General features: G+C 43.6%; 2 protein-coding genes and 3 pseudogenes across 4 annotated transcripts; 2 read left to right on the top strand and 3 right to left on the bottom strand.

Annotated features, from left to right (window-relative positions):
• The first annotated feature begins 39,687 nt into the window (after window positions 1-39,687).
• EMILIN2 (elastin microfibril interfacer 2) lies at window positions 39,688-105,656 on the top strand. Of its 2 annotated transcripts, none has more exons than XM_063597306.1 (8): window positions 39,688-40,304; window positions 40,791-40,913; window positions 76,454-76,629; window positions 82,053-83,978; window positions 98,271-98,672; window positions 100,525-100,557; window positions 101,273-101,401; window positions 104,643-105,656. In XM_063597306.1, the coding sequence occupies exons 1-8, from the start codon at window positions 40,171-40,173 to the stop codon at window positions 104,978-104,980; spliced, it is 3,261 nt and encodes a 1,086-aa protein (XP_063453376.1). In that variant the 5' UTR covers window positions 39,688-40,170; the 3' UTR covers window positions 104,981-105,656. The 2 variants fall into 2 exon arrangements, with proteins under 2 accessions (XP_063453376.1, XP_034799656.2); XM_034943765.3 differs by having other exon boundaries at window positions 39,872-40,304; window positions 98,274-98,672.
• A 2,929-nt stretch (window positions 105,657-108,585) lies between these two features.
• On the bottom strand, window positions 108,586-204,783 carry LPIN2 (lipin 2). Of its 2 annotated transcripts, none has more exons than XM_034943766.3 (20): window positions 204,725-204,783; window positions 152,220-152,420; window positions 146,091-146,186; window positions 142,639-142,940; window positions 132,226-132,333; window positions 131,102-131,225; window positions 129,318-129,663; window positions 125,982-126,081; window positions 122,883-123,070; window positions 120,671-120,764; window positions 120,196-120,265; window positions 119,315-119,404; window positions 118,316-118,398; window positions 116,816-116,960; window positions 115,987-116,135; window positions 115,363-115,449; window positions 113,636-113,788; window positions 113,126-113,240; window positions 112,367-112,470; window positions 108,586-112,025 (listed from the first exon to the last, which is right to left on the bottom strand). In XM_034943766.3, exons 2-20 carry the CDS (start codon window positions 152,409-152,411, stop codon window positions 111,881-111,883), a joined length of 2,691 nt encoding a protein of 896 aa, XP_034799657.1. In that variant the 5' UTR covers window positions 152,412-152,420; window positions 204,725-204,783; the 3' UTR covers window positions 108,586-111,880. The 2 variants fall into 2 exon arrangements, with proteins under 2 accessions (XP_034799657.1, XP_063453377.1); XM_063597307.1 differs by lacking the exon at window positions 204,725-204,783 and adding an exon at window positions 194,949-195,003.
• Window positions 136,414-142,623, bottom strand: LOC134729246 (cysteine and histidine-rich domain-containing protein 1-like; annotated as a pseudogene).
• LOC103786004 (U1 small nuclear ribonucleoprotein C-like) lies at window positions 170,407-182,742 on the top strand (annotated as a pseudogene).
• Window positions 204,784-217,122: 12,339 nt separating the features above from the next.
• Window positions 217,123-217,244, bottom strand: LOC112437801 (small nucleolar RNA SNORA70; annotated as a pseudogene).
• Between the last annotated feature and the right edge of the window lie 1,945 nt (window positions 217,245-219,189).

Raw genomic sequence — 219,189 nt, 5'->3', positions numbered from 1 at the left:
ACAACTATCAATAATTCCATCCCCAGCAAAGCTATTGTCGAAATGAAGGAAAAATACTTTCCTAGATAAACACAATTCATTGCAAGATAAACAATTCATTGCAACTCCAAAGTTGCAAGCAGGCCCACGTCAGAAGAAACACTAAAGGAAATTCTTCAGGTTGAAAACGAAATGACCAGGCTGGGCACGGTGGCTCACGCCTGTAATCCCAGCACTTTGGGAGGTCGAGGCAGGTGGATCACGAGGTCAGGAGTTCAAGACCAGCCTGACCAACATGGTGAAACTCTGTCTGTACTAAAGATACAAAAAATTAGCTGGGCGTGGTGGCGGGCACCTGTAATCCCACCTACTTGGGAGGCTGAGGCAGGAGAATCGCTTGAACCCAGGAGGCAGAGGTTGCAGTGAGCCGAGATCACACCATTGCACTCTATCCTGGGTGACAGGGCAAGACTCTGTCTCAGGAAAAAAAAAAAAAAAAAAGAACAAAATGACCTGAAATGGTCATTTAAATCCACACAAAGGGCACCAGAAAAGGTAGTTATGTAATTGACACTATTAATGCATATTTGTTCTCCTTTTTTTCTTAGTTGATTTGAAATGCAGTTGTATAAAATAATATGTATAAAATATATTGTTGGGCCTATAATATATAAAATGTAATCTGTGCATAATATTTTTGCCAATAACATCACTCAAGTGGGTGGGAGCAAAGCTATAATAGGCTATGAATATGAAGACATGGTTAAGTAAAATGTATTGCTGGGTTTGTAGCATTAATTTGTGTGTATATAACATACCACAAAAAGAGGCAAAAGTAAAGAAAGCTATATAAAAGAAACATTTCTATATATTATTGGAATGAAGCTAGTGTAGTAGTCCATTTTCACACTGCTGATAAAGACATACCCAAGACTGGGCAATTTACAGAAGAAAGGTTTAATTGGACTTACAGTTCCACATGGCTGGGGATGCCTCACAATCATGGCAGAAGACAAGGAGGAGCAAGTCCCATCTTACACCGATGGCAGCAGGCAAAGAGAGAATGAGGAAGACACAAGAGTGAAAACCCCTGATAAAACCATCAGATCTCATGAGACTTATTCACTACCACGAGAACAGTATGGGGGAAACTATGCTCATGATTCAATTATCTCCCACCAGGTCCCTCCCACAACATGTGGGAATTATGGGAGTACAATTCAAGATGAGATATGGGTGGGGTCACAAAGTCAAACCATATCATTCCACCCCTGGCTCCTGCCAAGTCTCATGTCCTCACATTTCAAAACCAATTATGCCTTCCCAACAGTCCCCCAAAGTCTTAATTCATGTAAGCATTAACTCAAAGTCCACAGTCCAAAGTCTCATCTGAGACAAGTCAAGTCCCTTCCACCTATGAGCCTGTAAAATCAAAAGCAAGCTAGTTATTTCCTAAATACAATGGGGATACAGACATTGGGTAAATACAACCATTCCAAATGGAAAAAAAAAAAGCTAAAACAAAAGGGCTGGCTGGGCATGGTGGCTCATGCATGTAATCCCAGCACTTTGGGAGGCCGAGATGGGCAGATCATGAGGTCAGGAGTTCAAGACCAGCCTGGCCAATATGGTGAAACCCCGTCTCTACTAAAAAATACAAAAATTAGCCAGGCATGGTGGCGTGCACCTGTAGTCCCAGCTATTTGGGAGGCTGAGGCAGGAGAATCACTTGAACCCAGGAGGCAGAGGTTGTAGTGAGCCAAGATCATGCCACTGCACTCCAGCCTGGTCAACAGAGTGAGACTCCATCTCAAAAAAAAAAAAAAAGTGGGGGTGGGGGTAGGGGCTTATAGGGTGCATGCAAGTCTGAAATCCAGCAAGGCAGTCAAATCTTAAAGCTCCAAAATGATCTGCTTTGACTCCATGTCTCACATGCAGGTCACACTGATACAAAAGGTGGGTTCCCATGGTCTTGGGTAGCTCTGCCCTTGTGGCTTTGCAGGGTACAGCCTCCTTCCCAGCTGCTTTCACAGGCTGACATTGACTATCTGTAGCTTTTCCAGGAGCATGGATCTACCGTTCTGGGGTCTGAAGGATGGCAGCCCTCTTCTCACAGGTCCACTAGGCAGGGCCCCAGTAGGGACTCTTGCAGGGGCTCCAACCCCACATTTCCATTCTGCACTGCCCTAGCAGAGGTTCTGCATGAGAGCCCTGCCCCTGCAGCAAACTTTTGCCTGGGTATCCAGGCGTTTCCATACATCTTCTGAAATCTAGGCAGAGGTTCCCAAACCTCCATTCTTGACTTCTGTGCATGCACAAGTGCAACACCATGTAGAAACTGCCAAGGTTTGGGGCTTGTACCATCTGAAGCCACAGCCCAAGCTCTATGTTGTTTCCATTCAGCCATGGCTGGAATGACTGGGACACAGGGCACCAAGTCCCTAGGCTGCACACAGCTTGGGGACCCTTGGCCCGGCCCATGAAACCACTTTTTCCTCCTAGGCCTCTGGGCCTGTTATGGGATGGGCTGCCATGAAGACTTCTGACATGCCCTGGAGACATTTTCCCCATTGTCTTGGAGATTAACATTGGGATCCTCATTACTTATGCAAATTTCTAGAGCCAGCTTGAATTTCTCCTCAGAAAATGGAATTTTCTTTTCTATCGCATTGTCAGGCTGCAAGTTTTTCAAACTTTTATGCTGTTTACCTTTTAAAACTGAATGCTTTTAACAGCATCAAAGTCACCTCTTGAATGCTTTGCTGCTTAGAAATTTCTTCCGCCAGATACCCTACATCATCTCTCTCAAGTTCAAAATTCCACAAATCTCTAGGGCAGGGGCAAAATGCTGCCAGTCTCTTTGCTAAAACATAACAAGAGTCATCTTTGCTCCAGTTCCCAATAAGTTCATCTCCATCTGAGACCATCTCGGCCTGGACCTAATTGTCCATACTGCTATCAGCATTTTGGGCAAAGCCATTCAACAAGTTTCTAGGAAGTTCCAAAGTTTTCCACATTTTCCTGTGTCTTCTTCTGAGCCCTCCAAACTGTTCCAACCTCTGCCTGTTTGGAACCCAGTTCCAAAGTCACTTCCACATCTTCGGGTATCTTTTCAGCAATGCCCCACTTCCAGTATCAATTTACCATATTAGTCCGTTTTCACACTGCTGATAAAGACATATCCGAGACTGGGCAATTTACAAAAGAAAGAGGTTTAATTGGACTTACAGTTCCATGTGGCTGGGGAAGCCTCACAATCATAGCAGAAGGCAAGGAGGAGCAAGTCTCGTCTTACACAGATGGCAGCAGGCAAAGAGAGAATGAGGAAGAAGCAAAAGCAGAAGCCCCTGATAAAACCATCAGATGTCATGAGACTTATTCACTACCACGAGAACAGTATGGGGGAAAACACCCCCATGATTCACTTATCTCCCACCAGGTCCCTCCCACAACACATGGGAATTATGGGAGTACAATTCAAGATGAGATATGGGTGGCAACACAGAGACAAACCATATCAGCTAGTATAAATTGAAGCTGATTCTAAGTCAAGATGTATATGATAAACCCAAAGGTAGCCATTAAAAAAAAAAACAAAAAATATAGTGAAATGATTGTTGTAAAATTAATATACTACATGCTATGGACTGAATTGTGTTTCCCTTCCAAGACATTTATATGTTGAAGCCCTAACCTCCAGTGTGACTGTATGTGGGGATAGAATCTTTAGGAGGGAATTAACGTTAAATGAAGTCACAATGCCAAGGCCCTAATTTGGTAGAACTATGGCCTTATAAGAAGAAATGATTTCTCTTCCTGTCTCTCTTTGGACACAGTGATAAGGCACCTATCTTCAAGCCACAAAGAGAACCCTCAACAGAACCTAACCATGCTGGCACCATGATTTCGGACTTCCTATCTCCAGAACTGTGAGAAAATAAATTTGTTGTTTAAGCCACCTAGTCTATGCTATTTTGTAATGGCAGCTGAGCTGGCTAATATGCCTGCAAAAGAAAGCCGTAAAGGGCCGGGCGCGGTGGCTCACGCTTGTAATCCCAGCACTTTGGGAGGCCGAGGCGGGCAGATCACGAGGTCAGGAGATCGAGACCATCCTGGCTAACACGGTGAAACCCCGTCTCTACTAAAAATACAAAAAAATTAGCCAGGCGTGATGGTGGGCGCCTGTAGTCCTAGCTACTCGGGAGGCTGAGGCAGGAGAATGGCGTGAACCCGGGAGGCGGAGCTTGCAGTGAGCCGAGATTGCGCCACTGCACTCCCGCCTGGGCCACAGAGCGAGACTCCGTCTCAAAAAAAAAAAAAAAAGAAAAAGAAAGCCGTAAAGGAGGAATAGAAGATGAAAAGAAGCATGAGATAGATGGAAAACAAAAAGATGGCAAACGTATATCCAATTTATCAATAATATTAAATGTGAATGGTTTAAATAATCCAATCAAAAGACAGAGGTTTGTCATGCTTGATTTTTAAAAAACAAATCCAAGTATATGTTGTCTATAGAAGAGACACTTTAAATTCAAAGACACAAATAGATTAGGAGTAAAAGAATGGAAAAGGATACATTATGCAAATAGCAACCACAGGAAATCAGATGCTAATATGAGACATAATAGACTTTAAAACAAGTGTTATTAAAGAGGAAACTTTTTGGCTTCAGGAAGATATAACAATTAGAAACAAATGCACCTAAAAATGGAAAATCAAAATACAAAAGCAAAAACTGACAGAAACGAAGAGAGAAATAGACAATTCAACAATAATAGGTGGAGATGTCAATACCTCCTTTTCAATAATGAAGAGAACAACTAGGCATAAGATGAAAACATAATAGAAGACTCAAGCAGCACTGCAAACCAACTAGATTTAACAGACATGTGTAGAACACTCCATCTAACAACAATAATATACATTCTTAAACACACATGGAATATTTTTCAGGATATGTAAGGCTATAACACTTCAACACATTTACAAGGACGGAAATAATACAAACAAAATATGTTCTCTGCTTACAATACAATAAAATGTGAAAGTAATGAGAAAATTTGGGAAACTCACAAATATGTGGAAATTGAACTATACACTCCTAGATAACCAATGGGCTATAGAAGGAATCAAAAGAAATTCAGAAAGTACTTTGAGACGAGTAAAAGTCAAGGTACAATATACCAAAACTTATGGGATCCAGTTGAAGCAGTGCTTAGAGGCAAATTTGTAGCTACAAATGACTACATTAAGAAAGCTAAAAGATCTAAAATCAATAACTTAATATTTCACCTTAAGACACTGGAAAGGAGGAAAACACTAAACCTAAAGTAAGCAGGAGGAAGAAAATAATAAAGATTACAGTGGAAATGAATAGAATGAAATCAAGAACAGAACTGCAATAGAAAAAAAGCAATATAACACAAAGTTGGTTTTTTGAAGCAATAAATCACATTGACAAATCACTAGCTGGTTTGACTAAGGAAAAGAAGAAAATATACTAGAATGGAGAATATACTAAAATCATAAAAGAAAGGGGGAACATTATTACTGACCTTCCAGAAATAAAATGGATTATAAAGGAATACTATGAACAATTATATATTAACAAATTAGAAAATAGATGAAATGGAAAAATTTCTAGAAAGACAAACTACTGGAATCGACTCAAGAGAAATAGACAATCTGAATTTATCTATAACAAGTGAAGAGATTGAATCAGTAATCAAAAAACTACCCGCAAGGAAAAGCCCAGGCCTAAATGGCTTCGCCACTCAATTCTACCAAACATTTGAGGAATTAATACCAGTTCTTCACAAACTCTCCCCAAAAATAGAAAGGAAAACTTTCCACCTCATTCTTTGAGTTCGGTAATACCCTGATAACCAAAACCAGATGAAGATATCACAAGAAAATTACAGACCAATATTTCTTATGAATATGGATGCAAAAATCCTCAATAAAATCCCAGCAAGGCCAGGCGCGGTGGCTCAGGCCTGTAATCCCAGCACTTTGGAAGGCCAAGGCAGGCAGATCACAAGGTCAGGAGATCGAGACCATCCTGGCTAACATGGTGAAACCCCGTCTCTACTAAAAATACAAAAAAATTAGTCCCAACTACTCGGGAGGCTGAGGCAGGAGAATGGCATGAACCTGGGAGGCGGAGCTTGCAGTGAGCCCAGATCGTGCCACTGCACTCCAGCCTGGGCGACAGAGCGAGACTCTGTTTCAAAAAAAAAAAAAAAACCCCAGCAAAATAAATCCAGCAACATATAAAAGGAACTCAGAGCTCAGAATGGGAAGGTAACAGGCATTGCTCAGAAACATGAAAAAACAAGCTACATTAATAACCCATAGATGTCTGGGGAAAAGATTATGATAAAAATATACAATAGACTGCTTAAGGCCTAGGAGGAAAAGCTGGGGAGAGTTTCCTTGGAAAATTAAAATTATTCAAAAGTATCATGGAGGCCAGGGTTGGTGGCTCACGCCTATAACCCCAATACTTTGGGAGGCCAAGGCCGGGGGATTGCTTGAGTTCAGAAGTTTGAGACTGGCCTGGGCAATGTAGCAAGAACTCATCTGTACCAAAAATTTTTAAAACTTAGCCAGACATGGTGATGCACACCTATAGTCCCAGTACCTGGGAAGCTACGGTGGGAGGATCACTTGAGCCCAGGAGATCAATGCTGCAGGGAGCTAGAGACAGATCCTGTCTCAAAAAAAAAAAAAAAGTATCATGTATACATATATATATGGCTATTTAAAAAGCCACATATTTGCCCAGGCAAGATGAATGCTCAGGAAAGACTTGAGAAGACCATAAGTTTTCACCTCAGGCTAATCCCTAGGCTTAGGACAAGCCTAGTTAAGTGTTGAAGGAGGGCCCTAACACAGAGTCAACCTGCGAAGACTGGGAGAGGGCTGTTGATTTTTTAGTTCCTGGTACTCCAGGAAACTTGTCAAAACATCAGCTGAACACTAGTTAAGGAAGAGACTTCAGTGACCATATACAAGGAATAGTCTTTGCAAAAATAGTTTGGGAAATCACTAACTGAGTAGACTACTACAGCCTTAACACATACACATACACACACACACACACACACACAGAGCAAACTTTAAGGAGGAGATTCTCAGAGCTGTCACATTGTAGTATTATACTATTCAAATGTTCAGTTAACAACAACAACAATCACAAAGCATACAAAGAAACAGGAAACTGTCGTTCATTTAATGGAATAATAAATGGACAAAAACTGTCCCTGGGAAAGTCCAGATCAGACTTATTATACAAAGACTTTAGCCGGGTGCAGTGGCTCATGCCTGTAATCCCAGCACTTTGGGAGGCCAAGGCGGGCAGATCACAAGGTCAGGAGATCAAGACCATCCTGGCTAACCGGTGAAACCCCGTCTCTACTAAAAATACAAAAAAAAAATTAGCCAGGCGTGGTGGCAGGCGCCTGTAGTCCCAGCTACTCAGGAGGCTGAGGCAGGAGAATGGCGTGAACCCAGGAGGCAGAGCTTGCAGTGAGCAGAGATTTCACCACTGCACTCCAGCCTGGGTGACAGAGCAAGACTCCGTCTCAAAAAAAAAAAAAAGACTTTAAACCAATTATCTTAAATATGCTCAAAGAGTTAAAGGAAAACATGGACAAAGAACTAAAGGAAATCAGAAAACAATGTATGAACAAAATGAGAATATCAGTGAAGATAAACTGTAAAAAGGAACCAAAGAGAAGTTCTTGAGATTAAAAAGTATAATAACTGAAATAAAAAACTCACTAAGAGAGTACAACAGCAGTCATAAGCATAAAAATGAAAAAAATCAGTGATCATGAAGGACACTTGAAATTATTGCATCTGAGGAGCAGATAGAAACACAAACAATGAAGAATATTTTAAGAAATAATGGCCCAAAGTTCCCAGATTAGATGAAATACATGAATCCACAAATCCAAAATGCTCAATGAACTCTAAGTAGGATAAACTTTAACAGACCCACACCATGACACATTATAATCACACTGTTGAAAAACAAAGGAGAAGAATTTTGAAAGATACAAGAGAGAAGTGGCTCATTACATATAAGTAATCCTCAATAGAATTGACAGCGAATTTCTCATCAGAAACCATTGATGCCATGGGTTGAGATGGCATATATAAAGTGATAAAAGGAAAAAAAATCAATCAGGAATTATATATACAGCAAACTTTTCTTTAAAAAAGGGAGAAATTAAGACATTCCAGTTAAACAAAGGCTGACGGAGTTCTTTACTACTAATCTTGCTCTACAACAAATGATAAAGGGAGTCCTTCAGGTTGCAATAAAATAACGCTAGACAGTTAAAACCATATAAAGAAATAGATCTCAAGTAGAGGTAAATGCATGGACAAATATGAAAGCCAGTGTTCTACTTTTTGTTTGTAACTATAATTTTTATTTCCTACAGGATTTAAGTACAAATGCATGAAAAATAATTATGAATTGGCTGGATATGGTGGCTCATGCCTCTTATCTCAGCTCTTGGGGAGGCAGATCACTTGAGGCCAGTAGTTGAGACCAGACTGGGCAACATGGCAAAACCCCCTCTCTACTAAAAATACAAAAATTAGCCAGGCATGGTGGAGCATGCCTGTAATCCCAGCTACTTGGGAGGCTGAGGCAGGAGAATCGTTTGAGCCCAGGAAGTGGAGGCTGCAGTGAGCTGAGATTGAGCCACTGCACTCCAGCCTGGGCAACAGAGCAAGACTCTGTCTCAAAATAATAATAATAATAATAATAACTATTATTATAACTCTGTTATTGGGCACACATGTATGAAGATGTAACATGTGACAATGTAAGGGTTGGGGGAGGCAAAGTTGATAGGAACAGTGTTTTTGTATACTATTGAGGTTAAGTTGGTAACTATTGTGATACTGTGATTTAGAGTAAGAAATACATATATGAAGATGTAACGTGTAACAATGTAAGAGTTGGGTGAGGTAGGGCCAGGCACGGTGGCTCACACCTGTAATCCCAGCACTTTGGGAGGCTGAGGCAGGTGGATCACAAGGTGAGGAGATCGAGACCATCCTGGCTAAAACGGTGAAACCCTGTCTCTACTAAAAATGCAAAAAATTAGCCGGGTGTGGTGGCGGGTGCCTGTAGTCCCAGCTACTCGGGAGGCTGAGGCAGAATGGCGTGAACCCAGGAGGCGGAGTTTTCAGTGAGCTGAGATGGCACCACTGCACTCCAGCCTGGGCGACAGAGCGAGACTGTCTCAAAAAAATAAAATAAAAAAAAAGAGTTGGGGGAGGCAAAGTTGATAGGAGCAATGTTTTTGTATACTATTGAGGTTAAGTTGGTAACTACTGTGATACTGTGATTTAGAGTAAGAAATACATAGTTGGTCTTCCCTCCCTCCCCATTTTCTGGTACACAGTTCCTAAAATCCTCGGAATGTCTTAAGTGATAAATGTCTTTTTGTATGCTAATGAGATGACTGGTGGCTGGGTGCACCTGGAAAGCCTCAGGATGGGGGCTGATTGCCAAAAGAACCAATCCTGTGTTTAGAGGGTTGGAATTTTCAACTCCACTCTCCCAACATCTGGGGAAGACAGAGCAACTGAAGTTTGAGATAATTGCCAGTGGCCAATATTATCAGTTGTGCCTATCTAATGAAGCCTCCATTAAAAAAAAAGAAGAAGAAAGAAAGAAAAAAAGAAAAGGACAGAGTTTAAAGAGTTTCTGGATTGCTGAACACTTGGAGGTGCCTGGAAGGTAGTGTGCCTGGAGAGGGCATGGGAGGTCCATGCCTCTTCCCACATACCTTGCCCTATGTATTTCTTCATCTGTATCCTTTGTAATATATTTATAACAAACCAGTAAATACAAGTTTCCTGAGTCGTGTGAGCCTTCTTAGAAAATTAACTGAAACTAAGGATGTGGTCATTGGAACTCCAATTTATAGCCACTTGGACAGAAAAATAGGTGACAAGCTACTACTTGTACTTGGCATATGAAAGGGCAGGCTATCCCGTGCAATTGAGCCCATAACCTGTGGGCTCTGACTCTAACTCCAAGTAAATAGTGTCACTGTTGAATTGACTTGTAGGACACCCAGTTGGTGTCTACTGGAGAATTGCGTGGTGTGTGGGGAAAAACTTCCACATATTTTGGTGACCAGAAGTGAAGTATTCTGTGATGAGTGTGTGATGGCAGGAAAGCTACTTCATTTTTTTCTATCTCAAATGCTATTCAAATTATATTGTCATATATTTAGAAAGTTAAATGCAAACTTCATGTGAACAACAAAGAAAATATCTTTTAAAAAACCTACATAGATAAATGAGGAGGGAATCAAAATCGTTCCCCACAAATGAAAAAAAAAACAAAAAACAAACAAAAAAAACAACAACCAAACAAACAAAAAAAAACTCAACTAAACACAAGGAAGTATTGGAGGAAATGAGGGACAAATGTATAAGACTACAGAACATAGCAAAATGGCAAAAGTAATCCTCAGAAATTACCTTAAATGTAAATGTAAATGGATTAAACTCCTCAATTAAATAGGAGCAGTGGCTCAAACCTGTAATCCCAGCACTTTGGGAAGCCAAGGTGAGAGGATTGCTTGAGCCCAGGAGTTCAAGACTAGCCTGGGCAACACGGCGCAACCTTGTCTCTAAAAAAACAAAAAAAAATTAGCTGGGTGTGGTGGTGCACACCTGTGCTCCTAGCTGTTTGGGAGGCTGAGGCAGGAGGATTTCTTGAGCCCAGAAGGTTGAGGCTGCAGTGAGCCATGATTGTACCACTGTACTCAAGCCTGGGCTACAGAGACAGAGAGATCCTGTCTTAAAATTTAAAAAACTAATCACAGTACTTTGGGAGGACAAGATGGGTGAATTGCTTGAGGTCAGGAGTTCGAGACCAGCCTGGGCAATATAGTGAGACCCAGTCCCTACAAAAAACACAAAAATTAGCCAGATGTGGTGGTGCATGCCTGTAATTCCAGCTACTCAGGAGGCCGAGCTGGGAAGATTGCTAGAGCCTGAGAGGTTGAGGCTACAGTCAGCCTTGATTGCATAACTGCACTCCAGCCTAGGCAACAAAGTGAGACTCTGTCTCAAAAAAACAAAGAAAAGAAAAGAAAAACCAACAGATATATCACATTAATAGAATGAATGAAAAAAAAATCACATGATCATCTTAATGTAGTAAAGGAATTTAACAAAACCCAACATTCTTTCATGATAAAAACACTCAGAAAACTAGACATGGAAGGGAATGTTCTCAAGATAATGAAAGGGCCTTTATGAAAAACCCACAGCTAACATTATATTCAATGATGAAAGACTGAAATTCTTCCCCTAAGATCAGGAACAAGACAAGAATGCTGCCTTCACAAGTGGTATTCAACATGGTACTGGAAGCACTAGCCAGAGCAATTAGACAAGTAAAAGAAAAAAAAGGCACTCAAATTAAAAAGGAATAAGCAAAACCATCGATTCTAAGTTATGATCCTATATATGAAAATCCCAAGGAATCCACAAGAAAGCTATTAGACCTAATAAAGGAATTCAGCAGAGTTGTAGAGTACAAGATAAACATGCAAACATCAGTTGAATTTCTAAACACTGGCAATAAATCAGAAAAGGAATTATGAAAGTGATTAATTATAATAGTATCTTCAAGAAGACAATACATAGAAATAAATTTAAACAATGAGCAGAAAGACTTGTACACTGAAAACTACAAATATTGCTGAAAGAAATTAAGGATCTAAATAAATGGACAAACACCCCATATTCTTAGGTAGGAAGACTGAATACTAAGACATCAAAACTACCCAAGGTGATCTACAAAGTAAACACAATTCTTACCACAATAACAACAGCTTTTTTTCTTTTTTGCAAAAAAGGAAAATAGATCCCTATATTCATATGGAATTGCAAGGGGCACAGAAAAAAAATCATCCTGAAAAAGAACAAAGTCAGAAGACTCACACTTCCTCATTTCAAACTTAATACAAACCTACTGTAATCAAAACAATGCAGTACTGGCATTAAGATAGATATACCAATGCAATGGAATTGAGAGTCCAGAAATAAACCCATACATCTATTACCAATTTTTTTTTTTTTTTTGAGACAGAGTCTTGCTCTGTGGCCCAGGCTGGAGTGCAGTGGTGCAATCTCGGCTCACAGCAACCTCTGCCTCCTGGGTTCAAGGTGCCTGCTGAGATTACAGGTGCCTGCCACCATGCCTGGCAAATTTTTGTATTTGTAGTAGAAACGGGGTTTTGCCATGTAGGCCAGGCTGGTCTCAAACTCCTGACCTCAGGTGATCCACCTGCCTTGGCCTCCCAAAGTTCTGGGATTACAGGCATAAGCCACCACGCTCAGCCTATAACCAATTTTTGACAATGGTACCAAGTCCCTTTGATGGGGGAAGAATAGACTCTTCAAAAAATAGTACCGGGAAAACTAGATTTCCACATGGGAAAGAATGAAGTTGGATGCCTACCTCATACTGTAAGTAAAAATTAACTCAAAATGATCAACAGCCTACATACAAGAGCTAAAATGATAAAACTCTTAGAATAAAATATGGGGGTAAATCATAATGGCCTTGGAATCAGCAATAAATTCTTATATGTGACAACAAAAACACCAACACCAAAATTAAAAATAAATAAATTGGACTTCATCAAAACTCAAAACTTCTCTGCACCAAAGGACATTATCAAAAAAGTGAAAAAGCCAAGCTACAGAATAAGAGACATCATATATGATTCTCATATGTAAATCATATATCTCATAGGGATTTAATATCCCAAATAGTTGAAGAGCTCCTAAAACTCAAAAACAAAAAGAAAATCCAATTGTTAAATGGGCAAAGGATTTGAACTGACATTACTCCAAAGAAAATATATAGCCAATAAACACATAAAAAGATGCTCAACATTCTTAGTTATTAGGAAGATGTAAATCAAAACCACAAAGAAATACCACTTCACATCTACTAGGATGTCTATAATTTAAAAAACAAAACACCTACAGAAAATAACAAGTACAAATGATCTCCAACTTATAATGGTTTGACAGGATTTTTTTTTACTTTATGACAGTGCAAAAGCAAGATGCATTCACTAGAAAACCGTATCTTTTTCTGGGCTGGTTGTAGGTGTATTAAATGCATTTTTGGCTAGGTGTGGTGGCTCATGCCTGTAATCCTAGTACTTTGGGAGGCCGAGGCGGGCAGATCATTTGAGCCCGGAAGTTCAAGACCAGCCTGGGCAACATGGTCAAACCCTGTCTCTACAAAAAAAAAAAAAATTAGCCAGGTATGGTGGCATGTGCCTGTAGTCCCAGATACTTGGGAGGCTGAGGTGGGAAGATTGCTTGAGCCTGGGAGGTTGAGGATGCAGTGAGCCAAGATCGTGCCACTGCACTCCAGTCTGGGCAACAGAGCGAGACACGGTCTCAAAAAAAAAAAAAAAGCATTTTCAACTTACAATATTTTCAGTGTATGATGGGTTTATTGGGGCATAACAATTTCATTGTAAGTTGAGGAGCATCTGAATTGGCAAGGGCATGGAGACATTGGAACCCTCATACATTGCTGATGGGAATAAAAAAATGGTGCCGTTGCGATTCTTCAAAAAGATAAATATAGTATAATTACCATATGATCTAGCATTTACACTCCTAGGAGTATACCTGAAGAACTGAAAACAGGGACAGAAATGGATACTTGTATGGCAACAATATTAGTCACAGTTCTCCAGAGAAACAGAACCAATACAATATAAATATATAGTTATACAAAAAGGGGGTTTATTATGGGAATTGGCTCATGCAATTATGAAGGCTGAAAAGTCCCACAAGATGCCACCTACAGTCTGGAAACACAGGAAAGCCAGTGGTATCATTTATTCCAAGTCTGAAGTCCTGAGAACCAGGGGAGACAATGGTGTCACTCCCACTCCATACACAAGACCTGAGAACCAGGGAGGCTGCTGATGTATGTCCTGGGGGCGTCCAAAGTCCCAAGACTCAAGAGCTCCCATCTCCAAGGGTGAGAGAAGATGGATGTCCCAGCTCAAGGAGAAAAAGAGAGAGAAAAGAAAGAGAGAGAGACAGACAGAGACAGAGAGAGAGAGTGAGAGAAAAAAAGAGAGAGAGTTTGCCTATTTTTTTCTATTTGTTCCTTCAAGAGACCAGATGACGCCCATCCAGCACATAGTTCTTTACCAGGTGGGCTGACCCCCCAGGGGGGTCATTCCTGAAGGGTCCGTGTCATTAGTCATGCCTGGATTGGGCTGTTGTTTTTCCATTGGTTTAATCACTGAGCACGGTAGTACTAACAGATGCCCTAATGGATCTCCTGTATTCTAGACATACTCTTCCCCACCTCCATGGTGGAGTAGTGTCCAATTTCCCCTTTGTACCCTGGATCAATCACCCCAGCCAGCACCGTAACTCCTTTCTGGACCTGTTGACTCAGAGGCATGAGGAGTCCAACGTGGCCAGATGGCAGTCTTAACTTCCAGCTCAATGAAAGCATTGTTGTGTCTCCTGGTGGAAACATTACTCCCTTTGGAACCAAGGCTTCTGGGCCAGCAGAGGAAAAAGTTGTAGGAACAGGAAACAAAAATTGTGCTAGTGGATCACTAGGAGTAATCCCAGCCACCAGAGAAACAGCACTGTATATTGGATGCTGATTCGGAGCATATACAGCCTTCTGGAGAAACTTGCCCCAGGCCTGCAAGGTACTGCCACCTAGCTGGCCCTGTAACTGAGTTTTCCACAGAATATTTCACCATTCTGTCAAGCCAGCTGCTTCAGGACAGTGGGTAATAGGGTAAGACCAGTGAATTTAATGAGCATGAGCCCACTGCCACACATCTTTGGTGAGTTCTTTGGTCAGAAGCAATGCTGTGTGGCATGCCGTGATGGAAGATAAGGCATTCTGTAAGTCCTCAGATGGTAGTTTTGGCAGGAGCATTGCATGTGGGGGAGGCAAATCCATATTCGGAGTAAGTGTCTATCCTAGTAAGGAGAAAACATTCCCCTTTTCATGATGAAGCGGTCCAATGTAATCAATCTGCCACCAAGTCGCTGGCTGACCATCTTGGAGAAGAGTGCTGTATCAGGGGTTCAGTGTTGACTTCTGGCAGGTTGGGCAGTAGCAGTGGCTATAGCCAGGATGGCCTTGGTGAGTGGAAGTCCATGTTGCTAATGTATAACCTGCCTTTATGGCATTATGGCATTATTCCATTATATGCCATTATACATTATGCCATGTATAACCTGCCACTATGGGCTGGGTGTGGTGGCTCACACCTATAATCCCACCACTTTGGGAGGCTGAGGCAGGAGGATCACTTGAACCCAAGAATTCAAGACCAGCCTGGGCAATATGGTGAGATCTTCTCTCTACAAAAATAAAAAAAAAATAAATAGCCAGGTGTGGTGGCACATGCCTGGGGTTCCAGGTACTCAGGAGACGGAGGCAGGAGGATTGCATGAGCTCAGGAGTTGGAGGCTGTAGTGAGTCATGGTCACACCGCTACACTCCAGCATGGGTGACAGAGTAAGACCTTGTCCAAAAAAAAAAAAAAGAAAAAAGAAAAACAATCCAATATAAAAATGGACAGAATGGCGAGGCGAGGTGGCTCACGCCTGTAATCCCAGCACTTTGGGAGGCTGAGGCAGATGGATCACCTGAGATCAGGAGTTCAAGACCAGCCTGACCAACATGGTGAAACCCCATCTCTACTAAAAATACAAAAATTAGCCTAGTGTTGTACGTGCACCTATAGTCCCAGTTACTTGGGAGGCTGAGGCAAGAGAATTGCTTGGACCCAGGAGGCGGAGGGTGCAGTGAGCTGAGATCATGCCATTGCACTCCAGCTGGGGCAACAACAGCAAAACTCTGTCTCAAAGGAAAAAAAAAAAAAGACAGAAGGCTGGAATCTGCACTGCAAAAGAGGAAACTCAAGTGGCCAATAAGCGAAGATATGCTCAACCTCATTATTAGGAATAATTAGGAATAAAGAAACAAGACCAGATGTATTTCAGGATACAAAATAAATATATAAAAATCAATTGTATTTCTATATGCCAGCATTAGTTAGAAAATTAAAAACTTTAAAATTGCAATCTACATAGAATTAAAGAAAAATATTACAAAAATATTATTTATAAAATAATCATAATCTTAACTAATAGCAATAGTTTTTTGAAGGGGAATATGAGAAAGGATTTTTTACAACCTGAGTTTAAAATGTGTATGGATATGCCAACCAATTGGATAAGCTAGATGAAATGGACACATTCCTAGAAATACACAACTTACTAAAACTCAATCATGAAGAAATTAGAAAATCTGAATACTCCTTGTCCTAGTCAGCTTGGGCTACTATAACAAAATGCCACGAACTGTCCTGATTAGCAATTTCTCTCCCTCTCTCCTTTCTTTCCTTTCTTTTCTTTCTTTCCTTCCTTCCTTTCCTTCTCTTTCTTTCTTTTTCTTGCTTTCTTGCTCTTCCTTTCTTTTCCTTTCTCTTTTCTCTCCTTTCTCTCTTTCTCTTTTTTTCTTTGTTTCTTTGTCTTTCTTTTTTCAGGGTCTTGCTCTGTCACCCAGGCTGCAGTGCAGTAATACCATAACAGATCACTGCAGCCTCTACCTCCTGGGCTCAAGCAAACCGCCCACCTCAGCCACCTGAGTAGTTGGGACTACAGGTGGGCATCACCACACCCCACTGATTTTTGTATTTTTTGTAGAGATGGAGTTTTACCATGTTGCCCAGGCTGGTTTTGAACTCCATGGCTCAAGCAATCCACCCACCTTGGCCTCCCAAAGTGCTGGGATTACAGGCGTGAGCCACGGCACCTAGCCAACAATTTCTTTCTTACAGTTCTGCAGATTGGAAGTCAGATCAGGATGCCAGCAGGGTTGGGTTCTTGCTGAGGGTCATTTTTCCAGTTTCAGAGAGCTGACCTCTCCCTGTATCCTTACATAACAGAAAGAGAGCTAGTTCTCTTCCTCTTCTTATAAGAGAACTGATCCCTCATGGGGGCTCCTGAGGACCTAATTACCTGCCAAAGGCTCCCACTAGTTAGTTTTGACATTTTTGAACTTCATAGAAATAAAAAATATATACTTTAATGGAAGAGTCTTCTCTAACTTGTTTCTTTCACTTAACATGCTTGTGAGATTCATTCATATTGATGTGCACATCAGTAGTCATCCATGTTCACTGCTGTATAGTACTCCATAGTGTGGATGTACCACAATTTATCTATATTACTTTTTCTGTTTTGTTTTGTTGTTTTGTTTTTGAGACAGAGTCTCACTCTGTCTCCCAGGCTGGAGTTCAGTGGTGTGAATTTAGCTCACTGTAACCTCTGCCTCCCAGGTTCAAATGATTCTCATGCCTCGGCCTCCTGAGTAGCTGGGATTACAGGTGCATGCCACCACGCCTGGCTAATTTTTGTATTTTTAGTAGAGATGGGGTTTCATCATGTTGGCCACGCTGGTCTTGAACTCCTGACCTCAAGTGATCTGCCCACCTTGGCCTCCCAAAGTGCTGGGGTTACACCCATGAGCCACTGCACCCGGCCTTATCCATTTTACTTTTAATAAAGATTTCAGTTGTTTCTCATTTTGGCTATTGTAAACATCACTGGAACTTTTTTGATTTTTTTTGAGACAAGGTCTCACTCTGTCACCCAGGCTGGAATGCAGTGGTGTGATTGCAGCTCACTGCAGCCTCAACCTCCTGGGCTCAAACGATCCTTCTACCTCAGCCTCCCAAGCAGTTGGAACCATAGGTGCATGCCACCATGCCCAGCTAATTTTTAATTTTTTTTTGTTGAGATGGGGTCTCACTATGTTGCCCAGGCTGAGTAACATTTTAATATAAGTCTCCTGGTGCACTTGTCCAAGATTTCCTTAAGGGTATATATATCTAGGGGTGCAATTGCTGGGTTTTAGAGTACACACCTGTTCAAATATACATAGTAATGCAGACTGTTTTCCAAAGTAGTTGAACCAGTTCAGACCCTATCTTCGTCTGTTTTGTGTTGCTTTAAAGGAATACCTGAGGCTGGGTAATTTATAAAGAAAAGAGGTTTATTGGGCTCATGGTTCTACAGGCTATACAAGAGGCGTGGCCCCAGCACTTACTTCTGATGAGGGCCTCAGGCTACTTCTACTCATGGCAGAAGGCAAAGGGACACCAACATGTGCAGAGGTCACAAGGCAAGACAGGAAGCAGGAGAGTCGGCGAGTGCCAGGCTCCTTTTTAACAACCAGCAATCATGAGAACTAATAGAGTGAGAACTGACCCCCTTCCCCAGAGAGGGCAATAATCTATTCATGAGGGACCTGCCCCATGAACCAAACACCTCCCATTAGGCCCTTCTTCCAACCTTGGGGATCACATTTCAACATAAGATTTGGAGGGATAGAGGCCCAAATGATAGTGTACCCCTACCAGGAGCACATGACCGTTTCTCTCCATATTCTCACTGACACTGGGCATTGTCAGACTTGTAAATTTTTTTCCATCTGTCAGGCATGTAGCATGATCCGACTGTATTAGATATTAACTCATGAAGTAGGTATTAACTTGTACTTTCATGATTATTAATGAGGTTGAGCATATTGGCATTTATTGGCCATTTGAGTTTCGTATTTCTTTGAAGTGCAGATTCCAGTTTTTGTCTATTTTTCGATTGGATTGTTTGTCTTTTTCTTGTTGATTTGTCATTGTCGCTGATTTGCTAAGTTCCACCATAAATTCTTTCTCAGTTATTTGTTGTAACATCTGAGAGGGCCTGGAGGCACCGGAGAAGCTTCAAAGAAGGGCTAAGGACCGGGGTCTTGTAGGTGGAGCTGAAGTTCTCCAGGCAGCGAGGTTAGCCCTGCCATCCCACACAGAGGAGCAGCTTGGGCAAAGATTACACTGGCTGAAGGGCCTCCAATCACACGTAACTGGAAAGAGGTAGAAAGGAGAAAGAATTGCTTTCTCCACTCAGCTTTCTCAGGCAAATTCAATGTGTTTCTGGCTTGAACATTCCTGTTTTTGAAGACTGCTTACAATGTGGATAAAATGGATTTGTGTATCTCCAGTTGGGGCTTTAGCTCTGCCTGGAGTCTTTGAAGGCTTATCTGTGAGAAATTACCACAGATCTCTGGGGAGGAGAGTGGGGCAGATTGAAGGACAGCAACCCCTAAATGAAGTCATTTTCATGGTCAAGACTTGCTCCCTTTACCTTTTTTTTTTTTTTTTTTTTTTTTTGAGACAGAGTCTCACTCTGTTGCCCAGGCTGGAGTGCAGTGGCATGATTTCAGCTCACTGCACCCTCAGTCTCTCGAGGTCAAGCAATTCTCTTGCCTCAGCCTCCTGAGAAGGTGCCTGCCACCATGCCCAGCTAATTTTTGTATTTTTAGTAGAGATGGGGTTTCACCATGTTGGCCAGGCTGGTCTCGAACTCCTGACCTCAAGTGATCTGCCTGCCTCAGCCTCCCAAAGTGCTCCTTTAAAATTTTGAAGTATCTTGAATAAGTATTTGGAACCCCAATCTAACAAGATCATTCATCATGAATCTGCCCTTCAAAAGATATAATTTATTTGTATTTCTCTGGGAATCATTTAGGAACAGCAGTTCAAAGCTTGAAATGGGTTTTCTTCTGTTGTTATCTCTCACAGTTGACAGATCTCTCTTGCTAAGCTGCGATTTGGCAGTGCTTGGCTCTTAATCCCAGCTATTTAAAAGTACAGTTAAGGAAAACTGTAATTCTGAGGCAATGCGTGTTTTGAAACCTTATTTGGCCTCTCATTATCTCATTCATTGGGGCGGGAAGCACTCAGGCTGGGGTCACATGCTTGGCCTAGGGAGAGGGTGACTATTCTGTCCTCGGACTGACCGGGCCCTGGAGTGGGGCAGGGAAGGCTGAAAATAGTCATTTCTTGGCTGCATTGGTCAGGCAGGAGGGTCTCTGTAACACAGGGTCGCTGACAAGTGAGACGGAGACACAAGGTCCCCGGAGGTCGGCCTCAGCAGGGACAGTGCATGTGTTTGTAGGACAGTTGAGGAAGTCCTAAGCAAAGCTTTACAGAGCTTTAGATTGATTACAGTTGTTTACAATTGTTACAAGAGAAAACTAAAGTGTAGTCTTCTGTTCAAAGTTTGAATTTTCAACTCATTTCTGAGTTAGCATTCCTGGATCTTAGTTCTCACCGAAATCAAGCATCACTTTCCCCCTGTATATTATTATGTTAATTTGGTCAACTGTCTTGTAAAAGTCAGATGCCTGTCTGCTTGTTCTCACTCATTTGACCTATGTGATTAAACAAGTATTATGCACCAGGAACTGTGCCAGGCATAGGGATAAAATATGAATAAGACAAATAAGAAACAAGCTTTTCCTCTGATGAGTCTTTGTTCAAAGCTAATAGCTGGGGCTCGGTTCGGTGGCTCACTCCTGTAATGTCAGCACTTTGGGAGGCCAAGGCGGGCGGATCACATGAGGCCAGGAGTTCGAGACCAGCCTGGTCAACATGGTGAAAACCTGTCTCTACTAAAAATACAAAAATTAGCTGGGTGTGGTGGCACACACCTGTAGCCCCAGATACTCAGGAGACTGAGGCAGGAGAATCGTTTGAACCCAGGAGGCGGAGATTGCAGTGAACTGAGATTGCATCACTGCACTCCAGCCTAAACGAAAGAGCAAGATTCTGCTTAAAAAAAAAAAAAAAGTAACAGGAGGGCACAGTGGTTCACACCTATAATCCCGGCCCTTTGGGAGGCTGAGGCAGGAGGATCACTCGAGGCCAGGAGTTGGAAGCCAGCCTGGGCACTATAGCAAGACACCATCTTTATTTAAAAAAAAAAAAAAAAAGGAAAAACTGGTGTTGGGGGTCAGAACGGATGTGACTTTGGGGTACTGTTGATAACTGGAAGGAGCCACAAGGGGCTTTCCAGGGGTGGTCGTGTTTTGCTTCATGATCCTGATGCTGGTTCCATGGCTATGTTCACTTTGTGAAAATTCACTGGGCTGATTATCTATGATGTTGCCCAGGCTGGGTACCATTTTAATATAAGTCTCCTGGTGCACTTGTCCAAGATTTCCTTAAGGGTGTATATATCTAGGGGTGCAATTGCTAGGTTTTAAAGTACGCACCTGTTCAAATATAAATAGTAATGCAGACTGTTTTCCAAAGTAGTTGAACCAGTTCAGACCCTATCTTAGTCTGTTTTGTGTTGCTTTAAAGGAATACCTGAGGCTGGGTAATTTGTAAAGAAAAGGGGTTTATTGGGCTCATGGTTCTACAGGCTGTACAAGAGGCAGCTGAGGTGAGAGGGTCACTTGAGCACAGGCATTCGAGGCTGCAATGAGCTGCGGTTGTGCCACTGCACTCCAGCCTGGGTGACAAAGCAAGACACAATCTCTTTTATTTTATTTTATTTTATTTTTTGAGGCGGAGTCTTGCTCTGTCACCCAGGCTGGAGTGCAGTGGCACGATCTCATCTGACTGCAAGCTCCGCCTCCCGGCTTCACGCCATTCTCCTGCCCCAGCCTCCCAAGTAGCTGGGACTACAGGCACCCGCCACCACGCCCGGCTAATTTTTTTGTATTTTTTTTAGTAGAGACGGGGTTTCACCATGTTAGCCAGGATGGTCTCAATCTCCTGACCTTGTGATCCGCCCGCCTCGGCCTCCCAAAGTGCTGGGATTACAGGCATGAGCCACCGCGCCTGGCCCAACACCATCTCTTAAAACGAAAAAAATCATCACATGATTTGAACTTGGAACTTTCTGACCTCAAAACTGTTTAAAAACCCTAAAAACATTTCTCAAGCAGGGAAAATGAAAAAACTAAAACAACATAAACATGCTATGGACAGATCAAAGCTGCTACTATCTTTTGACTAATGGAAAAAGCAAGGTGAAATGAGCGTTTCCTGTTTAGAGAGTGTCGAGGGGTCAAGGAGGAACCTGCCTTCATTTTCTATTGCACTCTTACAAGTTTTTCCCTAACTTTAAAAAACACAAAAACAAAGTATTTGATTTCTTGAATATTCTGAGGTTTTGCTTTCTAAAGGGTTTTTGGGGGGCAAAGTGATGCCAGGATTTCTGGGAAAAATAGAAAGAACATTAGAAAAAAAGATAATTTAGTTCCAATGTGTTGCAATCTTAAAAGAAACTTTCACTGCACTGCTGGGGATTCCAGTTTAATAAGGCTGTTTTTAAAATAAATGTCTGTGGGCCAGGAGTGGTGGCATGCACCTATAATCCTAGTTACTTGGGAGGCTAAGGCTGGGGGGATCATTTGAGCTTAGGAATTCAAGGCTGTAAGAAGCTATGATCATGCCACTGCACTCCAGCCTGGGTGACATAGCGAGACCCTGTCTCAATAAATATATTTGTGGATCATAGTTTTCTAATGTAAATATTATCAAAGTATAACATTCTTACCAAAAACCTAAGAGCCTGAGTAGCTGGGACTACAGGCACATGCCACCATGCCTGTCTATGTTGTTTTAGTCTTTTTTTGTTTTTGAGATGGAGTCTCGCTCTGACGCCTAGGCTGGAGTGTGGTGGCGTGATCTCGGCTCACTGTAACCTCCACCTCCCAGGTTCAAGTGATTCTCCCTCCTCAGCCTCCCAAGTAGTAGAGATTACAGGCACCCACCACCAAGCCTGGCTATTTTTTGTATTTTTTAGTAAAGATGGCATTTCACCATCTTGGCCAGGCTGATCTTGAACTCCTGACCTCATGGCGTGTGCCACTGCGCCTGGCTATGTTTTACTCTTTTTAAATAAAAATTGTTCTGGCTGGATGCAGTGGCTCACGCCTGTAATCCCGGCACTTGGGGACGCTGAGGTGGGCAGATCATGAGGTCAGGAGATCGAGACCATCCTGGCTAACATGGTGAAACCCCATCTCTACTAAAAATACAAAAAATTAGCCGGGTGTGGTGGCACATGCCTGTAGTCCCAGCTACTCGGGAGGCTGAGGCAGGAGAATCCCTTGAACCTGGGAGGCGGAGGTTGCCGTGAGCTAAGACTGCGCCACTGCACTCCAGCCTGGGCGACAGAGTGAGACTCCATCTAAAAAAAAAAAAATTGTTCTAAGGTGTCAACGTGGCTTAGGTTGTGGACGGCACATGCGCAGAACCTGCTCTGTGATATTTAACTTTGCTATAACCAGTCCAGCACATTTAAATAGACTATAGCACCACACGTCTGTGTTCTTCTTACTTAGCTCCTGAGGATGAGTTGACAACTGTGTCTCTGATGATTAACTTTTAAGTAATGAAGTCTGCAAAGATAAAGCCAAGGAAAGCACATGCAAATATCCTGCTTCATCCACAACCAACTAAACCACCAAGTGTCAAGTGTTTATTCAACTTAAAAAACATATATAAACTTCAAAAGTTACCAAAATCCATAAGGTAATAAGAGAAGAACCTGTCCTGGAAAGAGTGATGACTGACAGTCCAGCTCTGTCTCCTTTCCTGACTTTACTAGTGCATTGATACTTGCTGATGTAGCCTTTATCAAGATTTGTTAAACAAACATCGTGTGGCTTTCAGTTCATTCTGGGTCCTTTAGAATCACCGAATAATTTATTACCCAAAACTAGGCACTTTTGAAGACGAAAAGAGACACTAAAGATAATTAACAGTGTTACCGACCTACAACACAAGCAAACTGAGACTGACCGGGCAAATCAGGACATGTGGTCACCCTACTTTTCTTTGGGAGAAAACAAACTAGAGTTTTTGGGTTTTTTTCCCCACTAGACTTTACTGTGTCTTTTTTTCTTTTCTTTTCTTTTCTTTTTTTTTTTTTTTTTTGAGCTAGCCGCCTCCCAGGTTCAAGCAATTCTTGTGCCTCAGCCTCCTGAGTAGCTGGGATTACAGGTGCACCCCACCACACCTGGCTAATTTTTGTATTTTTTAGTAGTGACAGGGTTTCACCATGTTGGTAAGGCTGGTCTTGAATGCCTGACCTCAAATGATCTGCCCACCTCAGCCTCCCAAAGTGCTGGGATTACAGGCGTGAACCACCGCGCCTGGCCCACTGCATCTTTTCACAGTGGCATGTCCTGCACCCTTTCCTCAAGTCCACTGCTCCTCAATCTTACCTGGTTCCCTGCCCTCTCTCCCTCCTCGCTACTGCAGGGCCGTGTATCTTGGTCTAGCTAATCTACCAGCCAGCCCTGCCTTTCCTTATGTATTAAAAACATCCAGTGTACAAGGTCACATTAACTATTCCCTCCTCTCTTGCAAATCACATTCATTTTGGATATCATGGCTGATTTAAAGCAAAACCAAACCAAACAAGAAAGAGAACACTCAGCTCAAACCCACACCACTCCGCAGTCTTTCCTAATTAATGTTCAACTTTTCTGATTGCCTCAAGGTCTATTTCTTCATCATCACCCAGGTACACAGGTTTTCACTATGCTGTCTTCTATTTGTTGATTGTAATTTACAGTGTTCCGAAGTCATTGCATATTTTCATATGTCTGTGTCTTACTCATCCATTAAGATGAGACAGGACTAGAACTGCTTTTCTCTGGCACCCAGATTGCCTGGTACACTGTTCAATATGCAACACGTCCTCAATATTCTTTTTATGTTTTTAAGACTGAGTCTCACTCTGTCACCCAGGCTGGAGTGCAGTGGCACTATCTCGGGTCGCTGCAACCTCCGCCTCCCAGGTTCAAGTGATTCTGCCACCTCAGCCTCCTGAGTAGCTGGGATTACAGGCGCACGTCACTACGCCCAGGTAATTTTTGTATTTTTAGTAGAGACAGGTTTTCGCCATGTTGGCCAGGCTGGTCTCGAACTCCTGACCTCAGGTGATCTGCCCGCCTCAGTCTCCCAAAGTGCTGGGATTACAGGCATGAGCCACTGCACCCAGCCCTCAATATTCTCACTGAATAAAGAAATCTTTTGATGGCCAAAAATTCCAAGAACTTTTCTTCACCTCGCCCACCCCCACGTGGCATTTACTTATTATTCTCTGACAGTTGAAATATAATTAATTCTCATTATTCATGGATTCCCTATTTGTGAATTCACTTTCTAAAATTTGTAGCCTCAAGAGTGACATTTATGGCACTTTCATGGTCATTTGTGGATATGCACACAGCGGTGAAAAATGTGTGTAGCCTGATGTGTGTGTTTGCCAGCAACGTACAAGAAAGCCAAACCCTGCCTTCTTATTTCAGCTCACACTGTAGATAAGTATCCTTTTCATGGTAAATTCAGTACTATATTTTTTGCATTTTTGTGCTTTTTGTTGGTGATTTTGTTATAGTAGTTAGTCAGGCATGAGCAGGTCAGGAGAGAGCTCCCCTGCGCGCCCCCCAACACAGACCAGGAATGTCAGGCGACCATCAGGTGATGGTTCTGCAGTTGTTAACTGTCTCTCTAAAATAATAATTGGTCTCAGCCAGAGCCAGGGAAGGGCAGGCTCCCAATAGATAGAAAACACCTGAAGGTGGTGATCAGCAGCTTCCGGATAAGATCTCAGGAGTTGGGTGAGTGTGCTCAAGCATGCGCACAAGACAAGATGGCAGAGTTTAACTGGTATATGACCTTCTGTATTAGTAACGTTTCCCTAGAGGGACAGAACTAATAGGATATATATCTATATCTATCTATCTGTCTGTCTGTCTGTCTATCTATCTATCTATCTATCTATCTATCTATGCAGTTAATTAAGTATTAACTTACATGATCACAAGGTCCCACAGTAGGCTGTCTGCAAGCTGAGGAGCAAGGAGAGCCAGTCTGAGTCTCAAAACTGAAGGACTTGGAGTCCGATGTTCGAGGCCAGGAAGCATCCAGGACAGGAGGAAGATGTAGGCTGGGAGGCTGGGCCTGTCTCTCCTTTTCACGTTCTTCTGCTTTAATTGCCAGCAGCTGATTAGATTGTGCCCACCAGATTAAGGGTGGATCTGCCTTCCCCAGCCCACTGACTCGAATGTTAATCTTGGCCGGGCGCTGTGGCTCACGCCTGTAATCCCAGCACTTTGGGAGGCCGAGGCAGCGGATCACGAGGTCAGGAGATCAAGACCATCCTGGCTAACACGGTGAAACCCCGTCTCTACTAAAAATATAAAAAAATTAGCTGGGCGTGGTGGCAGGTGCCTGTAGTCCCAGCTACTCGGAAGGCTGACGCAGGAGAATGGCGTGAACCCGGGAGGCGGAGCTTGCAGTGAGCATAGATTGTGCCGCTGCTCTCCAGCTGGGCAACAGAGCGAGACTCTGTCTCAAAAAAAAAAAAAAAAAAGTTAATCTCTTTTGGCAACACCCTCACAGACACACCCAGGATCAATATTTTGCATCCTTCAATCCAATCAAGTTGACACTCCGTGTTAACCATCACAAGTCCACCCCTTGTCAACTTGAACCCATATATATCTCCTGAGATCATACATAATATTCAAATAAAGACAATAATGAGGTCATAATTATGCCTAACATAATACAGCTATCCTTCGTACGACTGGAAACGCATCAATTCCCAACCCAAATACAATTACATAAAGTTAACAATACTTAAATGCTGAGATAAAGGCAATAAATCTTATGTCACACGATAAAGGAAAAGGAAATAAAATGAAGATATTTTCTTAGTACAAGTATATACATGCACAAACATGTTTTTAGCAAAAGAAGGAGGAAATACTCATGACAATGACAGTCCCCATTTTTGCAGCTGGTCGCATGGTCATACTGGTATTGATGACTACCTTTTTCTACTACCCATCTGTATTCCCTTTGCCGTCAGCAAGCACCTCGGCAGGTCATGTTTTCTTTCCTGGTGGAGTGACCCAAACCTTCATTCCTGAGGGGCCTAAGCCATTTGTAGTCCCACCTGGCTTGAGATGTTGTAGTTTCCCATTGACCTTAATCATAGGGCATGGTAATACTAAGAGATGCCCTAATGGATCTCCTGTATTCCATGCATACTCTTCCTTACCTCCATTATGGAGTAGGAGAGTGATTTCATCTTTATAGTCCAGGTCAGTCACCCCAGCCAACACTGTAAGTCCCTTCTTAGCCTGTTGACTTAAAGGTAGGAGGAGCCCAAAGTGTCTGGGTGGCAATCTTAACTTCCAGTTTAATGGAATCATTGTGTCTCCTGGTGGCAGCGTTCCTTCCTCTGGAACTAAGACCTCTAGGCCAGCAGACTGTAATGTTGCAGGAAAAGGAAGCAAAAATTTTGCTAGTGGATCCCTAGGGGTGATGGTGAGTGGTGCCACTTCCAGCCCTTGATTCCTGGACCTGTGAATCTTGGCTATGGGAGAAACAGTACCATATATTGGATGCTGATTCAGAGCATACACGACCTTCTGGAGAACTTTGCCCCAGCCCTGCCAAGTATTGTCACCTAGTTGACACTGTAATTGTGACTTCAAAAGGCCATTCCACCATTCTATCAATCCAGCTGCTTCAGGATGACGGGAAACATGGTAAGACCAGTGAATTCCATGATCATGAGCCCACTGCCACACTTCTTTATCCATAAAGTGAGTGCCTTGGTCAGAGGCAATGCTGTGTGGAATATCATGATGGTGGATAAGGCATTCCATGAGTCCACAAATGGCAGTCTTGGCAGAAGCATTGCATGCAGGATAGGCAAACCCACATCCAGAGTAAGTATCTATTCCAGTGAGGACAAACCTCTGCCCTTTCCATGATGGAAGAGATCCAATATAATCAACCCACCACCAGGTAGCTGGTTGATCACCCCAAGGAATGGTGCCATATTGAGGGCTCAGTGTTGGTCTCTACTGTTGGCAAATTGGGCGCTTAGTGGTGGCTGTATTCAGGTCAGCCTTAGTGAGTGGAAGTCTACATTGCTGAGCCCATGCATAACCTCCATCCCTGCCACCATGGCCACATTGTTCATGGGGCCATTTGGAAATGACAGGGGTGGCTGGGGAAAGAGGCTGAGTGGTGTCCACAGAATGGGTCATCCTATCCACTTGATTATTAAAATAATCCTCTGCTGAGGTCACCCATTGGTGAGCACTCACATGGGATACAAATATCTTCACAGTTTTTGACCACTCAGAGAGGTCCATCCACATACCTCTTCCCCAAATTCCTTTGTCACCAGTTTTCCACTCATGCTTCTTGCAAGTCCCTGATCATCCAGCCAAACCATTGGCTACAGCCCATGAATCAGTATATAATCACACATCTGGCCATTTCTCCTTGCATGGAAAGGGTACAACCAGGTGCACTACTCAAAGTTCTGCCCACTGGGAAGATTTTCCTTCACTGTTGTCCTTCAGGGATGTCCTAGAAAGGGGCTGTAGTGCTGCAGCTGTCCACTTTCAGGTGGTGCCCGCATATCATGCAGAACCATCTGTGAACCAGGCCCTAGTCTTCTCTTCCTCTGTCAACTGATCATAGGGAACTCCCCATGAGGCCACTGGTGCAGGATGGGGGAGAAAAAGCAGGGTGGGAGGAGTGGAGACCATGGGCATTTGAGCCACTTCCTCATGTAACTTACTTGTGCCTTCAGGACCTGCTCGAGCCCAATCATGTACATACCACTTCCATTTGATGACGGAATGCTGGTGTGCACAACCCACTTTATGGCTAGATGGGTCAAAAAGCACCCAGTTCATGATAGGCAGTTCAGGTCGCATGGTGACTTGGTGACTCATAGTCAAATGTTCAGTTTCCACCAAAGCCAGTAACAGGCCAAGAGCTGTCTCTCAAAAAGAGAGTAGTTATCTGCAGAAGATGGCAGGGCCTTGCTCCAAAATCCTAGAGGCCTCCACTGTGGTTCACCTATGGGGGCCTACCAAAGGCTCCAAACAGCATCCCTATCTGCCACTGACACCTCAAGCACCATTGGATCTGCTGGGTCCTATGGCCCAAGTGGCAGAGCAGCTTGTACAGCAGCCTGGACCTGTTGCAGAGCCTTCTCCTGTTCTGGACACCACTCAAAACTAGCAGCCTTTCAGGTTACTCAATAAATGGGTTGGAGTAACACACCCAAGTAAAAAATGTGTTATCTCCAAAACCCAAATAGGCCCACTAGACGTTGTGCCTCTTCTTGGTTGTAGGAGGGGCTAAATGCAGCAACTTATCCCTCATCTTAGAAGGAATAGCTTGACAGGCCCCACACCACTGGAACCCTAGAAATTTTACTGAGGTAGAAGGTCCCTGAATTTTAGTTGGATTTATTTCCCATCCTCTGGCATGCAAATGTCTCACGAATAAGTCCAGTGTGTTTGCTACTTCTTGCTCACTGGATCCAATCAGCATAATGTCATCAATGTAATGGACCAGTGTGATATCTAGTGGAAGCGAAAAGCGATCAAGGTCTCTCCGAATAAGATTATGACACAAAGGTGGAGAGCTGATATACCACTGAGGTAGGACAGTAAAGGTATATTGCTGGCCTTGCCAGCTGAAGGCAAATTGCTTCTGGTGGGCCTTATGGACAGGAATGGAGAAAAAGGCATTTGCCAAGTCAATGGCTGCATACCAGGTACCAGGAGATGTGTTAATTTGCTCAAGCAATGAAACCACATCTGATACAGCAGCTGCAATTGGAATCACCACTTGGTTAAGCTTACAATAGTCCACTGTCATTCTCCAAGATCCATCTGTCTTCTGCACAAGCCAAATAAGAGAGCTGAATGGGGATGTGGTGGGAATCACCACCCCTGCGTCTTTCAAGTCCTTGATGGTGGCACTAATCTCTGCAGTCCCTCCAGGGATGTGATATTGTTTTTGATTTACTATTTTTCTAGGTAGAGGCAGCTCTAATGGCCTCCATTTGGTCTTTCCCACCACAATGGTCTTCACACTACCAGTCAGGGAGCCAATGGGGGATTCTGCCAGCTGCTAAGTATGTCTATGGCAATTATGCATTCTGGCACCGGGGAAATGACCACAGGATGAGTCCAGGGACCCACTGAACCCACTGTAAGTCGGACCTGAGCTAAAACTCCATTAATTACTTGGCCTCCATAAGCTCCTACTTTAACTGGGGGACCACAATGATGTTTTGGGTCCCCTGGAATCAATGTCAGCTCAGAGCCAGTGTCCAGTGGTCCCCCAAATGTCTGGTCATTTCCCTTTCTGCAATGCACAGTCACACTGGTAAAAGGCTGGAGGTCTCTCTGGGGAAGGATGGGAGAAAGATCCACTGCATAAATTGTTGGTAATGTAGTGGGGTCCTCCCTCAAGGAGACCCGACCTCCCCTTTATTCAAGGGATTCTGGGTCTGTAAACTGGCTCAAGTCTGGAAATTGAGGGGCCGTGATTCTCTGTTTTTATAATTCAAATTAGCCTTTTGTCTATTCGACCTAGAAGTTTTCCACTTGTATAAATTAAGTAGGAATGCAGTAGGCTCCCTATCAATTTCACTTCTAGGAATACCATGATTAATTAGCCAATGCCAGAACTCTACACCAGACTATTCTGATTGCCACTTTGCCTCTGCTGTCCATTACAGTAGATATTCCCACCTTGCCTTTGATGGTTGAGTGCCACTACTTGGTCCCTGCCACCTCAGGATCCAATTATTCCCATTGTATTTAAATTTTGTAGTTGAGTGACTGCAGTTCCCACCATTAGCTCTGACATACAGAGAAGAGCAATTATAGGGCTCTTCAAAGATGCAGGTGCTGCCCTCACAAATCTATTTCTAAATTCATTGGTCAAGGGTATTTGGACCCTCCCAGCTGGGATGAGTAGGTCTAAAGTGACTAATCCACTCCACCATCCCAATCTCCCTAAGTCTTTGGATCCCTTCCTCTACATTAAACCAAGGGAGATTAGGCATTTCCAGCTCGTTCACAGTGGGCCATCTTTTAATCCATATTTCAGCTAACTAAGCAATTACACTTTTAGAACCTTTTTTAACTCCCCAAGCTGCCACATTAAAAGCAGAGTCCCTACTCAGTGGGCCCAAATCAATAAATTCAGTGTGATCTAACTCTATGTTCCTTCTACCATTATCCCATACCCGTAATATCCATTCCTATGCCTGTTCTCCAGATTTCTGTTTACATAAATTAGAGAACTCAAACAGTTCTTTTCGAGTGTAGCATACCTCCTCATGGGTCACACTCTCAACCTCACCTCTAGGGACCGACTGGGACTTTAGTCTAGTTATAGGTCTAGAAGCAAACAGGTGTTGGGGGTGGCTCCTGAGGAGAATCAACATTACCTTGCCTGGCAACAGCCTCAGGGGAGGCCATCACTGTTGCCTCAGGCAGCGCAGGGTTTATCTCCTCAGACAAAGGTGGAAAGACTGATGGCAGCATGGGTCTGGGAGGGCATGTTGCCACTACTGGGGATGGGGAAGCTGTTCCTTCTCACAAAAAAGTTTCATCAGAGTTTACAAACTCAGTGTCCCCACCTTCATCAGGGTCCTCCCACACATCCCCATTCCAAGTCGCAGGGTCCCATTCTTTTCCAATCAATGCCCTCACTTTAACAGTAGACACCTGGCGAGACTGTGCATGCACCTTTCATTGCAGGTCAGCCCCTTGCATGATACGAGCTTGTGTCTGTTTTTCCACAATTTCAACTCTTTCTCTACAGGAGATAAGACTCTCACTCAGGGCAATCTTAGCATATTTGAGGGTCAGTATCTGCTTCTGAAGCTGGGAGACAGAATCCCTGAGTTCATCATTTTCTTTCATCACTTTGTCCGCTGAACTTAGGAGCAACCAACCAGCTTCATTATGTTCCTTGGTTCTCCACACATGATCAAAGGTATTATATATAGAGTCACTAAACTCCTCGCCTCTCAGGAGTGATGAATCAGGAGGGTCAAATGCATTTATTTTGCATAACTCTTTGAACAGTTCATGCCAAGGACTATCAGTGTTCTCCATACTGTTAGAAGTAGAGTCCTTAGCATTTTGGGGTCTAATCATATTAAGCAGCCAACTCCAGAAACCCCAAAACCAACAAAATAACTCCATTCTTAATATTATGTTCCTCTAGAACTACACTTGGTACCAAAATCTGTATTAGTCAGGGTTCCCTAGAGGGACAGAACTAAAGGAGAGTTTATTAAGTATTAACTTACACGATCCACAAGGTCCCACAATAGGCTGTCTGCAAGCTTGAGGAGCAAGGAGAGCCAGTCCGAGTCTCAAAACTGAAGGACTTGGAGTCCAATGTTCAAGGGCAGGAAGCATCCAGCACAGGAGAAAGATGTAGGCTGGGAGGCTAGGCCCATCTCTCCTTTTCACATTTTTCTGCCTGCTTTAATTGCCAGCAGCTGATTAGATTGTGCCCACCAGATTGAGGGCGGATCTGCCTTCCCCAGCCCACTGACTCAAATGTTAATCTCTTTTGACAACACCCTCACAGACACACCCAGGATCAATACTTTGTATCCTTCAATCCAATCAAGTTAACACTCAGTATTACCCATCACACCTGCCTCTAGAAATGCTAGACTGGTAAGGGAAGAATGTCTCAAATGAGCATGCGCACAATTCCAGTAAACACACTGAGCGTGCAGCCCCTCCCAAATTCTGGCAGGCCACTGCACATGCGGACAGCCCAGCCCAAGGGCAGAATCAGGGGAGAAGGAATGCAAGACCCTCAGAAGTATGCCAGCGTATAAAATCCCAAGTCAGAAGGTCAAACCGAACACTTGATCTCTGAAGTCGCCCACTTGGCCCTCTTCCAAGTGTACTTTACTTCCTTTCATTTCTGCTCTAAATTTTTTATTTTTTATTATTTTATTTTTTTTTTAGACAGAGTCTCTGTCTGTCACCCAGGCTGGAGTGCAGTGGTGTGATCTCAGCTGGCTGCAACCTCCACCTCCTGGGTTCAGGCGATTCTCATGCCTCAGCCTCCCGAGTAGCTGGGACTACAGGTGCCTGCCACCACACCTGGCTAATTTTTGTATTTTTAGTAGAGACAGGGTTTCGCCATGTTGGCCAGGCTGGTCTCGAACTCCTGACCTCATGTGATCCGCCTGCCTCGGCCCCCTAAAGTGTTGAGATTACAGGCGTGAACCACCATGCCCGGCGTGCTCTAAAACTTGTCTCAGCCTTTCCTTCTGCCTTATGCCCCTTAGTTGAATTCTTCCTTCTGAGGAGGCAAGAATTGAGGTTGCTGCAGAACCCCTGCGGATACAGATTCACTGCTGGTAACAATTTCACTGTTTAAAATGGCTCCCAGGCATAGTGCTGAAGGGCTGTGTAACATTCCTAGCACAAGAAGGCTATGATGTGCCTTATGGAAAAAATATGTATGTGCGTGTGTTAAGCATCATTCCTGCACGAGTTATAGTTGGGTTGGCCATGAGTTCAGTGTTAGTGAATCAAAAAGATATATTAAACTAGGTATCTTTAAATAAAAACACACATAAAACAAAGTTATGTATTGCTTGATTGACAAAAACACTTTTTGACCAGAGGCTTGTAAGAACCTAATGCTGTATTTCCCCTAGAAGCAATTGTTCAATATTTGCCAGTTCAGTGTTCACGGCAACTTTATAAAACGTAAATACTGCAAATAAAGAGAACTGACTATACTTAAATAAACAATGTTAGAATTGCCCAGTCTGAAATACCAGAGACTTAACTTGTTCATGACTAGTCCATACTATTCTGAGTATAGACCATGATTGTGCCAAAATTTAATAATTTATTTCAGAATCACCAAATACATTTTGCCTATTTAGAACATTTTGTTGATTCCAGAATAGTCAACTCACATTCCTTAAATAAATGATGAACTACAACATAGTTTGATGTGGCTTATGTATATGAAGACATTATTGCCTAAGCTATTACAGCTCTCTTGGAAACAAACATGCAAAAAAATTCTAAGAGCCTATTTTTGTCAGTTATTTCTTATGATGAAAAAAATGTGTTCAAAACCATACCATAACTGTGTCAGCGATGACATCTCAAATGTAGTGTATGGTATACTGTTAACTGTAGAAAGTATTCTTAGATCTAAGAAACATCTGAAAAAAATTAAGGGATATGGAAGGAGTAACTAATTTCATCTTTTTGAAGAAGATCTTCACTGTCGAATTGCCTGATTATCTGAATTTATTTACGCAGCATTACTAATCTCTCAAAGAGCTCACTGCCTTGTTCTAAAATAAAATCCTTCGCTGTATAGAGGATAAATCTTCTAAACAATAAGCTGAGCTACATGCTTTATCTGGGGAGCAGCAGAAAGAAAACTGGGCTAGAAGTCAGTATTCTTGTTTTTCTAGACAAAGTCTTGTTCTGTCACCCAGGCTGGAGTACAGTGGCACCATCTCGGCTCACTGCAACCTCCACCTCCCAGGTTCAAGTGATTCTCCAGAGTAGCTGGGACTACAGGCACCCACCACCACACCCAGCTAATTTTTTGTATTTTGATTAGAGATGGGGTTTTGCTATGTTGGCCAGGCTGGTCTTGAACTCTTGCCCCCACGTGATCTGCCCGCCTCGACCTCTCAAAGTGCTGGGACTACAGGTGTGAGCCCCTAAGAGCACAGTATTCTATTCTGGACAATTGCACTTAGGGCTATTCTGATTGAGTTATACACATGCACTCTTTACACTTCATGTTTGGAAGGAACTGCAGTAGATGGTCAGCTTCCATGTTGACTGGCAAACAAAAGGAATGATAAAGCCCCTGAACCTGACTCCAAATTTGTTATTGTTACTGATGTGGGTATGTCAATAACAATGGTAAATATTCACCCTCCGTTCACCGAGTGCCAGGCACGATGTTAACAGTTTACATCTGGCAATCCAATGAATCCTCCCCACAGCCAGATGAGTGATTCCAATTTTCAGAGAAGAACATGGAACATAGAGGGATGTATTGTTTGTCCAAGATCATTCAGCTAAGTGGGTGAGGGTGCCATATTTTGAACAGTACACTAACTCTACTGCATGAATTCTGAAAACCCTTTTTTTCCATGTGATTTCCATTTTTCACAGTTTTGAAACTCTCAGGTGATAGTGTAAAATGTATGAAGGCACACACCCCTAATCAATATAGAAACATTTCCTCCCCGTATCTCTCATGAAAGATGATTAAAATAATGGCCATAGTCCTTGAGAGTGTCATCTAATCAGTCAGTTGATAAGGTCTGTCTTAGGTTCAAAGGACAAGGAGATTTTTGACTTCTTAGCTTTGTACAGCAAAGGAGATATTTACAAATAAGTAAGTTAAGAAAAACTGAAGAGGGCAAGTGTTCTTTGTTTTGATTTCATTTGTTTGATCAAAGCTTTTGACAAGACAAGAAAGCAGCTGTTATTTATAAATTTTGAAGTCTGGAGACTCACTGAATTTGTTCTGGGTCTGGTACAGTGGCTTGTGCCTGTAATTCCAGCACTTGGGAGGCCAAAGCAGGTGGATTGCTTGATCTCAGGAGTTCCAGACCAGCCTGAGCAACATGCGGAAACCCTGTCTCTACTGAAAATACAAAAACTAGCTGGGTGTGGTGGTGTGCTCCTGTAGTCCCAGCTACTCAGGAGGCTGAGGTGGGAGGATCACCTGAGCCCAGGAGGTCAAGGCTGCAGTGAGCCCTGATTGTACCACCGCACTCCAGCCTGGGTGACAGACCCAGACACTATCTCAAAAAAAAAAAAAAAAAGGAAAAAAAAAAAATTGTTCTGAAGGTCCCTCTCCAACATAATGCCTATTTCAAATGGAGCTAAACAAAATTGTATTGCCCATATCCTGGCATTCCAGAACACAGCACAGGCTAGATGCTGCAGCCAGTTCATTTTTCTTGGGGATGTTTCTCTTTCCCTATTAAACTGCATTGTTTTTAAAAGAATGAAGGGTGTCTTTTATTCAAGATATCTAGTCTTCGAGAACTTTGTTTTTCCATCATTAAATAAGCAGAAAAAGGAAGCAATAAAGATACCTAAAAGTACACCTAGAAATCCAGGGGACAGTTTTTTTGAACTTTTGAATTCCAGAAAGTAAAGAGCTGAGGGGGGAGGGTCGCTTGAGCCACAAGTTCGAGACCAGCCTGACAACATAGTGAGACACCTATCTCTACAAAAAATTTCATAAAAATTAGCCAGATGAGGTGGCACGTGCCTGTAGTCCCAGCTATTCAGGAGGCTGAGGTAGGAGGATTGCTTGAGCCTGAGAGGTGGAGGCTGCAGGGAGCCATGGTAGCACCACTGCCCTTCAGCCTGGGCAACAGAGCAAGACCTTGTATCAAAAAAAAAAAAAAAAAAAAAAAGGGAAGATGAGGGATCAGAAGGGCGGAAAGACAAGGCTAATCTCATGATTCTTGACCACATCCTAGATGCAAATCAGTTCATCTTGATCAAATGTCCCCTGCGCAGATGACTGGGTTGGGGCTAGGGGAAATGTATTTGCCTGCTGCCTCAGTGACAGTCACCTTCCTTTTCCAACAGGCAATGGAGGGGGCACCTGGGTGTGCTGGAGGCCCAAGAGGCTCACTGCTTCCAAGAGAACTGTCCCTAAACACGTACAGAGCCTGATGAACATCTTACGTCATGACCCACAAGTGAATAAGAGAATGGATTGTATGAAGTAGTTCTTCCTTGAATTTTTGCTTTAGGTAAGTTGGTCACACAATCAAGGGTGTGTGTCCCAAGTTACTATGGGACACTTGTTTTTAAAGCAGAAGAAATTCCTTCAGATTGTTATATAAAATATAGTTTTCAAGTGCTCACTTAAGGTACTTGGCAGCATATAAAAAATTCATACTTGCAGCTTTCTGGCAGTCATATCCACGTTATTGTTCATGGCAGGGATCAGAAGTCCTGCCCAATTAGTCTGTTTCTTAGTGTGCTGAAGCTCTCTATCCTCCGGAAGCTTCCCTCTGTCTTGTTTCTTATGCAGGGCTCTCTGGTTCCTGAGTTTGTTGCATCCCTTCCTCCAGCTGGAGAAGAGAAAAGAAAGAGGGTCTCTTGGGATCTTGGCCTCAAATCAAGAAATAACCTTGTGGCTGGGCACAGTGGCTAATGCCTGTAATCCCAAGACTTTAGGAGGCGAAGGCAGGAGGACTGCTTGAAACCAGGAGTTCAAGATCAACCTGGGCAACAAAGTGAGACCCCCCCGCCCATCTCTATAAAAAATAAAAAATTAGCTGGGCATGGTGGTGTGTGCCTGTACTCTTAGCTGCTTATAAGACTGAAGTAGGAGGATCACTTGAGCCCAGGAGTTGGAGGCTATAGTGAGCTGTGATGGCATACAAAAAATCAGCCTGTTATGGTGGTGTGCACCTGTAGTCCCAGCTATTCAGGAGACCGAGGCAGGAGGATTGCTTGAGCCCAGGGATATTGAGGCTGCAGTGAGCCATGATTGCACCACTGTACTGCAGCCTAGATGAGAGAGCAAGACTCCATCTCAAGAGAAAAAAAAAAAAACAAAAAAGTAAAAGAATGGAATAATAGGCCGGGCACAGTGGCTCATGCCTGAAATCCCAGCTTGACTTTAAAAAGCCAAGACAGGAGGATGGCTTGAGATTAAGTGTTCCAGACCAGCCTGGGCAACGTGGTGAGATCCCATCACTACCAAAAATTCAAAAAATTAGCTGAGTGTAATGGCACACACCTGTGGTCTCAGCTACTCAGGAGGCTAAGGTAGGAGGATTGCTTGAGCCTGGGAGGTCGAGGCTGCAGTGAGCCATGATCATGCCACTGGACTCCAGCATGGGTGACAGAGTGAGACCCTTTCCCCCAAATAAATAAATAAAAATACAAAAGAGGGAAGTAACCTTCTGAAAGTCAAGAATGTTCTGTCTTCCCAGGGCAGACCCACAGTAACATACATGGGCTTATGTCTAGAGAAAGACATGCAATAAACATTAGCTCACTTAGTTGACTGTCCATCAGGAACGCTAACACCCTTCATTGCATGGCAATGCCTGGAAGCTCTCCAAACACAAGCCCCGTGTCAGTTTGGGCTCACTCATGAATCCTCAGTATTTTTGTACAATGCCTAGCTTGTAACAGATGCTCAGAATGAAATTTGTTTACCAATAAATGTTATTGATAGCTGATTAAATATAGTATTGTGGTCATCTCAATGACAAGTTGGCCCTTATACTCTTAGACAACTTCCTAGTATAACTTTGATTTGACGGAAAAAACAGATTGACTTGATCAGTTCAATGCACTTTCAAGTTTCAGATTTACCTGTACCAGACACACATTGGAGTTGTTCTCTGCTAATTGTAGACACACACAACTTGTGTGTTTCCCCCATTCCCCCCCTCCTCCTCTTCTTCATTTCTATACTCTGTTTCTACTCTATGAGTCTTTACGGCCAAGATGGTGTTAGGACAGGCAGGATAGGGAAGTCACACAGAAAGATACAGATTGGGTTACGAAAGACAGCTTTTTATCCCTTTCTGTTATTTCCCCCCCACGGTGGCTCTTTTGAAGGCTGGGATGACTTCAGTCCACTATTTGCATGATCTTCCGCTTAAGAGTCCAGGGACAGATGATGTCCTTACATGGTATAATGTTCTGCTTGGCCCTTGTAGTTTCTACTTAGGGACTTCTCTTTCTTTCATCTGCAAATCAAAAGGTCCAACAACACCATCAAAGAATATTAGAAACAAAATAGACCAATGGCTTCATTTAGTAAAGTAGGAACATAGCAAACGTTTTTATTTTTTATTTTTTGAGACAGATTTTCACTCTTTTTGTCCAGGCTGGAGTGCAGTGGTGAGATCCCGGCTCACTGCAACCTCCATCTCCCTGGTTCAAGCGATTCTCCTGCCTCAGCCTCCCAAGTAGCTGGGATTACAGGCATGTGCCACCATGCCCGGCAATTTTTTTTTTTTTTTTGTACTTTTAGTAGAGACGGGGTTTCTCCATGTTGGTCAGGCTGGTCTTGAACTCCCGACGTCAGGTGATCCACCCGCCTCGACCTCCCAAAGTGCTGGGATTACAGGCGTGAGCCACCCCGCCTGGCCCATAGCAAAGCTTTATTCACTTAACGAGTCATGGCCAACAGCGTCTGGTTAGCTCACAGAGGCCACAGTTTTATCTGTGGAGTCTGGTAACCACGCCACTCACGACCCTGTACATTAATTAGATGCAGCAGGTCATCTCAAACACATAGCTCTCTCCAACACCCCTTAGAATACAACACTTGGGTGGTGATTTTACTTTTAACATTCTGGTACTTCATCCCAAAAAGACATCGGTAGAGATTAGTGTAACTCAACAATAGGCAGAAAACATACAAGAAAGTTTAAGACAGATGTCTAGCAGTGCCTGAACTGTTAAGAAGCAAACGTGAGTAAATGCCTTAGTTTCAACAGAAAAAGAAAGTTCACAGTAGGACCTCAGAAGCAGAGGCTGTGAGATCACCTTTCAAGAATTGGAGGAGAATTGCAGTAAGTGATAGAGCTGGACGCTGAGCTGCAGCAGCCTCTGGGAATTGGTGGGGCTGTGGCTTGTCCTGTCCTGCCGCCCCCCGCGTGGACTCGGAAACTGTTAGATGGTGCCTAAGGCAGAGTTGGGCAAAGAAAGAAGAGAACCAGCGTTCGTTTCCTCCTGGACTCTCTAAGTCCATGGAGGTGGTGGGGGAATGGCCCTGTCTTGCCCGAGGAGGAAATTCGAGTCGAGCCCCCACTCCTCTCCCCGCGGGACTGATAAACATGTCCCTCATTCACCCTGGGAGGCTGGCACCCAGGCACGACGCGAGGACAGCCAGACTCGCCGACGGCGGCCGCGTCCCGAGGGGCCGGGAGCGAGCCTGTTGGAAGGTGGGAGGCGGAGTCGCTCGGCATCTGGGAAGAGACCAAAGGAATGAGTAATTGGAAATTCTGTAACGTAGACCCTTATCCCAAACCCTTTAGCTCTTCCACCCCAAGCCCCCTGCCGAGAAGCGAAGGGACTGGAGACAGGGAGACTTGGTGGAGGGAGAGTCACGTTTCGGAGAGGGAAGTGAAATAAAGAGGGCGGCACCCGGGGGGACCTGTGCGTCATTGAGGGACCGAGGAGAAGCGCAGGGCGCACGGGGCTGCAAAAGGAGAAGTAGGAACGAGAAGCCGGAGGGGGCGGCCGCGGAGCACTGGTTGGAGCGCCGCGAAGCGCCCGAGCCTCTTGCCTTCGCGGGCGGCGCCCTGGCCGCCGGCAGCCTTGTGGCCGGTGCCCCGATCCGCCGCGCTCCGGACCCGGGCAGGCGGGGCGCGCCCGCTGCGCGCAGGATGTGGCAGCCCAGACGGCCCTGGCCCCGCGTGCCCTGGCGCTGGGCGCTGGCGCTGCTGGCCCTGGGCGGCGCGGGGCTGTGCCACGCCGGCCCGCAGCCCGGGTATCCCGCGCGGCCCAGCGCCAGGAACAAGTAAGTGCGCGCCCCTTGGCTGGCCCCAAACCGCCTACCCCTCCCCGGCCCCCAGTTGAGCCCCAGAGCTGCCCTGCCAAAGACGACGAGCGGCAGCCGGGGGTCTCCCTTGGACTTCCCCGGGCGGCTCCTTCTGCGGGGGACCGCGCGCTCCGCAGCCGGCGCCTCAGGCAGAGCTGACTCCGGGGGCGTGGGCGCAGAGAGTGTCCCGCAGACCCGGGTGATCCGAAAACGACTCCCAGGAATTCCATGAGCCCCTGGGACCATGGGTGCTTTTCTTTCCCGTCTTGGTCGGGTCCAGGCGCGCGCTCTCCAGAGGCGCACCCGGGCACCCTCCGGCGTCTGCTCTGTGAAGCTCCCGCCTCCGCAGAGGGCGACGGGCCCCCACGACCCTCGCTCGGTCTGGTGCCGCAGTCCCCTCTCCCCTGGCCTCATTGTTCTCCGGGTTTACCCCGTGCCCTTCTCCCTCTCTCTCCTGCACCCCAGGAACTGGTGCGCCTACATCGTGAACAAGAATGTGAGCTGCTCTGTGCTGGAGGGAAGTGAGAGTTTTATTCAGGCTCAGTACAACTGTGCCTGGAACCAGATGCCCTGTCCGTCGGCGCTGGTGTAAGTCCTGGAGCCGGGGAGCGGGTAGGGCGCGCCCGGGCCGGGGCGGTGGGGGTGGGGTGGGGTTGCGGCGCTGGGCTCCAGTCCTCCTGTAAATCTCTTCCAGATCCGGTGAAAACCCAGCAGCGGAAAAGCGCTCAGAGCGCTGCGCGGGGCACCGGCCACGCTGGGCTATTTAGGGAGTGTGTGCTGCCCGAGTGAGCGGGGAGGATGCGCACGCCTCGGGAGTGTGGGGTCGCGGGGGCATAGGAGAGGATGAACAAAGCTCCCACTCCCACTTCTGGTTTTTTCCTTTCAATGTTTGTTTGTAACATAAGGCAGCTGAATCTAATTGGATCCATATTGTGTGTTCTGGGGCACACAGAAGATTCCAAAATGTATACTGCTAAAGACTATTCAGTATAGGATTCGCTGAGAGGTTTGGCTAAGTAGTGTTCTAAAACGAGTGAGTTCTGTCCGTATGTCCCCATAAAACGGAATCTTCCAGTTTTGTAGATGTCTAAGCTAAAACCTCAGGAACACTTTGCTTAAAATTGTGGTTCCCCAGCATCCCTCCCCGCAACTTAGATTTGGAGATTCGCTAGAGATTGTGGGAGAGAATGGCCGTTAAAGACAGGGGGAAGAATTAATCATCTTTTTGCTTATAAAGATTTCCCCATCTTAAAAAAAAAAAAAACAGGAAGCAATGCAATAAAGTAGAAATGCCGTTAAATACATGACACTCATTCAATTGTCATCAGGCAAGTCTTTGGGGTTTTGTATCAGTCTGATACCGGAAGATGGGCCAGTGTCAATAAATGGCTGTTGAGGAACACATGTGATGGCTGAAATTAATTGTTTTCCACTAAGAATAAGCTGTTTGTCTTAGAGCACAGTTGTCATTACAGCAGAGAATAGTCAGTAGGCGGATCTGTCTTTGGCAAAACCAAGGGACAGACTGGAACTTGTACTCCAGGAAACCTTATTCCAGAGAACAGTAGATGAGCCTGTAGTCTTATGGGAAGTGGTCGCTGGGTCCACCCCACGTGGGCTGCTGGAGGAGCTGCCAACAGGGTTCAGCTAATTCCTGCTCGGCAAAAACAAAGTAAAACAAACAGAAACTTAGACGAGGTCCCCATTTCCTAATATACAGTGGAAAACGCTGAAATTGAATGCCCAGCTAGGCTATCTCTTTGAGTTGGATACATTGTCAGAGAGATAAGGTACTGTCATCCAACCTTAATCTCTTAGTAAGACTGAGACCGCATCGTCTATGGCCAGCAGTCAATGACATCAGAACCAAGCAAGGTTTTTACACTGTGGGAGTGATACAAACTAAGTATTCAACTCAGTTTGAATGCATTTGTTTAAAATTAGAATTGAGTTATTAGTCAGGAATATTTTATTCATCTTATACAAGAACTGCATGTTGTGGCTTGCTATAACCTTAAAACTTACTGGTGACAATTCGGAGATAAATGAATTTTTCATTTTGGGAGGTAATGCATTTTTGTTTAAAAGATGGCTTGTTTTTATTTTCTCAAATTATTTTAGCTGCTTGGAAAACCAAAGGATGATTTAATTGTTCTATTTGACCAAAACTCAGTGAAACTTGGCTGTCAGTGGGGAGTGAATCGCCTCCAGATTGGCAGGTCAATGCAAGGCAGTGGGAGTGTATTTTTGCCACCCAGTGAGTAGGACAACAGAATTATTATAAAAAATGACAGATGTTTATGTTGTTTTATTAAACAAAGCCAAAATAAGTGACCTGGGTGTTTTATTTCAATAATAACCATGTAAACAATGCAAGTGCATTTTTACATTTTAAGTACTGCACTGTAAGTGTGAAGTTTAAGAAACAAAGACTGAGTTGATGAACCTGAAAATCTTGACATTAGCTTCAGCAGTAAATTCAGTCTTGACCTTTTTCAGTTTCTTTAGGGATGGAACAGAATGGTTTATCTTATTTTTCAACTGAGGAATGCTTCCTAAGATTTCTTTTTTGTTTTTTGTTTGTTTTTTTTTTGAGACAGAGTCTTACCATGTCACCCAAGCTGGGGTGCAGTGGCGTGATCTTGGCTTACTGCAACATCTGCCTCCTGGGTTCAAGCAACTCTCATTCCTCAGCCTCCCGAGTAGCTGGGACTACAGGTGTGTGCCACCATGCCCAGCTAATTTTTTTTTTTTTTTTTTTTTTTGTATTTTTAGTAGAGATAGGGTTTCAACATGTCGGCAAGGCTGGTCTCGAACTTGAGCTCAGGCAATCCACCCGCCTCAGCCTGCCAAAGTGCTAGGATTACAAGCGTGAGCCACCATGTCTGGCCCCTAAGTTTTGAGAATTGGTGGATGAATGAAGACAAAGGAAGGAGCCTTCTTTTTATACTTAACAAGGAGGAATGGCTGTTTCACATGGAATTGTTCAGTGTTTTCTGAGGAATCCAGAAGCCTGAGTCATCTGGGACCTGTGGAAGGAAACCTGAGGTTCTTTTTTATTATTATTGTTTTTTAGAGACAGGGTCTCACTGTGTCACCCAGGCTGGGGTGCAGTGGCACCATCATAGTTCACTGCAACCTCTAACTGTTCGGCTCAAGCGATCCTCCCACCTCAGCCTCCTGAGTAGCTGGGATTACAAGCACAAGTCACTGCATCCTGCTAGTTTTTTATTTTTATTTTTTTAGGGATGGAGTTTCACTATGTTACCCAGGCTGGAAAAAAAAGGTTCTTCAGAAACTCACTCTAGAGTGACTGAGGGATAATTTGTGAGCAGTGTTGGAAGTACAGGGCTGGAGGTTGGCCGAGATGCTGGAGATAGAAACGCATTTCTGCAGTTGAGAGTGACGGACAGGTTGGCATCATTGAGGCCTTGACATGGTTGAACAGAGCTGAGTTCTTAGGGACAGTGGAGGGGAAAGAAGAGGAAGAGCCAGGCAAGGAGAGAGAGTGAAGCAAAGATATTGGTGGAGGAAAACCCATCTTAGAGACTCAGGAGAAGTCCTGGAGGCTTCAGGCTCCAGAAAGGCCATGGGTTAGTGAGCAGGAAGCAATTGTTTCTGCAGAAAGAGGCCATTCAGGTCAGTGGGGTGCAGGCATTGTAATTTGTGTGAGATTGAGGGAGAGAGTCATGAAGAAACTTAGTTATACAGAAAATGATATGATGGGAAAAAGGCTCTGATGGAAAAAAAAAAAAAAAGGAGTTGGATAGTAGCCAAGCAGGTAAAGAATTACTTAGAGAGAGATCTGGGCCAGGCAGGGTGGCTCTTGCCTATAATCCCAACATTTTGAGAGGCTGAGGCGGGAGGATCACTTGAGCCCAAGAGTTTGAAATTAGCCTGGGCAACATAGTGTGACCCTATCACTATAAAAAAAAAAATAGCAGGGCATGGTGGTGCATACCTGTAGTCCCAGCTACTCAGGAGGCTGAGATAGAAGGATTGCTTGAGCCCAGGAGTTCGAGGCTGCAGTGAGCTGTGATCATGTCACTGCGCTCCAGCCTGGGTGATAGAGTGAGATCCTGTCTCAAAACAGAGAGAGAGAGAGAGCATTCTGCCTATCTGGGGACAGAAGTAAAGTAGCCATAGAGACAGTGCTCCGAGACTGAGGGTGAAACCGCTGGGAAATGGGGTGTGATGGAGGCACTCATTTAAATAACAGGAGGAGGGCTTCTGCGCCCAGCCATGTCATTGGGCCCTAACAGCCTCCTTAGCTGTAGAGACTGACTACAGGCCGCAGGTGCCTTGTCAGAAGGATTAGACGGTGCCCTGTTTACATGTATGAAAAGCCTTAGATTCCAGATTGTGAATTTGAATATTGTTATGTGCAACCAGGAACAGAAGGGGTTTTTATGTAAGTGGGCCTTTTAAGTAATCACTTTTCTGATACTATAAAGTACCTTCTATGTGCCAGGCCCCGTGTTAGGGCTTTCCATTCCATATATTAGTTTATTTAGTTTCTGCAACATCCCTTCTGGTTGAATGGTATTGTCTCCATTTTACCAAGGAGGAAACTGAGATGAGCCATTCCCTAAGTTGCTTGTGATCACGTGAGGGTAGCCACTGAGCCGCCTGCTAATCCAGGGCTTTGTGGACGGCCCTCTGTCTCTATAGCAATGGAGAATGTGCCTGTTTGTTTGTCTTAGTGTGTGCTTTCGGTAGGTTGCACAGTACTCAACTACTAAAAGCATTTACACCTTCTTTCATAAAAGGCAATTCTCATTTAGAAGTGTTGAGAATGCATTTCTGTGTGCATTCGCGCGTGTGCATGCATGTGCCTGCATGTGCCCTTAACCCTCTCTACTGTGGGTCATTTGCCTATGACGCATGAACTATGTCATTTTTCACACTATACAGTTTGTTGGCTTATTTTAATGAAGCACTGGCAGATTGAACGCTTAAAGTTGTTATTAGAGAGGCGAGAGTTATCGGACATACTGCATGGACCAGTGAGCTCGACCACTTCAGGACTTCCACATATATGTTCCCGAGCTCAGCTGCCAACATGAAACTTGTCACAGGGGAATGGTGTTAAAAGCAGGCTTCCAGAAAAAGAATTTAAAGCCCATGCCCTAATGGTTGTGATACTAGTTTTGTGTGTAAGTAATTGTGCAAAAATTCGTTTTTTCTTTTTTGAGACAGGGTCTCGCTCTATTGCCCAGGCTGGCGCACAGCGGCACCATCTCGGCTCACTGCAACCTCCGCCTCCTGGGTTCAAGCGATTCTCCTGCCTCAGCCTGCTGCGTAGCTGAGATTACAGGCCTGTACCACCACGCCCAGCTAATTTTTGTATTTTTAGTAGACACGGGGTTTCACCATGTTGGCCAGAATGGTCTTGAACTCCTGACCTCAAGTGATCCACCTGCCTTGGCCTCCCAAAGTGCTGGGATTATAGGCGTGAGCCATTGCACCTGGCCCTCAATAATTCTTAACACCTATAAAGATTCACCATCACTTAGGAATTTAAAATTGGGATGTCTTCTCTCTCTGTGTCTCTCTCTAGTGCACAGGTACTAGATGTGAGGAAGGCTCTGGATCTTCCCGGCACAGGATTGCTTCAATAAAACATGATTTGTCTTCCCTCTGTAAATTCCTAAGGGTGGCTCAATAGAATCTGAGGAAGAGGAGAAGGAAAGGGGCACCATCCCCTGGGAGATAAGGAGAGGACACAGAAGGGACCTGTGGACTCTAAATGACACCTAGCTGCATGCTAGGCATTTACCATTCGGTCCTAATTCCCAAGGTGGGTCTAAGGGTGGTTTTCCCCTCCTGAGGTAATTGTTTTACTTTATACTTCTACATTAATAAAGCCAAATCTCTTAAAAATGTCATTGTATTGGGGAATTTTCCCAATTAATCCTAAAAACCCTTGGCAGCTTGAACAGTCTGGTAGATCCTGCCACCCCCCCAGCCCTTAGGACATTCCCAGCGATCGCCCGTCAGTGTGGTGGACGCAGCCTCTGAATCTGGACTCTCCAGAGCCGCTGTAAAAGTGGAGAGGTTCTGCCTTGGTCATGGGCTGGTTTTAGGGACAGATATGTGGAGACATGGAATCGGAGTGACTTGGAATTCTTTGTATGAGGCACTGGGCAGGTTGACATCCGTGGGATTGAGGCTGACTGCAGTGGGAATATTTCCTTAAAGTGCATCGTGAGAATGTGACGAGCCCTGCCATGTTCATTGTTTTCCATTCTTATAGCAACCCTCTGGGGTCACTACCCCCATTTTACAGGAGGGCAAGTAGTTAGGAAGCAGCAGAGCCTGCCTTCAAACCCAGGCCTGTTATTTTCAAGCCTCACACTCCTCCCGCTCCACACCTGGCAGCCCCTGGAGGTCTCAATCCACAGCCGGGCTGAGCACCCTGAGGGTGCATGTGTGATGCCTACCGCAGCGGGTGCTGCATTGCCAGCCTCCCTGGCAGGGTGGAATGGCAGGAGGGAAGGGCCTGACATTTCTTACAGCCTCCAATACCCATTGGTAGTGTTTGGATGTACGGCTGGTAGAAAACAGCACCGTGTTTCTTCTCTTTATTGGACTGGCGTTGGTGTTTCTTCTCTTTATTGGACTGGCGTTGGTGTTTCTTCTCTTTATTGGACTGGCGTTGTTTTTTTCATGCTTCCATATTGTCCCATCACCTCCTGCTCAGCCTGATGGTTTTAGTACTGGGGGCTTTGGGAGGTGTCTGGTCCACAGATAACCTGCATTGTTGGTGAAGACATCCAAGGACCCCAGAGGTGAGGCAGGATTATTCCCTCTGAGTTCACTTTGCCTCCCAACTCAGGGCTGAGTTTCTGTAGGGCCCAGAGTTTTCTCTTTCTGACACCACACACTGACTTGGGCTTATCAGCATCTGGCCACCTCCCGCCTCAGCCCCTCGAGGCCTGTGTTGTATCTTGGTGGAATTTTTCCTATTAGCTCTTTTTCTAAAAAGATCTTACCAGTCGGGGGAGGGATCTGGGTGGGGCCAACACACAGAACCTATGCTGCTGAGATAAGGCCTGCCAGGAATTTGCAGCAGGTGTTGAGTTCCGTGGAGTTCAGAACACCTCTAATCCTCCTCAGGTTCCGAGGGGAGCAGATGGTTGTTCAGTTGGCAGAAAATTTGTCTTATTAGGGAGTAACCTCAGCCAGGAAATGTGGCTTAAAACACACACACACACAGAACATTTGGCTGGGCGTGGTGGCTCATGCCTATAATTCCAGCACTTTGGGAGGCTGAGGCAAGAGGATCGCTTGAGCCCAGGAGTTCAAGACCAGCCTGATTAACATAGTGAGACCTTGTCTCTACAAAAAAATAGAATAAACTAGCTGGGTATGGTGCTACGTGCCTGTAGTCCCAGCTACTGGAGAGGCTGAGGCGGGAGGATTGCTTGAGCCTGGGAGTTGAAGGCTGCAGTGAGCCATGATTGCAGTACTGCACTGAGGCTTGGATGACAGAGTCAAAAACAAAACAAACAAAAAAACCCAGAACAGAACATGTAAGGCTGCAGGGATCGGGGGAAAGAAAATGAGGGCTTACATCTTCCAGAGCCAGTTTTCTGTTTTCTACATCTCCAGGAACAGAATAACTTTCAGTTCAAAAAGTACCTTTTGTGTATAGCTTTGGGGGAATTTTTTTTCCTTCAGCTTTTAAACAAAAGTTTCGCCATCAATTGGCTGTTAGGAGGCTTGTTCCTTGGCATCGAAGGTAACTTGGAGTCAGCTGAGGAAGACTGAGCTCGTGTCAGAGACTCCTGCACGGGAGGGCTGGAATCCCAGGCGCCCAGCCCTCGAGAGCTGCAGACTGTTGCTATTTTGAGTTTCTTTCTCTGGGTTTCCAGTCCTTATTGGCCCCTTGGGGCTGCTCCCTAGAATCTCCAGACCTTCCTTTCAGGTTTCTTATTTCTCTTGTTCCTGTCTCCTTCCTAGGTTCCCAGTGGAGGAGATGCTATGCTTGCAGGGCCCTTCGGCATTTCCAGAACATTTCCACACCATTATTTTATTCTTATCACAAGTTCAGCAAGGAGACTAGGCAGGGCCGAGACTGGGGTCTTGGAAAAAGAACTTCATGCTTAGGGGCTACACTTTCTACCTTTGTCTTACACAACAGTGAATAGCATTCAAATAGAGGTAATGGCCTTACGAAAAGCAGCTTGCTTTTTGTTAGAACTTGTCTTAATTAAGCTCCGTAACTGGTCTTCCTCTGTTGATGTGTTCCACCCACGTTGGCACGTGGTATTTGAGTTAAAATCCTGAGGAAAAGGGGAGGCAGGTGGGGGCAGGCTGCAGAGAACGGCAAGTGGGTGGGAACTCCACCAGGTTGGGTGGGTGGCTGACGTGCTTCGGAAGAGGAGACAGAAGAGTTGTCCTGCAGCCTGACATCTCCCACCAGCAAGCTGTGTGACCACAGGCGAGTCACTTAGCCCTTCTGAGGCACACTTTCCTCACGTCTACATGACAGGGTTGTGGGGAGGAGGCCCCAGTGCGGGAACACAGCTGACAGAAGTTTTAAAAATTGCGCTGTCACACTAACGTAATGCATACCTAGCAGGCACGTCTGGTGAACGCTCACCGTTTTCATTGTTTGTCGGTTTGGAATGTTATTGCCTCACAGGTGATTTTATCTTTGAAGACTTTGGGTTTGAAGTTAATGCTTACGGACACATTGGAGAAAGGCTGAAATGCTCACGGTTGATAATCGTTAAATTCAGTGAATTAAGATAATAATGATGCTGGCTTGCCTAAGATGAACTTTAAGTGAAGCTCAGCCGGGCACGGTAGTATGTTCCTGTAATTCCAGCTACTCGGGAGGCTGAGGCGGGAGGATCGCTTGAGTCCAGGAGTTTGAATCCAGCCTGGGTAACATAGTGAGACCCCCCCTCTCTAAAAAATAAAATAAAATTTAAATGTAAAAAATTTAAGTGAAATTCTTAGAAATTGCACTGGAAGCTGAGCCAGCAGTGCAGTCTCTTTGGGGAAATGCACATAAGTGATTATGGTCAAAGTCAATGCTGCAGTAGCCTGTGGGTATTTCTTACTGGTTCTGCAGGTGTCTGTGTGCCTGGAGTAGGTCAGTAAAGAAAGGTTAGCTAGATGTTGGATGTTGCTGTGAGTGGTGGTAAACTAGTGCCAATCCCCAGGTGATCTATCCCACCGCCACTAATGTGTTCCTTGAATTCTTTTAGAAAAAAATCCTCTTCCTCATGTGCCTAATATTGTTGTTACCAACATGTGCTGCGTGTGCATAATGAAGTAGGTGCCGCATTCAACAGTTACACAGAACTTTACATCCTGTTTTTAAAAATCAAAAGCGGGGAAACTGTACCAGTGGTGAGGTTCCTTCTAGTCTCCCACACAAATGTTCTGATTTATCACTGGCCGCATGACTTCTTTACTGCTCAGCGTTAACTACTTCCATCCTTGATGAAGTAGTTTTCTGGGCTTAAAAATAACAACAAACCACTTGATAACATGGTACAGCTGAGCATGATTTCTCCTTACAAAGAACCATTTTCCTGGGAGAATCGAGGGAGGAGCCCCTTATTTTTCAACATGACAGCAGTTCACACTGAAGGGAAAATAACGAAATGACTAAAACTAAACATGCCAATAAGTTTTCTTCTTTCCTTCCTGTTTTAAAATGGTGATGGGGGCTGAAACAAAGTAGGGAGCATTCAAATGAGCCAAATTCCTGGTTCGAAAATGCTGTAAAAGCAAACGTTTCTGGGTGTGTCACTTAGAAGGACCCAGAAGGACTCAGCTGCCCTTTTTTTGTTCCACCTAAGAAAATATTAGAAGATGAGGGAATACGCCTAAGAATTACTCTTTGCAGTGTCAGCCTTTCAGGACAATGTATTTTATTATGTGTTTGGTTAAAAGAAGTTTGGTTAAAGAAAAACTGTGTAGGTGAAGTTTTTTAAGTGGATCATTTCAATGGAAGAATTTGCTGAGACTTTGCAGCTTTTCCCCAACTTTTCCCATCTCTGTGCACCTTTGTGATTGCACAGGTTCTGCCTAATGCATGGCCTTCATTAGGTTATGTTTTACAGAGATTTACTCTCAGTCCATCAGAAGACAAGGCACAAGATGTTTCCCTCTTACTTGAAGTGGTTTCCCTACATCTGCTTGACAGGGATGTTGTGAGAGGATAATGAGGTAAAGACCTAACAGTGTTTTCTAAACCATAGTGGTGACAATGCTGCTTGTTTTTCTGCTAACTGAAGCTTTTGCACATATCTTGAAACGGAGGAGGAAAGCCGAGGGGGTGATTGCGACAGAACTTAGGGCGTGGGACGAGTTTTGCAATCCAGCCCTTCTTGGGGAGAACCTCTCTCCATTAAAGCGACTCTGGCTTGCCTTTAGCCTTTGAACGAAGGACTGGGGCAGGGAGGCATGGTCAAGCCTTTCTTAATATTTCACACATTCCAGAACCTTGAGTCCGGTCTGTTGCGCTGACGGTGCTCTGGCCTGGTTTATGTCAGGCATCTCTGACCTTGGAGATTTTGGGCAGCTTTCAGCAGGAGCAGCAGCCTGCTGGTGCCAGGAAGCAAGGTCAGGGCCCCCACTCCGCCACGATGGGCAATGCGCCCTTTCCCATCACAACAAGTTTCATCACCTCCTGGCCACTCTCGAGATTTGCGAGTCATTCTGTTGCATTGCTGCTGAAAATAACTGGCAAGGCAAGGCACAGATCTCCTTCTCACGGCCGGTGCAGGGGGAAAGCAGAAATGCCGCTGTATCTCGTGTCTGGAACCAAAGAGCAAAGCACTTTCTAGAAACTCCTTGTCAGAATCATTACCAGAAAATGAGTAATCCCAATTAGGAAGCAATTTTTGTTGTATTTTCTTGTTTATTTTTTTTATTTCCATAGGTTTTTGGGGAATGGCTGGTATTTGGTTACATGAGTAAATTCTTTAGTGGTGATTTATGAGATTTTGGTGCACCCATCACTTGAGCAGTATACACCGAACCCAATTTGTAGTTTTTTATTTCTCACCCACTTCCCATCCTTTTCCCCTGAGTCCCCAAAGTCCATTGTGTCATTCTTAGGCCTTTGCATCCTCATAGTTTGGCTCCCACTTATGAGTGAGAACATAATGTTTGGTTTTCCATTCCTGAGTTACTTCACTTAGAATAATAGTCTCCAATTCCATCCAGGTTGCTGCGAATACCATTAATTCATCCCTTTTTATAGCTGAGTAGTATTCCATCATATATATATATATATATGTGTGTGTGTGTGTGTGTGTGTATATATATATATATGTGTGTATATATATATATATATGTTCCACAGTTTCTTTTTTCTCTTTCTTTTCTTTCTTCTGTTCTCACTCTGTTGCCCAGGCTCTGGAGTGCAGTGGCGCCATCTCGGCTCACTGCAACCTCTGCCTCCTGAGTTCAAATGATTGTCCCACCTCAGCCTCCCAAGTAGCTGGGATTACAGGTGCCTGCCACCATGCCCGGCTAATTTTTGTATTTTTAGTTGAGACGGGGTTTCACCATGTTGTCCAGGCTGGTCTTGAACTCCTGACCTCAAGTGATCCACCCACCCCAGCCTCCCAAAGTGCTGGGATTACAGGCGTGAGCCACCACACCCGGCCCTATACCACAGTTTCTTTATCCACCTGTTGATTGATGAACATTTGGGTTGGTTCCACATTTTTGCAATTGCGAATTGTGCTGCTGTAAATATTTATGTGTAAGTATCTTTTTCATATAATGACTTCTTTTTCTCTGGGTAGATACCCAGTAGTGGGGTTGCTGGATCAAATGGTAGTTCTACTTTTAGTTCTTTAAGGAACCCCCACACTGTTTTCCGTAGTGGTTGGGCTAGTTTACGTTCCCATCAGCAGTGTAGAAGTGTTCCCTTTTCACCACATACAAGCCAATATCTATTATTTTAAAATTTTTTTGATTATGGCCATTCTTGCAGGAGTAAGGTGGTATCGCATTGTGGTTTTGATTTTCATTTCCCTGATCATTAGTAATATTGAGGATTTTTTCATATGTTTTTTGGCCATTTGTACATCTTCTTTTGGTAATTGTCCATTCATGTCCTTAGCCTACTTTTTGATGGGATTGTTTGTTTTCTTCTTGCTAATTTGTTTGAGTTTGCTATAGATTCTGGATATTAGTCCTTTGTCAGATGTATAGATTGTGAAGATTTTCTCCTACTCTGTGGGTTGTCTGTTTACCCTGCTGACTGTTCCTTTTGCCTTGCAAAAGCTCTTTAGTTTAATTAAGTCCCACCTATTTATCTTTGTTTTTGTTGCATGTGCTTTTGCATTCTTGGTGATGAAGTCTTTGCCTAAGCCAATGTCTAGAAGGGCTTTTCCAATGTTATCTTCTAGCATTTTTATAGTTTCAGGTCCTAGATTTAAGTCCTTGATCCATCTTGAGTTGATTTTTGTGTAAGGTGAGAGATGAGGATCCAGTTTCATTCTTCTACATGTGGCTTGCCAGTTATCCCAGCACCATTTGTTAAATAGGGTGTCCTTTCCCCACTTTATGTTTTTGTTTCCTTTATTGACTATCAGTTGGCTGTAAGTATTTGGGTTTATACCTGGGTTCTCTATTCTGTTCCATTGGTCTATGTGCCTATTTTTATACCAGTACCATGCTGTTTTGGTGACTATGGCTTTATAGTATAGTTTGAAGTCAGATAATGTGATGCCTCCAGATTTGTTCTTTTTGCTTAGTTTTGCTTTGGCTATGTGGGCTCTTTTTTGGTTCCATAAGAATTTTAGGATTTTTTTCTAGTTCTGTGAAGAATGATGGTGTTATTTTGATGGGAATTGCATTGAATTTGTAGATTGCTCTTGACAGTATGGTCATTTTCACAATACTGAGTCTACCCATCCATGAACATGGTGTGTGTTTCCATTTGTTTATGTCATCTATGATTTCTTTTTTTTTTTTTTATACTTTAAGTTTTAGGGTACATGTGCACAATGTGTAGGTTCGTTACATAGGTATACATGTGCCGTGTTGGTGTGCTGCACCCATTAACTTGTCATTTAACATTAGGTATATCTCCTAATGCTATCCCTCCCCCTTCCCCCCACCCCACAACAGGCCCCGGTGTGTGATGTTCCCCTTCCTGTGTCCATGTGTTATCATTGTTCAATTCCCACCTGTGAGTGAGAACATGTGGTGTTTGGTTTTTTGTCCTTGTGATAGTTTGCTGAGAATGATGGTTTCCAGCTTCATCCATGTCCCTACAAAGGACATGAACTCATCCTTTTTATGGCTGTATAGTATTCCATGGTGTATATGTGCCACATTTTCTTAATCCAGTCTATCATTGTTGGACATTTGGCTTGGCTACAAGTCTTTGCTATTGTGAATAGTGCCACAATAAACATACATGTGCATGTGTCTTTATAGCAGCATGATTTATAATCCTCTAGGTATATACCCAGTAATGGGATGGCTGGGTCAAATGGTATTTCTAGTTCTAGATCCCTGAGGAATCGCCACACTGACTTCCACAATGGTTGAACTAGTTTACAGTCCCACCAACAGTGTCAAAGTGTTCCTATTTCTCCACATCCTCTCCAGCACCTGTTGTTTCCTGACTTTTTAATGATTGCCATTCTAACTGGTGTGAGATGGTATCTCATTGTGGTTTTGATTGCATTTCTCTGATGGCCAGTGATGATGAGCATTTTTTCATGTGTCTTTTGGCTGCATAAATGTCTTCTTTTGAGAAGTGTCTGTTCATATCCTTTGCCACTTTTTGATGGGGTTATTTGGTTTTTTCTTGTAAATTTGTTTGATTTCATTGTAGATTCTGGATATTAGCCCTTTGTCAGATGAGTAGATTACAAAAATGTTCTCCCATTCTGTAGGTTGCCTGTTCGCTCTGATGGTAGTTTCTTTTGCTGTGCAGAAGCTCTTTAGTTTAATTAGATCCCATTTGTCAATTTTGGCTTTTGTTGCCATTGCTTTTGGTGTTTTAGACATGAAGTCCTTGCCCATGCCTATGTCCTGAATGGATTGCCTAGGTTTTCTTCTAGGGTTTTTATGGTTTTAGGTCTAACATTTAAGTCTTTAATCCATCTTGAATTAATTTTTGTATAAGGTGTAAGGAAGGGATGCAGTTTCAGCTTTCTCCATATGGCTAGCCAGTTTTCCCAGCACCATTCATTAAATAGGGAATCCTTTCCCCATTGCTTGTTTTTGTCAGGTTTGTCAAAGATCAGATAGTTGTAGATACGCAGCATTATTTCTGAGGGCTGTGTTCTGTTGCATTCATCTATATCTCTGTTTTGGTACCAGTACTATGCTGTTTTGGTTACTGTAGACTTGTAGTATAGTTTGAAGTCAGGTAGTGTGATGCCTCCAGCTTTGTTCTTTTGGCTTAGGATTGACTTGGCAATGTGGGCTCTTTTTTGGTTCCATATGAACTTTAAAGTAGTTTTTTCCAATTCTGTGAAGAAAGTCATTGGTAGCTTGATGGGGATGGCATTGAATCTAAAAATTACCTTGGGCAGTATGGCCATTTTCACGATATTGATTCTTCCTACCCATGAGCATGGAATGTTCTTCCATTTGTTTGTATCCTCTTTTATTTCATTGAGCAGTGGTTTGTAGTTCTCCTTGAAGAGGTCCTTCACAATCCTTGTAAGTTGGATTCCTAGGTATTTTATTCTCTTTGAAGCAATTGTGAATGGGAGTTCACTCATGATTTGGCTCTCTGTTTGTCTGTTATTGGTGTATAAGAATGCTTGTGATTTTTGCACATTGATTTTGTATCCTGAGACTTTGCTGAAGTTGCCTATCAGCTTAAGGAGATTTTGGGCTGAGACAATGGGGTTTTCTAGATATACAATCATGCATTCTGCAAACAGGGACAATTTGACTTCTTCCTTTCCTAATTGAATACCCTTTATTTCCTTCTCCTGCCTGATTGCCCTGGCCAGAACTTCCAACAGTATGTTGAATAGGAGTAGTGAGAGAGGGCATCCCTGTCTTGTGCCAGTTTTCAAAGGGAATGCTTCCAGTTTTTGCCCATTCAGTATGATATTTGCTGTGAGTTTGTCATAGATAGCTCTTATTATTTTGAGATACGTCCCATCAATACCTAATTCATTGAGAGCTTTTAGCATGAAGGTTGTTGAATTTTGTCAAAGGCCTTTTCTGCATCTATTGAGATAATCATGTGGTTTTTGTCATTGGCTGGATTATGTTTATTGATTTGCGTATGTTGAACCAGCCTTGCATCCCAGGGATGAAGCCCACTTGATCATGGTGGATAAGCTTTTTGATGTGCTGCTGGATTCGGTTTGCCAGTATTTTATTGACAATTTTTGCATCGATGTTCATCAGGGATATTGGTCTAAAATTCTCTTTTTTTTGTTGTGTCTCTGCCAGGTTTTGGTATCAGGATGATGCTGGCCTCATAAAATGAGTTAGGGAGGATTGCCTCTTTTTCTATTGATTGGAATAGTTTCAGAAGGAATGGTACCAGCTCCTCCTTGTACCTCTGGTAGAATACAGCTGTGAATCCATCTGGTCCTGGACTTTTTTTGTTTTGTAATCTATTATTGCCTCAATTTCAGAGCCTGTTATTGGTCTATTCAGAGATTCAACTTCTTCCTGGTTTAGTCTTGGGAGGGCATATGTGTCAAGGAATTTATCCATTTCTTCTAGATTTTCTAGTTTATTTGCGTAGAGATGTTTATAGTATTCTCTGATGGTAGTTTGTATTTCTGTGGGATCGGTGGTGATATCCCCTTTATCATTTTCTATTGCGTCTATTTGATTCTTCTCTCTTTTCTTTATTAGTCTTGCTAGCGGTCTATCAATTTTGTTGATCTTTTCAAAAAACCAGCTCCTGGATTCATTGATTCTTTTGAAGGGTTTTTTGTGTCTCTATTTCCTTCAGTTCTGCTCTGATCTTAGTTATTTCTTGCCTTCTGCTAGCTTTTGAATGTGTTTGCTCTTGCTTCTCTAGTTCTTTTAATTGTGATGTTAGGGTGTCAATTTTAGATCTTTCCTGCTTTCTCTTGTGGGCATTTAGTGCTATAAATTTCCCTCTACACACTGCTTTGAATGTGTCTCAGAGATTCTGGTATGTTGTGTCTTTGTTCTCGTTGGTTTCAAAGAACATCTTTATTTCTGCCTTCATTTCGTTATGTACCCAGTAGTCATTCAGGAGCAGGTTGTTCAGTTCCCATGTAGTTGAGCTGTTTTGAGTGAGTTTCTTAATCCTGAGTTCTAGTTTGATTGCACTGTGGTCTGAGAGACAGTTTGTTATAATTTCTGTTGTTTTATATTTGCTGAGCAGTGCTTTACTTCCAACTATGTAGTCAATTTTGGAATAGGTGTGATATGGTGCTGAGAAGAATGTATATTCTGTTGATTTGGGGTGGAGAGTTCTGTAAATGTCTATTAGGTCCGCTTGGTGCAGAGCTGAGTTCAATTCCTGGATATCCTTGTTAACTTTCTGTCGCGTGGATCTGTCTAATGTTGACAGTGGGGTGTTAAAGTCTCCCATTATTATTGTGTGGGAGTCTAAGTCTCTTTGTAGGTCTCTAAGGACTTGCTTTATGAATCTGGGTGCTCCTGTATTGGGTGCGTATATATTTAGGATAGTTAGCTCTTCTTGTTGAATTGATCCCTTTACCATTATGTAATGGCCTTCTTTGTCTCTTTTGATCTTTGTTGGTTTAATGTCTGTTTTATCAGAGACTAGGATTGCATCCCCTGCCTTTTTTTGTTTTCCATTTGCTTGGTAGATCTTCCTCCATCCCTTTATTTTGAGCCTATGTGTGTCTCTGCACGTGAGATGGGTTTCCTGAATACAGCACACTGTTGGGTCTTGACTCTTTATCCAATTTGCCAGTCTGTGTCTTTTAATTGGAGCATTTAGCCCATTTACATTTAAGGTTAATATTGTTATGTGTGAATTTCATCCTGTCATTATGTTGTTAGCTGGTTATTTTGCTCATTAGTTGATGCAGTTTCTTCCTAGCCTTGATGGTCTTTACATTTTGGCATGTTTTTGCAGTGGCTGGTACCGGTTGTTGCTTTCCATGTTTAGTGCTTCCTGCAGGAGCTCTTTTAGGGCAGGCCTGGTGGTGACAAAATCTCTCAGCATTTGCTTGTCTGTAAGGTATTTTCTTTCTCCTTCACTTATGAAGCTTAGTTTGGCTGGATATGAAATTCTGGTTGAAAATTCTTTCCTTTAAGAATGTTGAATCTTGGCCCCCACTCTCTTCTTGTAGAGTTTCTGCTGAGAGATCAGCTATTAGTCTGATGGGCTTCCCTTTGTGGGTAACCCGACCTTTCTCTCTGGCTGCCCTTAACATTTTTTCCTTCATTTCAACTTTGGTGAATCTGACAATTATGTGTCTTGGAGTTGCTCTTCTCGAGGAGTCTCTTTGTGGCATTCTCTGTATTTCCTGAATTTGAATGTTGGCCTGCCTTACTAGATTGGGGAAGTTCTCCTGGATAATATCCTGCAGAGTGTTTTCCAACTTGGTTCCATTCTCCCTGTCACTTTCAGGTACACCAATCAGACGTAGATTTGGTCTTTTCACTTAGTCCCATATTTCTTGGAGGCTTTGTTCATTTCTTTTTATTCTTTTTTCTCTAAACTTCTCTTCTCGCTTCATTTCATTCATTTCATCTTCCATCACTGATACCCTTTCTTCCAGTTGATCGCATCAGCTACTGAGGCTTGTGCATTCGTCACGTAGTTCTTGTGCCGTGGTTTTCAGCTCCATCAGGTCCTTTAAGGACTTCTCTGCATTGGTTATTCTAGTTAGCCATTTGTCTAATTTTTTTTCAAGGTTTTTAACTTCTTTGCCATGGGTTCGAACTTCCTCCTTTAGCTCGGAGTAGTTTGATCTTCTGAAGCCTTCTTCTCTCAACTCGTCAAAGTCATTCTGCGTCCAGCTTTGTTCCGCTGCTGGTGAGGAGCTGTGTTCCTTTGGAGGAGGAGAGGCCATCTGATTTTTAGAGTTTCCAGTTTTTCTGCTCTGTTTTTCCCCATCTTTGGTTTTATTTACCTTTGGTCTTTGATGATGGTGACATAGAGTTGGGGTTTTGGTGTGGATGTCCTTTCTGTTAGTTTTCCTTCTAACAGTCAGGATACTCAGCTGCAGGTCTGTTGGAGTTTGTTGGAGGTCCACTCCAGACCCTGTTTGCCTGGGTATCAGCAGCAGAGGCTGCAGAACAGTGGATATTGGTGAACAGCAAATGTTGCTGGCTGATCATTCCTCTGGAAGTTTTGTCTCAGAGGAGTACCTGGCCATGTGAGGTGTGAGTCTGCCCCTACTGGGGGATGCCTCCCAGTTAGGCTACTCGGGGATCAGGGACCCACTTGAGGAGGCAGTCTGTCCGTTCTCAGATCTCCAGCTGCATGCTGGGAGAACCATTACTCTCTTCAAAGCTGTCAGACTGGAACATTTAAGTCTGCAGAGGTTTCTGCTGCCTTTTGTTTGGCTATGCCCTGCCCCCAGAGGTGCAGTCTACAGAGGCAGGCAGGCCTTCTTGAGCTATGGTGGGCTCCAACCAGTTCGAGCTTCCCGGACGCTTTGTTTACCTACTCAAGCCTCGGCAATGGCAGGTGCCCCTCCCCCAGCCTCGCTGCCACCTTGCAGTTTGATCTCAGACTGCTGTGCTAGCAATGAGCGAGGCTTCATGGGTGTAAGACCTTCCGAGCCTGGTGCGGGATATAATCTGGTGTGTGCTGTTTGCTAAGACCATTGGAAAAGTGCAGTATTAGGGTGGGAGTGACCTGATTTTCCAGGTGCTGTCTGTCACCCCTTTCTTTGACTGGGAAAGGGAATTCCCTGACCCCTTGCCCTTCCCGGGTGAGGCAATGCCTCGCCCTGCTTCAGCTCACGCTGAGTGTGCTGCACCCACTGTCCGACACTCCCCAGTGAGACGAACCCGGTACCTTAGTTGGAAATGCAGAAATCACCTGTCTTCTGCGTCGTTCACACTGGGAGCTGTAGACTGGAGCTGTTCCTATTCGGCCATCTTGGCTCCTTCCCCTCTATGATTTCTTTCAGCAGTGTTTTGTAGTTTTCCTTGTGGAGGTCTTTTACCTTCTTGGTTAGGTATATTCCTAAGTTTCGTTTTTGTTTTTGTATCTATTGTAAAAGGGGTTGAGTTTGTGATTTGATTCTCAGCTTAGTCACTTTTGGTGTATACACTTTTGGTGTATATCAGAACTACTGATTTGTGTACATTAATTTTGTATCTTGAAACTTTGCTGAATTCACTTATCAGTTCTAGGAGCTTTTTGGAGGAGTCTTTAGGGTTTTCTAGGTATATAATCATATCATCAGCAAACAGTGACAGTTTGACTTCCTCTTTACCGATTTGGATGCCCTTTATTTCTTTCTTGTCTGATTGCTCTGGCTAGGACTTCCAATACTATGTTGAATAGAGAAGTGGTGAGAGTGGGCATCCTTGTCTTATTCCAGTTCTCAGAGGGAAAGCTTTCAACTTTTCCCTGTTCAGTATTATGTTGGCTGTAGGTTTGTCATAGATGGCTTTTATTACATTGAAGTATGTCTCTTGTATGCCGATTTTGCTGAGGATTTTAATCATAAAGCAATGCTGGATTTTATTAAATGCTTTTTCTGCGTCTATTGAGATGATCACGTGATTTTTGTTTATAATTTGGTTTATGTGGTATGTCACATTTATTGACTTGCATATGTTAAACCATCCCTGCATCCCTTGTATGAAACCCACTTGATATGGTGGCTTATCTTTTCGATATGCTGTTGGTTTGGTTAGCTAGTATTTTGTTAAGGATTTTTCATCTATGTTCATCAGGGATATTGGTCTGTAGTTTTCTTTTTTTGTTAGGTCATTTCCTGGTTTTGGTATTAGGAGGATACTGGCTTTATAGAATGATTTAGGGAGGATTCTCTCTTTCTCTGTCTTGTGGAATAGTGTCAATAGGATTGGTACCAATTCTTCTTTAAATGTCTGTTAGGATTTAGCTGTGAATCCATCTGGTCCTGGACTTTTTTCTTATTGTATTTTCAAAATGCTAACATACATCTGTGATGTTTTGTGTTATTTTACACAATATGTCAGTTTGAAGGGAGTTATTTTTTTTTTTAATCCTGTTTGGCTTTCTTCCTTAATCATTGATCCAATACCTTTAAAAGAACAAAAGTAAATATTAGACCTGAGTTCTCTATAGGCAGAAACAACTGGTTATGTGTCTGAAGAGTAATCTGATACATTTTTAAAAAACCAACTCTAGTTAAACCTACATTCTGAAACTTTGACAAAGACTTAATGATGCTGATTTTAGTTTCTATGTAATTGAAATATGTTATTGCATAGTCAAGAAAAGACTTCTCTGGTACTTCGCTTTCACAGATTTGAAGAGATTTAAAAATACCTTAATGCAGAAATTACATAGTTAAAAAAAAAAGCTTAATTGAAGTATAATTTACATGAGTAAGCCACATATTTGAAGTTGTACAATTTAATATTTTGACATATATACCCGTGAAACCAACATCACAATCAACATATCCCTTGCTAATCTCTCCCTCCAGTTTCTCTCCACGTACCCCCTCCCTGGGAACTGCTGATCCACTTTCCCTCACTAGGGATAAGTTTGCATATTTTAAAGTTTTATGTAAATAGAGTCATACAGGTTGTACTCTCTTTTGACTGGCTTCTTTCATTGAACAGAAAGATTTTGAGATTCATTCATGTTGTAGTATGTATCAGTAGCTGATTTTTTTTTTTTTCTGAGATGGGATCTCACTATATTGCCCAGACTGGTTTTTGAACTCCTGGGCTTAAGCTATCCTCCCACCTCAGCCTCCTGAGTGGCTAGGACTCCAGGTGTGTGCCACTGCACCTGGCTGTAGTTGATTACTTTTTGTTGTTGGATAGATTCCTCTGTGTGTGTGTGTGTGTGTGTGTGTGTGTGTGTGTGTGTGTGTACCATCATTTGTATAGTTGCTGAAGACATATGGTGAAATACAGAGTGGGCAAAATAACTTTTACTGATAGTAAGGATACTTCTCGGAGTTTCTGAAGAACAACTGAGATGGGAAATACATTACAGATATAGAACACTAGATAATAATGGACTAGGCATGGTGGCTCACACCTGTAACACGACACTTTGGGAGGCCGAGGCAGGTGGATCACTTGGGCTCAGGTGTTAGAGACCAGCCTGGGCAACATGGCAAAACCCAGTCTCTACCAAAAATACAAAAATTAGCTGGGCGTGGTGGTGCACGCCTGTGGTCCCAGCTACTCAGGAGGCTGAGGTGGGAGGATCGCTTGGGCTGGGGAAGTTGAGGCTACAGTGAACTATGATCGTGCCACTGTACTCCAGCCTACGTGACAGACCCTGTCTCAAAAGAAATAAGTAAATAAAAATAAAAACATAATGAAGTAAAAACATTTCACATTTATAGCCCTGGAAAATGTTGGATTCAGGATTCATAATTAGCATAAGCCATTTTGAATTGGCAGAAAGCTCAACAGGCTTGAAAGAAGACTTATTATTTGAAGACCGTTTGTTTCATTAAACAAATATTTCTGTGCAAAGCCTACACGTGGCCCAGAACTAGTTTCTACAGGGATACAGTAAGGATCTTTCTGTTGGCTTCCGGAAGTGCACATCTAGCAGGTGAATTGAAACATAAACATAAATAATTACAACATAAAAGGTGGGAATGAGAATTGCAGTAAGAGAAACACAACGTGCTGGGGTGTTCAGAGGTGGAAGAAAGTTATTTCCAGCCAGGAGGAATCCGAGAACTTGTTTGCAAGTGGTGACGTCTTATGGCTTTGAAGGAAGCTTCTAGTTGAATATATGCAGATGTGAGAGAAGGCCAAGGTCAGCGTAAGCCAAGACACATGAGCAGGGACCTGGAGGTGGGTGTCCACAGGGGGTCGTAGATCAAGACATCAGCAGGGTTGGTTCTCCTGAGGGCTTCGAGGGAAGGATCTGTTCCAGGCCTCTCTCCATAGCTCGTAGACGTCCGTCTTCTCCCTGTGTCTCTTCACATCATCTTCCCTTCTGTGTGTGCCTGTCTCTGTCTCCAAATTCCCCCACTGCCCTTTTTTTCTTTAGCTACCTGTTAACTAAATTTTCCCTGGTTTCTAAGGACACTAGACCTATTGGATCAGTACCCATTCTAATGACCTTGTTTTAACTTGTTTTAACTTGATCACCTCTGTAAAGACCTTATCTCCAAATAAAGTCACATTTTCTGGTACTGGGGGTTGGGACTCCAAAATATCTTTCTGGGGGGCACACAGTTCAGTCCAGAACACTGTGGTTGGGAGTGTGGGCTTTATTATCCATGCAAAGGAGGGTCATGAATGCTTTCACTGGGGACATCATCAAATTTGGGTTTTTGCCCCCTTTTTATGGAGGATGGGGTCTTGCTATGTTGCCCAGCCTGGCCTCGAACTCCTGGGCTCAAGTGATCCTCCTGCCTCTGCCTCCCTAAGTATTGTGATTACAGGCGTGAGCCACCACACCTGGCAGGGACATCATCAGAGCTGTGCTTTCAAATGCTAACCAGCGTGTGTGCAAAACGTACTTGGGTTGGGGGACCATGTGGGGTGAGGGGCACAGGAGGGACTCACTCAGGAGACTGGCAATCCGTGCCAGAATGGAGGGGGATGCCCAGCTGGCAGTGGAGGGGAGTGAGCATTGGGCCTGGGACTGCAGTTCCTCCTGCTCCACAGGTTCTGAGGACGTGGAGATTTGGCACTGAGCGGGGATCTGTGTGCTCCTCTGTTGAGGGTATTGCTAGAAAGGACCACATGTTGCAAAGGAAGTTGAATTAGTTCATGGCCTGTCATTTGGAGGTTATGGCAGGATTGCTTTTATCTGAGAGACATTCAGGACCTCAGTATTCATCACCTGATTGTCAGGAATTAACTATAACCCTTCATGTGGGCAGTGTAGTCCATTATTACGGAGGTAATCCAAGTTTTCAGTCTTATTGCAAATGTTTGCCTTATGGTAAATAAATACATTGTATATAATTTTCATTTCTGTAAAGCTTTATTGTTTCAAAGCTTTTTCCTTTTTTATCCTTTCATTGTCTTGGGGGCAAAAGAGGAGCAAATGTTATAAATCTTAGTTGATATTTGAGGTAACTGAGGATTAGAGCAGGGTTGGGTCTTGTCTGATGTAACTGATCTTTGGCCAAGCTGGGACTAGTGCACCTCAGTTGTTATGGATGATAGAGATATGTTTATTGTTCATATAGTTTCCATATCAGTATAATTGCTTCATATTGAATACTGACGGCTCAAGAAAGGCCGTGGTGCCCGAGTACCACCTGGTAGGCATCCAAAGGATGCTGCTGTTGCTCAATGAATGGATGAAAAAGCATGTGTTTTTAGCTTGTCTTTCCTTCTACTAAGAATCACGTGATCTGGGTTGGGTTTTCAATTTTCAGTCATGGAGACTATAAATTTGAACAACTGTCCATGGCTTGTATTTTTAAAGTGGAATTGTGAGAGATATAGTCTTTGAAACTGGTTTTTTTTTAAATAAAAAATTCATATGGGGTCTCACCATGTTGCCCAGGCTGGCCTCGAACCCTTATGCTCAAGTGATCCTCCTGCCTCGGCCTCCCACAGTGCTGGGATTACAGCCATGAGCCACCATGCCTGGACTGAAAATGGTTTTTAATACTCGATGAAAAAGCAGTAGCTTGCAGCTAAAATGATGTGATACAGTAGATTCTAGTTAAATCAACCAAAGTAATGATATAAATTGTAATGTAGATTACTTACTTGGCAATCTCAGTGTGACCTTTACATGTTTTTTGCTAAGCTGTAAGTGACTCTCTCTGATCTATGACACAGCTTTCAAATTGCGAGGGTTCATGTCATGCCACTATAGAGAAGAGTTTGGTGTTACCAAGAGGATACAGTGACCAAAGATATAACTGTTCTTTGAAAAAGGTGAATACTAAACACATAGGGAATTATTTTAATATTAATTGTGTGGCTTCTTTGAGAATACCATGTCTGGTTTTATATTTTATTTGCAAAAATTGATTGAGGCAAAGTGAAGTCTTTTTGAGTCGTGGGCTAGCTTATGCCCATGTTTATTATTAAGAGGACAAGAAACACTGCTTAACCCACAGATCTTAAGTGTTTTATTTAAATAAAACAACAAAAGAATGCAGATTATGTGATTTAAAAAAAAAAAACAAAACCAAAAACTTAATTTTAAAGAAATGGGAAGCAAACCACCTATATTTAACACTTATAGGCCGGGGCCGGGCATGGTGGCTCATGCCTATAATGCTAGCACTTTGGGAGGCCGAGGCAGGTGGATCACCTGAGGTCAGGAGTTCAAGACCAGCCTGGCCAACATGGCGAAACCCCATCTCTACTAAAAATACAAAATTACCCAGACATGGTGGCACATGCCTGTAATCCCGGCTACTCAGGAGGTTGAGGTAGGAGAATCACTTGAACCCAGGAGGCAGAGATTGCAGTGAGCCAAGATTGTACCACTGCACTCCAGCCTGGGTGACAGAGTGAGACTCCGTCTCAACAAAATAAATAAATAGCTGGGCGCGGTAGCTCACGCCTGTAATCCCAGCACTTTGGGAGGCCGAGGCGGGTGGATCACGAGGTCAGGAGATCGAGATCATCTTGGCTAACACAGTGAAACCCCATCTCTACTAAAAATACAAAAAATTAGCCGGGCGTGGTGGCAGGCGCCTATAGTCCCAGCTACTCGGGAGGCTGAGGCAGGAGAATGGCGTGAACCCAGGAGGCGGAGCTTGCAGTGAGCCAAGATCGCGTCACTGCACTCCAGCCTGGGCGACAGAGCAAGACTCCATCTCAAAATAAATAAATAAGTAAAAATTTTAAAAATGGAAAAAATCGTGAACAGATGTCAGTTGGGTTCCTCTTCACCCCAAAAGTCTATATATGTGTCTCATTCCTCTTGAAGTACAGGAGTTGTAGCAGCCCCAAATCTTCCCTGTAGACGGGCAATTCCCAAGGCTTAGCGTCTTGCGGCCTCCTAAGTTCTGCGCTAGCTCTCTGAACCACTCTGGGTTGGCCTTGGTATGAAACTTTATACCCTCAAGTTCTCCAACAGAAGTACAGTCCCACAAGCCTGCATAAGCTGTGAGGACTTTACTGATGACTGTCAAAACACAAATGACTTAAAGGACATCATAGTTGTCACCAACCTTAAAAGTCTGTTGGCCACCCTGATTTGTCCTGGAGAAAAGCTCCTCTTTCCTTCTTACTCCCCCATGGCCACCTCCTCCATCACTGCTCCCATTTAAGAGCAAATAAACACATTCATGTTGTATAATAGTATGTATTAGTAGTTGATTACTTCTTGTTGTTGTTTTTTTTAAGAGACAGTGTCTCATTATATTGCCCAGGCTGGTCTCAAACTCCTGGGCTTAAGTAATCCTTCCTCCTTAGCCTCCTGAGTGGCTAGGACTCCAGGTGTGCACCACTGCACCCAGCTGTAGTTGATTACTTTTTGTTGTTGGATAGATTCCTGTGTGTGTGTGTGTACCATCATTTGCTGAAGACATGCGGTGACATACAGAATGGGGAAAATAACTTTGCATCGGTTCTTCTCTTTATCTCGCTAAGCAGCCCCCTCCCCTCCTTGGTGCTGTCCATCCCTCCAGGCCTGGAGGTGGGTTGGGCTCTGGCACTTTCTTCCAGAAACACCATGCCCCTTCTGAGCAGAGTACAGGTGAATGAAAACATCTGCACCTCACTATGTGAAGTGTGAATTTCAAAAACATAGTAATACTGTGTTAGCCTGGACTATGGAAGAAATGTGAAACTAAGTTATAATGTTTGGGTCCTTTTCCTTCCATATGGTCATAAATTAGAACAGAAATATAAGTGTTCCTGTGTTTTCAAATCTAGATATTTTAAAAATGAGAAGAAATTTTCCGAAAGGAAGAAACTATGTTTAAATCTGCAAAGAAACTCTTAATGTCTCCAGATTTTCGATGCTTCTGAGTGACTGGCACCGTTTACAGGCGTGGCCTGTTTAAGAGCTTGTCAGCATCTGTGGCCTTCACCCAAAGGTCTGAAATTGATTCCAAGTGGGATGTCATGGCCACTTCTCTTGATGTACAGGATCTAAAAGCAACACTGAAAACAGTGGATGGGCAGCTACACGCTGAAGTGTGGCTGGAGGATGTGGCACCTGGGAAGAGAAAGCACAGGGTGACCAAAGTCCTTGAAGAGGGAGGGGTGCCGGTGCTGCAAACCAGTGAAAGCCCAGGTCAAGGGAAGAGCAGGAGAAAGGATGTCAGTCGTTCTTGTGACTTTTGTAGGAGAACTTGGGCCATTAAAAAAGAAAGGAAGTAATCAAAATAGAGTTGTTCAGCAGCTCTGAATAGAAAGGGTTGGATCACAAGTCCACGGAGGGAGGGTCGCTTCATGGTGAGCACCACGCTCATGGCTCAGGCCAGCAGATGTTCTCATGGCCGTGCCGTGGGAACACTCGGGGAGCTGATGAGGGAGGGATCGTGAGACCAGTGTTCTGTGATTCTGCCTCCAGGAATGAGGAAACATGATGTCAGTTTCAGAATGGGATAGTATAGAATGTATTTGACTGAAACAGCCTGCAGCAGCAATGGCCCTCCCCAAAATAATTCTTTAGGAGGATGTGGGCCTCCATCAAGTCTTCGATGGTTCAGCCATGCCAGTTAGCTAAGGCTCGTGGGATGCCCCACACTCACTCCCCACCTCCCCACGCTTAGGGCAGTGCCTTGAGTTTTGTGATGCGTCTCCCACAGTGGAAGGCATGCATGAGCTATATTTCAAGGGGTTGGGCGCAGCCTGCAGTTGGAGATGATGTCATTTTTAGCCATGTGAGTTTGCTCAGAAGGAAGGTACGGCTCTCCTAGCAAATCTAAGAATAACAACTTCACTGTCTGCTGCAGGCAAGTTGGGACCAAGCCTCGCAGCAGAGCTGCTGTGGTTTTCTTTCATCACCTTTCTTTTGGACTGTAGAATAGTTCTGTCTTTTGGGATATGGGGGGTGATAAATTGTGGGGAAAACTTCTATTCATTACCCTATATGATCAGGGCAAAAATACTGAGAAGTGAAAAGGATTTTAGATTTTTTTTTTTTTTTTTTTGAGATGGAGTCTTGCTCTGTCACCCAGGCTGGAGTGCAGTGGCGCGATCTTAGCTCACTGCAACCTCTGCCTCCTGGGTTCAAGCGATTCTCCTGCCTCAGCCTCCTGAGTAGCTGAGAAAACAGGCGCGTGCCATCACACCCGGCTAATTTTTTGTATTTTTAGTAGAGACGGGGTTTCACAATGTTAGCCAGGATGGTCTCGATCTCTTGACCTCGTGATCCACCTGCCTCGGCCTCCCAAAGTGCTGGGATTACAGACGTGAGCCAACGCGCCCGGCCAGGGTTTTAGATTTTAAAAGCTAGCTTGTTACTCTATGTGATAAGGAAATTAATTCAAGAGGAAATGGAAAAATAAGCAGCTTACAATTGTGATTTCTCCAGCAGATGTATCTTTTGTACTGGGAAACAGTCTCCTGTAGAATATTTTCATTTTGAACACACTGCATTGGTCTTAGATCTGTTATCTTAAAAATACGTACAAAGCACCAGGCGCGGTGGCTCACGCCTGTAATCCCAGCACTTTGGGAGGCCAATGTGGGTGGATCACAAGGTCAGGAGATCGAGACCATCCTGGCTAACATGGTGAAACCCCGTCTCTACTAAAAATACAAAAAATTAGCCGGGCGTGGTGGCGGGCGCCTGTAGTCCCAGCTACTTGGGAGGCTGAGGCAGGAGAATGGCGTGAACCCGGGAGGTGGAGCTTGCAGTGAGCCAAGATAGTGCCACTGCACTCCAGCCTGGGAGACAGAGTGAGACTCCGTCTCAAAAAATATATATATATATGTACAAAGCTACATTGTAATCTGATTTTTATCAGGGCTCTTCAACCTTTTAGATTCATTGGATACATTTTGTGTTTCAGAAATATATTTGCCCGAGCATTCTGGCTTTTAGAATTTAGATGAATTTTCCTAAAAGGCCAAGTGAAATATTTCACATTTCTTTGCTTTCATGTTATTAATTTCTCCATGTAGAGATCTGATTAAAATATGTGATGTAGCAGAAAGAGATAAGATGAAAATTCTGATTTTGGCATTTGATGTGCTTTAAGCTGCAAGAAGGTCCTTTGGTTCCTTGACTTTATCTGGAGTGGGAGACTGTTTCAGACTGTGGAATGTTTGCATTGGAAGGGATCTCCGGGGTCAGAGTGCACCTCCTAACATGCAGAGATTGGCTTTATAGATGCACATGGTTTCAAATGGCCAATTTTTGACTGTCAGTAGGACAAAGTAGATTCAAATGGGAAATGTTTCTTCCACTGGACAGAACTACTTTTCCTTCAACCTAGTTTTGAAATCACTTCCTATTTCAGACTTTATAGCCTCTACTGCCCAACATGTTTAGCAAAGTGTCAATAAATATAAAAAGCCCTCTTTTTTTTTCTCATACCACATCGTCTAAGACAAAAGCTTATTTTTTATTCATTGACTGACAGTTTTTTTTTTTTTCTTTTACAAACAACATTTGTCATAAGTAGTTTCTAGAAAATCAGTCTACTGGCTGGGCGCGGTGGCCTGTTATCCCAACACTTTGGGAGGCTGAGGTGGGCGGATCACCTGAGGTCAGTAGTTGAGACCAGCCTGACCAACATGGCAAAACCCCATCTCTACTAAAAATACAAAAAATTAGCCAGGCATGGTGGCCTGCACCTGTAATCCCAGCTACTCAGGAGGCTGAGGCAGGAGAATCACTTGAACCCAGGAGGTGGAGGTTGCAGTGAGCTGAGATCGCACCTCTGCACTCCTGCCTGGGTGACAGACTGACATTCCATCTCAAAAAAAAAAAAAAGAAAGAAAATCAGTCCACTGTCTTGCGAATTTCTAAATTAGAACACTGAAGTCAACTTTGTAAAAGTGAATTGCTATGTAAAAAGGAAGGAAATTCTGACACACTGTGACCTGGATGAGCCTTAAGGACATTACGCTAAGTGAAATAAGCCAGTCGCAAAGAGACAAATACTCTATGATTGCACTCAAATGAGGTATAAGAGTCATCAAATTCATAGAGAATGTACAGTGGTGGTTTCCAGGGACTGGGGGCAGAGGGGAATGGGGAGTTGGTGTTTAATGGGAACAGAGTTTCAGTTTGGGAAGGTGAAACAGTTCTGGAGGTGGTTAGTGGTGATGATTACATAACAACGTGAGTGTGCTTAACACCGCACAATTGTATGCTTAAAAGTGGTTAAGATGCTAAATTTCAGGTGGCCGGGCATGGTGGCTTACACCTGTAATCCCAGCATTTTGGGAGGCGGAGGCCGGCAGACCACCTGAGGTCAGGAGTTCAAGACCAGCTTGGCCAACATGGCAAGACCCTGTCTCTACTAAAAATACAAAATTTAGCCAGGTGTGGTGGCAGGTGCCTGTAATCTTAGCTATTTGCGAGACTGAGGCAGGAGAATCACTTGAACCCTGGAGGTGGAGGTTGCAGTGAGCCCAGATCACGCCACTGCACTCCAGCCTGGGCAACAGAGTGAGACTCTGTCTCAAGGAAGGAAAAAAAAAAAGAGGCTAAATTTCATGTTATGTGTATTTTACCAAAACTTGAAAAGAATGAATTACTGTGGCTGGAATGAACTGCTCTGTGGAAACTTAGTGCAGTAGCGGATTCCGGGTAACCCAACCCAGTCTGCCCTGTGTGAGAATCGGAGTCTTCTGGAAATGCTCATTTTCCTTCTTTGGGGCAGGCAGTTCTTCCCCCCGGCCTGGCTAGGGTACTTCCTACCATCCCTGGGGAAACACCTCCTTTCTGGTTTCTTCCTCCATCCTCCCGGCTCCGTTCCAGTCAATACTGTGTTCCCACACACACAAATGGAGCAAGAAGAGCTGGCTCCAGGCCTCTGGGGGCAACCAATGACTGGAAGGAGAGGGATTTACTAAAAGTCGGCTCTCCAGAGAAATCCCATTAAGCAAGTGTCCCCAAGGGGGCAACGGGTTTTGGTTCTGTGCAGTTTTAGTAGCCTGTGTCAAAATAAAACCCAGGTCAGTGCTGTAAACACAAGGCAAGGAGCCTTGCCTTGTGGAGCAGCTGGCGAGATGGTCCCCTGGATGATTCCCTCTGGGACATGTGGGTATTTTCAGGGAAGATTCCATTCGTAGGTCTGGAATGGATGTCGGGGGAGAGAGAAGATGGGTTGATGGGGGTTAGGGATCAAGACGTGAACAGATGCGCGCCTGCTGCTGATTACTCAACAGTCTCATGAATCCCCAGCGCAGCCCTGTCAGGTAGAATATTCTGCGATGATGGAGATGTTCATGCTGCCCAACACTGCAAGTGCGGCCACTGCCATTTGTGCTGTTAAGTCTGTGAAATACACTAGTTTGACTGAGGAACAAAATGTTCAATCTTAATTGGTTTAAATGTTAACAGCCATGCCAGGCGCGGTAGCTCATGCTTGTGATCCCAGCCCTTTGGGAGGCCAAGGCGGGCGGATCACCTGAGGTTGGGAGTTCGAGACCAGCCTGACCAACATGGAGAAACCCGGTCTCTAAGAAAAATACAAAAAAATTAGCCAGGCGTGGTGGCACATGCCTGTAATCCCAGCTACTAGGGAGGCTGAGGCAGGAGAATCGCTTGAGCCCAGGAGGCAGAGGTTGCAGTGAGCCAAGATCGCACCACTGCACTCCAGCCTGAGCGACAGAGAGAGACTCCGTCCTCCCTGCCCCCAACACCCCCCCCAAAAGAAAGTTAAGTATATTAATTTGATTGATTTATTTTTTGAGGTATGGTCTCTGTCGCCCAGGCTGGAGTGCAATGGGTGTGATCATGGCTCACTGCACTCTCAAATTCAAGGGCTCATATGATCCTCCTGCGTCAGCCTCCCAAGTAGCTGGGATAAGAGGTGTGCATCACCATGCATTGCTAACTTTTAAAGATTTTTAGTAGAGATGAGGTTTTGCTATGTTGCCCAGGCTGGTCTCGAACTCCTGAGCTCAGCAATCCTCAGTCCTTGGCCTCCCAGAGTGCTAGGATTGCAGGCATGAGCCACTGTGCCCAGCCTAGTATATTAATTTTTTAAAATGGGATGTTATAGTGAACAAAACCAACAGGAATTCTATCCTCATGGGGCTTACAGTCTGGCAGGGAGGACAAACACGGAGTAAGCAAACACAAGTGTGAACTGAGGCGTGTTATGAAGGAGGTCTCAACTTGAGTCAGTAGAAGGAGTCTTTGTGGGGGTGACATCAAGTGGAGGTACTGTCATTTTGTTTTAACAGGGACACTTCCAGTCATATGGTCCCTGGACGCTGACACAACTTTTCCAGGACTTTTTTTTGACACCTTCCTTCTCATTAGAATCTCCTGGGCCAGTCTAGTGTCTTGACACGGTTGCTGAACCCATTAAAATGGGAAACCCTTGTTTTCACCTCCGAAAAGGGTTTTAGAGGAAGAGGCGGGCAAAGGAGACTTGGCTGGAATGGGGGAGAGTTCACAGGGGCGAGGCGGCAGGGCGACAGGCCCAGGGTTACAGCCCCAAGGGCCGCCCCCGCCCATACCCAAGGCAGCTGTGGACGGGGCTCTCCAGAGGGCTGGGGCACTATCACAGTCACAGCCGAGGCTGGGAAGGGAGCCAGGGCTGCAGCTGAGTCCGCCCCTCCAGCGCTGCGCAGCCCCGCCGCCTTAACTTTTCCTCTGGCTGCGGGTCCCTCTGCTTGGCCACCCCCACACTGCAGTTAGTTGACTGATTCTGTATCGAGTGAGCATCTCCCGTGTGCTCACAGCCCAGGGCCCCTGGGGATGCTTGGGCCGCCTGTCTCTGTTTCATGTCCCCTGCCTGGTCCTCTTAGGAGGGTGGCCGATTCCCTGAAGGGAGGAAGTGGATCCTGGGTCTGGGGCTTCTCCACTTTGGCTGCACTTGACAACGACTTGGGGACTTTTAGAAAGGTACGAGCACCCTCCACCAATTAAGGTATAATTTTGCTGAAAATTCCTTGGCATTTTCTAAAGCTCACTAGCTATTTTCCTGCAGTGCCTTGGGTGATGAAGAGGGTGACCCAGAATCCTCCTTTGTTGCTCCCCATCCTCTAGGAAAGCTTCTAGCTGGCTACTGCCTAAGTGGGAACCCCTTTCTGCTGGGAAAATCCCAGTAGGGATTTGGGATTGGACAACCCTTTCATCTCCACCTCCCCCTGAGCTCCCAACTGAGCCCAAGGGCTGACTAGCAGGGCCCAAGGCCACCTCTGAGATCCAGCTTTGTCATCGTCATGCGACATCCCTAGGGAGCTTTCCCACCGCAGGAGGTGGCTGCTGATGGATTCCAACTGTTGATGCCAGCCAGGAAGTCCTCTTCCCCACGCTAGACTTGAACGCTTGTCAGGAGCGCCTCAACCTGAACTCCCATGGCCAGAAACTCAACAGCAGGCAGATTAGACGTGGAGCAGGAGTGGGGAACATGTGTAGAGTGGGAGCGGCGGGGGCTCCAGGCTCCAGGGAACTTTCCTACATTAGGAGCTGGGGAGCTGGCCCCAAAATAAAATTGCCTTGAAAGAAAAGAACAAAGTGTGTTGGCACAGCAAGGCCTTTCTTCCACTCTGGGGCATGACAGAGGTCACAGCCCCCTGCTGGGCTGGAGTGGGGGCCGTTCCTCTTCAATGGGCACAGGAGTGTGCTCTGCCTGGCCTGGCTCAGCCTCCTCTGAGACAGCTTCATGCAGGCCTGGGCCGTCATCTCCTGGCAGATGAACAAAACCCGAGAGCAAACACATTTCACATTCAGTCTGAATGCTCAGAGGAACCACGTTTTTCTGAGATTACACATTCTTCCAGCATTATGCTCTACTTGAGAACGCAAAACAATCCAGTGCAATGATGCTTTCTTCCCTTTTTACATTTTCGAGGACCACACAGAGGACTCCTGCTAGGTGGTGGTGGGGACCGAGGGCTGGTGTGTACCTGGCCACGGGTGGGATGCTCAGGAATGGGTTGGCCGAAGTGGGGGTTGCCTACCTTCTTACCCAGCCCTTAGGGCCTTCTGGAACATCTCCAGGTGGGGCCGCTTCCTCAGATGTAAGGCATCGCCTGAGAGAACGGCTGTGTGGGGTGCAGGGAGGATGCTTGGGTTTAACGGCCCTGCCCCTTCCGGGCTGTTTGAACTTGGATAAGTCGCTTAACCCCATGAGCCTCTGTTTCCTCACTTGTGAAAAGGGGAAAATGTATAGTAGGGCCTTGGTGGAGGTGGACAGCAATGAGAGAAGGAAGAGCCTGGAAGGTCTTTCCTCTCCTCATCCTCCCAACTGCCCGAGCAGCCCTTGTTTTTCCATTTTACTACCAGGCTTCCTCTTCAGTTTTCCTTGGAAAAGGCTCTCTGGAGCTTTCTAACATCTGCATGCCTGGCTGCCACCCCAGACCCCTTAAATCAAAACCTCTGAGGGTGAGACCCAGGCGTGGGTATTTTTTCACAGTTTCCTGGGTGATTCTGATGGCTCAGGCTAAGAACCACTGCCCTAAAGATCAAGGCAAACAGGCTGGGTGTGGTGGCTCATGCCTGTAATCCCAGCACTTTGAGGTTGGGGGATCACTTGAGGCCATGGGCTCGAGACCAGCCTGGGCAACATAGTGAGACCCTATCTCTTAAAAAAATTTTTTTAAATTGGCTGGGCACAGTGGCTCACACCTGTAATCCCAGCACTTTGGGGGCTAAAGGGTGGGTAGATCACCTGAGGTCAGGAGTTCAAGACCAGCCCAGGCAACATGGTGAAACTATGTCTCTACTAAAAATACAAAAAATAACCAGGCATGGTGGTGGGTGCCTGTAATCCCAGCTACTTGGGAGGCTGAGACAGGCGAATCGCTTGAACCCGGGAGGCAGAGGTTGCAGTGAGCCGAGATCGCGCCATTGTACTCCAGCCTGGGCAACGAGAGTGAAACATCATCTCAAAAAAAAAAATATGACCCAGGCACGGTGCCTGTAATCTCAGCATTTTGGGAGGCTGAGGTGGAGGATCACTTGAGCCCAGGAGTTTGAGGTTGCAGTGTACCATGATTGTACCACTGCACTCCAGCCTGGGCGACCAAGTGATACTTATCTCTACAAAACAAAAAACACAACAAAAACCAAAGGAAACAGGGACAGTGGAAGGTGCTAGGAAGTCTAATGGGCTTGGCGGGTCCTAGCTGTCGGCAGGGCCCTCTTGGGATTCTGCAGGGTGCCTAGCCAGTCCCAGTGGGGTGAATCCTATACCCAGAGTGTAATTGTCAGGGTGTGACCCTCGGGGAGGATGTCAAAGGTCCCTCACATGTCAAAGGTCCAGCACATGATTTGTGCTTTCCTCAGGGAGGTAACTTTGAAGTCCACCTGCCACAGGGCTGGTGCTTGGGAGGGAGTTGCTTTGCTGGGTAACCCCGCTGCTGCTATTGTCCCGCCTCCCCCCATGGGCAGCTCTCAGCAACCCTGAAAAAGTGACACTCAGCCTATTGCTTTCTGGGAATTGGCTCAAGAAGAAGGCCAGCTGCTGGTGCTGGTGTAAGAAATGAAGAGGAGCTGAAGAGCTTCAAGAGAGATGATTTGCAAGGCAGGAAATCACAATTGGGCTGAAGTAGGGAGGCCCCATCCTGTGTGGCTGTGGCTTTTGCCTGTGCTGTGAGCAGGGGCCGCTGCGGGGGCTGAACTCCTGGCTCCTTCCCTGGTGAGCCCGGGACTGCAGGGCTGTCAAAGTCTGTTGTGGGCCCAGGCCCGGCCTTGAGTCTGGAGGACGTTCCAGCTCACTGCAAAGCTCTCTGTGTGATATTCCAGGGCATGAGGGAATGTGCACTGTCAACAGGACTTTTTGAGTGCTTCCAATTCTGCTTCCTGATTTCTGTCATTGACAGTATGAACCAGGGCATCTTTGTAAAAAGTGGACACAAATAGTGTGAGCTGCCATCTGCAAAAGCTGGTGGCTACCTTTGCTAGCATCAGGAAAGGGAGGTGCAGTGGTAAACACACAGACATGATGGAGAGCAGGGTGCCAGGGATGTTTCTTTCTTTCTTTTTTTTTTTTTTGAGTTGGAGTCTTGCTCTGTCACCCAGGCTGGAGTGCAGTGGCGCGATCTCGGCTCACTGCAAGCTCCACCTCCCGGGTTCACGCCATTCTCCTGCCTCAGCCTCCCAAGGAGCTGGGACTACAGGCGCACGCCATCACGCCCGGCTAATGTTTTTGTATCTTTAGTAGAGACGGGGTTTCACCGTGTTAGCCAGGATGGTCTCGATCTCCTGACCTTGTGATCCGCCTGCCTCGGCCTCCCAAAGTGCTGGGATTACAGGCGTGAGCCACCGCGCCCAGCCTCTTTTTCTTTTTTTTTGAGACAGTCTCGCTGTGTCTCCCAGGCTGGAGTGCAATGGCGTGATCTCAGCTCACTGCAACCTCCGCCTTCTGGATTCAAACAATTCTCGTGCCTCAGCGGTAGCTGGGACTACAGGCATGCGCCACAACACCTGGCCAAGTTTTGTATTTTTTGTAGAGACTAGATTTCACCATGTTAGCCAGGCTAGTCTCGAACTCCTGGCCTCAAGTGATCTGCTGGCCTCAGCCTCCCAAAGTGCTGGGATTACAGGCATGAGCCACTGTGCCCGGCCAGGAATATTTCTTTAAAACACAAAACAAAACAATCTCTAGTGACACCTGAAACAAATCCCCACAAACTGAATTGTAGAACAGAAGTTTGGTGAAACAAAAGCTCAGTTTGGGGGCTGAAAAGTATCCTTCTCAAATGGGAGTCTTGGTGGAGATTTTCTAAGCTGTGTGTTCCCCTTGCTGGGAAACGGGTGCTCAGGGCAGGTGGAGGATTGGGGAGCCCCTGCCTTCCTGAGGCTGATCTGAGTTAGGCTGAACCCCCCAGTCAGATCTGGACTGAGGAGACCAACATCCCCTCTGGGCCAGCCTGGAGAGCAGGCAGGGTCCTGCATGCCCTGAATCCTCTTTATTTGGGTCTAGCGCCGGAAGTTGCTTGTAACGGCAGCCAATAAAGAGAGATGCCGTCCCTTCTGTCCACAGGTATCGAGTGAACGTCAGACCTAGATATGTCACTAGGTATAAGACAGTGACACAGTTGGAATGGAGGTGCTGTCCTGGCTTTAGAGGGGGAGATTGCCAAGAAGGTCCCAAAGACCCCGTGAAGACCCTCCGCCCCACGCCGGCTCGGCCTCGAAACAGCTTGAAGAAAGCCACAGGTAACTTCTTATTTGTGCTATTATGTATGGCCACCTTTAATATTTCCGGTGCTCCTTCAAACAACAGGATTTGTGCTTTACAATGGTGAGCTTTGAATGGCCTTCGAATAACACACATAGATACCTGCAGTAGCCACATGTGACAAATTTATTCTCAGGAGCAGTAGCAATTGTAAGACAAACTTCCTTGCAAGTAAATTGCTTTGCTAGGGCCAGCTTGTTGTGAAAGCCAATGCCTTAAACATCAGGGTAGGAAATGCCAGTGGGTTCAGACTTGTGTCACCTGGAGGCACAGCTGTAAAGAGATTCAGATGTAATGATGTACTGTTTGTTTTTACTTGGGCCCATACATCTGAATTTAGGGGGGTTAAAATTGTTTTTTATTTTTTATTTTTTTGAGATGGAGTCTCGCTCTGTTGCCCAGGCTGGAGTGCAGTGGCGCAATCTCGGTTCACTGCAACCTCTGCCTACCTGGTTCAAGCAATTCTCCTGCCTTGGCCTCCGAGTAGCTGGGATTACAGGCACCTGCCACCACGCCCGGCTGATTTTTGTACTTTTGGTAGAGATGGGGTTTCACCATGTTGGCCAGGCTGGTCTCGAACTCCTGACCTCAAGTGATCTGCCCACCTCGGCCTCCCAAAGTGCTGGGATTACAGGCGTGAGCCACTGTGCCTGGCCATCACTTCATCTTTTTAAGTTCAGTCACAATAAATGCAGCCTAGGTTTTCTTATGAAATTAGATGCTTAAATGATTATATTTTGCCATGAGGTGTTCTCAGTTTTGAAACTCATAGTTCTTCCCAACATTGTCTGTAAAAATAGATTTTAAAATGACTTTTTAACTACAAAAGTAATGCACATCAATTAAAGAATGTTTGAAAAATATTTAAGGATACATAATCTCATGACTAAATGACAACTACTGTTGACATTTTGTTATAGAACCTTACTCTCTTTCCTATGTCTGTACATTGATTTTGTTAAAGAAAAATTCATTTATCTTACAAATATTTATTGAACTTCTATATCTGTCAGGCTGTATACTGGGTACTTGGAATAAGTGAGAAAAAAGGCAGACAGAGTCCCTGACTTCATGGAAGGCAGACATTAGAGAGTAATTACAATAATTCATGACAGATACTGGGATGAAGGGAACATGACATGGGGGCTGGTGGATTGTAATCGTTTATTTTTGTTTTGTTTCATTTTAGTTTTTGTTTGACAGAAGTTTAAGCATATTGTAGTTTAATAAGTTGAATAGCTTTATAAGGACTAATAGGAAAAACAATGACCACCCTGAAACCCTTTTTCTCATTTTCCCTTCCCATGGGTAGTACTTTAAACTCTTCAGATGAATCTTTTGGAATTTACCTCCATATCTATTGGTTTTTCATTATGGAAGGTGAGAATTTAACTCCCTTTCATCCACTGCTCAACACATGGCTCCTATCCCCCCATCCCTTCCATACAGTTAGACCATATTCTTTATTTACTCAATATTCAATGTTTACATTGTAGTAACTATGTAGATAATGTTTACAGCTGAGCCATGTGGTGTACTATGAATAGATTTTCTTTCCTACACAGCTTTTTGATTCCTTACAGTTAAATCATTGTCTTATGTTTTTCCTTTGCTTAGTTTTCTTTTTATTGCTATTTCAACCCAACTCTTCTCTGGCTCTCTAAGTGTCCCCTCCATATGTTCAGACACAGCATTTTCATCTTCTTGAAGAAGTCTCCCTTGAGCCTTCTCACTTGCCTTACCTGGACGGGACATCCTCTTTTCCTGTCATCACCCGAGGATCTTAACTTGCCCCTCTCCTGTTGAATTCCCTGTTTCCTGTGTCCCCTGCTCCCTCTTTCTTGGCTTATCCCCTTGCTTTGCTTGAGCATGTCCTTTAGTAGCTTCATGAGACAATTACATGGGAAGCAAACTTTTTACCACTTTATAGTATGAAAACTATTTTTTATTCTAGCTTCAGAAATCTAGGTCAGAAATCACTTTCCTTCAGAATTTTGACAATAGTGCTCAGTTTTTCTCTAGCTTCCAATATTGCTGCTAAAAAAACACCAAAACTTTTCTGACTCCCAGTTTTTTGTGTGTGACTTGAGTAGGTTTTTTTGTCTCCCTTCTCCTTTTATTTTGTCCTTTTAGTGGGATTTTAGGAAGGAGTAAAAAGAAATGCTTATCCTCTGATATAGTTTGAATGTTTGTCCCCTCCAAATCTCATGTTGCAATGTGATCTTCGATGTGGGAGATGGGGTATCATGGGAGGTGTTTGGGTCATGGAGGTTGATCCTTCATCAATGGCTTGGTACCCTCCTTGCGGTAATAAATGAGTTCTTGCTCTGTTAGTACACATGAGAGCTGGTTGGTTGGAAGAGCCTGGCACCTTCTCCCTTCCCTCTTGCTCCCTCTCGCTCCCTCTCTTACCATGTGACACACTGGCCCTCTTTTCACCTTCCGTCATGAGTAGAAGCTTCCTGAGGTCCTGACCAGAAGCAGTTGCTGACACCATGTTTCTTGTACAGCCTACAAAACTGTGAGCCAAATAAACCTCTTTTCTTCACAAATTATCCAGTCTCAGATATTCCTTTATTTCAATAGAGAATGGACAAACATACCCTGAATTCACTGTCATTATAAAAAAAAAATACTATTTTTACAACTTTTTCTATTTTAGAGACAGGGTCTTGCTCTGTAACCCAGGCTGGAGTGTAGTGGCATGATTACTGCTCACAACCTTGAACTCCTGGACTCAAGTGATCCTCCCACCTCAGCATCCCAAAGTGCTGGGGTTACAGGCAGAACCACTGCACTCGACCTGGAACTTATTTTTTATTGAATAACCTATAATGGACAACCTTCCATGTCATGAAATATTCTACAATACTACTTAATGGCTTGAGAGAATGTGAGTTATTGAACACCATCCTCTACTGTTGGTCACTTAGGTTGTTTGTAATTTTTCACTATTATAGATAATATATGAATATGCATCTTTTCCTATTAAATTTTTGCACTCATTTCTGATTATTCACTAGAATAAATTTCTTGAAGTGTAATTGTAGGGTCAAAAGATTCTGAGTATTTTGATACATGTTGCCAAATTATCCTTTGAAAAAAATGCAATTTGCACAGTCACCGTGGTATATGAGCAAAGCATTTCCTTACATCCTCAATCTTCCCCCCTTTGCCGCCCTTTGTTTTTATTTCCTTTGCTTAGAATAGCATTCCACTTGCATATGATTCAGTAACTTGTTTTTTTCTTTAGTGTCTTAAGAGAGAATAACGGCCGGGCGTAGTGGCTCACGTCTGTAATCCCAGCACTTTGGGAGGCCAAGGCGGGTGGATCATGAGGTCAGGAGATTGAGACCATCCTGGCTAACACAGTGAAACCCCATCTCTACTAAAAATACAAAAAATTAGCCGGGCATGGTGGTGGGCGCCTGTAGTCCCAGCTACTCGGGAGGCTGAGGCAGGAGAATGGCGTGAACCCGAGAGGCAGAGCTTTCAGTGAGCCGAGATAGCACCACTGCACTCCAGCCTGGGCAACGGAGGGAGATTCTGTCTCAAAAAAACAAAAAACAAAAAAAAAAAAAGAGAGAGAATAAATATTTCAGTAAGGAAAACAAGGTGTTATTTGTAGTTCTCTGCAAAAAGAATGATTCTTGGGGATTTGGATATCTGAATTTCAGATTTGGTTTTACCACTAACTTGATTTTAATAAATAATAGCTGCTATTATGAGCTTGTGCAAAAGTTCAGAGGAGGAAAAAACAATGATCGTTGAATTCAAATATCTACAACATTCTGAATTAATTTCCAATGTTTTCCAGTGTAATATATTAATGCATTTTATTTAATTGCAACCTATGTTGTGTTTGACTTTTTCCACTTTATATGTCTCACTATAGTTACCAGGTTTGTCAGTGTTAACCTCTTTCAGTATTTCTTTCTTTCTTTTTCTTTTTCTTTCCTTTTCATTTCTTTCTTTTCTTTTCTTTTCTTTTTTTTTTTGAAACAGGGTCTCTCTCTGTTGCCCAGACTGGAGTACAGCGGCACTATGTCGGCTCACTGCAACCTCCACCTCCTGGGTTCAAGCGATTTTTCTGTCTCAGCCTCCCTAGTAGCTGGGATTACAGGCACCAGCCACCACACCTGGCTGATTTTTGTATTTTTAGTAGAGATGGGGTTTCGCCATGTTGGCCAGGCTGGTCTTGAACTCCTATCCTCAAGCAATCCACCCACCTCAGCCTTCCAAAGTGCTGGGACTACAGGCATGAGCCATCATGGCCGGACGCAGTATTTCTTGTATCCTGCTGTATTCAGGGCATAGTTTGTTTCTTATTGTCCTATTGCTGCAGGTTTCAATAGTCTCCTTTTTATTTACCTCTATGTCTGTCAATTTATCTTCATTTTATGACTCATCACTATCATTCCCCCCTTATTATTAAAAATTAATAATTGTTTCTTTCTTTTGGATTTTTTCCTTGGTGTTTTCTCAAAATAAGATTACCCAAAATTCAATGTTTGCATTCTTCTTCTTTTTTTCTTTTCTTTTTTTTTTTTTTTTTAAAGATATAGGGTCTCGCTATATTGCCAAGGATGCCCTTGAACTCCTGGGCTCACGCCATCTTCCTGCCTCCCTAGTAACTGAGACTACAGGCACACACCACCTCCCTGACCAACTTTCAATATTTGCATTCTTTGACGTAGTGAATCTTACTATATATGGTCAGACGGTGCTGTTGCTAGGAGACACTGATGAATAGTTGCTTTATCTCTGTTGCTTTTTGTCTCCCAAACTGCAAGCAGGGCTAAACAATGTCTATGAGACTCTTTGAGCACAGAGATGTTAATGAAAGTAAAGGACAAAACATTCAGGCACTGCTTTGAGGATAACATCAGAAAATATGATATCATATGATATCACCATCCAACAGCTAATGGGTGGATCTTGCTAAAGTGGTTTCTTGTGGTTTTACTGTATGCAGTCAACTCTTGGGGTGTGGCTGCAGTTCACTAATATGGGAATGAAGTGTTCATATGATAAAGCGGATAATGAATATTTCCCCTCAGGGTGAAAGAGACCATTGATTATCTAATAGGTGTCATGTACATATTATTTTAACAGCTCTAGGAGCTGTTCTTCTTTATAGATGAGAGGATTATAGTTCACAGAAGTTAGTTAACTTGCTCAAGGACAAACAGTAAATAGCAGAGCCAGAATGCAAGTAGAGGTCTATTTGACTACAAAGCCCATACTCTTTTCTACTGTACCACAGTACTTACCTACAATTGTGTATTGACCTGTAAGTGAAGATGTACATGTATTTTGTAGGTACCTTGTTTATTGTCTTGGCAGAATCTGGCTAAAGGTAGAAAATGTTCATTCATGTCCAACTTTATCTTTGTAACAGATAATGAACCCAGCCAATTCTCAGAGCCCAAGAAGACTTTGTCCCCAACTGGTACAGCACAACCAAGCTGGGGGGTAGATCCAAAAGAGGGGCCTCAGGAACTTCAGGAAAAGAAGATACAGGTGCTAGAGGAGAAGCTTCTTCGACTCACAAGGACGGTTCTTGACCTCCAGTCTTCCCTTGCTGGAGTGAGTGAAAATCTCAAACATGCCACTCAGGATGATGCCAGTAGAACACGGGCACCAGGGCTCAGCAGCCAGCACCCCAAGCCTGACACCACCGTTAGTGGAGACACAGAAACGGGCCAGAGTCCTGGTGTCTTCAACACTAAGGAATCTGGCGTGAAGGACATCAAGTCTGAATTGGCTGAAGTCAAAGATACTCTAAAGAACAAAAGTGACAAGCTGGAAGAGCTGGATGGAAAAGTGAAGGGCTACGAAGGGCAGCTCAGACAGCTCCAGGAAGCAGCTCAGGGCCCGACGGTGACCATGACAACCAACGAACTCTACCAAGCCTATGTGGACAGTAAGATTGACGCCCTGAGAGAGGAGCTCATGGAGGGCATGGACAGAAAGCTGGCTGACCTGAAAAACTCATGTGAGTACAAGCTCACTGGCCTCCAGCAGCAGTGTGATGACTATGGGAGCAGCTACCTGGGAGTGATAGAGCTCATAGGGGAGAAGGAAACAAGCCTGAGAAAAGAAATAAATAACCTCCGAGCCCGGCTACAGGAGCCTTCAGCCCAGGCAAATTGCTGCGACAGTGAAAAGAATGGTGACGTTGGTCAACAGATCAAGACATTGGACCAGAAAATCGAGAGAGTTGCTGAAGCCACCAGAATGCTGAATGGAAGACTGGACAATGAGTTTGACCGCCTTATAGTTCCAGAGCCAGATGTGGATTTTGATGCAAAATGGAATGAACTCGATGCAAAGATCAATGTGACAGAGAAGAACGCTGAAGAACATTGCTTTTACATTGAGGAAACCCTTCGGGGGACCATTAATGGAGAGGTGGGTGACTTGAAGCAGCTTGTTGATCAGAAAATACAGTCTCTGGAAGACCGTCTGGGGAGCGTTCTCCTACAGATGACCAACAACACTGGTGCAGAGCTCAGTCCCCCAGGGGCAGCAGCCCTGCCAGGAGTGTCAGGGTCAGGAGATGAACGGGTCATGATGGAATTAAACCACCTGAAGGACAAAGTTCAAGTTGTTGAAGACATTTGCCTGCAGAACATCCAGGGAAAGCCTCATGGGATGGAAGGTGCCTTGCCAAACAGGGAAGACCGCGCAGTACGCGACAGCCTGCACCTTTTGAAATCTCTCAACGACACGATGCACAGGAAGTTTCAAGAAACTGAACAAACCATCCAGAAACTTCAACAGGATTTTAGTTTTCTTTATTCTCAATTAAACCACACAGAAAATGATGTGACTCATCTTCAGAAGGAAATGAGCAATTGTAGAGCAGGTGAAAACGCTGGCATGGGTGGGTTCACTAAGGTGGGTGAGCAAGAAAGGACAGTGCACACCCTGCCGTCCCCACAGCACCCCGTGGCTCATTGCTGCAGTCAGCTGGAGGAGAGGTGGCAGAGGTTGCAGAGCCAGGTCATCTCGGAGCTGGATGCTTGTAAGGAATGCACGCAGGGGGTCCAGAGGGAGGTCTCCATGGTGGAGGGCAGGGTGTCTCATATGGAGAAAACTTGCAGCAAGCTGGACTCTATCTCAGGAAATCTTCAGAGGATCAAGGAGGGGCTCAGCAAGCATGTCAGCAGCCTGTGGAACTGTGTCAGGCAGATGAACGGAACGCTCAGGTCACATTCCAGAGACATTTCTGGCCTGAAGAATTCAGTCCAGCAGTTCTACAGCCACGTCTTCCAGATTTCTACTGATTTGCAAGATCTGGTCAAATTTCAACCATCAGCAAGTAAGTTGAATATTACAGTTCTATTTCTTGTATTTCTTTGCAGCACGCAACAACATTTTTAAAATAATTTTTTGTTCATTTTTGATATTGTTGAAACTTCATCAGGTAAAAATGTGACAGTATGATGCTAGATTTTGGACAGTTCACAGAATGAACTAAATGCCATCAGTCCTACCCAAATGTGGTTCATAGATTGGTGCCTGAATTATTTGGTGCTGAGTAGCAATAAGATAAATATATATTCTCAGTGTTAGTATTTAGGAACTTCTAAAATAATTTGACAGACTGGTTGCAGTGGCTCATGCCTGTAATCCCAGCACTCTGGGAGTCAAAGGAGGGTGGATCACCTGAGGTCAGGCATTCGAGATCAACCTGGCCAACATGGCAAAAATCCGTCCCTACTAAAAATACAAAAATTAGTTGGGTGTGGTGGCACGCGCCTGTAGTCCCAGCTAGTCGGGAGGCTGAGGTGGGAGAATTGCTTGAACCTGGGAGGCAGAGGTTAAGGTGAGCCGAGATCGCATCACTGCACTCCAGCCTGGGCAACAGAGTGAGGCTCCATCTCAAATAAATAAACAAACAAACAACATTGCAGTATTTAAGCAGATGATCTACGTATTTTACAAAAATATCAGTTCACAACACATTGAAAATAAAAAAGGAAAACTGGTTCTTCCCACAGACGGATGGCAAAATATTATCTGTAGAATCAGGTTGGTGAGCTCAGAGTCGGGGTCAGATTTTTGGCATAACAGCTTGGGGCAGTGGGTGTTGTCCTCTCTTCTACCTAGGGAGTCTCCTATGTACCTCTCTTCAAGCATCACTTTTTATCTGTGTCGTTATCATCTTCAGGGCTTAGCTGATGGCAGATAGGATGCTGTCATATTTGCTTCCAGACACAGACAGGACCGTGGATGAGAGCAGTTTAGGGGCAGGAAGTATCTAAAGCTCCATAGTGCCTGCATCCAGGAAGCTCAGCAGTAGTGCTGAGAGCAATGCTGGCTACATCTTAGGCACTCAGCAAATGTTTGTTGAATGAATGAATGTGAATGAATGAATAATATATGTAATAAGATTTTTTTGTTACTTGGGAGTGCTAAACGCAGCCTTCTCAAAGGACAGAGCTTCTCTTGTACCTGGGTTTGTACTCTGAGACAGCCTCAGACATAAGCTAGCCCTCTAGTTGGAGTCTGGGCGTGAAAGGAAGGAAGAGGGAGCTCGCGTTTTTGAACACTTTCTACGTACAGCACTGGCTTAGTCCCTTCAGGGGGACTGAATCCTATCATGGCCTCACAGAAAGGCTGTTTTCCAACAGGGAAAATGTGCCCAAAGTCATGTGGCTGTTCAGTGGGGGAGCCAGGATTGGAACCAGGCCAGATTGCATCCAAGAATTGTTTTCTTGCAGTCCAGCCATGATGACTGTGTGTCTCCCAGAACTGAGTGCAGACTTACTTGGTCCATGGGAACTTGTTGAGGGGCCTGCTTTGTGCTAGAAGGAACCTATTTCCTGACCTCCCCCTCCCTGTTTTCTTTTCTCCCATCCTTGCCTTTGGGACTTTTACCTCCCCAACCTGGTTCCGCTCTGGGTGACACAGGCCCTTGCACAAGGAACTGAGATTTCATGGCCTCTGTGAACCTTGGGATTTTATGATCAAGTCCCAGATGAGACATAAAACCCAAGGCAGGGCAGGCTAGAACGTGGGAAGCAGGCGAGCTCTGCCTTGGTCAGGGAGAGCCAGGGCCAGGTCCTGGCAGCTCAGGAGGGTGGAGAGGGTCCGAGGTAGGTGGGAAAATGCCCTGGATGTCCCCAGAGCACTGTGCTTATCTTGCAGATGACGAGTCACCTAGGCCCAGGAGGACCAGGAGTCTGGCCGCCACCCGAGTGTCCAGCCCACTGCACCTCACTATTTATAACCCAGCCCTTCCCCCACTCCAGGGCCACTCAGCTCCTCTATCTCTGGAATGTTGAGTAGAGGTCACAAGACCATGTATGTGTTCATAGAATGATTGTCCCTTGTGGTGACAACGCTGTCTGGTCTGTGTCTTACGATAACAGGTTGAATCAGATATTTCCAGTTGATTTGGAACTCCCTGGTGGCGTGGGAAGCTGTGTTAACATTTTCGCATTTGTCTGTTGCAGTAGGAGTTGGGGGGTGAATTCTTTTAAAAGAGAATGTGCCATACAAAACATTATCCCTTTGGACTGAACTCATCGTGGTGAGTGTAGACTGCATGGAGTTTTGAGAATTTCATTGATTGGAAAAGAGCCAGAAATAAACAAGCAGAGCCTCCTCTGCCCTTGTCTAGCATCCAGGTCTAGGAGACCTGGAACCTGAGTATCAGAGGTGCATGGGAGAATCTGGAGCTAAGGTCACAATGAAAGTGACATGTCAATCAGTTAAAAGTCAACAGAATGTTTATTGAGTGCCTACGATGTGCAAGGCTCTTGGGGGACCTGGAGATAAGTAGGCATAATCCTTATTCTAAAGCATTTGCAATCACAGTGGGAAAGAGACTCACAGGTCTGCAGAGAGATGAATGAGATTGTTTCTGGCATAGCGGTTTATCCCTTTAGTTCATAAGCTCTTACTGAGTCCCTATTATGTGGTAGGTAATGGCTGTGTGGGGGAGTATGTGGATAAAAGTCTGATGGGGAAACAAGCAGACAGATGGTCACAGGAATGGGGTGTGCATGAGCCACCTTGAGTGTTCAGAGAAGCACCCACAGTGGAAGTCAGGGAGGGATTCTCAGGAGAGAGCCCTGAGCTGAGCCCTCAGTGTAGGTATTTACCGAGCAGAGTACAGAGGCTGATGGGGTGAGGAATAAGGTGAGATGAGAGAAGCTTCCAGGAGGAGGTGTTACTGGATCCGATTGAGGGATGGGTGGGATTCAGAAAGCAGGAGGGGAGGACATTGTGGATTAGCTATTTATTGCTTTATAACAACCCATTCCAAATCTTGCTGGCTTAAAACAACAAAGATGTATTAGTTTCCATTATTCTGTAGGTCAGGAACCCCGGCAGGGCTTGGCTCAGCGGTTCTTCTGCTCTATGTGGCATCAGCTTGAGTCGCCCACTCAGCTGCATTCAGCTTGCGGTTGACTGGAAGGTCTGTGAAGACTCCGTCATATGTCTGGTGCCTCGGTGCTCCTCCACCTGGCCCCTCTCTCCATGTGGCCAACCTGGGCTTCCTCACAGCATGGCGGTGTCAAGTAGTCAGACTATGGCGACTGTCAAGGGAAAGTGGATGCTGCTGGGCCTCCCATAGGCTAGCCCAGAGCTGGAGTAGCATCACTGCCACATTCTATTGTCAAAGCACGTCTGCTCTTGAAGGGTGATGTGGCTGGTATGTTTGGGGAGGGAAGGGGGATTAATGGTGGTCATGATATCTACCACAGTGAGCACAGATCCAGAGGTGAAGATGTGTGATGGTTTTGGACCAGTAAGCAGATCGCCAGACCAGGAACACACACTGTGGTGTTTCTACTCAGCCTGTTGCCCTCTTCACAGATCCTGTTTCCTTTGGAAGCATCACTGAGGTGAGGCTGAATTATCCAAGAAGCAGCCAACAGGGGAGAAGAAGGGCCTTCAGCTGATGCTTAAATAGATCTAAGTCTCTTTTGTATCCTTCTGTTAAGGGCATATATATATAGCATATGTATATATTGCATATATATAATGAATAAATAAATACATATAATTGTTTTTGAGATGGAGTCTCCCTTTGTTGCTGGGGCTGGAGTGCAGTGGCGTGATCTTGGCTCACTGCAACCTCCGCCTCCCGGGTTCAAGTGATTCTCCTGCCTCAGCCTCCCAAGTAGCTGGGATTATAGGTGTCTGCCACCACATCCAGCTAATTTTTGTATTTTTAGTAGAGACAAGGTTTCACCATGTTGGTCAGACTGGTCTCGAACTCCTGACCTCAGGTGATCCACCCATCTCAGCCTCCCAAAGTGCTGGGATTACAAGCATGAGACATTGCACCAGGCCAGATATATATATTTGAGACAGGATCTTGCTCCGTCACCCAGGCTAGAGTACAGTGGTGCAATCACAGCTAACTGCAGCCTCAACTTTCCTAGGTTCAGGTGATCCTCCTACCTCAGCCACCCAGGTAGCTAGTACTACTGGCATGTGACATCGCGCCCAGCTAATTTTTTGTTATTTATTTATTTTTTTAGAGATGGGTTTCACCATGTTGCCCAGGCTGGTCTCAAACTCTTGGACTCAAGTGATTCGCCTGCCTCAGCCTGGGATTCAGGAGTGTGCTGTAATTACATGTGCTGGGAATTACAGGCATGAGCCAGTGCACCTGGACAATTTTATTTTGGAGTTGGGGGTGGGAGGACAAAAGGTCCACAAGTCTGGGCACAGTGGCTCATGCCTGTAATCCCAGCACTTTGCGAGGCTCAGACGGGTGTATCGCTTGAGCCCAAAAGTTCGAGACCAGCCTGGGCAACACAGGGAGTCCCTGTCCCTACAAAAAATACAAAAAAATATATACTTTTGAGAAAATGGTCCAGGCAGAGGGAACAGCATTCTCAAAGGCTATGAGGAAGTTCTTTTGAAAAACCCAGAATACTGGTATGGCCAAGCGTATAAGCAAGGCAGAAGGTCATCAGCAATGAGGTCAAAGCGAGGGTAGGAATGAGATCAGGCAGGCTTTCTAGGCTGTGATAAAGGAGTTAGATTTTAAGTACCGTGAGAAACTATTGAAGGATTTTGAGCTGGGGAGTGATTACTTCCGTTGAAATCTCAGCTCATCCATGCTTGTAAACAGTGGAGGATTAACTAATGTCCTGGACTTGGTAATCACTCAGGAAAATTACCTATTAAACCCTCCATACCCTAGAATGGATGTTTAATCTATTCATGACTGAACTTTTCTCCCTTTCTCTACCTATAAACCCCTAGGCCTCCAGCCTTGGAAGAGAGAGGGCCTGTAAACACAGCAGACACAGGGTGAAGGGCCCTGGTGGCTCCGGGGATGCTGTAGGTGGCCACAGGTTTTTTTGCTTTTCTTGCTTTCCCTTTCTTTTTCTTCTTTTTAAAATGAGTGTTCAAATAGACAGTATAAAAAGCCTTAGAAATGGCTGGGCGCGGTGGCTCATGCCTGTAATCCCAACACTTTGGGAGGCCAAGGCAGCAGGATCACTTGAGCACAGGAGTTGAAGACCAGCCTGGGCAACACAGTGAGATCCTGTCTGTACAAATTAAACATTAGCTGGGTGTGGTGGTGTGCACCTGTGGTTCCACCTACTCGAGAGGCTGAGGCAGGAGGATCCCTTGAGCCCAGGAGTCTGAGGCTGCAGTGAGCTATGATCACACCACTGCACTCCAGCCTGAGCAGTACAGCATAATCCTGTCTCTTTAAAAAAAAAAAAAAAAAAGCCTAGAGATCTCCCTTTTCAGCATTCACAGCTTCATGTATCTCGTGTATCAATAGTTTTTTTGAGCAGAATCTCATCACTTATGAACAAATTAGGTTATAAATGGAAAGGAGGCTCGAGGCCCTTTATTCCCTATGCAGTGTAGCCACGGAGTTGAGCCCTCCTTCCCAGATGGACTCGCTCCCATTTTCACAGGTGCGGGGAGCATCAGGCCTTCACACTCTCTCAGCAGGCATCCTCTTTTGTTCCTTTTCCCCAAGTTGCCCAGCCTTACCCCGACTCGAGTCTGAGTGACCCATGAGTGATTCATAGGGAATTACAGGTATCCCCACAAGTGGGGGTGTGTCCTGGCCACAGGGTCTGCCTCCCAGGCACTGGGTGACCAGCAGAGGCTGTCTCCCTGCCTGGGACCCAGGACTGGCCCAGCCTGCAGCCCAGTGGCAGCAGCATGTGGAGAATGGGGCAGCCCGCCCTCCCCAGCTGGCTTTAGCTTCCCCTGGCCCCATACAGAGGTTGAGCCTCAGCTGGACCCTGCCTTCCCACTGTTCCTCTCCCAGTAGAGGAAGGAAGGGGTGCTGGTGGCGAGCAGGAAGGGAAGGCAGAGGGACGTAGCTGTGTGCAGGGGACTTCTCTTTCCAGATGTCATGCTTCCAAGTAGAGACAGATGTCTCTTAGATGTCAGCACACTAGAGATAATGGCATCACTTCCTTTTTCTACTCTCCCACCCCTTTCTGCTCATGTCTCTGAGTAATTTTCATCATAGCATTTCTTTTAGGAGTGCTGCAGGTTTAAGCATTACTATTTTTATAGAGTTAAGCTTATAAGAATGAAAAAGCACAGCCTTCTCAAATAACTATTTAACCAGAAAGCCTGGCCAGGGCACTGCCTGATGCCAACATTCTGACCCCTTTGCCCCAACTCAAAATCAGCTGAGTTTGGGGAGAGTTTAGGCCCAAGGTAGCATGATGGACTTAGAGTTTTATAAACATATAAAGGCTCAATAAATTGCTTATATTCAGGCCATAGGGAACTCCTGACAACTCGCCCCCTTTATCCTGTAGGCACCAGGTTTCTACGATGCCCTTTGGTTCGTGTAAACCGCAGCTGCTCTACTGCATCTTAGCCTTGAACTTAGAGCTGCAGTGTTCTGAGAATGGAGCTTTCCCAGAGCTGCATGCATAAATGCCTCTGGGATCTTTAAAAAAAAAAAAAAAAAAAAAAAAAAAAAAAAAAAACTCCTCGGCTCACTCAGGAGATCGCTGCTCAGCAGCAGGGATGAGGTGAGGGCCAGGAATTTGTAATTAAATTTATAACTAAAAAAACTGCTAGCTCTAGTCCTGGAAATTGAAGGAAGGCTACCCCAGAGGCAGAGGGATCTACCCACCCCAGGTAAGCTGTGCCCAAAAAGAAAGAGGAGGTGGGGGGGAGGGAGGACACAGAATGAACCGCTGACTGACACTGCGCCACCAATAGAAGTCAGCTTTGTGTGAGCCCACTTATGGACTCGATTCTGTTCCAGTTTTTGAGGTCTCTCCTGGTGGCTTACTCATTTAGCTTTATAGTGAGTCTTAAAATCAAGCAGTATAGATCCTCCTATGCACTTCCATATAAATTTTAGAATCAGCTTGTGAATTTCTTTCTTGCTATTTTATTTTTTTTCAGCGGAGTCTTGCTCTGTCACCCAGGCTGGAGTGCAGTGGCACAATCTCGGCTCACTGCAACCTCTGCCTCCTGGGTTCAAGCAATTCTCCTGCCTCAGCCACCCGAATAGCTGGGATTACAGGCGCCCACCAACACGACCCACTAATTTTGTATTTTTAGTAGAGACAGGGTTTCACCATGTTGGCCAGGCTGGTTTCAAACTCCTGACCTCAGGTGATCCATCCACCTCAGCCTCCCAAAGGGCTGGGATTACAGGCGTGAGCCACCGCACGCGGCCCAGCTTGTGAATTTCTTAAAAAAATTTAAAAATTCCAAGAGCTGCTGATGCTCAGCTGAGTGAGTGCCTTCTCTGTTGGGGTTCTGTAATAGCAAATTACTTTCCAGCTCAAATGTATTGCCACAGATTTTAGCACACATGACTAAAGCTGTATTTATATTTCAACATCCACGAGTTTGTACTTTGCAGAAATTTAGACGCATTTTCTGTATTTAGCCCTATCCCATGAGTTTCACCATTCTTATGTCTGGAATCTTATTATTTTGGTGTCAATATGGTCCCTTCTGCAGTGCAACCAACACAGTGCTCCCTCTTATAAGCTTGAGGGTTTTTTTTTCATTCAAACCAAATTCAAAAACAGCATTCATTCATTCATTTATTTATTTACTCATTTATTTTTGAGACAGGGTCTTGCTCTGTTGCCCAGGCTGGAGTACAGTGGTGTGATTATAGCTCACTACAGCCTTGAACTCCTGGGCTCATGCTATCCTCCTGCCTCAGCCTCCTGAATAGCCAGAACTACAAGCACACATTACCATGCCCAGCTACTTTTTAAAATTTTTTGTCGAGACAGAGTCTGGCTATGTTGAAAGGCTGGTCTTGAACTCTTGGCCTCAAGCAATCCTCCCACTGCAGCCTCCTAATGTACTGGGATTGCAGGCATGAGCCACAGTGCCCAGCTCAAAAGCAGTGTTGAGATGGACATTGACTTGGAGTAGAACTATTCCAGGGAATGCATGTTTGCCTTCTCAGCCCCAGGGATACTTTTACATGCCTACTTGTCAGCCACCTTGGTGGCCTGCCCTCCTGTCCCGCAGGGGAGACCAACTGTTTCTCCGAAAAAGCCCCTTTATCTAAGCTCACCCCGGGCCCATTTAGCACCACAAGCGACAGTTTCTCTGAATTTTCTGATGAGTCCAGCATTTCTCATGCTTCAGTCCGTGATGGTATGGGGTTATTTCCCAGGAACTAGAGCTTTGCCACTCAGCAGAGCAGTCAACTGTGAAAGCATCTTCCATCCATCCGCCTAGCATTCTGTATGTCAGCACTTTGATGCTTTTTTTAAAAAAAAGTCTGAAGTCTTGATCAGCATCTTTAAAATACTTCTCCAGTTTCAGCATTTGGTCAGCAGGTATACCTTCTGGATGGCAGGGAGATCAGATTTCACCTTCACTGGACTTCTGATGAATTACACTTAACATTTGCACAGTGTTTTACAAATAGCGGGGCATTAAAAGGGCACACCCACATCCATTGCTTGGTCTGACTGGCATCAATTTCTGCCTGGATGACAGGAGGGCACTGCAGGTTGAGCCCGTTGCATGGACAAGGTTTCAGTGGCTTTCCCACAGCCGAGTCTCAACCACAGGCTCTAACAGCTAAGGCCAGGCTTTCTCCAACAGCCTCTTCTCTGTGACAAGACACCCCTTAGTTGCCAAGAACAGGGCCAACCCTTTCCCCAGGTCTCCTCCTGCAGCCCAGCTGCTCAGGGCTCTTGCAGAAAGCAGGGCTTCCTGGAGACAACAGGCAACCCCTGACTCCTGTAATGAGCGAGGGTGTTAGTCCAGGGGGAAGACACTCGTTTTTAGCACATCAGCCCCATGAATTATTGGGGATTTTCTTAGGAAAGTCTTTGTTTTAATAAAAGTTGAAATTGATGTTTGGTTTTGAAATTGACTTTTAATAGGAGCTTTCGAGGAGAGGGAATGGCCTTTAATCCCTACATGTCAGGTTCACCCATGGTGAGGCTGTGACCCTACCCGACTCGTGCGGAGTGTCAGGCAGGCCTGGTGCAGTGTGGCTGGTCTGTCCCTATCATTCCTCAGGAGTTAAAACACATGAGGAGCAACCTTGGCTCTTATGAAGAATTCATTTCAAATGGTCTGTTCTTGAATTAGAAACACATGTTCAGTTCAGAAAGCAGTCGGCTGCTGGAGAGGTCTCTTTCCAGAATGAGCAGAGTGCTATCCAGCCTTTGTTAGGACTTGGTCGTAAATGTGTGTGTTCGGCACCCCACGTGATGCTGTGGACTAAGCTGGAGCTAGGAGAGGCCAGGGCTGGGGGCACCCATCCCAATGAGACGTCGCTTTTTCATGACTGTCTCTGCTATGATGTGGCGGGCTGCTTTGGAGCCTTCAGCCATCCACGGCACTCATGCACGGACTCCCCAAGGAGATCCACTGAGGATATCTGGCTCAAGGAATATCTTAGTTCATTCTTTTTCCTCTGCCTTCCACTAGTGTAACAAGTCTGGGTGTTGAGGGTGTAATCGATATATTAAAATGGATTATAGTAAAAGACAGAATGATCACTGTCCTATATGTATCAGAACTGCCTTGTTAGGACCCCAGAATGGCAATTATTTTTGGCAAAATTAGGGTTCCCAACTTAATGGCTGGCAGGAATTAGGGTGCATGGCCCATAGCGCCTGTCATAGATAGGTTGAGCCTTCTTTTATTCACCCAATACTTAAATTGTTCAATGTCAGTTACCAGGCCTTGTGCTAGGCCCTGGGGATGGCAGAGAATTAAGATGCTCAAGTACTCATCAGTCAGCCAGAGAGGAAAGGTCTGAACCACAGAAAGAGCCCGCAGAGGTCCATGTTGTTTCCTGGTGCAGAGGCAGGACTGTTCAAGCCTGCTGGGCCAATCCAAGAAGGCTTCATGGAAGAGGTGGTTTTGAACTGCGACTTCAGGAGTGGGTGCCGTTTCTCTCAGTGAGGGTGCTGGAAGAGGCCATTTCAGGGGTGCACATGGTAAAGGCACAAAGCCAGGGAAGTCACATGAGAGCTGGGTACCAGTGAGCATACTGATGGCAGCCAAAGGAGGCGGGGGACTCAGAATGTCAGGCCGAAGAGAGTCAGTTTGATTTTTACGAGAAGTGGAGAACAATGGAAGATTTTTGAGCAAAAAATAATATGATTAGAATGCTTTCTAAAGAGCATTCTGGAAAAGGTGTGAATGAAGGATCCAAGCAATATTTCCAAATTAGAATCAGCTGGGTTTAGCAACAAATTTGTGTGTGAAAGAGCAGGAGGGGGAGACCAAAGGAGAAGGAAGAGTGAAATAGGACTCCGTGTGCCTGGATGAGGGAGAACAAGGGCGGATTTCAGAGGAAAAGGGTGATTTGACGGGTTGGTGGGGACAGGGGAGAAAATAAGGGCCAGTTTGGGTGGCCTGTGCTTTGCCATTTTAAGATGCTTTGCTGACTAACTTATTGAGGGTTGAAGGACAGAGGAAAATTCTGTTTTCCCCTGAGTTTTAGATAGAGAGACATACGCTTGGGCTAAAAGGAAGAAACTAGTGGGGAGGAAGGAAAGAGAGGTTGAGAAGAGAGAGGAGTGATGTCAGATGGAGCTGATCCAAGAAGAGGAGGGAGGGTGGGGCGGGGGCTCAGGCAGAGGCGTGTGCCCTGGGAGGCAGGCCAGCTTCTGAGCCAGGGAGATGGTGTCCAGAGAGGAGGAAAGAAAAGAAAGATGAGGAGTCAACTCAAGTGTGCTTGGATTAGAGGGGAAAGGGCAGAAACAGGCCCTCAGTGTCTTCTACAATTATATTTTATAAAAATAAGTAAAATAACACTAAGAAGCTCATAATGAAAACCAGCTCCCCTGTTCCCTTCCCCATCCTTCTTCCCACGCCCCAGAGGCAGCCACATGTAAATCTTCCAGCTGTTTCTTTTCTTTGGTACTTACCTCTGTATTTCTAAATTGATTTATCAGCTTTAGACATTGTATATTGACTCCCCTTCCTCCCAATTCCCAACAGAGTTATCCTACAGTCAATATGCAACATCTATGCTATGCTGAGCTCAATAGCTCTCTAAGGTTGTGTTGCTTTCCTTTTTACTTTTCTCTTAATTGGTAGTAGTGTTGCTTATATCCTATGTATCTATTTTGGAGTCTTCCTACCCTTCAACAGCCTCTTAATAAAATTTTCTACATCATAAAAAGTATCAGATCATTTGTCAGTTCCATTTTTTAAAAAATTGACCTCCCTCCTGGAATTTTTGCTCTTTCTGATCTAACCTGGACTGGTTATTTTCTAGACTTTTGCAATAAGGCTTTCAATCTGAGCCTGCCTTCACTACTATCCTAGAAAAGTCTTTAGCCTCTCTCCCCTTTCTTTTACTCTCTGTTGCTTTTTCATGGTTTACTCCCTTGTTTCAGTAGTGCACATTTCCCAATACCTTTTTAAGAAAGGGTGCGTGAGAGATGGCATTTTATAATTTTTTAAATATTGCCTGTCTAAAAATATCTTTATTCTACTCTTGTAATTGATGGGTATTTTTGCTGGGTACAGATTTCAAGGTTGACAATTATATTCTAGCATTATTTGATGACATTGTTCCCTTCTCTTCTAGTTTCCAATACTGTTGAGAAGCCTGGTGATGCCTTCCTGATTTGCAGTCACTTTTTATATTTTTTCCCTTGAAAGTTTGTAATATCTCCTTTTTATCTTCAGTGTTCTGAATGTGGCTTGGTTTATTCCTTTTATTCAGTAATTGTGCTGGGATCTTTCATTTTCTTCAGTTCTGGGAAGCTGTGTGTTTATTTGATAATTCTCTCCTTACCATCCCATTACCCCTACATACCAGTTTTTCTGATTTCTTTTTTTCTGGAAGGACTTCCTAGGTTGACCCTTTAATTTTCTTATGATTTCCTTCCTATTGATCATCATTTCGTCATCATCTTCTACCTTCTGAAAGATTTCCTTGATTTTTGTCTACCAACCCTTTCATGGAAATCTCTGATTTTGGCAAGTGCCTTTTTAATCAGCAAAGGCTCACCCTTATTCTCTGACTATCCCTTTTGTATAGCAATCAATTCTTGCATCTTGGATGCAGTGTCTTCTACTTCTCTGAGGGTAGGACGTGTTTATTTTCTTGCACTGTGTCTGTCTCTTTAGAGTTCCTTTTCTTTAGTTGGTGTGGCTTGCTTTGGTCCCTGTTGTTCACACAGGCGGCTTTCCTCATATGTCAGGTGATTTTGACTTTGGTTCACATTTAATGGGGAGACACTAGATAGAGTTTCATGACTGTGGGCATCATTATAGGGTCAATTTGAAGAATCCTCCTATATCCAGCTAGAGGTATAAGCAAGTGGCTGGGAGCTTAGCAGAGGATGGGGACTGTGAGCCTCCTTATTCAGGGAGCAGACTTTCGCTTAGTGTTTTTAGACTGGTATCTTACTCCTATCTTCCACTGTAGCTGGTATCTGCATGTTTTTCAATCCCTCTGCCTCAGTTTCTCTGTCTAACCCAGCCTTTCTCAACCAGGGTTCTAAAGAGATGTAAATCCTGATGCCATTCTATTGTATGGAGTGAACTAACTTCTCTGTATCTAGAATGGAATTAGCTCTGTATCATCCTCAGGGAAAACTGAGAGAGTAATCACTCAAATTGTTTTCTCTTGGGCTTCTCTCATGGAACATTGGTTAGGAAAGGCTGTTGGAGAAACTGCCTCTCTCAGGGTGTTCTGGTAACCTGCCTCTGTGGGTGGGGCGGGGTGGGGCATGTATTTGATCTGCCATATTTATCTTAGTTTTATTTTTTTAATTTTTAGTTGTTATGTGTACAGAGTAGATGTATATATATGGGGTACATGAGGTATTTTGATACAGGCATGCAGTGTATAATAATCAGGGTAATAGGGTATCTATTACCCAAAGCATGTGTCATTTCTTTACAGACATTCCAATTCTACTCTTTTATTTAAAAATGTGCAAAAGATAATTGCTGACTGCAGTCACCCTGTTGTGCTATCAAATACTAGATCTTATTAACTCTGTCTAACTATATTTTTGAACCCATCAACCACCTCCACTGCCCTTCTCCTCAGCTTAGTGAGGCTGGAGTGCAGTGAGCGATCTTGGCTCACTGCAACCTCCACCTCCTGGGTTCAAGTGATTCTCCTGCCTCAGCCTCCCGAGTAGCTGGGATTACAGGTGTGCTCCACTACACCAGGCTAATTTTTTTTTTTTTTGGATATTTGGAAGAGATGAGGTTTCGCCATCTTGGTCAGGCTGGTCTCGAATTTGGGGGCTCAAGTGATCTGCCCGCCTCGGCCTCCCAAAGTGCTGGGATTACAGGCGTGAGCCACCGCGCCCAGCCCGCTTAGTGAGTTTTAAAACAAAACTAGACGGCAGGTCAGGAGGCAGCCACTGATTTTTGTTGGGTCCTAAACAAAAATCAAATTTGTTGCGCTTTGGAACTCTGGGCATTGTGGGCACCAGACTGATGGGGGCGGGGAGGATGGCGTTTCTTTGCGAGTGGTTCCTCAGCCAGACCCGGGTATTTTTAGGCGTCCTGTGGACGGTCGGGAGGGGCTTCCTGGAGGGCTAGTTCCAGGAACGAATTCAAAGGAGGAAAGGGCGGCAGCTTCCGGCGCCTTCCCAAGAGGGCCGGGAGATGTAAATCAGGAGGTTCCTCCGTTGGAAGTCCCTTCGGCTGGCGACGTGAGCGCTGTGGCTGTGGCCCTCGTGGAGCCTGAGCCCTCCTCACGGCCTCAGCGCAGCCTCGGGGCCTCCCGGCAGGGTCCCTCGGCAGCCCGCGGGAGAGGCCGTGGGGCCCTGGGAGGAGTGTGGTTCAGAGACTGTGAGGGGGTCGGTGGCCTCAGGTCCCTTTCAGTCATTTGCGATGCACCCATGGTTTCCGCGTGCTGTGAAATCGGGAATTGTTGGATGCCGGAGCCAAGAATGAGGCCGGTTTGGAAAGTGCAGCCGTCTAAGCAGGAGAGGCTGGAAACCCCCCAGCCCTGGGTAGGGGTCCCTGGCGGCTTCCGGGTGGCCCACGGCGTCCTCGGAAGATGCAGGCGGACGCCCGTGTGTCCTGCTAGCGTGACGTCGCAGGGGTGGCCGCAGAGTCCTCACGGGGACCCCACTCGCCGGGACTCATGGAGGGGACCCTGACGGGGCAGTCAGGGCTGAGGTTTCCTAATGCTGTGTGTTTCTTTTTCCCCAATGCCCAGCAGAGGAGCCCTCGGAGGCGCCCTCGCCCCCGCCGCCCGCAGAGGCCCCCAAGGAACCGCTGCAGCCCAAGCCCACCCCGCCGAGGCCCAGCGGCCCCGCAACCCCAGAGGACCGTGGGCGACGGCCGTCTGCGGGCCATCGGCCCGTCCTGCCCCATTGGCCTGTCCTGCCCCAGCGGCCCCTGCTGCCGCGGCCCCCTGAGGAGAGGCCGCCCCCGCCCGCCTGGCCCGGCCGGACTGCGCTGCCCCAGCTGCCAGGCTCCACCGGGGTCATCATGGAGACGGGCCAGGCTGGGCCTCCCGCAGGCGCAGGCGTGTCTGGGCGGGGTCTGCCGCGGGGCGTGGATGGCCAGACTGGGAGCGGGACCGTACCCAGCGCAGAAGGCTTTGCGGGCGCACCAGGTGAAGCCCAGGGCTGCGGGGGGAGGAGTGCGGGGCTCTCCCAGAACTTCCGCCTGAGCCTCGGGGTCTGCTGAGGGGCTTGGCGGTTCGGGGTCCAGCCTTCAGGGGGGCAAGTTCAGAAATGCAGCTTTGGAAGGATGCCGAGGCCTGAGGGACCGCTCATGCTAATCCAGCACACGGAGGCTGGGGCACCTCAGGGACAGTGCAGTCGTCTATACTTAGAAATACTGAGTGGCCCCGCCGGTTGGAGTACCAGTGCCACACGGGCAGCTCATTGGTTCCCAGCAGGAAGGATCTTGGAAGCCAGAAGGGTATTGGGAGCTTGGGTAGTAGCAAAGCAGGTGGCACAGCAGCGTGGCTAGGCAGGAGGGCTGTCTACCACAGGCTTTGGGACTTGGGGCAGCTTCCTGAGCTCTCTGAGCTGCAGTTCCTTCAACCACAAAATGAGGAGAGTGCAGGACCTCAGAGGGTTACTGTGAGGATGGAGAAAAGCCCAGTTCAGTGCCCCACTGGGAAGTGCTCCCCATGAGTTGTGAATGTCCGCACCATTACTGTCGTGGTGACAGTGGGGGTGGTGTCAGAGTAGAGACAGGAGAAGGAAGTGAGCATTTGTGGGATACCCACCACGTGCCAGGGACTGAACCGTATCTGGATCTCCTGCAGCCCTCCCAATGGCACTGTGAAGCCAGTGTTGTTTTACAGATGAGGAAACTGAGATTTGTGGCTATAACAGATAAACAGATGACCCTGAATGGGGCAGGTTATGTCATCTGCCATAGATACATGCATAGAACAATGCAAACCAGTCCCCTCTGAGTCAGACCAGGCTGACCATCAGGGACATGCAGACACTGGCAGGGCTGGGGTTGTTCCCCATTGGTGATAGCCTGGTGCCCCCATGGCCCCTGATGCCCACGGCTGTCTGGAAGGCTGGGTCACTGCTGAGAAGACAAGGAGACATTTTCTCTCACCAGCTTTCTTTTTTCTATTCCTTCTTAGACACCTGAGCTGCGGTGATCACAGCTCTTAAGCAGATGTCCTGCATTTTCTAAGATAACACTTATCTTCTGTTAGTTCCATGTATCATGGATGCTTAGGCTCTCTTGGGCTATTTGTTCCCTCATTTGTCCATCCACGCACCCTTCCATGCATGCAGCACTCACCCATGCATCTATCCGTGTATCCCTTCCATCCACCCTTCCATCCAGCCACCCACCCACACATGTATCTGTGTATCCACCCATCGATACATCCATCCACCCACATATGCATCCTCATGCAGAGGCTGGGGCACCCCAGGGACCCACCCACCCATGTATCCATGCACATATCTGTCCACCCACCTATGCATGTGCACATCCTTCCAAACATCAAGCCATGCACTCTTCCCTGCATGCATCCACTCATCCATCTATTTGTCCCTCCACTTCTGCACCCACCCATCCATGCCTCCATTTAATAAGTACTGCATTCAGTCTAGTTGAAGGTAGAGCTCTTGAACAGATAACACTGCTAGAGGGCAAATGTAGTTGGCTTGTGTGACTCTCTCAGTCACAGAGAAGTCTCCAAGGCTCCAGTGCCCATCTCTTTCTTTCCTGCAGCCAGCTTGCCCTCAGTGCCCTCCTCCCCGCCAGGGATAAATGGGCTAGTGAGGAAGCAGGGACGGGCTGGTACAAATGTGCCTCTGCTTGAAGGAGGGCAGTGACAGTGGGTGCCCTTGTTCTATGTCTGTTTCTATAGTAGTGAAGACTCGATTTGAACTTGTGAGGAGCAAAGAGGAAAAAGGGGGCTCAGAACAAGGAGCTGGTGCTTAGGATCTTGTTTGACATGCCATTTCCTTTCTGTTTTTCAGGATACCCGAAGTCACCTCCTGTAGCTTCCCCAGGTACGTCTGCTGAGAGACCAGGAGCAGGAGGAGCGGTCTCCTTGGTGGCCTCTGCCCCTCCTCTGCATCTCCTGCCTCCTCCCTCCAGGCTATTAGCACAAATCAAGCCTGGGCCCAGCCCTTCCCCACCCACCAGCACTGGGACAGCCCTCTGCTGACTATAGTGGACCAAATTCCCCAAGGTTTGCTCCCCAGAGAGGGTCAGAGTCAGGCCCAAGACAAGGAATCTTCCCTCCTCCATCATCCCAGCTCATTGAGTTTCCCAAGGGGATCACTGGGTGGGCCTCTGCCCTTGTGTGGTCCTGATGAGCTTCCTGGGGCTCCAGGTTTTACTGATTTATTAGTAAGGAAGCAGCTCCCTAGATGATGATGCACCCACTGCCTGGCCTGGCCTCCTAATATGTGTGCTCACAAGTGTGTGCACACACTCACACGCACATACACATGCTCATCTCATATGCTTACATGCCCAGCCTCACACACACCCTCCTAACAAGAGTCTGTCCGGTTTCTCAGATTCCTCAGCTGTCCTGCCTGCTGATCCTCAGACAGGGAACCCTCTGGCTGTTGGGCATGAGGAGTTTGCTTCACCACTTTGGGTGAAATAAAATGGGCCTGGCACGTGGGCCTGGCACGTAGGCCTCAGTTTTCCAGGCCCTCCCCCTGGAGGACAGAAGCACCCGGGTCAATCCATTCCATCCTTTCTCTGCTCCAGGAGCTCCGGTGCCTTCTCTGGTGTCTTTTTCTGCGGGGCTCACCCAGAAGCCTTTCCCCAGTGATGGGGGTGTTGTCCTCTTTAACAAAGTGCTGGTGAACGACGGGGATGTTTACAACCCCAGCACCGGTGAGTGTTTGAAGGGAACTGGTACTGTGTCCTCCTCCTACCCCAATGCAGGTGGGACCCCTCCCACCATGGCTGGCTGGTTCCCAGCGTCCCGTGGGCTCAGGGAGGACGCCACCCTGGAGCAGATACCCGAGTGGGCCTGCACTCCTCTGCCCCACTCTGTGGGCTTTCACGTAGAACGTGTCCCAGCTCGAGGGCTGCAGGCTGCATGGGTGTGTAACATTTTCTAGTCGTGAGGTCAACACGCTAGTCTTCAGCATTCACCACTGGGGTTGCTATTCATTTTTTACAGCAGTTATGAGGGCTGTGCCGGCACAGCCCGCCATGCCCTGGCCACCTCTGATAGCCACCATTGCACCCCTCTCTCTCAGGCTCCGACAGTCATCCTGACAACCTGGGCCAGGACAAGCGGGAGGCTCCCTCAGGGTCTCCTAGTTTATGATGAACAGAGCCACAAGAGGGACTGCGCTCCCCAGAGGGCCTCATGCTCTGCAACAGAATCCCTTCAGCTGGGAGCTTGAGTCTTTCTGCAGCGCCTGGCATGTCCCCCTGCCCCGGGTTGTTGCTGGAGGTCCCAAGGATCATGGGTGTGGAGTTTACCTCCGAGTTCCTTGTGTCCCATCAGTGTCCACCTGGGCTGGGCTGCTCTGCCCGGACGGAGGGCAGCTCCAAGGAAAGCAGGGTCCGGGGGTGCCTGGGCCCATCAGGACAGAGCTCCCAGGCAGGTGTGGGGAGGTCCCCACAGCCCGGGGTCTTTCCTGACGTCTCTCTCTGCCCTCAGCAGTCACTGTTCTGCTCACGCACTGTGAACAGGGCCTCCTGGAGGGGGGTGGGGCAGTGGATTTCAGGGAGGCCTTGCCACCCATAAGCCACTGGGAGGGAGGGGGACTTGGTTTCCTTCTTGGTAGTTTTTAGCCACCCCCAGCCTCACGTTTGCCCTGTCTAGTCACTGTCTGGCTAAATCCCATCTGTCCTTAGTCAGTGGCTCTTAACTGTTATGTTAGCAAGCCTAAGTTACCTGCAGAACTCAGAGAAATGAATTCTCAGTGCCCCGGGCTGATTAAGCTGGAGCTTGGCATCTAAGGTCAGGGCGAGAGGGAACGCCACTTACTTTCCACCGCCATGTAGCTTCCTCCTGGGCCCCACAGACCTCCAGGCCTCTGCTCAGAGTGGCAGTGGCCTTTGGGGTCAGTACATCAGGGAAGGGGAATCCATACAGGCCTCAATGCTTGCCTCCTCAGAAGAAAGAATTTGACCAAGGGGCATGAGGCAGAGTGAGACTGAGGCAAGTTTTAGAGCAGGAAGGAAAGTACACTCGGAAGACGGCCAAGTGGGCGACTTGAGAGATTCAAGTGCGGTCTGACAGGTGACTTGGGGTCTTATACATTGGCATGCTTCCAGGGTTGCGTCCCTTTCCTGATTCTTCCCTTGGGGGGCCGTCCGCATGCACAGGGGCCTACCAGTGCCTAAGAGGGGGGCGTGCGCAGTGTTTCCTGGAGTTGTGCATGTGCCCACGAGGTGTTCTTCCTGTACCAGTCAAGTGTTCCCAGGAGGTCACACACCAGTTAAACACCATTTGAAACATCATTTTTGCCTCTTAATGCACATGCATGAGCTTCATCGCCCAACTCTGGAGATCTTATCTGGAAGCAGCTGATCATCAGCTTCAGGTTTTGTCTGACTATTGGGCGACTGCCTTTCTGTGGTGCTGGCTGCAACCAATCATTAATTTAGAGAGACAGTTAACAACTGCAGGACCATCATCTGATGGTTGCCTGACATTCCTAGTTGGGGTAGGGGCTCTCCTGCCCTGCTCCCATCTGCCTGACTGTAACAAGGCCATGCTCCCCAGGTCACTCTGCACTGCCTTGGCCATAGGGATGGTTCATCTGCTTGGATAGGTCAGGTGGCGCTTGCAGGCAGGGATTGTGACCTATAGTCTCGCATTCCCAGAACTACCACTTGTCTTGCATGGAGCAGGTGCAGAAAGAAAATTCTGGGTGAACTGAGTGAGGCTTCACCACAGGCGACTCTGAACAAAGGTGAAGGCCACACTCAAAACGCCAGGGCTGGTGCTGGCCTCAGGGCCAGGTACCTTAGGAAGCATCTGGAAAGCCCTCAGTTACTTGCTGTTCAAAGTTGGGAAGGGGACTGGGTAGCCGGGCCTCTTCTGTTTTCCAGAGCAGATTGAAGGCTTGGGCTCCTGACAACCACCTTTTTTTTTTTTTTTTTTCTGACAGTCTTGTTCTGTCACCCAGGGTGGAGTGCAGTGGTGTCATCTCTGCTCACTGCAACCTCCGCCACATGGGTTTAAGGGATTCTCGTGCCTCAGCCTCCTGAGTAGTTGCGACTACAGGTGCACGCCACCATGCCCATCTAATTTTTTTTGTATTTTTAGTAGAGATGGGGTTATCCGTGTTGGCCAGGCTGGTCTCAAACTCCTGACCTCAGGTGATCTGCCCACCTTGGCCTCCCAAAGTGCTGGGATTACAGGCGTAAGCCACCACGCATGGCCAGGACCACCCTTTTTAGCTCCTGGGCCCTCCGTTTTATGTCCACTCTTGGCTTGTTGTCAGCGGCAAGGTCCGGTGTCCACTGCGGAGCCCGTGAGTGATGGCCATTCCTGCTGGCATTTGGTGTTGGCACTGACTCTCCTAGCTGTGGGGCCACCTACAGCTGCTTCTGCTTAGCGAATTGTGACATGTACAGATCTTTCCACCTTCCTCACCTTTGGCCACCACTTCCTTTCCCACCCTGGGCCCAGAACATGTGGGTCATGGGCTGAGTATCAGTGCTCACTTCTGGCCATTGCCCAGCATGGGGAGAATGGGCCTCTTACACGAGGAGCCTGGCATGGCCCCTGGGGTTACAAAGTGCCATGTCTGCCTCTCCCTGGGTTGGTGGCAAGCTTCGTTTTTATTGGCCCTGCCTCACGGGTATTCTGCCCAGCAGCCAAGCTTTGAGGCTGACTTTAGCCTTTAGGTGCTTCCAATAAGGAATGCCTCCAAGAGGCATTCTTAGGCCCATGGCAAAAAGTGGTATGGGCTAAGGTGGCCTCTGCATCACTGGTAGGCTGTAGGGGATGAGCATAAAAAGAAGCTGAGGCAGGCAGCCAGCTACCATGGGAAGACAGAGATGGCTGGTCTCCCAGGCCCAGGTTAATCACTAGGGGGCCACTTACTACCATGGCAAGGGCTGTGACGACAGCAGGTGAGCACAGGGTTTGCCTTTCTCCCCGCAGGGGTCTTCACGGCTCCTTATGATGGGCGCTACCTGATCACGGCCACCCTCACCCCCGAGAGAGACGCCTACGTGGAAGCAGTGCTGTCGGTCTCCAACGCCAGCGTGGCCCAGCTGCATACCGCTGGGTACAGGGGAGAGTTCCTGGAATACCACCGCCCTCCAGGGGCTTTGCATACCTGCGGGGGCCCGGGGGCATTCCACCTCATCGTGCACCTGAAGGCGGGAGATGCAGTCAACGTCGTGGTGACTGGAGGCAAGCTGGCTCACACAGACTTTGACGAAATGTACTCCACATTTAGTGGGGTTTTCTTATATCCTTTCCTTTCCCACCTCTAAGGTGGCTGGGGAGATGTCAGGGGAAAGATAGATAGTTGTAAAAACTCTAAAGCTTTAATATATTCGGTTTGTATGTAATGGAAGCACGGGGCTAGAGTTTCCACATAGGCCCCAACATAAAGGCCTTCCCTCGCTGTTGAGGCCACCATGCCTTACTGCATCCAGCCAGGCTGCAAAGAGTGAGGCACACGGTGAACATGGCCACTGACTTTTCTGCCACCCTAACTGGACAACTGGAAGACTTGGAAAGGCCTCTACCTGTATCTACACTCTGAGGGCCCTGGACTGGGCCTGAGCTTGCCACAGAGGCTCCGTCTGACTGTGGGCTGGGAGGAGGGAGGCAGGGGAGAGCCGGTCACGGTGGCTGGTCTTTACTGCAGGGCAGCACTGTGGCCAGCTGTCTGTCTTTACACTGCATGCAGAAGTTTAAACACTGAAGTGCCGAAGTGGCCCGTGCCGCCGCACAGAGACCCCGACTTTAGTTTGGGCTGTTCCACGCTTGGCTCACCATTGCCGCCTGGGACTTAGCCTGCTCAGGCGGGCCTTGGCCCAGCTGCAAATAGGGATGCGTTAGATAGAGACTGTTCCCAAAGCTTGCTGGGCTCCTTAAATGGCATGTACAATTTAAGTGCAAAGACAGGGAGTGTCAATAAAGATGTAAAGCCATTTCCAGTTACTTTTGTTAATTTAAGTGTGGTCCCTTACAGATCGGGAGTTGTTGCTAAAAAGCAAACTTAAGAAATTTTTTGTTTCAAAAAGGGCTACAGAAAGTAATCTTGAGTAAAATTAATCTCAGCTACAAAACTGTTACCCCTCCACATCCAAGCTATACACTTGGGTTTTGTTTCTGGCTTGTGAAGACGGACCAGATGTGCATGGAGGTCAAGGCCCCATGTCATCTGCAGCTGGAGCGGCTCCTCTGGGGATGCTGCACTCAGATCCCACAGCAGCTGCCCAGGCTAACTTGATCCCTGCTGCTTCACTGCACCAATCTCCAGCAGACACAGCTCGCCGAGCTCTTGGGTTTCTAAGCAGCAGGAGGCTCAACCTAACGCTGGCCACACGCTGACAGCTGAGCCCATCTGAGAACACGGCATCTTCACACAGCGAGACGCCTCCACTGAGGGGAGGCCCGGGAGTATTAATCTGTCACCAGTGGCCACGGAGACCTCTCAGCACCCTTAGTTCAAGGTAGTCTCTGTGGATCAGGTTGGTAAAACCTACTGGTTAATCAAGTCCCACTGGGGAAAGGTTTGGACGGTAGAATCAAGAGCTGCAGTTTCCTTGGCCCAGAAGATGCTCTTATGCTGTAAAAAAAAATGCTTTAAGAATTGTTTGCAAATGAATTTACAGGGTGGCCACTGGACACTTCAGAGTTCCTATTTACTCCCCCCGCCACAGCTAGGAAGATATCAGCAAGAACTAAAGGTTTGCCGTTTTATTATTTAAAATGTGGACCTCTTTGTCCAGGAGCGGGAGGGAGAATGGCATCCCACCCCATTACTACAGCTGGGGAACTGGCTAAAGACAGCTGTCAGAGTATCCTTGGCTGTCCTAGGAATGACTCATGGAAAGCGCCCCAGTGCAGCAGTGTTTTCAGGAAAACCCAGCGGGCACGCGCCATCGCCCTCTCCTCTCCTCTCACGCTCCTTTTGAAAAGACCGCACTCGGCGCCCAAGGGGACGTGCTCAAGAGCTGCAGGGGCAGGGCCCAGGCAAAAGGTGGGTGATGACTACCTGCTGCTTTCCCTACTCCGTAGATGGGTCTGGAACATCGGGTAAAACCCAGTCCTCCTCTCAGTGCATCTCTACTCACCAACAATGGTGAATCTCAGCTCTGTGTATTCAAGACAGGCAAAACAGAATATGCCTCATTATGGCTGGAGCCTGCCTCTACTTTGAGATAAAGCTGGATGACAGGTGGATCCTGGCCCACTTAGGAGACATCTTTAGAAAGGGAAAGGCTGTCTTTTTGTACAGGTAGTAGAACAACAAGGTCAGCTGAGCTTAAGGCTGTGGGGTTCGAAGCAGCCCTTCAAGAAATCATCACCCCTGAAGTAGTGCCTGCGAGTCAGAGGCATACCAAACCCTGAGACAGAATCAGGCACAAGTTCACAACTTTTTTTTTTTTTGGGGGGGGGAGACAGTCCTACTCTGTCGCCCAGGCTGGAGTGCAGTAGCGCGATCTCAGCTCACTGCAACCTCCGCCTCCCAGGTTCAAGCAATTCTCCTACCTCAGCCTCCCGAGTAGCAGGGACTACAGGTGCATGCCGCCACGCCCGGTTAATTTTTTGTATTTTAGTAGAGACGGGGTTTCACCGTGTTGCCCAGGCTGGTCGCGAACTCCTGAGCTCAGCCAATCCGCCCACCTCGGCCTCCCAAAGTGCTGGGATTACAGGTATGAGCCACCACGCCCAGCCAAGTTCACAACTTCTGATATCAAGTTGTTGCTGAGAAAAGGTCAGGACACTTCTTAAGTAGAGAAGGACTGTGACATCCCCTCCAAACCTCCATGTAACACTAACAAATGGCCTCATTTACACGATTAAAAACAAAATGGTATCGTCAATAAATGCAAACCTTAAACTGCATTTGAAATTACTTCCTGGTTGGCATGTTAATCTAGCTTTCCCAGGTGACTAATTTTCTCACAATTTATGTATTTGCAGCTTGACAGGGAGTATTTGTGATTGGAGTCACTTCGTTCATGCCTGTAAGCTTGGAAACCCAGCTTTGCACATATCCAATCCACACCACAGCCCCTTTCTAAACATAAATGTGTATTTTCCTTATGCCATCCTATAAACGGGAAAGAAAACGGAAGGACACATGCCAACTCCAATGGGTGCGGGGCAAAACAGAGAGAAGCCACACGCAGGCACGTCCTCAGAGCTCAGGTATGCAAAGTTCACTGCTCCCCTGAAGCCCTCAAAGCTGCTCTGGGTAAAGACCATTTCCTTTGTAACCAATTTCCCTGAGCTCTTCTTTTGCATTCCCAAAGACCCATGGTTGCCATCACGTCATGGCAAGGAGGCACGGAATGCAAACATTTCCATCCTGAACACACGCTCCTGTGGAGGGCCTTTGGGATGCAGGGTTCAGCATATGCTGCATCTGGTTAAGGGCCCAGCAATCTGAGAGGACAAAACATCACCATGTAAGTAATATATGCGATGTGGTTTTGATCAAAGGTCACTCTGACTCTGTGATGAAAACATCAGGATTGATTGCTAAATCATACCCACCCTAAGGAAGGGTTTAAGGAAAGGTGGGGTGTCCAGGGGCTCTGGACAGGACTCCCAGGGAATTCAAGTGCTTAGGGAGAGGAGGTAAACACAGCCTCCTGGACAGCCCTGAGACCACAGCAGAAGTCACATATGGATGGGTCATTTCCTGGCAGAAGGTACAAAGCAAGAGGTTAGTTCCTGGGGGTGTAGCTGCACTTCTGAAGCCAGGTTTTAAGAATAAGCAACAAAAAGGAGCTCCTGCTGTAGACAAATTTAAGTGTCAGCAAAGATCAAGATGCTAATTTATGGAAATTACCAATTTCTGGCAAGAATCTAGAAAGATGGTTTCAATGTCCCCTGAAGAAAAGAGCCAAATGCATTCAGTTTATGTTCGTTTATTGTTGTAACATTTTGTTTTGAACATCAAACACTGCACCAAAATATTAGCCATTCATCTTGCAACAATTGCTTTACTGTAACTAAGAGTACTGTACTGATGATGTTTACAATTAACTTTGGACAACTTAAAACTTATTAGTGACATTGCTGTCTAATAATCAAATACTTCATCATAGGCTGAACATAATTATTAAAAGAGCAAAGTTTCCCCTCCCTTTCTTACTTTCAAACAAAACCAAAAGAGTAGTTTTCATCTGGAAAGAGCACTTACTTCAGGGAAAGACTCAATTTTTAACCAGTTTTATTAAACCCTGGAAGCTCTACAACATGGGAAAACATCGAAATTCCCTGGAAGTCTGTTTTTGCCAACTTGTAAAAAGTGAAAGAGCTGACTTCCTTGTTTGTTCTTTAAAGGGTTGGCCTGCACCTGCAGTGCCAACTGTGGAAGGGCTGTGTGCAGGCCCCACAGTTGCAGGGGCTGTTTCGGGCCAGCGCTTCCCAGTCATCCACTCTCCTTTGTCCCTCGGTTGTTCTGTGACTTTGAGCAGCTTTCATTTTAGGACATCCCATTTTTAAGTTTTTTCTTTTTCCAGTTGAAAACTATGCACATGTTTTTAGACAGGGCAAAACACAACACAGTACCCAAAAACGGAGGCAGCCTGCATGCTCCAGGTCTACACGAGCACCTCACAGCCTGACAAGGGGCAGACAGCAACTCACACGGGACGAGCTTCAGCACACAGACAGCAAAGCAAATACGAGACTTAGACTGAACTGCAAAGAGGGAAAGGGCCATTTCACCAATGGAGTAACTGAGAGAATAATGACTTAGAGCCCAATCTGCCTGCCATCTCCCTGAGCCGTCACCCGTCACTGAAGATAGCGCGAGGGTGATGCTTCAACTCACCATCCTAAGGGTTTGTGTACAAACACACTCGAGGGCATCTCTTTCACAGAAAGAACAAATGTCATTTGTACCAAATGGCAATGGATTTTCAGCACAAACTTAATACTTTCCTAACACTACAGCAATAGTAATCATCTACTTTCAGCAAGAGGGACTCCTTTAAACAAGGAAAAAGACTCACATTAATTAGCCTATGTACCCACTGGATCAATCTGCAGCAACAAAGTCTAGTGCTAGCAGACACAGGGACAGAGGGACCAGCTACCCTCAACACAGGGCCAGGAGAGCCGGGTCCTAGACTGAACCCTCTAAGAAGGCCCATGTGTCCAAAGAGAAGAGCTGTCAAGAAAAAGAAACTAGTCAAAAACTCTTTAAAGGACAACCTAAAAAGGATTAAAGATGTATATGAAGATTTTTCAGTACCATACATAGGCAAAGAAGTCCTACTATAAGCTCAGTTAAACACACAAAGCTCTCATTCTTCCTCTAAATAGAAGGTAGTCAAGAGGACACACAGATGGCATCTATGAAATAAGGTGGCTGCATGGCTGCTGTACTAGAATTCACAAACTGGGTAGAACTTCATATAAACAGAACCCAGGATCCCTAACCTACTGTAGATAAATAAACTCATTAAACAATTAGTCCTTATGAACTATTTAAGCTGGGGGAAGCTTTGCATGGGAGAAGGCTCATGTGGTCCCTTCTCTGGGAACATGAGCCTTCCTAGGTTTTGCCACTGAGAACTGTGTTTAGGGGATTTCAACATTGTCTCTGCATCCGACAAGCACTAGGAAAATGGCTGAAATCAGTCAGGGACTTTCAACTCTCCAATCTGGAAAAATAACCACCCCTATTTCTCTATCTCTAGATCAGCATTATTTCAGGTGAAGCAAACTAAAACATGTAGAGGTTCCACTACAACGGCAGGGGCATGAAGAGTTGGCCATGAGACCACCCCGAGCACCAAGCCTATATCTGCAGATCCCTCTCTGCTCAGGAACCACCATGTCCTGTGTTCTCGCCAATGGAGACCAAGACCTGGGGTTGGTTCTGGGCTCCTGACAGTTCTCTTGATGTTAAGAGTGCAGCTCTGTCAACACTCAGCAAACCAAAAGCTCTGGAGCAGCTTATGGCACACCTTTCCCTGGTGCCATCTCTTCAGACATGATGTGAGCTCATTACAATCGCATCAGTAAATGGAGCTACCATGTATATTTTAGTGAAAATACGTAGGCACCCGTGTCCCCATGGGGTCTCACAGGGCTAGGTTGGGGACACTGCTCGGGGGGCAGTCTGCTCCATAGGAGCTCCAAGACCCCTCTTTGACACTGCTTCCACGGGCCCGATTACAGGGTGTGATTCCAAAAGCCAAAGTCACACACTGCTGGCCAGTGCCTTTAAGCAAGCTTCACTGTGCTTCCCTGACAAATCTGAATCACAGAATTTTAGAAATCCTGTCCCAAGGCAAGATGCTTTCCAAAGGCCCACACCAGGCAGCAAGCAGAGGGATCCAGCGCTCTTCCCAGGACCCCACTCAACCGCCTATCTGCATTTCTGAGGCCTCCCTAAAAGCAGAGTTGTTGGGGGCGGGGCGGGGTTTGGTCTGTTTTAAGACCCACCTTCCCACTTTTATTACAGACATCAAATATATACTTGTGAGACCTGTTCTTCTGGTGAGGTCTAAGAAATTAAGGGCTCGTGGAGTTGTCACAGATGAGAGGAGGATGCTCTGTGGGGATCTTTCCCCAAAGAGGGCCAGGTTTATGGGACTGGGCTCAGTGGCTCTGGTGCATGGGCCCTGCAGGGGCTGGGGTCCTGCCCAACTTGGCCCACTGGAGCAGCTGACCCCTTCAGTGTAGCAGGAAATGAGGCACCCAGAGGAGAAACGTGCACAGGCAGCTTCAGCCAGCATCACTGACTGGGCCCGCAGCAGTTCAGGGACCCTGACATCTGAAGACAGCCCTGGTTACAGAAGCCACCTCAACTGCCCAGTGGAAACTGGAACACTTCACTGTGTGCAGTGTTTTGGTCCACTCTTTTTTAGCTGCTTTTTTTCTTCCTTTAAAATGATGCAATGGAAGGAGGCCCCAGCTCACAGCAGGAAATATGTGTGCGACCCACGAAGGAGGGATCCCAGGCCTCCAGCCCCAGGCCCAGTTCCTCCCTTCTCCTTCCAGGAGCTGAGCTGCAGACCTGCCGAGCCTGAGCAGCCGGCCTGGGAAGGCAAAGGAGGATGGCGGGACCAGCTCCAGAAGCACCCGTCTCCGCTGGGGAAGGCTGTTATCTGAGGTCAGCAGAAGAGCCAGCTGCCTTCCCTTGCTGTGGGGAGGGGGACCAAGCCCTGCCCACCCACTGAGGTGCCGCCTCAAGACAGGACATCCAGGTCCACTTCAGGGATCGGGTCTCGCCAGTAGCAGAAGGAGCTGAACTCCGGGCAGGGAAAAGCGGAATTCTGCTCCTTACTGAGAAGGGGGAACACATGCTCCACGAGCTCACTCAGCCTGTGATACCTAAGAGAAAGGTTGGGGAAGAGGCACAGGCTATTACTTCAAGATCGGTCAAAGGCACAAGATAGGGGGCTGTGAAGCTGTCACTCAGATTGCTCAGGTGGGCAGGTTCAGAGGCAGGCCTCAGTCCCATCACAGGGCTCAAACTCCCTCTTACAAGTCTAGGATAACCAGAGACCCCCTCAAACAGATATTGTGAAAGAGAGATACCCACAGAGGAGATGTAGCTGATCCTTTGATCAGGGCCTGATCTTAAGGATCAGGGGGAAAAGGACAGGGTCTGTCTGTCCCCAACTGTACCCCTGGCTGCAGGGCGCTGGGCTGAGAGCTGAGAATGTACTTACGATGACTTGTTTCCTTTGGTTCTTTCTTGTATTAATTCACCCTTGGGGTTCACGGTGAATATTCTACAGTCTGGAACTCCAACTTGTGTGTAGGCATAGACATCCTGCAGAAGAAAATAGCAAGCGGGTGATTCCAGGGAGGAGAATTCAGGAGATACTTCTCAGGCTCCTTGTGAGCCAGAAGCACTGCACAGACAGACTCAACAGAAAACATGCGGAGGCGGCACAGTGCAGTTGCCACCGAAACTGAGCTTTAGACAAACCTAAACTACAGAGTGGTGCTTGGAGAGTCAGAAAACTTGGGCAGCCACCAAGGGGAAGCCAGGGGCCCTGGCGCAGAAGAGGCCAGAGAGGCCACATCTTCTGCACACCTGAGGCCCGATGGCCCTGCAGAAGGGAGGCAGGTTGGGAAGTGCTAGCGAAGGGCCAGCACTGACCCTGGCTCTGGGGTGATCCAAGGACGCAGCTCAGAACTGCTTAGAAGAGGAGCCAGAGCTGCCTGAGGAAATGGAATGGCAGCCACAGAAACGATGGAAAAGCGTCCTTCGTATAAATTCTGGGGCAGATCTGCACCTACAGGACCTCCCCAGTTGCTATAGCTATTTGGAATAGATCAAGTGAAAACCGAACAAGCAGAACAGATGTCTCATTTTGCTTACAAAACTGCTTTGAGAATTGGGACGTGGCTACACCCCACGAAGTACATCCCTCTGAATTTCACCCACACACATCAGAACCCAGAGCCCAGGAGATACTCACATTTGGACGGTTTCCAAAGGCAGCATAGAAGGGCTGCTTAGACGGGGCAAACAGGTTCTTGATATCATTTAGACACTCAATTTTGAACTTCTCTGGTTTCTTTTCTATCACTTCTCTAAGAAAAAAATACAAATACAATCACCAATCTCAAAATGGTTGTTTTCCCCAGTGAGTGGTCCTAAAAAAATCTTAGTGCTCACAACCACCCAATTTCTTCAACCCTTTGTAACTGGAATCTTTCCTTCTCCTTCTTTGCCAGTCTGATAACTAAGAAAATTTGAGTGATGAAGTTTAGGGAAGGAGAAAACTTGACGGTTCCTAGAACCTGCCTTTCTTCACCAGGCCCGCCACATGGCAAGTGAGCAGTATGTGGTAGGACACCACCAGGGACCAAAGAACTGGGAGAGGCGTGGCGGCTCCAACATCTGACGTCTGTTCCCACATATCCCCCCACCTTGGGCCCAGCCCCACCCACATGCTGGGGCAGCGGGCTGCCTGCCGGAGAGGTACCTGTGGAAGGCGGAGAACAAGCTGCTGGGGGACAGCATCAGGGGGCCCCGGGGCAAGATTGTGCCCTTGTCATTGACCCAGTGCAGGTAGCCACGGGTCATGTCGGCCATGCCGATGGCACGGGCCGAGCAGTACAGAAACTTGTAGCCATTCCTGAAAGAAAACACACCCTGTTAGCCCACATGTTCTGGCTAAGAGAAAAAAAAACAAAAAAAAAACCCCACACTTTTCTTTCTTTCTTTTTTTTTTTTTTTTTTTTGAGTCTCACTCTGTTACCCAGGCTGGAGTGCTGTGGCGCCATCTCGGCTCACTGAAACCTCCACCTCCTGGATTCAAGCAATTCTCCTGCCTCAGCCTCCCAAGTAGCTAGGATTACAGGCATGCGACACCATGCCCGGCTTAATTTTTATATTTTTTAGTAGAGACAGGGTTTCACCATGTTGGCTAGGTTGGTCTTAAGCTCCTAACCTCAGGTGATCTGCCCACCTCAGCCTCCCAAAGTGCTGGGATTACAGGTGTGAGCCACCATGCCCAACCCACACTTTTCTTTTAAAAGATCCAAATAAACTTCCTCTCATTTACTGTGAAAACCAAATTCTCAAATTTAGCAGGAAACTGCTTAGGATTATAGAAGTTTCACCTTTCCATGGAAAACGTGGGAAAAAAATGGAGGTACAGGCAACTAAGGATTATGTTAAGTTTGTAAGTACTGATATAAAATGTTCAGCATCTAGTCCATGAAAGCCAGATTAGAGGACAGAAAAAACCTTGGACTATCTTTAAATTACCCACTGTAAAGAAAAAATATAGGGGACATTATTTATAAAGGCAATGTGCAAGATGCAAACCACTCCATCAGACAAGAAGCAAAATTATACCCAGGTAACTGACATATTCGTAATTTTCATATTATGGTATTCTCAACTAATGCTAAAGACACTGAGATTCTTCAGATCAATGTAATATATGTATTAGGAACCCACAAAGGCCATGGCACGGCTATCTTCCCCTCAAAGGGTGCCCCAAGAGAGAGCAGCCCCTGCAAGAACTACTTCCCTCATGCATGCGTGCACTATCTACTCAAAGAAATACAATTTTAAGGCTGGGTGCAATAGCTCATGCCTGTAATCCCAGCACTTTGGGAGGCCGAGGCGGGGAGATCACCTGAGGTTCGGAGTTCAAGACCAGCCTGACCAACATGATGAAACCCCATCTGTACTAAAAATACAAAATTAGCTGGGCGTGGTGGCATGTGCCGGTAATCCCAGCTACTCGGGAGACTGAGGCAGAAGAATCACTTGAACCCGGGAGGTGGAGACTGCAGTGAGCCAAGGTCACGCCATTGCACTTCAGCCTGGGCGACGAGAGCAAAATTCCATTTCAAAAAAAAAAAAAAAAAATTTAAAATACCCAGAAAATAAACCAAAAATGAAAATCAGCTATCTTATTAAATTCTAGCTAAAAAAATAACTGTCATTCTAGTTATAGATATAGGTAGTGCCTGAAACACAGCACTGTGAGGATTAACTGAGATGACATAGGTTCGATGCCAATGCCAGGTGCACACGGCTCCCACATCATCAACGGGAAAGGAGTGAGGAAGAGTGGGAATGCTTCAGCATAAACACATGACTCATGTGGACTGAAGACTTACACCATTGTTCTATAGTTCTTAAAGCAAGCTTCCAGCTCACCAGAGCGAGTTAACATGTGGGGAGGGTACCTACTCATTGATGGAATGGTAGAGCTTTGCTATACCCTGGTGGGTCCAGTCTTTGCCCAGCTGTGGGAGAATCTGTCCCAAAGCATCCGACCTAAGAAGACGGTAGAAACAGGAAAAGCTATGAGGAATCAAACACATACAGCGTTTTCCTATTTGGTTGACTATCAGCTGCCAATAACTAATTGGTGACGGGACACTCTTGAAAGGGGATTTAATCACAGCTTCAAGCAACTGCAAGGCCATCCCATGCAAATGCACCCACTGAGGTGCTTCTGAAAGCGGAGTCTCACGAGCGCCAGATGTGTGTGTTTGGAGGTAACTGACTGCCACACATTCTCTTTTCCTCTGCCCCAATGTCAAGGGGCTTGTTTTCGTATCAGAATTGAAACCAAATAACTAAATCTTTCCAAAAGTGATTTTTGACATTTGTTATGCACCCTCACCATCTCCTCCATGCAAAAAAATGACCCCATGTGGACTATACTGGGGACGCCTCAGGGCATATGGCTTATAAAATGCCTTGGCTGAGGGCTTCGATCCCCAGGTGAGGAACTCCCCACCACACACTGCCTGCCCCTCCCTGAGCACGGGGCTGTTCCTTGCCACCCACCTGAAGGATTGAGCTTACTTGGTTATTGTCCCATCAATATCAGAAATGATGATCTTGTCATTCCAGTTCCACAGGTAAATGGTCCCTGCACAGCGACAGGTGCCTTGATACTGGGTTGTAATACTAAACACAACATCATTTGGGCCATCGTGGAGCTTCAGTTTTGCCTTTTTAAAAAGCGTAAGAATAAAGAAAATCAGCTGAAAACATAGTTTGAAATGATTTAAAAATTTACAGAACAACAACTGGTGTCTCGGAATCCCAACAAGAGGCAGGATGGTTTCCAGGGTCTTAGACACAGCCCACCCTGTGCCCAGTGCAGCTAACAATGCTGAGGGAGCCACTGCCTGAACAGTATTTTGGGGTTCCAGGGACTTCTCTGAACACCCACAAAGCAAAAGGTCTACTACTCTTATTCCACACCTGAGAATTACTGCTTTAGCCACAGCCTGCTCTGGTCCCAGCAAGACCTTTTCATACCGAAAATGGGTCAAAGTCAGGGTGTGAAATAAGAAGAGAAATTGTGTCTAAAATGTCATTTCCCTATTGCTGTGGCTCCTAAGAGACAGTACCTGGCTGAGCGCTGGGTTAGCTGTGTACGACTGACTCTCAAGAGATGGAGGAAGGAGGTCTGGGGTGGGTGGCAGGACCCAAGCCACAGGTTCCCCAGGTGGGCCTGATAGCTCTTGGGGGCGGCGGTCGTGGTTCCACTGTGGATAGGCATTGACACGACCATGCCGTGTGGCGTGTATGCAGCTGGGGACGTGTGGACAGAAGAGGATGTGCATCAAATTAAGCCATTACTAAAATAAGTCCTACTGGACAACACGGATCATGCAAGACTCACGATCTGGTCTGAGGAAAGGCGGAGAGACTTCTTATATGAAGTTGTGCTGCCGTGGCTCAGGGGCTCTGTAGGGATGGGGTCCACTGTGATGGATTCTTCGAGCTCCTGTGACCCCTCATCACTCGAGGAGTCATTCTCGGCCGGCCTGTTCAACATTAGCCCAGTTACGGAAGAGGCAGCAGGGCATTTTATTGATGAGAGCTTTTCATTTAGGATCAAGAAAATAAAGATATCCTAAATCCTTTCTAAGAATGGGTACAATTATCCCTTCTGCCATTCTCCCATATCCACAGCTCTGTACGCCTGAAATATTCATATTGTTAACTGATAAGGCCACTTTCATAACTGGCAAGCACTTACTTTCTGACTATGACCTGCTATTTTCTGCTATGCCCAGTGAATGCTAGAAGGTCTACTGACTCTTGTTGAAGAGGGTATGTATGTTTCACAAGGCACAAATTAAAGAAAACATAATCGCTTACAATGATTTAACAAACTCCGGCTGGGTGCGGTGCCTCACACCTGTAATCCCAACACTTTGGGAGGCCGAGTTAGGAGGACACCTTGAGCCCAGGAGTTTGAGACCAGCCTGGGCAACATAGGGAGACCCAGTTTCTACGAAACATTTAAAAATTAGCCAGGGGTAGTGACACTTGTCTGTGGTCCTAACTACTTGGGAGGCTGAGGCAGGTGGACTGCTTGAGCCCAGGAGTTTGAGACCAGCCTGGGCAACACAGCAAGACCCTGTCTCTACAAAATACAAATTTAAAAATTAGCCAGGCATGGTGTCCCATGCCTGTAGTCCCAGCTACTTAGGAGGCCGAGGCAGGATTGCATGAGCCGAGGAGCTATGATTATGCCATTGCACCCCAGCCTGAGTGACACAGTGAGACTCTAGAAAAAAACAAAAACTAGTAAGAAAAATTTTAGACACCCCTTAAAAGATATAGGATGGGGGGTGGTAAGGGGCAAGAAAATAAACCCTCAGCCTTAGACACTAAATGAGACAGCCAAGGGCTGGGAGAAGCAAGCATGCACTGGCCTGGGGGAGGTGGACAGGCAGAAGCAGGAACACGGCGTATCGCGAGCAACTCCTCTCAGGGCTGCTCACCCTAACTGTCCAAAGAATGCTGTTTCTTCCAGGAAATGAAACCCACCCAAGCCAACCTTGAGATTATTTTTTATGTCTCCCTTTGGCTCCGGATGGGATGCAGAGGGAGCAGAGGCACCAGGGACAACACGGCTAAAACATTCCTCATAACCCCTTCCCATACACTGATGCCACGGCTCCATAAGGAGGTAGGGTATTTATTTTTCTAAGCTGGTGATGTTTTTTACAAAAGCAGTTGTCATCTGCTGAGTGGCACAAATATATCACAGCATGTAATATCTGTAGAAGATATTCCCAAGAACTAAACAAGCTGCCAAAATCAACTTAGAAGTAATGGCCCTGCTAGAGAGCCTGAGTGCTATGAGCTGGGCAGAGGACAGGGCACCCACCTGGCACTGGCCGGCTCCTTGGAGCTGGATGGCAGGTCACTGGCTGGCGGTGCCTCAGATTTTCCCTCCTTGGATTCTGGCAGCTGTAACAGCAAGATGATAATGGCAACATGCAATTTTTTCCCTACAGATAAGCCAAGTTCATCAGCAGCCCTCTCTAGGAAAGAACACAACTGCTTTCTGAACCCACAACTTAAAAATGCTCAAAAACCAGACTTTCTCTATTCTGAGCCAAAGAATTAGAAAACGAAGACAGAAGTCATGTGCTTCTACGCAAATCACTGTCCCTACAGACCCAGAAGTAAAACATTTTAAGAGCACCATTTCAAGTCACAAAACATAATACAAGCGACCCAAACTTGTTAGGTCCCCAGCTTCCTTCTCCTCCTGGGAGTAACTCACCACGTGCAGAAGGGACTGAAAGGCAGCCCCCTTGCTGACGTGGACATGAACTTGGTTCAGGCAAGACTTCCCTTCTGACATTTGAAAAACAGGTGAGAACTCCCTGAACCCTCCTTTTCAGAAGGTGTTGGGGAAAAAAAGACTTGCTCTGCTGCTTGTTTAGTATGGTTCTCTGGATGAATTTCTATGGAGAGCTGGTGGAACAGATTCTGGTTATTTGCATCTGGAACTATGCAGGCAGACGATAACCTTCTGCTCCTATCTGATAGGTAATACAGTGAAGCAGAAAGAGCACAGGCTCTGGAGTCAGACTCAAGGTCTTGCCCCAGCTCCATCTCTCACCAGTTACGTGACTTCGTGAAGCACCCAAGTTTCCTTACCTGTGAAATGGCAACTCGAACATCTCTAGTGCTGAGCTACAGTAAAGGACCACTTGGGACAACACCTGCACGTCCTAAGTGCTCAAAAATGGAAACTGCTATATGGTAAAATAGCCCTATACAGTCCAAATTCCTGTGCCTGACAAAAAGGTTTTTTGAATAAATGAAAGATTCATTTCTTTCAGCCCACGGAAACAATGACCTCTAGGTCTGTTACCTGTTTGGTCATGCTTTCTCTCTTTCGCCAAAACCACCAGCGACCAGATTTCTTTGGCATCTTGTCTTTCACCCAGGACTCAACTGTGGCCTGAAAACAACCAACCTGGGTTAGTCTGGGCAATCTACTGGCCACACAGCACCTACCTTCTATGCTAGCCTGAAGGACGGGGCCTTACTATGGAATGTGAGAACGTGAGCGATGCTCTCTTCACACCTCCCAGATTCCTCTAGCGTTTTTAACACCTCTGAGAGACAGACCCCGTCCTGCTTTCATGGCAGCACAGCTTTGTGACAGCTCTGTGGCATGAGACCAGGCGGTCTGCTATGTAGGACCTTAGGGGCTGACAGGTGGGCAAATCTCATTTATCTATCTTTGGAAAATGTGGTTCTCATGAGTTAAGAGGACCAACTAGGCTGATGATGTCTTCTTGGTGGACAGATTAAAAACCAATTGTGAGTTTGTATGTAACAGCTATGTTAGCCACCATCTGCCCTAACCACACTGATGTCAAGCTTCTCTTGGCTACATCACCTTCTTCTTGCTGCTTCTTCCCATATTAATGGGAGAAAAAGTTTTTTTCATTCATTCCACATTTAACTTATGATTAGTAAAATCTCTCAACTTTTACAGACCATCAGAAACTAGTATTTATATCTAATAAAAATGAAATAAAGAAGTGGCAGCCCTGCTAATTTCCTAGAGTTTGGGCATGAGATATTTTTAGTGGGTACATATGACTTTGATCTTTTATATTAAATATTAAGCTCAAGTAAAACTTTGAATAGTACCCAGTTCAGAAATATGCACATATGGATTTGTGTTAAGTACTAGACACTGCGGATGCTTTCGGAAAGGCAGCAGATGGTGGATCGCCTCACCTTAGGCAAGCTCTTCTGGAATACTTGCAAGCTAAGGATCATGGGAGCTGCCAAAGCCCAGTTATAGTAACTGTGAGAAACAAAAATTGTGCAAAACCATTACACAGTGAAAGTGAGCAAGAGAGAAGGGGAGGGAATCAGGAAGGGAGAGAGGAGAGAAGTAACATATAAAATTGCTTATTCTTTTCAATAAAGATGATCAGCTAAATTTTTTGCCACATGAATAACCTTCGCTTCAAGCACAACTTCTCTGAACAGAGAAGCCGTAAAATCTATCAAACAGAGTAACATTTCAATGCTTCTTTTAAAAATAAAATTGAAGCTTTACTTTCACTTCAAAGTCATTGCCCATTGGCTAATTTATATGAGATGACAAGTTTTATAAGAAGGAAAACTTTTATAAGTAACAGTTAACAATGGTGCTTGTAAAAAAACTGCAAGAGTATTTAACAATTATAAAAGCAGGAGTATTTACCGATTATATATCCTTATTACAAGGTTAGGATTGTCTATAAGTCCAGGGTTTTCTGCAAATTCGTGATAAGTAATGATATGCTCCATGAATTTTTCTGCAATGTAAAATAATAATCAATTTGGTTAGAGATTACATAAATCCCTATATGAGATTATAATACTCTCTGCATTGCAGAAATTGAAGGCTAAAATCATCTGTCTAAAAAAACTAATTTTTGAATATTCATCAAAAGCAAAATGTCAGACGCTTTTTATCCCCAGGACAAGAAAGAACACTTCTTTTCTATTCTCCTTTTCCACTGTCTCCCAGTGAAAACAAACAAACTAGTAAAAAGGGACATGACAGAGACTTTCAAAAAAAATACATACAGATGTGGCTAGAGAGGGACGGAAGACAGACACAGAAAGACAGACAGACAGACAGACACACACACACACACACACACACACACGAAAACTGTAAGTTCTATTCTCAGAGGAAGAAACTTTACTGACAGGCAACAGCGTAACTGGGGAATATTCATAGGGGTCTTACAGCTTTAGCAAGCTACATTATATCAAAACATATCTTAAAATTGTTTGGGCCAGGCACAGTGGCTCACACCTGTAATTCCAACACTCTGGGAGGCCGATGTGGGCCGATCACTTGAGGTCAGGAGTTAGGGACTAGCCTGGCCAATACAGTGAAACCCCATCTCTACTAAAAATACAAAAATTAGCCGGGTGTGGTGGTGCCAACCTGTAATTCCAGCTACTTGGGAGGCTGAGGCAGGCATGACAATCGCTTGAACCCAGGAGATGGAGGTTGCAGTGAGCTGAGATGGTGCCACTGCATTCCAGCCTGGGTGACAGAGCAAGGCTCTGTCTTAAATAATAAAAACAACAACAAAATACATATGTTACAATTGCTTGGAGAATTAAAAAAACAAACAAAGCAAAACAAAAAAACCTAGAATTTGGCTCAAGGTCTGTGAAATAAATCCCAAGTTCTTGCAGAGTGAATGAGGGCTTCCCATGAATTTTTGTACCCTGTTCCTAAACCTGTATTCTCCTAGATCTAGGCTAACAGAGAAACTGCTCACTTGGATTGTTTCTCCAGGTAATGTGTGTATTACTTACATTTACTTGTCATTTCTGCCTCTTCCAATAAACTCTACTAGACTAAGTCACCAATATTTAAAACAGAGGTGTAACTTTTATATTTTACCTACATTTTGTATTTCGCATTCCCTCCCATATAATTTTTTAAACTGAACATTTAAGAGGATAACAAAAAGAATGTGACCTATTTAACTTAGTCCCTAGAATGAACCATTGGCCATAACACACTTTAAATTTCTTGCAAAATATAAAGCAAACAAACAATGAAGAGACAGGGAAGAGGCATAATGAGCTTCCTGTGACCCTGGAAAGGAAAGACTTCAGGAACACATGGTCCTGAGCCTCTGGCCATGCAGTCTGCCACATCACGCCTTCAGTTCCTCTAAGGGAGAGGGAAGACAAAAGATGACACTAGTCACGGAAAGAAAATTTTCCCTTAGAAGAAAATCATACAGGGGCCACAGGCCAAACTGAGAAATACTAAGAGTTCAGTTTTAAAAGGAAGGTTAAAAAACAATGCTGATGAATTGAGGACGGATGCACACGGCACTCAGCCCAGCCTATAGGCATCCTGACATCTCTGCTAAACTCCCTCCCGATTCCTGAGCAAGCTTTACTCTCGTGGGCCAACCCTCCAGCCTTATACAGAAAGTAATCCTCCTAATTTTTGCCAGAAAGACCATTTACTCAGTGGACAATCAATTTTCTACAACTTCAGGGCCCTATATTCATGTCTAAGGCCCAGTGCTTTCCAGAAGGGCAGCTGGGCCCCAGTTCCACAAATGTTTCTGTAACTTTACAGATGAGAAAACTGGTGCAGTGTGATGATTGCACCCTGGCGGCTCAGAAAACAGGGCGGCCTGATAACTCCCAACCTCTTAATTTGAAATTAGAGCCTTTAAGGGCACACTACCTCAAAGCCACCCCATAAAGACGTGTCAATTAAGACCTTAAATGAGGGTGTAAGGGTCTGACATTACAGAATATACCTGTTACCTGCACAAGATCCCTAAAGAATGTAAATATCCTGAAACGGCTACATGGTAAGTTTGAACCAAGTGATGACCAGATTGCTCTCTGAAATGACGACGGGGCACAAACACCCAACGTACCTTTTGAAATTTCTCCATTTTCACTGAGGCCCCCGCAAAGGGAGAGGGTAACGTCAGGCAAGTCCATGGCAGAATCTGAGAGGCACTCAGTGCCGCTATCTGCAGCTGCGCTTCCCACGGACTGTGGGGACTGGGAGCCAGAGAGTGTGTCAGACTCGGGCCACTGCCTGGAGCCGGGCTCCGATTCACTGTGGACAGGGGATGGGGGAAAAAGATGTGCTTTATTACAACTCCTTGAATTCCCAGTTTACTGCATGGTTCTCTGGGGGCTCAAACCAAATAACACATCCCCTAAAAAGAACAGATGGACCTACAATCAGGCATAACTTTTCTTAGATAGGGTTTAGAATCATATCATAAATGACATGAAAGATAACCTAATATAGTACCAGTGAGAAATTAACTGTGAATATAGTAAATACGTCACAAAGTCACCACGGTCATTCACAATAATGCAAACATTTCAACTGTGGCCTTTCTGATTTTTAATTAAAGGAGTAAAATAGTTACAAGTATTTATTTACATTTCCATGATGAAAATGACAGGGTAATTAAGAAAATCTGCTGTTTGGAAACCTTTGATCCTAACGTCCTAGAAAAAGCTGTGGCACTTTATACATCCTGTAGAAAATTACTGTAGTCCAAGGCTATATTCTTTAAAACCAAATCTTTTCTAAGTTCGCCTATTACCTCACAAAGAAGGAAGGAGAAATTAAACGAGCAAATTCTCTAGAGGCAAGACCCACCTAGAAAAAGAAATGTATTCAGAAATAAACTGGATGTAACTGTTATTCCAGGAGCTAAAGATGAGGTTACTGAATATTTTCATTTTTCAAGATAAGGCACAGAAGCCAGGTTTCAGAAGGTGATCAAGGGAAACCTTATGCAATGAAGTGTAAATTTGAGAAAGAATAATCATGAATGGCACAGCACCTTAAGTCTCACAGTCACCCATGCTTACTACTCTATACCCTTTGAATAGGTATTTAATGTCACATTTGAGATATTGAGAATTTTCAAATTCACTTATTTTATTCAAAAAGCCAGTATTTTTTATGTGAATTAAAAAAACAGTGACCCAGAGGTTTACTGGCTCTTTCAAACAAATCTCATCTTTGAGCAGTAGGTGGCAGCAGACTACAGATATGTTTTAACTAGGTAACAGTTTCAAAACCTGTTTCCCATTTGAATCAACAAAAACATTCAGGTTTTTGGATATTTTTTCCTCTTAATAGCAATGCACACTCATACCCACAAAATTGAGATTAACTGGACTGACAGAATGTTCTCACTGGAAACACAAAGTCAGCAGAACTGTTGTTATACTGGGAGTAAGGGGCAAGGCCAACCCTTCTGTGTTCACCACACCTGTCTCCTCTTTCTCCGGGGCACACGGCGAGGCCCCCTTGCAGTCAGGTGTGGTCACGTGAGCACATGACTGAGCCGTGAATATGGACGGAAGGCATACATGGTGCCCCTCCCCAGGGGCCCTCTCCTATGCGATGCTCATTCCTTTCTCTGCTGCCAGTAAACTCTGGACTCTGAGACCCTATAGGGATGGGAGAGCCTCAAGGTGAAAGGAGCCTGTGTTCCTGAATCCCTGTGGGCAAGGCCTCCCCCTAAACACCAACACAGAGCATTCTCACAGGGGCAAGAAACAAAATTCCATCGTGGTAGGCCAACAAGATCAGGAGTTCCACCTCTACAGCAGCTAGTGTTACCCCAACCAGTAACAACATCTACACACATGGGGATGCCATCTGACTCAGGATGCCACCAAATACAAAAGTGTGTGATTTATATTAAAGTTTAGTGATAATTACAAATACTGTAAATTTGGTAATGAAGATGCTAAGGATCATGACATGACTAATGCTTACATGGATTACAAGAGTCTCACTCACTATCTTTAAATATTTATGAAATGTTTCAAGAAATAGTTAATGAGGTAAGAAGCTTACTTAGTGCATGGACAGTGACTGTGAACAGTTAAATTACAGTAGAGTGGAGTAAGGTATCATCACCTTAGTTACTCTCCTCACTTTTTAAAAGAGAAACTAAGACATATACCGAAGGAATACCAATATAAATAAATGATTAAGGCCTGGGAAATGTGGGGAAAAAAGTGGTAATTCTATGACAGCTTATATTTGAACTTTCCTACTGTTAAAATAAAGCCGTTTCAGTTTTTTCACCTTAAAAAAATCCAACTATTACTTCAAATGAAGTAGATATGTTGAGATAAATTTAGGACAGAGCTAGAAAGGAGTTTTAAGAACTTTCCCAAAATACCTGTAAAAAATTTAAATAGCTTTATATCAATCCCATCTTTCTATTCCAAATAAAAAACAAAATATACTTTTCAGTAATTCATTTACAAGTGTTTAATTATGTTATGTGTGCCTATGGCTCAGTATATTCAAGTCATACTTTCTGTGGAGAAAAGTTGTTTTTTTGTAACCACAGAGTAGCAGTTTAACAGAATTCCCCTAAGAGGAGAAATGAACTTGGGAAGGCAGTCCAAGTGTATCATATTTGAGGCCCATATTTGAAGTAATTCGAAGGGAAAATGGTGCGGGACAGTGAGGGAGTCTGGGTGGCAGCTGTGGAGCTGCAGGGGATGTGGGGAACACGGGCCGCGGGGGCAGTGCCTCACCAGACCCAGACCCGGTTCAGAAAAGGCTCAGGATCTCAGACTCCAAAGAAGTGAACGCATTCTTTGGAAAACATTTTCAAATAAAGATGTGTTTCTTTTAAAACACATAATAAAATAAATGCTAAAAAATTTTCCCAAGCATGTTGAGTTTGTATTAACCACTACAGGAAATGCTAATCAGAAGTCATATACCCTTATGTAGGTTTAACTAGTATCTCTCTCCTCATTGTACTGAAAATGTCTTCATAAGTAATTATTAATTTCAAGTCACTATATTGAAATAAGACATGCACTATTTCTAAATTTTCCAAAACCTGAAGCCATCATCAGATTTAGCTAAAGGACACCATCATCTTGTTCCTTTTTCCTGAGATGAAATGTTTTACTCTAGAAATAACTAGACTATTTCAGAGCTGTCCTTCAATAAATAAGGACCACTCTACCTTTTAGGGAAATAAAGAGCTGCAACTTCAGGTTCTAGACCCTTTAAGTCATCAAGGTAAATATCATCAGGTCCCTGGTGTTGGCTTCTTTTGTGAACACCTGTTTAAAAAAAAAAATCAGAGGTAAGAATTTAGTTATTCTTCATTTACAGCTCTGCAAAACACACGCACGTTTGCAAACAGTAAGACTGACAAGCAGGATTTGAATAGGGTTTTAATTTTAAAGGTGTCAACCAGCCTTTTTACTTAGGTTGGTTCCCAGCCATCCATGCCAATAGAAGAGAAGTTCAGTGCTCCATACATATACTTTGATTTTACTCATTCTCTCATTTGCTGTTAATTGAGTAATACTGGCCCCTAAATAATTTATATTTTAATGGTGAAGTCTTTTTTGTATTTATAGGTCTAAGAACAAGCATGACCAAACTTAAGGCAACCACCTGCATTGGGAACGAGGGCATTACTCTAAAACCATGAAAGCAAGGTTGTCTGGGCACAGGATATTCACATGGTGCCCAAGTATCCACCCTGCATTACCTTCTAACTACAAAAGGACAAAAAATACTTCACAATGGATAGATGTGGCAGATGACATCTTAAACAATAATCACGTTCAGCATTACTATTAGTGGTCATCATGAGATACAATATGAGTACCCAATATATGCAATAAAGTAATCTTCAATTCAAACAATAACTCTAAGCCTCTAGACCTGTACTGCCCACTCTAGTGACCACCAGCCACATGTGGCTACTGAGCATTTAAACTGTTGCTAAAGTGAGGTACACAAAATATGTTAAAAATGCGTAAAACACACTAAGATACTTCCTTAATAATTTTATATTGATTACATATTAAAATTATATTTTGGATTTATTGGCTTAGATGAAATATATCACTAAACTTAATTTCACCTTATTTTACTTTCTTAAAAGTGGCAATGAGATGATTCAAAATTACACATGTGATTCATATTCCATTTCTAGTGGACAGTAAGTGCTAGAGCTAACTCCCAGTTAAGAAAATATAGGAATGTCACCTTCAAAAAAACAATTAGACAAATCCAGAACGTGAGAGAGCCTAGAAGACACTGGCTGGGCTCTTTAAAAGGTTACTATCATGGGTGTAGAGAGGGTATGAGGGTGTGTATGGGTGTATAAGAGAGAGTTCTAAAATAAAAAAGATTAAAAGAAACATAAAAATCAAATGCAACATGTGAAACCTGATGCAATTTTGGCTTGGGAAACAGGCCAGCTAAAAAAATATTCTTGGTACAATTAGGGAAATGTAAACATGAATTCTTCAAGATGACAATAGTACTGGGGCTATGCAGAGAATGTTCACATTCTTAGAAAGTATATCCTGGCATATCTAAAAGTGAAATGTCATGCCTGCAATTTGTTTTCAAATGTTTTATTAATAAAACACTGTATGTGGATGAATGGAGAGATGTAGGGAGAGAGGGGTTGAGGAGAGAGGGAGGGCAAAAATGTGTAATAAAAAGTAGAGGGGAAAAAGAATGAGGCCAAAAGAATAGTAGAAACCACTCAGGGTTCCTGTCTCTAGTCAGATCCTGCACTGTATGCTAAGAACAGGAGTCATTAGTTCCAAAAACAAAGCATTCATCCTAAAAGAACTGGATTTCCCCCCTTAACATTTCTTAGAGCATAACAAGTGGCTACAGGTCTTTGGTGGAAGAGCAGGTGCCAAGTTAAGCCACCATTAGCTAGATGGTTTTATCTGACCACCAACACCTTCGACAGTCACATTCTTTCATTTTAGATAAATTATTTGAGTGAACTTGAAGGTCCATACCTAATATATATTAAGTTGGTTTATAATTACCTAATCTTTGGTGCTAGAATTTTTTTTTAATTGAAATAGGTAATTGGCTATATATGATGTTGGGTAATTTTAGAGAAGGTTTCACACTTTCCTAAAAATAGGATCCAAGGCCAGAGTTCAGAATATGTATGTTCTGACCCACTGTACCAAGTATCGATGGTTGGCTTTTTATTTTCAAATAGTAAGGATGTTCTGATTTATTAAACTTGTGTTCCAAAAGTGAGGAAGAACTGTTGAACCAAGAGTTGGATGTTTTCTCTACTTATTTTGAGACAGGGTCTCACTCTGTCACATGGGTTAGAGTGCAGTGGTGCAATCACAGCTCACTGCAGTCGTGACCTCCCTGGGCTCAGGTGATTAGAATAACTTTTTAAGGTAATTTTTATTTTTTCTTATTATTTTTGAGACAGGGTCTCACTCTATCATCCAGGCTGGAATGGAGTGGCTTGATCTTGGCTCATTGCAACCTCTGCCCCGGGGCTCAAGCGATCTTCCCACCTCAGCCTCCCAAGTAGCTGGGACCACAGATGAACGCCACCATGCCAGGCTCAGCTTTTTATGTTTGATAGAGACAGGGTTTCACTATGTTGCCCAGGCTGATCTCGAAATCCTGAGCTCAAGTGATCTGTCCACCTCAGCTTCCAAAGTACTGGGATTACAGGTGTGAGCCACTGCACCTAGCCTTCTACCTATTTTAGAGGGAAATAATCAGCAAAAGAAAGCACATACTCATAATCATAATTAGTATGCATTGATTTTTATCTGATATTACTGCTAAAAAACCTACCTAATTTAGCCTCAGCTAAGATGTTTCAAGTGAAAACATTTTTTCTCTCTTCTAATTTTTTAAGATTCTACTTCACTTTACTGACATACCTTATCAATAAAGTGGTTAATTTTACTCATCAATTGATTACAACTCATTATTTGTTTTCTCAGTAAATGCTTCTCAAGAACCCACTGAGTAGCAACAGTCAGGAGACAGCAGTGTGCAAGTCAGGCCCTGCTCCAACTGGACTTTCCAGGGGGACGCCATGGAAAGCAATTGTAAGAAAGTGAGTGACGGGCCTGGGCACGGTGGCTCACACCTGTAATCCCAGCACTTTGGGAGGCCGAGGCGGGCAGATCACCTGAGGTCAGGAGTTTGAGACCAGCCTGGCCAACATGGTGAAACGCCATCTCTATTAAAAATACAAAAAATCAGCCGGGGATGGTGGTGTGTGCCTGTAAGCCCAGCTACTCAGAAGGCTGAGGCAGGAGAACTGCTTGAACCCGGGAGGCAGAAGTTGCAGTTAGCCGAGATCACACAATTGCACTCCAGCCTGGGTAACAAGAGCGAAACTCCAGCTAAAAAAAAAAAAAAAAAAAAAGTGCGACGGGTTTCGACTGGTGAATACAAATACAGAGGCAGCCATCACGTTATGTGGAACACTGAAATAATTTACCATCTAATTTGAGAGTACCTGGAGCCAAATTAAACAAACGATTACCTTTCTTCTTTGACGGCGAGTCTACTTTAGCTGCCGGTTTGGATTCTGAGGGCGCCTCCGCTAAGGCTGGGTTGGGAAGGTGGTCTGCATCTAACATAGATGAAATCTGAGTACTCTCAAGAGGAGGTTCGAGAAGCTCTGCCACAGACGTTGGGTCGCTCATCTGTGTACCCAGGGCTCTGGGTTTGGGCTTCACTATGGTACAGACAGTGTCTTCCATGGAAGCATCCTTCTCAACTTCACTTATGAGGTTGTCCTCACTGGGAATTACCCGAAAATGAGTATTTTCTGATGGTGTAATTGTAGCTGTCCTAGGATGATGGTCAGATCGTTCTCTTTTGCTGACCTAAAAAAGTTAAATTGTTTAAAAATTAAACTACTTTCAGAGTATTTGTTATAATCTATTTCCTAAGCTGGCAATGTGTTCATTCTATTTTTAACTTAACACATTCATTAAATATCTTAGTTTGTACATGTAAAAATTCCATAATAAAGTGAGAAAAACTAATAATTGCCTTTTGTTCAATATCATGATACTTATAAATGTTCTGGCCGGTCACAGTGGCTCATGCCTATAATCCCAGCACTTTGGGAGGCCAAGGTGGGCAGATCACTTGAGGTCAGGAGTTCGAGATTAGCCTGGCCAACAGGATGAAACCCTGTCTCTACTAAAAATACAAAAATTAGCCGGGCATGGTGGCAGGCGCCTGTAATCTCAGCTACTCGGGAGGCTGAGGCAAGATAATTTCTTGAACCCAGGAGATGGAGGTTGCAGTGAGCCGAGATGGCACCACTGCATTCCAGCCTAGGTGACAGAGCAAGACTTTATCTCAAAAAAAAAGGTGTATGTTAAATGTTCTACTGTGAAGTTATACTGGAGAAGACTGAGGAAACTGACAATTTTCAGTTACTAAGAAGTAGAAAATATTCATTTTGGGGGAGAAAACTAAATGAAAATTTCACCCTCCTTGGACCACATCAAGGCTCTGTTAAAACAGTGTAGAAGTGGCAAGTCTAAATTCGATCACAAATATATGCAAAATGTATATTTTAAAAACCTAAATTCAACAGAAGATCTAAACATTTTCTCTCTCAAGAAATTTATCTTCCCAGTTCTTTCTTCTTTCATTATGAGCTGGAAAAAAAGGTTTAACAATTTCTTGTTTAAAATTTCAGTGTTGGCTGGGGATGGCAGCTCACGCCTGTAATCCCAGCACTCTGGGAGGCCAAGGCAGGAGGATCTCTTGAGCCCAGGAGTTTGCGATCAGGCCAAGCTGATATAGCGAGACCTTGTCTCTACAAAAAATAAAAACTAAAAAATTAACTGGGTGTGGTAGCACACACCTGCAGTCTCAGCTACTTGAAAGTCTGGTGTGGGAGAATTACCTGAGCACAGGAGGTTAAGGCTGCAGTGAGTTGTGGCTGCACCACTGCTCTCCAGCATGGGTGACAGAGCAAGAACTCTGTCTCCAAAAAATAAAAAATAAAAATTCAGTGTGAAAATTTCAGTTTAAGATGCCTTTTAAAATGTCCTTATAATAATTAACAATCATTATTATTCAGTAAATAGAAATATACACAAAATACTACTGAAATCCTTCGGTTGCAAATATATAGTCCAAATGTTACAAAAAATGTTAACTTTGAATTTACTTTTATGACATGAGGGCACTATCATTTACATTCATGAGAGCTCAGTCAGAAATTGCCTCCTTTACTTATGGGCAGAGGGATTCGTCACTTGTTTAATCACACACTTTCCACAGGCAAGTAAACCCTAGTACCTTGGTGGACTCTGGGAATCCGCCCCACGTCCACTCCATGTGAGACTCTGATCTGAGCAGGCTCTCAGCAGGTTTCACCTCCAGCTCTGAATCACTCTTAGGACACGCTGTCTGGGGATAGGTGCTGCAAAGAGAACAAAGACACATGATGACTTGAAAGTCGGGAAACCTTCAGTCTTGCTGAGCCTGACAGATTAAAAGAAACAAATTTGAATATCTTGACTTTATCCTGCATATATAAAAACTCTATGGAAGGAAGCATCAGTTATTTCTTCCACTTGAGTTCTTTAATAATAATAATAAAAATGACACCAACTAGTATTTAAGAGGACTTACCAGGTCCTTTGTAAACAAATACTGTAGATTCATAATCTCATTTGCTTTTCACAAGAAATCAATGAGAAAGAAGATAATTTTGTAGGAAAGGAAAAGCAGGCAAATTAACATAACACCTGAGAATCTGATTGCAGAATAAACAGTTATGACTATACTTTTTTTCACTATATTATTCATTTACAGCCAACAGTTGACACTAAAAGATGAGAATTTTTAAGAATTGCAGATGAGTGGGCACAATGTCTCATGTCTGTAATCCCAGTGCTTTGGGAGGCCAAGGCGAGAGGCTCACCTGAGGCCAGGAGTTCAAGAATAGCCTGGGCAAAATAGCGAGACTCTGTCTCTACAAAAAATTTAAAACTTAGCTGAGCACAGCGGTGCGTGCCTGTAGTCCCAGTCACTCAGGAGGCTGAGGCGGGAGGATCACTCGAGCCCAGGGGTTTAAGGCTGCAGTGAGCTATGAGTGTGCCACTGCACTCCAGGCTGGGAAAACAGAGCGAGACCTTGTCTCTACTAAAAAGAAAAAGAAAAAAAATAACTGTAGATGGCTAAATTCCATGCTGATTATACAGATCTACAACTGGCCAACACTGTTAGAGTAAGTCAGATCAAATTTAGAAACAAAATAATTATTGACAGAAAAGATTCATATTTATGTTAAAAGTAAACATTCAGTTCCTTGGCTGTGTGAGAGAAATGGGAAATATCATTACTACAGATTAACAGAAAAGCTAATTAATACATCTCCTTCCTCTTTCAAGAAACCAAGAAATTTCAAAGATACTTACGTCTCTAAAGGGGACCAATCTCCATCAGATAAGGGATAATGATCCCCAGAATGGAAGAGCAAAGGCTCTTTACATTCTTCTTCTTTCAAGGAAGCATTTGAAGATCCTCTGTGAAGGAGAAACCAAAGAAAGGCAGGAACGATGACATTCTTGTCAGCTTTAAAAGATCCCCCAAACCTACTGATACTACAAACAATCAAAATGAAGAGGGGCAAATGATTACTAACTCTCTTTAAAACATATGAAGGAGAAGGGGGGATACACCAATGCCACCCACTATAAAACACCACAATCACTATTCACATATGGAATAAATAGGGGGAGGACAAAAGAGAAATGTGATTTCTCTTTTTTCCATCCCTTAAGGGTGATTCAAAGGCTAAAAGAAAACTAAGGCTTTATGTCTATTTCATTCAATCCTTACAAAATGAGGTAATATTTCATTGTAGATATTAAGTAATCAAGGATCCAGAGAAATTTAGTAACTTGCTCAAAGTCAAAAAGATAGGAAGTAGTTGGATTCAAAACAAGTAAGCCCTTATTCTTTCCACTGCTCTCCCCTTTCTACTGAATACATTTGAAAATGTATATTAGCTGAAGACAAACAAGATCTATGGCTCAAAATTTTAACAATACCCTAACCTCTTAAAACCTTGGGACTAATTTTCTTCTTTGTTTGGCCCAAGGATTATCTGAGAAGGTTTCCTTTACTTGGAATCTACAAGATGTGGAGATGTGAAGATGATACCAAAAATGACAAATGCTTTTAAGATTCATAAAAGGACCTTGGGTAGGGGGTGACACTACTGCTAAGATTTTAATCAATTTACTTGTTGGTTTCTCAAATTTTCAGTTACTATAACTACCTTGCCATATAACCTTGAAAACATCCCTCAGAAGCACTGTGGGCCCCCGTTTTCATCTTTAGTTGGAAATTTATCATTTGTCCTGTCTACTTCAGAGTCAATGTGAGAGTTACATGGTGTGGCATGTTGAAATCTCTGAAAAGTAAAAAGAAAAGCACAAAGAAAGACTCTGGCCAGGTACAGTGGCTCATGCCTGTCATCCCAGCACTTTGGAAGGCCAAGGCGGGTGGATCACGAGGTCAGGGGTTCAAGACCAGCCTGGCCAAGATGGTGAAACCCTGTCTCTACTAAAAATACAAAAATTAGCCGGGTGTGGTGGCGGGCACCTGTAATCCCAGCTACTTGGGAAGCTAAGGCAGAGAACTGCTTGAACCCAGGAGGCAGAGGTTGCAGTGAGCCGAGATCGCACCACTGCACTCCAGCCTAGGTGACAGAGAGAGACTCCATCTCAAAAACAAACAAAACTCTGCAAAGCAAAAAGCGCCATATTATACAAGTTTAAAGGCTTCTTATAGAAAATTCAATGTTCTAATAGGACAGATAATAAATGTAAATGAGAATATCCACATCACTTAGTTTGCTGGACTAAACACAGGGATAGAAAACCAGGTTATTTTTTAATATTACTTTTCTTCCTTTATATCTTAATTTAACATACTCTTATTTACCACTAACTCTGACATGTAATAGTTTTTCCACATAGCTTAATCTTTTAATTTAAGGTTTTCCTAACTCTGGTCTTCTTTCTCTAGGGCCTTACTCTGGCATACCACTCATTGAAGGGGAGAAAACATATACCTGAGAAAGACATCTAGGAAAAAGTTCTCTATTTCTCAATAAAGGAATATCAAAAGGCAAATTTTCCCCTGAGAAAGGGAAAATCAGGTTTGTGAATGGTCTTTATTTGCCCACTCTGAAAGGACACATCAGCTTGACCCATCACTATCCATACGTGAAAGTGGTCTGAAAAGAACAATGTAAAAGTCACACAAATTTCTAACCGGAATTTTTATATTACAAATATTTTACTTTTGGGACATATTTCACTGCAGTATAAAAGGTAAGCCAAGAAGAATTCAGCAAAGCAAACAGGATTTAGTAAAATATTGAAAAAGCAATCAGGTACCACCTGAATTCACAGCCCCAGGAAGACAAGAGGTGGCCTTGTTTGGTCATATCCTGACAAAAATACAGCCCATTAGTCTAGGCCCACTACAGTGACAGAAAAGATTTATGCTGAGATCCCTTTCAGTCCTAAGATTCCTTTATTAAAATAGAAATTCCAGAAACCTTTTAGGAACTTTCAAAATGGCAGGTATGCCTTAGAACAGGGACCTGCAAGGCAAACCATGACAGAGTAACAAACTAAGCACGTGACGTGAGGCTATAGTGGAGCGTACACAGTAGAATGTGAAGAAAACAGCACAAGCACTGATTCTGTTTTGCTAATACATCAGAACTGAGCAAAAGATGTAAACGGTGACTTTCAGTCAGGGCTGGGGGCTCGGAGGCTGAGGTTCACAGCCAGTGTGAACAGGGCACTCCAACCCTCACAGATGTAGTACAACATCACATCTTTCCAATTCCGCATCATTTTCTAAGCCTAACATTTTTCCAATTCAAAAGCTAACGGAGGTTACATGGATGTATATGACTGCCAAAATGCACTGAACTGCACACTTACGGTCTGTGAATATTGCTGTATGTAAATTATACCTCAGTTTTTTTTGTTTTGTTTTGTTTTTTAGAGAAACAAATCAATAAGCATTTTTTATTAACTTTTTTGACAAACCGATAGTAAAACATATGCTACCTAACGGTAACTGTGTCCCTTTATGTGTGAGTCTAAGATAAATATTATTCAGATTTTTATCTGGACAAGAAATTCAAAGGCTCCTTAAGAAGTAAGAAAGGAAATACCATGGTCACTAATGTAACCAGACTAAATATAAAAGCTGTGTGTGTGTGTGTGTGTGTGTGTGTGTGTGTATAAATCAATCTTTTGATCAATATAACTAATCTGAGGTTACAATAACTCAGTGCTTCAAATAATATTTCAATTACATTTAACAGATTAAGATACTGTTTAGGGGAAGACAGCCTCAGAAAGAAGTATTAACAAAAAGGCATATTAATCATTACCTTTAATCAAACTAAGTATCAACCTTTCCCCCAACCCATAAAGACTTCATGTCTCTAAATGGTTCCTAAATCATGGAATGTAACTTGAAAAATTTTAAATACATCTCCAGGTATCAGATGTTTATGTACTCCATGTGGGTCCAACTTTCACTGCCCAGAGTTTCTTGTCATGGTAGTGTAACATCATGAGTCTGGTTGCCAGATCTTTTTGTTTTTATTTGTAACAGAGCTAAACCTTTTAACAATTATATTAACTACAACTAAGTTATTTGCTAATGGTAGTAGAATGATATATATGCTTTATTAACGAAAATAGTACTTCTGTAAATTTTTCTTTGAAAGAATTCCACAAATGCCAAGGAAAAGAAAAGACTCAAGGGGTTTGGGAAATAAACCCCTTTTAATTTTAAATCTATGCAAGTTTAATTTATTCCCAAACTTTCTAAGTTCTTCCAGAGTTCTGGCCTTCAGAATATTTCCTAATTTTTCTTCTTAAGCTCTGCACTGCATCAAAACCTATCCAAACGATCTAATTCTGTGTTACCTATATTTAAAATAAATAAAGCACAATATATAATCAACACTGTATCACTAGAATTGTGAAGCTCTTCATGACTTTAAAAAAAAAAAACTCCAAAACAAGCTATTTTATTTAACATGTAATAGTCATAAAGCAACTCCATATATTTAGTTTTCTGATATCCTAATGTATTTCCACAAACTTTTTTTTTTGAGTCGGAGTCTGGCTCTGTCGCCCAGGCTGGAGTGCAGTGGCGCAATCTCAGCTCACTGCCAGCTCCGCCTCTTAGGTTCACGCCATTCTCCTGCCTCAGCCTCCTGAGTAGCTGGGACTACAGGCACCCACCACTACACCCAGCTAATTTTTGTATTTCTAGTAGAGACAGGGTTTCACCGTGTTAGCCAGGATGGTCTCGATCTCCTGACCTCGTGATCTGCCCACCTCGGCCTCCCAAAGTGCTGGGATTACAGGCATGAGCCACCGCGCCCGGCCTCCACAAACCTTTTAAGTCTACAATTTTACATAGTTTTCCATCAGGGAGGCAAGATATATATAATTTCTTTTTATATTTAACTAAAGGTTTTAAGAGGGCTTAGTCTGTAAATCAGTAACAATTAGTCATAACACCATACAAACACATTTAAATATTCAGGAAAGAGGTTTTTAAGATTATTGCTTAGTCTTATAAAATGGTGAATTTTAATCAAATTGATACCTCTGTATTCTTATTTATGTTTCCTATACTCTTACATCATACTGCTTGGCAAGTAATGTAAGTTTTGACATAATTTAAAAATTCAAATAGTTGTAAACAAATCCTAATTTGTTAACAATTCATATATTCCCCTTTACTTACTATACTACCTCAGAATTAATCCTCCTTAAAAAAGCAATCATTCCACATAGAAAAAACTGCAGAGCTTCATCTCTTCCTTAAATATTTTCAAGTACCGTAAGAACACAAATCCATGAAAAAAACTGATTAGAATTGGACATTTCATTAAAATTGGACATTCATAATTAGCTTTACTAATTATGGAATAATACAAAGACATAAAAAAAGTTCCTTAATATTTCTTTGCTTAACAGAGAAATACAAAGAAATACTGCAATTATGGTTATGGGCTATTTTTCAGCCTCTTCAAGTACAGGACACAACTATGGTTCCTACCAGTAGGGAGAAATGAATAATCAATCTTACATAACACAAAAGAAAGATGAGAGGCACAAAAAGATAAACTGACTTTGGCTTTTAAGAACCTAATGTTAACCCTGAAATGCCACATTCAGTAACACAACAACAAAACAAAAGATGACAGCAGCAAGCCACCACTTCACACAGTATTAAAAATTCTGAAATATGTAATAGCCTTCCTCCCATCTCCCACTCAATCTGCTGTGTCGTCTTTTTGTTTTTCCTGCTTTTTAGCTGCGGGCAGTTCAAGGCTTGCCCACTGCATCGGTTCAGCTTTTCTCATAGTGATTTCAATCTTTGTTGCAGTCATAGTTAATAACTTCGCTTTATATCAATCACACCCCATAATTTCACATTTTGATCAAATTCCTTCTCTCCTTCAAATACAATATGCGCATCTAACAATGTGCTATTTGCTTCTACTCGACTAAGCTCTGGAAGTGAATTTTTAGCCTATACGGAAATGGTAACTTCACCTCCAGTCTGATGCCAGTCATGTCTACATGGAACAACTTTTTTCCCAGCATCTTTTTTAGTCCACATGTTTCTCTTTTGTACAGCCCTCTTGGTCTAAGAATGTATTAAAATCAGAAGTTTTTCTTCTACAACAGCTCCAGTATTTCGTCCCCTCATGGAAAATAGGTACTCCAGAATGATATACACAGACTTCTTCTAGACTCTTTAGACCCCGATATGTCTTTGAACACCCTCCATTCTTACATGAGGTCCCAATCTTAATTTCATCATTGTCTTCTTTTCTTATTTTCTTCATTCCCTGATAACAGTTTAAGTTTATCAAGTGCTTGTTTTAGGGAGGCAGATATTTTTAATTCCAAATTTGTCATTGGTTCATCTGGGCTTGGTCTTTTTATCGCGTCTATTGTCTTAGGGGCTTGAATGTGTTCCTGAAATTTTGGTTTTAATTCAGATAGTTCCTTCTTCTCAGTAGTCTTGACTTCAGGTTTGACTGGCTCAGGTGGCTTCTCACTATTATGTCTACCTTTTGTACAGCCTACAATGCTTAAGAAATCAGAAAAATCAGTTGTTCTTCTCTTACAGCAAGACCAACCCTTTAATGCATCGTGAAAGACTGGAACACCTGGGTGATATGTGCAAGCATCGTCGGAATTGGTCTCAGGATCGAAGCGCTGACCGCAGCTCCGATTGTAGCACAGCAAGGCCATTTTTTTTCCCACTGTCACAGGCAAGGCCCAAACACCGGGAACAGCAAGAGGATGCGTTAGCCAATCCCGTGTTGCTAGCACCAGTCTCTATACCTCAGTTTTTTAAAGTGAGAAAAAAATCAATTGAATGCCAAAATAAATAGCCTGAATTATTTATGTGGGATAAATTATAGGTGCAACATGAATTTTAAAACTATTTCACTGGTAGTATGTAATAGATAAGTGGGGTTGCTAACCACCATAACCAAAGATCACTAACTCTGTTAACAATGTCTAGCAGCAACCTTAGCACAGTACTAGTCAATGAATTTCAGCGTGGCTAATGATCTCAGTTGGCATTTGGATACAGAGCATTTCCCGTAAGACATATGGAGCCCTGCAATACTTCTCTCTGTGTTCTGTGTCAGAAACGAAGGAGAGAAAAGGCAGGGAGCATCTGTAAGATCCATGTCACCCTGAGTATCTACACTCACCCCAGAACATGGAGGGTTCTCTAGAAGCCAATTACCGATCAGGAGATGAAGTATGCAGATCATCAGAGCAGTAGGTGCTATCTGTGAAAAGTCTTAGGCTCCCTGGATTTAGCTCCCAGATATCACTTTTAAGTAAGTCTGCTTTAGTGGATTAAAAGTTGAGACTCCTTTCTGATGGTTTGATATTGAGCCTCCATTTTTGCTATTGCTGGGTATTTGAAATATTTCCATCGGTGGCATGTTTCATATATTTGCACTCAAGATTATGCTAGAACACCGTTCAATATGCAGAGTCTCTTCCCTCCAAAAGGCTACATATGCCTAGGTGCAATGTTTTTAATCTCTCTCTCACACAAAGACATCCATCCATCCTCTAGAAGGACAAACAAGGCTTCTGTGTTATATTTAAGCCCAACGCCCATCTTTAGGAAGGGAGGGAGACTTACTAGGTACAGTTTTTTAAAGCCGTGTATAGTTTAAAGCTCTCCGATTTCCAGAAATGAGTTTCTTCCAGCTGTGCTATAGCAATCTGCTTTAAAGAATGATTCCCTCTTCCATCTGCCTCCTTCAAGGAGCCTCAATTAACCTTAATTCTATTATCAACAAAATTCTTGAAAAGAGTTTAAACGAAATGCCATTTGTCAAAACAAAAGAGAAACCTATTTTATGCATTTATCTTCTCTGGAAAAATAATTTCTTTTCTAAGTGGTAGGAGCTGAGGAGAATATGCTATAGGAAAGCTGCAAATTCCGCAACGCCACATAATTCCTAGTCCTCACAACTGCAAAAGCAATTGATTTCCTTTTCTTTTTCTCTTAGATTTTGAACACGTTGTTTCATATGCTGTTAATGACCGTACATAGCTTCCCTCAAATAATGTCAGAGTCTAGGTGCTGAGCTGAAAGGGGCCTTTTAAAGGCCCCTTCGACCCTCTCACTTTATAGATTAAGAAACCAACGCCCTGAGCGATGAAGAGGCTACTGTTCTACAATCTATAATGGGCCCAGTCTGTCTACCTTTTAGCTCAGTGCTTATTTCAGAAAACAACCTGAATTTTCACAGATGTTTACATTTTGTTTTCTTTTTTTAAAGTCCTAATTTCTGTTGGCTGTATTATTTAAGCAGATTCTATTTTAAGGAAATTTCATGGAAGAGTTCCTCCAGGTGGCAGCATCAATTATTCCATGGTAACCTAAAGAAAAAGCAAACCACCGACCTCCTGAAAACATGCAAGGCCCTAGCTTACATGTGTTGTGACATGCCTGCTTACCAAGCCAGCAAGCTGCTGGCTTAGAGATAGGCTGGCAGCCATTCATACCTGTCAAACACATCAGTACACAGTGGATACAGCCTTTCACACCATCAGGAAAAACAAGGTATGTACTAATATTTCTGCAACTGGCTTACACCATTCATTTGCAAATTCCTTTAGAATAATGATTCTTGTACAATTTAGTAGGGAACTTGGCATATGTTTTAGAAATTGTTTTAATTTCCCAAGCTGTAGGTTGTTCAGGAATTCTAAATGTTGCTCTATTATGTCTGACAAAGGACACACGTCAACAAAATTTTAAGACAAAAGCATTACTTCAGTGCTCTTTTTGGTAGATCTTGGAAGAATTTTAGTTGGTAAAAATATTTTCAGGAACGAAGCACTTCTGGGAGCATTACAAGGCTGATCCTAATAAAACTTAAGATGTGTAAGCATTTCAAGTTTTTCTCAAAAGAATACGTTTCTTGCCCACCTACACATTTTAGTATGCATAAGACAAAACTTTTAAAGGAAATTGTTTATAATTTTTTTTTTTTTTAAAGACAGAGTCTTGCTCTGTCACCTGAGCTGGAGGGCAGTGGTGTGATCTTGGCTCACTGTAACCTCCGCCTCCCAGGTTCAAGTGATTCTCCTGCCTCAGCCTCCTGAGTAATTAGCCTGCCACCACACTCAGCTAATTTCTGTATTTTTAGTAGAGATGGAGTTTCACCATGTTGGCCAGGCTGGTCTCCAACTCCTGACCTCAGGTGATCCTCCCGCCTTGGCCTCCCAAAGTGCTGGGATTACAGGCATGGGCTACCGTGCCCGGCCTTTTAATAATGTTTTTAATATTCCTGAAGTCAAGCAGTAGAAAAGTAAAAATTCTCATACTTTATTCTCCTAGTGAAGAGAAGGACAAATAACCTTTAAAAGACTGAATGAAGGAAGGAAAAGGACAGGAAGAGTCTCTTTTTAAGAAATTCTGGTACTTTTTATCAGCTTAAATTTCTTTGGGAATCAATGATATTTAAAAGTAGAGTTCAGAACATTTATGACGAAACTCTTCTCAGTTAGTATTTTGACACTGACAAAAAAAATTACCTAAATTTATTGATTCATTCAGGATTTTAAAATTTTGTAAATATAGTGTACTCTGGTTTGTAGAGCTTAACATACTTTTCCACTATTGCTTTCCATCTTTTGTTGTTTAGTTCTAATGGAGAAATTCTGCATTCTATCAGAACTGAAATCAAAGTGTTACATATTCAGCGTGGGAGGAGTAAGACAGAACACCACAGACATGACAGCTAGTGAGCAATAAAACAAGAGGAGTAGAAAAAAATTTCATGTATTAAAAATGGCTATGTTACTTATAATATCAAATTGTAAAAAATTACTATCAAATATAGATGTTTAATTCTAAGATTTAAAATCTAGATTTCAAAATTTTAGAAAATGAATTGTTTTACAAAAAAGGATTATACTATGTTATTCATTAATGCAGTATAATTATAATATACTAATACTACATTAATTAACATTTTTTGCTGGGCTCAGTGGTTCATGCCTGTAATCTTAGCACTTTGGGAGGCTGAGGCGGGAGAGTTGCTTGAGGCCAGGAATTTGAGACCAGCCTGGGCAACATAGCAAGACCTCAACTCTACAGAAAATTTTAAAAAACTAGCTGGGTGTAGGGGTAAGCACATACAGTCCTAGCTACTTGGGAGGCTGAGGTGGGAGGACTGCTTGAGTTCGGGAGTTCAATGTTACAGTGAGCTATGATTGCACCACTGCACTCCAGCCTGGGCAACACAGGGAGAACCTGTCTCAATTAAAAAACAAAACAAAACAAAGCATATTTTTTTCCTGGTTTGACCATTTAAAACAAAAGATTGGCAAATAAAACACATACCAGATTGAGGTAGAGTTTACTCTTGATATATATTTGGTTTCCATAGCTAGTGAAAGAAATTATTTCCCTCTATTTTAGGATGAAAAACACTTGAACATCACTGTTTTCCAGGAAGTAGGGTGTGACCTCTTTTCGACAGATGGGGTGAAAACACACAAGTGGACCAGCAGCTCCCGCCACAAATAGAGTCTGGAAATGCAGGGCCACTCATGGGCAGCAGCTTCTTGTCCAGTCGTCACCAATAAAGAGAATCCCCACCACGGTCCTAGTGCCAAGGTGGCCACTGAGTGCAACAGGTGGAAGAAAACGGAATCTTGAATAAGAAAACGTGTTCTACTCCCAACTGCTACCTTTCAACCCCAAGCGGTGCTGACAAGAAAAATGGCATATAATGAGCTCTTCTACAGAGCAGGTAAATAAGCAGCAATCAAGACTGCTCATGTAAAAAAATAAAAATCATTCCTTTTCAATTCCAATAAAACAAAACTCAACTCCTCAGGAAAAACATACCAAGCCTAAGGCCACTGGGTAGGGAAATCCCAGAGATGACATGGTGTCCAACTGTATCTGCTCACCGAGGGGCAAATGACTAATTCAGATCTTTTGACTTAGAACTTATTTGGCTCCTGGAAACTTCTTTATGAAAAGAAACACAACCAGTCTGCTACAAATGACATTTCAGTAGCATATTTATAGAATAGTTGAAAGGAACAAAGAAACTGCCTTTGCTGCTTGATTCCACAATAAACTGTAAAGGGGGAAAACAAGCCCAAACCTCACACTGTGTATCCATAAAAAAACTGGCAGCTCCTGGCTTCACATGAACTCTAGGTACCCGCACAAGACCCTTCCCAGGCTGAGAGTCCTACCGTGCTGCCTGGGCCCCCTTGTCATCATCGGAGCTCACGCCTACATCACATGTGTCTTCTGCAGCAGGAGATGCGGCCTGCTCTTCCTTCTTACTGTCCTGTTTGTATTTCTTTCTCCTTCGTTTTTTCTTTTTCACAGAACTTGGAGTAAAAATTGTCTCTGTTTCCAAGACGTGTGAGATGTCTGAACTCTGAGATGGTGTTTCATCTCCACCCGATTTCACCAAAGGGGTGTCAATATCTTTAAAGAACTGATCTTCAGTAGGAATTGGTGAGGTGGCAAGGTAAGCAGGAAGCTTTTCCTTGAGGAGAATGGAGAAAGAAAAGTTATCCATGACAAACTCGACAGTGAATTAAAGCAGTAATATTTTGAATATATAAATTTTCACCATGGTAAAAAAAAAACAAAACAAAACATATTCCCTAAAGGCAAGAAAGTCCCACTGAACTAAGGCACTGCCTACTATACTCTGACGAGGTCTTTCCCCTGTGAGGCAGCTAAGTACCAGCCCACTTGGGTACATGTAACTGAGTCCATCTGAAGGAACTGACATGCCAAGTCAGCATGGAACACCCCAAAGCCATAATTAAAGCTAAGCCTATTAAATTCTTCACAAAGCAAAGATCAAAGCAGCAACAAAAATCTCAGGAGGTGTTACAAAGGACTCTCTCAAGAACTCACACAGAACATTCAGAACAGGAAAAAGCAGAAGGCAGAGATTAAGGACACTACATCAGACAAAGGGCAGCAGGACAGGTGAGTGACACGAGGATGCAGTGATACAGAGCGGCCAATGCTTATGTTTTGCCAAATTAATTGGAGAAAGGCAATTAGAGACAATACCGTGTAACAAATGACATTAGTAAATTTTTAAACCATAAAGCATTTATGTTTAAAAATAAGAAATATTCCTTCCTGTAGGAATTCAAAAGAAGAAAATAAGGCCCAATATTTAGAAGCAGTCAAACTCCTAATACTAAATAAACGATCAAGTCTGGTGTTCAGTAAATTCATGTCTTAGCCATTTGTTTCATTCCTTTTTGTATCATCAGAGGAAATGGAAGGTACATAATAGAGATAAAAATTAACTTCAGGCAGAACGTGGTGGCTCACGCCTGCAATCCCAGCACTTTGGGAGGCAGAGGCAGGCGGATCACCTGAGGTCAAGAGTTTGAGACCAGCCTGGCTAACATGGTGAAACCCTGTCTCTACTAAAAATACAAAATTAGCTGGGCATGGTGATGCATGCCTGTAATCCCAGCTACTCAGGAGGCTGAGGCAGAAGAATTGCTTGGACCTGAGGGGGAGGTTGTAGTGAGCCCAGATCATGCCACTGCACTCCAGCCTGGGCAACAGAGCGAGACTCCATCTCAAAACAAACAACAAAAAAATTAACCTCATATAATTTAAAATACTCAAGCTTTTAAACAATAGTTCTGAAAATGTATAGGTTTCTGTAATTATTTTTTTATTAAGCTTTTGAACTTAGCTTTGATAAACATATTACCCTGAAGCTAAAATTTGATTTACCTAGGAGAAATCTGTGTTCACCAGCAACACACACTTACAGAGAAATTGTAATAAGATATTCTGAATGTCCAAAAGAAACCCAGATGAGAGGTCGTGGTCTCTGACTTTAAGGATTTTTAATTCAATGATCTTTATTTTACTTACTGAAAGCTCTTTTTGTTTCTGGTGGTATTTCTTAGTTCTATTATAGCAATGTTTGTAGGATGAAGATAACCTGAACGCCTACCAGCAAGAAAATGGTTAAACAAACTATGGTATGTCCATACTATGGAATACTGTGCAGCTATTAAAAGCACAGAGTTAGGTTTAGAACTAGACTTGAAAAGAATGTTGATGACATATAATTAAATGAGAAAAATCTGAGAGAAAAAAAAGCAAATAAATGGCAACAAACTGGGTTTTTGGTCATTTTTATCCTACTCTAAATGACGAACCCCTAGAGGAACAGAGGCATGTTGTATTCATAGCATGTGGCATAGAGTAGTAATTCCAACATTTGTTGGATAAATTAACAATTTTTTATTTTAAAGAGAAGCATACTACACAAGATAAACTCTGGTCAATGTAGTCATATGTGGAATAGGGAGAAAAAGGCTGAAAAGTTGACATTTTCCAAGTTGTCCTTGCTGAGCATAATTTTTAGCAGAACTGTCAGAATAAGCCATGAAAACGAGGTTAACATCAATAACCCAGTCCTCTCGCTTACGGTGCCTGCTGATCTAGAAGTTCAGTGTTATGAATTATAAATAATTTTAAGAAACATACAAAAAGTGGGTTTTTTTTGACAGATGTCATTTATTATGTTTCATTCTGCTCTTTGCCTCTGTCTCTGATGAGGAAAAATGTTGCTTAGGCCAAGTAAATGCAAACAAGGTATTACAAAGATAAGTAATGAAGAAACTAGAAAAAGCACCAGTCTGATCAAGCTTCCCCTTCATAAATCATAGTGTTTCAATGCTGCTTTATCTACTGGTACCTAAGTTGTTGGTTTCTCAATCAAAAAATGATAAACAATCTCATTTTGCTATTGTATTTTTTGGTAATAATTTTCTTTGTAAATTTATTGTATCAAACTGTAAGTTCATCTTCAAAGCCAAAAAAGTAGTCCTGTATCCTTAATAACTTGATGCTCATCAGTTTTGCTATTTGAGACTTTATTCTTTATGAAGAATGATGTACTGATGCCTTTGAAAGAATTTTTTAAAAGATTCACGTTACGTGATCTGAGTTCTTTAGTGAGAATGTAAAATCTATTATTAATAAATAAATAAATAAAAAGATCCACACTGAATCCATCAAGAATCCGTCGTTAACTAGCGTTCAAATCAGTACATACAGAATGTGTGTGCTGGGGAGGGGGGATTTTAACAAATCATGCTCGTTTGCTAGAAGAAGTCAAACATGTAATCACTTATAAAAGGATATAGGCCAATTAATTTAACTCTCTTGAGATCATAATAAATTAATTCACCTGACTACTCAAGGTGAGGGATGTAATATCCCAACCAAAATGGTAAACATGATTCCCAGTCGAAAGGGCACATGTGGATAAACACATAGCCAGAAGAGAAATGCCTTACTCAGGCAGAACTGAATGTATTCAAGTCAATATGTGAACCAGAAGCAACACTAAGTAAGAAAGCTCATTAAAGCTAGAAAGTGATGTGCCTTCCCTTAGAAAAAGTGCAAGTATGTGCATTCAGCATGCTCCCTGCACCCTGAAACTCTGTATGGAGAAAAATTCCTCATCCCTTCAGGTCCTTTTTGACAGCTTAGTTCTTCAACATGAAACTAAAGCTTGTCTTGCCAACAACAGTCCTCTGTACAATCAACCATAAAAAACTGCTAAACAGTCCGTTTGGGCCACGTACCAGAGGCCTGAGCACACTGTGTAAGGAGGGTGTAACCCATGCAAACTCACATATTCTTCTTCAGTCTCCTCAACAAAGAAAGCTTCTCCGTTGTCACCCAACTTCATGTGAAGATCCACTGCACTGCCGTTGATTTCTATATCAATCTATGGGAGAAACAAAGTATGACTTAATGTTCAAGGAGTCTTTCCTTCAAGTTAAACTAAACCAGAACTCTGAGTTCTCAAGCCAAACTTAGCATAGTTTTGAGGTTCCTAGAACTACAGCCTCTGAGAAACACTGCTACTTGCCCCTACCCAACCACTAAGAAGCCAAATGGAGCTGGCAGAGGGAGAGATGGACAACCAGGAATTGAAAGAAAGTGTTTCACCATCTATTTTTACAACATATAAAAATTTTAAAATTATTTTTCAAATTTAAAATGGGGGAAATATTATTGTCAAACATTTGCACACTTTCCAAGTTATGGCACAGGCAGGCCTCACCTCACACGGTTCAGATACACACAAGTTTCAGGAACCTCAGTATGTGAGCTGTGAGCAACTGCATCAAGTACAACTTCACTGACAGCTCTTCTGCCCACAGATCACTACGTAACAGGTGACAATCAGTGCTGTGATTGGTCACTGATGATGGCGGTTCCATTTTCCCAAGAACCAGGTGAAACGATGGGATAAGTAATATCATGTCAAAAAAAAATTCAGGTAGACATATGCGTTGGGCCATTTTTGTGTTTGCTATAAAGAAATACACAAGGCTGGGCAATTTATAAAGAAAAGAGGTTTAACTGGCTCATGGTTCTGCAGGCTGTACAAGCACAGCGTTGGCATCTGCTTGGTTTCTGGGGAGGACTCAGGAAACTTTTACTCACGGTGAAAGGCGAAGTGGGGGCAGACACGTCACATAGTGAGAGCAGGTGCAAGAGACTGGGGGTGCCACACAAAGGTGCCACACACTTTTAAAACAATTGGATCTTGTCAACTCAGCAAAAACTCATTCATCCCCAAGTGGATGGTGCTAAGCCATCCATAAGGGATCTGCCCCCATGATCCAAACACCTCCCACCAGGCTCACCTCTAACACTGGAGTTCACATTTCAACATGAGACTTGGAGGGGACATCCAAACCTTATCAACATATTTTGTCAAAATGCTTGTTATAAAACTCCTATGTATGGGCCGAGTGCAGTGGCTCATGCTTGTAATCCCAGTACTTTGGGAGACCGAGGTGGGCAGGTCATCTGAGGTCAAGAGTTCGAGACCAACCTGACCAACATGGTGAAACCCCATCTCTACCAAAAATACAAAATCAGCTGGGCATGGTGGCGCCCGCCTGTAATCCCAGCTACTCGGGAGGCTGAGGCAGGAGAATCGCTTGAACCCAGGAGGCAGAGGTTGCAGTGAGCCGAGATCACGCCATTGCACTCCAGCCTGGGCAACAAAAGCGAAACTCTCTCAAAAAGAAAAACAAACAAAACAAAACAAAAACAAACAAAAAAACCTCCTATGTATGAATAACATAACCACACTGAAGTGAGGAAGAATGGAACTAACCTTACCTTGGAAACAGTATTTTGACTTGTATTATAAGTCTAAAGACATATTTTATATGTTACTCCAAACAAATATTGTGCTGTAGTTAATACATTCACAGAGATTTGAGTTAGCAATTCTGAAACTATTTTGTGTTTCCTAGGATTGAGTAACTAAGCAGATATACTGACGATAATCAGAACCATGTTTCCTGTTGAAAGAGAAAAAAATTATAAATAAGGAGGGGGAAAGAAGCCTGCGATGGTGGATGGGAATTGGAGGAACCCGTGTGCCCTCATGATTTTCATATATAGATGCAGGGGTGTGTGGGGGTGTGTGTGTGTGTGTACACATGCACACATCCACCCATTTCCTGGCTCTGCCAGCTTGGGCTGCCTAGAAGCAATGATACCTCAGGAGTTACGAGCACGCCTAATAACCAGATCTTTGTTCGTAAATACTATTCTTCAATAAAAGGAACTGGCGTAAAATAATTAATGCCAGAGCTGAGGCAGGGAAAGTAGCTTCTTCTGGAACACCTTCTGGTACCAGGAAGGAAGGGTTCAAAAACTGATGGAAGCATTTCAAAGGAACTCAACTTGAAGGACATATACTAACAGTCAAACTGGGACAATCTGAGCAACTAATTTCATTTTTGGAGGCTATCCATTTAAACAGTGTAGCTGGGAAAATAGAAGAATGCTTCTTTAACATGCAAATTCAGACTCTAAACTATTCACACACTATCTCAGAAAAATTAACACTTCACAGCCCTTACTTTTAGAGATCAAGTATGACATTTCTCAATGTGACTACTTATCATCTTTGTGTGACTTTAAATGGAGTTTGGTCTTTCCAAAAATTAAACCTAACATCAAATTATGCCAATATTGGCAATACTTAAAAGAATATGCTGTGAACTCTTCAGGCAACAACAACACAAAGATTTTAAAAATATTTTGAGAGAACACCAAGTTGGAACAAATTCTTCCCACCAACGTGATTATTTTAAAAAGGACACTAATTTGATGTATGAAATTCTAGTAAAACAGTTTTAAAAATAACCCCTCATTTCCATATAGTCTTACTTCTTACACTGTGGCTTAATTGTGCTGAACATAATATAGGACTAAGATGCTGAAATGAAACTGGTATCTCTGAGAAACAGTCGATGTACTAGACTTTTGAACTAGCTTACCACTCTTTGGGTAAGAATATCTCAAATGTCTTTTGGGAGTCTATTCATCCTGTTTCAAATCATATACAAGCTGAGTGTCTCAAATCCAAAAATCTGAAATCTAAAAATGCTCAAAAATCTGAAACTTCTTGAGCATTTACATGACACTCAAAGGTAATGCTCACTGGAGCACTTCAGACGTCAGATTTTCAGATTTGGGATGCTCAACCAGTAAGTATAGTGTAAATATTCCAAAAAATGAAAAAAACTGAAATCCAAAATGCTCTGGTCCCAAGCATTTCAGATAAGGGGTACTCAACCTGTATTTCTGGTGTGGCTTTAGGGAGTAGAGGTGGGCTGTTGTCCAAGCCAATAAATATACCCCTTTCCCAGCTACAGAAACTGGTCCCAGAGATATGTCCGTTCCTTTGACAGGGAGACTAAATACTGATACTTCTGTAGGAAGCTCTCTCTCCACTGGGATTGATGAGTTAACAGATTGTGAGCCTGGAGGTATTGGTGGCCATTTTACATTAGAGAGAAAACAGAAGTGGAAGCAGAGAGGAGAGGTGGGGAAAGAAAAAGGGAATTCTGACAGCAAGCTTTTTTGCCTAAGCTAGTAGAGGGTAAATTTCTGTTATCAGCAATGAAAATAGTTTTAATACACTGGGTTATTTAACTTTGATAAATAATCTGACCAGGCGTGGTGGCTCACACCTGTAATCCCAGCACTTTGGGAGGCCAAGGCGGGTGGATTACCTGAGATCAGGTAATCCTAGCCAACATGGAGAAACCCCATCTCTACTAAAAACACAAAAAGCAGCCAGGCGTGGGAGCACGCGCCTATAATCCCAGCTACTCGGGAGGCTGAGGCAGGAGAAATGCTTGAATCAGGGAGGCGGAAGTTGCAGTGAGCAGAGATTGCCCCACTGCACTCCAGCTTGGGCAACAAAGCGAGACTCCATCTCAAAAAAAAAAAAAAAAAAGAAAAAGAAAAAAGAAAAAAAAACTTTTATAAATAATCAAGTAATCAGCTTTTTCTGATATCAATAAATTTTAAAATATCAAGTACACATTTACCTTCTAAAAGTAAACTCCTAAGTTATTAAATTTACTGGGAGTACTGCTGTTCTACCAAACAATTACATATCAATGGCAGTGGGAAAATTATTATACTACATCTCTCTAAACAGTGGTTTTAAGGTGGTCATGATTTCAAATTCACTTCATAGGTACACCCGTATTTGAAAATTTGGGGTCTTACTTTCACATCAATGGCCAGCTTTCCCTAACCCAAACTGACTTAAAATAAGACAAATAGTTAATGCAAATTGCCAGTGTATCTCAAAGTAGGCATGATTTCAGTTTTACTCTCACAGTTTTTCAGTTTTCTCACAGGAAAGCTGTTTTGGTAAATCAAATGGCCAAATTTCCTCCCAAACATATTCTTTGGGTTTCTGAGATACTAAGGGAGTAGGAGGAAAAAAATTCTCTTTCCCTGTGTCTCATGAGTACATTCCTATTAAAAATGCAACGTTTTGACAAGACAGTAACACAACGATTGTGTAGCTTTTGCACAGGAATTGTATTATTTCCTAAATTAGAGGCACACAGCAAGCAGGAAAAGGTGTTTTATCTACTTGGTCACTATTTACAGATGCATACATGCTTATAAATACATCTGCCTTCAGGTTCCATTTTGAAAGGCCAGACACTGATCCAATGTGATAAAAAACAATCCCAGCAAAAAAAAAAAATAATGATGATGATACCTTATCAGCAGTTTTACAATAGATCCATACACAACTAATGGGAAATTTCAGTTTGTTGCCAATTCCCCCAGAACAGGTCCAGTCTGAAAGTACTATTGGTATTACCACAAAGAAAGAAAAAATTTCAGAGAACCTAAACTATGGCTAAATAACACTGTTTTGCAATGGAAAGTTTCTAAGTCCCTAAGTAAACTGCAACTGCTTTTGCTTTCTAAAGGGTGACTCTGAACAGAGGCCAGACCACACAAGCCCTGCTACCCTGAAATGTGGTTCTCCAGTGGAAACTGATTTTGTAATACCTAGAAATGAGATGTTTTTCCTGGAGGAAAAAAAGAAAAAGAATATCTAGTTTTGTGAAATCCATTTTCTTTCACTCTCAAAATAACATTTAAGTTTAATTAAATAGAGGGAAATTTCTATTTAAAGATCAGCTATATAAAATAGCAAAAAGCTGAAAATAAATGTTTTCGACTTACACCAGTGGTCCTCTACCACATCCTTTTAGGTCTGTGCCAGAAAATGGTGAGGATCTTTTGTTGTGCTTTAAAATGTTGACAAAGCCTTTCTATGTTATTTAAGTAGATACTGCGAGGCAAGAATAGAAAGAGAAATCTGTGTACCTGCCAAGTGTTATTACTAGCTCTGTTTTCTAATTTGATTGACATCAGATATACTAGCAAAACTTTCAGCTGCTCCATAACCTGAAGAGGATAAGAAAAACCTACACAAATATCTTCTTCCTGAAATGAATCTTCCCTAAAACAAACGAAAGTCAACCAGCCTATGGTCTGTTGGTTAGCATTTCGGTCAAATATGGGGACAAGTCCTGGTATCAACAACAGAATTTAGATTACAAAAGTTTTTACAGCTTTGTCAAAACAAACAAAATGTGGCATTAATTAATTTCCTTTAAAAAAGAAAATATGGCCAGGTGCAGTGGCTCTACACCTGTAATCCCAGAACTTTGGGAGGCCGAGGCCGAAGCCGGTGATCATTTGAGGTCAGGAGTTCGAGACCAGCCTAGCCAACAAGGTGAAACCCCGTCTCTACTAAAAATACAAAAAATTAGGGGGGCATGGTTGCATGTGCCTGTAATCCCAGGCACTTGGGAGGCTGAGGCAGGAGAATCGCTTGAACCTGGGAGGCGGAGGTTGCAGTGAGCCAAGATCACACCGCTGTACTCCAGCCTGGGCAGCAAAGCGAGACTCCGACTCAAAAATGTGTGTGTGTGTGTGTGTGTGTGTGTGTGTGTGTGTGTGTGTGTGTGTTTTCTTGATTATACCAACCTATTCCATTTACAATTAGTATGAAGGTATTAGCCTAAGTATTTAAAAATACTATATAAAGTAAAGGAAATTTTTCTTTTTCTAAATATGTCTAAGTTCCCCCATCTAGTTTCTGTTTTGCTTTTCTGAGTTGCAACATGTAAGATTATTATAATAATTTTCAGTTTCCCTTTCCCTTGAAGAGACTTCTGCAGTCGAGCTTTGTGGTTTTCAAAGTAACTTCAAAAGCAATACATAAACGTTGACTTCTCGTAACATTGTCTCAACATCATTCAGGTTAAAAAAAAAAAAGGCCTAGAAAACTCACAATAGCAATTTATTCATAGAGGATGACTTTTCTACTCCTTGAGGACACTCACTCACTTTCTCTTTGAATCTCAGGATGACTTTTCCTCTCCTTGAGGACACTCACCACTTTCTCTTTGGATCTCAGGACTCCCAGCTTTCCAAACCGAACGTGAAAAGGTGAACACTGATAGCTGCCATCCTGCTGCTGTACCACGATGACATCAATGCACCCAGAGAGGGTGGCCTGGTTAATGCCCTTGTAGAGTTCCTTCACAGTGACAATCACCTGCCCAGCCAGCTGTCCCACATAATTCATGGTTTGAAACTACAAGAAACAAAAATTAGATGAGATGTTAACACTAAATTTGTGATCTATTGACAAAGAAATAACAGTCGTAACAAAAATGACACTACTCACTTGTATGCCAGATTTCATATCATTAGCCTTATTAATTTTGAACCCAACAGTCTCATGCTACCATTGTTTCTACGCATTTCCACACACAGACCACCCGAGACTATTCTCCTTTGTATCTGAGAGGCTGCTCCAGCCAGGGCCTGAGGCATTCCCTTTCCTTTCTCAGCAACCTGGATAGTACTGACTGCCATTAGGGACTTTTTCCCCAAAGTTCAGGATCAGCACAGAATCACCAAAGAACCCTGACCTCCTGCCCAAGACCCTTTGGAACCTGCGGCTACTGCATCCACTTTGGCCATAGCAGCCAAACAGAAAAAACAAACATCATCCCCAGGAGAAACCAGAGATTCATCTTCCAACAGAACCAATGTAATAAATTAGTGAGAGCTACATTTTGTAAGGAACTATTATTACTAGAATAGTATGGTTCGGACACATGCTAGATTAAATAAACTCTGGCAATTCTGCCTGAGCCTAGCCCATTTATAACATTACTTCTACGGAAAAATCCCTTCAATGACTCAATATAACTAACTGGAACATGCAATCAAGTTCTACAAAGTTCAAAGCACAGAAAAGGGTTTTACTCTTGTTCCTCAACCTCAATTCACTATTCAAATCACAATCAAAAGGTCTGCAAGGAGTTCTCCAGAAAGGCTTAAAGGAGAGGAAGTACAGCTAAAGCCAGGGGTGGCTTTATTGCCTTGGCCCCATCCCCAACTTTTCCACTAATAAAAACCAAATCCCCCCTTTCAGTCCTAATGTCAGATTTTACTTCCAGCTATTGAATACACCCCCGCATTTTATTCATTAGATGCTGACACTCCTAGTATTATGCCAAAGCACAATTCAGTGAAAGCCATTCTGCGGACTGGAATGACAGAGAGTAACCAAGAGTCCCTCCAATGCTCCAGCTAATTCAGAGGCCAACTTTCACCCAACCACAGGACTGACTGACTGCTCTCCAGGCTGTCTGCCATAAGCAGCTCGTGGTTTCTCTACACCCAGCTTGGAGGCTACCTTGAGCTTAAAGGTCCATGCTCTGAAAAGTTTCAGAGAGCATGTTCTGTGTTGCCAAGTGAGTCCAAAACTGAACTGGGAGAAAGAATGCTGTCTTCTTGGGAAAACTCAGGGGCCTCCAGGATATCTGCCTGCACAGAAATTCACTCTGCTCTTCACAGATGAGTGGCCACGGCAGAGCCCTGATTCTAAATTGTTTCCTGTTCCTACACGCGGATGAATGTGTAATCAAGGCCCATCAGTTCTACACCATGAAGCATCGCCATGATAATTTTACCCTGGAAGAAATTTTTAAAATATTTTAAAACTAATGTTACCAAGGCCCTTAAATGCACCCATAGAAAAGCTGGAAAACGCTTGTGCTGCAAAACTTACTCCTAAATAACAAAATAAGATGACATCCTTTATGTGATATCAAACAATTATAATCTGGTGATGGTTTTGGAATAATTGATTTGACCTCAATAGCTAAACCAAATTAAGCATGTATCAAGTGCTCAATAATCATTTATTGAATGAATGAACAAATGAACTAGTAATAAATGAGACTAAAAAAATAAGAAACATTAAAAAAAAGTGTGGGGAGGAAATAGTGTTTCATCAAAATATTCATATAACATCCCATTATGTTTTTAATAATTAAATTCCTATTTTGAGGTCACTGTAGATTCACATGTGGTTCTAAAAAACAACACAGCTAGATCTCATGCATCCTTTTCATATTCTGTAAGTAATGCATATTCACAACATGCTTTTTACCTACATAGCACACACATGAATTAAACAGCATCCAAGCAGTCAATCTTGGTATTACTGCTTGAATGGTGGTGGCAATGTTAAAATGAATTTTATTACAAGAAAAAAAAACCATGTTAGACCTTTTCTTAAAATAAACAAAAAAATGCTAACTTTTAAGCACTGACATTCAGCCACAAACAAGTCTTATAAACATAAATGTGTAACAAGCTTCCATCAACTACAGCATAAAATTCATAATTAAGTGTAACCGTACCTATTCAAGATTATTTTAACTACCATGGTTAAGGGATGTGCTGTTATATGGGAAAACCTAATGTGTAAATGCCAGTTGCTAAATGTAGAAAAATACAGGTTGTCAAATAACTGGTTTTCTCTTGACAGATAATGAAACGATGACATTTATATTGTGAAGGCTGGTAAAACAAAAGTAAAGGGAGGCCTGTAGCTTAACATGCTACACCCTGGGTATGATGAGCAGCTGTCTGCTAGAAGGGTCACCCCAACAGAGCTGGGGAAAGAGGCTTCCTCACCGTTAGTTACATCTGGAGGAAATGCAGTTGTTCGTCATAGGCATGAGGGATATGTTAAACAGCCTGCTCTTGAAGCAGAATCTAGTGCCATATACCTTATTCCTACATGCTAGCCCAGCATAGCTACACAATAAGAACCAAGTCAGACCTGTCCTGGTCAGCACCTGGGAAAGCCACACTCTGAACCAGCAGCAGAAAAGATACACAATGATGTAACCCAAATGTTTAAAAAATATAGCAAAATAACACACTGTAAACTATTCCTCCTATTTTATCATGAATGATGAGGGAAAATGTGGGAGGACAAAATAAATAATGGAGAGTGACAGAGACCAAAGGAGAGCCATGCAGAAAGAAACAAACAAGCAGTCACAGAGAAAAAAGAGCAAAAGCAAAGACAGAATATATAACCAGAAAGGCAGGCTCATTTGGAGATGCCCACACAGAAAGCAAAATGTGGAAATGAAAAATGGTCACAGAGCAGCATCCCTATCTTGAGGCTTACGGGCATAAATAAAAATATTAAAGTGCACTTGCTGATTCTTGGAACAAGAAGAATACATCCAGCCCATTCTTTTAACAAATACCAAAAATGCTTCTAACACATCTCTGAAATACTCTAACAATAATCACACCGGAAGCAACTCTTTTTTTGAAAGCTCGTAACATCCCAAATTCTTAAACTTATACATTATTATCTCAGAACTACTTTAGAGGTGGTATTATTTCTATTTTTAAAGACAATTAAGGCTGGGTGTAGTGGCTCATGCCTGTAATCCCAGCACTCTGAGAGGCTGAGGCAGGCAGATCACTTGAAGTCAGGAGTTCGAGACCAGCCTGGCCAACACGGTGAAGGCCCGTCTTTACTAAAAATACAAAAAATTAGCCAGGCGTGATGGCATGTGCCTGTAATCCCAGCTACTTGGGAGGCTGAGGCAGGAGAATCACTTGAACCTGGGAAGCGGAGGGTGCAGTGAGCCGAGATCACACCACTGCACTCAAGCCTGGGTGACAGAGCAAGACTCCATCTCAAAAAAAAAAAAAAAAAAAAAAGAAATGAGGGTTAGAAAAGTTAAGTAATATCTATGACCTCCCTCTGTCCCCCACCACCACCAAATTCATATGTTGAAGCCCTGACGCCCAATGTGATGGTATTTGGAGACAGGGCCTTTGGGAAGTAATTAGGTTTAGATGAGGTCACATGGGTGGAGCCTCCATGTGATGGATTAGTGTCCTTCTAAGAGGAGAAAGAGACCCAGATCAAGCTCTCTTTCCTTTCCTCGTGAGAATACAGCAAGAAGTCTGCAAACCAGGAAGAGAGCGCAATCAGCTGGCACTTTGATCTGTGAGAATGGTAAGAAATAAATGTCTGTTGTTTAAGCCAAATACCATCTATGGTATTCTGCTGCAGTACCCCAAGCTGACTAAGACAAGTCTCTTCTTAAACATCGCATGCTATGCTGCATTTCAGTTTTGGGATCGTTACAGTTGACAGAGACTCACTACTTTACCAAGAAGTCCATAAAAATGTCAGAGAACTATTATGTCCACTAGAAGTCACACTGAATATTACCACACTCTTCCAAATGAAACCACAACACACCAAAGAATTTATCAGAGTCTCATCTATTCTAGGCTAAGCATTCTTGTTCCTTAAAATATGTGAACTGATTGGGTTTACTCTGACTCTTATGACAATTATTTATGTCCATCTTTAAAAACGATATTTAAAGACAACTAGACACAATGGCTCAGATATGGCCTGACTGCTATACAGTGTATGTAATATACAGTGTGCTGTTTAGGCCTAGGTACCTTCCCATGGGCTAGATTAAATATTGGGAGCTCCGAAGGAAAAGACGTACTTATTGATTACTCAAATTAAAAAGTGAAGAAAAAAAAAAGCAGTAGAAAATAAGCAACTACAACACTATTAGAGACCAAATGGTCCTTCGCATATAAAATTCAATACGCCAAATTAGTCCTTCATGCATAAAATTTGACAGTGCCCACTATCATATTTTTCTTATCAAATATTTTAAGGTATAAAAGGACACACACTGGAATAAATGGGTAGCTTTCAAGATTTCGTTATTCACCAAAAGTTTGAAGATCAGCTTAGCATCTTTTGCTGAGCATCAAAGAAACTAAAATGAATAATCACTATATGGAGTATGGATTTATAAATAAAATGGGCCAGGCGCGGTGGCTCACGCCTGTAATCCCAGCACTTTGGGAGGCCGAGGCAGGTAGATCACTTGAGGTCAGGAGTTCAAGACCAGCCTGGCCAATATGGTGACCCCATCTCTACTAAAAATACAAAAAAATTGGCCTGTATCGTGACACATGCCTGTAGCCCCAGCTACTCGGGAGGCTGAGGCAGGAGAATTGCTTGAACCCAGGAGGCAGAGGTTGCAGTGAGCTGAGATCGTTGCCACTGCACTCCAGCCTGGGTGACAGAGTGAGACTCCCAATCTCAAAAAAAAAAAAAAAAAAAAAGCATCAGTAAATAGGTTCAAATACCAATCCCCCTCCTACAAAAACTGCTTAAAATTATTTCAATTATTTGATGTGTTCAATCAAAAATAACTTTTGTTAAGGAAAAGAGTAATCAGAGATAAAAGGTAGTTTTAAAACAATAAAAAAATTCATAAATTATCAGCACAAAATGGACACATTCTATTTACTTTTATTTTCATTTTGAGACAGGGTTTCACTGTGTTGCCCAGGCTGGACTGCAATGGTGCGATCTCTGCTCACTGTAACCTCAGCCTCCTGGGCTCAAGCGATGCTCCCACCTTGGCCTCCGGAGAAGCTGGGACTACAGGAATGTGCTACCATGCCCAGCTAATTCTTGTATTTTTTTGTAGAGACGGGGTTTTGCCATGTTGCCCAGGTTGGTCTTGAACTCCTGGGCTCAAGCAATCCACCTGCCTTGGCTTCCCGAAATGTTGAGATTACAGGTGTGAGCCACCACGACTGGCCTCAAAATGGACACATTCTAAACCACTATTTTAAGTGTCTCAAAATCTGTTTCTTAAGTTTATCTCCAAATATCTAATCGGTACTAGTATTGTTAGTACTACTACCAACGAACACACAACTAAACTTGTTACACGTCTCTCATGTGTCAAGTGCTATGTTAACCTGTATGTTATCTCATGTAGTCTTCACAGATACCCATGGATTTGGTATTCCCATTTATATGTGGAAACTCGGGTTCAGAAATATCCAAGGTCAGCACACTATTAAGTGGCAGAGTTAATATTCAAACTCAAGTATCAGCCTAGAACCTAAGCCCTTAATTGCATCTCTAAGTAACAGAAATGCTCTAAGTAAACATGATAAAAGCCTTCATGAAGCCTCCAGATTTCTTACTGCAAGTGGGCTGCTTTCAGCAATCTGAGTATCATTTTTACTTAATGCGACTTGACTACTTAAAGATGAAATGATTACAGGGAATCCAAAGAAGCCATACTTACCCTCCAAGTCTCCTCACACCACTACTATTAACCCTCCCGCTGGACCATGGTCCAGTGTTACAAAGCAGACTCCTGGGAGCGCCACATGTCATGAGGCTTACGGACAGAGGTTAAAACAGCTTTTACCAAAGAACATGCCATTGCAGCTAACTTTCTGCTCATGGACATGAGGAGTATGCTAGGAGGGAAGAGAGACACCAGATGCTTCAGGAAATAGACAACAGGACACTGTTACCTAGGATGTAGGTAAACATTCCAGCTTGCCCCTGTGCTCCTGGACCAAACTCCTTCAGGACACCCATGATTACGGTTTGCATTTGATTAGCATGTAATATTTTTCAAGAACTTCCTCAAACATACCTCATTTGATTTTCAGAAAGAGAATGTAGGTTATGCTAGCAGGCATTATTAATTTCATTTTAAATTTGAGATTGAGATAAGAGGTGTCTACTATTCACTAGAACCCAGTTCTACCTATACTCAGGGTCCCAACTTTCTCCACTACCTCTGACCCATGGCTTAAATCATTGGGTCTCAAGGTCATGTGGTGTCCCTGAGGGCAAAAAAATCTGAGGGCTGAACTCAGGTTATACTAAATCCCTATGGTTTTCTCAAAGAATTCCAGAGTAACCTAGAGGTGGCCAATATGAATCTGGGAGGGATTCTGGATGGTAAAAACTTCCCCCAAAAGTAAGTGATGAAACGCAAAGGTACCCACGCAGCAGCTGCCGCAAGCTTCTCCCCGGTCAGGGAGGGCAGGGGGTGACAGTCCCCCAGGGGCTTGCCCACATCGTGTAGGTGCTTAACCGAGTCAACATTTTACAAAACATTTACAGTGTGCCCACCAGATGCTAAGGGATTACAAAGAACGAAAGGAGGTTACAACTTAGCTAGACAGAAGAAAGGAAGAGTATACAACACAGCGCAGTCTAGGATAAGTTGAAAGCAGGGCCACAGACTCCCGACGCCAAGCCCTGACAGGGAATCCAGCCTTTCCGAGGGAAGCTGTTCTCAGACATTTAAATTCAAGCAAATGCCTTACTTTGTACTTCCTGGTTATTTCTTTTCCCCGTCATAGTAGAATGCCAATTTGTTTCTTTAATTTTGTATTATTTTATATTAGCTATCTTTAAATTCTCACTTTATAAAACAAGAAATAGAAAATAGCAGCCGCACAAGAACAACCTGGCCTACCCCCTAGGAGCACAAAATAGATGGTTCATCAAAGCCCATACGGCAGCCCATGCAGTCTCCCTGAAGCTAAGATGGCCCATGAGAAGTGCTGACAGCTGAGCCTCTAACACTCACCGCTCCTAGACCTTCAGTGGAGAAAGAGCCCCAAATGTCTCAAGAACACAGCGGGTCTCCTGCTGCCCCAGCAGTGTAGGGCGACTGGTCAAAGTGTTCTCCTTCATTTCTAGGACAATTTAGTCCCTGTACAGACTCTGTAAACGAAAACCCAGTGCCTCCCAGCAAACTTCCTGAATACACCAAGTATCCAGACAGCTTTTTCATCACAATGAAAAAGGAAATCTGGAAGAAGCCTTACCCGGGAAAGGCCTCTCGATGTAATCCTCCTACAGGTTTAACTCAGAAACAATCACAAAAAAAGATGCCCATTATACTGGCCTGTTTCTGGTATAGTTCAGTTTTCACACAGTCAAAATCAAGCACCTATTTCATGCCAGTCACTACAGTAAGTCCTTATGAAGATAAACAAAATTCTGCCCTCATCCTCTCTCAGAGGACCTTGGTTCTTGAAAGAGATATAACAAATACTGTCTTATATAATCCCTTATGATAATGCTATTTGGGAGACTGTTAGGAAGACTAGAGAACAAAAAGAGAAAAAATCTGCTTGGGAGAGTTAGGTAAGGCTTCAAGCAGCAGAAAATATTTGTTCTAGAAGTGGAAGTATGTGTACAGGGCGGAACAGATTAAGGAAGGAAGGTTCCCAGTGGGCAGTCCCAGGCAGAGAGAACAGCTTATGGGAAAGTGTGCTAAGTTTGAGAGACAAAAGTGAGATGACACAAGGCCTTGGACCCTGTGCAAGTTTATCATGTGGGCAATGGGTGCAATCAGTGCTTCTTCTGTTCAGGGAAGCGACAGGATTAGGTCACAGGGGGAGGATGAACTAGAGAAGAGGTAGCTAAAGGCGGAGAGACTACTCCAGAAGTCACCACAACAAATTCAGGCAAGAGACTGCACAGCTCTACGGTAGAAGAGACACACAGGGAGCTGAGAATCAGTTAGTCTTGATGACTGTTGCATGAACCAACTTAGAGATATGGAAATAAAAAGAGTAGACCTGGTGGGGAACTTCCTATCAAGGTTGAACTTAAAGAACACTACTTACTACCACACTGCTTCAAAAGTTTGTGTACATGAAAATCATTCTGGGTGGTTTTAAAAAATGCAAATTTCTGACTGTTTTAAAGCTTAAGAACTAATTATGAAGATGAGCCAGGTTAGGGAAGCATAGTTCCATGTAAAAGTAAGAGCTCTTGCTACTTTGGGCTACTTCCAAAATCAGTTCAACAGAAAACTGACTACACAAAAGCTCTGAGCCTTGGGAATTGTCCTGTCCTTTGTCTTTTACAGAGAAAAAGTACAGGGGAGTTTTTGAATCGTTCTGAGCTGGTGTTGGGCCTCAGAGGACTCCCTCCTGAGAGAATGAGATTTAGCCAGGATGAGGTGTGCTTTGGAGGATCTGAGGTTCTAGTCAATTCCCTGTAGATCACAAACTCTGTCTTTCTAAATCAAAGCAACCCCATCACCTCCACTTTTTGAAGTCGCAGTCAGGGAGGTTTTTATATCTAACTTCTTTTTCCCCACTAAATGAGGAAAACTGGCAAGGAGCACACTCTAGGTCAGTATTTCTCAAAGAGTGGTCCTTGGACTGTCTGCAATAGAAGCAAGTTTTGGTGCTTAAGAATGTAGGTTCATTCATGAAAAATATGGGAAAGGGGGATAAAAACAAATACACGTTCATGAACCCCAACCCAGACCTACTACATAAAAAGCTGGAAATGAGGTCTTAAAAATCTGTTACCCATGATTCTGACAGACACCCAAGTTTGGGAACTAACTCTAGGCTCTGTTGCAAGAACTTTCTCCTCTTAAGCCTGATTAAGTTTGTTATGAAGACTAAGTTGTTATGGGCTCAAGTTCACATCCTGTCGTATAAAGATGTCAAGGTCTGTTAAGTGTGGATCAGAAGTGAAAGCAATAGATAGTAATAGAATTTTAGACATTTTAATGACAGCTGACCTGATTGTTTTATGACACTTAAATTCTAGAGCTGGCAGTGCTTCTGTGAAAAAACTCAGAAATTCTGGCCTGGGAAGACTGCTTGCCTAAGGACCCCTTCCACAATTACAACCAAATATTATTCAATATCAACCTTTGGGATATGTAAGAAGAGGGGATTTTCTGATTCAATATTTCTGTTTGGGAATTTAAACAGACACATAATGCAATGGCTAGATCTGAAGGTAAAAACAGGGCTCCCTGGATTTCAATGATTTCAGTGCTCAGAGAGGCACCGAAACACAAGGGTGAGCCCCCAGTAGCCATGTCTATAATATGGGACCCAGGCCTTGGTATCTGCTGGCTGACAGGGGTGGGAAACATCTGGCCCGAACAGATATTCATGAAACGTATATGGAGAGCCAAGGCCACCCAAGACTGGAAGGGCTGGGCTACCTGAGATGGGATGCAGAAGGCCCACCAGCTTGGAACACTGACGCCCCAGGTGGCCCTGGCTCTTTGCCCTCTTGGCATCTCTCTGAACGATGAGCCAGTCATAAGTTTCTTTGCGTGGTTGTTCAGAGTCCATTTCCAATGTTGCCAACAAAGGACTTAAATCAGACAGGCTAGATCCTGACTGGATAAAGCCACCTGGAGCCCTAAAACACCCTCCTGCAAATATCAGCCTGGCAAAACTAGCAAGAACATGCTTCAAACGTAACCCAGATAACACTTTATTCTACTTAACAACTTAATCTGTTGAGAAAAAAATTTTTAATTTTTTAAAAGTGAGAAAATATGAAGCTGGCCTTAAGCTTAGTTCTCAGGGCTGATAAGTTTTAAATTAGGATTTTTGGATCTGTCACCATGTTATTTCCTTTGAGGGAATCTGAAAGCTCAGACTTCTGCTCACTGAGTTCACTTCTCTATGATGATTTCAACACACTCACTTTCTATAAACAGATGAACTGCTTTGTTGGACTGAGTAGGGCTCAGAAAACGGAAGACGCTTTCCCAGTATAGCAATGCACCCTCTCTCCGAGTGGCGGCCCAGACCTTTACTCAACGATAGTGTCTACTTCAGCTTTTCAGCAGGTATAACTTAAGGAAGGACCATAAACATCACCTATTTCATCTTCAAAAATTACCAGCCCCCATCTTCTACCCACCCCAGTCATCAGCCCAATAATTTTCTGGACAATTCTTCAAAAGCCAATACCAGTTTTCATCTTAATCTAGTATTTCGTAAGAGGAGCAAGGATGTTTCAGGTTCCCTGGGTAAGGAGGAAGTGGGATCAAAAAGGAACGTACATCCACAACAGATTGTGAATCCCCAGAGCACAAAGGCAAAGATCAAAAAGATGATAGGGGAGGATGTGTGGGCTCAGTGGCTGAGAAGAAAGCAGAGGTCACAAGATGGGATCTGTTGCTGTGAGTGCCCAAGGCCCCCTGCCCTCTCCCTACCACAGCACTCACCACGCGGCATGAACATTTAGGCCACCTTCAAACTCGAGTTCCGGTAAGGAAGAGAAAAGTCCTGCAAGCTTCACTGTTTCCTGAAAGCTTGGCACAGTGCCTAGCAATAGTAGGTTCTTAATAAGTGGTTTTGGATCAATGAATGGACCAATGAATAAATGAACGAATAAATGCAAGACCTAGTGAACAGAATCAGCAAGGAGAGGGAGAAATATACACAGTGTTGCGTTTTATCTCACTGACTTAGAGTAAAATTCAAGAGGTAAGTGAAGATACATATAACCATGCACTGGAAAAAAAAAAAAAAAAAACAGGCTGGGTGCGGTGGCTCACGACTGTAATCCCAGCACTTTGGGAGGCCGAGGCGGGGGGTGGATCACCTGAGGTCAGGGGTTCGAGACCAGCCTGGCCAACATGGTGAAACTCTCTACTAAAAACACAAAAATTAGCCAGGCATGGTGGTGGGCACCTGTAATCCCAGCTACTCAGGAGGCCGAGACACGAGAATCACTTGAACCCAGGAGGTGGAGGTTGCAGTGAGCCAAGATCGCGCCACTGCATTACAGCCTGGGCGACAGAGTGAAACTCCGTATCAAAAACAAAACAAAACAAAAAAACAAAAACAAATAAAAGAAATCCATGGTGGAAGTTAACCCAAAGTCCCAAAAGCAATGCCCATGTGTTCAGACCAATACTTTCCTCCAGAAGCTGCTGAAGACCTCACAGAGAAAAACTTGCATAAATCTAGTCTATGTCAGTGACAAAAATGACACCGCCTCAGGATGGGTAAATCTAAAAATATCCCCGTGAGAACAAATGACAGCCAAGTAGATCATTCTGGAGAATACTGAGCAGCACAGCAGCAACTTGCAGCAGAGACTGCTGGTCATCAGAGGAAGTCAGTGTGAAGTCAGCCGAGGCAGAAGCAAGGGTGCCGTAACTGCATTATTACAGAAAACAAAGTGAAACACAACCACAAAGTTATCCATCTTCTACTAGTCAGCTGACTTTTATGAAAATGCCCAATATAATTATGCTACAGAGCACAGCCTTTAAGGAAAATGGCTGGAAACAATAGTTTAATTTTCCTGTGCTCAATAATGTACCAGAACATTAATTTTCTTCAGAAATAGAACCTGGTACAGAGCAAGAAAAACTAGTGTTCAATTTTATCGTTAAATTTCAAAATAACATGTGTGGCTTAAGGAGATCCTAAAACGGTAAGCAGCACCCTCAAAAGGGGGCCCCAACTCCCTTCCTCAGCCCCAACAACACTCACATGGCCAAACTTGTTTCAAACTATCATAGCTCTGTAAAACTAAATGGTTCCTGTTCCCACATTTCTCTTTAATGCTTCTCCCTTCATTTCCCAAAATGAAAATAAAACCTTGTCATGAAACTTTCTGATAATTTAATTCTTGTCTGTTCCCATCAAGGCTAAAATATGCCCAGTTTTGACCTCTGTACATGAGGTGACAGATGCTGTTACAGGGAACACTTAACCTGACTGGCAACTAGAGAGAAATGCAAGAAGTAAAATCATTAAGAACTGTAATCAGTTCAACATTCTGTTTATAATTAATAATGAAAGATATTAAACTATTACTTAAGTTAACCTTTGTGTAATGGTTATACCTATCAGCACAGAAAAAATTCCAGCTAAATGTTGCCAATTTAGCTATGAAGTTTTAAGATTACAAATAGCTGTACCTTGAACTATTCAAAATAGATTTTTCTTAAAACAAAAAAAAAAAGCATACACTTTACAGACAGGAAAATTAACCCTTTTGTAGTGTACAGTTGTTAGCTGTGACCACACATTGCTGTAGCCACCACTATAATCAAGATACAGATCAATCAGACTGCTCTCCAAAATGCCCAAACCCATTTGGAGTCAATCCCTCTTCCCCACCCATGCCAATCACTGATCTGCTTTCTGTCCCTAGTCTTGCCATCTCTGGAATATCATATAAATAGAACCATACAGTATGTACCTTTGGATTCTGGCTTCTTTAGCTTAGCACAGTCCACGTGACATTAATCAATACTGCTGCATGTATCAGTAGTCTGTTCCCTGTTAAGTAGTACCCCACTGCATGGATGTATCAAATGTTTATCCATTCACTAGCTAGAAGATATCTGGGTTGTTTCCAGGTTTCGGCAATTACAAATAAAACTACAGGTTGAGTATCCCCCTTATCCAAAATGCTCAGGACCAGAAATGTTTTGAATTTTGGATATTTTCAGATTTTGGAATATTTGCATATACATAATGACCCAAGTCCAAACATAAAATTCATTTATGTTTCATATACACCTTAAACACATAGGCTGAAGGTAATTATAGAAAATATTTTCAATTAATTTTGCACACGAAACAAAGCTTTAACTGCATCTTGGCTGGGACCTATCACCAGGGCAAGTACGGAATTTTCCACCTGTGGCATCAGAGAGTTTTGGATTTTAGAGCATTTTGGATTTCAGATTTTTGGATTAGGGATGCTCATTCTGTACTATAAACATCTGTGTACAGGCATTTGTGTGAACATAATTTCATTTTATTTGGATATTTTAAAGCGGGATTGCTAAGATATCTTTTTACAAAGTTGATTTTACTGGTATTGTTTTGTTGTTGTTGTTGTTTTGTTTTGTTTTTTTGAGACGGAGTCTTGCTCTGTGGCCCAGGCTGGAGTGCAGTGGCGCAATCTGCCTCCCAGGTTCACACCATTCTCCTTCCTCAGCCTCCTCAGTAGCTGGGATTACAGGCGCCTGCCACCATGCCCAGCTAATTTTTTTGTATTTTTTAGTAGAGATGGGGTTTCACCGTGTTAGCCAGGATGGTCTCGATCTCCTGACCTCGCGATCCGCCCGCCTCAGCCTCCCAAAGTGCTGGGATTAACAGGCGTGAGCCACCGCGCCTGGGCTTTTACTGGTATTGTTTTTAAGGAATCTTCAGTGTCCTTGGGGGAGCCTGTTATTAGAGAAATCCTTCCTTTGTAAAATAACATAACTGTTTTTTAAGTTTGGATTTTCACATGTGGGATTTGCTTAAAATGTAAATTCACCTCTATACCGGTGAAAATTCAAATTCATTTTCTCATGTTCTTAACTTTTTAAACACTGTATATCCTCAACAAATTACATAAGCTGTAATTCAGATGTTTTACTCATTATTCTTCCTAATGTTAGTTACAGGGAGATGATGGGGGAAAAAGTGGAGAGGGCACTAACTTACCCCTTCCAATTGCCATTTTAGGCTGTGTGCGTTGGCTCACACTTGTAATCCCAGCACTCTGGGAGGCCAAGGCAGAAGAATTAGTTGAGCCCAGGAGGTGGAGAGCAGCCTGGGCAATGTAAGGAGACTCCATCTCTACACAGAATTTTTTTAAAAATTAGTTGGGTATGGTGGCGCATGCCTGTAGTCCCAGCTACTCTGGAGGCTGAGGTGGGAGGGAACGCCTGAGCCAGGGTAGTGAAGGCTGTAGTGTGAGCCATGTTTGTGCCACTGCACTCCAGCCTAGGCAACAGAGCAAGATCCTGACTCAAACAAACAAAAAAAAATTGTTTAAACCCCAAATGCCATTTTACGTACCTCATCTGATTTAATCCTCACAACTAGGTGAGGTAAATGTTATATTCATTGTACTAATAAGAAAACTGAGGCCCAGAGAAGCAACTTATCTATAGTCTAGCAGTTACCCAGAGACATGACCAGACAAAAGTCCTGGTATGTCCGTCTTAAATACCCATTCTTGTTTCACTGAAACCTAAAACAGCTCCTAAAAATTTATGGAATTTTCAGGCTATGTGTGGGTAGGAATTTCATAAAGGCTTTTAGAAGGCTATGATGATTCTTCCATATGCTACCATACGTGAAAAATCTTAAGCCTTTTTTTTTGAGATGAAGTTTTACTCTTGCTGCCCAGGCTGGAGTGCAATGGTGCAATCTCAGCTCACTGCAACTTCTGCCTCCCGGGTTCAAGTGATTCTCCTGCCTCAGCCTCTCGAGTAGCCGGGACTACAGGCGCGTGCCACCACGCCCAGCTAATTTTGTATTTTTAGTAGCGACGGGGTTTCTCCATGTTGGTCAGGCTGGTCTCGAACTCCTCACTTCAGGTGATCCACCCACCTCTGCCTCCCAAAGTGCTGGGATTCCACGCCTAGCCAAGCCTTTTATTATGAGTAGTCTTACAGATACGATTACGTTATGAACATAAAAGTGTGTTTTAAGGGGTATGTCCTTATCCTAAACCTTCTAAAAGAATTGTGTAGTAAACCTATTTTGGTGGCGACTATTGATAACCATAAGCAACTCTAAAATAAGCCAGGAAATCTGATTATTTGGCTTAATTCCACATACAAAAGGCACACAATTTTAGCAGGTTGCTATAGAAGCCATGTGCAGTATTTTCAGGGTTGACTATCACTGACATTGGTGGGATACAATTTTTTTGAATTTTATCCAAAATTCAAACACTCCAACTTTGAAACACTCCAACTCTATTGGAAGTTTTTTCTATTTACACACTGACCTAGAAGTCAGGAATTTGTACGATTCTTCCACTATCCAAATTACAGCCCCAGACTGGAAACAAAGTAATATATTACTATAGGTTCTATGTCTAGGGAAGGACATGTTAAACTTTGCTCATCCCCCTTATTTCCCATCTCATCCTCTCTCACCCATTAAAGAACTGTAGTTAATATCACAGTTAACATTAACACAATTAGGACAAGTTTAAAATGTCAAGTAATTACGTGTCCTAATTGTGTTAATGCCCTGGGGTGAAGGTCTCTCAACCTGTACCATATTGTATCCTAGTAAATGAGGGTAAGAACCAGCCAGATGGACTACCATTGCAACTCCTGTAGCTAAGGTGGCAGCTACTAAATTAACAAGCACATGCAGGCCCAAAGTTCAGTCAGTACTCTCAGTAACTGGGGTTGAAGGGCTTCTTATCAAGAGAGCACCTGCTTTAGAAAGCAAGCTACACGTGGAAAAAAGAATGTAGGCTGCCTTATCAAAAAGAAGATAACTCAAGGATTAAAATAAATTTGGTTTTAGTGGAATCGTAAGCCTGTCATTTGTCTGCGTGGATTGTTTACATGTTTTTAAAAATGTTTAACAGCTTCCCTGGGCATTCAACCCACTAAACATTTCCTGAGGTGTGCTCAATTTCTCTGACAAATGTTTATAAGCATACTGGCCATGAAACTGTACCACTTCCCACGCAAAACAGGGGACTTACTTTACTAATGAGAGCTAGCTAGGAGTGACATAAAAATTCTTTTTAGTATAAGAAGAAATGATGATTAACCCAGTTATGGAAAACGATACTTCACCATGGAACAGACTGTTCATTAACAAAGAGTACTTAACTAAGCCATAAGAGCCTTTGGATCCACAGATATACATCCAAAAGTCATCGTTCCCCAAGACTAATTAATCACAAACAGTTGGGGCTGGGTGTGGTGGCTCATGTCTGTATTCCCAGCACTTTGGGAGGCCAAAGTGGGCAGATCACTTGAGCCCAGGAGTTCAAGACCAGCCTGGGCAACATGGAGAAACACAGTCTCCACAAAAAAATACAAAAATTAGCCAGGTGTGGTGGCACGTGCCTGAGGTCCTAGCTCCTTAGAAGGCTGAGGCGAAAGGACTGCTTGAGCCTGGGAGGCAGAGGTTGCCTCCTACACTGCACTCCAGACTGGGTGGCAGTGAGACCTTGTCAAAAAAAAAAAAAAAAAAATCATAAACACCTGGGAAAGCTTCTAAAAATAAAACTTCCTAGAAAGGAAGCTAAAATGAACCCTGTGGTGCTGGACTGGAATTGGAGGTCTCGGTATGAACCCATGGTTTTAAAGTATATACACAGGTAACTAGATGCACAAGCACTGATGTGTTTATACCTGAGCTAGAAAACACACTCAAATATCCTAACTCTCTGTTAAGAGGACCTAGAATCAAGGATACTCTCAAATCAATGTGCGTATCTATGGCTCAGATCTTGCTTTCTGAATATCATTCTCCAATAAAAGGAACCAGGGCTCCTTGGAAAAGTGGTTGATTCATTCCATGGCTGTGGGCAGGAAAATACAAGATAATGCTGGAGCATCTTGTGGAGTCAGAGACTGGGAAATGCTCAAAATCAAAAGAGTGAACGTATGTCAGAGAAAAAACAGGAGTATACTCCCAAGAGCTAAACACAGGACAATTTGAGCAACAAAACAGGATTACTAGATTACAATTAGTTGAATAAAATATTCTTGACTCCTCACTGATAGAATAAATTAATATATAAGTGAGAAATGACAGCTCTTACAGATGAATTATAATTAATGAAGAAAAAATGAAGAAACTAGAAACTCACTATTGGAATATATCACAGTATTATTTATGGAAGGCAAGATCCATCAATGGATGTTAAAAATAGAAGACAAAAGTTTGAGGAGAGGCCGGGCTCGGTGGTTTACACCTGTAATCCCAGCACTTTGGGAGGCCAAGGAAGGTGGATCACCTGAGGTCAAGAGTTCAAGACCAGCCTGATCAACATGATGAAACCATCTCTACTTAAAACACAAAAAGAAGCCGGGAGTGGTGGCACCTGTAGTCCCAGCTACTCAGGAGGCTGAGGCAGGAGAACTGCTTGAAGTCGGGAGGCGGAGGCTGAAGTGAGCCAAGACTGCGCCACTGCACTCCAGCCTGGGCGACAGAGCAAGACTCTGTCTTTTAAAAAATAAAAAATAAAAAATAAAGTTGAAGGAGAAACAAGATAAACAAGATGTCTGGATATTCTCAAAGTATTTTCCCCAAGATACACATTCATTACAAAAGGAAAAAATTTTAACTCTATAGTAGAGAAACCTGGAAGACACCACCATAATCAAGTGATCGGGAAAACTTAAGACACACTGACCTCAGGGACTCCTGGTATGACTCACTGAAAAGGACTTTTGAGGTATTTTGACCAAAAACACACAACCTCAATCTAATTATGAGACAACATCAGACAAACCGAAGTAGAGACAAATTCAACAAAATATCTGACCAGTGCTCATCAAAACATCAAGGTCATGAGAAGCAAAGACTAAAGAACTGTCACGATTGGAAGAGACTAAGGAGACAGGACAATTCAAGGTAAGGTTGGGCTCTGGAACAGAAAAAGGACATTAGTAAGAAGAATCTGAATAAAGTCTGTAGTTTCATTTTCAAAACAAAACAAAACAGTTATTCCTGGCCTCCACTACTGCCTTCAATTCTGCTTCAGTCTGTCTGGGAAATCTGTATTTTCTTTTGAAAGCTCCACAGGGATTCACTCAGTGATGAGTCAGATGTGGGCATCATCGTCCTTGGGGCTCACTTCTCACCCCCGGTGCACAATGCAGTCACTGAGGTGCTTGGGGAATCCTCATGATCAGGCCACCCCATCTGCAGATTCTAGTGCAAGTACTTTTGAAAGCCTCCAAATGATCCCAGAATGTAGCACATCTCAAGCTGTGCCTCAGGACCACAGGTAGGTGGAATGACTCCCAAACCCTCTTGTTTTCTTGACAGTGAACAGAGCTGAAGAAGGGTGGTGTAGTAGTTCCTGTTCCTTTCCTGCCTCACTTCCTGGCCTCAAGTGATCTACCTGCCTGGGCCTCCCAAAGTGCAGGATTACAGGTGTGAGCCACCATGCCCAACTGAGATTTTTATTTAGATCCTTTCAGAGTTGTGTCCATCTCCTCTAGGCCAGGCCAGCAGCCTCACTTTTTGGGACACCTAAAGGCACAGTGATGTAACTAAGGTGTGTTTTCCCAATGCACGAAGACTACACCTGGATCACATCTACAAAACAGGGCTCACCAGGCACTCTAACGCACTGAGTATGCTGAGTATGTAATCAGGACCAAGTATCCAGGCAAACTCAACATGGTAGCATTCATACAGCCATTTGCTGGATATCTGCCCAGCTGTGTTATTCATAAACCCAGAGCAGCAAAAAATTCCGACATATTAGTGGAGGCAAACAAAAAAAAAATTGATTTACATGCATCTACTGGACTCAGTTGTAGTACAATAAATATTTGCTAAATGAAGACAATTTTGTTTCCTCTACAATAATAGGCTTAGCTATGCAATATACAGTGTGTGTGGAGGCAGTCTGTGTGCATGTATGTTTTAATTGTAAACTACTTCTAAATCCTTCCTTACTGAAAACAGATGGGGGCATAAATATAAAAATGAATAATAAATAATTTTCAAATAGCCGAAACATATTCATGTCCACAGTCCCAAAACTACTCCCCCCCAAATTCCTGAGTTCATCTGTGGCGAGCATTCTTTGAAAACAAAGACTTTCAGAGAATTTACTCCCCCAAACTGCCTAACCAGTAATCTTGTATGGTCCCTCAATATATCCTCTTAGCAGGCCTCAGAGTTTTCATTTCAGTGCACACTGTCACTTGGCTAGTGAGCCTACCAAAGCACACCTGTAGGTTTACTAGAATCCTCTTCCTCCAATGCAGCTACTTCTGCAGCGCTTAAGGAACCATCACCCATTCACAGCTCAGTGGCAAGAGCACAAACACTCCTAAAACTTAGGGGAGTTAGGAGGGAGGAAAGGTATCATTTTCAAGCCCAAAGTTACTAGCTATGGAGAGTGGGAGCTAAAACATGGCTTGAAAATGGAACTCAGAAAATGTTTGTCTCAAAAATTTTAGTGAAACTTGGCCCTTATCCAGAAAGAAAGAGGAAATTCTTGCATTAGCCCTTCTTCCCCCTTGTTCTAGGACTCAGAACTCTGGTTGAGTTCTCTGGCTAATTATGAGACAGGTATAGCAACATTATTTCTATGAGGAAATAAAATTCCACTCAATTAAATAATTACTTTTTTGAACACTGGCCATGCTAGACTGGAGGAACATAGTTAGTTTTAGACTTGTTCACCTCCAGTTGTTCTAGGAATCTGGGCAGCAATCAGTAATGACAATGTGTTATGGTTCCCCAGCACCAACCTCAGCCCCACCCCAAATCCTGGGTGGACTAAGGTTTCCTAACTTAGCATGATGCACTCTGCCTCATATCATGTGCCCCACCTACAGGGTGACTTGCCACCTCTGACCACTGTTTGTGTTATTAAATCTGGTTAAGCTTTTTGGCATCAACCAGAGGTGCCCATGTCCTTTGACAAATAACTCACAGAGATGAGAATTGAGGGACACTGCCCTCAGGGCTTCCTGGAGTCCCCTGAAGCTGGTGAGGATGTGAAGACCCAAGATCAAGTCTCGCTTCCGCTGGAGAAGAGGTCTGGGCTCTGTGCCGGGGGTTCTCTCTAACAAGAATGGTCAGGTGACCTCTAGATTCCCCCCCCCCAGCTCTAAACTGCAGAAAAGCTCCAATTCTATAAGCATTTCTGAGGATTACAAGTTTGGCTAAGAACTCCTGTAGTATATTCTGCCCTAAATGGGGTGAAAATATGGCCAGTAGATTATTCTGGGACTTCAGGTTATTTGAATATAAAATAATTTAGCTTTTTCCTTAGCAAATAAAGGTATTGTCTTCACTTGTTTCAAAAAATATGAAAACATGGTCTTTGAAATTTCCCAATTTCTAACAAAGCACAGAAATCTTCTCATGGTTTTCCAAATCATATGATACATTTATATTCCCAAATCACAAAACCATGAGGAAAGACTCTTTCAAAACTGAAACTGTCACCTTACAAAAGGGGTGCCCAGAAAGGATGTGATTTGTAAGGAGTGTTCAGGTCACAGAAGGCCTGGACCCTGAAAACCAGGGTTCTCCCTCTGACCACACACACCCAGGTTATAAAGTCAAACTCCTATATAATCATTACAGGCTACTAAGCAGATATCAGATCCTTATCCCAAACGTTAGCATTAAGAAAACTCATGCTTCTCCTGGGACAGGGAGGTGACTCATTAGACTTCAGTGTTCTAACGGCAACATAAAATGGGACCGTTAATAAAATGCAGCCTAAGCAAACACCTCTTGACCTCTTTCTGGAAAACACCAGCAGACACAAGTCTTAAGAACTTCCTGTGAGGGACAGTTTATGTGTGTTAGTGCTACTTAATATATGAATGTTTAAAGTATTTCGTAAAAAGTCAGCAAGGTTCTCTATTCTCCCTTCTGACCTTTACAACAAATGTGAGTGAGCCAGTATGTGTATACATTCTATAATATTACAATGTTGATTTCAAAAGCAAACTGCCTCCCCCCTGGTAGCACCTGACTCTTCCATTCATATTCAAACCACGTCTTTCCATTAGTTCCTGAGAACTCTGAACAAGTACACTTTCACTAACAGATCCAAAAGCAAAAAGCAGAGTGTGATAACATTTTTAAAGATAATAAACATTTGTATAACCTTAAAACTAAAATCAAGTTATGAGCCACAGATTTTAGAAACTAATTTTTGTCTCACTGATTTTATGCTTGTTTTCATAAAAATATCCATCCTTAATTTTAAAAAATAACCTTGAAAATAGTGTTTCCTTCCTATTATTTTTAAAGGAAAGCTTCCACAGGTAGAGTTACACTGTCCTCAAGTCACTTGATTTTGTTTCTTTAATGCAGATTTCTGGGACTTACACTAAGCTTACATAACTTGTTCTAAGTTATATTTTGTAACGAGAGAAAACTCTGGATTAAAGAAGTTCATACAATTTATATTTTCCCCACATACTTCAAGCTTACAAAAATTCTTGTTTATGATCACAGAAGAAAGCAACTGCAGCCACTCTCATATATCCAAATACAACGTCAGCTTCAAAATATTAGTTTACCATTCCAAAGATTATGACTAGGCCAACAAAAACTGTAACACTTTTATATGATTTTTACTACTACACTTAAATGCAAAGAGAATGTGAAACCAAATATATTATTTTTGAAACATAATTTTTAAAAATTCTCAGTTTAAAACAGCAACTTCATTTTTTTCCTAGGAAAAAAAAGTCTTCTGTTAAATAACAACAAATAGAGATAGCAGAAAGATGGCATAGTAAATGCAGGAGGGCAGGTAGCCAAAGATTTCTGTTCAACATAACACTTAGAAGTTAATAAAATTCACTACAACATTACATTTTCCTAAGAAAGGGCATTAGTCTTTCTTTTGGTGGATGCCATCCCCTTGTCTCTCAGTAGTGTCCAGATTGAGCAAGCAGCGAAGGGAGCAGGGACATTGGGAGATGTAACTCACCAGGATACCAGGAGGGGACTTGTCATGGTAAACATCTTGAGTTTTACTTAATGAGCCTTTACAAACCTCCTCATCTTCCTTGTCATCTTCTAAGTAAAACATCTTGAAATTTAACTAGCATGTCTTTTTTCAGAGATGAAGGTATATAATCAAAACAGAAAGCTGCTCTCTTGACAAACTGAGTACAAACTGCTTGCAGACACAGTTATATGGCTAAAACTGAAAGGAAATGGTTCTTAAAAAAAAAAAAAAAGCAATGCATACACAAGTTTACCAATGAGATTTGCTCAAAATACCTCAACCCCTTCTCCCCAAAGGAGATAAGCAGGGGCATGGGACAGGTTGTGCCATGTGTTTACACTGATAGGCACCAAGACCTGCCCAATCACATGATGGCCACTGCAGCTTCCATCACACAGGACAGGGATTGAGTTAATGATTCTCTAAACCAATCACATCCTCATTTTTTAGAAATAAAAACAGCTACTACACATATGGAGAGTGATGTTACATAAGCTAATCATGTAAGGGAAGTAATTTACAGACATTTTCCGAGCAGCAGGGAGCTTCCCAAAGTCAGCCAGATTACATGCCTCCAAGAGCCTAACTACTGAACACTTTTCCTTTGTCAGACTGGTGTGACCCAAGGTATTTTCACAATTCTGGGAGATATCCTGCTCAGTACTGTATATAACAAGCAGAATTTATTAATTTCAAGAATATGATAATGCAACATTGTAAAATTCAAACATTCCTCGTATTTCCTTGGCAGCTCTCAGTAAGTCAAAACATAGTAATTTTAACTGAATTTTTCTAAAAACCGCAAACACACTTAACTCACATGGACAAACATATTAGATTTCTGAATTAAGATACACTATTTTTTTCATACCATTGTCTAGGATTGTGCTGTTCATCACAAACAGCCATTAGCCACGTGTGGCTACTGAGCAATGGCAATCAGGCCAGCACCAACTGCAATGTGCTCCAAGTGTAAAATACACACTGGATTTCCACGACTAAGAATGAAAAGAGAATTAAAAAACTCACAATTTCTAATATATACTACATGTTTAAAGGATATTTTGGATATACTGAGTTAAATAAGAAATTACATTTACTTTTACCTAGGTTTTTTATTCCCACTTTTTAAAATGTGATTACTAGAAAATTTGAAATTACACATGTGGCTCACATTATATTTCTATTGGACAATGCTGCTCTAAGGCCCCGAGACAATCTTGAGAACAAGGTGGGGAAAAGGCCATTCAGGCAAGTTATAGGTAAGGAAGAACTGAGGACAACTGGATTGTTCATCATTCCTTTAAAGTATTTAGTTAATTCATCAACAATATACTAGCTGATCCACATCCATTTAACCTTCACATTAAACCCTTTTCTCTGCATCTAAACTTCACAAAAGACAAAATTTTCAAATGTTTGACCAAGTTTAGTGTCTGGTGATGCTTAATACAGTAACATATCACCAAGGTTCATATAATAAAAACATTAAGTGGCAGAATTAAAAACCAATTTCACCAAAATTAGAAATGGCAAAACTTATCTTGCATGCAGCATGTTTTCCTGCTTGCCTTCTAGCCCAGCATAGTATCGTGGGCCTGCAGTACACCAAAGTGCCCAGTCACTTGCGATCTAATTCAACACATCATGTACACAAACTCCTACTTCCAGAAGAGAACTGTTTAGGTTTTTCTGGCCTAAATTTTATGCAATGAATAAAAATTTAAATCTCTTCATCCATGATCTACTGCAGTTCAGGATCCTTGGCATCAGATGGTAGTGATAAAAACCGGATATTGGGGTGCTGCCGGTGGAGAAAAATGGAAGAAGCCAGAGGTCAGCAAGAAGGGGAGGCTAGTAGGAGAAAGAGAGATTAAAGAGAAACCTAAGAAGGTGAAAAAAAGAAAAGTTAGAGGGGCAGAGGAAATAAAATGTAGAAGAGATGAGAAAATATTCAACTGGATAGCAGGAGAAGGGGAAAACTGTAAGGAGGGTGGAAAGAAGAAAGACAAAAACCATATCCACTTTAAATGTGAGGAAACTGAGGCCCAGAAAGAGGTCAGGCAATTAGCCCAATGTCACTCAACTGGTCAGCAAAGGTGCCAGGGAGAAGAAGCCTCCCAGTTTCTGGTTCAGTGCTTTTTTGTGTTATGCCAAGCAGAGACCAAGAAAGAACATGCTGGGGATCAGCAGGAGGAGGCTGACAAGAGGTAGGAGCAAAGGCTTAGCAAGTGAGGCGTGGTGGAGATCCAGCAGGGCAGAGGTCAGCAGGTAGAATTCTGTTCAGCAACTCTTGCCTACAATGCAGCTTACACAACAGGCGGGGCACCCAAGCCAGTCATTTGGGGGTTTCCTGCTAGTGTTTGTATTGTTTCCTTGTTTTAGCTGATGACTCCCAGAATGTCCTGACTGCAAGGAACATGTACTATGGACCCATCAGAAGTGAGCTCATTTTCTAAACATCTGTGTTGCCAACAGGCACACACCTAAAGTTTCCTCCTATGGCCACCTGTGGATCACCCTGACCTTCAAAGCTGGTAGCCAAAGTTCTGCTTCCACCCCCACCATCTGCAAGGTGGCACTTTTCAGTCTTGATGGATAAATGTTAAAAATCACAACCAACAATTCTTAATCATCCCTATGATTTTCAAAGGAAAACGCTACTGTATTGTCAAACTTTTTCTCTACAGGCTAAAATAAAAATAAAATGACTACTGAAAAAAGCTACTTTTTACTTTTGTATAACATCTTCAATGATCTTTTTTTTAAAAAGTGCATAGAATTTGGAAGTCTTTTTCCCAAGACTTAACTCTTTCAAAAAAATAGTCTAACTTAGGGAAACAAAGCTAAAATGCTAGTTAGGAAAAACAGAATCCTGTTCAGATTCCACAGCTTTAATGATGCTAAGTAAAATATATACCTTCTTTGTTTTTGTTTTTTCTACTACTAATCCCATAAGTATGTAAGACTAGGTATACAGGGCTTTTTAAGAGGGTATAACGATTTATTTAAAACTTTCTAGCTAGAATTTGCTTATCTGAAGCTGTACTAAGCTGGTTCAACAGAAATACCTTTACACCACAAGCATGTTATTTTACCATAAAACATGAAAATAATTGTACTCCCCCCCCAGTGGCCATACTATGGAAACACAACACCTTGCTCCTGGATTACCAATGAAGATGTGACAAAACTAAGTTTTGATTATTAAAAAATCATGAAAATATTTTATAACCTCAATTACAAAGAATTTCATAATACCCACCGGAATTCCTCTATAGTGAAGAACCTGAGTGCATTTCTGCATTTTCAAGACTCCTCATGACAAAGGGAACATGTAAAAGGACCATGGCTCACCTGAAACAAATGTTTTCATTTAGAGCCAAATGGCTCTCACCATCTACACCAAAGCATATGAAGTGTTTCTTCTCCTAAATGGAATCACTTATAATTCACTGTTTATGAAAACAACCCCAAAGGGACTGACGTTTTATTCAAAACCAAGATAAAATTCCTCTTGCTACCACTCTTGGGTTTTTCAAACATCTGTAGTTTAACTACTCATTGGGTAATGGTTATATAGTTTACTCAAGTTCCAGTGTTTCATAATATCCTCATACAATCTCAAAATTCTAAACAAGATAGCTAGTGGCTGGCAATTTCACTGAACTGTGAGTGAATAACCAAATGCAAACAGATCTTTCCAGGAACAGAAGAGAAAAAACAAGGGAGGGTCTCCTGAGGTCAGACGCCCAGCTTAAAGTGACTCTCCCAAAGATAAACTTCTTTGAAGACTTGTCATTTATCTTTAAAATTCACACATTTTGTAGTCTATTCTGATAAGTCTATTTTTTTAATGTGAAAAAAAAAAAAAAGAAAGACTAACTGGCCAAAGCTTTCTTCTTCCAAGTTCAAAGGTTAATGCAACACATTTACTGTAAGAATTAGAGGATGCTCAGTGTACACATCGCAGTTTAAGGAGCTTAGGACCAAACAACCTCTGCGGTCTAACCCTTCCAACACAAATGTTTGAGGTCAAGCTTTTACCCACTATTTGGAGACAAGAGAGACAATACTGAGAGTTGCCTGGCTGTAGCAGTCAAGTGCATCTGAACATTAAGAGAGTAAAGCTGAACAGCCTAATTTAGGATCAGAGTAATTATGGCCTGACTTGTGTCACAACTTCTGGACAACATTTTCAACAAAATAAAGCCAAAAGAAATGGAAAACCCTCTGTTCTGCTCAGGCAGGACTCCTGAGGCCTCAGTTGCTTGACAGGGGTGGAGGTCGGGGGTGAAGAGGGGGCCTGTTAATTGCCTAATTGTTTCTGTTTAAATGTCTTTTCCTTCTCCCATTTCACCTCTGAATAGCAGTTTGCACAGTGATGACACCCTTAAGTATACGATTTTCTGTTCTAGGGTTATATCACCCCCACTTCATTCAAACTCAAAAAATCCTGTTGAAATGCAAGTCTTACTATCATCAAATTTTAAAACACTAAATAATTTTCAAAGTGTAGTGCTTTAATCTTTTCAGAAACAAATTACTTGTTATAGACTCACAATAACAGGGGTGGCTCAGTGCATCAAAACACTGAGGCCAAGTGAAGGTGCTGGAAGAAGCCAGTGCTGGGTTCCTATACTCCAGATCAAAAAGTGAGATAGCTTAAAGCTTGTCCCCAAAAAACAGCAACAAACAACAAATAAGGTGAGCAAGAGTTGATTATATCATTAAGACAATCCAAAGAAAATATAAGTGAAAATTATCACAAAATGTATTGGCATCATGTAGGAACCCCTCATCCTCACATTCCTTGACTTATTTTTTTCCACGTGGACATTTCAGGTCCATCTTTGACTCCAATTTTCTCTTCCATAGCTGGTTCCTCACAACAGTTCTAATTCAAGATTTTCTCGACCACCTGAAAAACTGGTGATGGTTGTTTATTCTGTTGCTGTGATCTCTTTCAATTACTTAAAAAATTTTTATTTAAAAGATATTTGTAATCAGCTTTACTTAGTAAATTACTCTTAGTAATTACTCTTCTTCCTGCCACCTTCTTCCATCTATAGAAACGAACGGCTGCTGTAATGTTAAGTACTGTACTTAGAAACCAGGAGGGTGGATCACTTGAGGTCAGGAGTTCGAGACCAGCCTGGCCAACACAGTGAAACCTCATCTCTACTAAAAATACAAGAATTAGCTGAGCGTGGTGGCTCACGCCTATAATCCCAGCTACTCAGGAGGCTGAGGCGGAGGTTGCAGTGAGCCAAGATCATACCACTGTTCTCCAGCCTGGGCGACAGAGTGAGAGACTGTCTCAAAAAAAAAAAAAAAAAAAAAAAAAGAATCATCATGAGTGCTGCCAGCAGGCCAGATGGGTAACAGTATAAATTACTGATCTGTAGCCTTAAATGGGTCCCCAACAGAATCTGGCAACCCTCCTTTGTTTCTGTGGTCAGCTCTCTCTCCAAATTTCTGGTTCTTTTTCAAACTTCCATGCTCCTCAACCTGACTATATTCTGCCACTCTATTTCCCCATCAGAATGTACAACATTCCATATTCTTGAATGCAGGCTCATTTATGCTCTTCAGGAGAAACGGCAAAAATGACTAATATACTTTGCTCTCAAGAATTTAGTTTCACAATGTTTAGAAATTCTAATGCCATACTTAAGTGTTATGAAGAATTTTATTTAATTGGTGAAATTTAAATTAAAATGAAAGTAACTGAATTCTTAAATTATTACACTCAGTGAATCTGCCTACTTCAATCTAAAGCTTGACTGAGATGTGTAAGAAAAAGAGAAAACCTGAAACACTGATACTCAGCTTTATATGTAAGTTATATTCTACACATACAGATGAATCCAATTCCAGATGGTGACAGTAATTGCATTCTCCAGTGAGGGTAAAGCCTCAATGCACTAAGTAGTAAAAGAAAAGGGGAAAAGTTAGTCAGCTTTGCTACTCTTTCAAGTTAAATGCTGGTAATGTCTAAGATTTAACCTTGTAATGTCAAGACACAGATAGGATTCAAAAAGCAAAGAGGCATCTGAAAGTTGCAACATTAGAAGAAATGCTCCCTCTTCTAAGGATAAAGCACCATTGAAACAGAACAAGTGTGACATTTCATTTTATTTTTCTTCCAGACTCAACATACTTTAATATAAAAAGGCTCTCTCAGGAACAGGGCATTTAGTTTGTGTAAAAATCTTCAGCCTTTGCAACAAATTAATTGTTTCAATTTTAAAAAGTATACTTCAAGTACAACATAGGTATTTATATTGAAATCATAGAAGAAAACACAATCCTGGCAGCCAAGCACTATTTATTTAGTATTTACTCTAAGCCACACCCTGGAATTAATCCTTTGCATATATTATCTCTGATCTACACAATTTTCATGAAAGACAGATTTGCTTTATCCCTATATTTTACAGATGAAGAAATGGAGGTTTAGAGAGAGGTTATGTTAAACATCCAAGGACAAACCAGCTAGAGCTCAAGATGTCTTCCACAGTACCTTCTTAGACTCATTATTTAAGCTGAAATTCAGATTTACTATGCTAAGTATTTCTAAAATCTCAAACATTATGCAATGCATCTAAAAGAAAAAAATGCCTAGGAATAAATTTAACCAAGGAGGTGAAAGCTTGTACAAATAAAATTGCAAAAATCACTGAAAAAAAAAATTAAAGATAACCTCAGTAAATAGAAAGACATCCGTGTTCGTGAATAGGAAGACTCAATATTGTTAAGATGCCAATATTACCTAAAGCGATCTTCAAATTCAAGGCAATCCCTATCAAAATTCCAAAAGCCTCAAATTCATATGGAGTTACAAGGGGCCCTGACTAGCCAAAATAATACTGAAAAAGAGCAAAGTTGGAAGACTTCCATTTCTTGATTTCAAAACGTACTATAAAGTTACAGTAATCAGGCTGGGTGCAGTAGCTGACGCCTGTAATCCCATCACTTTGGGAGGCCAATGCGGGCAGATCACTTGAGGTCAGGAGTTCGAGACCAGCTTGGCCAACACAGTGAAACCCCGTCTCTACAAAAAATACAGAAATTAGGCAGGTGTGTGGCAGGCTCCTGTGGTCCCAGCCACTCGGGAGGCTGAGGCAGGAGAATCGCTTGAACCCAGGAGGTGGAAGCTGCAGTGAGCTGAGATTGCACCACTGCACTCCAGCCTGGGTGACAGAGTGAGACTCTGTCTCAAAAAAAAAAAAAAAATTACAGTAATCAAAACATTGTAGTACTGGCATAAAATAGACATACAGACCAATGGAATAGACTTGAGAGTCCAGAAATAAACCCAAACATTTATGGCCAATTGATATTTGACAAGAGTACCAAATCCACTGCATGGCGGAAGGAATAGTATCAACGGATGGTGCTGACACAACTAAGTTTCTATATGCAAAAGAATGAAGTTGGAACCCTACTTTACACCATATTAAAAAATTAACTCAAAATGGATTAATGACCTAAAACCATAAAACTCTTAGAAGAAAACATAGGGTATATCTTCATGATCTTGGATTTGGCAAATGATTCTCAGATATAACACCAAAAGCATGAGTAACAAAAACTAGATAAACTGGATTTCACTAAAAGTACTTTTTTTTGTATCAAAGGACATGATCAAGAAAAAGAATCATACAGAATGTAAGAAAATATTTGCAAATTGGGGAGTTTAACTCTAGAATATATTTAAAAATTCCTACAACAACTAAAAGACAAATGATTCAATTAAAATATGGGCAAAGGATCTAGATAAACCCTTCTTCAAAGAAGATATACAAAATGGCAAATAAATACGTGAAAACATGCTCAACATCATTAACCATCCAGGAAAGGCAAATCAAAACCACAATGAGATACCAATTCATACCCACTATGATGGCTATAGTTTCTGTTAAAAAGGAACAGAGTGGCCAATGGCCGTGACTACTGCAACACACACCTCATCCATGACTCTCCATTTATGAGAAAGACATATTGCAGTGGTAGGAAACAGAGACAGAATGTAAAGATTACTATTAGAAATGGATGGAAGAACAGGCTCAGAGCCTGACTGACAAAATAAGGGTTGCATTTCAACAAGGAAAGATACTTCCTACTTCAATCTCTGTTCCCCGCCGGCAGGGACAATGATACCACCTCCCTCCAGTCTTCTGGGTCCTCCTCACCCTGGTATGATGCCAGCACCCCACACGGGGCCCTCCTCCTGGGATGATGCCAGTGGGACCTGCTCCTGGAATGAGGCTGCCCATGGGAGGCCACATGCCAATGATGCCTGGGCCCCCAATGATGAGACCTCTTGCTTGTCCCATGATGGTGCCCACTTGGCCCAGAATGACTCGAGCAGACAGAAAGGATAGAGGGAAGGCCTCCCTATATCAGTCTTATATTGCTTGCTCTGCTTCACCAGGAGATCACAATGCTGTGACTCTGGGTGTTTTCTTATCAGTCTGATACAGAAAAGGTGCTCTCCCTTCCTATTAAAGAAAATCATTTTGGAGTGGAGAAGTGGGACAAAAAAAGTGCAGTTTTTATCTATATTGTGAAATATGAAAATAAAATTGTCAACTTTTTTTAAAAAAGGAAAATATATGTTAGAAAGAAAACTGGAGAAACTGAAACACTTGTGCACTGTTGGTGAGAATGTCAAATGGCGTAACCACTGTAGAAAACAAGTTTGGTGGTTTCTCAAAAGCTAAATATGGAATTACCAGGCTCGGCACAGTGGCTCACACTGGGGCGGACTAAGGTGGGAGGATCATGTGAGCCCAGGAGTTAGAGACAAGCATAGGCAACATAGTGAGACCCTGTTTCTACAAAACATAAACAAAATGAGCCAGGTGTGGTGTTGTACACCTATAATCACAGCTCCTGAGAAGGCTGAGGTGGGAGGACTGCTTGAGCCTAAGAGGTCGAGGCTGCAGTGAGCTGAGACCATGTCACTACACTCCAACCTGAGCACCAGAATGAGGGCCTGTCTCAAAAAATAATAATAATAAGGCCGGGCACAGTGGCTCACGCCTATAATCCCAGCACTTTGGGAGGGGGAGGTGGGTGGATCACGAGGTCAGGAATTCAAGATCAGCCTGGCCAAGATGGCGAAACCCCATCTCTACTAAAAATACAAAAATTAGCTGGGCGTGGTGGCGTGCACCTGTAATCCCAGCTACTTGGGAGGCTGAGGTAGAGAACTGCCGAACACAGGAGGCAGAGGTTGCAGTGAGCTGAGATAGCGCCACTGCACTCTAGCCTGGGCGACAGAGTGAGACTCCATTTCAAAAAAAAAAAAAGTATAATACAATAAAAAATAAATATAGAATTGCCATATAATCAGCAATTTCACTCCCAGGTACATACACAAAAGAACTGAAAACAGACATTTGTATACCAGTGTTCACGGCAGCATTATTCACAACAGCCAAAATGTGGAAACAACACAACTGTCCATCAACAGATGGAGAAACAAAATGTGTTATATTCATACAATGGAATATCATTCAGTCATGAAAATAAGTGAAGTTCTGATACATGCCACAACATGGACGAACCCTGAAAACATGCTAAAGGAAATAAGCCTGACACAAAAGGACAAATGTCATATGATTCCAATTATGTGAAATATCTAGAATAGGCAAATTCATAAATAAAAGGTAGATTAGAGGTTACCAGGTGGAGGAAACGGAGAGTTATTGCTTAATGGTTACAGAGTTTAGAGTCATGAAAAATTTTGGAAATAGCAGTGATGGTTGTACAACATAGTAAATGGTAGTTAATACCATGAAATCATACATTCAAAAATGGTTGAATCTTACTACAATTAGAAAATTATGCAATGGGGCCAGGCACAGTGGCTCACACCTGTAATCCCAACACTTTGGGAGGCCAAGGTGGGCAGATCTTGAGTTCCAGGAGTTCAAGACCAGCCTGGGCAATACAGTAGTGAGATCTCATCTCTATAAAAAATCTTTAGGCTGGGCGCGGTGGCTCATGCCTGTAATCCCAGCACTTTGGGAGGCCGAGGCGGGCGGATCATGAGGTCAGGAGATGGAGACCGTCCTGGCTAACACAGTGAAACCACGTCTCTACTAAAAATACAAAAAAAAAATTAGCCAGGCGTGGTGGCGGGCGCCTGTAGTCCCAGCTACTCGGGAGGCTGAGGCAGGAGAATGGCGTGAACCTGGAAGGCGGAGCTTGCAGTGAGCCGAGATAGCACCACAGCACTCCAGCCAGTGAGACCCGTCTCAAAAAAAAAAAAAAAAAAAAATTTAAATATTAGCCAGGTGTGGTGGTGTACATCTGTAGTACTCAGAGGCTGAGGTGGGAGGATGGCTTGAGCTCAGGAGCTTGAGTGTGCAGTAAGCCATGATTGCACCACTGCGCTCCAGCCTGGGAAACAGAGCGAGACCCTGATGGAGGAAGAAAAAAGAAAGAAGAAAGGAAGAAGGAAAAAAGAAGAAAGGAGAGAGGAACAAAGAAGAAAGAAGAAGGAAGAAAGAAGAAAAAAGGTAGAAGAAGAAAAATAGGAATTAAAATTATGCAATAAAACTCTAATTGAAATGTAAAGCAATGTCAATACAGTCCATAGTTTAAAATGAGAATATATTCGTTCTTGGCTATAAATATCATCTTCTATTCCTATACTGTTACAAACTTCCTAGGTTATTTGAACAACTCACTGAATATCATTAACCCTCAATTTCCTCACCCAAAAAGTGAATTTCTAGATAATTTCTATGTATCCTTCTAGGTAAAACAATCTGACATTTCGAAAACTATGGCTTTCTGAGCATTCAACTCTACTAAGTAGAAAGCAAAGTATTTCCCACAACTTAGTTTTTACCACGAGCTTGGTGATTCCACAGCAATAACTTCAACAAAAAATTATGTGTAACTTTCATTTTATGTATACCTACACACAACAGAGAGCTTCTTCCTTCAGTCAAAAATTACACTGGACCACAACAAATCCACTTCTGATCTCAAACAAATTCCTAATCTTAGCTTCTAAACATCTAGAAGTAACCCTAGAGAATATATATAGCCCATGAGTAGTTTGTGCCATTCTCATTTCTGAGAACCCAACTAAGCTTTGCAATATACCCTCTTTACAGAAAACATGCAAACCAGCAGCATACATGTATACCGACACAACCATACACAGATTTGTGCTCTGAGGATCCGATGGAACCCCTCTATGGTTAGTCTGCAGACCCCAAGTAAAAAACCTCTGGTTCTAAACCACACTGCTATTTGAAAGATGAGAGCATACAGGTATTGAAAAAGTCAATTACTTCCCAGCCAAAGTAGTTAAAACATGCTCAATCTAGCCTTACACCACACAGTAACAGCCCTTAAAATGAAGCAGTACAGACTGTACATAAATGTACGCCTATCATTCAAGAACTTGCCCAGTGCCTGTAATATCTCAGGTACCAATACTGCCTTTAGTCCTGGGTCCTGCACTTTAGAAGGCTCTGTGTATCGTAAACCCAAAATACAAAGGCAGTAAGTGTTTTTCTTCTTCATTTCAGACCTCTAGGAAAGTTTTTTGAAGACAATTTAGCTAAAGGAACAGGTGGTTATCACAAGCCAAGCTGCCCCAGACCTGTGCCCTGGTCAGTGTAGATGTGTGCAGCAGACCTATGGTCAGGCTCCCTAGGGCAGCTGGCAAAGGACAAGGCTTCTGCAGGGCCACTGGTGGCCATGGAGGCTGGGCCATGGGGGTGGTGACTGGATTTATAGCTTTAAAAATTTTTTTTAATGATATATCATAGTTGGGGAGGACATATAATAATATTTTATACATGTATACAATGTGTAATGCTCAAATCAGGGTAAATGGGATATCCATCCCCTCGAACATTTATCTTTCCTTTGGATTTACAGCTTTTAATAGTTTAGATACAGGTTTTCTCAGCCTATTGACATTTTTGGTCAGATAATTCTTTGCTTGGGAGGTGAGGAGTGTAGCAGCCCTGGCCTCCAACCACCAGATGCCAGTAGCACCCTCCCCAGTTGTGACAGCCAAAAAAATGTCTCCGGTTATTTCTGAATGTCCCCGGCGGGGGGTGGGGGCGGTGTGTGGGCAAAATTGTCTGCAGCTGAGAACCACTGGTTTAAACAGATGGTATATGGCCCTGTATTGATAAGCCTGTTCTGACTGGGTCCCCACAAACATGTTAGGGGTGGGCCGGCAAGCACATGACTTGGCTGAATTTAGACAGGGAGTTTTATACCACAGCTCTCCCACTTGACACAGACCTCCAGGATGGAACCTTCTTCAGTTTCAGGTCAACCTAAGCTTCACAGGCCCCCTTCATATAGCAGGGTTCAGAGCACCTGTCAGGTAGGACTGCTGTGAGGATCCCATGAGGTGGTGCCTGGAAACTACCAGCTGCTTAATAAATGCTAGTTTTCTTTTTTCTTTTCATTAAAAAAGAACAATGAACTGAATAGTTCCAAGACCTATGCCACAGTAAGTGCTTAGCAGATGACTGTTAGGATAGGATTCTAGCCATCAAGGAGCTATTTAATAATGAGGGACACTGGAAAGGAAAACAAATGACTTTCTAAATCTAAATGCTTCAATCATCAGCTCTTTGCATGTTTTAACTTCCCAAACCATTTCCCTATGCCTTAAGACTCATCCAACTGAACCCCACTCTTCAGCCTATTTGTCCCCAGTGTCTTCTCTTCTTCCAAGTTTTGGTGTAAAACTGTTTAGTCACATCTACACTCTAGTATGAATATCGTCTTTTAAATCAATCACCTCTGAAGGCTACAATAAATTAATTCCACTGATACACCACTGTGTAACATGACATGAGGGCTCCCCTTTCTTCCTGAAAGAACTATCTTTAAATTTAATTTAGGTGCTACACAGGATAAAAATGAGTGTCAATACCACATAGTCACAGAACTCTTATACTCCAAAAGTAAATATGATTCATCTGACATGCGTGGTTCATCAGATGTTGCTTTGAATGGCTTCTGGCTATTTCCAAAAACCTAATCTACCTTGAAGGGTAAAGATTTTCCACCGCTGGGGATAAAAGGATACACTGTGAGACTCTGAAAGCAATTTAAAAAGGAAGGGGTGTTTCAAAATGTTTTCCAGAATGACAGCATAGATGAAATGTATATGCTGTCCCTAAAGTGCAAAGTACATTTCATTGTGTAAGTTTCTGGTCATATTCCTTCACAGTCACATTTTTTAAGCAGAGTACCAAGCTTCCTTATTACACGTGTATAACGGAGGACAAAACTGAAGAATTAGAGGTAATTAGCTCTATGGACAAACTTAAGACTTATTAATAAAATGTTACGGCCGGGCGCTGTGGCTCACGCCTATAATCCCAGCATTTTGGGAGGCCGAGGCGGGCGGATCATGAGGTCAGGAGATTGAGACCATCGTGGTCAACACAGTGAAACCCCATCTCTACTAACAATACAAAAAATTAGCTGAGCGTGGTGGTGCATGCCTGTAATCCCAGCTACTCGGGAGGCTGAGGCAGGAGAATAGCTTGAACCCGGGAGTGGGAGGTTGCAGTGAGCCGAGATCGCACCACTGCAGTCCAGCCTGGTGACAGTGCAAGACTTCATCCCAAAAATAAAAGTGTTACATTGGTTCTTTTATAATGTCCATCAATTACATCATCCAACCTCTCCATTTCAACAGGCATGGTGACGTTGCAGAAAAGATATGACTACATGCTTACCTCCCAGGAAAATATCTTTTTTTTTTTTTTTTTTTGAGACAGAGTCTCTCTCTGTCACCCAGGCTGGAGTGCAGTGGTGCCATCTCAGCTCACTGCAAGCTCCGGCTCCCGGGTTCATGCCATTCTCCTGCCTCAGCCTCCCGAGTAGCTGGGACTACAGGTGCCCACCATCACGCCTGGCTAATTTTTTGTATTTTTAGTAGAGACGGGGTTTCACCGTGTTAGCCAGGATGGGCTCGATCTCTCCTGATGTCATGATCCACCCACCTCGGCCTTCCAAAGTGCTGGGATTACAGGCGTGAGCCACCACGCTCGACCAATATCTTTATCTATCTATTGAGTATCATATATATCCCAGAATAACAGACCCACATCCCACCATCTCCAAACAAAGCATCATTTGGTTCTACAAAGGCCTTGCCAATGGCACCAAGTTTGCTATATTTGCTAATGGTAAACTTCTGCATAAGAGGTGCCAGAATCAACACATCATAAATATGTACATTTCATTTTTGGAGGCTTGTATTTTTCTTTTTCTTTTTTTTTTTTTTTTTTTTTGAGACAGAGTCTCACTCCCTCACCCAGGCTGGAGTGCGGTGGCACGATCTCGGCTCATTGCAACCTCCACCTCCCGGATTCAAGCAATTCTCCTGCTTCAGCCTCCCGAGTAGCTAGGATTACAGGTACCCACCCCCACGCCTGGCTAATTTTTGTATTTTTAGTAGAAACGGGGTTTCGCCATGTTGGCTAGGCTGGTCTCAAACTCCTGACCTCAGGTGATCCGCCGGCCTTGGCATCCCAAAGTACTGGGATTACAGGCTTGAGCTACTGTGCCTGGACTCATTTTTGGTTTTTTTTGTTTGTTTGTTTGTTTGTTTTTTAGTAGAGATGGGGTTTACTCTGTTGGCCAGGCTGGTCTTGAACTCCTGACCTCATGTGATCCACCCACCTCAGCCTCCCAAAGTGCTGGGATTACAAGCATGAGCCACTGCACCTGGCAGAGGCTTGTATTTTTCTAAACATAACAAATTCAAAGGAACATTAATGAAGTCAAAGCTATAGCAGTCACTTTCAAGACATCATCAGAGTACCAGACCACTATGCCTATAACTCTGCAGTGTGCCACAATGAAACCAAGACAGTGCCCCAATTCTGATCAAAAGGTGACTTCTGCTGCATAAACAATTCACCAACCTTACATATGGCATCAATCATTGTTTAATGACTCCTGTGGGGGGAGAGCAGGCTCTTCCATAATTACTAAAAGCAGTATAACTCAAAAAGAAACAAAAAGTCACCAATTCATCAGCTTACTTAGCTGATGTCACAGAAGTAGCAGGAGGATTCCTTACCCCCCATGCCACAGACTTAGTTTTTCAAACATCTCCAATTTCTTGCTTTTAGCTCTCAAGGATGCAGTCCCCCAGCTTCCCAGAGGGAAGTCTGCTAGATCGGTAAGCATGAATTCACTACTTCCCTACTCTTTCCTTTGGAAGTGCCTGAAGTGTCTCCTTGTCTCAGTTAAACAGAACATGGTGACTGTGAGGCAGAGTTCCCAGTGCCAGGCAGCTCCAGGCACCCTGTGCCTGTGTTCTGCAGAGGAGTCTTTCCCAATGTCAATCAAAACACAGCTCAAGTTTCATGCCCTGCTTTATTAAATTCTGCATGGTGCCCACTGGGACCACAACGGAATCTTCAGAAACGTAAGGAGAGGGACCTCCCTTTCCTGGCTCTGGGAGGACACTTGGGTAAAGGGAAAGGCTGTGGCCATACCAACGGCACTGCTGCAATCAATGCCACCAATCACTCAGATTTAGGCTATTTTTAAGTAGTTTTGCAAAACAAATGCCAAGTAAGGCTGCACCAGTGTGTTATCACAAGCTGACTTGCATACTAAGCTACTTCAACAAGAGAGAAGGACTTCCAAGAGCAACAGCAAGTCAGCGAAACAGCACTTGAAAGTCAGAAAACAAGGCCTCTTTCACTCACTGATCTGCTCAACAGCAGTGTCTATTCTATTCTGAGAGCTGGGGATCAAGCAGTGAACTTGGCTGACAAGGTACCTGCCCTTGTAGTGGTTATATTCTAATGTGGGGAGGGAGACAACGACAACAACAACATATGTTAGGCTGGGACAACTATTATAAAGGAAATAAAAGAGGGTGCTGCTCCCTGAAGAGAGGGAGGAAGAGCAGGAAGAGCCACTTTTAAGGAAAGAAAAGCGCTGTAGAGCCCAGAACAGGAAAATACATGACAGATTTTTTTTTTAAGCAACAAAGCTCCAAGAAGGCTCATATCTGAAAAAAGAAATAGAGTATAACATGGAGGGACAGAGCATGATGAGAACCTGGCTAACATGTTCACGAAACTATGCCAGGATATAGATACGGTTTACTTTCTCATAAGACACTACTGCTGTTCTTTCTTTAGTCATTTTGCCAACCTTCAAATGACTTTAGAAACAAGGCAAGAGTGAAAATGAGACAACTCAGATACTATCATTAAACATTCAGGAACATGCAGAAATTTTGGCAGTCACGAGTCTGAACAAAAATCTCCAGTTGTAATCTAAAAATTACTTCCTAAGAGTTTCTTTCTGATCATTAGTGAAGATAGGTGTAACTAAAAGCATCTTTAAAAATATTGCTCTAACTAGACATCCTGTTAAACCCAGAGGATGTCACATGTGTTATCCCCACTCTCAAAACCCACTGTTTGGGTTGAACTATATCCTCCAAAAAAGAAACGCTGAACTCCTAACCTCTAGTAGCTCAGAATGTGACCTTATTTGGAAAGGGGATCTTTACAGAGGTATTCAAGTTAAAACGAGGTCATTAGGGCTGGCCCTAATCCAGTAGGACTGATGTCCTTATAAAAAGAGGAAATCTGGTCCAGGCGCCGTGGCTCACGCCTGTAATCCCAGCACTTTGGGAGGCCAAAGCGGGCGGATCACGAGGTCAGGAGATCGAGACCATTCTGGCTAACATGGTGAAACCCCGTCTCTACTAAAAATACAAAAAAAAAAAAACTAGCCGGGCGCGGTTGCAGGCGCCTGTAGTCCCAGCTACTCGGGAGGCTGAGGCAGGAGAATGGCGTGGCCCGGGAGGCGGAGCTTGCAGTGAGCCAAGATCGCGCCACTGCACTCCAGCCTGGGTGACAGAGAGAAACTCCATCTCAAAAAGAAAAAAAAAAAGAGGAAATCTGGACAGAGAGACAGACATGCACACAGAAGAACGCCATGTGAATATAAAGGCAGAGATTGGGGTGATGCATCTGCAAGCCAAGGAATGCCAAAGGCTGCCAGCAACCCACCAGCAGCTAGGAGAGGACGCTAATAAAAATAAGCATCCAAGAATGAGAAAGCGCTCTTGGAAATTAACACACAATTGTAAAATTAAGACATTCTATAGAAGGGTTGGAGAATAAATACCAGCCTGGGAAACACAGCAAGACCCTGTCTCTACAAAAATTAAAAAATAGCCAGGCACGGTGGGTCTCACCTGTAATCCCAGCACTTCAGGAGGCTGAGGTGGGAGGATCACTTAAGGCTGGAAGTTCAAGACCAACTTGGGCAACATTAGTGAGACCCTATCTCTGTTTTGCTTTTTTTTTCTTTTAAAAAGAAGAAGAGGAGGAGGAGGAGGAAGAGGAGAAGGAGGAAGAGGGGAAAGAGGGGAAGGAGGGGAAGAAGGAGGAGGAGGAGGAGGAGAAGGAGAAAATGTAGAAAGCAGATCTCCCAGTAAATCCAACAAGGATAAAGGAATGGGCAAAAGGAGGAAAAAGATGAATATCAGAGCATCAATCCAAAATGGCCCCAATATCTGACTTGTAGACTTTTTAAAGTACAGAAACAGGAGAGGAAAAAAAGGTAGGGGAAGGCAGGAGTTGGATATTATCAAATGAATCATACAAGAAATTTCCTGGCGTCAGAAACATGATTTTCCAAATTGAAAGTTCACACCAGGTGCCCAGCTCAAAGGATAAAGAAACACCTGCACTGTTGTGGGCTCCACCTATGGCAGTCACGACAGAAACATGCTAATAATAGACAACATTAAAGGCTACACAAAGGATTCCAAAATCACCATATGGGCACGACTACACAAAGCAGGATACACACCATGCCCTCCATCAGATGTACGGCACCTAGTGCCAGCTACTTCCCCAACATCATGAGTGTACACAGCTACAGATGATTCTACCTGTGGGGAGAGGCCTCACCAGGATTGATAAATACCCACTACAGTCTCTGGGTGTTTTTATGCCCTCTGGCCTGCGGAGACTCTGGTGACATAGGGCCTGCTAGCCAGGTCTAAGTAACGAAACAAGGCCAGGGTAAGGATTCACTGTGAAGCCAGGTAAGGTGGGTACTTCCCGTGTTCCCTCCTAAGAGACTGTGTCTCGTCCAAAAACTGAGATGGCAAATCCCAAACCAAGGTGCTTCATCAAGAGATGGTAATGAGATACTTTAAAAAGAGACAAAGAAAGGTGCTAAAAAAAAAAAAAAAAAATGGGTAGGGGGGAAAGGATAGGAAAATGGGGAAAAAGAGGGGGAAGAGGGAGGGAGAGAGAGAGAAATTAAAAAGACTTGAGACTTCTCAAAAAAAGGTAACTTCTCAAAAGTAACAATTCTAAAGGAAAACTATTTCCATTCTAGCATTCTATAGCTAGCCTATCAGTTGGGTAGGAGGCTCAAATAAAGACATTTTCAGACACGTAAGCTCTCAAAGAATTTCCTCCCTGTAAACCCTTTCTCAAAAAGCTGCTAGAGGATGTGCTCCATCAAAATGAGGAGGCATGCCAAGAGAGAAGACAATGTGTAATCCAGGACTCAGAATCCAACACAGAAAATTACTGGGATTCAGGATGAGTGAGGTGTTGACTGCAGAGTTCTGTAGTCCTATCAGAAACTGGGGGCCTGAATTTGTGACTGGTACTAAGAAATGTAAACCAATAAAATAATTGTTGACTCCAGAGAAAAGAAAAATTTGAACTGGCAAAGAAATAAAATCACTGCATATGCTTAGCTGTAAGCAATATTTAGCCATGAAAATATAAACAATGAATATTAAGAAAATTAGAAAATGGTATTGAGAGCTTAGTATAAAGAATTGTGCGTGTGAGAGGAGGGTTATATAAGAGATGAACCTTCATCTTGCAGCGTAGGAAATCAATAGAGAAGGTCTAAAATGAAAAAAACAAGCTACAGTAGTGTATGCATACAAGCATGGAATCGAATCCCACAAGCACAGAAAAGAAATGAAAGGGGCTTTTGCTAGCGAGCAGTAATCAGCTGTGAGAAAGAGAACTGGGGTTTTTCATTATAAACCTCACAGTACTATGTACTTAAATGTTTAAATTACATATAAAAATAAATACTTAAGATTTTAAAAGATAAATAGAACTATTATGTGATATAGCCTAATGAATAAGAATCATATTTACAGAAATGAAAACTACTTAAGGGAAGGAAAATAGGAACACCAAGCAAATATAAGCATTGTAAGGCTTTTTTTGTTTTGCTTTTAATTAGGAAAAGTTCCTTTCCAACTCTCAGGATCAGCACCTATGGTCCATCTGACCTGTAGGTATGTCTCATTAGTAAGACAAAACAAACAAACCAGGAAATTTAAATACAACAAAGTTATCTAGTTAATTCACTTGGGACAGGGAGATGTCCTAAAACAAAAGTCCTATTTCTTGACTGTCATGAAGATACCACACTTACAGGGGGAAGGTCCATTTCCATTTGATGACAAGGATAGCACTGAAAGATTCAGCCAGCATTTAAAAGGATGACCTTCAAAAGACCAAAAAAAAGAAAAAAAAAAAAAGCCACCATAACAACATAGGTATACCAGTACCTACGTTTTTCAACTGGCAGAGAATAACATTTCATGTAGTTTTATAAGCTAAGAAAATTGGTGTCCATTCTAATGAAAATCAATTATTCAAGCTTATAGAAAAATGTTAGAGGCCTTATAAACTAATCAGCAGATTTTTAAATTTTAGTTAAACGCTCACCTGCAATATACTAGGTATAGACAACTGTGCTTTCTAGACGTCCCATTCTAAACACAAAGATAAGGTCCCTCCTACAGGCCCACACATTAACAAAATTCATTCAGCCATAGATGAAATGATGGAATAATCTTAAGGATTACATTTATAAACACACGTTGTGCATAACATTTGTATACAAGATTTCTAACTTTGGCACTATGAGAATAAAGAAATTTCTTTCTGGGTCAAGAAAGAAATTCTAAGCAAACACATTAAACAATGTTTTTCTTTGAGATAAAAACAAGCTTTTAACTAAACAGTAAATTCTCACATTAAAAATATAAGCCCAGAGCTAACTCCAAGACAGTTCCTCAGACTTTCCCACAATCACTCAAGCAGTACTCCCTTCTAAGTCCCTCCCTGTCCCTGATTCATAAAACCCTGCTTTATGCAGAAGCAGACCTACTTGATTCCTCTATGACACTATCAGCTACTTCGGGACAAGAGGAATGTTCATTCATTCACCTTTCGCCCTTTGTCCTATGACTCTCTCAACACTGGCTTCTCTGGCCTAGTAAGACCTAGAGGTGGATGCGGGCTCCAGTTTAACATATGACCTCATTTAATCCTCAGAACCAGCCTGTCAAGTAGGTATTGTTATCTCCCTATTACAAAAGAGACAACTGAGTAAATGATACATCAAAAGTATATTCATGAATTTGGGAATTCCCAAAGGTCTATGAGTATATTTCTATTTAATGAAAGGTTCTTCATCAGAGCTGATGTATCATTCATTTATTCAATTACACTAAGTAAAACACCACTAAAACTCCATTAGCGGGGAGCTCATCTGCAGATGTAGTTACCAAGTGAGTCAAATGATACAGTGAAGAAAGCACTAGTTCAAAAGACAGATCTGCTCAAAAAGAATTCAGATACTCACCTGTATTAGGGGTTTCCACTGGCTACCAACAATGTGATGGGACCTGGATTTCTGAACTGTTGCAGGAAGTCAGGGACCCTAAACAGAGGGACCAGCAGGAGCCGAGGCAGAAGAACATAAATTGTGAAGATTTCATGGACATTTATCAGTTTCCAAAATTAATACTTTTATAACTTCTTAAGCCTGTCTTTACTGCAGTCTCTGAACATAAATTGTGAAGATTTCATGGACATTTATCACTTCCCTAATAATCATCTTATAATTTCTTATGTCTGTTTTTACTTTAATCTCTTAATCACGTTATCTTCGTAAGCTGAGAATGTATGTCACCTCAGGACCACTACTGTACAAACTGATTGTAAAACGTGTGTTTGAACAATATGAAATCACTATATCCTGAAAAGAACAGAATAACAGCAATTTTCAGGGAACAATGGAAGATAACCATAAGGTCTGACTGCCTGCGGGGTCGGGCAGAATACAGCCATATTTTTCTTCTTGCAGAGAGCCTATAAATGAACGTGTAAGTAGGAGAGATATCGCTGAATTCTTTTCCCAGCAAGGAATATTAATAATTGATACCATGTGGAAGGAATGCATTCCTGGGGGGAGGTCTATTAACGGCTGCTCTGGGATTGTCTGTCTTACGCACTTGAGATAAGGACTGAAATACGCCCTGGTCTCCTACAGTACCCTCAGGCTTACTAGGATTGGGAAATTCCAGCCTGGTAAATTCTAGTCAGACTGGTTCTCTGCTCTTGAACCCTGTTTCCTGTTAAGATGTTTATCAAGACAATATGTGCACAGCAGGACATAGACCCTCATCAGTAATTCTAATTTTGCCTTTGCCTTGTGATATTATTGCCCTTTGAAGCATGGGATCCTTGTGACCTACTCCCTGTTCATACACCCCCTCCCCTTTTAAAATCCCTAATAAAAACTTGCTGGTTTGGGGCTCGGGGTCATCATTACGGTCCTACCAATATGTGATGTCACCCCCAGAGGCCCAGCTGTGAAATTCCTCTCTTTGTACTCTGCCTATTTCTCAGACCAGCCAACACTTAGGGAAAACAGAAAGAACCTACGTTAAAATATTGGGGGCTGGTTCCCCCGATACTGAACAGAGTAAAAGACTGGAAGCTCTATTCAGCTCTGAAACTGTTTAACTTAAGGATCCTTCTACTCACAGTCGAGTGCCATGTAACCCAGGAGTCACAGTGTACACTTACTCAAATCAGGAACCGTCAAAATTACGAGGGAAAATCCTTGAAGAAGGCACCATGTTGGATACTGACATACCACGTCTCACATAGTCCCACTGAGCCCATTTCCTCCTCCCCAACACCTTTAGTCACCTTCCTATCAGGATGAGCCCGAGAGCAATATTTAGGTTGTTTTAGGGATCATGTTGTATGAGAAATACAGCTTAGACATTCAATCCAGTCTCAGCCCAGCGATATGCTCATGCTGTGAAACACAGGCCAAAGAACATCAGGTTTACCTTGTCCAACTCATTCCAAAGTGCACCAAGTAGGCATGGTAGGGCCACATCACCTCCCCATCTTCCCGGCTGGTATTTCTCTCCTTGACACAACTGCCTTTGAAAACATAAATAACCCAAAGAAACCCACAGCTCCTATAAAGTAGGTGCTATCTCTCTGTTACCAATTTATAGATGCTGACATCTATAAAGAAAAGCTTCAGCCAGGTGCAGTGGCTCATACTTGTAATCCCAGCACTTTGGGAGGCCAAGGTCAGTGGATCACTTGAGGTCAGGAGTTTGAGACCAGCCTGGCCAATATGGTGAAACCCTGTCTCTACTAAAAATACAAAAATTAGCAGCGTTTGGTGGCAGGTGCCTGTAATCCCAGCTACTAGGGAAGCCAAGGCAGGAGAATCGTTTAAACCCAGGAGGCAGAGGCTGCAGCGAGCCAAGATCGTGCATCACTGCACTCCTGCCTGGGTGACAGAGCAAGACTCCGTCTCAAAAAAAAAAAAAAAGAAAAGAAAAAGAAAAGAAAAGCATCTCAGCAGGGCACAGTGGCTCATGCCTGTAACCCCCTCAGCACTTTGGGAGGCTGAGGTGGGAGGATCGCTTGAGCCCAGAAGTTTCAGATCTTCCTCAGCTGATATAGCAAGACCCTTATGTCTATTAAAACCAAAATTAACCGGGGATGGTGGCACATGCCTGTGGTCCCAGCTACTCAGGAGGCACAGGCAAGAGGATTGCTTGATCCCAGCAGGTCCAGGCTGCAGTGAGCTGAAATCATGCCACTGTACTCCAGCCTGGACAACAGAGCAAGACACTATCTTACACACACACACACACACACACACACACACACACACACACACACAGCTTATCCAGTTCTACCTAATAAACGTAACAACAACGGCGAGGTGTGGTGGCCCAACCCAGCAATCCCAGCACTTTGGGAGGTAGAAACGGGAAGACTGCTTGGGCCCAGAAGTTTGAGACCAACCTGGGCAACACAGCAAGACCTCATCTCTATAAATAACAATGAACAACAATAATCATAATGAAGTAAAAACAAAACGCTAAAATTGACTTAGGGATGATAAAGCAATGCACAGGAACTGTCAGAGTCCTTGGGCAGTGGGGCAGCATAGGAACAAGGCAATGTGGGGAGGCAGGTCATCGCTACCACATGGCTGTGGCCTCTGGCAAATCTCTTTCAGCTTCAGGGTTCTCACCTAGAAAACAGCATTATTATCTGTACGTTGTACAGTGGTTGTGACTTAACAGAGATACTTTACGTAAAAAACTTAGCAAAATGCCTAAAGAAGTTGTTCAATAAGATAACTGCAATAATGATAATCTTTTACAAATATTAAACACCTCCTCGAAATACCTAGTGTTCCTAAGTAGAAGGCATCAGCACCACTTTACAACAGACTAAGAATGTCAGTGGATAGACTAGATATTAAAGACCCCAAAATGCCAAATTTCTATATTTCAAATAATGCTACCTAGGTAAGTTATTTTTAACAGCTAAGCCAGTTAGAAAATCCTGCAACAGAAGATCAGTCCTTTCTTACAAAGCATTTGTTGACCAGGCACAGTGGCTCACACCTGTAATCCCAGGACAGCTGGCAGATCTCTTGAGCCCAGGAGTTCGAGACCAGCCTGGGCAACATAGTGAAGCCTGATCTCTACAAAAAAATACAAAAATTAGCCAAGCATGGGCCGGGCGCAGCGGCTCACGCCTGTAATCCCAGCACTTTGGGAGGCCGAGGCAGGGAGGTCACAAGATCAGGAGATCGAGACCACCCTGGCTAACACGGCGAAACCCCGTCTCTACCAAAAATACAAAAAATTAGCCAGGTGTGGTGGCGGGAGCCTGTAGTCCCAGCTACTCAGGAGGCTGAGGCAGGAGAATGGCATGAACCCGGAAGGCAGAGCTTGCAGTGAGCCGAGATCGTGCCACCACACTCCAGCCTGGGCGACAGAACGAGACTCTGTCTCAAAAAAAAAAAAAAAAAGTAGCCAAGCATGGTGGCGCAGGCCTGTAATCCCAGCTACTGGGGAGGCTGAGGTAGGAGGATTGCTTGGGCTGGGGAGGTCAAGGCTGCAGTGAGCTGTGATAGCCCCACTGCACTTCAGCCTCAGTGACAAAGTGAGACCTTGTCTCTTCAAAAAAAAAAAAAAAGCATTTGTTTAACATTTTAAATAACAAAAACAAAGCTTTATCTCTCTCTCTTAAGTAGTATTTCTCTAAGTAACTCTTATTCTCGAATAGTTCATATGTAAATTGACATTACAGCTATGTCAAATAGGTACCTATTATATTTAGTTAGTTATTTATTTTTATTTATTTTTTTTGAGATGGAGTCTTGCTCTGTCGCCCAGGGCTGTAGTGCAGTGGTGCGATCTTGGCTCACTGCAAGCTCCGCCTCCCAGGTTCATGCCATTCTCCTGCCTCAGCCTCCAGAGTAGCTGGGACTACAGGTGCCCCCCACCACGCCTGGCTAATTTTTTGTATTTTTACTAGAGACGGGGTTTCACTGTGTTAGCCAGGATGGTCTCGATCTCCTGACCTCGTGATCCGCCCGCCTGGGCCTCCCAAAGTGCTGGGATTACAGGCGTGAGCCACCACACCCATCCAGGTACCTATTATTAATTTTAAAAAATACTGTTAAAAGAGTTTAAAGAAATGTAATATGTGGACAGACGTCTCTGAGTGTTTACAAAGAAAAAAATAACACAGCCTCCTAAAACAAACAAAAGATATATTATATCCCCTATAATGCTTCAACTAAGCCCAAACATTCCTTAACTTATGTTGGCTCATAAGAAAAGCACATTGTTTTACAAAGACCACAAGTTTATAGACTCAACTGTCAGGAAAAATATCCATAACAATTCAAGCAGCTCCAAATCAGAGCTTCTAATTCATATTAACGATCTGATGGTTTTGCTGGCACATACCGGAGGGCAATTCAAAACATATAATCAAATGATCAGATGACCTTATATTGAATAAATTATTTCCAAATACTTTTTAAGAGCTGTTTGCATTCTGGACACCTCCCTTTCCGAATAAGTTTAAAGCCATGTCTCCAGTGCAGCTGAACATACCTATCTTGCCAGGAACCATAAATGTCATATCATAATGCACTGAATAGATGAGGACGATCTTGGTCAGCATACAATTCTACTGTTTAGTCAGGGGTATATAAAAAGTCTTCTAGGCAAACTGCAATCCCATACTAACCAATGAACTTTTTGTTTGTAATTATGATTCCTTTTATAAAAAGAGACCATCTTATTTTAAATTTAAAAACGGATGCTTAGGCTGGGCACAGTGGCTCACACCTGTAATCCCAACACTTTCGGAGGCCAAGGTGGGTGGATCACTTGAGTCCAGGAGTTCGAGACCAGCCTGGGCAACATGATGATACCTTGTCCTACAGAAAAGTACAAAAATTAGCTGGGCACGGTGGCACCTCCCTGTGGTCCCAGCTACTCGGGAGTCCGAGGTGGGAGGATCGCTTGAGCCCTAGAAGCGGAGGTTGCAGTGAGCCGAGATTGCACCACTGCACTCCAGCCTGGGTGACCAAGTGAGACCTTGTCTCAAATAAAATAGAAGTTTAAATCAATATTCTAAGGTCATTTATCCCTTTCATTTTATTTCAGAAATAGGTAAATGCAGAAATTCAATCTGTCACTAACAAAGTTACTTTGTACCATATATTTTTTGCGGAGTAAAATTACCAGTTCCAACTTTAAAGTTTCTGAAGGATGCTTTCCCCATCTTTAGCTCCTCCCTTCATCTAATACAGCTTAGTCATAACCACCAAAGCCAAATAATTTTTAAATCTAGATCCTTCCTTCCTTCCCTCCTTCCCACTTACTCATGTATTTATTTATTCAGACTCAGGGTTCTACTGTGTCATCCAGCAGTGGCGTGAACATGGCACACTGCAGCCTCAACTCCTTGGCTGAAGCCATCCTCTGACCTTAGCCTCCTGAGCAGCTGGGATCACACAGGTGCCCGCACTACCACAGCTGTGTTTTTTTTTTTTTTTTTTTTTTTTTGGAGAGACAGGGTCTTGCCATGTTGTCCAGGCTGGTCTCAAACTCCAGGGCTCAGGCCTCATACCCACTTTAAAATCAACACATCTGTCCGGGTGTGGTGGCTCACGCCTGTAATCCCAGCACTTTAGGAGGCCAAAGCAGGAGGCTCACTTGACCCCAGGAGTCTGAGACCAGCCTGCGCAACACAGGGAGACTTCTCTCTTTCAAAAGAATTGTTTCGGCCAGGCGCGGTGGCTCACGTCTGTAATCCCAGCACTTTGGGAGGCCAAGGCGGGAGGATCACGAGGTCAGGAGATCAACACTATCCTGGCTAACACAGTGAAACCCTGTCTCTCCTAAAAACACAAAAAATTGGCCAGGTGTGGTGGCACGTGCCTGTAGTCCCAGCTACTCAGGAGGCTGAGGCAGGAGAATTGCTTGAACCTGGGAGGCAGAGGTTGCAGTCAGCCGAGATCGTGACACTGCACTCCAGCCTGGGTTACAAACAAAAAAACACTAGTAAAACTCTAAATTCAAAGATTATAAAAATAAGTACCATTTTTTGTTTGTTTGTTTTTTGAGACAGAGTCTCGCTCTGTCACCCAGGCTGGAGTACAGTGACACAATCTCGGCTCACTGCAACTTCTGCCTCCCAGGTTCAAATGATTCTCCTGCCTCAGCCTCCAGAGTAGCTGGGTCTACAGGCACGCATAACCACACCTGGCTAATTCTTTTGTATTTTTAGTAGAGACAGGGTTTCACCACGTTGGCCAGGCTGGTCTCGAATTCCTGACCTCAGGTGATCCGCCCGCCTCGGCCTCCCAAAGTGCTGGGATTACAGGCGTGAACCACCGCACCCAGCCTTCTTCCTCATTTCTTGTTAACAATTTTAACATAAACTGACAAACCTGATCACCGAAATACAACATTCAAAGGCTTTAGCAGAAAAAGACTGAATTGCAGTCAGTGAATCAAATTAGTAAAAATGTTTACTTTATCATCATTTTAATCCTGAAAGTGACATTAAGAGTTTTATCTTGTATTAAAACACAGTTTACCTCCCAACAGATTTTTTTTTCTTCTCCTTCCTTTCTGACTGAGAAGTTGAGCAGAGACAGATGCCCAACCCCAGCTTCCACCAGCTTCCTGCTGAAAATCAAGAGCAAGGCAGCCCACCAAGCGGCCCCGGCAGGATTCTGGCCATTCCCCACTACACATGGGTTGCCACTGACTGCTTCATTTGGACCCCAGGGTGAGCAACTCCCTCACGCTTGTCTTGAAACACACATGTAATAAGCGTTTAGTGTTAGTAATAGTGTGTTACTAAAATGAAGATTCAAGCTGACAGCAGGGGAGGTGGATTCCAAAAATCACAGTTAATTACCAAAGCCGCTAAGCCAAGTTATTCAAATGTCTTATTACCAAGGTATAGCCATAAAACTTACTGCTCCAGGCTATAATACCTTCAAACTCTTCAAGTTTTAAAGACACATTATACATAGGATTCTGCCAACTGGAGGCTATCTACCAACTTGTGAGTTGTTCCATCATGAAGGAGGCAAATGGTAGGTCACAAGACTCTGGGTCTCATTGAGAAGTATAAAAACTTACCAAGCAGTGAAGGGTATTGGAGAGAGAAAAACAGGATTTTAAAATGAAGATTCCAAACCACTGCCTACCAATTTGGCACAGCAAGTCGGGCAAATACACACTCAACGACAGTCACTGGGGTCAGAGTAAAAAGAAATGGATTTAAATTAAAGATGGAAAGACTTAAATCAGACTTAAAGAAAAACCTCTTGATGTAAATTGCTAAGCACCTACGGGAGATAACCAAATCTACCTGTTACCACTAATCTATCAACTAACAAGCCTCCAGCTAAGCGTTACTGTGCTGATATATATTAGGAAATAAGTACCCAAGGCATAGAAAAATAGCTGACACAGACAACCAAGCCATAATGTAATATTAATAAACATTTGACCCTTTACCACCTCTAACACGTGGCACCACCAGGAATATTCATCCATGCCTCACCATTCAGGGAAGGTAAGTGAGCTCACTCAGGAAGTGCCACCGTCTTCCAGGTCACTGGTAAGGACAAACTGCCTGCTGCGTCTACCTTCATTCAACAGACCTCGACCAAATCGCATCCGAAAGCCGGCTATGTGCTTGGAACTTACTGAGCAGCTATGGAGTTTGGCTTTCAGGAACTCTGGGTCCAGTCCTTACAACCAAAAGTGCAATACAGGGCGATGAGAACTTCTATTGCTACATTCTCCTAGCAATAAAGAAGACAAACCCCCAGGTGACTCTATTATTTTCTTCTTAACAGTGCTTTACTATAGTATTCAAGGGTTTCCAAACACTTCATTTCCAGCTTCTCTTAAGCATAATGCGTGCCTATTGACTCTCGACTGTGCCATCAAACGTTAAAACAGAACCTGTCGTTTCATTTCTAGCTTTCTATGGCTACCTCTATCAAAAGTTGGGCATGGAGATACCTCAGTCTGGCTGGGGCGGTTGCTCACGCCTGTAATCCCAGCACTTTGGGAGGCCGAGGGGGGCGGATCACCTGAGGTCGGCAGTTCGAGACCAGCCTGGCCAACATGGTGAAACCCCCGGTCTCTAATAAAAATACAAAAATTAGCTGAGAGTGGTGGCTCATGCCTGTAATCCCAGCTACTCGGGAGGTTGAGGCACAAGAATCGCTTTAACAGAGGAGGCAGAGATTGCAGTGATTGGAGACTGCGCAACTACACTCCAGCCTGGGCGACAGAGTGAGACTCTGTCTCGAAATAAAAGAGATACTTCAGTCTGACATACCACAATCAACTACAATGTAATTGGAGGGAAGAGCCGATGTTGGATGGCTATCACACGTGGCTTCACACTGTTCTTTTTCTTCTCTGGCTGGGTACGGCCTGAGGATGACTGCCCTCCAACAACTGAGGATGCTGCAGGAGGACCAGCCCAGCACCTGTCTCCGTTCCCTGCACTGTGTGGCCGGCTCTGCCGATTCTCCCCCGCTTCAGCATCACCTGCCACTTCTTCTCAATCTTAAGCCACTAAGAATGATCAACACCAGACCGTTAAAACATAAACCAGTATGGGCCACTAAATAATTCGTAAATATTTCAAAATGTATTTCAAAACCGACTTTGTATTGTCAAAACATTATAATCTAGCCAGGCCAAGTTTTAATAAACAGTAACACCCATCATCACTACTGGGTAAAGAACTTCAACAGGGCCTACCTGGACACCAAGTCTAGAGCCTCGTTTTCAATTAAAAAAAAATGGGTAAGCCCCAAATGTGCATTAAAAATTAGTTTGGCCATTTACTAAGTAGTCCTTCAAAGCATTTCCAAGTATTCAGAGTTCCAGTACTTTTCTGAAAGGAAGGGTGATCTTTCTGGTACTGGTTTGCATAATTATGCCTAAAAAATGTCATCTTGAATTTTCAATGAAAAGAGTCTTAAAATGTTCAGGCGAGTGGAGAAAATGGTGATCCGCTGGCGTTAGAAGTTGACAGAGAGGCTCTCAGTACAAACTGTATCTGAACATGTTCCTTACAAATTAAGATCTGCACCGGGGGCTGGGGGCTTCGAGAAAACTAATCACATTTGAATCCGGTCCACACAGCTTGAAGGCGGAGGTGCGGGGCAAAGCGCGGCGGGGAAGAAACACCAGCAACTCGGCGGCCCCCGCCTCGCCGCAGATCACGTGCCCGGCGCCCCCTCCCGCAGGGCCGGGGGCGGGATGGAGACGCGGCCTCCCGCGCGCCTTCCGCACTCCCCTCCGCGCCCCAAACCCAGGGTTAGGGGTGGTCTCGGGTAACCATCCCCAGGGCGGCGGCGGGGGAACTGCGCGGGTTCAGAGTCCTCAGCAGCCACCACTGACGCCCCGCCGCCCCCGGCTCCCCGCGCACCCCGCCGGTCCGTCCTGCGGCGGCGGCGGTAGGGGCCGCGTCTACGTGGCGCGGTCGCGGCGAGGCGGGGACTGGGACGCGGGGACCGGGAAGCAGGGACTGGGGCGCGAGGAGGGGCGGCTCAACCCGCGCCGCCCCGGAGGGTCCCGGCCTCCAGCAGGACAGCCCCGGGCCCGCGCCGCCCCGGAGGGTCCCGACCTCCAGGAGGACAGCCCCGGGCCCGCGCCAAGGGAAGCCCCCAGGCGCAGACACTCACCGCCAGCCCCGGAGGGACGCCTGCGAGGAGCCCGGCCCGCGCCCACTTACCTGCAGCGGCTCCGCTCCCGGCCAGCGGGCGGCTGACGGCAGGCGGCGGCTGGACTGCGACGGCTAGGACCCGCCAGGGAGGGAAGCCGAGGGGGCGGGGCCGGTCGGGGGCGCGCGCGGGGTCGGAACGCCCGCAGCCGCCGCTGCCTTGGAAGCCGCCTGGGCCGCAGCTGAGTCGGGCGGCCCTCATGAATGGGACGCGGCGGCTGCGGCGGCCGAGCCGGCAGCTGGCGGGCGGGCAGCGCGCAGGCCCCGCCCCAGCCACGTGACGCGCGCTCCCGGCCGCGCGCCGCGCCCCCGCCGCCGAGCGGCAGGCGTGCGGCTTCTCACCGCTCCCAGTCCCTGGGCTGCGGGCCCGGGCCCCTGGCCAAGTGAGGGCGGGGCCTCGATTTTCTAGTGCCTCGGGCGACAGGAGCCTTACTTTGTTTTAAAAAAAAAAAGTTTCTTCCGGTCCCCATGGCAACCCTGCGGCAGGTCACGTGGGGCTGAGAGCCCAATTGCCAAAAAGGAATATTAAAGTGCAAAAAAAGTCTAGGGAATGAATGTTTTATAATCCCCTTTTGATCACTAGCAGCACATCTCCTTTGCTTACTTACATCTCCACCAAAAAAAAAAAAAAATCTATTACACAACTCATTTTTAAAAATATGCCGGGGTTCTGTTGTTGTTTTTTGTTTATTCTTTTTATCGCTGTGTTACCCCGGCTGGTCTCCAACTCCTGGGCTCAAGCATCCTCGCCCCTCGGCCTCCCAAAGTACTGGAATTACAGGCATGAGCCACCGTCCCCAGCATTAAAATATACTTTTTAAGAAATGAGTGGCTCACGCCTGTAATCCTAGCACTTTGGAAGGCCGAGGCAGGCGGATCACTTGAGGTCAGGAGTTCAAGACCAGCCTGGCCAACATGGAGAAACCCCCGTCTCTACTGAAAATACAAAAAACCAGCCGGGCGTGGTGGCGCGTGCCTGTGATCCCAGCTTCTCAGGAGGCTGAGGCAGGAGAATCAGTTGAACCCGGGAGGCGGAGGTTGCAGTGAGCCGAGATGGCGCTATTGCACTCCAGCCTGGCGACAGAGAGACTCCGTCTCAGAAAGAAAAGAAATGGGGCCCGGCGCGGTGGCTCACGCCGGTAATCCCAGCACTTTGGGAGGCCAAGGCGGGTTGATCGCCTGAGGTCAGGAGTTGGAGACCAGCCTGGCCAACATGGCAAAACCCCGCCTCTACTAAAAATACAAAAATTAGCCGGGCATGTTGGCGCGCCTGCAATCCCAGCTACTTAGGAGGAAGAGGCGGTGGAATCACTTGAACCCAGGGGGCGGAGGTTGCAGTGAGCCGAGATTGCGCCACTTCACTCCAGCCTGGGAGCGAAACTCTGTCTCAAAAAAAAAAACAAAAAAAACTGGATTGCTGGTGCTATATACTATTGGTGCACACTGGTTTTTAATTTGCAGCCTATTCTATTACTATTCTATGATTGAAAGTAATGAACAGAAGCCTATGTTACTTCTATATAAATGCCAGTTAATTTATGAGGTGCATCTTGTGTGTGATCATTTATACAGTGCTAAGGGTACTGAAATAGGCATTTGCATACACAAAGCTGCTCCGTGAAGGATCCAGCTGCAGCCGAGTTTCTTCCCACCAGTGCCTGGTGTAGCTGGGCAGTGCTTGGATTCAGGGAGCAGGCGACCACTTCTTCACTTAAGTTCCTTCTGCTTTTCTGTGAAACTCGATCAAGTTTTGCCCCATCTGTAATCAAGGCCCTACAGAAACATAGGTAGTTTCACTGGCACAAGACCACTAGGAATTTTCCTCATTTCACTGCTTCTCACTTGGCTTCACAAGTAAAATAAAAATTTAAGAGGACTAAAATATCCCCCTCCATATTCAATGGATTTTATAAATATGGAGAAGAAAAATTAAAGCTAGAGAAAGAATTTAATCCTCAGTTTCTACGTCAGTAAAATAAAGATAGTAGTGTCTTTCTTACAGAATTGTTTTGTGGATTCCCCGTGATAACCTATAAAGTGCCTACGTTAGTGTCTGCAACCTGGAACAGGCTGTTAGAGTTTATTTTCTTTCCTTTCTTCCATTTCTCCCACTTAGACTTTTCCTGTTTCTCTCAGGCTATTTTCTCTATCTCTGCCTTGGGAGGGAAATATTCTGCCAAGCTCCCTTCCTTCCTTTCATCATTCAGGAAGCCCTAGAGCTCCCCTCCCTTCCTCCAAACAACCTTGCGTTTGAGACCTCACTCAGAACGATTGGTTCATATTGCTAATATTTTCCTCATTTTCCCGTGTCCACCAGCTTACACCACCACTTAAGTGGTGACTCATTAAATGTTTGTTGCATGATAAATCCCTTCACCTCCTGCCCTAGGAAGTGTGGAGGGGCCACCCCAGGTCCACCTACTCCACTCGAGTGTCAGAGGAAGAAAGCGCTTCCTTCAACTGGCCTCTGACCCACCACCTTCCAGCTCCAAGGTGAGGAACCTCACTCCACTAATTGTCCCCTCTTCCTCAATTCTGGCTTCATTCCTGCACTTGAAAAAGAAGCTTTTGTGGCCCCTCGGTTCCCCCTCAGGCTGTTGACTTATCACACAGCTTCTCTTCCCACCCAAGCTACCTGAAAGAGTTTCAGGTTTTCTCCCATCTTCACAGGGTTGCTCCTCCTCTAACCCTGAAACTGCTCAGGCTAAAGTCACTATGACCTTCTGGTTGCCGAAGAAAACAGACCCCTTTCATGTCCCATGCCTCATGATCTCTGCAGGGCAAGATGCTGTTGATCATTATTTCCTTCTTGAAACTCTCTCCTCCTCTCATTAGTGGGAACTCCTCTGAATTCTACATGCCTGTGCTCAGTGGCTTTCAACGTCTCAACCAGCAAGGTCCACAGTGATGTCAGATTCAAACCCATTATTTGTGCTTCTTCAAACCTGCTCCACCTGAATCTCCTATCCTGGCTGATGGCGCTGTCATCTGTTTAGACATACTTGCCAGAAACCTAGGAGGGAGTCTCATTTCCCTCTACTCCCATGCTGTCTCCATCATTCCTCCTCATTATTCCTCCTCATCATTCCTACTCTTGCTAAGGGAAGTCTTGTCACTCCTGCTCTAGCTCTCTGCAGAGCTACTCTATTGGCCACTTTGAGGGCTCTCCTCTGTTGCACCACTCACCCCTGCTTGTGATTAGGCCCTCGCCATTTCTCTTGTGGTCCATTGTAGGAATATGCCAGCTGGTCTCCCTACCCTCTAGTCCTGCCCAATTCGAAGCATCCTCTACTCTGAATTGCAGACCTGGCCATGGCACAGGTGGTTGGCAACCCATTGTCTTGACGAAGCAAGCCAAGTTCCCTAGCGTGGCATCCAGTGTGCTCCTTTTCTCTCTAATTTTCTATCCTGCTCCTTCTAGTCTGTATGCTTCAGGCATTCCATCATCCCTTTTGCAACAGGATTTTTTTTTTTTTTTTTTTTTTGGAGACAGGGTCTCACTCTGTTTTTCAGGCCAAAGTGAAGTGGTGTGATCACGGTTCACTGCAACCTCAAACTCCTGGGCTCAATCGAGCCTCCCACCTTAGCCACCCAAAGTACTGGAATTACAGGCTTGAGCCACGGTAGCTGGTAAGAATAATTTTTCATATATTAACTTCTGTGTTTTTCCTTAGAGTTCTCTCTTTCTTCTTCTCATAAGAATGCACCCAGGCATTCTGCTTGTCTCAGGAGGTTGTTGGCAGAGTGGAAAGCAGAAGTTGTCTGCAAGACATTTCCTTCCTGTCTTTTATTTCCAAAACACCATGCTCAGTGAGGAACCTGTCTCAGTCAAGGGGGAGAGGGCCAGGGAGAAGGCATATCTTTGAGGGAATCTGGAAAGCAGAGAAGGATTTTCTCTAGAATAAGAATCAAGTATCCCCAACCTGGAGTTGGAAGGAGGTGGTCCTATGCCCTCCTGTCTGGCAGCTCCCAGGGGAGGTGATTCAACCTTAGAAAAATAGCTTTGTTATTCCCAGCTTCTGCATCTCTTTCTCTGTGAGGACAGAGAATAAATAGCTAGCATTTTCTGTACCATCACTGTGTGCCCGGCTCTTCTAGTAATTCAACTTCTCTCATTAACACCAGTTTACAGAGGAAGGAACTACGGCACAGAGATGTTGAGTAACTTGCCTCAGATCTCACAACTCGTCAGCAGTGTTGATAGAATTTGCCTCCAGCCCTCCTTGACTCCTAAACCCATATTTTTTTCTTCTCTTTCTAAAAAAGTTATTATTTAGCCATCAAATGAATGAACCAAAACTATTTTTTTTTAATTTATTTTTAGTAGAGATGGGGTTTTGCCGTGTTGCCCAGGCTGGTCTCGAAATACTGGCCTCAAATGATCCGCCCACCTCAGCCTCCCAAAGTGCTGGGATTACAGGCATGAGCCACCAGGCCCAGCACAAACCTGTATTTTTAACTACCTCCCACCACCTTCCCTCAATTGCCCTACTGCCCTACCCCAGTCGATGTATTTTTTCTTATGCCTCTAGTCCGCCTTGTACAGATCACAATTATAGTACTTATTATACACATAGTAGGTGCTGAGTAAATATGTGATGAAAAATAAGTGAAGATTTCTATTTCATCTAATAGGCTCAGCTGGGTGTCTAGACCAACTTTCCCTCACTGAAAACAAAAACAAAAATACTGGGCAAAATAATAAAAATATATTCTGGAAGGCATCTATAAACTGGCAAGAAATTAAGAAATTGCCCCAGGACAGGGTGAAGGTCAGAACCCAGAGAGGTAAGCCGAGCCCAAAGTCAGCATATGCCTGGAGGATTTTTGCTGAATCTAGTGAGTTTGAATGTTGATTTTTGAAGCCTTGGGAGTTTTGTGCAGCAGAAGTAAAGGTTAGCATGTACTTTAAGTAGGGAGATTAATAGAAGACCCAATAAATATAGAATTGCAAAAGCAAAATAGTAGAATGAAAAAAAATTACTTCTCAAGCCGACCCAGAAACCTCACTAAAGCTGGTAACATATGAACATATAAAACACATATAGGCCGGGTGCAGTGGCTCACACCTGTAATCCCAGCACTTTGGGAGGCCGAGACAGGCAGATCACTTGAGGTCAGGAGTTCGAGGCTAGCCTGGCCAACATGGTGAAACCCGTCTCTACTAAAAACACAAAAATTAGCCAGGTGTGGTGGCGCATGACTGTAGTCCCAGCTACTCAGGAGGCTGAGGCAGGAGAATCACTTGAACCCAGGACGCAGAGGCAGTGAGCCAAGATGGGGCCACTGCACTCCAGCCTGAGCAACAGAGCTAGACTTCATCTCAAAAAATAAAATAAATAAATAAATAAATAAAATAAATAAAGCAAGTCTTAACAAATCTGAAAATTTTGAATGCACTGGCCAGACGCAGTGGCTCACAACTGTAATCCCAGCACTTCAGGAAACCAAATCAGGAAGATAGCTTGAGCTTGGGAGGATTGCTTGAGCTCAGGAGTTTGAGACCAGCCTAAGCAACGTAGAGAGACCTCATCTCTACTAAAAATGTAATAAATTAGCTGGCTGTGGCAGCATGTGCCTGTAGTCCCAGCTACTCGGGAAGCTGAGGTGGGAGGATTGATTGAGCCTAAGAGGTCAAGGTCGCAGTGAGCCCAGATTGTACCACTGCACTCCAGCCTGGGCAATAGAGCACGACCCTGTCTCAAGAAGAATGAAAGAGAGAGAGAAAAGAAAGAAAGGAAAATGTTTATCATACAGACTATATCCTCTGAACACAATGCAATTAAGACAAGAATCGGCCGGGCGCAGTGGCTCACGCCTGTAATCCCAGCACTTTGGGAGGCCGAGGTGGGCAGATCACGAGGTCAGGAGATCGAGACTATCCTGGCTAACACGGTGAAACCTCGTCTCTACTAAAAATACAAAAAAAAAAAAAAAAAATTAGCCGGGCATGGTGGCGGGTGCCTGTAGTCCCGCTAGTTGGGAGGCTGAGACAGGAGAATGGTGTGAACCCAGGAGGCAGAGCTTGCAGTGAGCCGAGATTGCGCCACTGCACTTCAGCCTGGGCTACAGAGCGAGACTCCGTCTTAAAAAAAAAAAAAAAAAGACAAGAATCAATTTTTTTAAGAAGTAACTAGAAAAACCTATTTGTTTGGAAATTCATGAGCCAATGAACAGCACTATGGGAATGTGACAACATTTAAATGCTATATATCAAATATTTGATACTATGTATGAAAATATGAGGGATAAAACTGAGCAAGTTGTTAAGGGGAAACTTATAGACTAAAAGCTTATGTTACAAGAGAAAATTGTTTGAAATGTAAAGAGCTAAAAAGTTAGAAAAAGAACAGGAAATTAAAGTCATATAGAAGAAAGGAAATAATAAAGATAAAATTTTAAAAATAATAAAATTGAAAGCAAACATGCAATAGAAAGAACCAACTAAGCCAAACACTGCATTCAAACTTCTGGTGAAAAATGATCAGGGAAAAAGGAGAAGGCACAACACACAATGTGAAGCATAAAGGGAAAGCTATAATCACACATGATGTGGAACTTAACAAAGGTAAAAGAGCTTTGTGAAATTCCAAGAAGCGTAAATTAATAAAACTGAAACTCGAAACTGTCCAAGAACTTGAATCTGTTGTTAAATATTTTCTGCAAAGAAAAATCTAGCTAAAATAGTTTGCCAGTGATTTCTACCAAACATTCCAGTAATAAGTAATTCCAATCTCACACTCTAAAGTATGGAAAAGGAGAGATTATCCCTCAACTTGCTTTATGAAGCTGGCATTGCCTTATACCAAAATCTGATCAGGAGAGTGTCAGAAACAAAAATCCCAGGCCAAAACACTCTTACATATAGACATGAAAAGTCCTGAGCTGAATTTCAACAATGTGAATCCAGCAAGGTAATACATTATAACCAAACGGGCTTATCCAAGAATGCAAGGTTAGTTTAAAATGAGAAAATCAATTAATGTAATTCACCACATTAAAGATTAAAGGGAAAAAAAATCCTATGATGATCTCAGCAGGTTCAGAAAAAGCCTTTGATCAAATGGAGTATCCAACCAGATAAAATTCATAGGAAACTAGGAATATTTTCCTTGAAAAAAAGGGGAGATTTACAAAAGTGTATAGCAAACGTCATAAGTAATCATTGCTTTAAAAAAAAAAAATGAGGGGTCGGGTGCAGTGGCTCACGCCTGTAATCCCAGCACTTTGGGAGGCTGAGGCAGGCAGATCGCTTGCCCAGGAGTTTGAGATCAGCCTGGGCAACATGGCGAAACCCCATCTCTACAAAAAAAAAAATTAGCCAGGCATGGTAGTGCATGCCTGTGGTCCCAGCTACTTGGGAGGCTGAGGCAGGAGGATCATTCCAGCCTGGAAGGCAGAGGTTGCAGTGAGCCAAGATTACACCATTGCACTTCAGCCCGGGTGACAGAGTGAGACTGTGTCTCAAAAAAATAAACAAATATTAAAAATAAAATAAAATTTTAAAATGAGGAACATAAGTGTGCAGCCATCTCCACTTCTATTCAGTATAGTACTAGAGGTTCTAATAGTGGAATAAGGTAAGACAAAGAAATCAAATATGTACGTATTGGAAAGAAAGAAATCACAATGACATGATCGTATGTGTACAAAATTCAAAAGAATGTATACATAACCTATTGAAATGAATGTGAGAGTTTAGTAATGTTGCTGGATGCTAAAATCAACATGCAAAATTGTTAGCATTTGTATATACCAGTAACAAACAGTTTGGAATGAAATTTTTTTAAAGATACATTTAGAATAATATCAAAAAATAAGCGACTGAGGAATAAATCTAACAAAATATGAGCAAGACCTTTAATTTTTTACTTCTTTTTTTTTTTTTTTGAGACAGGGTCTCACTTTGTCACCTAGGCTGGAGTACAGTGGCACAAACACAGCTCACTACAGCCTCAACTTCTGGGCTCAAGGGATCCTCCCACCTCAGCCTCCCAAGTAGCTGGGACCACAGGCTTGCAGCACCACATTAAAAAAATTTTTTTAACTTGTTTAAAAATGTTTGTGGTGACAGGCTGGGCGCGGTATCACGCCTGTAATCCCAGCACTTTGTGAGGCCAAGGCAGGTGGGTCATTTGAGGTCAGGAGTTCGAGACCAGCCTGGCCAATATGGTGAGACCCCTCCCGCCCCGCCTGTCTCTACTAAAAATACAAAAATTAGCTGGGAGTGGTGGCAAACACCTGTGGTCTCAGCTACTTGGGGGGCTGAGGCAGGGGAATCGCTTGAACCTGGAAGATGGAGGTTGCAGTGAGCCAAGATCGCGCCATTGCACTCCAGCCTGGGCGACAGAGTGAGACTCCATCTCAAAAAGAAAAAAAAAAAAAATTTGTGGAGACAAGGGTCTCACTGTGTTACCCAGGCTGGTCTTGAACTATTGGGCTTAAGTGACCCTCCTGCCTCAGCCTCCCAAAGTGCTGGGATTACAGGCATGAGCCACCATGCCCAGCAAGACCTCCATAAGGAGAATTAAGAAGCTTCAGTGAAAAACTATGAAGAAGACCTAGTTAGAGAAATACCATATTTGGAGATAGATCCAATCTCATAAAAATATTAATTCTCAATAAATTGATCTATGAATTCAATGCAATTTCATTCAAAATAGAGGTTACTTCTTCAAAAGACTCTTGAAGAAAAACAGAGAGGGAGGAATTACCTTTCTATATATCAAAACTGTAGGATGAAAGGCAGGGTCATATTAGTTCAGGGACCAATTAGACAAATAGGCCAATCAAATGCAATAGAAATTCTCACCACACACACACAAAAAAGTATGTGAGGTAATGAATATGTTAATCCGCTTGATTTAGCTATTCCACAATGTATGCGTGTATCAACACATCATGTTGTACACCGTAAATATACGTAACTTTTGTCAGTTTAATAATTAGGCCAGGTACAGTGGCTCACACCTGTAATCCCAGCACTTTGGGAAGCCAAGGTGGGAGGATTGCTTGAGGCCAGGAGTTCAACGCTAGCCTAGATAATGTGGGAAGACCCCATCTCTATTTTAAAAAATAAAAATAAATAAATAAGAAAATACGAAAATTATATTTTTTATTTTTTAATAAAGTGATTTAAAAAAAAAAAGACAAGGTCTCACTATGTTGCCCAGACTGGTCTCGAACTTCTGAACTCAAGTGATCTTCCTCCCTCAACCTCTCAAAGTGCTGGGATTACAGGTATGAGCCACCACACCTAGCCATTTTTTTTAAAGGTAAGAAAAAGCTCAGAAATAGGTTCAACACATACAGACACTTGATGTATGGCAGAGGGGGCAATTCAGAATATTGGGGAAAAGATGAATTTTTCAATAAATGGTTAGGAGGCAGTTGATTATTGTATTCATTTTCATTGCTATAACAAAATACCACACTGGGTAATTTATAAAGAAAATAAGTTTCTCTGGCTCACAATTCTGCAGGCTGGAAGTCCAAGGTGGATGGGCCGGATCTGGTGAAGGCCTTCGTGCTGTAACCTAGCAGGGGGCTTCTGGTGGCAAGAGGGCAAGGGATGCTAATTCAAGTCCTAGCATGGGGACTCCTGATGACCTTATCTAATCTCAGTTACCTCCCAAAGGCCCCACCTCCAGGTACCATCAACATATGAATTTGAGGATTACATTTCCGACACATGAAGTTTGGGGAATACTTCAAACCATAGTGATTATCTATATGGCAAAATTAAATTTAGACTCAACTCAACATCATATCCCAAAATCAGCTTTAGTTGGATTAAAGACCTAAATGAGAAATCAAAATTGTGCTCCTGTCATCATTTCAAGGATATACTTTCTTTTCCACATTTTACCATTTCTGAAATTGTGATTGATTTTTTTATAATAAATGTCAACTTAGACTCCGTGATTCGTGATATAAAATTTTTAGGAGACAATACAGGAGAATACGCTATCAAATTCTGAGTGAAAGGATTTATTAAACAAGACACAAGAAGCACTAACTATAAAGGAAAAGACTGATACATTTATCTACATTGAAGTTAGGACTTCTTTAAAAGAGACCATAAAAAGAGTAAAACAAAACAAAACAAAAATAAGCACCATTCCAGGAGAATATATTTGCAACATATATAATCAACCCAAGATTAGAATCCAGAATATATGAAGAACTCCTATGAATCAGTAAGTAAAAATTTTGCAATCAGTAGAAAAATTAGCAAAAGAAATGAAGATGAATTTCACAAAAAATAAGCACAAATGCCCATAAACTTATGAAAAGATATTTAATTTCATTAGTAATGTCACACACATCCATGTGAAGAGATCACCAAACAGGCTTTGTGTGAGCAACAAGGCTGTTTATCTCACCTGGGTGCAGACGGGCTGAGTCCGAAAAAGGAGTCTGCAAAGGGTGGTGGGATTATCATGACTTCTTATAGGTTTGGGATAGGTGTACAAGGTACATTCTTAAGGGCGGGGGGAGAATATTACAAAGTACCTTCTTAAGGGCAGGGAGAATATTACAAAGTACCTTCTTAGGTAGGGAGGGGGGAGAATATATCGTATCAGGGTGGAGCAGACACAAATAACAATGGTGGAATGCCATCAGTTAAGGCTATTTTCACTTCTTTTGTGGATCTTCAGTTGCTTCAGGCCATCTGGATTGTATACATGCAGGTGACAGGGGATATGATGGCTTAGCTTGGGCTCAGAGGCCTGACAAGTAATCAGGAGAAAGTAAGTTATTCACAATAGTAAAGACTTGGAACCAACCCAAATGTCCATCAACGATAGACTGGATGAAGAAAATGTGGCACATATACACCATGGAATACTATGCAGCCATAAAAAAGGATGAGTTCATGTCCTTTGCAGGGACATGGATGAAGCTGGAAACCATCATTCTCAGCAAACTATCGCAAGAACAAAAAACCAAACACCGCATATTCTCACTCATAGGTGGGAATTGAACAATGAGAACACTTGGACACAGGAAGGGGAACATCACACACTGGGGCCTGTTGTGGGGTGTGGAGGGGGGGAGGGATAGCATTAGGAGATATACCTAATGTAAATGATGAGTTAATGGGTGCAGCACACCAACACGGCACATGTATACATATGTAACAAACTTGCATGTTGTGCACATGTACCCTAGAACTTAAAGTATTAAAAGAAAGATAATTCATTAAGCTATCATTTAATGTGGTTTTCTGTATCTGCATCTTATTTTAAATAACATGGTTAAACTGTTTTATGTGTAATACCAAATTATACGTACAACAGCTTATCTACTGTTAAATTTTTTTAAATTTTTATCAGCTGTATTTATTGTATAGCATTTGTGCATTAGATCATGTTTTCAAATCTCTGTGACAGTTTAGTTTATCTGAAATGCCAGAAGTTAATCTTACCAGATTTGGGGAGAAATAAAAAAGGTTTTTGGTTTCTGTTTTGTTATTGTGGAATCTCTCAAATAAATTAATTGTTAAAAAAAACTGCAATGAGATACCACCACACACCCATCAGAACGACTGAATTTTTTTTAATTACTTAATTTTTTTTTTTTTTTCAGACAGTCTTGCTCTGTCACCCAGGCTGGAGTGCAGTGGCGTGATCTTGACTCACTGCAATCTCCACCTCCCGGTTTCAAGCAATTCTCGTGCCTCAGCCTCCCAAGAAGCTGGGATTACGGGCCTGGCTAATTTTTGTATTTTTAGTAGAAACTGGGTTTTGCCATGTTGGCCAGGTTGGTCTGGAACTCCTGACCTCATGTGATCCGCCTGCCTCGGCCTCCCAAAGTGCTGGGATTACAGGTGTGAGCCACCATGCCTGGCCAGAATGGTTAAAAATTTTAAAGTTGTTCAATGCCAAGTGTTGGAGGTGTTACTAATGCTAAGGTCATGCAGTGATCAACCAGCATTCAGGCACATCACTGGTTCAAATCCAAATCGTACAACTTTTTTTTTGGACAGAAAGTAGAATTTATTGGTGAGTATTAAGAGGGGGCAGCACAGTGGAAGCCCTCATGAGTGCAGGGCCCACCACTTATCCAGAGGGCCACGAATGGGGATGTACTTGACCCCACAGCCATCTGGGATGAGCCGCTTCTCAGCCACCATGTCTTCAAATCATCAGCATTCAACTTGGTGAAGCCCTACTTCTTTGAGATGTGGATCTTCTGGTGACCAGAGAACTTGAACTTGGCCCTGCACAGGGCCTCAATCACATGCTCCTTGTTCTGCAGCTTGGTGCGGATGGACATGATAACTTGGCCAATGTTAACCCTGGCCACAGTGCCCTGGGGCTTTCTTTCCAAAGGCACCTCACATGCCTGTTTGGAGCCTACATTGGGGTAGTGCAAGGTCAGAGACATGAACCCCCATCTGAAAGGCCTGTCTCCAAGGTCCCTTAGAGCAAAACAGGCTGCACACACTACCAAGGAAGCTGCTGTTTCCAGCCATTGCACATGTACAACTTCTTAAAAAAAAAAAAATCTTTTTATTTAAGAGATGGGATCTCCCTATGTTGCCCAGACAGGACTTGAACTCCTGGCCTCTAGCAATCCTCTTGCCTCCGCCTCCCAAGTAGCTGGGACTATGGGTACCCAGAGTCAAACTGTAACAACTTTAGAAAACAGTTTGATATTATCTAGAAAGTTCAACGTGCACACACACAGGGACCAGTAATTCCAATGTTAGGTACATGCCCTCTAGAAGTTCTTGCCCAAGTGCCCTCAAAGACACATACAAAAATAGAACAGCATTGCTCATAATTGCAAAGAAACAACATGAATGGCCACCAAAGGTGGAATGTATACTTAGATTGTGGTGTAATCATATAATGAAATCCTACTGATTTACATCAACATGGATGAATTTCAAAAATAAAATCTTAAGCAAAGAAACATCACAAGATCAAAGCATGACTCTACTTACTCTATTCCAAAAATGATATACTGTTTCAAGATAAAAGCATAGGTGATTACAACTATAAAGAAAAATAAGGAAATGACAGAAATTGCAGGAAAGAGAGAGACAGTGCAATCCTAATTAGGTGTAAGTCTGGAGCAGGGGAATGTGCTGTTTCTTGGCCTGTGTGATGGATACATAGGTGTTTGTGTGTATTATTATTTCACAATAAAAACTAAAATAAATGAAGGATAAAGGAGAATGAATTAATACATACACACATCTGTATTTTTTTAAAACGTTATTGTACTCCTATAAGCTCTGTAAATTTCCGTTCACACTTAGAAGACAAACGCAGTGTTCTTTAGAACTTTCCTATCGCACTGCAAGGAATGGTTTTTCAACAAGGCACTGCAGTTTGTCTTGTAATAAATCTTTGTAAAAGGTGAGGAAGAATAAGTTACACAAAATGGGTCAGAAGTGCAAAGAAAAACTAGTAGAAACATGAGGACTCTTCTAATAAGTCACTCACATATACATAGCCCCAAATCACTCCATTTAGGTTTGTTTGCTTTTTTATTTATTTATTTATTTTGAGACAGAGTCTCCCTCTGTCGCCCAGGCTGGAGTGCAGTGGCACGATCTCCGCTCACTGCAACCTCCCAGGTTCAAGTGATTCTCATGCCTCAGCCTCCAGAGTAGCTGGAATTACAGACCTGCACCACCATGCCTGGCTAATTTCTGTATCTTTAGTAGAGATAGGGCTTTGCCACGTTGGCCAGGCTGGCCTCGAAATCCTGGCCTTACGTGATCCGCCTGCCTCCCAAAGCGTTGGGATTGCAAGCGTGAGCCACTGCACCCAACCTGTTTGCTTTCTTTGAACTGGATGGTTATCATTCTTAGTCCTGGGCACAAAGATTCTTCCAGTTGGTCAATGGACTTTCTTATTTTCACCGGTCATGTGCTGCCAGGTCATAAAACCAGGGATCTTGAAGGCCAAGGTACGGAACCGCAGCTGCGGCAGAAATCCCCTCTGGAATCTTGTCCTGTCTGAATCCCTCGGGTCATGGGCAGTTCTTGTCAGGGACAATTCATTCCACGATTAGGCAGGGCTGTTGTTTCACTCAGCAGGCCGACCTATCTAAGGAGACCTGCTTATAGACTCACTCTGAAAATCATGATCCTGTTGGAGAACACACTGCCTTCCATAGTTTAAAACCGGGCCGTTTAAAGAAAATGTGTTCTGTAAATTTTGTGTAAGAAGGATTTAATTTATTAGCACTTGGTGATTTCACTGATCCTTTGTAACACTAAGCCTTCATCATCCCATATTTTACGTTATAACTAAACAAATAATGATAGTAACATTTTAGAAGCTATAGAGGGGAGGAGAGATTTTTTAAAAGCACTCACCGAGGAAGAAATCGGCTCGCCAGAGTGTTTGAAAGCTGCTGTACAGCGAGGACCCTGAGGCCAGCCCGGAAAATTTCCTGGCGCTTCCAGGTTGCTCAGTTCAACAGCCATTGTCTTAAATTATTTTCAGAACAGC

This window comes from Pan paniscus, chromosome 17, assembly GCF_029289425.2.
Source record: "Pan paniscus chromosome 17, NHGRI_mPanPan1-v2.0_pri, whole genome shotgun sequence".
Lineage (NCBI taxonomy): Eukaryota > Metazoa > Chordata > Mammalia > Primates > Hominidae > Pan > Pan paniscus.
Note: the sequence above shows the minus strand (reverse complement) of the source record. Positions and strands in the feature narration are given on the sequence as shown.

Coding starts and splice junctions, on each gene's coding strand:
- EMILIN2 (XM_063597306.1), top strand. CDS start 40,171: ATGTGGCAGCCCAGACGGCCCTGGCCCCGCGTGCCCTGGCGCTGGGCG. Junction 83,979..98,270: donor CAAATTTCAACCATCAGCAA/GTAAGTTGAATA, acceptor CCCAATGCCCAG/CAGAGGAGCCCTCGGAGGCG. Junction 98,673..100,524: donor AGGCTTTGCGGGCGCACCAG/GTGAAGCCCAGG, acceptor TCTGTTTTTCAG/GATACCCGAAGTCACCTCCT.
- LPIN2 (XM_034943766.3), bottom strand. CDS start 152,411: ATGAATTATGTGGGACAGCTGGCTGGGCAGGTGATTGTCACTGTGAAG. Junction 118,399..119,314: donor GAGAAAGCATGACCAAACAG/GTAACAGACCTA, acceptor TTGCTGTTACAG/CTGCCAGAATCCAAGGAGGG. Junction 112,471..113,125: donor CCTTTGGAAACCGTCCAAAT/GTGAGTATCTCC, acceptor TTTCTTCTGCAG/GATGTCTATGCCTACACACA.